Here is a 288358-nt window from a genome sequence, read left to right on the forward strand (position 1 = left end):
ACTGTACCCCACTCCACACAGTGGGCTTTGAGTGAAGGAGAAAGCTAGATTCCCTGCAGGTACCAAAAAGAAGAATGCAAGGCCAGTGAGGAGCCAACCTGGACTGTATAAACTATGGTGCACCTACGTGGTCCTCTGAAGTAGGCACATTACTGTGCCCCTAAGACAGGGGCAGCCATATTTGAGTTGTTAGTGGAAGTTGATGCATCAAAGAAGGAAAACAAAAAAGGAAAAAGAAAAAACATTTTGGCCAGGTGGCTATATCAAAGTAGATCCGGGAATCACCTCAAAAGCCCATGAAGCGGTTGTTGAAATCTGCATATTTTGTGTGTTGGTGCCCCAGAAGGGCAGGACACAACAAAAAAGACAGTTGTTTGTTCTGTAGACATGAGGTGGAATGTTGGGCCCCACAGGAACCCTTACTGCCATTGAAATTCAGCCACCCTAAGTCTCCTGGGACCTTTTATTAGTTTTCCCAGACAAACTTAACTTCAATATTCAGATGCTCTCAAGACTGAGATTTTGTGTGTTTTTCTGGATTTAGTGTTGGATCTATTGGATATGGTCTACTGTGGGTCTAACAATCTGGTTAACAGCCGAAATAAGATTTCCATATAACTGTCAGTCTACAGTTTACTTTTGCAGGTAGAATAGTGTCCATACTGACTGCAGGATAATTGTAAAACTGAAATAAGTGTGTATTCTTGATGCCATTCTAAACGGTTTCATAATTTAACATTTTTTTTTTATCAATGAAGGACTTATAGTTTGTTGATAATGCCAGTAACCCTGACATTTTAGAAATTCATATTGTACATTCATGTTTTATAGGGGTTGTGATCTGTTGGTGCACAAACTATTAGAGGTGCATAGGGAGTCTACTTCACATTTACAGTTATATTTTTTATGTTTGTGTATTTTCCTTGTTGAGCACCCTTGTAGTGTTCAAGGTGCTTAAGAGGATGCCTGCATTGATATTTCCACCTGCTATTGTGTACAAATGTGTACTTTTGTGTGTAGCATTTCAGTTGCATGTTATAAAGTAGATTTTTCCTTTCTAAAAGAATAAGCACTGATATTATACGTATTTACTAGGTGTTGATTAAGTACTAACAGCCAGATGCATCAACCAAAATAACGATCGCAATAGGTGCGAATTAGCTATTGCGATCGCTAATAAAAGAAAAGCTATTCATGATGCGAAAAAAAAATTGCAAATTCCCAAAATTGAATATGCAAATTCGCTAAATAAATCGCAGAATTCCGGTGGAACCCCCTTAGCGAATCGGAATTTACGAGAATCCAAGGATACTGCGAAATATTTTGCGATTTCGCAAAATCAATTTTGCGAAATCGCTCAATAATCGCAAACACAAATCATGAAAAATCGCAAATAGCGATTATATAAAAAATCGCTATTTTGCAATAGCAGTTAAGAGGGAATCACAATCAGGTGGTAAAAAAAAAATACTTTACTCACCTGCTATCCATCTGAAGCCAATTTAAACAGACCCATGAGGCCATAGTGGCCTTCCACAATGGCAGCACTCTTCATTTTTGCGAGGAGGAGGAGGATACTTGCAGCAGGCCAGCCCTGAAGGAGAATCCAGGAGAGAATCTTCCACCTGCGCATCACTTTGTTGGGACAGACTCGTGAGCAAATATATGACAAGTACAGGCTGAATGCTGCAATGATTCACTACTTAATAGATGAATTGGACCCACTATTGCAGTGCCGAACACTTAGGACCCACGCCATCCCAACTCATGTCCAGGTGCTATGTTGCCTGCACCTGCTTGCATCAGGTAGCTTCCAGGATGTAGTGGCAGAAGCTGGAGGGGTATCACAGAGCTCCCTTTCGCGGTTCTTTAAATCCTTCCTGGCCGCCATGATGTCTTTGATCAACAACCACATCACCTTATCACAACCCAACAGGAATTGACCCAAACAAAACAGGACTTCTACCAAGTTCCCCAGTTTCCACACGTAATCGGATGCATAGATTGCACCCACATAGCCATATGTCCCACTGCCGTAAATGAGTATATCTTCCGCAACCGGAAAGCATATCACTCAATAAATGTCCAAGCAGTGTGCAATGCAAAAAACATCATTACCGACCTCGTAGCACAATACCCTGGGAGCACCCACGATTCCTACATCTTCCGCCATAGTGGCATGCACACAGGTCTGCTCAGGGGTGATTTTGGTGACGGACACATGCTAGGTAAATTGAATACAATACTCATCACTGAAGTATGTAATGGCGATGTATACCTGACACTAACACACTGCTTATAACCCTGTAGGTTACAGTGTATACGCGGTGAGGCATTACATCATGACTCCATACTTGAACCCAGCCAGCCCACAACAACAGAGGTACAATGCAGCCCACATCAGGACACGTAATGTAATCGAACGGACATTTGGATTGCTCAAGAGTCGCTTCCGCATCCGGCATAAAACTGGAGGAACAATTCTGTACCAACCGGAAACATGCTGCAGGATAGTGGCGGCATGTGCTATGTTGCACAATATAGCAACAAGGAGAGGTATCCCCATTGAGGAATCCGATACTGAGGGCAACCAGCCCCCAGCACACCCACGCCGGGCACATCTTGCGAGTTCAGCGGAGGGGCAAAGAAAACGTACAGACATCACCCAGCATTATTTCTAAGGTATGTAATGATGACACACAACACTTATTTGCATTTGAAGAAAAATATTTATTACCACGTGAAGCGGTAGGGGTGTATAATTGAACATAGCTGGTGTCCATTAGCACATTAACTGCATGCACTGAAGGACATATGAGACACACAAAGGACTTGAAATGCAGTCACAAAGAATGTCTTGGACATGGTTACGTCACCATGATGAATTCCACCCTTCTGATTATGTTTAGCGTTTCCTCCCTCTCGCACCCAAACGTCTTTCACCTGCATCTGCATCTACATTCCCGGATGCAGCGTGAGGCGTTTGTCTACGGCTACTGCTCCTCCTGACAGTGGTGAGTGGCTCACTACCCTCTTCCCCTGTAACATTGCCGTGCTCACCAGTGCTAGACTGCATCAGTTCAACGGCAGTGGTAATTTGACCAAGTGCTTTAGACACATCCCAACAACAATGGCCCATATCAATCTGCATTTCCACCGACCGACGTGACAGCTGTGCTATGCTGTGGCAAATTTTGTTGTTGGACCTGGTATAGCCAGCCATGCAGGTCACAAACTGGTGATGCCTCCTCCTCTGTGTGGTGTGTCCCTCCTGCATCACACGCGCCACCTCCTGCAGTTTGTTGTTTGATTGTCTGTTTGCTTCCACAAGTGCAGTAGTTAGTTCCCTCACACTCTCGGCCATGACTGATATGTTTTTGTTCATTTTCGTCATCTGCAGGTTGATGGCTCCCATATGCCTCGCTTGCAGGCACTGCACCCGCAACATCTGTGACTCCACGCCACCCCACTCATTGGGAGTTCCTGCCTCCTGTGCCCAGATATGGGTCCTTGGCCTGCGTCTTGTTCCTGGAAGGACATGTGCCTGGGGTGTAGTTGTGTGGCTCGCACTTGGACGGCTTGTCCCAGGAGCAGTTTCTGGTTCCTGTTCTGTCTCCATTGACTGCAGTGGTGTAACTGTGGCCCTGTGTTTTGCTGGTGCCTTGGACTTGGGTGGTGGTGTCACAGGTTTTGACACGACAGCCTCTTCAATGACCTGTGTGCTGTCTCCACAATCACTGTCATCAGTGTGTACTTCTGCTGCATCTGTGATGTGAAACAGTGCAATGTTATTTTATGTTGTTGCATAAGTTGAGCAACGTTGAAATTCTTTACATTTATGCTTTCACTGTCTCTCATCAATGACTGTACTGCATTTTGGTAGCATTTGGGCTTACAATGTTGGATTGTGACAGGCAATTGGGTTCTACAGCCTACAGGTCCCATAATGCGTTAGTGTCCCTATGTAAAATGTGGACTGGACTATTTCTACTGTGATTTTGCTGGTTGATTAAAGTTTGGGCACAATCAGTATGTACATTGATATGTTGATTATCATGCATCTTACCTTGTGTGCTACTGGCCGCCCGAGATGTATCCAGCTGCGTTACTCCCACCACTGCTTCAGGCTGGATTGTGCCCTCAACCATGTCCTCCAGGGCTGTGTTGTCTGGGACTGTTGAGCTTCCTTTCCGCTATCCGTTCCTTGGCACGGCTACGCAGGTCGTACCATCGTTTCTTTAAGTCATCTATGCTGCGGTGGGTGAACCCCACAGCATTCACTTTGTTTTTAATCCGGTTCCAGATCCTTCGTTTTCAGCCTTTGGTACTTTAAGGGAGAGCTTCCTAAAAAGCTTCTCATGGTTGTTTGCCACCTCCTCAATGAGGTTCTCAAGTTCACTCTCACTGAACTTGATTTTTCTCTTCCTGGCCACTGCACCCTCCTCTGTAGCTGTTTGGGACATTTTGGCTGTCTCCACCTGTCAGAAAACAACAGTTTGTGTTTTCTGCTCTTTCCCCCAGCACTCTGCTTCTGCCTCTCTGTTCCTCTGTGCACAGGTGGCAGCATGGACTGATTGACTTCCTGAGTGTGATGTCATCAGCCTGCTCCCAATGCGACTCTGTAGTTTTCACGATATCGCTATTTGCGATATCGCAAAATAGCGGGATCGCAAAATGCGAGAATGGAGGTTTTTCACGATAGCGATTCCTTAACATGGAATCGCTATTGTATTTAGCGATTTTTAGCGAATCTTGATTTTTTCGCTATCCTCGTCATGCATAGCTAACAGCGAGTCCTTTTTTGCGATTCCTTAATATTCGCTAATAAGGAATCGCTATTTCTTTGCTTGATGCATCTTCTTTGCTTGATGCATCTGGCCCAAAGTGTTGATAGCTGTGTTGCTGAATTCTGAGTCTCGCTACCATAGCGCCTCCCACAATAAGCCATGAACTGCTCAGCTTCGGTACCCTGACAGTCAAATGTTAAAAGTTTAACTTGTTTCGCAGTTTGGGGAACCACCGTATGTGGGCCCAGGACACCACACACAAAAAAGGCATTGTAGATTAAATTGGAATTCAGTCTTTCACAGAAAGCTTTTGAACGAGTAGAACAAAACCGTATTGTAGCTTGAAGAGTGATTGTGAGAAATTGGGTTGTTGGTTGAGGGGAGTGTTAACCCTGCTCATGTATCAGCCACAATCAATGTCAGGGTGATTTACAAAAGTGACTGAATTAACCTGTTCTTAAACCTGCAGTAGCTTGGCACAAAAGCAGTCAGGCTTAACAGTGTAACAATTTGGAGAAATAGAGTACATTTTAATACATTATTTGACACCAAAATGGCAAACCTCTAATTAGTAGAACAGGAGTTATGATTTTTCTAAATTTTAAGGTACAAACTAGTGCCTAAAGTTCAAAGCACTGGACAGCTAGTCGTATAAGAAAGAGTTAAAGTAGAAAAATATGGCCGACCACGATGAAGAGCAGGTTGTATATAAGAAGTCGATTGGACCTGATTGGCATTTACCTTGGGAATTAAAATAACTTTGAAGAAATATGGTCTGAGAAGGTAAAGTTCAACAGGGCAAGGCTGCGGGCGGTGTCCGAGGCAGGAGCGTTGTCGCCAGGGAGCCTCTGTATGAAGTTGCAGTAAAGATTTCTAAGATCAGACTTAGTGACTTTTTGGAAGTCGAAAACCTCCAGTGGAATGAGGCTGGAGGATGTAGCCAATGAGAGTTCCAGGTGCCCATATACACCTTTGGCTCAGGACCGCTGAACAGGATTTGATGCTGCGGAGAAGAACGTAGCACTAGCCACCGCGAAGTCAGACCGATTGGCGGTGAACCTTGGGCAGATAGACGAACAGGTTGGCCTAAGTCTCCTCTCAGTTCTTAGAGTTGTTTTTATCCAAAACATTTATAAGTCCGAGGTTTTGGTTATCTGGGCACCTTTAGCACCACTATCAAGGGTCCAGGACTGAAAGAGCACCACTTGGGTGGTTCGGTCTCGCTCAGGCTAGGTCTAGGTATTGGCTCAAATTGGTTAGAGCCTTTTCTCTTCTGGAGGCACTGATCAGGAGGACAGCCAATGAGCTCCTTAAGTCACTCTGGTAATCCAAAGTTCAGCAGCTGAACAGGGCTCAAGCAGCAGGGCAGGTATTTGAGGGTAGAATGCAGGAGGCTTCAGGCAGCAAAGCAGCCCTCCCAGGTGTAGCAAAGCAGTTTTGCCTATAGTAGGTGGTAAATGTGTATGTTAAACCCCTCAAAAAGGGAATAACTTGTGGAATACTATGCAGTAATTCTATGACCACGCAGTTCTTCTGCATTATAATAGGTTAAGGTGTAATTGCACAGAATGGTGGTGTCTTACAACATGCTAATGGAATTGCAGGTGCAGAGTTAGCACCCTGGCAGTACTGCGCAACTCTTAATCAGGGCGTCAGAAGGTTATTCTTAGTACAGCAAAGAGACACATCAATTGTAACGACTTAGCTAAATAAGCCAATGAAACATATGCACTGTTTAGGGCAAAAATGGAAGACATCTTCAGAGTGTGATAATAGTGAAACTACATATAATTAGAATTGAAGGCAGGGCGTGTGACAACAGTAAATAAATCAAAAGAATTGTGCAAACAACCCAAAAAAATCAAATGGAAACTACATGCATTAAAATAATCAGGTTTTCTAGGCCTTACACAAATTATTATGATAAAATAATAGTTGGACAAGAATTCAGCAACTATAGTAGCTATTCCTGGTATAGGAGCTTCATGGAATAATTCACAACGGAGAAAACATTCAGATTAGATGTAATAAAGGAAGACATTAAACGTCTCGATAATTGCAAATCCGGGGGAAGATGCTATAAAAATAATTGATTCTGAACTGCATTATGTTTTCAGACACATGCAAGAGAAAAAGAATTGGCCTGTCTTCAAGGAACAAAGCAACTATGCATGGTCCTAAAGCCTAGCAGCAGGCGGGAAGCTTGCATTTTAGTTTCCAATCTCATTATTGCCAAGCAATACATGAAACAACATTAACTCAAATATTGTTATTTCACCCTAAATGTATGTCTTCCTTTTAAGCACCATTTAGTTTCCCCCAAGACTCTTCAGTAGTTAGCATTCGCTTTTCACAGCCCAACAAAAACTTTAACATGGTCGATTCCATCTGGTGGATAAAACAAATAATCAACTCCAAAAATAAACAATTGAAAAACGACTCTGCATCTTGATTTTATCTGAATATGTTGTTCCATTTCAAAGGAGTCATTGTAATCCCTGGAATAGGCCAGAAAGAACGAAATATCTAGATTTCAGCCTAATGTATTTCCTGCTTCCATCTCGAACGTACACAAGTGCGAAAATGCTTTTTTGCATGGTCACCTTAATTTTTTCCTGAATTTTATTGCTGCCTGTTTAGAGTCTGTGCAGTGGGAACTACTGTCTGTGCCAAGTGTATGTGCTCTGACTCCAAAAACATGAAAATGTTGACTAACTCCTAGCAGGCATATTTTGAATTCCTACTTTTAGACTGTTACCTTTGCCTTGCCTGGCTACTAGAGGATAATTGACATTAGATCTGCAACAACTTTCAGTAAAATGATTGACCAAAATGAGAAGTGAAAACTATGCCCAGAGCAGGCACAGTGGCTTGGGAGTGGGGAGAGGTTTTCTTCTCATGGCAGCTAGACCAGTTGAGGTGGGCACAGGAACTTAATTAACTTCCAAGGGCCTGCTCAGTCACAAATTCATTTCAGAATAAATTTAGAAAGGCCCAGACCTTGTCCCCATAGTCAGGCTCGAAACAAACCCAGTTGGAGAACCACTACCCCTAGAGCTGGTTTTGAGTGACCTCCGTTGAAGGGACTGCTTATTACCCCCGCCACACCCCTGGATGGGCACACAGGCTTTGCTTCAAAGGAAAAGTGTTTCCCCATCTTGGTTTATGGGAATAAGGTGCACTGTGGGAATGTTTGCACATCGGGCAAATAGGAACTGCTGTAAAGGTGGGTAGGGTTGCCCCTGAGTACTTTTACCCTATTGGCTCGGGACCACACCCTCAACCACAACCACCCGCTTGTGCCAGGTATAAAGTTTACACCCCAAGATCACTATGTGGGTGTGTGAAAACAGAAGAAGGACTGCAACTGCAGATTGAGAACTGTGAGGTGACTTTAGGAGCTGGACGTGCTCCCATTTGCAATCCTATTTTTGCATTAAGATGTTAATAAAAAGCCAGAATCAAAACTTTTAAGCCACTGAGGGCCAGAGGTATGATGCTTTTTTGAGGTCGCTAGTGGCCCGATTCACAGAATTTGGCAGTTTGCGACAGCAAAAAGCATTTTTGCTTGTACAAATATCCACCCAAATCTCAGTTGGCAGTAAAATGTGAATGTTTTGCAACTGCATTTTGGTCGCACTGCGAGTCAATATTAGGAAGGGATCCCCATAACATGCCCCTTCCTAATACTAAATCACAAACCCAATTTGCGGTTTCAGTAACCTATTACCGACTCGCAAATTGGGTTTGTGATTCAGCATCAGGAAGGGGCATGTTTAGGGCATCCCTTCCTAATAGCAATTCCCTGTGCGACCGAAATGCAGTTGCAAAATATTCACATTTTACAGCCAACTCAGAGTTGGTGGTAACTCATTCACAATTGGGAAGGGCCCCCAAACAAACTGCTTCATGAATGTTGGGGAGAACATTTTTTAAGAGCAGGCAGTTGTCCCCAAAACATAAAAAGAAAACTTTTCATTATACATCTTGAAATGTATCCCGCTTTCCTTTAAGAAAAACGGGCTGCATTTTGTTTTAAAAATGGCCTTATTTAAAAACAATCACAGAAATGGTGGTCTGCTGACCCAAGCAGGCCACTATCCTTGTGGTGATTTTACCGATCCCCAATGGGTCGCATACTGAGACCTACCTCATGAATATTAATGTGGTAGGTCTATTTGAGATCTACTGGCAATCACTAAATGTGCTGAACTCACATTTGTACATCACTGTTTGTAATTACCTAATAGCGAATCGCTAAAATTTGCTCATAGGTAATCGCAATCCCCTGGATATGTACATCTGGCCCTAAGGCCCTACCTAATGCAAAGCTTAGCTGGAAAGCCTCTAATCAGATGGGGTGGCATAGACACCTGTGATCAGTATATACTATTTAAACTTTCTCATCTGTTTGTCTGGGTTTTCTCCAAAAGGTCTTCTGCAAACATGATAAAAAAGTAGATTGATGGCCATTGCCACATGCCATAGGGACATGACAATTTATTCAAAATGTTTGTTTTGTTTAAAAAAATGAAAAAGGGTCTTATTTAGAGGGATACTTGTAGCGGTTTCCTGGCGCATTAGGAAACATCATCTCTGTCGTCCTGAGAAAAGCGCAATCTGTAGAAAAAAATGTACAAAACTACATGTCCCAGCATCCTTAGGGTTGACATTAGTGAAGGAAGAAGGCGGTGCATTCTTAAGGGCCGCCCAGAGAACAGGAAAGTGCTTGTCAATTTTCCCTCGAGGTGTTGGAATGGCGGATGGTGCTCCCCGCCGGAGTTCAGCTTGAAGAAAGAAGAAAAGCTGTATTTCACTGTATGAATTCATCGAACTTTGTTTCCTGAAGGACTGCGGAAAAGACTCTGTTTTTGGTCAGGTATTCGTGTCAGTGGAAGCCTCACGAGGATAATTATCTTGTGTGAATATTTATTCACTTTGAACAAGCCCCCGAGTAGCAGCTGTACTTTTAAAGCATAGGCGCGTTTAAAAGGACATGCAAGATATTTGTGAAAGTGTTTATTTTAGAGGCGCGCCTGAAGCAAAGACGCCTTCTGTTCTAAAGCTTTCCTAGTGACAAGTTCTGTGAAGAAAAAAGAAAGACTGTTTTTCCCCGTGGCTGTCCTTTTTTGTTTATCTTCATCAGACTGTACCTGATAAAGACAAAGTTAGTGTCAGAAAAAAGCTTCAGCAACGCCGAGATTTGCTTAGTGTGGTATGAAGAAATACCATTAAAGAAGAAAAAAGTGCTGTTAGCTTCATGCACAGATTAAGGACTGTTAATGGTTGGAAATCATTAGAAGGGTTATGTTTCTGAAGGGATTGGATTCCGTGGACTCATTCTGCTCCTGAATACTTATATAAAGCAGAGAGTGTTATTACAGAGACAGCCTGTGGGCTCAGGGTGAGTAGAGAGATGAGCATAGAAAATATGACAGTCTAGTTATTCTCTATGCATTATTGACACACATTCTTTGTCGTCCTCCTGTAGTGTGCACATCTTTTGGGGTCTGCGCTGACGGCTGGCCGGGACCACGAGTGATACACTGAAGCCACAGCTACTTTATTATTTTTTCCCTTTCCCTTTTTTTCTCGGGGGGCACGGATTCACGCAGAGGTATTTATCTAGCCTCTGTGGGGATTCGTGTTTCAGGGGACTAGGGGGGCTAACATCACACATCGTCTCCGTTTGGCGTCTGGAAGAGGTTAGTGGCTATTTTACTATTCTTGAGCTACAGCCTATCCTGATAGATTGACAAGCCCAAGTATATATAGCCAGCCTGGACGATGGAGGTCGAGACAGTGTTGACCTCTGTGGTGGAAAGCTTAGCGGCCTTACAGCTGGAGGTAAATGCTTTCAGATCAGAGAATCAGGCCTTGTATAAAGAAGTAGGCATTCTCCGTAGGGAGGTAGCAGGACTTTCTCGAGTAAGCACTGGGGGGGTACCCTATATAAAGCCTGCTAGGTTGCCTCCTCCAGTATCCGCGACGTACCCTGCTCCACAAGGTGCAGAAGGGGGTGGGTTTTTTGTAACACCGTCAGTAACATCTTCTCCCACTGACCCTGCTCAGACGGTACATGTAATTCAGAACATGGGAATACCATTGGCCCCTCCTGAACGGTTCTTTGGGGATGCACGTAAATTTGAAACTTTTCTGAATCAGTGCAGGTTACATTACTTATGCAAACCCGGGGTGTTCCAGGATGACTCTGCCAAGACTGCCTTTATGATGTCCTACATGGGAGGGAATGCAGCAAGTTGGACGATTCCCTTACTAGAAAGAAACGATCCAGTGCTGCATAGTTTTCCTAATTTTTGTTTGGAGCTTCGAAAGCTCTTCGATAGGAAATCCCATATGTTGACTTTAGATAGGGAATTGATTACCCTAAGGCAGGGAACACAAGACCTTCTAACATATATTACCACCTTTAATAGGTTAGTGGTTGAAACCGAATGGCCTCCTGCAAAAAGGATTTCCTTGTTCTATCAAGGGTTAAGGGGAGAATTGAAGGACGTCCTGTCTCAAGTAGTCCAACTTCCCAACACCTGCGAAGAGTTGATAGATCTAACTGTTCAGTTGGATCATCGTCTCTTAGAACGAAAAGGGGACAGAAATAGAGGGGATGGTCGATACTTTTTTCCCCGAGTTAAGAGCTCTGCTGAGGAACATCCTAAGGTAACTGAAGGTGTTGAACCTATGCAAATAGGAGGTATTCGTGGTCCCCTTTCATCGGAAGAAAGAGACAAAAGACGAAGACTGAAACAGTGCATGTATTGTGGAAAAGGGGGACACTTTATTAAGGATTGTAGAGCCCGTAATGCAGTACCTGGAAAATCCTTTGTTCCCCGTGTCCAAGCCAGTATCCAAGCACGTGAGCCGGCGGAAAACTGACGAACCCAAATCAGGAAGAGATCTCTGCCTTCGGTTCCCACTCTTCAACGATCTCACCAGTACTTGCTAATACATTGCATCCAGCTGTGGCCCATATGAACTTGAAGGTTAAGCTCTGGATTACTTCTCACGATTCCTTGAATATCGATGCCTTGTTGGATTCCGGGGCGACTGGTAATTATATCGACCAAGAATATGCTATGAAGATCGGGATCGTTTGCATAAAGAAGGAAAAGCCTGAGTTGGTCAAGGCGGTTGATGGAACTGTGTTGTCTTCCGGTCCTGTGTCATATCATACTCGTTATCTTTTGATGCAGACTAGTATAAACCACCAAGAATATATTCAGTTTGATGTTATTGATGCCCCTCAATTTCGACTCATCCTGGGCATGCCTTGGTTGACGCTTCATGATCCTCAGGTCAGCTGGGCAGCTCGTACCATTACATTGTCCTCGGAATATTGCAAAGAGCATTGTATTCAAGACTCGTTTAGTACCAGCTCCACTGGTGTAAATCCTTCTGTATGTCTGGCTTCATCCTGTTCTCTGGAGCAGTATTGTTGTGCTACCATCCTTCCTGAGGAGTACAGCGAATATGCTCCTGTGTTCGATAAACAAAAGGCTACTCATTTGCCTCCGCATCGGGTATATGACTGCCGGATAGAATTGGAGGCCGGGGCTGACATTCCGTGCAGCAGAGTTTATGCTCTGACAGAAAAGGAAACGGAGTATTTGAAGAACTATATTGAGGAAAACCTTTCTACAGGTTTTATTCGGCATTCAACATCACCAGCTTCCTCGCCCATTTTCTTCATTCCAAAGAAAGATTGTGCAGAATTGAGACCCTGCATCGATTATAGAGCCATCAATCGTGTAACCATAAAGAACCGTTATCCTCTCCCCTTAATCCCAGTGCTCATGGATCAACTGAAGGGAGCCCGATATTTTACCAAGCTTGACCTTCGCGGAGCCTACCATCTGGTACGGGTTAAAAGAGGCGATGAGTGGAAAACTGCGTTTCGTACCAAGTTTGGGCTGTTCGAATATAGGGTGATGCCCTTTGGGCTGTGCAACGCCCCCGCCGCTTTTCAGTATTTTATGGACGAGGTGCTACGGGGATGTCTGGAAACCTTCTGCGTCGTATATATCGATGACATTTTGGTTTATTCATCAACCCTGGCAGAACATGTAAAACATGTCAAAATCGTGCTTGGAAGATTGCAGCAATACACGCTATATGCTAAACTTGAGAAGTGCTTATTTCATGCGCAGGAGGTGTCATTCCTTGGCTATGTGATTAACGCCCAAGGCTTCCAGATGGATTGTAGTAAAGTCGAAGCCATAACAGAGTGGAGTACCCCCCAGAATGTCAAAGCGGTACAGAGCTTCCTCGGTTTTTCTAATTACTATTGAAGGTTCATCAAGGATTTTTCAAAAATCATTCATCCCATCTCTTGTCTTTTGCGAAAGAATGTTCCTTTTGTCTGGAGTGAGGAGGCAGACAAGTCGTTCAGGTATCTTAAAGAACGTTTCACACAGGCACCCATTCTCCGTCATCCTGATTCCCAACTCCCCTTTATACTGGAAACCGATGCATCCCAATATGCAGTTGGAGGGGTTCTGTCACAACGCCATCCTGTGTCAGGTCAATTACATCCGGTTGCTTTTTTCTCAAAGAAACTCACTCCTTGTGAGGTTAATTATTCTGTTTCCGACAAGGAACTCTTGGCCATAAAGAGGGCCTGTGAGGAATGGCGTCACTATCTCTTGGGTGCTGTACATACCGTTGAAATATATACTGACCACAGGAACCTGTTGTTTTTAAAAACCGCCAAGGCCCTGACTCCCCGGCAATTAAGGTGGACCTTGTTTTTTTCTGATTTTGACTTTGTTATTAAGTACAAACCAGGTCCACAAAATGGGAAGGCGGATGCTCTATCTCGTATTGGTGAAACAGGAGAACTAAGAGAGATCGAAGACTTGGAATCTCCGTTGATACTCACGGAGGTGGAAGAGCCTGCACGGTCAGTTGCCTTGTTATCTTCTCATGAATTCCTGGAAGACGTACGAGTTGCTGTAGCAGAGATGGATGTCCTTGAATGGATACAGAAGGATCCTGAACATCGTTCAGAAAAAGACAACCTCGCATATCATCACACTGCCATTTACGTGCCGACTGATCCTCTTCGGCAACAAGTATTGGCTTGGATCCACGATTCCCCCTTGGGTGGACATCTAGGAATCTATAAAACTATTGCCAGTTTGGAGCGTTCCTTTTGGTGGCCCCAACTCCGTGAAGATGTTCGGCTGTATATTAAGAACTGCGCTGTATGCGTGCAAGGAAAATCTCTCCACGTAAAACCTGTTGGACTCCTTCAACCTCTCTCTATCCCTCCTCAACCTTGGCACACAGTGTCCATGGACTTTATAGTTGAAATGCCACCCTGTGATGGAAAAACAGTGATCCTCGTTGTGGTTGACCATTTGACAAAAATGGGGCATTTCATACCCTTGGCTGGCTTACCGACTTCAGCAGAACTGGCGGCTGTATTCCTCCAACACATAGTGAGAGCTCATGGTATTCCTAGTGTACTGATTACGGATCGGGGATCGCAGTTCACGTCTCGGTTTTGGAGGGCTCTTTGCAAGATCTTGGACATTGATGCCCGTCTGTCCTCCAGCTACCACCCTCAGACAGATGGAAAGACGGAACGCCTGAACCAGACACTGGAACAGTACCTCAGGTGTTTTACTCAGCAGAACGGATTGGAGTGGACTACGTTGATATGGATGGCTGAATTTGCCTACAATAATGCCCAACATTCCACATTGGGTTGCTCCCCTTTTTTCTGTTTACACGGCTACCACCCCAATTCACTACCCTTTGATATGCCTGTTCGTTCCCCTGTGCCTAGCATACATGAACATCACGCACACCTAAGGGCAGTACTGATTGCAGCCAAGCGTAGTTTGGCTGCCGCACAGTTCTCTCAAAAACAATTTGCTGATAGACACAGAACAGAGGAACCTAACTACAGGGTGGGGGATAAGGTTTGGCTCTCTACAAAAAATCTCCATATCAAACCGGTTTCTAAACTAAAACCTAAATATGTGGGTCCCTATAGTATAGTGGAGGTCATTAACTCTGTGGCAATGAAGCTTTCCCTTCCGGCGTCTTGGCAAATTCATCCTGTGTTTCATGTTTCTCTTCTCCAACCTTGTCTTCATTGGTATGAGACTACAGGAGAAACCTCTTCCAATTGAAGTGGATGGTGAGGAGGAATATGAGGTTCAGTCCATCCTTGATTCCCGTATGTTGAGAGGTAGAGTCCAGTATCTGGTAGAATGGAAGGGATATGGGCCTGAGGAGAGGACGTGGGAACCTGTGAATAACCTGCATTGTCCTGATCTAGTGGACAACTTTCATGCTTTGCATCCAGGCAAACCAGGTCGACCACCGGGACTGCAGTCCTCGAGAGGGGGTTCTGTAGCGATTTCCTGGCGCATTAGGAAACATCATCTCTGTCGTCCTGAGAAAAGCGCAATCTGTAGAAAAAAATGTACAAAACTACATGTCCCAGCATCCTTAGGGTTGACATTAGTGAAGGAAGAAGGCGGTGCATTCTTAAGGGCCGCCCAGAGAACAGGAAAGTGCTTGTCAATTTTCCCTCGAGGTGTTGGAATGGCGGATGGTGCTCCCCGCCGGAGTTCAGCTTGAAGAAAGAAGAAAAGCTGTATTTCACTGTATGAATTCATCGAACTTTGTTTCCTGAAGGACTGTGGAAAAGACTCTGTTTTTGGTCAGGTATTCTTGTCAGTGGAAGCCTCACGAGGATAGTTATCTTGTGTGAATATTTATTCACTTTGAACAAGCCCCCGAGTACAGCTGTACTTTTAAAGCATAGGCGCGTTTAAAAGGACATGCAAGATATTTGTGAAAGTGTTTATTTTAGAGGCGCGCCTGAAGCAAAGACGCCTTCTGTTCTAAAGCTTTCCTAGTGACAAGTTCTGTGAAGAAAAAGAAAGACTGTTTTTCCCCGTGGCTGGCCTTTTTTGTTTATCTTCATCAGACTGTACCTGATAAAGACAAAGTTCGTGTCAGAAAAAAGCTTCAGCAACGCCGAGATTTGCTTAGTGTGGTATGAAGAAATACCATTAAAGAAGAAAAAAGTGCTGTTAGCTTCATGCACAGATTAAGGACTGTTAATGGTTGGAAATCATTAGAAGGGTTATGTTTCTGTAGGGATTGGATTCCGTGGACTCATTCTGCTCCTGAATACTTATATAAAGCAGAGAGTGTTATTACAGAGACAGCCTGTGGGCTCAGGGTGAGTAGGGAGATGAGCATAGAAAATATGTCAGTCTAGTTATTCTCTATGCATTATTGACACACATTCTTTGTCGTCCTCCTGTAGTGTGCACATCTTTTGGGGTCTGCGCTGACGGCTGGCCGGGACCACGAGTGATACACTGAAGCCACAGCTACTTTATTATTTTTTCCCTTTCCCTTTTTTTCCCTGGGGGCACGGATTCACGCAGAGGTATTTATCTAGCCTCTGTGGAGGTTCGTGTTTCAGGGGACTAGGGGGGCTAACATCACACATCGTCTCCGTTTGACGTCTGGAAGAGGTTAGTGGCTATTTTACTATTCTTGAGCTACAGCCAATCCTGATATACTTCACCCCAAATGTGGTGGAGTACCCTGTCCAACAAATTCTCAGTTCAACCATTCTATTTAGAGTTGGGCAAACAGTCAATTTTCTTCTTGCGACCTCCGCTGGCTCTACTAGTAGAAAACTTTGACTAACAGGCCACTTGGAGAAGTGTGGCTCACTGGTTAGAGGAGGCAGACCTGGAAGCAGAGGTCAGCCCGGGACCAGGGTTCAATTCCCGGCTCGGCGGCGTCTTGAGTCCTAAAATGTCCTTGGACTCGACAATTCTCGCTCCGGTGCCTACTCGATTCACGGGTTCACACTCTGCGACTCTGGGCAATAGCTTGCTTAATCTCCACAACGGCCCCTAGCGGCGGGATGCCTGGCTTTCACCTTGCGGATAGCCTGCCGGGGTTATCTCACAGGGGAATACCAGGACGGGTTCCCTAAGCAAGCGCTTAGAAACCGCTCGGTGATTTGCGCTATATAAATTCCTGTACATTTACATTTACATTTACTTGACTTTGGGCTGTTGGGCAAATCACCTCAGTCCATCTGTTTGGAGCAGCAAAAACATTCTTCCATACTTTTTTCGTTTTTGGTACTACCAGAGAGTACCTGATGACCCTGAACAGAAAAACCAACAAACGACTACTCTCCACTAGGGGAAAACTCCCTCTTTGTCAAGGATGGTTTTTTTTTCTTTGTTTTACTGTGGCTTCAAGGTGGTTTATTGTGGCTGTTTTAGTTAGGGGGAAGCACAGGAGTTAGTACAAGCTGGTCCCAAGCCGCATCCGCAGTCGCGGACCACCTCTGCAGCCGGCTTAACATCCTCCTCTCTGGAAGGGAGCCTAGCGCTCACCCTCTGAGCTGTTTAGCCCCACTACTGTCAGTTTATAATTCTCAGCCCTACACTCTATATCTTCTTTGTGTTAGGGCAGAGCCAATGTTGCTGATCTCTTATGGTGCTCTTTGACCTAAATCGTTTTTCCCTAAAGAGTCTATCTCTTTTTCTATGCTGTTGTGCTGGTGGATACTAATTATGTATGATTATGACAGGTGGGGAAGAGATTCCTGACACTGGGTATAATGTCTTAAGAAGGGGAGTGAAAATGGATTACTAGGTATATTAATGGGCTAATAAGTTAAGTCAGTCAATTGTGGCCCCTTTAATTCAGGACTCACAGGAGATGTTACGCCTTTGTTAAACGTTGATAAGCTTTGAGCCTTTTAAGACATTTCCCTGGGACTTTCCTGGATCATTAGGTGCAGATCGTTGAGTATGGTTACCCAGAGCACAGCTGGATTCTTTCCTCTCCTTTTCACTCTTTGACTGTGACTGAGTGCAAATCCCGGTGTCCTCTCCTCCACTCCACGCAAAAGATGAAACAAAATGGAGGAAGACAAATCCTCTCTTGTTTTTTTGTTTTGTGGTCTGTATTTGTCCTCCACCAGCGTGAGCACCGGTAATAGGGGTGTATCCTCCCCTTGGCAATGTAAAGCAAGATGTCCCCTTTAGCGCCCGCTACTCTTTTCAGATTATTTGTTGTTTCTGCACAGGTATCGTCTCCTGCCTGCTTTTTCAGCCCTCACAATAGTGACAAATGCTAATTTAACGCAGTACTCGCCGGCGGCCTGAATCGACGGCCACGTTACTGCCGGGTTCTGAGACAAAAGCCGAATGAAAATTCAGCTGCCAATCGAGAGTCAACTGCTGCCCCTCCTCCAGAAGTGGAAGCTCAGCCACGGTGCATGGCAGGAGCTCTAGGTTACTCTCTTCAGAAACACGCGCAACGTGCACTCAATGAAGCGTATATCGAGAGATCCCGTGGCTGCAAAAAAAAATGCACCACAAGGAGGAAGACATCTCAATATAAAGAAAATATCACTGGCACGAACCTCGTCCATCTAATCAAGCAACTCCTTCTCCAACGTCATCCCTATCTCCATCCCGTCTCTTGATGGAGCCAGATACAGAGCACTGCGGGTTAGGAAGATCAAAATGGATCTTGTTAAGAGTACTAATAAGGACAGTCTACCTCTAATGGATGCAACACCCATGGTAGAAGTTGATCCCAGTACAGTGCGCTCAGATCTGCTTTGGCGGAACTAGAGTCCTCACACACCCAGCAAGCTAGGTGTCATGCTTCATCATCTGGACCTGCTCCTCGTTGGGCCGGTGCTGCAATGCCCAACGGGCACCCGCGAAGGGTCTATTTGTCGGAGATCTTTTGTTCCTTAGCCGTTTGATGAAGTGGGGGTGTGTGGCCTGTGAACGTGTAGATATGGTAGAGTGCAGTGAGTGCGTTTTGTTTAAAAAGGTTGGATATTCCAAATAAAGTTTATTCTGGCTGGTAATCCACCTTATTAAAAGGGTTTTAGAGTGGCAGTTCCCCTATGAAGGGGTGGTCATTTGACATCATGTTCTGCTCTCTGGGCCGACATGTTTCTTGCCCTGTTGGTTGTAAAATACCGTGGCAATTCTTCAAGACCTATTGATGTGATAAAGTGTAAAAAAAAGGGTGGTGTATATATATATATATATACACTAAATCGTGCTGCTAATAGCTAACTGCCATCCAGGAGGCACTACCTGTGTATGCTATGGTAGTGTCTGTAAGAGGACCTAGGGAGACAAAAGTTTGGGGAGAGAAAGACAATTGGCATAAGCCTTCCACAGCGGTGCTTGAGTCTACCAATTCAGTCATCTATGACACCCGCACCCTCCTAGTGCGTGTAATACAATGAAGCGGCAAAAGTACATTAGTGCAATTTCAAACATTAAAATCAATAAAATTTCTATGATTCATGCTTTGTCCTAATGTAGGAACCAATACTGTATGTGGTCAATTTAGTGTTAAAAATAGTCAAACAATCGTGCACACATCATGCACACATCCACGTGAGTCTGATTATGCTGTTAAATAAGGAACAAGGATAGCGTGATGTCGCGCTGTAACTCACCTCCCTATATTCAGTGAGGTGCCTCAACTGGGGCGGAAAGGTTGCATGGGCACTTTCGAGTTAGGAGCCCTGTTGGGTGACAAGAAGATAGGGCAAGCATGGCTGAGTTAGTGGTTTTAAGCCATCAGGAGGGTGATTCTTCATGTCCGCTTGTGGGCAGGAGCCCGCTCTACCCAACCCGCAAGGGGGCTGCCTTCCCTCGGTGAGATCGGGTGGGGAGCCGGTCGCGCATAGAGATGCACAGCCCCTCCTGGTGGCTCCCAGGTTCCGGCAGTCCCCCGGCGGGCTGAGCGTGAGATTCATCCACGACCACGAGTGCAAGGTGCATATAAACAAGAGGCCGCCAAGTCCGCCCCTTTGCATCCACATTCTGTACTTACATGTCTGAGGAGGAACCACGCTGGATGACCTACCCTCACCGTCCATCCCAGGGAATATGGTGTCGCCTCCTGGTTGCAATACACTTTATGCTTCCTGGTAGCGTTGGCGTGGGGGGGCGTGTCATCTGTGTTGGTGCGTCCGGGGCTGTTGCCTAGTCTGGGCGTGTCGCACCTACAATGCCCACTCTGGTGGCCATCTTAAAGTGTGCAAAACGAGTAGAATGTTGCGGAAAAGGGGGGGAATATTGGTTCAAGATCCCGGAGAGTCGGCCACTCAAGTTTGTGTATGCAAGGAATTATTTAGAAAAACGTCGGGCGGGACTGCTGTCTACAACATGAAAAATTGTAGCCCGTGGTGGGGAGGAGAGTTGGCCGCTTGGAAATGGGTATGTATAAACTGAACATCATAGGGCATATCAGTTTGCTGCAATCATGAGGAGTAGTAGTGTGTAGCAGAATGGCGGAGTGTAAGCTCACCACTCTGTATAAAGGGGTGTTATCCACTTGGTAATATGTACATTATTAAAATACACCAGAGCAGTGAACGCCCTGCATTTGTGGGGCGTGTGCCTTTCTTAAGCAAGAGGGGTAGTATATCCCAATAGACCGTATAGAGAGTCTATGGTTCAGATGGCTCAGTAGGACTGGAGGTTCTAGTTAGGATATATATATTGGCAACAGGTAGGGCGTCGGTATTGGCAAAACATAGTTACCCACTATTCTATTAGCAATACTGGTAATCACAGTGCCCATAGGTGCAGCAAAATATGATATGAAAGGGAGCTGGCATATACATACGTTCAGACATGGCTCATCTGTTGTTAAGGGATGCCCACGGTATGTTGTCATTTAACCCATTAGTTGATGTTGCCAGACAATGTATCTAACGTTGTTCAGTTCGGAAGAGGGCCTGTTGTGTGCTTCAAGGGAGGCATTCTAATACCAACCATTGTACAGAGTCTGGGTTATGTCCTTTCTCATGGTAGTGTGTGTACATTTTGGTCGTCACCCTATGGCACCTGATATTACTTTGGTGCTCCGTGATGCAAGTCTTAACTGGTCTCATCGTCATCCCCACATACATTTTGCCACAAGGGCAGGTGATCAGATAAATGTATTTTGAGGTTTTGCAGTTTGTGTGTGCATTCAATGTCAATGTGAAGGAGTCAGACAGAGTGATGGTTTTCACCACTCTGGTCTGGTCACAGACAGCGCAGCCACCGCAGGGATAGTGTCCTTTAACAGCAGGGCGACCCCAGAGGGTTTTCTGTGTGTCATTCTGTTTGGGTTTTGGTCTGGTGTGTATAATCACATCTTTAAGATTCTGTGTTCTGTTGAAGGCGAATCTAGGCAAAGGGAACTCAATTCCCCAAGTATTGAGGATACCCAAATGTTTCCTAATAATTCCCTTAATGTGTGTGGAATTAGGGGTGTATGGGGTCACACATGTCAGTGATTCCGCGTTGTCTCTGTGTGTCTTCTGTAAGAAGGTTTCCCTGGGGTTATTAAGTGCCCTCTTAGATGAATCCTTGACAAGTTTGGTTGGGTAGCCTCTGGTCCTGAGGTTTTGTTCAAGGGCCTTGGCCTCTGTTCTAAACTCATTAGTGGAGCTACAATTGCGTCTTAGGCGCAAAAACTGCCCAAATGGCAGATTATCCCTGAGTGCTTAAGGGTGATGGCTCTGGTATAGCAGCAAACTATTCCTGTCAGTTGGCTTCCTATACAGGGTAGTACTCAGGCCTCTCTCTGTCAATTGTATATTGAGATCAAGAAAGGGTATGTTGGTTTCTGAGATTGTGTGTGTGAATCTGAGGTGCTGGTTCTGGGTGTTCACTCACTCATAGAATGCCTCACACGTTGTGCGGTCACCCCTCCAAAAGATCAAGATATCGTCAATAAATCTCCTCCATAAGGTGATGTTATTGATGTATGGATTGCTGTCGCCCCTGATTATGTGTTCCTTGAAGTGGGCCATATAGAGGCAGGCCACACTGGGGGCGAAAGTGCTCCCCATTGAAGTTCCCTGTGACTAATGGAACAACTGTTTTTGGTACTTGAAAAAGTTTTCTGTGAGGGAAAGTGTAACACACCCCATAATGAATGAAATGGGTGTGGGCGAGTTCCAATCCTCATTCCACAGCCAAGTTTCCACTGCGTTCAGTGTCTCTCTTTGGGGGATGATTGTATACAACGCTTCTACGTCTAATGTGACTAGAAGGTTGATGTCAGATGTGCCAGTCATTCCCTTGATGATACACAGTATGTCTGTGGTGTCTCATACATATGCTGGTGTTCCTGCAACTATCGGTTGTAAAAAATGGTTGCAGAACCGGGACAGAGCATAATGTCAAATGACAACCCCTTCATAGGGGAACTGCCACTGGGTGAGTCAGCACAGGGATAAATAGAGAGATTTGCATGTAGATGGGTGAGAGGAGTTGCACCTGGAACCAGAATAGGGCTCTGCCTTACCTTCACAATGCTGGCTCCACCTCCTGTGGTGTGTCTGATGTCCCTGCCCTGCACTGTGAAAGGAAAGAAGTAGTCATGTAAACAGAGTGCTCCAGGGCTGACCAGAACTGGTTTGGACTAGGCAAAGGCCTCTCTGCCTTCAGAGAACAAAGAGAAACTGTGCATAAAAAGGGGGACGCAGAACCCAGAACCAAAGATCACTTTTTTTGGGAAGCAAGAAGAAACCTTTGCTGAGGAGAGGAACCAGAGAGACTGAGGAGAGACCATCCCTAAGCTGAAGTGCTGCTTGGGAGATTGGCATGCAGTGGTTGCCTTACTGCCAAAGAGAAGAGAGATTGCCTCCTGCTGAATTCTCAGGGAAAACAGACTTCACTCACAAGCTCCCCAATAGTTGTTTGGAAGTGCCTGCAGTTGTGTTGGGCTTTCTGAGGAACTGCGTGTCGCAAGGAGCTGGAAGCGCGACTCACAAACATGAAACGTGTCGCCGCCGCAGCCGCTGTCGTTCCATCGCCGGAGAAGAGGATCGACGTCTCATCAGACAACACTGCATCAGCGGAAAAGCGTGTCGCCACCGCTGCAGCTTTCGCATCATCACCGAAACACCTCACATCACCGGAAAAGAGGACCGGTGTAGCACCAGACAACCCAGGGATCTAGGATACACAGACATTGAAAAGATGGGAAAGGTTGGGAATCCAGCAAATAAAATATCTAGTAGTACAAGGATAGATGTTAATGTTAATGTTAAAAATGATTTGTAAAGTGCACGTACACCGATTGGTTTCATGGCGCTATATATTAGGACTTGGCCGTTGCCTATGGAGAAGTTAGTTGTAGGCTTGTGCAAATATCCTGGTTTTAAGGTACTTCCTAAAATTCAGAAGGTCAGTGCATGACTGGATCTTCAATGGGAAAGAGTTCCGCAGTCTAAGGGCAAGAGCGGTGAATCTGCAGTCTCCCTGACGTTTCCGCTTGAACGTGGGGGTAGACAGGAACAAGAGGTGAGCAGATCGCAGGTTGCGAGAGGCGGTGTACCTTAGTATCAGGTTGTTTATGAATTTGGGGCTTTGACAGTGCAAGGATTTAAAAATCAAGCAATCAGTCTTAAGCATGCAATGTTGAGGGATGTGGAGCCAGTGCAATTTCCTCATTAGAGGTGACGCCGGTTGCCACCTAGGTTGCCGAAGAATCAGTCTGGCTGCCTGATTCTGGACTATCTGCAGCCGCTTGGTCAGGAAGAGTGGCATACCCAGCTAAACAAAGTTTGCATAGTTCAGGTGTGACCGAACAGTGGCTTTTACAACCTGTGTCAAGGCTTCCTGTGTGAGTAAACGGCAGATCTTCCTGATCTTTTCCAGTTGAAAGAAACATTTAGAGATTACCAATCCGACCTGCGTTTTTAGTGAAATATCACTGTTTAAGGTGACACCAAGTGTTTTAGCCGAACGGGAGGGAATGGGGGGGAATCCTAGCTCTGCCGGACAATAGTGTGGGCACCAGAACTTATGGCTGTCCCCTGTGTGGACTAGCACTGTCTTGCCAGGATTTAGCTTGAGGTGGTTGTGGTCCAATGTTGTATGTGCAGCATGGTGGCCTGGAATTTGGTGACTGAGCTATGTGAATTGTCAACCATGAATACCAATTGCAGGTTGTCAGCGTAATTGAAAACAGTCACCTTCCAATCTTTAAGGGATTGGATCAGGGGGAGGAGGTAGAGATTGAACAGGTGAGGGGAAAGTGAGGAGCCTTGCAGAACACCGCAAGTAGTTCTTCATTTAGGGCCCGGTCTTCCAGGAAGGAGCTAAGCCATCTAGCGGCTGTGCCCTGGATGCCGGCCTGCCTGACACGGTGTGCCAATATAATGTGGTCGACCATGTCAAAGGCGGCGGAGAGATCCAGTAGCATCAGGGCCTGGGGGGAGCCTCTGTCAGCTTTGTCACGGAGAGTGTCCAAAGACAGCTAATTTCACTGTTTCTGTGGAGTGCGCGGGGTGGAAGCCCGCTTGGTGAGAGTCAAGTTAGTTTGATTCTTCCAAGAAGCTGGACAGGCATCTTGCTACGTAAGCCTCTGTGCTTTTGCCAAATATGGGAGCAAGGAGATGGGACGGTAGTTGGACGGGCTCGTAGGGTCAGCTCCTGGTTTTTCAGGAGAGGGACCACAATGGCTTCTATAAATGCTGTTGGAACGCGACCCGAAGAGACGGACTCATTCAGGAGGGCAAGAGCTGGGCCCGGGAATGTTGAGAGAGAGTCTTTTAGTATGTGGGGTGGACAGCAGTCCTGGGAGCTCCTGATTTAACTTTAGCCAAGAGGTCCCGAAAAACCTTAGTACTAATGGTTGGGAAACAACTGAGCATGCAGTTGTTACTGTGCGTTGCGGAGGGGGTCATAGTGGGGGGTGTTTAGGGATGCTTGCTTTAATGGTATTGATCTTTTCGATGAAATAATTATGATGATGTCATGGAACAAGTCAGACAAGACAAAACAGAAGCAGTCTCAACCCTAGTATTTTCCTACCTCCTAGTTTAAAAGCTACGGCTCCCTGAAGGTTTACTTCCTGCAGCCATTACTTAGACACTATACATCAAACAAATGTTGGGAATTGGGAACTGGTATCATACTCTCCAGCAACAATGTCATGATCAATTGGTCCAGAGAGCCCAACTAAAAACCACAGGGTGTCGCATAGAGGCAGCCCAATGGAAGGACTACAATAAATGGTCCATCAAGGCCATTCACGGTGCAAATTGTAAACATATGGCACTCTTCTCCAAATGGCAATTATACTATAGCCCCAAGAAATAGCATAAAATGTTCCCAGAAATATCATCAGGCTGTCATAGATGTAATTATGTAGAAAGAGACTGGCTTTACATGTGCTTCTCTTGTCCTAAACTGACTAACTACTAGACTAGGGTCCTCCTGTCGGTCAGACGACAACTCAAAAGTAGCATAGACCCCAATCCTATGGTTATTTTATTCGGTATTCCTCATTCAACTTTGAAAGTGCGACAAAAACAATTTGTTTTTAATGCTTCTGTAATAGCTAGATCCTTGATTTTACAAAATTGGAAATCACCTGATCCACCTAACTTCACACAATGGGTAGTCAAAATGAGAAGCACAAAAGAGCGAAAAAAAATTATATTCTCTTAGGATACAGGCTATTCAGAAATTTGTAAAAAATATGGGGAGCAGAAGAGATTTAAACAATTGTAGACACTATAACAAAAACAAAAGCTGAAGAAATGGACACAAATAACCGTCAACAACCATAACTATTTATTATACATGTCACTATGGTCTATTCATTGCACTTTACATATAATTACTAGACATAGATAACTGACAGTAGCTACAAGCACTCAGAATATATTAGTATGCCTTTACAATATACTTGTTTATTACGTTCTAAATATTTGTACCCAGATATAGATATCCATCCCAAATCATTTATGAATTTATATTGTCTATTATTATTTACTGGGGAGAGGTGTGGTGCAGCAGCCAGGGCAGCTGACTTCAGAGCACAGGGGTCATGATTCATTTCTCGGCTCCAGTGGCAGATTAGCTCAGCGCCATGTGACTCAGGAAAATAGCTCATTTAATTTGCACGATGGCTCCCAGCGCCTTGAGATCCATAAGGGTGAGTAGTTTGCGCTTTACAAATACCAGATTTATGATTTACTGTATTCGGACCATCAGTTGTCGCTGAGTTTCTGCTTTATCCCTTTTTTACATTATCGGTCTGTGATTTATTGATTAAATAAAGCTTTTAAAAACAAATTGATGTTTGTTAGAAAATACATCCAAACAAATGTATGTGTATGCACTATAAAAGATAGCATGATTAGCATGAGGCCTGGAGCTCAAAAGGGCTTCCTATCTGACCTTGACTGGACAAGCTTCAACAAGCTATTCTATACCCCCTTACAGGTCACCTTGCTTGTCTTGACTACATGATATGCAAGTGTTACACAGTGCAGAGCCTGCCTTTCTGGTCTGCCCATATCTGGCTGTTTTGCATGGTGCAAACATTGCACATCCATGTCAGCCATATTTGGCTTGGTGCCTTATTCTAGTTCCGCTGACATGGCATTACTTTAGGTATATAACACCTAGAAATCTGTCACTCTGGGAAGAAGCGGTCTGAAAGCCCGTTAAGATGGCAGATCTGACTTCTTCCTTGCTAATTAGCAATAATGCATGCTTTTGGTACCAGTAAATACATTTCACTCTGTTTCTGAGCAAACCTGCTATGTCTGGTGAGTTTCATTCATATGCTTCTGGGAGGGTGCCAGTATTTCCCCATCAATGTTTATTTTTTGTTTTTCAAAAATCTCCCTTTCTGCAAAATTTCAGTGTTTTACAGTAGCAGCAGATACGTGAAGGCACTGAGATCTCCACTAGGCAGGCAGAAATCTTAATAGATGGCAGGCTGCATTACATCAGGGCTGAAGAGGGCATTTCTCTTTAGGGTGGGCAGAATGGAGTACAGCCTGTCAAGGGCTCTATAAGTTTCAAAGACCCATAACAAGAGTTTGTTTTTGAAAAATAAAAAATAAACGTCCCTAAACCCCTCAGAGTCCAGGGCATGAAAAATACTGAAGGATATAACATCGGAGAGGACATTGTTTAGATGGCAACTCAGTATGTTTTTTTCTGGCAGATGTGAATTAAGGAGGGACAGGGACATTTTAAGGCATTGACAAAGTGGGCAATTGCCCAGGGCCTCCACCAGACAAGGTTCCCCATCTCAACCTGTAGTATTCAATATTGTTTGGGATCATAGTCTTGAATTAGCAGAAAATGGGCAATAAAATAAAAATGTCACCCTAGACAGGGGCCCCGAAATATGGGAAAAATCAAAGGCTGTTGTCATTTCCTCTAATAATGGAGACCTACACAAACAGCAAATTCAATTTTAAAGACAGAAATCCCATAGCCAGCCATGCAAGTGTATTTTTATTTTAATAACATTGTCATAACTAGATTACAACACGAGAACTCTATACAAGAATGCCCTTGGTTCAAACAATCGCAATTTACAATATTACATTTAGGCATTTGTAAGTCTGCAGTAGTCAAATGAAAATGGTACATTTGCTCTTTAATGAGTAATTATTCCCATTGTGTATTTCCGTAACATCCTACTTTCATTCTGCTGTTTGCTTTAAGAAATGCTCTCTGTTTAAACAAAGAAACAGGCAGATTTCTTTCTGTAAACTAGAGCAAGTATTACAGTTGTATAGGTCTAAATGTTGACTGTCTAACTTCATCAGTGGCAACACGATCTTGTTTCATTGAATTGGATAAGATGTGGAATTAACCTTTTTTTGGGTTTCTGACAAATGCTATATTGAAAGCAATGAGTTGTCCTAAAAGAAATCATATTTAGTCTCTGTGCCAACCACTTAACCCTAACCAAGTTTTCCCACTAACCTAACGTCATTTACCTGGGCATCAACCTGTGCCTCCAGATAAAGGGAGGAGGCCACAAGGAGCAGGCAGAGAATTGCAGATGGTTGTTGCTGTAGCACAAAGAGCATGCTGGGGGTCATGGATAGTTGTCACCATAGGCTGAAGAACCTGTCAGGCTTCTCAGACAGTCATTGCTGGAACTTCGCGTTGGCGTTCACTGTGGGCTATCGATGCTGTAGCTTGAAGTGCAGACCTCACGTCCATGTTCACCATAGCTTCACGTTGGTGGCCACATGGGAGGCAAGATATTGGCACGCACACACCCGTTTGCGGTTGCAAAGAGCTCATCGCTCCAGGATTTCTCCTTTTCTTTTAGGAGTACCTCAACTGATGCCACACAAGGGTTCACAACCGGGGAGGCACCCTTTAGGGATCAGGAACTCATCCCAGTAGAGGTAAGTAGAACTCAAGCTGGCCAAGCTGTAGATTAAGGCAGGCCATGTGCAGCAGTTCAGCTGGGTGGTTGCAGATAGGCCTCTGGAGCTTGTTGTGTCCTTGTAACTCAGAACACAAGGTCAGTCAGATGACCCAAGGAGCCTGGAATGAAAAGTGCAGGATCAGTTTCCTTTTCAGACAGCAGGGCGGGCCTCAAGTTGCAGTGTAGTCCTCAGCAGAAGGACAATCCTGTTTCTGTACTATCCACAGGTCTAGGAGTGTACTGATTGATAGGTCTGAGGGTCCCAATGTTATACCCGATAACCCCCTTTAAAGGGAAAGAAACCTCCTGGGATTTCTCCTTACAGAAGTGTCTTGAATTTCCTGTCTCCCTGTCTTGGTCTGTCTGAAGGCACAATTTTCTAGTGTGAATTTCTTTGTGCATGAGATCCAGCAGCGTCTTTGAAATGCAAGTGTGACAGGTGACAACTCTGCCCCCTTCATCAAGTCAGAATGGCTCATCCTGCCCAAGGCTGTCCCAAGCACAGTCTATGGTGTGGTACTGTCAAGTGGTTACCCGTTTTTGTGACAGAAGATCTGGAAAGGACTCTCAATAGGTGAGACATGTGCACCGCTGACATTTTCCTGCTCAGCCTTTGCGCTAGACAGCCGAAGAAGAAGGCCTGCAACAGGTTTGTGGAACTTGCCCTAGGCATTGCCCGCAGAGATATAACAAAACCTGTAAGTCCCTGGAGGCCCACAGCACAATCGATGGAAGGAAGAGGTGGAGAGATGGGTGATGGTTGATGGTTGAGGAGGTAATACTTAAAATGAGACCCGGGGCCTCTGTAGAGTGCCCCTGGTGGACCAATGAATGGAGACACTTACAGCATTCCAAACACAGAGAGGACAAGATGCCTGCTAGAGCCTCCCTTCACACCAGAGGCATGATTTTCTGAAAGACTACTACAACACTGAACCCCACGCTCAGATTCTGAGTTGACATTTTAAGATACCCCCACTGCTCCCCCTACGCCATGACAGTATCACATGCAGACAGGGTACTGAGGCTATGACACATTAAAATCGCATGCTAATGGATTGGATCTGGTTAATGTTCAATATAAGAGTTTTTGTTGGTTATAAAGCTGCAATGAAACCTGATTGTCAGTATGCTGCTCTACAGCATGTGTTTTTGCTCTGCAAATCGCTAGATGCAGAGAAGTCCTATCACATCAGCAGCATGCATTGGTTGGCAATTGAGTACCAGTATTTTACTGTACACGCAGTGCTGTCCTTTTCATGGAAAATGTTATAAAATACTTTGAAAAAGAAACTCAGGATGTTCCATTCTGCCAAAAACCCAGACCTTGTATTGTGTGGTTGTCTGGGAGGAATACACAAAAATCAACTGCTAATTACACCTAGTCATGTGCAACAGGAACAGGCTGCAGGCTGAAAATGCCAACTTTCTATGAGTCCATTTTCAGAATTGTGACTTAAAATTCAGATTTACCATTAAAGAAGATTTTAAATTAGAATTACTCAGATACCAAACATGACATTTCCACCTGCTCTCAAACAAAGGTTATCACTTATTAAATGTAAAAAGGTAACAAAATGTTATACTATGGGAGATGTAGGCCTTGCAATAGGGAAAAACAGATTTGAGAGGTTGTCAGTACCAGGACATGTAAAACGTGCATTGTTCCCTGCACTATGAGCAGTTAAGGCCTACCCTAACTTATATGTATTAAATAGGAAGATTTAGGTCTAGCAAAAGGTTTATTTTTCCAGGTTTAAATAGCAGTTTAAAATTGCACACCTAAGCTGCAATGGCAGGCCTGCGACAGGTTATAAAGAGCTACTTAAGTGGGTGACATAATATGTGCTACAGGCCCACTAGTAGCATTTAATTTGCCAGCCCTGAGGATATATTATACCACTTTACTAGAGACCTACCAGAAAATTAAATATGCCAATTGGGTGTAAGCCAATTTTATCATGTTTGTAGGAGTGAGCACCGGCAATTCCGCATTTGTTACTAATGGTAAAGTATGCAGAGTCATAGAACCAACAAAAACAATTCAGCAAAACAGGATGAGTGAAGACAACAGATTTGAGGGAAAATCACACCAAGGAAAGTCAGGTCTCACATGTGTCCCCCCAGCTAAAAGTGGTGAGAGCTACCCGCTCTAATTGGATTTCTCATCACTAAAGTAGAAGGACCTGGAAAGACCATCAGCAATGCGTGGTCAATTCCAGGGTGCTATTTTCACGTAAAGTCCATTCCCTGGACTGCCTCCAAAATTTGGAATTTTGACCGATCAGCTTCATGAGCCATCTGAGGGGTCTGTCGTCTGTCTGAACTAGGAAGTGAATTTCAAAACAGGTTATTTCTCAGCTTCTTCAGAGCCCGGACCACAACAAATGCTTCTCATTTAATAGCATTCTTCCTCTCTTCCCTGGTGAGTAATCTACAACCCCATGCCATTGTCTGAAGCATCTGTCTGCACTACAAAATCCTGGAAGAAATCAGGGTCTTTAAGCATAAGTGCCCATGCACATTGACCCCTAGAGAGTGTCAATGACTTCTTTCTGGCAGGCCTCTGTCCAGGTAACCTTTGTGGGCTGCTTCTTGGATTCAGTTCAATTAAGGGAGCAACAATGGCTCCAAAGCCCTTACCAAACTTCCAATAATACCCAGTGAGTCCCAAGAAATCCTCATTTGGTCTGAGATATATGGGACATACCTCTTAACAAGCCTCCTATAATACCCAGTGAGGCCCAAGAAGGTCCTCATTTTGGTCAGAGCTTTAGGTGGCTTCCATGCCAGTCTCTATCTTGGCTAGGAGGAGCTGCACCTTGCCCCTGCCCACCGGGTGTCTCAGGTATACCACAGTATCCTTCACTATCTAGAACCTGCTGACATTGACCTTCTGGAGGTGTACTAGATGTTCCTACTAGAGCAGAAGACAGCTATTTCATCCACGTAGATGGCTCAGAATGCCACCATCCCGACCAGGACCCTGTTGACCAACCTATGGAAGGTGGGAATAGCAACATCCCAAAGAACATCACCTTGAATTGGAAGTGGCCCTTTAGGGTTGAGGATGCAGATCTCTCTTTTCTGATCTTTTCTGATTCGTGGAACAGATTCTACAAGTTAGAAAGCTTTTTCCAAACTCAGAAATGGATGTTCTACTTTTTCGAAGGGACTTTGCAAACCAAGTGAAATTGCAAATTTCAGTGTTTGCAACCACAAAATCCTTTTGCACTTCTGGCCCCATATTTTTTAAATTTAAAAACAACTTGGAAAGTGTATTCACAGGGTCAAACAGAATTCACATTATTACAATTTATTTCATTTTAAAGGTTTTATATAGCTCTGGCTAGACCTGGAGGTATCAGAGCGCTTTACATGAGCATCAGATCATAGTTACAGGCTACATGGTTACACAGTTATTAGAGCATGGCAACATAGTTACTTGTAAGGTTGAGATAAAACAATAAGCACAAATACGTAAGCGAAAAGCAGGCAAGGCAAGGGGAAAGATTCAGGGAGGGGTAATGAGGGGGGAAAGAGAAGAGGAGGGTGACGGACACAGCATGGAAAGAGGAGGGGAAGGGCGACGGGGACACAAACCGGTAGACGAGTCAAAGCAACGTCCAAAGTCCAGTAAGCTGTGATCCCAGGGGAAGTGGTATCACTTCTCTATCTCTGTTGTGGGAGGTTCCCTTTACGCAGTGGACAATCTCAGAGGGGTCTCTGAGACTCCACGGCCTACATACTGAATCCTTCCCCAAAAAGGGGAGAGGGAGTGCTTTGGCAAGGGGTGCCCTACCATACCTCTGATGTGAGTGGCGCCCTTGGCGCAGTGGACTCTCTCAGCGGGTTTGCTGAGACTCCAGAGTATAAATATTGGATCTTTCCCCAACAAGGGGAGAAGGAGTGCTTAGTCAAAGGGCACAAAGGACAGGGACTAGGCAGACTAGCAAGCAAGGTGAGAGATTCAGGTGAGAGGGTATAGAAGCTAGGGAAGTAGACAAAGAGAGAAAGAGTACTGAATGGGAACAAATTTAAATTAATGAGTGATTATATAGTGCTGGCTAGACCCGAAGGGAACGCTTTACACGACGACCAATAATGTTGCAATTTACATCAGTTAACAATAAAATAAGTATCAAGAAAAGCATTTAAAGAACATAGGGGACAAGGTGAATGGCGCAAGGAAGGGTAAGGGGATAGGGTAAAGGGGTGGGAGGAAGATAGGACGTAGAGACGAGGGGAAGATCTGCCCAAGCTCCGGCTGGGTAGGTGATGGCGGGGGGGGAGTCCACAACCCAGCTCCTCTTTAGCTATATGGTAGCTCCACCGGGAATCAGCCAAATCACTTGGTCTCTACAGTCTGGGGTAAGTTCCACCGCTTCCAAGTCCTGATGTGTAAGCAGGTTAGGGGATAGGTTCAAGGTCTGATCAATGTCCAATTGTTTTCCCAGGGAAGTACTATGGAAGCCATCTTGGGGTCAGGCAGGTGACTGTAATGTTCACTGGTGGCCATCTTAAGGTCAGGCATCTGGCAGTTAGTTTCAATTTTCAGGACAGTGGCTGCCAGAGAATAACAAATCCAGCGTGCACACACCATCACATGCACAGACATGCACAAGCACATACACATGTGGGCACACACTCTCATATGCGCACATACGCACACACACAAGCACATAGACAGAGACAACCAAAAACACAAGTGCACATAAAATCCCATGCTCTAGTACAAAAACATCCAAGTACATGCACACGCAAACACCATCACATGCACAGACATACACAGGCACACACAAATGCACTCACACTCTCATACACGCACAGACACACACACACACGCACACATACAGAAACTACTAAAAACACAAGCACACATACAATCACAAGCTCCAGAACAAAAATACCCAAGGACGTACACACAGGTACATGCCCACACACATCATCACACGCACAGACATGCACAAGTACACACAAATGTGCGCGCTCACTCATACGTGAACAGAGGGCGCAGATGGGTTCAGCAATCCATCCCAGTATGTAAAGTCTCACCGGGCCAAGTAACTATACTGTGAGTTCCCAGAGCGTGATGAAGCAACCTCCTGGCTTACGCCACTAGCCACTGCGCACTTCTCACTGGGCTGCGCGTCTCATGTCTAGTGATCCCAGCTGCTCATCCAATGGTAAAGACTCGATGGCCTCTGTTTGCACACAACTATTTACTCAGTTCCATATACTCTGGGCAATATCGCGGTCACCCCAAATCAGCCCAGGGCAGCCTGATATGTTAATTACCGCAAGTGCGCTTTTAAGATGAGCACTCACCACTGTAGGTCATAATGCTGTAACAGGGGCCAGCTAGTGAAAGAATTACAGCAGTCTCGCGCGCCTTCTTCCTGCCCAGCATGGCTTTGTGGCCTCCTGAGATCTCGTCTGCCCGGGTGCCGCCAATGTAACTCGGCAAGTGGCTAAGCGAAGGCAATCACGGTGTCTGCAAACACCGTGGTGCTGGGCTCTCCGCCGCAGTCCCCAATCAGTGGGCCTTGCCTGCTCTGACCCCTCTCTCTGTGCCTTGATGCAGATGGTGCTTGCAGCTCTGCGGTTTCTCGGGTTGTCTCCTCATCGGCCTTGCAAATCTCTGAGGGCTCCGGCGGCCGCAGCGGCTTGTCTCTCTGCTTGCACCCCTCACGTCCTCAGGAGTGTCAGCTGGTATTTTCACCCAAAAGCGCCATGTGGGGATTGCCTGCTCTGGACCACGATGGTCAGTGCAGGCAGCGCTGGTATGCCTTGTCGGAAGAGGTCCAGACACCACAGCCGTACTCCGGACCTCCGGTCTACCTTGATGCGATGTAGGAGGCCACCATCTTGCTTCGGGTGTCTCACAGAGGCGATCGTCCTGTTCTCGCCTCTTGGGTCAGTCATTCACCCGCGTGAACAGCTAGTGTGTATTGCTGTGCCTGTGCTTTAGATGCCCCGATTTGGAGACTGCGATGGTTGCCGCGTTCACATAGCACCCATTCCACTGACCCATTACAATATGCAGGGTAAGCCTAATCTATCAAGCAAAAGATGATGTGTTAACTTAAGGAAGAATGGTGAAATGCACAAACATCTCATGATGAAGGATTCTAAAAAAGCACCAGGCTTTATGGAGATAATTCCAATATTAAATCCAATCCCAAATAGTCTGTTTCACAGTATAGTGCACAATATGTAATGCTGTTGGGACCTTATGAAAATGTAGTCCTGCTTCATTCCAAAACATCTTGACCATTGGAAAAGTTTTTTTTAAAGCACTGACTTATGTTAATTTTACTTGGGGCTCAACAATCTGCCATCTTCGTGTGGCACATTCTTTCCCCCTTACTTTGACAAAATTATTCCAACCAAACAAAGATTTGAAAGGGAGATAACAGGTCTCCTTCTCGCTGTTTTAAATTTCTCTTTTATCAATGACAAGGTCTAAAATATTAGAAAGAAAAATCGAGCTCAATTGATACCAAATTGATAAAACCCATCGAAAAAAAACAATCACCTGTTGCACCATTAATCCTCCACAGTAACTAATGATAAAGGAACTAAATCCGAATAGCTACCATCTAGCCACCTGTGAATATCATCAAATAAAAGTTTCACCTCTTTGAAGCACATTGTGTAATGATGAACACATCAACGATACCACATCTCGGGCCACATCTCTGCAATATTGAAAATTACGATCTTATTCTTAGTCTGGTATCTAAATATAGATTGGTCTCAAACCTACTGTGGGTGGTCTCAAACCTACTGTGGGTGGGGAAAGCCATTAGATTTGGTGTTTTGCGAAAATAACAATATTGACTACAGCTCCTTATTCTCCATTTTCATTGACTATGAACCAGTACGGCGACAGTGATCATAAAAATCCTTGATGGCATACTGTGCATTCAGGATAAGGATGAACATTGTTCATTCTACTGAATCTATCAACAGCATTCAACACATGTCAGTGAAATCGACCCTGAACAAGACAACTGCGGACCAGGCGGAGAAGCATATACCAGCAAACTGCATGCCTTTACAATACGTGCACTTACGGAAAGTGCCCTGGAACTGAGTGACTAAAGGACACTGTAGTAATATATATTGATTAGTGCAAACAATATTTGTTGGACACTTAATTATGAGCATGCTTCCATTTTACCACCAGCGGCTAATATTATAATGCAACAGGAAGTAGTCTGTATGCATTGAATACTATTATATAACTATTTCTATGTAATGTGTAATGTTTCTTTCATATATATATTTTTGTTTTTACACTAATGTAGGCGACAGCTATCATAAAGAGAGGATTGTGGTGGAAAAATATACATATCAATATTTGTCCATATGTATGCATTAAATACACATCTGACCTTGCCTGGACAAGCTTCAACAGCAGTTCAGAACGTACATAGAGGCCACTTTACTTGGACAGCATGTATTCACCAATTCTCTCTTTTTTTACACATCACTTTATGAGTAGGTCATTTTTAGTTTTTGCCAAGCCTCTCATTTCACTGGTTCTAGAACCTTGTTTTTAGTCATCTTTAAATCCAAAATTCCCTTCAAGTATATCAAACTGCAGTCTAACACCATCATCCATCATCTCTCAGCACATACTCAATTGTAATGAAAATGTAATATCCTTAGTTTTTTATTAGTCCTGAAGGCATTTGACCATGAGGTCCAAACCTATTTCTTCAGCTATAGGCGTGTGTTGTTCTGGAGCTGGCACTAAAATAAACTCTCTGCCTGTGGGACTAGTTTAATGCTCATGGCACACCCTTGTTTTCCTGTAATGTGTCCTCGAGCAGCTCCATTGTCCGGTACAAATGTTTTTCAGCCATGTAGGCATACCATTCAGGCACTGGCCCTGTGAAAAATGCTGCAGTAAAGTATACGGGCTCAGGTACTCAACTACACTAAATGAGTGGCCATGTTACTGTCAATAATGTTAGGGCTGTATTTAAACAGTTCTTGAAACATGTCATCATAGAATTAACCCTGTAACTGTATCCATTGGTAATGTGCTGGAGAGAGAGATAAGACAGGAGATGCATATTTGCTAAATCTGCACTTAGGTTGCACAGAGTAAGTGCTCTATTCTAACTTGTTCTCAGGTATTTGTAAGTAAATCCCATTTATTGAAAAATGTGCTTGCAAAACTTTGGCAGAGGAGGTATATCCCCAGCAAATTGGTGGGGTGCATCCATATCAAAATGTAAGAAAATTATCACTTTATCTCCTATCTTAGGTGGAAACATGGCATTCTCATTGGGCATGTGCGATAGATTAATCTTGAAGCACTGGAATGGGTGTTCCACTATGCAGATCCTTTGTTGTCCCTGGAAAGCATTCCTCATGTAGCACTTGTTCTCCTGTAAGTCTTTAGACATTGGTAACAATAACACTGATCCCTACTCTTGTCTCCTCTCAGGTATCTACACTGTGCCCCTCAGTAATGTTATTCAGTATGATAAGCCCCACCTGGCATATCTTCCAAAAAAGTACTATTTATCAAGAAAACAGTGATGTCAGCTCTGTCTCTAACATATTTTGCAATGCTTCCTTTAACCAGTCTTGTTAGTGGCATTGTGATGGTCCTTGAAATAATTTACTAATCAGTGAGACACTGTCTCCTTCTTTTATTTATGTGCCTCTTGATACTGTAAGATGCACCATAAAACGTTCTTGTTCTTGGACCTAAAGAAGACCTCTGGTGTTCAATCTAGATCTAGGGGGGTTGACTCAAGGTCATATTTTCATTGCAACCTACCGTGTAAATTCTTCCTTTAAGTATATTTAAATTACTAATGATGATATCCTGAATATTTTTAACATGTATTTTAGCATTAATTTGACCCAATTTTTCCTAGGCACATAAAAAAACTGAGACATGCTCAAAGCCAAGTTCAATTTAACATTTCTATAAATCAGAACTTTTGACTGTTAGGCTCCTGCCGATACATTACCCAGAGTGTAATGTGTTATACCATTATGGAATATTTAGTAACTCTAATTCAAAGGAATTAAGTTATTGTTAAACTACTCTTCAAAATTACACGCATTTATTATATTACATTTTCGTCTGGTCCAGAGTGCCTATTTAGAACAAGTTGCACTCCAATGTGCATTTCCTTAATATTTAGGAAATTGTCCTACATTCAGTGCGGTGATAGCTAACATGACACAAGTCTGTTTGCAAGTATGTGGCTGCAAGTTTTTCTAAACAAAGCATTTGCTGCAGACCTAAATAGAAGCAAAACAGCTGAAAATAAATATCTTCCCCTCCAACCAGTTCACCCTGTTAAATTTCTTTCTTATTACTACAAGGGCTATAGACTAAATGTACAAATTGCATTTACACAATTAAAAATATACACCTATTCCTGAAGACCTGCTGTCATGCTTTCATATTCAAATGTAGGCCCTGAGTTACTAAGCCTGTGAAGCCATTCCAATAGCCACCACCGTAAATGGCCACCTTACAATAAAATTTGAAATCACACACATTTTTTAGAAGAGGCTCTGAAAAAATCTAACCTATAAATAAATATATAAATATATATATATATATATTTTTTTCCACTGTCACAGGGCTCCTCCAAGGAAATCTGCCTCTAGTCTGGTGACGCGTGAAGCGTCGGTAGAGCCCCTGCCAACAATCAATATTCCAAACACGATCCAAATAACAGCGCGCTCTCAGTGCGAGGAAACAAAATAAAATAACAAAAAAATCTTTGTTTCCTTGCACTGACAGCGCGCTGTTATTTGGATCGTGTTTGGAATATTGATTGTTGGCAGGGGCTCTACCGACGCTTCACGCGTCACCAGACTAGAGGCAGATGTTATTTGGATCGTGTTTGGAATATATATATATATATATATACACACATATATATATATATATATATATATATATATATATATATATATATATATATATTGGCGATAAGACGTACCCAGTGACACGTCATTTTGATCAGCACCACGGTAGAAATATATAAGGACTGACATACTTTGTAATTGCAGCTGTCCCACTGAATTCGAGAGGTGGTAATTGGGAAAGAAAATTGAGACAGCTTGTTTTATCATTCAACTTAATACAAAATTTCCAGATGGTCTCAACATGGAAGAAGATTTTCATACCCATTTGTAAAGTGTTGAATGCCATGAATTTGATATCCCGGTAATCTCTATGTTTTTAACTTTTCAGAGTAGTTTTGTATTTATAAGATTATTTTTTTCTTTTAGGTACGTGCACTTTTTCCAGATGGCAGGCAGTAAATGATAACTTTGGTTCTTCTTTGAAGGCCCAATGGGGCGGGATTGTTTCAATTACATCCATGAAATTCAGAAGTTGATTCTCCCTTTTCGAGCCTGTCTTCAGTATTATTTGTTTAGTAGTTCACATGTGACACGAGATAAAGGTGATTTAAACATTGTTGAAAACTTTATTCTCTAGTTGGTGAGCATAAAGTGATTTTTCCACAGAAGACACAGCGTTCCAGTAGGTAGTTATAGTTAGAATTGTTTTCCATAGGAAATCCGCAACATTCTATTGGGAATAACTTTGGCGCCGGTGGACGAATCTTCGCGAATTTCTCAAAGAAGATGGCCCGCTCCGCTCTGCTCCTTCCCTGAAAGTTTGGGGGGGATTCGTCAAGGGGGGGCCGAGATAAAAGGGGGGTCCCAAAACGTGTTTTCCCCATGTTAATTTCCTTAGGGCGGTTGGACTCACTTTTAGCCCGAACGGCTGAATGGATTTCCACCAAACTTGGCAAAATTGTAGGGACTTGTAGCCCGATGTGCCTTTGCTATGTCTCAAGATATGTGCTCCAGTGGATTTTGAGTAATTTAGATTCAAAGAAATATATATATCTATATGCGCGCCCCGGTACGCACACCGGGGCGCACTCCAGCGCGCTACACGAGTTCGCGAGCGGAAAGCTGATTGGCTCTCGGGTGTCTGTCAACATTCCAAACAGTCCGGAGCGGCCGCCATCTTGTGTCTCGGTAGGATCGAGACACAAGAGGTGGCAAAAACAAAGGGGAAAATGACCAAAAGGGGGCAGGGTAGACCCCCCTGACCCCATAGGTTTGATGTGGGGGCCATAAAAGGGCTCGGCGGGCCAAAAATAATTTTTGTTTTTTTTCGATTTTCACGGGGAGAGCGTACCGGGGAGCGTACCATGGGGAAAACCCAGTGAAACAGTAAAATAATAATTTAAGCCACTGCTCTTTTCTTACCCTTCCACACCCCCGTTCCTTTACTACATTTTCTTCGCATATCCACATTCCCCATGTTCACTCTCCTTCTCCTCACTCTCCTTCCCCACACTCACCTTCTTTCAGTCCCCCTAGTTCACTTCCCTTCTCCTCTCGTCCCTTTCTGTGCTTTCTCACTCATTTTCTTCTCGTTTATCAATGCACTCCACTTCACTTACTCTTTTTCATTTTTTTAAGAACACAGCTCTTTGATGAGAATTGGAGGTAGTTCTGAAAAGAACTTTTTTTTTCTTCTTTTTTTCATTTTTTAAAACAAAAACAAAAACAGTGAATGGGAAACTGCTCAACAGGAGCAAAAAAACAAAACAAAATTAGGGCTGGGAACGGCAGCGACGGTTATCCAATGCTCGAACCATGAGCAGAACACTTTGTTCCCCATAGCAAAGTAACTTATCGGAAGATCTGCATTTAATAACACCTTTATTAAAAGCAGGCTGGATGTTGGGAATCTGTTCTTGTGATTGCTCCCTCCCTGATGCAGTTTGTCCTCCGGTTGAAGTAGAGGCCCGATCACTGGGAGCCTCTCGTGCCAGAGCCCTGACACTCTCCCGGGCAAAGTTCTGGGGGTGCCTCCTCTCGACATGTCGAATCATCGTCGAGTTTCCAAATGAATATTTCCTTCTGGGGTAACCCTGTGACAGGACAGTTTTACAAATCCTGCACTCCACCTTTGGAGCATTTACTTTTTTCTGATCAGGTGGAATGGAAAAAAACTTCCATATGAACTGTTCTTTTATTTTCGGCTGAGGAACCTCTTCATCCAGAAATCCCTCTGACTCATCTTCACTGCTGGATGCTCTGGCAGCCATGCTAATGCAAGATATTAATTCAGCAAAGAGCCGACAGCAAAAAGAGAGGTCTTGCAGTCACAAAAGTGAAAGAAAAAGTGAAGGAGGTGGGTGGGGATTTTATTCTTTCTAAAAAAAACTGTTAGCAACCAATGAAAAGTGTTATTTTCAGGTCACATGACCCGGTCTTTCGTCATTTGGAAACCAAAAGTGTTCTGAACCAATGAAAAGTGTTATTTTCAGGTCACATGACCCGACGCACTTACGCTACGAGCCCCGGGGCGCGCCCGGCGGCGCTTATGTTGCGCGATCGTATGCGCTCGCTTCCGGGTGCGCTTACGCCGTACGTCATAAGACGCATCACGCGGCTATGCGATATGTCACGATGATGTTTTCGTTCACGGCAATAGCGCTAACGGGACGCTCACCGGTACGCGCACCGAGGCGCGCCGCGACATTGCGCTTACCGGTGCGCTCACTGGTACGCGCACCGGGAGCGCACCAAGGCAAAAAAATACAAATAAAAAAAGGGAAAAATATACATAAAAAAATAGTATTAAATAAATATACAATATAAAATTCATTATAAAAATATTACATTTCATACCTATAGAGATTTGCTATTAAAAAACCTTTGAAATTCACTGAAAAAAACATAGGTTTGAGGCCCTATATATAGTTAGGAATTAGCATTTACAAAACCTATGAAATTCACGGAAAAAAACCATAGGTTTCACACCAGTTATAGTTAGGAATTAGCATTTAAAAAACCTATGAAATTCAATGAAAAAACCATAGGTTTCACACCAGTTATAGTTAGGAATTAGCATTTAAAAAACCTATTAAATTCACTGAAAAAAACATAGGTTTGGCACCAGTTATAGTTAGCTGGAAATTTTACTCGCATAAAACCATTGAAATTCCCACGTTATAGTTAGTTGGACTCACTATAACTTGCGCGTGCAATGCACTGCTGATGACTTCACATATTACATCACTCATGACATGGTCAGTGACATCACTCATGACATCACTGATGACACCATCCTTGTGACAGAGTGACAGACCTCCTTTCACTGTAATGTAACCCTTGAAACACATATTCAAAAATAGAAACTAAATTTGTTTTAAAAATGGAGATACCCATACCAGTTACAACAACCAATTCAATAATTCCACCATCTATATACACATTCACTCATTCACTAACAGTTCTATATAGTCACTCATACATATACTCACTCATCATATGTAGTGATACACCTATACATCCTGTTACACACCGACAGTCATCCAAAAGTTACTCATACACATACTCACACATGCAAATAAACTATTGAACATCCATTTATTTGCATACACAGCTAGACACACACTACCACCTTACTTCTAAGGAAACTTACACATACTTACTCTCTTAAACAATCACTTATAGAAACACATACTTATTTAAACAGGAACTCTTACAATCTCTCACTCTCACATATACTCACTTATATACATCAATACTCACATATACTAGATTAAAACATATGTAGTTACTGATAAAGACACTAGTGAGACAGTCATTCACTCACTAACACATACATATACACACTCATCCACCCATACAGTCCTGCACATATGCTGTCTTCAAAACACATACAAGCAGTGAGTCAGTCATTGATGCATCTATGTGCTAAGTAATACCCCCACCAAACCATACAAACACTCATACTGATACTAAAAAAACATCTAATAACCCATATACACACACATGTAGCTACTCACCAACCCATGCAACCACTTATACACAAAGTGAAACACTGATATATATATTTAAATATTTAAACATTACTCGCTAATATATGTATTCACTAAGATACACTTAATAAGCCAGTTAACCAATCAATTTTTTAAAAAAACAAACATCCATTTAGACACTTATTAAAACATTTATTCTTCCATCGACCTTTACATATACATATATAAAACATATTTATTTTTCAGAAAGACACACATTCACTGGATGGTGTCATCAGTGATGTCAATTTGTGATGTCACTGACCATGTCATGAGTGATGTAATATGTGACGTCATCAGCAGTGCATTGCACGCGCAAGTTATAGTGAGTCCAACTAACTATAACGTGGGAATTTCAATGGTTTTATGCGAGTAAAATTTCCAGCTAACTATAACTGGTGTCAAACCTATGTTTTTTTCAGTGAATTTAATAGGTTTTTTAAATGCTAATTTCTAACTATAACTGGTGTGAAACCTATGGTTTTTTCAGTGAATATATATATATGTATATGTATATATATATGGCATGGAGGAGTATGGGTCTAATAACTATGGATGAGTTTAAAGTTTTGAAAAAAGAACACCCAGTTATGCCCGTAGTTTATTTTATTCCCAAAATACACAAGAACAGTACCAAGCCACCAGGTTGCCCTATCATTTCTGCCAGTAACAGTATCATGGAGAATGTAAGCAAGTATGTGGATTTTTTTCTCCAGGATCATGTTAGAAATCTCCCATCTTTTATTCTTGATACAGGCGACTTATTAAAGAAACTAGAAGGATTTACATGGCAACCTGGATACTTACTAATCTCCTTAGATGTATCCTCCCAGTACACCAATATTCACCACAGGGATGGACTGAAAGCGGTTCAACATTTTCTGAATAGGTGACCTACCTGTTTGTATGAACACAACAAAATGGTTCTGTCAATGATTAATCTTTGCCTGGAAAATAACTTCTTTCTATTCTCCGACCAGGCATTCCAACAGGTGAGGGGTGTGGCTATCGGGGCTTGTTTCTCCCCTAGTTAAGCCTGCCTCCATATGGGGTACTGGGAGGAACAGGTCCTTATACTTACCTACCCGGAAATCATGTCTGCCAAGGTTGTTAAATGATTTAGGTACATTGATGACCTTTTGATTATTTGGAACGGTTCTGAATGTGAAGCTATGCAATTCATAGGAGAGCTGAATAACAACAACTTGAATCTTGGTTTCACAGGTCAAATCAGTGACAGGTCAATATGTTTCCTTGATGTTGAAATTTTTATTCATCACAACAAGTTAGAAACTAGATTGTATAGGAAACCCACAGCCGACAATGCCGTGCTACATGCATCAAGTCACCACCCTGCACATTTAATAAGGAGCATCCCTTATGGAGAAATGCTCCGTATTAGAAGAATTTGCAGTACAGATCAACACTGAAGGGAGGCACAGAGAAAATGTAGGGCCAGATCTGTGAGGAGGGGTTATCAACCTGAACTTGTGGATAAGCCTATATGTAAAGCCAATGAACCAGGCATGCCACAGTTATTAGCAGGCAATACGAACTTGACCCATAAAAAAGAAACTGAGACTAGGTTGATTTTAACCTACAGTTGCCAACATCAAACCATTCGTAAAATTGTGAAAAGGAATTGGGTGCTCATTGCAAGTGATCCAGTCCTGGGTAGTCAACTAACACGCTCCCCTAGTCTCACTTATAAGAAGGCGAGATCGATGAGCAGTTGCTTGGTATCTAGCAGCCCAAAAGTCAGGACTAACAGCTCCTGGCTTAATAGCAGTGAGGGTTTTATCAAATGCTCAGTTTGTAAAGCCTACAGGAATAGGGGGATCAAAACAGAATATAAGACTCCCTTCAATGATAAACCTGTCCGTATTCAAAGCAAACTGACATGTAAGACGGAGTACATAGTGTATGTGCTGGAGTGTCCTTGTGGCCTGCGCTATGTGGGAAGCACTAAGCTGCAGGTGCACAAGAGGATACTCCAGCACATACGGGCCATTACCAATGGCGAAACCGCGTATCCAGTCGCCAGACATTTTGAGGAATTAAATGTCAAAAACCCTGCAGATTTCAGATACTTTGTGATTGATACAATCCCTCCTTTGAGGAGAGGTGGTGACCGTGAGGCGCTACTACGCAAGTTAGAGACTAGACACATCATACGCCTGGATTGTAAGGCACCAAACGGATTGAATGCCAGTGAGGATTGTTTTACTTATCTGTAATGAGTTTTTAAATGATGAAATTGTACACATTTGCTGCTGCCTCTTCTTTAGACCAACCTGGTCTTTTTTTTTATGAATTCTGATTATTTTTTATTCAATCACTTTTTAGCACATGGTTTGCACTTTTTCCTATGACTGTATTTATTTTGCGAAGTTTGCACTTTAGATCTGATGAGGATCGTTTTGGCATTCGCCCACTTGGGCTATATTCTTTCTGTTTTGTTTACTTAACAAAACAATACATGGTTGCATTCTGGGTGCCATCTCAGCAATTCATATGAATTTTAAATGATGTAGATAGCTTACGGGAAACAAAGTTTTACATTGTTTTAACTGTTTCTGAGCATCTCTATATTTATAAGTATGAGTATGGCACTATGGCCTAAATGATCAGATATTTTAGAGCTGAACAGCATATTATGGAGTATTTATTCTGATATTTTAACATATATTTATTTATTTATTTATATGTTTATATATATATATATATTTGTATTCAATGTGCTGCTATCTAGATGATACTTATCACTGTGCTCTATTCATAATGTATTACACATTTATTGTATTATCTTTTCTGATAAGCCACGTAACATTTTATGTGAAGAAATACTGTAGTATGCTTTCCATGTTTACTAGCCATAACACTGCAGCGGATGCATATGAAATACGTCATGTGTTTTTCACTTTAAATGAACACTCCGCCTTTTCAACTGTATCATGTGATCAAGGCCCCACGCGGGCTGAAACGCGTCATGGCGGTGGTGGTGTTAGGCAATAAATAAAGAAAATCGCACCATCAACTAGGTTCACTTCGCTTGTTGTTTACAGTACCTGAAGACGTCTCTTTGCCTCTTTATATATATATATATATATATATATATATATATATATATTCACTGAAAAAACCATAGGTTATAGACCATATATAGTTAGGAATTAGCATTTACAAAACCTTGAAAATTCACTGAAAAAACCATAGGTTATACACCATATATAGTTAGGAATTAGCATTTAAAAAACCTTATTTTACTCACACAAAACCATTGAAATTCCATATATAGTTAGTTGCACTAACTATATATCGCGCACCCGCAATCCACTGCTGATGATGTCACATAGTACATCATTCATGACATGGTCAGTGACATCACTGATGACATCACTGATGACATCTCAAATGACATCACTGATGAGATCACTGATGACATCATCCAGTGACTGTGTGTTTTTGTAAAGTTTAAATATGTTTTACATATTGAAGAATGAGTAGATGTATAAGTGTCTGGACGAAGGATTTAGTAGGTGCATGACTGAATGTATGAGTGAGTGATTAAATGTGTCTCACTGAGTGCATGGGTTAGTGACTAAACTGTCTTAATTTGTGCATCATTATGTCTGTTGTTCTGTAAACTGCTGCATGTGTTGATCAGTAGCTATATGATTAACTATATGGGTTATTGATTGATTGTCCAAGTATTTGTATGGGAGACTGAGTGTGTGTGTGGCTGGCTGGGAGGTGTGTGACTCTGTGCAGATCAATGTGTACTTGTATCAATGATTGTATAAGAAAGTAAGTATATGTTAGTATATGTTTGAAAATGTAAGGTGCTCTATGTTTAACTGTATAGACAAGAAAATGGAAGTGTGATTGATTCTTTACAGGACTGACTAGGTGTGTGAGTAACTCCATGGATGAGTGGCAGACTGTGAGTGTCTGTATAGGTGTATGAGTGCATATGATAGTGTTGTAAAGATGAGTGATTGTATGTATGAATGATTGTATGGGTGAATGAGTGAAGGTGTGTGTAGACGTAGCAATCAGTGAGTGCGTATGTAGTAACTAGTATTGGTGTGTCAATGGTTTCAAAAATTATACTCTTTTTAACACTGGGTGAAACAGAGGTTATATTAAAATGTGAGGAGATGCATTGCATTGTCACATGAATGATATCATCAGTGATGTGGTCATTGATGTCAAATGAGATGTCATCAGTGATGTCATCAGTGATGTCATTTGAGATGTCATCAGTGATGTCATCAGTGATGTCACTGACCATGTCATGAATGATGTAATATGTGACATCATCAGCAGTGGATTGCGGGTGCGCGATATATAGTTAGTGCAACTAACTATATATGGAATTTCAATGGTTTTGTGTGAGTAAAATAAGGTTTTTTAAATGCTAATTCCTAACTATATATGGTGTATAACCTATGGTTTTTTCAGTGAATTTTCAAGGTTTTGTAAATGCTAATTCCTAACTATATATGGTCTATAACCTATGGTTTTTTCAGTGAATTTCATTGGTTTTTTAAAAGCTAATATCTATACCTGTAAAATGTATTCTTCTTTAAATCCAAAAATATATTTTATATGTTTATTAATAACTTTTTTTTTTTATATTTTTTTTTCTTCGTTCCCGCTTCGCGAATCGGGAAGCTTCCCGTTAGCTGACCTTGATGCCGCGAAATAGACCGCGAGCATATAAACGTTTCTTTACCGCAACTGCCGCGTTAGAAAACAACATCATCACGCCTCCCGTCCGCATGACGTTTCGCGTTGTCGTGTGATACGTCATATGACGTGCTACGTTAGCGAACTGGTACGCTTACCGAGTCGCAAAGCACAGGTTTCTGGAAGCAAACCGGGAGGCCCTGCAAAGCGCGTAACGTAAACACAGCAGGTCATGTGACTTGGTAATAACACTTTTCATTGGTTCATTTCACTTTTGGTTTCCTAATGATGTAAGAAGCTTCCCGTTAGCTCAATTTGATGCCGCGACCCGGTCCGCGAACCGGTAAACGTTCCGTTAGCGCAACTGCCACGTTAGAAATCATTATCGTGACGCGTCGCGGAAGCGTGACGTATCACGTTGTCGTGTAATGCATCTTATGACGCGCCGCGTTAGCGCACCCGGAAGTGCTCCTGGGCGCGGACCGAGGCGCGAAACGCAGCTCCCCGGAAGCGATCCGCGGCGCGTCGCGTAAGCGCGACGTATCGCGTTACCGCGTAATGCGTCTTATGACGTACCGCGTTAGCGCACCCGGAAGTGCTCCGGGGCGCGGACCAAGGCGCGAAGCGCAGCGACCCGGAAGCTATCCGGGGCGCGTTCCGCAGCGCGTAACATAAGCGTGAGAGGTCATGTGACTTGTTAATAACACTTTTCATTGGTTCATTTCACTTTTGGTTTCATAATGTTGTTAGGCTTGGTCATGTGACCTAAAAATAACACTTTTCATTGGTTTAGAACTATTTTTTTTTCTCAAATGATGAAAACCCCTCCTTCTTTTTACCTCATTCTTACTTTCTATTTCCAGAGAGCAAGACCTATTTTTCACAATGGCTTCTGTAATAGCTGCAGCTGGTGCTTCTCAGCAACCACCACCACCACCACCACCAAAAGGACCACCACCAACACTGGACTTTGGTAGAGAGGAAGATAATGAGGACGAAGAGGAGGAGGAGGAGGAAGAGCAAGTAAGGCAGTTCCTGCCAGAAACACCAAGGCAGAGCCATATTAAAGACCACTACATATGGCAATTCTTTAAAATTCCACCTGGACAAAAGAAGGTCAATGCACCCCAGGTGTCTTGTTTGATTTGCAAAAATATACTTTCTCGTGGCAACCCCAACAAGAAATACAGCTTTGGCAATCATACAATGATTCGCCACATGGAGCGATGGCATCCTAATAATCTTTCCCAAGCACAAGTAAGGGATCTTGCTGCCAACCCCCCAGATGTCATCCCCAGCACCAACAGGGGTCAAAGCTCATTCGCCGGACCAGAAGGCCGAGAAATAATCCCCAATATTCAAGCTCCTTTTGCACACTACAAAATAGTTTGTATATATTGTGGAGGAACTATTGCTTATGGAGAGAAGAGTATTACTTTGATTAACCGAGCTGGAGAAAATCATAAATGCTACAAGATGAGAAAACAATGAATCCTTTTTATTTTTTTTTGCTCCTGTTGAGACATGTTCTAACCCTGCTTTTTTGTTATTTCCCCCTTACAAAACACAAAAAAAACACAAAATAGTTTTCAAAAATCCCAAAAAAATCAAAAAATTGTTCAGAAAATTCATTAAAAAAAAGAAAAAAACAGAAAAAGAATAAAAAAACAGTTCTTTTCAGAACTTACTTCCATTTATAACAAAATTGCCAAAATGTTTATACCCTGTCTTTCTTTTCTCCTCATAGTACGCTCCTCCGACCGCTTCCCGGTACGCGTACCGGGCGCTACCCACGCAAAAAAAACAAAAACATTTTTTTGTTTTTTTGCCCCGCGGGGCCCTTTTAAAGCCTCCACATTAAACCTAGGGGGTCAGGGAGGATCTAGTATGCCCCCTTATGGTTATTTCCCCCTTTGTTTTGGCCTCCTCTTGTCTCTCGATCCTACCGAGAGACAAGATGGCGGCCGCTCCGGACTGTTTAGAATGTTGACAGACACCGGAGAGCCAATCAGCTTCGCTACGCGAAGTTCTGTTACGCGTAAGGTCCGCGAACCGGAGCGCTGCCCGGTCCGCTGTTACAGATATATATCTTTTTTTAAACGTTAATTTCTCAAAATCCACTGGAGCACATATATTGAGACCTACAAAAGGCACATCGGGCTACCAGTCCCTACAATTTTGCCAAGTTTCGTGCAAATCCATTCAGCCGTTCGGGCTAAAAGTGAGGCCAACCGCCCTATGGAAAACTCAATGTTAAAAACACGTTTTGGGACCCCCCTTTTTTCTCGACCCCCCCTGGACAAACCCCCCCCAAATTTCCAGGGGCTGCTCAGAAACAAAATGTTCCATTTTCCAGAAAATTTCAGCCAATTCCGTCCACAAACGCCAAAGTTATTATACATAGAATTTTCAAAAATCCCATAGAGAAAAAATCCTAACTATATATACCTACTGGCGACCGCCAGTAGGTAATATATATATATACACATATATATATATATTTTTTTTTTTAAATACTGCTTTTATCTTGCACTAGTGAGCTTGTGCGTGTGACTCTCTCAAATCATTTACATAAAAACTATTTTATCATTGAACTGCTAACAAGGACTGTCACAGTGGCTCACTTCATATAAGAAAATGTTCAAAGCAACTTTTGAAGCCAATTTAATTCCAACAGTGATAGTGAGTGCTAAATACAGAATTCGGCATTTGACACTTAAACCTGTTGTCATAAATTCAGACCCCTGTCTCAGCTCAGTCGCCTTTCAGTGTGTGTCCTATTCCAAAGTCCTATTAGAGCGCTGCACAGCCAGACTAACTGAATATGCCTTTGCGCCGACATTTTGAGTTGTTGAAAGGTAGGTTTTTTGTATTTCTTGGCAGTGCAATTGGTTTATGTTAAAAAGGCAAGAAATGTAGTCCACATGTCTCCAGAACTACTCTCTTCTTTGAATAACTTTGAATAGCAGGTGTATTTGAGAAATACTGCAGCCAATAGGTCACACTAATTATCACATTTTAATTTGGTCACAAAGAATCAAGGATATTGGCATTCTTAGAGATCAAAATCATCTTATTTTGTACACTACATATTTGACCAGTTATACAATATACACTTTTCACAGGTTGAGAAAAATAACACAGAAAAAGTAAAAACACCATAAAAGGTACTGCCTTACATTGTAGTGAATCATGAAAAGAAAGTGGTGCAAACTTTTATGGGAATTAGTTACATTGCTGATATTTAAAGTAGTGATATTAGACATTATAATGATCATAAACGTGCAAAAACGATTTTTGTAAAATGAATCTTAATGATATTTCAGAAGTATGTATGTTGAGCAAAACTTGTGGTAGTCTGCCATACTTAGCCTTAGTCCCTAGTGAATAATAATAATTGACAATTTGTTGTTGTTTCTTTATATGAGATGTTAAATTTCTTTCATTTAGTGTAAATCTAATGAGGAATTTATTTCATGCAGAGCTTTCAATTGCCTTTAAATACATTATTCATAACACTTACAAAATGTATTTTGAAACTAAGCACAAAAAGTATTGACACCCCAAGGTAAGGAGTATTATTATTATTATTTTTATTATTTTCTAAGACAAATATGATGTCTAAGCAGGCTTTTCATTAGGGTCTTTAATCTGTAGCTTTACACTGTAATATATTTTATTTGGAATTTACATTTTATGTTGATATCTTTATTGCTGTGAACAATATCCTTTACTGAAACATAGAAATATATGTTTTACCCTTTAGAAACACAGAATTATTTACCATCAGAACCACAAAAGTGCTTCCAATAGGAAGAAATAGTAAAATGTATAAAAAGGAAAGAAAGTCCTGCCTTTCATCTTGTTTTTATCCAAAATAATAAAACAATATTTCTAAACGTTTAAGACTTGTGGCTTTTAATACAAGTGTGTAACTTTTGCTGGTCTGTGCCATTTTGCATTAACTGCCATAACTCTGTTCCTGCGCATTAGTCTATTTACAGCCCCCTTCTACATGGACTCGAAAATCTTACTGAAACACTAAGTTTGAACTGAAAACTGCCACTGTGTGTCCCAAATCAATGAGTATTTCTAAAGAAGAGGAAAGTGAACGAGATTACGGAAGCTTCCATGGCCTGGGTGGATTGCTTGTCATACTCTGTGTCAACTCTTGTTTCTAGCTTCACGCCACTTAATTATCACATCTTTTGCCAATCTTAGCTGGCCTTGTTTGCTGGATGGTGCACTGAAAAGGGCCACAAGGACAGACCTTGTTTATGGGGTGGCGCTCGGTAGCTGGTAAAGCTGTCTTGCTGGTGTATACCATGTGCCCAAGTTCTGCAAATTAATCGGTACCATTGAGCCTCATTTCTTACACCCACAGACGTAGCCTTTCAAAAGTGCTTTTGTTAAACAACTTTCTAGTTGCCTCACCATCATTTTCTTAAGAGATCCACTCTCGTGAAATGTGCTTTTTACATCCAATGTGCACTAACACTCAGAAGGATAAACAAAACAAAGCTTTCCTGCCAGGATAAAATGGTATGCAGTGGATACAGAGAGGGTGAAAGAGATCAACAACTGTTGACACTTTTATGTGTTACTCAAAGAAACATAGTCATTATGCAAATGTAAAAAAACATGTCTGAACATCACCATTAGTTCCAAATGAAATTCAAATACAGTCATTGTTCAATATTTCAAAATCATTTCCCTCTGTCCTGGTGCAACCTGCTGATGAGACGCTCCACTCAGTATACTCCGGGAGGGTTTTTCTCCTTGGGGCCAGTAAAAAATAATCCCCTTCTGGCACAGGCTCTTCTGCATGGATTACAATCCTCTGTAAGGGTATGCCACCATCATACAACTTAATGATACAGAGAACTTAGGGGCATATTAGCAAGAGCCTCATCAAAATTATCGCCGTTTTAGCGGCAAGAAACTGCAGCTAAAACGGCGATAATGGGCTTGCTAATATGCATTATCGAATTCCAGTAGAAGCCCGGGTTAGATGTGAAGGACATTTAACCCGGGTTTCTATTGGAATTCTATAATGCATATTAGCAAGCCCATTATCGCCGTTTTAGAGGCCGTTTCCTGCTGCTAAAACGGCGATGATTTTAACGAGGTTCTTGCTAATATGCCCCTTAGTTACTCCTCAGTACCCTGTTTAATTGCCAGCTAAATGTGGTACATCTCAATCCACTGTTTCACTATCAGCTATATTCTAAGCGCTGAAAGACCTCAGCAGCAAGATATGCACCTCACTTACTTTAAGCTGTGTGACATTTCATGCCATCCCACTTCTGACACTATTTTGTTATGAATATAAATACTTTTACACCCTCCCAGGAGCAATGGAAGTAACACACAATACATCAGTTTTCTCTGGAACAATTGAAATGCATTTGGCTCTATCCATGAATACTTTCTGGCCAGCAAAGAAGAAGTCAGTGCACAAACTGATGCTCTTAGCCTGCATCCTCCCTGCGTTGCTGGTTTCTGGGCCATAAATATTCTAGGTAATGCGACTTCTGCAGAACTAAAAGAAACATGTGCAAATATGTTCCACAAAGAGGTGAAAGAACGACATTGTGCCAATTATACACCATGCCAATTATAATACAAGAATACAGTGTAAGCAGAAGTGAAGAACCTGATGAGCAGGCTAACATGGTAGTCAGAAAAATAAAGTGACCTCTAAGTTGGTTCTGAACAGCTGTTAAAGTTTGTCCAGGCAAGGTCAGATGTGCATTTAGTGCATACATATTGACAAATATTGATATGTATTTTTCCCCCACACACAGGTCTGTTTAAGAATATTGTGCATCAGTGACATTTTGAATTTCTAATCATTTTTTATCAAAAATCAGCTTTCATGACAAATACTTTTCTTATATTCAACCAATATAAAATGGAGCACACCCTCATCACAGTAAACATAAAAACAAATTCCACTCCTCTTTTTCAGTGGACAAACATTAGACAGATTCTCTGGCACTTTCTCCAAAATATTACCAAGCATGGGCTTTACAATGTGTAAAGAATGCATTTAGAAGTCACAAAACCGTTTAAATGTCAAAAGCATAGCACAATAAAGCGCTCACATTAGTTTATAAAAATGGAGAATGTTCTAATAAACAAAATGGCAGCAACATGACAAAAATCCAATAAGAGGAGTATGAGATATAAATTGTTCAAGAAAACTAACAGTGTGTATCTGCCCATTCCACAATGGGTCAAAGTCAAAAGTTAAGGCTGTATTGACTGTGATAAATCTCGAGTCAGGCATAGTAACCAGGTTGATCATGGTAGAAAGTTTATCATCTGACTTGAAAAGCTTTATGGAGAAAAAGTTGATGTTGAAGAATCAATGATGCTGCAAGTTTCAAGATGGATGTAAAGTAGGGCTCAATGATGGATGGTTGCTGAAGCACAGGGTCAAGATGTAATCATCTACAAATAGCTCCAAGTCCCAAGTCTTTGCCTAGATCGGACTGGGATCTGGGTCGGTCCTGGTGAAGCCCTCTAGGTTCAGCCTTAGAAACTTTTCTGGAACTCGGATCTCCTTCAGCGGTAGAATCTGGCAAGTTGGGACATGACCAATGATTAAATGCCAATGACTGCAAGTCTGATGACGACCTCTGTCTCTGTTGGTTCTCCAGGAAGAAAGTTGACAAAACGTTTTTAACTCCTTAATATTGCAGTTTGGGGATGAGTGAAGTACATTCTAAAACCCGTCAAAGGTCCATGACCTGGGGACACCACTTGGGGGTTCAGAACCCACTCCAACAGAAGCCTCTAGCAGGGCCCAAAGCATGCCCAGTTGAAACTAGTGAGCTCTTTCAAGAAAGTTGGTTTCTTGCAGTTTTTGTTTGTCCCTGTAGCTTAACTGGAGGTCAGATAGCTGACCCTTGGAGTCCACTCCTTTGTCCTGGGTACAAGTGGGAACCTTAGGGTTCTGCTCACAGCTCTCAGCAGCAGGAGTAGCCTTTATTCTATATTCCATCGGCCCATGGGTATTTGAAATAAGGTACTCATGGGATCCTCATTTATGCCTACCACTAACCTGTAGTAGTGAGTGACTCTTGGACCCTTCCTAACCAATAGGGACAACGTTCCTGGGGTAACCATATACACATTTGCAATACTTCCTGTGTTCCCTACTGCAAACAATCCCAGAGTGCCCCTTGCTACCTAAATACATCACAGCAGAAGATTTCATGTCCTGCACCCACCCTAGAGGCATGGCCAGGGAAATGAACAATCCCTCCTCTGTGGTCAATCAAAAATAGTTTGGGGGACAGCTTCTCTGACTCTGGAATTGGAGGCTGGCTGGCTAGAAAGACAAAAGGGAGGCAGGTCCAGGTGTGAGCTGCATCTGCCAGTGACAGTATAGGCACCCTTTCAAGTTAATTAAGTTCATGGGCACAGCCCACACCCAATGCCTTTGCCTCAACCCTGGGAGCCAATTCACACCTCATCAAGGTGCTAATCAGCTTCTTGGTGACAATTGGGAGCTCAGGCAAATGGGCTTCTAGAGGTGTTAGGCAGGTTAAAGTTAACGTTTTAAAAGTACCTTTTGTCAAATTATTGTTACAAATCTGACTTTACCAATGAACTGGATTTGTAATAAAAAAACTTCTAAGTCTTAGAATGAACTTTTTTTAAACTTTATAAAATATAATAATGTGTTCTATTGCTTTCCTATGGAACAGTTAACCATGCTAAAGTGAATTTAGTTGTTGGGTCATTGTTACTGATAAGACCTTTACACGTGATATTATAAATATCATGCACCAAACCTTATGTGAATTTAAGGCTTACTTAGTGGTGACTTGCTTATATTTAGAAGGGTGGTTTAAGCCTGTCAAAAGGGGTTATTTTAACAGGTTGAAATTTAAGTTTAAACCTGCATAGTTAAGGTACAGGTGTCAGGTCTGCAGCTATGTTTTGCACTGCCACCTTAGTGGTGGCACAATATTTGCTACAGTCCAATATTGACATTTAACTTACAGTCCCTGGGTACACTTTGTATCATATACAATAAATGTATATTCAAGTTAAATATGTAAATTAGGAGTATAACCAATTTGGACCTGTTTTTGGGGTCAGTGCAGTGCAGAAGCCCCAGTGTGCAGAGTCCAAAAAACAACAACATTTTAGTAAAATTAATCTTAATGATATTTCAGAAGTATGTATGTTGAGCAAAACTTGTGGTAGTATGCCATATTTAGCCTTAGTCCCTAGTGAATAATAATAACTGACAAATTGTTTCTTCATATGAGATGTTACATTTCTTTCATTTAGTGTAAATCTAATGTGGTATTTATTTCATTCAGAGCTTTCAAATGCCTATAATTGCATTATTCATAACACTTACTAAACGTCTTTTGAAACTAAGCACAAAACTAATTGACACCCCAAGGTAAGGAGTATTATTATTATTATTATTTTCTAAGCCAAATATGATGTCTAGGCAGGCTTTTCATTTAGGGTCTTTAACCCCTTCAGCGCTAATGACAAGGGTAACTCGTCATGGACTTTCCATTGATTTCAATGGAAAGTCAATGGAGCTCATCGAACACCCTTAGCAGCCAAGTGGTTAAGATACGCAAGATTGGGCGGTCAGTCCATCTCTGTTCAAACAGCTCGGTCATGGAATTCCCTGCCGCTTTCTTTGAGAACAGCATCCACATTGGCGGGATTCAAAAAAGGGCTAAAAACCCATCTATTTAATCTCAGTACTTAACTTTTTCCCTTGGACTGGTTCTGGTTAATCTTACATATCGCGCCAGGATACTTTGCAGTAGCAGAGCGCATTACAAAATATTTTATAACATAACATAAGCTGTAAAGTGGATGATCATGCAAAAAGAGGCATTTCCTACAGTCATCAAATCTCTTGTGAATACTGCTCAAGCTAGCTTCTATGCCATAAATGCAACTATATTACAAAGCTGCTCAAGGCTGGTACCCATAACAAAGCTCTAGCCAGGTTATCTTCCATAATGAAAAAAAAGCATGCAGTTGTCCCTCCTAGTCAATCTTCCTTTAATCCTTAAAACTGTAGTGTCTCTTGGGGATTTTCTTTTAGTCCCTCACTGTTCAATCTCTCTGTGTTACCATTTACCAAACACATTAAATATTATGGTTTAGCGTTTATGGCATATGGTGTTGACACCCAAATGATGTAAGATTGGGTGACAACTTAAGGGTATATCAATCTAATTTTATGGGGTATCTGTTCATAACTGCCTGGAGATCAACAGAGACAAGCTAGAAGTTATGATCATCAGAGGCTCCTCTGAAATGTTGTCTACCGGTTGGTGACCTCCTAATCTCAGTTCTTCTCCTAAACCTCAGCTCTTCACAATTTACGATTCATTTTTAATTATAGCTTAACTTGTTCTTGTGAAATCTGAAAGGTCATATCTTCTTGTTTCTCCTATTTGGTGATTCTCAAGAAGATCCTGATTTAACTTCCTATGGAACATTGATTCACTGTGATTCAGGCTTATGTTGTTTTCCTATACAACAATGGCAATACTTTTTATCTCAGCACCTCTTCAGTATCAATTGCAGTGGCTTCAGCTCATTAATAATGGAGGTGCACGACTTCGATCGGGTTTCCCCCACCACTTTTCTATGTGTCTTCATATTAGAGAATTTCATTAACTATAGACAGCCAAAGATTAATCTTTCAAAACAGTGTTTCAGCAGAATCCTGCATTGATTAGGCCCAAGTTCTCTTTTTTCCAACCTGCATGCCATCTGAGGTCTCCACGGGCAATTATTCAACAAACTTCCAGTCCTAGGATTTACAAAGCCTGTTGCAGTCTTTCTTTTACCTAGTTGCTAAAACAGGCAACAGTTTACAATTCACCATTTGCTTTATGACTAATCATCTAAAATTCGGAAAAAGCTTAAAACTGAACTTGCTGTTTCTTCCAGTTTCCCTTCAGCAACAACGTGACTGTAGGATATTTGTGACTTTAACAAGTAAAATAACAAAGGGCCAGATGTAGGTAAATAGTATTTACCGATTCTAAAATACTGAGTTTTACCGATTCGGTATTTTAGAATCGGTAAATGCTATGGAGCAAACAATTCGGTAAAAATTACCGAATCGGTAAAATTCGGTATATAGGTAATTGCCATTCATTCCTAAGGGCCTGGAGGCCCAAAAGAATGAATGGGAATTACCGAATCGGTAAATAGCGATTCGGTAAAATGGGGGATACATTCAAGGGGGCCAGGGTGTCACTTTGACACCCTGTTGCACCCCTGAATCGTGCTTGTGTGCAGATGTGGCAGACATACATGCCCTAAGGGCATGTATGTCTGCCACATGGCACAGTTGAAAATGCACTGATTTGCATTTTCAAAGGTATTCCTTATTTGCCACCAACTTATAGTTGGTGGTAAATAACGAATCCTAAAATGGGAAAAGCACTCATTTGAGTGCTCCCTACATTGCAAATTCGGTAATTTACCGATTCGGTATTTTAAGGAATCGGTAATTTACTGATTCCTTAAAATACCGAATCGGTAAATTACAGAATTTACAATTTAGGCCACCTACATCCCAAATGTCCAATACCGGTCGGTAACGGCCGAAATTCGGTAATTTCGGTCATTACCGACCGGTATTGGGCCACCTACATCTGGCCAAAATTACATAAAGGTAAATAAATTAAAAATGTTCCCCTTAAATACAGAGTCAAAAAACTTTTCCATATCAGATTGAACTGTTATTTTCCCTACTTGTACATAATTTGCCAGGCATATAATGAATATGTCTTCTGTTTGCTTAGAAGACAACTTCCAGTGCTATAGAATGATATTTTGTCCACAAATATTTCTCAAGAACAGCAAGAGATTTTAACCTTTCACTAAGTATGTTCAGTTTTTCTATCACTAAAAATAAACTCCTTGTTCAAAAGCAGTGTATCAGATCTTAAAACCAAGATGATCTTGCACTGAATTCTCTTGCATCAAATTAAGATTGAGAAGATGCAACAATCCATGAAAATAAGTTGGTCTCAGGCTTATTGTGTATTACAGCTACAACATTTTACCCCCTGCATCACTCCAAGCTTCATAATTTACAGAGGAGTCCAATTAAAGTAGCAAAGGTTGTTTAAGTTATATAGTTCGGAAGCTAACACAAACTATTCTTTCAATAGACATGCAATTAATTATCTCATAGAGAACACTCAAATTCAAACTCACTGAATTTATTTAATAGATGTAGATTGTCATCAAACCAATGTTCAGATCTAAATTGCCAGCCAAAAAGTGTTTACACATACTAGAGAATGAATTCCTCATATTTGAAGCATCTAAATCTAGAACCAGTATTTTATAAATAATATTGCCCTTTGCACGTGTAGATGTACTGTCATCTTTCAGGTTCTATGACAATTAAAATTTGGAGTATTTCCTTTGATATGCTATATTTAGATCTCCTATATGAGAATCACACACATCCCGCTTTACAGATTATTATTTTAATATAGACTATATGTTTTATACACGTCACCTCGTACACTGGACTGTTCGGTGAAGTTATGTTGGGAATACCCCATATTGTAGCCCCAGCTTATTTTATAATTATTTCCCTTTTTCCACAATCCACATCAAGGAGAACTTAAAATGGAATGTAAACTATTCCCTGTCCTATTTCCTGATGACAAATAGAATATATGACTTTTTATCTTTACATATGTAGGCATTTCTGCATTGGTGTGTTGCTTTTGAAGGTATGCAAAGCCTTATGATGTTCACCCAGATCAGTTGACTGAGGTGAGTGTTTGATTTGCTCAAACGCTCCGTCCATCATCCCCTTTGGTATCGCTTTGTTTGCCCTAAGTTGGCAGGGTATGCCCAGACATGGGTCCCTTGCTCACTCTACCACTGGATTCAAGATATCCTGGCTGATGAGGATTATGAATCCAAAACCGGTCCCAAGATGCTTGTTTCCGGTCCAGGGAAGACATGGCTTGGCAGTTCGGGCTGGTCTGTTCCCATGAGGCACAGGGTCAGACTGATTTGCATATGGCCATGTCTGAACTGGGGTGGTGGAGTGAGCTAAAGAATGGTGATGGATTAAACCCAGATCAGTTGACTGGGGGTGAGTGTTTGATTTGCTCTAACGCTCCGTCCATCATCCCCTTTGGTATCGCTTTGTTCACCCAGGCCTTCGTCAGCAGCAGGCTGGACTACAGAAACGCTCTCTATGCAGGAACCTCAGCCAAACTCCAGAAATGACTACAACACATACAGAACGCCTCTGCAATACCTCTTCCTTGACATCCCCCGCCACAGCCACATTACAGCCCACCTGAAAGACCTGCACTGGCTACCCATCAACAAGAGGATCACCTTCAAGCTCCTCACCCACACTCACAAAGCACTCCCCAACACTGGACCAGCATACCTCAACGAACAACTCACCCTTCTACAACCCGAACCGCCAGCTTCGCTCCGCCGACCTCGCACTCTCCACCGTCCCTTGCATCCGACGAGCGACCGTCAGCAGCAGATCATTCTCCCATCTCGCCGCTAAGACCTGAAACACCCTCCCCATCCGCATGTGACAGAACCAGGACCTGTGACCTTCAGGAGACTTCTGAAGACCTGGCTGTTCGAGCAGGAGCAGCACACAGGTGAGTTGTGCGCTCTACAAATGTACTGATTGATTGACTGATTCCTTTCAGCTGGAAAAAAAAACAAGTCTGCTTGTTTGAAGACATGAGGTGACCAGTTAAATTGGGACATTAATTTTCCAAGCAGCATTAATTTTCCAGTCATCATAGACACAATATTATGACCTTTTATACAGACAGTCTGGAGGATACAAAGAACTATACGTATAATACTACTTTCTATGCTATTATTTTTGGCTGATTGTTTTATGCCATTTGTAGAAGACCGGCTTCATTTCCAGTTTCTATTCATTCCTTACAACTGAAAATTTCAATTGGATAGTTGGGCATATATCTGAGGGTATGTTTTGATATCAAAGTAAGTTGTTTGTGTATCTTCCTTTTGTAATAGGTAAAAAGTATAGGGCCATATGTATCAAGCAAATTAGCATTCTCAAAGGCCGAAATTCGCAGAATTTCGGCCTTTGCGAATGCTAATTTGCTAAATGGTACGTATGAAACATTTTGGCAGCAAAATAAGGAATCGCTAAATTTGCCATTCCTTATTTTGCGATTGCACTTAAGGAATCGCAAATTTTGCGATTCCTTAAATGCAATGTATCAAAGAAAGATTAATTTAAAAATGCCCATAAGGATTCGCAAATTACCACCAACTTCTAGTTGGTGGTAAGTTGTGAATTCTTTTAAAAAAGCAATTTATTTAAAAACCAAAGGTGCCATATGACACTCATACATGCCCTAAGGGCATGTATGTGCGCCATATGCCCACACATGTCATTTTCAGGGGTGCAGCAGGGTGTTCTTGTGACACCACTGCACCCTTGAAAATATTCCTAAATTGCGATTAGCAAATTGCTAATCGCAAATTTCCCCTTCATTCCTATGGGCCTCCTGGCCCATAGAAATGAATGGGAAATTTGCGATTAGCAATTTGCTAATCGCAATTTAGGAATGTTAAGGAATCGCTAAAAAGAAGCGATTTCCTAGTTACATACCATTTTGCGATTTCTAAATAGCGATTTCTTAAAAATCGCTATTTAGAAATCGCAAATGGTGATGATGATACATATGGCCCATAATCTATTTTATTAATTCAGATATATGCATTATGATGGACATAGATTACTTAATTCTTAACAATTGAAAATTGATTTTAAGTTGAAAGATAGAGAAAAATCTGTTATCTGCATATATTAATTATTCATATTTGACATTATAAATGTTGACAACCTTATAATAATCATCGGTGAGAGCTATGACTAGATACTACAATACTAAATCAAAACATCGGGACGGCAGTCTCTCTATTTAGTACCTTCAAAAAGCTTCTCATTGAGACAGATGAATATTTAAATTAACATGAGCTTGAAAACCTTTGTATAGGGCATTTAAGCTATCAATAAAAATACCTATAAAATTCATCCTTTTCTATGTTTCAAAGAGGTGTGGACTATTACTGCCACAGAATGATTTTTCAGAAGTATTTTGTATAACATATTTGGTTGCATTTTCCAGCTTACAACAGTGTTACATAGTCTAGTTCTTCCCATCTCACTTTCTCAACATCTTGATTCAAGTACACATGACCACTCCGTGTGGCACTTACTAAGAAAAAGAATGTTTGATAGTACTGATAATATTCTACCCATATTAAATATTGTTGGATCTGCATTAACTACTTTTTCAATTACTTTACTCATTCTATAGTCCAAATGTTATTAATAGTTTCCAATCTAGCTTAACCAATTAATTTGATTTAGGATAAACAATGACATGCTCTAGGATGTGGATATTCTCGGAGACTCGTGTATGGACCTATATAACCCAATCACCTGGAAATGTTGTTTTTGAAGGTGTGTCTTACCATGAGTTTTTGTTTTGTCACATCTAGGCACACCCCACAAAATATTAATTACATGGGTGTGGGGGGTGGGCATTGATCTAGGGTACATTGCGGTTTTTGGAAGCTATGTGGTATTTTACATTGTGTCTATGCCCACTCAATTTGAACCACATAAGATCTTAGTTGCTTTATTGATCCATAGTGCTAAATTAACCAATTTGTTTATTGAGACAGCCTTCCTCTGGTTGCTTTATTGTCATTTTTATGAAGCCAATATATTCTTAAGTATCTCAAGGTTTTTGAAGCTGAATTTTCCTGTTGGTTGTGGCTTTGCTGCTTCTGTGTAGACACCATAGACTCCTAATTACCTTGTGGGCCCAAATACTCTTAATCAATTTGTGGAACCATTATTTCCTTAATACCTGGCGGACCCATTCAATTTCTAAGCACTCATCCTACTCAGATGCTACATCTTCCACCTCAATTGAACATTGGGATCAAACCCCCCCCCCCAACACTATGCTGACAATGACAGGGAAAATCTATGCATCTAGGAATGAGGAAGTACCAGGCGATTCTGTAATTCCAGATCCATTTCTACTAGTAATTCTTCTTCCTTCCTTTAGGGGTTTGGCTATTTTCAGTAGCTAAAATATCTGTGTGAAAGCAAAAAAAGTCTTATTCTGATGGTGCAGGCATCTGGTGTTACAGGTCCAAGTAGAGTTAACAGGCAACTTGTAGTGAGGCCCTGATCTAGCTTTGTCCCATTCAGAGCTTTTGAAACGAACTTCATCAGGAGTTCCATGGTAACCTATGTGACTTTATTTGTTGCCACCAGCTTCAGCATTCTGCCTCACCCTGCTGAAGACATTTCAGAATCATCAAGGTAACAAAGTCATAAAATAAAAACTCTGACCACTGTGACCTGGAAGGCCTGCCTAACCTCTGCCCCATTGTGCTTAGCCTGAAACTGCATCTAGTTCACAGTATACTGCAAACAAACCATCATTGACACTTTGGTGCTGATTATGATGTTGGTCGGAGTTGCCTCTGACTGACATCATGGCAGAATTGGGACCGACCAAACCACAGATCTGCGGTCCCGACCTCCTAATTATGTTGCGACCGTACATGTTGTAGTAGCATACTCACATTTCCCTATGGGATCTTATGTTCATCCCTGCACCACGTGGCAGAAACCTCAAGGTGCCTGTCACAAATTGCAGGGATGAACAGGGGGGCACCATAGGTGTCCCCTTTGCTCCCAACCAGAGGCCGCAAGGAGAAGGGGGCACTGCTAGGGTAACCCAAGCTCGCTTTCCAACAGGCTTTCCATGGAAAGCCTGCCAGAAACCAATCATTGCAAACCCAACGGCGTTTCCACCGTCGATTACGAATACAGGCCAGTCTCTGACTGGACGACAGGCTCCTTGAGCCCATTGGATTCCAGCTGGAATGACTTGCCGGTTTCAATTCTGCCCGTCTACATTGCAAATAGGCAGTCAGAACTGTAACTGACAATCTCGGTCAGAAAGCCTCTGAAGTAAGGTCAGTGGCTTTCCGACCAAGATCGTAATAGGCTCCAATGCATCTACTTGGTGCTTTTTACTTTTTAACTTTAAACATCAATACCTTCAGTTCCCCAATCTGATTTTCAACATGTTTGAGGTTTTTTTCCCAATTATACTTTGGATTTTGTTTTTTAATTAGTTTATATATTTTGTGTTATTTTCTTAATTCCAAAGTTGTATGATACTGCTAGACGTTAGAACACACTTCTATTGAGAACTGCCTGCTGCTTTTGCCATAGCTGCCAGGGGTTAAGTAGAGATTCACATTGAACCGGGTTGAAGAATCCTTAGAGATTTAATAATTTGGTAAGTGTTTTCCCCCTCCCAAATTAATAACTTAATTCCTAACATTATATGTCTATCCAACCACTTGTATGACGTTTCAACGCATGCTTTTACCACGCATGCCTTTACAGCACAGGTGTTACAACGACTTGCGTTGGGGGGCGCTGGATAGTGGAATAGTTTAATTTATCTATTCCAACTCCAGTTCCCGTGGATAGTAGGGAAGGTGTTGGATAGAAAATTATTCCCTATCCAACTGCGCCATCCAGCGAAAGTCGTTGTAACGACTTTTGTTGTAATTCCTGCGTTGTAATGGCAGTGCGTGGTAAACGTTTAGTTGTAAACGATGTTCCCCATCCAACCTGATCCATTTTGCGGTAAATTGAAATTTTGGGAACAATGTTATAACACCTGTATATCCTTTAATCATATATAGTGTAGTAAATCAGAACTGCAGTGAATCTCAATGTCTTCAAAGAGAAGGGTCTCAAAATAGGTGCAATTGGGCCAGAATTATCATGTTAAATTTAAATTTAATAATTGGTGTATCACAAAAAGTAAAGCGGGACAAGGCAGAAGATAATCATAAACCTCATTGAAAAAATTAGAGAACCCCACAGCTCTCCCACTCCCACCCGACCCCCCAGGGCCTGTCCTGTCAGCAGAATCCCCAAGCCTCCCCAAGTCGTGGGTAAAGAAATCACAGGCGCCATCAGGCTGTGTTAGATGGGGACTCTGTGAGTCATAAGAGCTGCAAATATTTAGGGCATGAGAGTTGAAAATAAATAAATGTAAAGGCCAGCATTGTAAAGCACACAGCTACCTCCAGAGAGGTGTCCCAGCGCTGGGGGCAGTTGGGAAGATTAAGCAAGCTATTGCCCAGAGTCACATGGTGCTGGGCTAACCTGCCGCAGGAGCCTGGGTCGAACCATGATCCCTGTTGTCCGGAGTCAGGCACCCTGGCCGCTGTGCCACACCTCTTCATGGAATTACGTGGTAAGCAGTGGTAGGTATGGGCACCAGAGATCAGGGAACGATGCCTCCTGGTTTGATTAGGAGAAGGAGAGATGCTCCATGCCTAAGATGTTCCAATGGTGATGTAGCCAACCCAGAGGAGATGGGGTGTGTCCCGACCCACAATGAGATAGTATGTTTTGTAGGGTTTCTCCCAGTGCCAAGCCAATCTGTCTCCCTCTACAGGACCTGAGGGAAAATGTAAGCACATTAGGTAAACTTAAAATGGTGTTGGCTGGGAAGCTGGGTAGCTGTGTGTTTAGATGGCCATAAATTTCACCTAGCACTTGTGCCCAGTAGGCTGTGAGTTTGAGGCAGTCCCACAGTAGGTGTGTCAGGGTACTCAGGGAGCCACAGTTGATCCAGCACAAGGGGTTTCGAACTGGGTTCCCCTTATGCAGTCGTGGAGGAGTGAGGTACCAGTAGGTGGTGATTTTAGTTGCTGTTTGGATGCCAGCTACATTGCAAGCTGTGTAGTGAGTGACAGTAGATTTCCTCCCATTCCAGTGTTGGAAAGGTGCAACCCAATTCGGACTCCCACAGTTTCTGACAAGGTGATCTATAAGTGGGCAATGGGGGGCGAAGAAAGCCATATATTTTGGTTATTAGACGAGTGTCTGAGGATTTGGAAAGCAACCATTTATCAAAAGGGGTGAGTTGTTGTTGAGCATGAGGCCAGCTTGTGGGGTGCATCACACAGTCCCTAATCATGTGGTGCCGGTAAAGTTCGGATTCAAGTACATCCTGCTGCATGCGAAAGTCCTAGAACAACAAAAGTCCCTTCTCATGGAAGAAATATCCAATAGATCTGTGACCCTTTCATTTCCACTATTCGTAGGCCACAGAGTCAAGACCTGGAGTGAAATCAGTGTTGTCCGCTATAGGTTTCAGTCCGCTATAGGTGTCAGTCGTGATGGGAAGGATGTGAGTCACCTCCTTATTTCCACCTTGTCCCAGGCAACAAGAGGGGCTTGTTTGATGGGGGATCGATACAGGGTTTTTGGACTCTCTGATTTGGGGAGGAAGGGAATCCTCTACAGGGACTGCCCAGCCACAGCCATATCCATGAAGGCCAATGCTTTTTGGATTTAAGGCATGACTGCTCCAAAAATGTTTTAAGTTGTACAGCTTGTTAGTACCACTGCAAATTTGGTGCACCCAGGCCTCCCTCCCTCGGTGGTCTGTAACAGAGGTCTCTATGGAAACAAGGCTGCTTATCTGCCCATACAAAGCATTTGATCTCCTGCTGGAGAGTGTGGAGGGTCCCAGGAGGGGGCTCTACCTGAAGGATCTGAAATAGGAAGAGTATATTTGGCAGTATGGTCATCTTTACCCCCACCACAAGACTCTATGGGGTCTCCATCAGTGCAGATTCAATTATATTTGCCAAAGCAAGCAGGGTTTTATGATTAAGGGATACCGTGCTCTGGGTGTTTGCTGTGAACTGTATCTTAAGATAGGGGACCGAAACAGAAGCCCATTGGATAGGTTAAGAACGTTGTAACTCAGAAAGCGTGGGGGTCCGAAGCGAAGGTTTAAGAGCTTGGGACTTATGGACATTTACTTTAAATCCTGCCGCCTGAGCTCGAGTTCAGCCAAGAATATCGGGTGGGAGGCTCAGGGATTTTCTAAAATGGCTAGAGACTGTTCATATGTCTGCCCCTCCAAAAGCAAAGCCTAGATACGAGGGGGTTATCTCAGATTCTTTGGGCCATGGGATCCATATAAAGAGTGAAGCATAGAGGGGTAGCAAACAGCCCTGCCTTAGGCCCCTACAGATTGGGAAGGAGGCGAAGGAGTATCCATTCACACCACCACTATCGAGGGCTGTATATAACTGCTAAGGACTCATTGAAGGAATTGGTCCCAAAAGCCAACGTGCTGAATGGCCTCCCTCAGATATGGCCAAGGAACCCTATTGAACGTCTTGTCGGCGTCAATAGAAAGTAGCATGTGCTCGTATCAAAGTGCTGCACCTTATCGATAAGGTGCAGTATTGTCGCTACATTGGTGATTGGGGACAAACCACACCTGGTATGGGTCTATCAGACCTGGCAAGAGAGGGATCAATCTTGTAGCCAAGATCCCTGTAAGCAATTTAAGACCAACGTTTAATAAGGATATTGGCCTGTAGGAGGTGCAACAACACTTGTCCTTGCCCGATTTAGGGATGACCACTATGGAGGCCCTTAGGATGGTCGGTAGGAGTGTGGAAGAGTCCCCCATAGCATTGAAGACTCTAGTGAGTATGGGGGCTAAAAAGGGGCAAAGCATCTCATAGAAAACCGTGGAGAAGCTGTCTGGTTGAGGGATTTCAATCGTTTTTGTCTGGGGATAACGGACACCACTTCCTGAATCCGGATTGTGAAACTCAGACTCGCAGATCGATTCTGTGTTAGTTTGGGGGTCGTAGCGACTCAGAGATAGCGAGCTGGAGTATCCAAAGGAAGCACCTGCTGTGCGTAGACGTCTGCGTAGAATTGGCGGAATGTCTCCGCTATTTGTGAGCCCTGGCTCTGTTCTGACCCAACCGTGTCAATCACCAACGAGACTCTTGACAATTGCTGCTGGGATCACAATCTGTTAGCCAGCACCCGCCCACATCTATCCCTTACAGCATAGAAGGTGTGGCATAAATGGAGCGTGGTGTGCTCTGCTCTATCAAGGTCGATGCCTGCCAATTAGGTGCGCATTGCCTCAATATTTCACCAAATCCAGGGAACGCTAGTCGGATTGTGGATGTGCTCCAATACCTTAACATGTCTATAGAGCTGGTCATGTTTGTCATTATGGATCTTGTTATCCGCCGAGGAGATCACAATAAATTCCCCCTGATCACCGTGGTGACAGAGGTCTCAGGGTTATCACTCATGACAAGGAGGTCCTGCACAAGGAGGTCCTGCACTATTTTAGTAATCTGCTGTATTACTGCAGGGCAATGTAAAAGCATGTCCCAAAGACACCAGGTTCTGGAGGGCAGACAAATTAACAGGATGGATAACGTGAACGTTACTGCTGCGTGGTCAGACAGCGAGTGTGGTACTATTTCCACAGCTTGGGTTTGGGCTACAATGCTGAAGGTGCCCAGGAAATAATCAATCTTTGTATGCGTTTTTTGTGCGAATGGAAATAGAAGGTGTTATCTAGTGAATGGGGATGGAGTGTCCTCCAAACGTCCACCAGACCCATCTCACTCAGCCACTGCATCCCCTTTTGTGGGAGAGCTCCAGACTGCTCCTGTTAGTGGGCCAAACGGTCCATCGTATTATCAAAGTCTAAGTTAAGTTTGCCCCCATCAACAATAATCGGTCCGTCGGTTTTGTCATCGAAGGACCCGACGTAGGAAGGTCTCCTGACCATCATTTGGGGCATACATGGAACCCATGTAAAGGTGTGTAAGTCTATCAAGAGTGAGTAAGTAAACAACCTACCCCTAATCTCTGCCTGCTTAGGACCAATCTTCCCAATGAAGGTTGAAGAAACAAGGTTAGCCACCCCAGCAGATCTGGTAGGAAGGGAGGAGAAGAGCTAGTGAGGAGATGCCCTAGTTCTGAGCCTGTGGGTGTCACCCGCAAGGTGGTGGGTTTTCTGAAGAAGACATATGTGTGCCCCTGAGTGCTCCAGGTAAGAGAGAATAGCGCACCCCTTGACAGGGTTCTTGTGACCCTTCAAGTTAAGTGTAATAATTTTAAGGTCTGGGGTCATCGAGGAAACTGTGGAATGGGCCTTGCAATGCAGCTACTCGGGGGAAAGGTGCTCGGCCACTGGGGGCGGAGGCTACAACCCTGTGTAGATTACCCGCATTGCTATGTCTGCGAGGAGATGCACCCAGGAGCTGGAGGAATCTGAACACCCCAATGAAAAACTAACAAGTATACAACAAAACCTAGTAAGTATTGTCAATGTCCTGGGCTAGAAGCCACGTGGGAGAGAAGTGAAAGAGGCCAGTGGTACTCCCCCCCCACTCCCCATCCCGTCCAGTCCAACCACCAATCTAGGAAGATGGTGATAGAAAGTGGGAAGGGGGCCAAACATTTATCAAGGGCAATAACAGGGAAGAATGGTGAAGATCAGGTCTGCACCAGGTTGGGAGGGGGTCCTTGCTGAGAGATGCCAACACTGCTCAACACTCTTTGGCCATTGTCTCTGGGTGGGGTGGAGCCAAACGGTCTTCCATCTGTGAGCACTGTGGTCTGCGTTCACCCCTCCTGCCAGTGGCGACCGTTCTGGGGACTCCGCTGAAATGTCCAACAGCTGACATGCTGCTATGAAAGATCAAATTAGGTAAATTGTCCCATCCAGGCAGAACAATAAGTGGAAGGGGTGTCCCCAAGAGTAGGGAGCTCCAATGGAGTGAAGGTGGGAGGTGATCAGTAAGAATGCCCTTCATTTCTGAAGAGTGGACATGGCCAGGTCATGATACAAGGTTGGCTTGTGTCTCTGGTACTGTATCGGGCTACCCTCTCGTGCATGCTGGAGTATGCGCTCCTTCAGTGGAAAGTCATGGAAATATGTAAAGATGTCAGCAAGGGGTGCCGGGGCGGGACTCTTAGGACCTATGTGTTAGGTACGGTCCAGCTTGATCTTAAAGTCGGGGGGCACTTCCAGAAGCATGCAGAAGTGATCCCCCACAATGGAGGCGATGTCCAGGCCCTCTGCCCCTGCCAGGATCACCCTGATGTGGATGTTATTGTGGTGTGAGCGGGTCGCCAAGACCGCAGTATGAGCCTGGAGAATGAGAGGCATAGGATCTCCTGTTGGACCAGTTCAGTTTCTCTGTCCCAGCTCATGTCATGTGCCTCAAGCATGTCCACCCTGTCGCCCAGGGCATCCACATCCCTCTTCACAACTCTGAGATCCTGACAGAGCTCCTTCTTCATGGTTTGTAAGTCTTCTCGGAGAGAGGCAAGGAGTGTATGAAGGAGGTGGTGAGCGGGGCTTCAGCAGTGCCAGAATCTGAAGACACAGACGGGTCAGAGGCTGACGAAGAATCCTCGGCATTACAGCTAGTAGTCTGGATGAGCAGGTCCTTCACTGAGTGGTCCATCTTCCCTTTACTCGCCGTCATTGTGTCAGAAGTATAAGGATGCTGCAGCTATGAGGATGCACTACGACTTCGCCAAGTGGAGCGGTGCTCCTGTCAACGAGATGGATGAGCTCCTTAGTCCAGAGGCAGCCACGCAGGGAATGGGGAGGGCCGGCCGGGTGCAAGGCACTCACTCCTTTAAGCCAGGCTGCTGCCGGCATGCACTGTACATTCATCAACCGGCTCCCAGTTGTCCACTCAGGTAGGCGTCAGGACAGTCGGCCAAAGGGTCCCTGGGCACACTCTCCAGGTCAGTGTGGAGCAGTCAAGCAATGGTAGGGGGACCGCCCAGCACCCAAACAGCTCGAGACATTAGGCTCAAGCCTCTCAGGTAGGCCCATGGGGACCCTCGGACAATGGGGCACTCGATCCTAACAATGTCAAATCAAATCAGGGACATTTGTATGGCGCACATATCACTCGAAAGTCTCATGGCGCCTGCAGACGGCTCCAATAAAATACTTGCTTATTTATAAAATAGCCAAGATTTCAGTTTCTTTCGAAAACGGTAGTGATCTGAGAGGGTGCGTAGGTGGAAACAGAGTTTGTTCCAGAGTGCAGGGGCAAGATGGGAAAAAGACCTTTCTCCATATCTTGCCTTGTATATTCTAAGGGGCGTTAGAAGGGGCTCGTTACTTGATCTAAGCAATCTAACCGGCTGGTACCATTGTAGTTTTTTAGACAAATAACCGGGGCCTTTCCCGTACATGCTTTTATGCGTCAGGCAGAGGGTCTTAAATTGTACTCTCTGTCTGACAGAGAGCCAATGTAGAGATCTCAGGCAGGGTGTAGACGAGGATCTAGGCGGAAGGTCCTGAACCAATCTCGCCGCTATATTCTGCATGATTTGGAGTTTAATTAGATGGCTTTCATTTATCGATGCAAAGCATTTCCATAATCCAGGCGGTTTATTATCAGCCCCTGTACTAGTGGTTTCTTGCCTCCATAGGGAGCCATTTGAAGACCTTCTGAAGTTGGCGCATCACTCCGAAACATGAGCCAACTATATGGCTAATCTGATTTTTCATAGACAGCTGACTGTCCATGTAGAAGCCTAAGTTTCACACCGTTGATTTGGGTATGGGGCATGAGCCGAGGTTCAAGGGCCACCAGTCATGAGACCAATGCTCGGCAGCTTTGCCAAAGAGCATGATCTCAAACTTACCTCCATTAAGTTGGAGATGATTTGAACTCATCCATCTGTTGATGTGAAACATGCAGTTTTTAAAACGCTGTTTAGTATCTGATGGATCTGTGCCCAGGGTCACCAAGATCTGCGTGTCGTCAGCGTATGACACAACATCAAAGCCATATGATCTGATCACCCCGGCCAAAGGGGTCATATACACGTCAAAAAGAGTCGGACTCAAAATGGAGGCCTGTGGCACTCCCATCTTAACTGGCCTGCTGCTTGAGACAGAATTTCCAACCTGGACCGTTGTAACACAGTCGGTTAGATAACTCTGAAACCATTTTAAAGCGTGCCCCCTGACACCGATCTCCCAGAGCCGATGTAATAGATTACTGTGGGAGATGGTGTCAAAGGTTGCGGATAGGTCTAGCAGAACCAGAATTATTGACTTGCCCCTGTCCAGAGCCAATCTAATATTGTCAATTACTTCCACCAATGCTGTCTCAGTACTATGGGCCGCCCTGAAACCTGACTGTGAGGGATCCAGTAGCCCATGACTTTCTAAGTGGGGGACAAGTTGTTTGTTTACTAATGACTCCATGATCTTCCCAAAAAACAGAAGCAAAGAGATAGGCCTATAGTTCAAACAAAGTTTAGGATCGGCTGTGGATTTTTTCAAGATGGGCCTAACCCTTGCTGCTTTCCATAGAGTTGAAAATTCTGCTTCTGATTTAGTAAATAGATTAGTTAGAATTTCCATTACTGCCAGTGCAATCTTTGGAAAGAATTTAGGAGGCACAGAGGCGGTGGAAGAGCCAGATGTTATTGTCTGCATAGCTGCTTCAACTGACTCAATGCTACAGCTTGCAAATTCGTCCAGGATACACAGGAGGTCAAAAAGTGAGTTGTACGCATCTTCTAGTAGGTCATCATTTCCATTTTGAGGCGGAAAGGAACAGTGAATCGTAGAAATGTTATCTTCAAAGAACTTCGATAGGGAATCGGTCCAGTCTTGAGAGTTAGGACAGAGGGCCCTGGGCCCAGTACCGTCATCAGATGTGGGGGGGGAATCAGGCTGCGTGGAGCATGGCGATGTAGCCTTCTTCCTGTTGGTCAACCCCCACAGCCAAGGTAGTTTACAGGCCTCGATCGAAGAAGTCCCAGATAGGAGACCAGTCACAGTGGGAACCCAGGGGACAGTTGCTGGCCACACCAACTTCCTCAGCTGGGCATTCCTCCCTGGGCTTCAGCAGCAGAGAGAGAGAGTCAAGGAGTCCCAAAAACCCCTTCCAGGGTACACAGTCACCAGGGGCACCACACCACAGCTCTCCTGCTGGGAGACAAGCGAGAGGCAGAGGCAGACGTACCAGGAAGGTCCAGTCGATCCGATGGGCCCGGCACTGCCAGTCATCGAGGAACTCTCCGATCCACCTCGAGTGATTAGCCGTCTCCTCCCGGTATGTGTCACAGGGGTAAAGAGGGGAAAGAGTGCCCGGCAGTGCTCAGATCACCAGAGCTCCCCCATCCATCCACAGCTCAGCTCCAGAAGGACCAGGAGTAATGCAAGCCACTAGATTTAGCCCGATCTCCTCCTCACACCTCCAGCTGGCACCTGCAGCAAACACCTTGCACCAGGGACTATGGGAGCACTGCTGCTCCCCCCCTGAGCAGTTTCCCAGTCAGGCAGGGGAACTCCAAATGGGCTGGCATGGCCCAGACCGCTACAGAGGGGATCCATGCTGGGGATCCTAGGCCGCTGCATGCAGCATCCAGCCCAGGCCTGGCACCACTGTTTTCCTGGGGTAAGCACCTCCTAGGTCGACATCCGGTGGTGCCTGCTGACAGCCTGGGTCAGCCACAACGCTATACTGTTCTCCAATTCAGGCTTTGCAATGCATGTGCGTGTGAGCCCGGCCAGTGAGACGGAGAGATGGGAAGACAGTTCTCACCCGATCACCACCTTACCCACCCCCCATTCTAATCATTTCAAAATAAATGTACATATTGGAGTTTTAAATAAAATAATCTACATGTTTGTTTTAAAAAATGTTGGGATATACGGCCCTCCTGGACCGCCAATTACGGTGCTTGGCTTTTCTCAGAATTGTTTATATTAATGGGCTTACCACACCAATACAGTGCAAGGCAGCCTTCTCTTTTTTGAAACATAAGATGTGATTGAGGTCATATTACAAAAAGGTATTTTCTAGCTGACTTTGTTTTGATTGTGCTAGTTTGATAGTGAATATACTGACAGGTGAAATACAAAAAGGAGAGCATTTGCACTGCAAGGATTTTAGTTAAAACAAATATTTGAATTTCCTTAAAGATGATTAATGACATTTTGCAATTTTAAAAGTGCATATGGAAAAATACTCTTACCTGAACATGCAACTATTATGTGCAGAATGTTCTTGGAACATTAGAAAAAGTGCTCATTGGCCAGTAAATTCAGTAATATTGTTCTTAGCTAGGACATACATGTAACAAGTCAAGTCGTGACAACTCAACCTTTTGCCTAACATGAGATCATAACTATAGAACTAAGAAGCGTACTCAACTTTATCAGATGTGTGGCAACTGCTACACCTGGAAGATCACGACGTTTGTTAGTATTCTCTTGCTCAAAGAAGCTATTCACATAGGGCAAGATTCACAAAGGTAAACTGAGACGAAAGTCTAACTTTACGACTTTAGGTATTCACAAAGGGCTTTTACTATTCATAAATGCCCTTTGTGAACACCGAAAGTCGTAAAGTTCAACTTTTGATATTCACAAAGTGCATTTGTGAGTAGTAAATGCATTTTGTAAATACAAAAAGTCGTAAAGTTAGGCTTTTGTCTCAGTTTACCTTTGTGAATCTGGCCATTATTATTACTTTCCTAACTTCTCATCACCTTCTTACCAAAGTAAAACATTCAAATATAAGGAGATTTTCGTGTTTCTGATCATGCTGCAGTCAATATGTTTCTAAATCTGCTAGAAAACAGGAATTCATAAAAGAGCATTTCAAAGTTGACCAAGTCCCTTTTGTGTGATGTAAAGGCAGTAGAGATTATTAAAGAGGAGAGTCCGAACTTTATTGATTCTGGTATGGAGTCAGTCAGCTCACTATCAAAGTTATGTGATGCATTCATTCATAGGTCTGTGGTAAATTATTGATTGAACCTCAAATAGGATAACTCTGGTTCTAAAGGCATCTTTTTTTTGTTGTTAATGTTTAACTTGATAGAAAGTAGATATGCCTGAACTAATCAAAATTAGGAAGGCCCTCATTGCAAGTAGCCCAGCAAAAGCCATGGTAATATTGAGTGCAATGTTACCAGTACTGCATAGTGTGGCCACATTTTTGCAGGATCATTGCCACGGCAGATGAATGGACTTGTCATGATGAGCATTTGCAAGTCAAATGTTGCCACATTACCAATCAAATATGATGTTTGCACTTCAAAGGTACAGGTATCAGAAGTATTAGGTATATCTGAAACCTGTGCAATTAGGTCTTAGGAGAAAATAGTAGCACTAACAAGCCTACTTTAAAGTCCTATGTTCAGATAATATATAGCATGATATTATACCTTTTATCCATCAGTCATTATTACACTTGACAACTATTTCTAGATGGAGTTACAATAGCTATACATGGCAAAGATAACTCAACCAGTTGAGAATGGTCAAGTAGAAGATACATTTATTAAGGAAATAATACTATTAGTGCTTTTAGGAGGATTGTGCATTAACCAAATACATTATGTTTTCATTATTTACATCAGATCCTCATGTATTCTCCAGACTGTTTCAATCTTGCACTAATGATGAAATGTGTTCCCTTAGATTTCCACTATAATCATTGACTCCATTTACTTTATTTGTAGACAGCTAGACATTCTTTCACAACTTTTTAAGAACTTTGGGGCCTATTAGCAAGAAATAGCGATATTTATCGCTAAACGTGGTTAGCGACTTTTTTTTATCGCTGGCTATCGCTGCATGTTTTAGCGGAGAACACATGCTATTAGCAACGTTTTTTCCAGTGTGCTAAAATATCCAGCAATAGCGTCGAAATGCGAGAATATCACTGGATAGCCAGCGATATTCTTGCATTAATACCAATGTGGGCTTAATCTGATAATCCACCCCCATTGACTATACAGGTAAGTCAACTTTTTAGCAGATGTTAGTTTAGAGAGATAATCGCGCTTAGAGCGATTTTTTTTATCGCTTCGCCTGCCTTGCTAATAGGCAATAGCCTTGTTAGTGACTGTTTCCAGTCGCTAACAGTTTGGGTACGCCCACTTTGCATGTCAATAGCGATAAATATCGCTGACATGCAAAGCGGGCCCCATACCTGTAGCTATCACCTAAAAGCTGTCGCTAACTGCTGTTAGCGCCAGCTTGCTATTAGGGCGATAAAATTATTGCCCTTTAGCGGGAAAAAGTCCAGCTAAAGCGGCGATATTGCCCTTACTAATATGCCCCCTTATGTCACACAGCTAAATAATGTCTATGCACTCGCTAAAGGCATTCTATTCTTTAGTCTTCAAACTGTATTAATTTTTTGAAAATTGATCACTGAATTCTGCATCATTTCCATAGGAATATGGGCATGAAATTTGGAAAGGTGGAAATGTATAATCCTCATAATGAAGTAGTGACATGATTTCCTTCAAAAATCAAATTTCGTTCTGATGAGTCCCTGCCAGAGGAATTGCCATCATACTGAGTCAGCAAGGCAGTGGTAATCCCCCTGGCGGTGAATCCTCTAGCAGGAATGAAATTTAGAGGTGAAATTACATTACAGTGCTTTTGTGAGGGTTGAGGGTCATCAAGATTTTCTCAATCAAAATGTAATGGGCTAATTTAATGTTGAGTTGATAAGTGATCAGTGCCCTAAACTGTTGGAGGTGACACCTCCAACACCTTGCAAGATGAAGGATCCCTTCTTAAACATTTTCAGTACTGAGTTGGGCATTTCCCCTCAGACAATTGCTATCCACAAAGAGAACCCACCTTGGAGGTCGGGTGATTTTGTTGGAGCAGTTTCAACATTTCTATACAGGATGATAGGTCAAACATGGTAAATGTGAGAGCTGGAAATATTGCCCAAGGTATGTAAAAGTAACAAGCATTTACATAACTTTCCATATGTGACCATCACGGTTTACATAGCAATATTGCATGGATATTGATGGAGCGTTAAGGTTTAATGAGGGTTGCCTCTATCAATTCTCACCATAAAATGAGATTTACGACAATCATTTTTGATAAAAACATGTAAAATGGTTGAAGAAGAAAAACATGAGATTTTCTACTGTCTCGTAAAAGCATGCATAAGAGTTTTGAAACGTATTACTGGGTATAAACCCCTTCCATGTGCACGATGGCTGGGAGTTGTCGTGCTCCACAGTGCTCGTGTGCACAGGACGGCTCCCGGCCGTCCTCACACATGCCACTTGAAATCCCTCTGATGTGGCACCATAGGGATTTCTTTTTCCCAAGCTCCCGAGGCTATTTCTTTAGTTTCTGTGAAATGACGATCAGTGCTCAAGTCGCGCTGACGTCATTTCATAGAAAGCGAAACTGAAATGAGCGGTAGGCTCATTTCAGTTTCAAATTCTACATGCTCACGGGGCTATCTCAGGTTCCTGAGCACGTAGAAATATGAGAGAGGAATCATTGGAAAGGGGATAATCTAATAACCCCTGCCTAGTGGATCCCTGCTTGGGGATCTCCCAAGGAGGGCGATCCCCATGCAAGGTTCTACCCAGTAGACACCAGGGAGGGGGAGCGGGACCCTTGTGAAAGGAGGGGGAGCAACCCCTTGGGAAAGGACATTTGGTCCCCCAATTACTTTTTGTCAAACTCAGTCTTTCTGGCCCTCCTGGGGGGCAGATGGGGGCAGCAGCCCTCAATCTCCCCCCAGGGGGCAGAAAGGCCACTAGATCCAGGGATTTTTTCTATTGCTATAGGGGTGGGGCTGCACAAGACAGGCATGACAATGCCCCCTGTGACGTTCCAGTCTTTCTGACCCCCTTGGGGGCAGATGGGGGCAGAAAATCCACAAGATCAAAGTTTGTTTCTATTGCTATAGGGGTAGCGGCTGCCCAAGATGGGAATGACAATGTCCCCACCCCCAGCAAAATTCCAGTCTTTGGGCAGATGGGGCAGCATCTCCCAATCTGTCTCCCGGGGCGGGGGGGGCAGAAAGCCTACTAAAAGCCAGGGATTTTTTTCAAATTTGATTTAGGGGTGGGGGCTGCTTAAGATGGGCATGCCAATGCCCCCACCCCCAAAAAAATGCCTCAGTCTTTCTGCTCCCCCAGGAAGCAGATAGGGGTAGTGGGCCCTTATTTGCCTCCCGGTGGGGGGTGTGGGGGGGAGAGGCAGAAAGCCCAATAGGCATCAAGGAAGTTTTTTTTGATTCAGGGGTGGGGGCTGCCCAGACTGGGCATGCCAAAGACCCAACAACCCACAAAAAAGTTCAGTAGTTTTGCCCCCCAGGAGACAGATGGGGCAGAAGCTCCTGATCTGCCCCCCCATGGGGCTAGCAAAGAGCCCACTAGGTGCCAGAAATTACGCTGGCTTTTTTTATACGTGGGGGTGGGGACTGCGCTGAGTGGGCATACCAATGGCCGGAACCCCCCCAAAAAAATAGCCACAATCTTTCTGCCCCCCTTTGGGGCATATCGAGGCAACCCCCTCCAATCTCCCCCCTCCAGGGCGGCAGAAAGCCCACTAGGAATGGACTTTTGATTAGTAATGTGCCTACTTATGGATTTTGGGCCCTAGCTCAGGCGGAACATAAGAAAACCTAGCAAACCTGTACATTTGTGAAAATTAGACACCTTGGGAAATCCAGAATGGGGTGAATTGTGTACCTCTCACCAGGTTCTGTCATCCAGAATCCCTTGCAAACCTCAAACTTAGTTTTAAAAAAACACATTTTCCTCACATTTCTGTGACGGAAAGTTCTGGAATCTGCATAGATCCACAAAATTTCACGCACCACGCATTCCCCAAAGTCTTCCATGAAAAATGGTACCTCAGTTGTGTGGGTAGGCTTAGTGCCCGCTATAGGAAACACCCCAAAATGCAAAGTGGACCTACCCCATTTATTCAGTGAAAACGGACCCCTTTTTTGCAAAGTGCCTAGTCGTAGATTTTGAACCCTAGCTCTGCCAGCACCTAGGGAAAACTATCAAACCTATACAATTTTAAAAACTAGACACCCAGGGAAATCCATGATGGGTCACTTATCTGGTTCTCACCAGGTTCTGTTACCCAGAATCCATTGCAAACCTCAAACTTAGTAAAAGAAAACACCATTTTCTCACATTTCTGTGATGGAAAGTTCTGGAATCTGCGTGGATCCACAAATTTCCACCCACCCTGCATTCCCATAAGTCTCCCGAGAAAAATGGGAGCTCGTTTGTGTGAGTAGGCCTAGTGCCAGTGACAGGCAAGGGCGCTTAACGTATTGTGGAGTCTTCAAATTCAGTCGCCGACTGGATGAAGAGCAGCTGTCTGAAACTGAACTCGGACAAGACGGAGGTCCTCATCCTCGGACCCATCCCCTCAGCCTGGGACGACTCCTGGTGGCTGACCACACTGGGAACAGCACCGACACCCACCGACCATGCACGCAACCTAGGATTCATCCTCGACTCTTCCCTCTCCATGTCTAAGCAGGTCACCACCGTCTCCTCCTCCTGCTACAACACCCTCTGCACGCTCCGCAGGATCTATAAGTGGATCCCGACTGAAACAAGAAGAACGGTGACACAGGCCCTCGTCAGCAGCAGACTGGACTATGGCAATGCATTCTACGCAGGAATCCCAGCCAAACACCTACAACGACTACAACGCATCCAAAACGCCTCCGCCCGACTGATTGTCAGGGTCTCCGGCCGCAACCACATCACCCCCCCACCTGAGAGACACTGGCTCCCCGTCGACAAGAGGATCACCTTCAAGCTCCTCACCCACGCACACAAAGCACTCCACAACGCCGGACCAGCCTACCTGAACAGCAGACTCAGCCATCCTCGCCCTCGCCCCTGTCCCCCGCATCCAACAAACTACCTCTGGCGGCAGATCCTTCTCCTACCTCGCCGCCAAGACCTGGAACACCCTCCCTACCCACCTTCGGCAGACCCAAGACCTACTCACCTTCAGAAGACTCCTCAAGACCTGGCTCTTCGAGCAGTAGTGGCACCTCCCTCCCCTCAGCGCCTTGAGACCCTCACGGGTAAGTAGCGTGCTTTACAAGTACTCTGATTGATTGATTGACCTATCATAAAATTACCTGGTTTTGCAGGGAGGGGGCACCTGGGTTTTTGGCCCCAGGCTATGTAGGGAAACCTACCAAACCCACACACTTCTGAAACCTAAACACCCCGGAGAGTCCAGTGAGGTATGGCTTGTGTGGATTCCCCAATGTTTCCCTACCCAGAATCCTCTGCAAATCTCAAATGTAGCTGAAAAAAATAAAGAAAATCCTCACCTTTTTGTGTGGGAAAGTTGGAAGATCACCAGTCTGACACAAATTTCCTTCCACCAAGCATTCCCCCAGGTCTCCAGATGAAAATAATACCACACTTGTGTGGGTAAGCATAGTGGTTGCAACAGGAAATGGGCCAATTCGTATTGTGGAGATTTCAAAATGACCTATCATAAACCTACCTTGTTTTGCAAGGGGGCACCTGGGTTTTTGGACCCGGGATCAGCAGCCATCTTAGGAAACCTACCGAAACCACACATTTCTGAAAACTAAACACCCTGGGGAGTCCAGTGAGGTATAGTTTGCGTGGATCCCCCAATGTTTCCATACCCAAAATCCCCTGCAAACCTCAAATTTAGCTGAAAAAAATCACTTTTGCCACATATTTTTGTGTAGGATCACAGTCTTCTGAGAAAAATGGTACCTCCTTTGTGTGGGTAGGCCTAGTGTCTGTGACAGGAAACAGCCCAAAACGCAATGTGGACACACCACATTTTTACTATGAAAACTGACCCCTTTTTCGCAAAGTGGCTAGCTGTAGATTTTGACCCCTAGCTCTGTTGGCACCTATGGAAAATTGGCAAACCTATAATGTTTTAAAGCTAGACATGCAGGGGAATCCAGGATGGGGTGACTTGAAGTCTCCAGAATACGGTTAGGGCCCTTGCCTGTCACAGGCACCAGGCCCACCCAAACAAGTGGGGTACCATTTTTCTTTGAAGACCTTGGGGAACGCAGGGTGGGTGGAATGTTGTGGCTCCATGCAGATTCCTAAACATTCAATCACAAAGTTTGAGGTTTGCAAGGGATTCTGGGCAATGGAACCTGGTGAGAGCTAGACAGGTCAACCCATCCTGGGTACCCCTGGCTGTCTAGTTTTCAAAAATGTATAGGTTTGCTAGGTTTCCCTAGGTGCCGGCAGAGCTAGGGTTCAAAATCTACAGCTAGGCTCTTTGCAAAAAAGGGGTCAGTTTTCACTGTAGAAATGTGGTGTTTCCATTTTGCGTTTTGGGCCATTTCCTGTCTCGAGCACAAGGCCTACCCACACATGTGAGGTACCATTTCTCTCATAAGACTTTGGGGAATGCGGGATGGCTGGAATTTTTGGGATCCACGCAGATTCCAGAACTTTCCATCACAGAAATTTGAGGAAAAAATGTTTTGTTTTACAAAGTTTGAGGTTTGCAAGGGTTTCTGGGTAACAGAACCTGGTGAGAGCCATATAAGTCACCCCATTCGGGATTCCCCTTGGGGTCTAGTTTTAAAAAATATATAGGTTTACTAGGTTTCCCTATGTGCCAGCAGAGCTAGGGTTCAAAATCCACATCTAGGCACTTTGAAAAAAAGGGGCAATTTTCACTGTAAAATTGGGGTGTGTCCACATTGCGTTGTGGGCCATTTCCTGACACGGGCACTAGGTCTACCCACACAAGTGAGGTACCATTTTTCTTGGAAGGCATTGGGGAATGTGGGGTGGCAGGAATATTGTGGATCCACGCAGATTCCAGAACTTTCCATCACAGAAATGTGAGGAAAATGTGTGTTATTTTGACAAAGTTTGAGGTTTGCATGGGATTCTGGCTAAAAGAACCTGGTGAGAGCCACTCAAGTCACCCCATCCTAGATTCCTCTGGGTGTCTGTTTTTCAAAAATGTATAGGTTTGCTAGGTTCCCTAGGGGTCAACTGAGCTATAGTTCAAAATCCACAGCTAGGCACTTTGCAAAAAAAGCATCTGCTGGCACTGTAAAAATATGGAGTGTCCATAATGCCTTTTGGGACGATTCCTATCACTGGCGCTACACCTACCCACACAAGTGTGGTACCATTTCTATTGGGAGACTTAGGGTAACACCGAATTGTAGAGGAATTGTTATTACCTATTGACTTTTGATGCATTTCTGCCTTCCAAATGCAAGACAATGTGTAAAAAAGAAGTCACTTCGAAAAATGTCCTGTCATTCACATGCTATTATGGGTACCCTCAATTTTGGAGCTGTGCAAATAGCTACTGTTTCTAAAATCTTTATTTGGTTCCCATTTCAGAAATCCATAGATGTCTTTCATGCCGATTTTTTCTCTGTTTTTTTTCCAAAATGAATTGCTATATACCCGGTACACAATAAAAAACCATTGCAAGACACTGCTCAGTTATTGGCTCTGGGTTCCTTGGGTTCTTGGTGAACCTACAAGTCCTATATATCCCTACAACAAGATAGGTCCAACAGATGTAACAGTATATAGCTTTTAAATATCTGTCATACTTGGAAGAAGTTACAGGTGAAAATGTTGCCACATATGGCTGTTTTTTTCAACTTATTTTAAATTTGTTCCTATTTTCAGCAGTTAGTTTCTCTTAAAAACATCCTAAAAGCATCTACACAAATCACCCCTTGCTGAATTCAGAATTTTCTTCAGCAGCACTTTTTCCAATTTATCATAAAAGCTGTATTTTGACTAATTTCTGGGTCTCCTCCAGGGAAAAAAACAACCCCTGGGTACCTTTAAAATTTAAACCACAATCAGTACCCCATTCTATGTCGACATAACATTAAATAACCCTCGGAAGATGATTCATAAAGTGACCTAGATGTTACCCACCAGGTTGTGGGAAAGCAAAAAATTCCTTTTTGCTTTAATTACCTTAACACACCCTAGTGGTGTCATGCTTCATCATCGGGTCACCTGTCCCCTAAAAGTCATGGTGGGTTCAACCATATTTCAGCGAGCGCTTGAAAGATATGGCTAGGGGGTCTCACAGAAAAAAGAATCCTCAGACTGTTCCCGCTATCCAGTTATTCTTGGACCAGTATGGGATGTTAAAATAATTAAGCATATACAAGGGTCGATTGGATGTTTCGTGGTCCTATGACTCTAGTGCCGAAAGCCATATCTTTCAAGGGCTCCCTGAAATATGGTTGAGCCCAACCTGATTTTACGGGACAGGTTGACCCGATGACGAAGCATGACACCACTAGGGTGTGTGAGGGTAATTTTAAAAAAAAGGAGACCATTCAAAATGACACAACAGGTCTGCTACTGCAGCCTGACTACGGTGGTGCCTGAACCCCTTACTTAGATATAGGATCACTATATCTTTTTTTTTTTTTTTAATATTTTTATTGATGTGCAAGATGACAAAATAAAGCGAAAGACAGCAAAAAGTTCATAGACAAGTTCACGAAAAAGTACATATTAAAAACCAGTAAATTATAATTGCAATAAACAAAATGATTATGAAATAGAACACAGTAAAAAAAAAAGAAGTTCCCTTGTAGAATTAAACCAAGAAGACTTAAGAATCATACAAAATTACAACAACATAAACTGTTTAATCTAGAAAAGTACCCCAAATTCTGTTAAACTTAATCAATGAGCGTGTTCCCCTGAGATTTGCTAAGGCTAACTCCATAGCATATATTTCTGTTACTAAAATCCACCACTTCCAAACCGTCGGGGGTTCTGGGTCTATCCAAGCCCTAGCCAGAGTTAGTTTAGCACATGAAAAAAGTATAGTGATTAGAGATGATTGTGAGGATAAAGAGGTGTTAAGGTCTAGTAAGACCGAAGCAGCCGTAATGATGGGATACGAAATATTTTTTAATCTAAGTACACTCAGTATATCGCCCCAAAAGTTCTTAAGTTTGGGGCAGAAGTACAAAATATGAGCTAAATTAGCTGCTTCCAGCGAGCACTTGGGGCATTTAGTACGGTTACTAAAAGAAGGATTTGAGGACCATTTGGTAATTCTTTCCGGTGTGTGATATAACATGCATGTCGTTCTGTATTGTTGAAGCCGGAGGCTAGATGATCGTACAAGATTATTTATATTAGTAAGAGAGTGTTCTATCTGGTTAGGGGTGATATTTAGATTTAACTGAGTACTCCATTTCGCAGCCAGTTTATCGCTATCATTTGTTCTAAAGAGACTGAGTGTTTTATAAGATTCGCTGATAACTGCTTTATTCTTATTTGAATAGAAACATGTCCATATGTCACAGTCAGAAATGTTTTGTATCTTTTTATTGTTAATCAAATAATCATGAATCTGCATGTATTTGAACCTTGAAGGATCCGGTAGGTCATACAGCTGCTTAAGTGTATTAAATTCTAAAAACCCCTGCGTGCCGTATAGATCCTCCAAAGTCTTAATCCCAGAAGATGCCCAACTGTTAGTGATAGAATCTGTAAAGATAGCCGGAAGACCTGGGTTACCCCACAGCGGGAGTTTTGGATGATAGAAATTTGTTTTGCAGAATTTTAGTATATTATTCCAAATCTTAACAATATCTCTGGCAGTCTTGAATTTTACCCTTTTGTAGTAGTTCGGATCATTGATTCTGAACAGGAAAAGTAGGGAATCTTGTTTCAGCATAAAAGAATGAAAAAAAGGAGTTCTATCTCCATGTAATAAAGAACGAATGCGAGTAAAGAATGAGGACCAAAAATATAGTTTGAAATCTGGGACATTCAGCCCTCCTTTATTTAAATTATTTTTCATTATTTTTAATGACCTTCTGGCCCTTTTGTAGCCCCATATAAAGCTACTCAGGAGCCCTTCTAGATGCTGAAAAAATGTATTATTTAATGCCAGCGGAATAGATCGAAATAGATATACGAATTTTGGCAGGACTTTCATTTTAATAAGGTTAATTCTGCTAATCATATTTAAGGGCAATTTGTTCCATTTTTTCATAATAAGAGTAGTTTTTTTGATCAAATCATTATAGTTTATATTGTTAATGTTTTGTAGTCTAACTGTTAGTTTAACCCCTAAATATGTGGCCTCTTTGCAAATCTCGGGTATAGGGACGATTGGAGAATAATTCGATAAGACTTGCGTCTTCTGAACGTTAAGCTTATAACCTGAAACCTTCCCAAATTTCTCAGCCTCGAGATAGATTCCTTTTAGTGCTTTAGTAATATCCATGGTATATATAGCAATGTCGTCAGCATACGCTGTCAGTTTCAGCTCCTGTGAGCTGAAGCTGAATGGGATAATCAAATTTTGAGAGTGGAGGGCAAGTAAAAAAGGTTCGAGTGAAAGGGCAAATAAAAGAGGTGAGAGAGGACAACCTTGCCGAGTCCCACGCATAATAGGAAATTCTGTTGAGGTCAGGCCCCCATAGCTAATGCAAGCAGTGGGTTTATCATAAAGTGCTTTTATACCCTTCAAAAAATATCCCCCAAAACCCATTTTAGATAGTGCACACCAAAGATATGTCTACCCCACTCGGTCGAAAGCCTTTTCGGCGTCTAATAATATCATGCCGAGTGGAGTGGATTTAACCTCCGCGATATCAAACGCTGTAATTGCCATATTTACATGCACTGTTGTGTCTCTCCCAGAAATGAAGCCATGTTGTTGTGGATTGACAATTTTGGGCATAAGTGGGGCTAATCTGTTTGCCATGATTTTAGCAAATATCTTCGCGTGAGGGTTTATCAGAGAGATGGGTCGATATGACCCTCTCTCTTCCTTAGGTTTTCCTTTCTTTAAAAAAAAGATTATTTTTGTCCTGTTCCAGGATTTAGGAGCCGTTCCATTTGGTCCAATCGATTGTATAACTTCTAGTAATGGCTGTTCTAATTCTAGGCTGCAAATTTTATAGAGTTCCAGGGGTATTGTGTCCTCTCCTGCCGCTTTCCCTGTTGGTAACGAGTTAATAGCCTGTTGTAATTCATTCAGTGATATGGCAGTAGATAGTGCACCCAAGCCCAATAAATTCCCTGTATTCACTGGATGTCCTTCTACATAGTCCTCAACTAGTTCTATATCGGCGGGGTTATCTGGGGTATATAAGTTTCTGTAATATTCGGCGAATTGATCAAGTATGTCTTGTGGCTGACTATATATTTTATTCCCTTGTCCTCGGATTTCAGAAATTAAAGTATCTGCTCTATCTCCTGCTATTTTATAGGCTAGAACTTTACCAATTTTGTCTCCACCCTCAGATTGAGTAATTTTAAATTTATGGATCCTGGCACTGTTTTTCCTAATAAAATTAGATTTTGTATCAGTTCTCAATGTGCTAAGTTTTAGATTGATTTCCATGACTGCTGGAGAGTTAAGCTGTAATGCTTTAGCAAGTAAGTCTTCTAGTTTGATTATACTATCTAGCAATGTAACCTTGTGTTGCTTCAGTTCTGCATTTTGCCTAAAAACATAAGCTTGAGTAAACCCTCTAATACTTGCCTTGAAAGAGTCCCATATCATGCAGCACCCAGTTGAATTTCTATTAATGGTTATAAATTCATTGAGATGAGTTTTAAGTTGCATCACATAATTTGGATCTGAGAGTAAATGTCTTGGAAAGGAAAAAGGCCTGGGTGGTGTCCACGTGCTTCGTGTATCAAAAGTTATTATTAGTGCATTGTGATCAGATGTTATCCGGGGACCAAGAATCATAGAGCCGGCCTGTAATAATTTGACGCTGATTAGGGCCAAATCTATTCTAGTGCATACCTTGTGGGGTGCGGAATAATATGTAAAACCAGGCACAGCTGGGTGCATATGTCTCCAAGCATCTTTGATGTTATGTGTCCGGCATATATCTATTATGGACAACCTGGTCTTGTGCATCCTTTGATGAGCATTCGGCTTAGTTGTGTCAATTTTGTAGTCCATAATACAATTAAAATCCCCCATTATAATGATTTCCCCCTCCCAGCCCAAAAGTTTCACGTTTAATTGATCAAAGTGCTTTGGATCGTCTACATTCGGGCCGTAGACTGCGCATAAAACATATTTGGTATTAACGTAATTAATTTGCGCTATGGCCCATCTGCCATCCTTGTCATGGGCAGTTTGGAGTACCTCTGCCCTGAGTCGTTTATCCTTAAGAATGGCAACTCCTCTTGTAGGGTTCCCAAAAGTAGAACAGGCCAAGACTTCATACCCCAGTTGATTCAAAATTTTCCTATCTTTCCATATGATATGGGTTTCTGATAGTAAGCAAAAATGGGGGTTGTGTAATTTCAGTTCCTCTGATACTAAAGATCTTTTGTTTTTGCTATTAAGTCCTGCTACGTTCCAAGCTAGACATTTAATTAAATGCATTTGACTATCAGTTGAGAGACTGCGCCCCTTTTCAAGTATCCGAATAATAAGGCTAGTTCTCTTGAGCCTCTAAAACGAACAAAAATACCACAAAAAAAAACAATAAGTTGCGAACTTTATCAAATAGTTTCCCCTCGTCATCCTGCACACAAATTTTACTAGAGCCCCCCCCCTAACTCCCCTTGCCCCCATCTTGCGGAGATGCGGTCCCTCCCCCCCCCCCTGGCTCTCACCCCAGCCGGGGAAGAACCACCCCCCAGTGAATGCCGCCGTTAGTGAGGCGGCGCGTGTGGAGACGCACCCTGTGTCCCTCTCACCCCCCTCTCACCCCCTCCCCCTTCCTAAAGCAGACTTCGTTATACGTGCTAAAAAAAAAAAGTGTCATAAGTCTTTTTCTTTTCTTTTCTTTTCACATCTTCACTTTTTTCCCCCCCTTCTAGCTTCGTGAATTTATGGTATTGTGCCCCCCAAACTCCCATTGGTTAGCCTTTTCCGTCAGTCTTCGTTCTGATGTTCTAACATCCGTCTTCATTCTGATGTTAAATTATTTCTGTGACTCGCTCTGGCTAGGAATGATGCTGGTAAGATAATTCTCTGCTTCCTTAACATCATTAAAAGTATGGGTACGCCCATTTCTTATAACCTTTAGACGAGCAGGTTCCTGGAGGAATACTTGCCCACCGTGGGCCTTAATTGGATCCATCAGTTTGCGAAACTGCCATCTCTTGTCCATGGTTTCCCTGCTGAGATCAGAACGTGCAAAAAGCGAATACTCTCCTACAGCTACTGGGGACTTGGGGCGGGCTCTCTGCCAAACCGCTTGTCGTAGAAGAAAGTTGCCAAAATATATTAGAAAAGGACGTGGGAATTGGTTTTCTCTATTCTTCTGAAACAGAGGTAAACGATGAGCCCTTTGGATTTGTGAGTCCCAATCCCAGTCTGACAAGTCCGGAAAAGCCTTCTGAAGAACCCCTACAATGTAGGCTCTAGGGTCCGAGCCCTCTGATCTCTCGGGAATGCCAAAAAGTCTTAGGTTAGAGCGCCTTTGACGATTCTCCAAGTCCTCCACCTTTAGCTGTAGTACCTTCAGTTGGTCATCGTGTTTTCCCACCGTTCCTACCATTTTGGTGTTTGTCTCCTCCACCTGTACCACCCGCTCCTGTAGTTCAATAGTTTCTTGAGAGACCCCTCGGATTTTAACAGTGAGATCTTGTAGAACAGATTGCATCTTGTTATTGTCTTCTCTGAGTTGGAGAAAGTATTCCTGTGCTTCCGCACGTTGATTACTCAATTGGTTGCTCAAAATCCTTAGTATCTCATCTAGGGAGGAAGTATCAGCTTCCGCACTTCTTGTGCCCGTTGCAGAAGAGACTAAGGCAGGGACCGAGGGTGTCGCCATTATAGAAGAGGAGCTTGCTGTTACCTGGGAGGGTGGTTGAACGGCTGATGGCAAGTTATTAGTTTCGTCTAATAATATTAACTTCAAGTTGTTAGATGACCCGTTGGCCTGCTCTTGAGGTTGTAGCTCTTCCGGCTCGTCCCCCAGGGATGTGATACCAGGGCTGATCAGAATACTTTTCTCCGGGGAAATCGTGGTTGATAGAGGGTCAGTAGGGCTTCCACCTGATAGCCTCAATGTCATAGTTTTGACCAAACCCTTTGCTACAATCCAGTTTCTGAGGGGCTTTTCTCTACAACATGCTTCTTCAGGGCCAAATTATTGCTTGTCTTTTGTTTGAGTCGTTTAGAGATAGCGCCAGCCTTGCTGCTTTTCTTTGCTTTTGGTTTGCCCTTAATTTTATTCTTAGAGGTGCGCCCCCCTGTTAATGGATCCGCTGACCTATCATCCTCCGCCTCTGATTCAGCCTCGTAGTCCTCGTAGGAATCCAGCTCAGCATCAACTGGGGTCAACGTGTTTACTATGTTCTCATTTGATCTCCCGAGCTCATTACCAATATCTTCTGGTATCACCTCTAGATTATTTGTGGTGAGATCGGCGGGGGTTGGTTTAGGTAATTTAAGCGGTGGCTCAGGGAGCATCTGTGGTAGCTCTGGGAGCATCTGTGGTGCATTACCCATGTTCAGTTCTGATACTTCTGGTATCTTGGTTCGCACGCGCAGGGGGCCAAGATCATTAGAGGGTTTTTTTGCATTAGAATCAGCCCCTTGGTTGCTTAGAGTCATAAGTATATTTTTGGGATCTTGAGAAACAGACTCTTCTACCACTCCCCCTGCTTTTGCCTGCATTTTTGTCCCAGTTTTATCCGTTTTAGAAGTTAAGCCCTTAGTCTGTGACCCGGTAAAAATTGGTGGCCTCATTACCTGTTTGGCTGTGCTCGTTGAAGGTTTCCCTTCCGCTGCTGAGGCCGTGGCTGCTGGGGCGGAGCCTGAGGCAGGGGGCTCGCTGCTTTCAAGTAGATGGGTCTCAGACGTTTGCAAGGGGGTGGCGGCTGCTGTTGAGACCGCCGCGGGAGAAGAAGCAATGGTAATAACAGTCGAGGTAGAGGCGACAGCCGAGATCGAGGCAGTCGCTGCTGTAATTGCCGCCGTGGTCGCAGCCGTTACCGCCTGCTTGCTGTTTCGTGTCTGACGTGGCGGCATACTTGAAGGGTTCTTCGGAGACATCCTTCGAGTCCCACGCGCTCCGACACTCACTCGCCGGTCAAAGATGAGACCAGAGCAGCCGACCCCGGAGTTGCTGATCCGCGCTCCAAACAGCTGCCATAGCAGCCAAGCAGCTTCAAAGAGCAGAAGCATCGGTTGATTAGGGCAGAGAAATCGCCGTAGTGAACCCGCTCAGCAGTTATCGTTCCGTTTCATATTCCATTAAAGTCCCTCGCTCCGTGCAAAATCTAGGAAGGAGAGAGTGGAGAGTGGAGTGGAGCACACAGGTGAGTCGACCGGCACGGACCCTCACTCCGCCATTTTGGATCCCGCCCCGATATAGGATCACTATATCTATCCTTATCACTGCACATATACACCTAAAGGTCTCCACTATGGCAGCATTATCAATCCTGAAGGCAAGGTGCTGGGTTTTATGTGAGAGGGGGCTACTGAATGAGCAGAGCCCCTCTGCAGCCTTCGAAACCTCCATCTATTCCAGGGTTGTTTGTGATGCAGCCTTCCACATACTCTTAAGTGCATTATAACCTCGCGGTAAATGCTAACTTTAAAATGGCTGCATGGAAACATGTTGTGTTTGGTGTCAAACACCTTGGAATTATCTCTGCACAGCAGTAACTGGTATGTTAGAGGTATTATTCCACCCTCCTAGAGGGAGAAATATGACAACACCGGTACACCCGGTACAAGCTTACTCGACCCTGGCATCACAAGATGGATGCTGCCAGTCACAGACACATGTCTGCCCTCCTGCTTCTGGACGAAACTCCAGAAGGGGAGGCTGGACAATAGGTTTCCTGTCACAGGGAGGTGTGACCACCTCCCAGACAGGCTTTAGTGTATTGGGGCTGGGTGGGTGCCCTCCAAGAGTGCTTTGATGTCTGCACTGGGGGCACATTTGGTGTCCCTATGCATAGTTCAGCTCAAACCGGTTGCAGGGGCTATCAGCCCCTGCTCTGGCACAAAACTGGACAAAGAACATGGGTCTAGCCACCCCACTGTCATGACCCTCCCATAGTTGGGTCCCCAGAGTTTGTCCCACCCCTTCCTTGGGTATGAAGTCGAAAACCCTGACTACAGGACTTTAGATTTTACCTGGACTAAACTCCGCTATAGAAACCAAGTGTCCTTCAACGATCTACGCTTTGCTGGACAACTGAGGAATCTCCCTTAGAGTTACTCCCCTGCAAGTCAGGCACCTCAACGCATCTGACTGGTTTGCATCTATGCAGTTCCTGACGGACTCCGAAGATCTTGCAATACAGAAGGTAGGTTCCCAAGCTTCCCCAAGGCCGACCAGTGCTCTCAGCAAACCTCAGGCCCGCAGACCTCATGGAGACCGGGAAACCCAAACCCTTTGACACCGTGCAGATTTGCAGTAGCATATGCTTTTTGGCGATCCCTGAGGCTGTGCTTTGGGCTACTTGTAGTCCAAGCCCCGAGCAGTGTTTCCACTGAAGATTACCAGCCTACACTCCATGAGTGTTCAGTGGGCTGGTGTTTTGTGATTGCTCTTGGGCCCCTTCGCGATCCCTGGTCCTTCGACCTGTGGATCACTGAGAAGGGAACTTTAACTTTCCATGGGCTTTTCATGGGCTTTCCTGGTAGCTTCTGACATTCCCTGACACTCCATAGCTTGGGGAGTCCCCAGGACCTTGCTGGTTCTCACTAAAGCATCTTTTCCCTGACTGTGTGGGTTGCAGTTGCCAAGGCTTGTTGGTATCTAATCCGGACACCGACCCCCCAGCACTCGACATCCTTCATGGAACAGCTTGCCTGTGGACTTTGGTCATTGTCGACGTCTCCTGGTTCCCATGGTCGCAGAGTCAAGCTTCACCTCTTCGCACCTGAAGCACCCGACATCGGTGGGCATTTGTCTATAGAGCCACTGGTCACTGGCAAGTGACCCAAACTCTGCCCCCTCTGCTTTCAGGTTCTTCTCAGTTCCAATCCAGGCTTGGATCACACCGGACACTTTTCTCCTTCATGGCAGCAGCACTTTGCAGCATCACGCCATTGAAAACGACAAAGATTCCCGACACCATTTGAAACCTAAGCACCCGGCTTCCCTGGGTTTGGTAACACAAGTACTCTGGTGCTCACATGGGTGCTGGCCTTAGAACCTTCTATGTTTGAAAGGGTTTGCTCAAAGTCCTCTCCTAAGTGTCCTTAAATTTTAAAATTCCAACTGCAACTTTCCCATAGGATTGTACGGAGCTCACGGATGTGTTCTCACACTGCACTCGCACCGCGTGTGTCACCTGGATGGGTCCTTGGGGTAACAGCGATTCTACGTGCTCTAGACACTGTGCCTAGTCAAGTCGGGTTGATATACTACTTTCTTAATATATGATTTGGTCTCCCCCTGGGGCCCACTGTGTATTGTGCTATTTGCTGTCGTTCTAGTGTTTTAATATTGTGTACTTTGTTCTCTAATCTCATAAAGAGGTTAGTGGAGAGTGTTTAGTAATAAATACATATTTTATATATATCTTGTAAGGCTCTCCTTTCATTTTGTCATTTAGGAGGTTATAGTCTAGTAAACCAAGCTGCTTTACATTCCTTTGAGACTTAGCCTGAAGGCTGCTCTCCATAGCGACCACTAGGATAGCTTTAAATAAAGTATGTATTTAACCTAATCATCAATAAGGGTTGTTTGTCATGGTACACGGTGCCCACTTTAATTAGTTGTCAGCATATACCAGGCTAGCTTCTCACAGATACCTTATGTGGTCAAAAAGTTACAGGGGCTTAAGCGCAAACTACCCCAAATAGCCAAAAAAAGACTTAGCACAGGGGGGAAAGGCCTAGCAGTGAAGAGGTTAAGACTGTATTGCATGATTGGTTTAAACCTTTACAACCAGAGACGATGCCATCAAGTCCCAGTATACACATTTCATAGGTCCTTTTAAATACAAGCTTAAAACATTGAAAGTTAAGAAATCATTGAGTCATTAAAAGACTTGAATGAATGAATGAATTAATGTTTTTTTTATTTGCGTAATTACTTAAAATCATTGCAAAGTTGCGGTACAGTATGAAAATTGTGCTAAAATACGTGTCTCACGCCATTCTAATAAAGATATCTAATTGTGTATAAAAGTTAAAAGAGTCAATTAAACCACAATAACAAGCCATTACTAAAATGTGAGATACATTCTAAAAATCATTGGTTTGAAAATTGTATATTAGAAAAAGTCTTTGTTCCTATCTCTACTTGAAACAGTCACTTGGCCCATTGGGGATCTTGTGAGGACCGAACGGTCTTTTCCTGATAGGGACTCTTCACCGCTTGTCTACTCCTGTTACTCCAGGTGACACGCCAATTGCAACCAGACGAACTTCCTCTGTGATATTTTCATTTAGGGCCCTTCGGGTGATATTTATGAATTTGCCAAATTTGGCCAGGTCCGAGGGCTTCGTGCTGGACTGCAGCAGGGCCACTGCGCCTGCCCAGTTTCTGATCCCATGCCTTAAGAACATTGGTTTTAACAATCTACATCAGTGTTGCAATAGTGTGGGGCAGCAACATAGTAGGTGTACCAATGTTTCTGCTCTGTAATTGCACAGCCTGCATCTTACTATGTTGCTGAGTGATTTCCAGCCCGGATTCAGTTCTTTTCTTGGCAGGGGGACTAGGCGTGCACATTGGATTTCTTTCAAGCACTTCTTTCCTAGGGCGCTGTTCATGTATGGCTGAGATTTGTGCGACTCATATGCTTTAGTTAGGCTAGTCAACCCTCTAATGGCCTTCAATTTTTCTATGTCTTCATTCCTTGATATCTGAGTGATGTGATTGTTTAGCGCCCTCTTTATTACAGGGTAATTTAGTTCTTCCTGGAACCAGGCCGCTGTGGATAGGCCCAGCATCGCAAAAGCTTCCAGACAGTACTTCTGCCAGGGGTTTGCTTCCCCCTCAAATATAGATCTCAATACCGCCTCAAGTGATCCTTTCTGGGCTTTTACTGTCTTGAACATGTTCTTGACCATTCAAATTGAGACTTATATAATTTTTTTACATGAATAAGCATACCTTTTGTTGCAAATCTTATCATTAGTAAGATCTGAAATAAACGGTTATACATTTGTTAGCAGTTGTGAATTTGGTATTTTCTTATTCCAGGTCCTCATAAGGATTTGCCTCACGTTCTGTAATTTTCCTTGTCCCTGTTAGCGCACATAAAAGATCCATTGGAGGACCAATGGCAGTTTAGTGTTATGGTATGGGCCCAGAGAGGGAATAGATTGAAACATGATATACACGATGCAAGTATAAGGAGAAAGATTTTTACCAGCTTTCCACTCCATCAACATGAAACATTGAACATGGTGGTTGGCCTCCGCTCCTTGCTCGAATTTGGCGACTGGTCCGGTGCCTTTTTCTGTGGCACCACCAGTCTGATAGTGTTCATAAAGATGAAGAAGCAATGGTTCTGCCACAAGGTAGACCATTCTATACCACCCTCAAGATGGGGTGGGGGAACAAAGATGTGGACGGACACAGCTGGGGCTCACAATTGCCTATCTCTTAATCATTTGTGTTACATTCAACCCACATTATCAACTGCTTAACAAGGATTCTTTAGGGAGGTCACCAGTTTGATGCTGTGGAATCTTCCTTCCAATTGTGCTGTGGGGGTCTTACCCATAGCACTTATAAAGGTGTTTAGCTAACCTTGCACATTCCACTCTCTGTGGATTTTGTTACATTGTTTAACTCCTGGGTTTTTTAGGCTTCCATCGCCTACAACTTGTTCATGTGCACCCTTGAGAAAACTATTAGTGAGACTAAAATCTAAAATTCCTGTGCAGGTAACCGCCATGGGATTTGTGGTATAGGGATGGGTAGGGATGGTGTGTCTCTCCTGCATAACTTCCTTTATCATTTTGTGGTTTGAGTGTACATGAGGTTTATCTTGCACTCCCTTCCCCCTTGCATTCTCTTGCCAACAGAGCTGTGCCTCATGTCTTGGGAGACGTCTCATCTTTAAGCCAGAATCTGGACCAGTTAGTCATGACATGGCTGTTTCGTGGCTTTAGGCTGTCTGTTTGATAGTCTCAGTCCAGTGCTGGTTCGCCACGTGTGCTGTTCTCGGACTTCTCCACTTCAAGCACAATTGGCATCGGTTTGCACTTTAGTAAATGTCTCCCTGAACAGATCTGAGATTTTGCAAGTAAAATTGCAGAGTGGGATTCGCTGCACTTACATGGTGATTTCTAGTACACACAAACCTCCAGTGCCAGCCGAATGAAACCTTTCCTTGACACTATGATCCATATACGCACATGCACTGTAAAGTATCCATGCACAAAGCATCCTGACAAAAAAAAGAAGAAAAAAGAAAACATAATGCTTCGGTGTGCAGCTCCTTTAAACGGGAGTGGTTGGGCCGTGAGTTAGGAAAAGACGAGAACGACTTGTCATACAGGTCGAACCCAGTCACGGTCACTTTGAAAAAGCAGCCCAGTCTGAAGATTCTGGGAACACATGTCCCAACCTTTGCCTCTGAAATGTGGGGGATACCGGTGCATCGCTCCTGAATAGTGAACCCCGAGCCACTGTCTTTAAGCCGGCTGGAACATCTGCATGACATAGTTTGAGTGCACAGGGACACCCACACGCTCGAGCAGTGCACCCCGGCCCAACCGGAGGCATGCACAGCCTGCTCCAGATGTGCTCGAGTTCGTGCGCTGCTGCCTGACTCTTCCTTCCATAGGGCCAAAAGAAATATTAATCATCCCTCGCTCCATGGAGGGGATGGGTGCCCCTCTCATGTTTCAAAAAGGGGCTGGGAGCCGAGGGGAGCCAGCGTGCTCCCTATTTAAGGGCAGAGCAGAGAAGTCTCGGTGGCTGTGTTCTCCGGAGGGCCCAGTGCTGAAAGGGCAGGGACCAATTGATGGTGCTAATTTGAAACCCCCTCTTTAATTTTCCCTTTTTGTTTGCACTTAGAGTCTCATGTCTAATATTTAGACATGATGAGCTTCGTGCAACTCGTGGCCCTGATAAGCCTGGCAGTTTTCCATCCTACAGTTATTTTGGCTCAGCAGGACGGTGAGTAGGTCTAGCGCATTGTTCTTTGTACTAACCTTGTCTTTGCATTGTTCTTTCACAGTAACAAGGCGCGTTCATGTGTTTACCACAACCTGCCAGCGAGCAGGCTCTGGCGACCAGGCTTTGCTGTTACATGCATGTGCGCTGCTTGTGTATGTTTCACCTGTTGCTAAGGAGCATGCGCGCGCTTTCACAGGTTCGCGGGGACTCTCGAGAGGGACTTGTCAGTCTGCTGCAGGCTGGGGAGAGGTCACTGCGCGCTCTCCTGTCGGGGCTGCTAATGGGTCATGTTGCGCTTCAATGCGCTTCTCCCACTCGCTTCTCGGGTGTGATTCTTTGCTCCGTCCCCGTTCGTATATCGAACAATTTGCGCACATATAACTCCGGACTCCGACCGAGCCCGAATGCTGGTCGTGAGTCACCTAAGCATGCTTAATCATTACTCACATAACTTCAAATGAAGTGTGGAGCTTTTTATTTCCTAAAAGCAAATATTTGGGTGAATGCTGTCCGCTGTGACTGTTTATGTCTTGGCGCTGCTGCAGCCTTAGAGGGGCGTGGTGCGTCATATGCATCTCAGCTCTTTCCAGCACCAGACGCCCTCACAAAACAAGGTTAACGCCCACACCGACACCCGCCACTCACTGCCTGCGCCGATAGAATCAGCTGGTGGAGGACAGGTCACCTGAAGCGCCCGCTGCTTCGAGAGCTGCTCCATCGGGCTGCTCCTTCGAGGAGCTTTATGTTGCACATCCCGGGGAAGCGAAAAAAAATCCCCTGGCCCCGCAAACTCACAAAAGTAGATTGGGAGGGTGGCCGGTCATATGGAAGACTCGCTCCTTTCAAGTACTCCACCATATCAATGTTTAAAGCATAACTTTTGGTATGAATTTTTAGCATAGGAGTAACCGTGTGCATTGAGTACATAATGACAGGATGAAGAGGGTGGTGTTAACAGCATCCAGGATGGCAGTGCGCACCTAGCTCGAAGTGCTTCCCTGTGCCTGCAGCCTCCGGTGTTGGAAAAAAGCGCGGCTCGCCGCCTGCTGGGTGCAAACTCCTTGACAGGCCCCCTCAATCCAGAGACACTTGCTTCAGGATGCGCAACTAAGTTTGATCCAGTAAAGTATCCCAACATAATTATCCCAACACCTCTAGATATAGATAAAAAATCATAAATGGACAAAATAAGCGTATAGCTGTCGTGGTGGTATTATTAACATGCTGAGCTGTAGTCAGTCGTTTCCAATGCTCGTATGTTCTAAAATTTGATGTCAGGCAACAATTGGGTAAGATGATTTATTTATTTATACACCCATAAGAACCCGCAGTCTGGAGCGGGGATGTCAATTGTTCTTAAACTGTGGAAAAACCTGGCTCACCCAAGATGACAGCCTTTGCATTCCCTGAGGCGGATGCGCCATTTTGGGCGTGGCCGGCTATGCACATTTTGAGTATTCCACAAAAACCATTGTGTCACAAGTCAGTTTAGTAGACATTGCAACGCTAGTTAAAGCATCGGTGATCTTCAGTTGTTATGTTTTTTTTGTTTAGCAGATAGTACCTTTAACTTCTCCTGCATGTAAAATGTGTAAAATGCAGCTAAGAAAATGGCAGCCCTACTCCTGTATTTCATTCTTACATACCAATCAACGTAGTTATCAAGAATCAAGAATATTATAAATGATCAATTACTTTCGATTTATAAGAGACTAACAAACTCAGTAGTGGGTGAAACATTGAAAAAGTATAACGTACTGTGTGTTCCCCTCATGTTACTCTGTGCGTACAATCCTTTCTGAGAGCTGTGCCCCCAGAATTGATGTGCATGTAAAAAAACAAGAATAATGCATTTGTCCGCAGGTCAGTCTCGAGGCACAATTCCTTTTGAAAAACACAAACGTCTTCATTTAACCATTTTGGGGCTAGTCAGTCTAAGATGTTGGTCGGCTTGAGACTGATGAGATGGCTACTTACAAATACCGAAAAACTTATATTGTTAGGCAACCTAGGGCTTGAATTAGTAAAACATCGGAAATAAAAATAGAATTTGTTCCTAACAGGGTCCCCAAAAACATGTAATGCCTGAACGTGTGACACCCTCACCGATGCCGAGAGTGCAGCAGTGCTTGAGGAAGTGACACCCTTCATGCTGAGAGTGCAGCAATGCAGCAGGGCCTGGGGAGGGGGGGGGGGCGGTGACACCCTCACCGATGCAGAGACTGCAGCAGTGCCTGAGGGTATGACACCCTCCATGGTGAGACTGCGTCCGTGCCTTGATGGCTTGATAAAGCAGCCCAGTGTTCAGGAGGCGGCGGTGCCTGCGAGTGTGTCGCGCTCTCCGATAAAACAGACTGGCTCGTGAAGGGACGGCAGTGCCACACCATCACTGATAAAAAAAACAACGACGTAGAAGTGCCTATCCTGAGAGCCACACCCTGCTGATAATGCAGACCGACAAGTATCGATGTACGGTACGTTTCTTGGCCGCATCTCAATGACAAGGTCTGTCAGGCATCTCTGCGCTCTGCCGGACCTGCATCACCGCCGTTGCTAAGTTTCAGTGCCAGAGGAGAAGACATAGAAGGCTTAGCAAGGAAGCAAGTCAGCCAAATCCTGCGGGACTCTGTCAAACACGGTACGATGTCGACGCCCTCTGGCAGCCCGCTGCAGTTTTGAGATCATGCAGTCATGGAAAAGGCCAAGCTGCGGCCAAGACTCTGGAACATGTCAACCGATGGCACAGCGCCACCCGGCACAACACGGCTGTCACAGCATCCCGTCCGCGCGCCGCGTGCACAGGAGGCGCCAAGAAGAGATTGTTTTAGACACTTAACCAAACGCCCGGGAAGAAACACCACTTTTAACAGCGAAGTATAAAGGGTCCAGGGCCGCGCATCGTCTGGGAAGCAAACAGGTTAACAGGAGGATGGTAAATACCCCAGGTTGTCATGGTAATGTACAAAGAGCCTAGCGCTCTCATACAGGCCACTCGAGACAGAGTGCGAACCCGGCTGAACTCCCAGGATGCTTGGTTGTTGAATGAAGGCCCAAGACTGTATAAATTGCCCCGCTGAGATAACGCCATATAGTGGCTCCAGTAAAAGAGCTACAGGTGATTGGAAAATGTGTTTTAGTCTGCAAGACACATTTCACCATAGCATGAACCTACGGGCGGAAGTGATGTGTATCACAGGACCCCTTTGATAAAGCTGAACAAAACGAAGTGAAACGCAATCTCTAATGTGCAGGGGAGAAATAGCTCGAAGGCCGTCTACATTCCACTCAACACCACGTTCTTTCTGTGCAATAGTTCCCATGTATGTACTCACTCAGTCACTGAGCAACTCACTCATGGAGAGTGATTTGTGAAAGTGTCCCCAGTAATCCAGGCTTCAGCAGAATCAGTGTGCATGCATGCCCCCGGAGCCTTGATTCCTGGGCTAAACCCCCTCTGGGCCCAGGTAAAGGCTCCGGGAGGGCTGCACTATATGGCGATAGTCCCAGGGGATATATATTGTTTACTGAGCTTCAAACGGAGCAGGTTTTCTCTTTTTGAATTTGCCCTAATATTTAGGTTGGGTGGTGGGAAGAGGTGTGGCGCAGCGGCCAGGGCGACTGACGCTGGAATCTGGGGATCCCCGGCTCCGGCGGCAGGTTAGCCCAGCACCATGTGACTCTGGGCAATAGCTTGCTTAATCTTCCCGTCGGCCCCCCAGCGCCTAGAGACCCTTACGGGTGATTGTGCGCTTTACAAATGTGGATTTATTTATTTATTCGTCATGGCCATCCCCCTAAGTAAAATAGAGACTTAAGGACCCTTCGTATGTGTATAATGGTACTGGCCTTTAAATTACATAAAGGACAACTCGAGTGATAACGGCCGGGATGGAGTGGGCGGTATTTGCAGCACGTAGTTTACCGGCAGCAATTTTTTTTGCAAATACATCGTTTCCACCAGTAATTCTTGGAGGCAAATTATATGCAAATGAGGGCGGTGCCACGCCCCGTGATGCCTTGCTCTGTGGATCACTGCTGTGGAAGCCAGGAATTAGTCTGTGTGGTCCCCCTATCGGCCTATACCACCCTAGACAGGCCGAACTGCATTTTTTGAACTGAAGCCACAGATCTGGTGATTTGAGTGGAGGACGATTAGTGTGTGACCCCCTCCCCCTCCCCTTCACCAGCTCTCCCGTCACCCTATACCATCACAGCAGGCGGGGCAGCACTAGAGTAGAGGGTGGCTGTTTGAGTGATTCCCCCGCCCTTTCCCGCTGGGGCACCCCTGCCAGGCGGGGTAGGATTTTATACAATGAGACCGCAGATGTGTCGGCAGAGTGGAGGGTGATTAGTATGTGTTGATAGAGTGGAGGGTGATTAGTTTGTGCATCCCAGGGTTCAAGCGTTTCCAGATGCTATTCTAATAATTTAACTTAATCGGGTTTTCATCACATCCTATCTGGTGGATTCACTGAACAGACACATGCAAACAGTGCTTTAAATAGCTAGTAGATGTCTGGTACTGAGTGCCTGCACTTCTTTACGTTGAGAGGGAGGGTGCCTGCACTTCTCGGCATTGCTCCAGTACATTTAATGAGAGAGCACCAGCACTTCTCAGGGGCAAACAGGTACTCTCCTTAGTGAGTACCTGCACTTCTACATGTCCATTTAAAGCACTGCAAATTAACTACCAGAGAACTCCATGTGCTTGCTGTTCCTGGCATATTTGTCTAATGTAGTACATTGTACTACATTATTGTGAGTAAGTACTCATAGATGTAGTCGTTCCTCTCGTTCAGTCGCATCATTATACATTTTCTAAAAGTTCCCATCACAGCTGACTGTGCCGTACACAGCACCATCTTATACATTAGCAAAACATTTCATGACCTCTAAATTGAGCTCTCAACATTTTCTCATTGGCACACATATTTTGTCAGCAAAAGTGAAACATGTTAGTTATTTGTGTGTGGATTTAGCCACCATATGCAAGGGTAATTGTCACCTTTTGATGCTGGCAGATCGACCATCTATCTTGAGACAGTGTCAAATGATTGACTTTTTTAGATGACTAGTTGTAAACCAACCAATGCCAGACCCCTTTTCATGTTGTGGAACAGGCACCATTCCTCTTACCAGTTTCCCAGATGTACTACATTAACACTGAAACCAGTGTGCTTCATGCCCACAGCCTAATTATTACATGAAGTCTGCAGGGTGAGAGCTGAGAAAACCTCTGTTCTTTGTATTTCAAAATGTCTAATAAAAGTTTAGTGGATGACGGAACATGGTGACTCAACATGAATTGGAAGTGTATTGCATTCCAGTAACTCTGTTGAAAAATGCCCAGAACCCAACCATGACTGTGATTTTTCAAAGTGCCAGGTGAGTGGCGGCTGGTGTTTCAGACCAGTTACTGTTGGGGAGACTCTGAGTTGAATCATGCTTCAATGTTTCCTGTACTCACACCTTCACAAATTCCAAACCAGATTCACTCAGAGTTAAATCTTGGATCATCGAGAATGACTCGCATTTGTAATCTCCTGGCATTCAATGGGGTTCAGGAGCTTCCAAAAGAAACACATATTCTGCACGACTTGGTAAACCAAAGAGGTCTTAAAAGGGTCCAGAAATGAGACCCAACTCTTCTCCTCGACATGGCTAACTTCTCCCCAAAGCCCAGAATCCTTTGAGAAAACAAGATGTCCAAGGCTCTTCACTGAGGTAGTTGACATACATCATGGTGCAATTTACAATTTTAATCCTCTCAGGTACTGTCTATCCCTCGGTTCAGACGTGGCCATGCTGGAGGCCAGTCTTTTTTGTCATTGGCAGCCATGGCGTGGAATTGTCTTCCTCTATCTGTACGCAATATCTGATGGCCTCAAACTTGCTATAAAAACCTACACATGTGGCTAGTTCAACGCTCATATGTAGGACTCTGCAGCTTAATTCCCCAGCCCCTCAATGTACCTTGGGGTATTCGTTGCACTATATAAATCTCACTCATTATCATGCTAACTGCAATATTCAATACATTTTACTAGGCTTGGCAGAGCCAAGCATTCATCTTTCTCCCATCCTTCTCCCTCATAGGAAGTCCCTCCATTTATGTTATCAGTAGTGATGGAGGTAGGACGAAGTGAGGGGCCATGGGAGTAATGGGGAAATGTGCTTCATGCCACGGCTGTAGGAAAAAGGTAACGCTATTCAGATGGCTACGTTCCAGTGTTCGATACTCTTCCCCAACCGAAACAACAAATGTAAAGAGAAATAGTAAAGGATGCTAACCACCAAAACCAGTGAATGTACCTTTTAGGCTGAAGCACTTTTGAGGTTTGCAGAATCAGGTATTGTAGGATAAGCAAGAGTGTCAGTGACAGAGTCTGATGCAGTTCACCATTCTGCTAACGGAAACCACTTTTAATGTGGATAGCTCTTCCGCTTAGAGCTATGACAAGATGTCTCAGTCCACAAAAGAATCAATTACGATGCAAATTAATGGTAATGTTGGAATCATGTCCTTGCAATCCAGCAGCACAACTCACTGAATATGCTGAACACTATTTCAGAAAGTAACACAGTAAAATTGTACAACCTCAAAAGTATGTATGCATCGTGAATGAATATATGACGTTAATACGCATACATTCACAACGCAGTATTTTACATTGCGTTCCTTACAACGCAAGTTGTTACAACAACTTGCACTGGAGGGCACAGGATTTAGGAATAGTATGATTTACTATTCCAACTCCAGCCTACGTAACAGTAGGAAAGGTGTTGGAATAGTAAATCATACTATTCCTTAGCTTAGGGCGCCATCCAGCGCAAGTCACTGTAACGACTTGCGTTGTAATGCCCGCAATGTAAACATACCCCGGTGTAACAACCTCGTTGTGAAGGTCGTTCTCCATCATGAACAGGACAACAGAATATGTCTTGTGTTGGTCATATCTTTGAGTATTTTATTTTCCTGTTCTATATAGCGCTGATAGACCCTAGACTATCTGAGCGCCTTTTGAGGAACGATCAGCCATGTGTAGGAGCATGTACTGCAGTTGAGAGAGGAGAGGTGGGCGACTTATGGGCATACACAACCCAGAAAACAGAGGAACAGTTTAGAGGAGACTGTACCAGCCGCGGTCGGTAGTGGGAGTACCTGCCGTGTGGTGATGTGGGGAGGGGGCTGGGGCAGAGAGGGGGAGGGGCAGGGTGGGGGGTAGTAAACTATGGATTACGGAGGTTTACAGGTAAGTAAACATATCAACGAATAAAACGAATTTCGTTGCATGAACTGCATCCCCAAATGCGATGCAGTGTGCCCAATGAAATTTGTTTTATTTATTTATATGTTTACTTACCTGTAAACCTCGGAAATCCATGGTTTACTACCCCCCACCCTCCCCCTCCCCACATCACCGCCAGGGAGGTACTCCTACTAACGACCGCGGCTGGACTGTACAACAGGTTTTCAGACTACAGATAGATAAGGAGGGGTTCTATCAAATAGTCTCTTTCACTTAGGATTGAAAGATGGATTGCTTGAAAATATGGGAAGTTAATTAGCAGCCAAATTCGAGGAGATCAGGGGTTCTACATTAGTCAAAAGTGTGAGACTTCCAGAACATTAGTTCCACAGCTAGTGGCAATGCTTATGATCAGTGTTTCACTATTTTGCTGTAGGAAATTGTAAATTTTAGTAGGTCATTTCAGGTCTTGAGACCACCAAAGATGAAGAGCTAGGAGAACAATTGTCTTTTGTTGGATTGTTTTAAGACTAATATGGGCATGTTGGAGCACTCTGCACCTTAATTGATAGCCACTGAAAACTGCACCCTTTTTGTGAGATATATCAGGTTTCTTTAAGCAGCAACGAGGCATGCAGCCAGCATGACATTTCTGTAGTGTAGGCAAGAAGTATTGAAGGTTTGGATTACAGAGAAGAAGCCAATGATGGGGATAAAAAGTTGAATATTGAAAAGGACTTTTAGTTGAAAAATTCATGATTTCAGAGGGAGAGGAATGAGTCGTTGATGTTACCTATGAATTTGTTGCTGGTCATCAGAAAAGAACTCGATATCCTGAGAAAAAAACATGGAGTTAAAATTGCACAAATATGAAGGAAGAGAAAGAGTGCTGAGGATGGATTTGGTTTCAGTTGAATAGAATGGGTGTGGCACTTGCAAACATCTAGTTCTGGCTATCATTTGGGCAGTTGCTGAGTTGGGCATGTCATTTACAGCTGACAGTCACCTAGAGGGATATGTGTTCATGTGATATTTACATAGCACAATCCTAGTAGAAAGGCAAAAGAGCAGGGTACAGGGTCAAAGGTGAAGACAAGGTCAACAGGTGATTGTAGGGGTATCTGGGGGCATATTACCAAGCAATAGCGATAATTATCGCTATTGCTTGGTTAGAGACAAAAAATTATCGCTGACCTGCGGCGATTTTTATCGCAAATAAACCTTGGTATTACCAAGGTTTATCGCAAATGCGATAAAAAACGGCCGCAATGCACGAATATCGCTGAAAAGTCAGCGATATTCATGCATTACCGAGCTAATGCTCTTAGCCATGTTATCCACCTCCCATTGGATAACATGGCTAAGAACTGCTCAGGGCAGGTGTTAGCTTTTGGAGATATTCGCGCTTAGCTCGAATATCTCCAAAAGTTGGTAATAGGAGATAGCGATGTTAGCGACTGTTTCCAGTCGCTAACATCTTGGCACGCCCACTTTGCATGTCATTAGTGATAAATATCACTGACATGCAAAGCGGGGCCCAAGATGGTCGCTATCTCCTACTAGCTGTCGCTAACTGGTGTTAGCGACAGCTAGGTAATAGGGAGATAATTTTATCTCCGCTTTCTTGGCTTTTAAAGCCAAAAAAGCGGAGATAAACCCCCTTGATAATATGCCCCCTGGTTTTTAAGAGCAAAAGTGGTCTTCTACTACATCCGTGCATTGTGTATATATATTGATGAATAATTATTTCAGAATTGATCAGGAGTCTCTTAGAAATTTCATGTTAACACTTGAAAGTCATGGTGATAGGGGTGAACATTGGGTGAATCTTTAGAGCTTGAAGAATTATCGAAATGAGATGGGAGATACCCCTTAGAAATGCTGAAATTTAATTCGGAACTAATGTATTGATAAGCTTGCAGGAATAGACTCTGGAGACAGATGCTGAACGTCATTGTAAAGTTTACAAAGTCAAGTGTCAGGAAGAAATCATTATTATCGGGAACTCTGACTCTTTTGTTAGAAACGTGTACTATTGTTTTTAAAGTGCAACGCCAGAGCCTGAAGTCATAGTGATTGAGATTTGGGAGAAGCATCAAAGTATTTTTAAATGTTTGAATGGTTGGAGTGTTCAATGAGTTTGTCAAGCCAGGAGAGCTCAGAGAGGGGGTTATAGATGTGTAGATCAACAATTTAAAGATATGACATTTTAAGAAGCAGTCTGACTCGGACTGGCTATAGGTCTGTTGGAAACTGACCTTGTGCTTCAGTGGGATTAGGAAGTAGAGATTGCAAAAAAAAAGCCAAGTAATATGGAGGCATCCTTGAAGTAAGATGTCAGTTTCATATCAGGAAGAAAGTGAAGTAAACTTAGAGAGAGAAATCAAACAACATGAGGACCATATGGGAGTAGAGTGAGAAAAACTGGTAGGTTGAGACAGAGTGCGAGAGATAAGATACCGCTGATTATTGGATTGGATGATTTAGACTAAAAAGTGACTCGTTTTTCATTGGAGGGCGCTAGGAGTGATTTAGAATAAGCATCACTTTCTGTACTTTCATTTGCGTTCTCATTACATGATTTATAATAGAAATGTTTTGTGGTAGGTTTCAGAAAATGGCAGTTCAGAATAGCATGGTAACATTATTGCAAAGTAGTTCATAGAGTGGAAATCTGAAGAGCAACAGGTGGACAGTGTACTCCATTAGCATAGTACCAAAAGCACCCATACACTTTCTGTAGAATTCAATATGTTATAGACATTGTAATGGACGCTTTTAAAACCCATCACTTTAGAGGGTTCAAGAGCCGTGATCTATACTCGTGTCACAAGCTCAGTTCCTCACCTTGTGGATGGTCCTTACCTCATAAAGAAAGACCCTGAACTGTTATTGCCAGTTCTCCTCTTCGGCTGACTAAGAATTGTCAGTTATTCAAGTTTCAGTTTATCAAACAGTGAAATCCTCAACATACCAGGAATTGCAATCCTATTAAAATGTCAAGTTTCTAGCATGGTGCATGGTAGTCTTGTTCACTTCATATGTAGACGAAAGAGTACCTGAAGGCAGCTTTGAGTGTTTTGACGGAGGTGGTGTCAGAATGTTCAGGACATCATGTATGGCACAGAAGTGGTGGCAGGTGTTCATAAATGAGAGGAACCAGCATGACTCATGTAGGAGTCACAGCACGAGCAGACAGTGGAGACCATGGAGGTGGTGCTACCCGTGTACACGTGAGAGGAAGCAGCATGGAGCACATATGAGTTACAGCATGGTGAGGTGGTGGACACCTTGCAAGTGGTGCCGAGGTGCACACATGAGAAGAAGCAGTGTGTAACACATATGAGTTACATCATGGTGAGACATTGGAGAATTTGGACGTGGTGCCAAGTGTGCACACATGAGAAGAAGCAGGGTGTAACACATATGAGTTACAGCATGGTGAGGTGGTGGACCTCTTGCAAGTGGTGCCAGGTGTGCACAAATGAGAAGAAGCAGGGTGAAGCACATATGAGTTACATCATGGTGAGACATTGGAGAACTTGGAAGTGGTGCAGAGTGTGCACAAATGAGAAGAAGAAGGGTGTAGCACATATGAGTTACATCATGGTGAGACATTGGAGAACTTGGAAGTGGTGCCAAGTGTGCACACATGAGAAGAAGCAGGGTGAAGCATATATGAGTTACATCATGGTGAGACATTGGAGAACTTGGAAGTGGTGCCAAGTGTGCACACATGAGAAGAAGCAGGGTGTAGCACATATGAGTTACATCATGGTGAGACATTGGAGAATTTGGACGTGGTGCCAAGTGTGCACACAAGAGAAGAAGCAGGGTGAAGCACATATGAGTTACATCATCGTGAGACATTGGAGAATTTGGAAGTGGTGCCAAGTATGCACACATGAGAAGAAGCAGGGTGAAGCACATATGAGTTACATCATGGTGAGACATTGGAGAATTGGGAAGTGGTGCCAAGTGTGCACACATGAGTAGAAGCAGGGTGAAGCATATATGAGTTACATCATGGTGAGACATTGGAGAACTTGGAAGTGGTGTCAGGTGTGTACACATGAGAAGAAGCAGGGTGAAGCACATATGAGTTACATCATGGTGAGACATTGGAGAATTGGGAAGTGGTGCCAAGTGTGCACACATGAGAAGAAGCAGGGTGAAGCACATATGAGTTACATCATGGTGAGACATTGGAGAATTTGGAAGTGGTGCCAAGTATGCACACATGAGAAGAAGCAGGGTGATGCACATATGAGTTACATCATGGTGAGACATTGGAGAACTTGGAAGTGGTGTCAGGTGTGCACACATGAGTAGAAGCAGGGTGAAGCATATATGAGTTACATCATGGTGAGACATTGGAGAATTGGGAAGTGGTGCCAAGTGTGCACACATGAGAAGAAGCAGGGTGAAGCACATATGAGTTACATCATGGTGAGACATTGGAGAACTTGGAAGTGGTGTCAGGTGTGCACACATGAGAAGAAGCAGGGTGAAGCATATATGAGTTACATCATTGTGAGACATTGGAGAACTTGGAAGTGGTGTCAGATGTGTACACATGAGAAGAAGCAGGGTGAAGCACATATGAGTTACATCATGGTGAGACATTAAAGAATTGGGAAGTGGTGCCAAGTGTGCACACATGAGAAGAAGCAGGGTGAAGCACATATGAGTTACATCATGGTGAGACATTGGAGAACTTGGAAGTGGTGCCAAGTATGCACACATGAGAAGAAGCAGGGTGAAGCACATATGAGTTACATCATGGTGAGACATTGGAGAATTGGGAAGTGGTGCCAAGTGTGCACACATGAGTAGAAGCAGGGTGAAGCATATATGAGTTACATCATGGTGAGACATTGGAGAACTTGGAAGTGGTGTCAGGTGTGTACACATGAGAAGAAGCAGGGTGAAGCACATATGAGTTACATCATGGTGAGACATTGGAGAATTGGGAAGTGGTGCCAAGTGTGCACATATGAGAAGAAGCAGGGTGAAGCACATATGAGTTACATCATGGTGAGACATTGGAGAATTTGGAAGTGGTGCCAAGTATGCACACATGAGAAGAAGCAGGGTGACGCACATATGAGTTACATCATGGTGAGACATTGGAGAACTTGGAAGTGGTGTCAGGTGTGCACACATGAGTAGAAGCAGGGTGAAGCATATATGAGTTACATCATGGTGAGACATTGGAGAATTGGGAAGTGGTGCCAAGTGTGCACACATGAGAAGAAGCAGGGTGAAGCACATATGAGTTACATCATGGTGAGACATTGGAGAACTTGGAAGTGGTGCCAAGTATGCACACATGAGAAGAAGCAGGGTGAAGCACATATGAGTTACATCATGGTGAGACATTGGAGAATTGGGAAGTGGTGCCAAGTGTGCACACATGAGTAGAAGCAGGGTGAAGCATATATGAGTTACATCATGGTGAGACATTGGAGAACTTGGAAGTGGTGTCAGGTGTGTACACATGAGAAGAAGCAGGGTGAAGCACATATGAGTTACATCATGGTGAGACATTGGAGAATTGGGAAGTGGTGCCAAGTGTGCACATATGAGAAGAAGCAGGGTGAAGCACATATGAGTTACATCATGGTGAGACATTGGAGAATTTGGAAGTGGTGCCAAGTATGCACACATGAGAAGAAGCAGGGTGACGCACATATGAGTTACATCATGGTGAGACATTGGAGAACTTGGAAGTGGTGTCAGGTGTGCACACATGAGTAGAAGCAGGGTGAAGCATATATGAGTTACATCATGGTGAGACATTGGAGAATTGGGAAGTGGTGCCAAGTGTGCACACATGAGAAGAAGCAGGGTGAAGCACATATGAGTTACATCATGGTGAGACATTGGAGAACTTGGAAGTGGTGTCAGGTGTGCACACATGAGAAGAAGCAGGGTGAAGCATATATGAGTTACATCATGGTGAGACATTGGAGAACTTGGAAGTGGTGTCAGGTGTGCACACATGAGAAGAAGCAGGGTGAAGCACATATGAGTTACATCATGGTGAGACATTGGAGAACTTGGAAGTGGTGTCAGGTGTGTACACATGAGAAGAAGCAGGGTGAAGCACATATGAGTTACATCATGGTGAGACATTGGAGAACTTGGAAGTGGTGTCAGGTGTGCACACATGAGAAGAAGCAGGGTGAAGCACATATGAGTTACATCATGGTGAGACATTGGAGAACTTGGAAGTGGTGTCAGGTGTGCCCAAATGAGGAAAATCAGGATGAAGGACTTAGGATTTATGGCACGGTGTGAAAGTGGTGGCAACACAAAGGGCAAATGCAGATATGGTAGTGATGTGGTCATGGAGGGTATGGCACAGAACGATTTAAAATACAAAATATCGTCTAGTGGCTTTTTCAAGAGTATATGCCATAAACGCATCATAGATCCTTCTCTGCAGTTGCCCTGTGATTACATTCTGCACCATCTCAAGCAACATTCTGATCATTCAGTACAGAGGGCAGAGCCGCCAGATGTGAGCGCATCCGAGGTACTGTGCAACATGCTGGCCAAGTCACCATATGACTCTTTGTTTCCTGGCATCGTTAGCTAAGGAGATGTTCAAAGGTCTACTGCAGTAACCTGGCACTTGTTGCTGACCTGTGGTGTCTTCGTTTTTTCCATTTTTGAAATAAATAGTCTTCTTTTAGTGGTTGGCATGGAGAGAAGCTGCTTACTAGTGTCAGATTCAGGGATGGGATGGAGCGAGTTTTGTTGGTTGCAGGTGTCAGCGCAGAGTCCAGCCCTCGCTGTCCCCTTTCCCTGCCCGTGGTGCTCTTGCAAGAAGGCTGGTAGTCAAGGGATGTGAGTTACTATTGTATAATTCATTCCTGCAGCCACACCGGATACAAATGCGACAACAAACATACAGGATGCCTGGGGGGGGTTACAGCACAAACCACACCTTACAGCAACCACCGCCCAGCCTAAGGCTCCATCTATTTCCCTGGCCCCAGTTTTCACTAAGCACCTTTTGGCGCCCAGCTGCGCCCCTATGTTCTCTCTGTTTCAAGGCCTAGACGTTACCCGTGCTCTCTAGGGAACGTCCTGGCTGAAATATGTGCCCCCCCACCCAAGACAATTTCTTTTAACAAAGTCCTAATACCCGCCTTTATTTCAGATGTGTACTTTTTTCTTCTTTTAAGAAAGTCCTAGTAACTGACTGTATTTCAGACGTGTATTTTCTTCTCTCGGAGCTTTTCTTTAGCTGAATTGTTCTCATTTGCTTGCTGTTACCCTACGGCAAGCAGGGGTTAATGCCACCCTCTTGCATGTGGTGCTTCCTGGTGTCTGTTCCCAAGGTCTGTCTGTATTTTCCAAAAAGAACATTAAAGTGAGCAATGAATACATAAAGGATGTAACTGCTGCTCCCAGTTGCCTGGTTTCCATTCTGAGGCAGTACATTGTAACTTTTGTGTACTGTGGGTTATGGTGAAGTGAAAATTGTACAGAAGATAGTTCTGTATATTAAAAAACGAATGCCGGAAAATGAGAAAGAAAAGTCCAAAAGCCTCATGTTGAGTCGCGATATGGAAGAATGAAAAGTGAAATTCCTAATCCATGCAAAGATCTGAAACAATTCAGAGGACACAAAGAGCAATCACCCAGCATGCGTCCACCTAACATGCAGCTTCACATTTACACACAAATATGATTAGCAATCGCACGGGCTGGAGGAAGGCAGGTCGTTACTTCTGCCTTTAAGCTTTTGAAATGTTACACAGACACAGGTGGAAGAGAAGTAATTGATGGTGATGCATATTGGGTATTAGATCACTGGCAGAGTGCAGTCACCTATACAACAAAAATATAACTGTGTCAGTGGAGCACCCAGGGTTTGTAATGATGGACTCCAGAACTGAGTTCTGAGAGAAAATTAGTTGCAATGAAATTTGGCAAGAGGTTTAATATTTCAAAAGTTAAAATAGCTATTGATCATTCAAAAGCTTTGGCGGAATGATGTAGTCCATTGTTGTGATGGTAGGGGCTGGTTGAGAAGGATTTTACGGTCATTTAACCTGCATTGGCCACACCATGGCTTGCTTGATTTGCTGCTAACTCTCATGAATCCACCAAATCCCTTATCACAGGTAGAGGCGGACTGTGAAACCTCACTGCCCCACCATGGAGGCAGCGGAGTATAGACAAGCACCCCTTCCTGAGGACAGTGCCAGGCTTTTCTTGATGTATATTTTCCCCAAAGGTTATGTAGGCGGTGAAGATGATTTGCTGTTTTTGTAAATTGGCATAATATAGCAAGACTAGCCGAGGAAGGTGGCATGATTAATCTGGTCGAGTTACACCAATATTCAGATTTACCACACTCGTGGTCTGAAAACCAACCCAATTTCCGGATTTATTGCGCTTCTCACAATTGTGGAGCGGGTGCATACAAATTACTTCTCCTTTTGCTACAAATTTAAGCATGGATCATAATACATTCTCCGCTCTCCTGTGCACTGCACAGACAGACACTGTGTTTTGTATGCACCTGCGCAGTAGACCACCACTATTGGTGTGTCCCCCAGCATGCAAGGCGTCATATGCGTCCCCTGCGGGTGTTTGTTATTTATGACTGCTCCAGGCATCGTAAAGCTCTCCAGGCTCCTTACAATGATGGAGGGGCGCGGTCCAATACCCGGATTCCCTTGATATGCCACATTGTGTAGGCCCAGTTGTGTTGCCTCCCTTCTGGGTAACCTGTTTTATGTGATGTACATGGGGGGTTCTTAATTTTCCTGGAGAGCACCCTTTCTAAATGAAAGACTTTCCCTCCGGAAATGTGCCAGTGCATGGTTTGGCGAATTTTTATTCCATTGTACAGAAGGGGCCATGGAATCTCTGGCCCTCCCCAGCTCACTGTACTTAATGCTAGCCTAAGTATGTCTACAGTCTACGAAGCAGCCACTGGACCGCATTTCCTCCTTTATTGTGCTTCCTTCTGGTGTGCTGGTATCAAAGGCCTATACTTTCTCCTTGATATCCCAGCTGGATCTGCACGGTCATATGCACACTAGTAGTGGAGAGGCCCCCTCATGTGCCTGTATACACAGATTGCTTTTTAAGCACAATGGGGTCTGCCTCAGCACCCTGTCTGCCTCTTGTACATGTCATCACTCTTGCCTGGGAGGAGGGGTTAGGCAGGGGACTCGAGGGCAGACTCGTTTCTGCTGCTGGGAGTTTTTGTGCTTGGAGACACAGCCTGCTTCGTGTCAGGCTGACAATGGAAACAAGATGAGATAACCGGCCCCACAGCAGACATGTGTTAGCTCTTGTTAGAGAATAGACGTCTGGGCAAGGGAAAGTAGCTGTGTTTATTGGAAGTGCAGCAAAGTGGATTCCTGTCGGATGAGGTAACCCCGCTGCCATGTTCACAAGTCGTGTTCTGCGGAGCCTTTGTGTGATTTCAGTTCGATGGAAGGAAAGGAAGAGTGATGCGTGAATGGGCCGCGACTGGCTCTCTAAACCTAGCTTTGCACAAAATATGCGTGGCTGAAGGGTACTGTAGACTAAAGGCAGGCCAGGGAAAGCTTTTAATGAACGCATAAGAGGATGTTATACTGTCTTTTTTAAGCTTTCTAGGATCGCGTCAGATGGTTCGTCGTGAGCGAGATGTATTAGTCATTCTGATGGGGGGGGGGGATTGAATATGCGACTGTTCAATTGCTTCAAAATGTTGATCTTCTTTGAAGAGCTGTACAAAGGCAGTCACCTCAGACATCTTGCCATGCAGACACCCGCCGAGGGCAGTGTGGCCACACTAACTAGAAACGAATAAAGGTTGGCAGAGAATACAAGGTTGGCGGGTGGCCAACGAGGGCTTTGATGTAAGTCACAGCCGCAGCGCTAGGTAACAATGCTCGCTTTCACATAATCCTGTGTGCAGGCCGTTTTACAGGCGTGTACAGACACTGCCTATGTTGCTAACGAGGGGGTTTCCGTTTAATCCGAAATGCGAGGCTGGCGTGGGTACATGCTAAGGCCCACACAATGGAAAACACATAATTCTGAAGAGAACACAAGGTTTTGGTGGAAGAAAAAAATAAGTAGCTAAAGGGGTTGGGGAAGGAAGTTATAAAAAGAGGTCCCAGTCAAGAGGGAGGAAATACTGTAGAAAAATATTACACACTAGGCTCGTTTTTATGACTTAGGTGGTCTGAAAGCTCTTCACTTGTCTGTCTCTTAACGTTTTTAGGGCCGCCTGTATCCTCCGATTACATTTGATGACAGAGGAACGTGACTAGCAGACATTTTCCATGGAAACTCTACCTCCATCCGCTGCTCGGTTCTGGTACACCGCGCGGGTGTGGTGTTAAGGGTTGTTAGAGGTTTTGTGGTCAGGGTGATGGTGCGCCAAGGTCTATAGCGACAGACCCTTCCTGGAAACCAAACCTCAGCCTTACATGCCGCCTGTAGTCCTTTTCGGCGAAGGTCCAACTCATGAGGAAACCATTACAACCAGCCATGTAACCTGCCCCAGTCAGCACCCGGATGCCATCATATCGATGAATGGTGAGAGTGAAGAGATGATGAATTCCAGCCCAGGTCGAAAACCACTGCCAGGGAGAATACATCGTTGAGAAGATTCCTTTCACATAAGAATCAGATTGAAATAAGTGATAAACTTCAGAAACAATATTTCACAATTGAATTGAATCACTTTTTTTAAACTGATCCTTGAAAACTTTTCCAACTTCAGCATTAAGAACAAAGGTAGCACTGGGGCATGCGGACCTACAGCAAAGAGAGGCAGACTCATGTAAGAAAAGCTAGCGCCAATCAGGCCTCCAACCAATCCTACTCTGCTACTCAGCACAATGGGCATAAGATACAGTCACAGCACACCAGTTCCTCCTTCAGAGTCAAACCTGCCCAGGCCCAAGCACTCCAACAGAGGTACAACTGCAGCACCATTTATTTCTTGTCTCTTGAAGAGCAGGGAGCCATACTCCTTTTGCACTCAGGGCCTCATTTACAACAAAATGATGCAGTGCAGCACCGCAACTGATTTTGCTGTGCCGTGCTGCGCCATTTTAAAAGCACAGGGATGCATCATATTTACAACAATGTGATGCATCCCTGTGCTTTCCCCTGCGCTCTTGCACAATTGTCTCCCATGCGCCAATGCTGGCACCCTTACACCATGGTGTATGGGTACCTACGTTGAGGGGATGTTTGTTTTTGTGCGAAAGGGAGACCTTCCTGCACCAAAAGAATCATTGATGGCGTTTCCCTCTGTTTATGTGTACTGCAGAATGCACCATGCATAGAAAAAGGAAAAAACGAGGAGAAATACAATTATTTCTCCTCGTTGTGCCTCCTTACACCTCCCCGGGGAGGCGTATGATTCCCATATTCCCAGATTTACGAAATGTTGTAAATCTGAGAATGCAGCAGAATCCATGAGTGTTGCATGGGAACACCCACAGAAATACCCATGACACACTCTGTTATAGATATCACTCAGACCCACCAGAAATCATGATGAGTTGGTAATTAATGCCACTTTCACTCAAAGGGTTCCATTGGCTCACAGAGTCTACTCCTGTAAAGCGAAGCGTCTCTTTCCAGAGGTGAAAGACTTAAGTAGTGTAAATTTACAGGAACCCTGGTAGGTGCAATGGGTTTAATACTAATACTGTTTATGATGATGAAAAAATGTGTAGAGTACTATCTTGGAAGCAGTGGTGTTAGGGTCATACATTCATAAAAAGACCAAATACGGTTCATTAGATTAGAGTTTAAATAAAGGCAATCGTGATGGATCCAGTAGCCTCAGTCTGCCGCCATATTCACTGATTCCAAGGGGCTCATTCCTGGATCCCGCTTCAAGACGTGAAGTTTGAAGGGGCCCCACATCACATAAATCAGAATGGCGACTCCACACAGACTTGGTAGAGCAGCAGCATTTGCCAGATCCAATAACTGTCAAGCTCAGTACACATGTTGATTCAGACATGGTGTTTAACCGTTATGTGCAGCCAATGGGAAAGTTGACCTGCTTCTTCTATATCAATGTGTTGTCTTTTGCCCGTAAAACGTCTTCTTTCCGGGACTTCCTATTAGTCACCAGACTCCAGTGGTCATCATGGAAACTTTCTTGGTACAATACCACGCGGGATGGTTGCCAACTGTCCTAATATCAATGCCAATGAAAGGTAGATCCTGGTGATAAGAGGGATCAGGATCCATCATGCTGGATGAACGGAGGCTGGTAGAACAGCTGGACACAGCTGGACACAGCTGTGGCCCACACTCATAGCAACCTTGGTTTCTACTTCTACAAAAACTATACTTTGAGGCCCAATTTTAAAAGATGTGGCCTGGCCAGTCTCTTGCAGCTATGCCTGTTGCTTTAGATTCTATTGTATTTTCAGCCTCAATGCAGGTCATGGTTGTCAGCTCTTGTGTGTTTGTGTGCCTGGACACAACAGACATGCCCTATACCGTGGTGTATCTGCCGTACTGGCCTAGAGCTTCATAGGTTGCAGAACATGGTCTTTGGACTTGTGTCTGTGTCTATGTTTCTGTGGTTCATCAATCTCTCCACTATTGGTGAAAACTAGGTCGTGTGCTTTGGTCAAAGCGCATGTCACATAGCCGGCTCTCTTTCCCTCTCCAATGGAGGGGTTCCTCGTGTCAGGGTGTGTCTCCTGAGATCCAGAGCCATGCACCCAATTGATAGCCAGGCTTGGAGTGTGCCCATTGTGGGCAGAGCATTGAGAGACTTATGGCCAGATGTAGGTCATGAAATACCGGTCGGTAACGGGCGAATTCGGCCGTTACTGACTGGTATTTAAGATTTACCGATTCTGTAAAATACCGAATCGGTATTTTTACCGATTCGGTAAATCCCAGATGTAGGTGACACTCCTAAGAGTGCCACAGGCCCTTAAGAGTCGATATTTTACCACCCAATCCTATTGGGTGGTAAAATACCGAATTCAGGTGTGCATGCACATCTGTGCATGGACACCTGTGCCATGTGACACACAGACATGCCCTTAGGGCATGTCTGTGTGCCACATGTCACACATGCCTGTATTTGGGGTGCTAGAGGGTGTCAAAGTGACACCCCCTGCACCCTGGCAGGATTCGGTATTTACTGATTCGGTAATAACCAAATCGGTATTTCCCTTTGATTCCTATGGGCTTCACAGCCCATAGGAATCAATAGGAAATACCGATTCGGTAAATACCGAATGTTAACGATTCGGTATTTCTATTTTTAAAAATACCTACATCTCCCACCTTCATATTTACCGATTCATAAATACCGAATCGGTAAAATTCGGTATTTATGAGTCAGTAAATGTCCCTCACCTACATCTGGCCCTTAGGCTCTTAGCTCACCCCCACCCCCCAAATGCATCATCCTCATCCCACCATGTTAAGTTCCAGAAGCCAATGAAGACCTAAGTGTTCTGCTACCTGCTGTTTGTGCTGTGTTTCTTCTGTGCTGGGTGTACCGGCTGTTTGTGCTGTGTTTCTTCTGTGCTGGGTGTACCTGCTGTTTGTGCTGTGTTTCTTCTGTGCTGGGCGTACCAGCTGTTTCCTAGCACTAACCCGCATTCTGGCAAACAGCGCACTCTCAACATAAATAAAGACATCCATGCCCTGCCATATAATCACACCCGTAGCCTCTTCCCTTTTCCCTTTTTACACCCTCCCCACCAGAAGCCTCTCTTTTCTGAAACAATAGTTCAGCATATGCTCATATAATCTGGCATCAAATGCCTTTTCTAGCGCAAAACATCATTAATTTGTTTCGAAGAACAACATATTTGCTTTCCACCTTCAGGTTTGGGTGATGTTCAATGCAAACATCATCCAACCATGAAAGTGGAAAGTAAATATGTCCACCACAGCGATGATGGAAAGCAGTGCGCCAGTTTGCTTGCTGGTAAGCGCCTTGGCATCGGTCACGTGGCTCTTTGAGAAGGACTCTTTTTTTGTTTTTTTGGAGTTCGAGTACTTTTTGTTACTTTGTGATAAGTACTCTTACTTCTCATCCAGAAAGTTGTGGATTCAATGCAGGCGCGCTACACCCATTGGGCTCATGGGGCTTCAGCCCCCCCCTCCTCCCACCCCCGTCGTGTGTGTCACAGCTTTGTGGGCTGGCGACCATCTAATTGCAGCTGCACCAGAGTACTTAACAGGTCTTTAAAAGACCATTTACTTGTAAATTAGGCTTGTGTTGTGTTTTCACTCTTCTTTCAGTCACTCTGTCTATGGTTGGAAGTATTAGCCCCCCCCCGAAATATTTTTTAGCCCCCCCTCCCCGAAATTTGGCTCTAGTTGCCCGCCTGATTCAATGTAGCCCTCATATGATTCATTAGCACATACCAGAGCACAGGGTGCCATTGTCCCGCACAGTGAGACCATTATTTCCCAGCAGTGCTAGATGGGCGACAACTACAGCAATGACCAATAGACAAGCTGCAACTTGTACTCTAGCTTTTCAAAGAGACCCTTATGGGTGATTGTGCGCTTTACAAATGTGGACTTTTAAAGTGCAGCCGTCCATCGCGTGGAGTTATTCCGAGAGTAGGTCATGCACATCCATGTGAACGTTGCCTGTTAATGACTGCCTTTAACACAATTGGGAAACATTATCAAAGGGGGGTTGTTTAAGGCACTCTTTCCAGCATATGCATTACTATGGAAACTGCGTCACCATTGGCATTTACAGTATACATTTAGCCTTCGTAAAGTTGAAAACTTGCTTTAGAAATGCATTCGTCTAGATTCTGAGCTCATCTATGACACTTTAGTGAAAGAGGCCTCCTGGTGCAGACCTCTGAGTATCATCTTGGCCATTTAAGGAAATTCATAACATACCTTCCCAATAGTTTTTAATAATAAGATCGGTTCTCACTAGCAAGATTAAGCACCTCAAATTGGGGCATCTCAACATATGCTGCTATTTAAAATTATGAAATGATGTAATTTAATTGCACATATTTTTTAATGATCAAAATTACAGAAAGTGTTATTGACAAATTATTTTAAAGAAAACAATACACTGGTTGTCATTGGCTCTACTATAGAGGCAATGACAACGGAGTACCCTCTTCACCAAACTGAAGTTCCACCCGCCTCATTTACAGTTGGGCAGAACTTAGGGGCATTTTATCAAGAACCTCGTTAAAATGATTGCTGTTTTAGCAGCAGGAAACTGCCGCTAAAATGCCGATAATGAGCTTGCTAATATGCGTTATAGAATTCCAATAGAAGCCCAGGTTAGATGTCCTGCACATCTAACCTGGGCTAAGGCCATTTTCGCCGTTTTAGCTGCAGTTTCCTGCCGCTAAAACGGCGATAATTTTAACGAGGTTCTTGTAAGTATATCCCCCTAAGTCTGTCAGAAATGGTCGACTGTTATTTCCCCACAGCTGACATACTCCTCTGCCGGACCGACAGAGCAAATGCCATTGGAGGTTTGGATATTTGACTGCCCATTCTATTTATAGAAGGTGAAGGGGTTGTTGCTTTTTTTATTTTCACTTTGGGATTTTGTTTTTGAAAAGAACATAAGGTACCAAAGGTGTGCTGTATGGCACCATCATGTTGATGAAGCCATATGGCACACTTTCAATGAATTGATGGGGTTGCTGTCAATGTACGATCTCTAAATTCGGACTACGGCTGCTCCATCAGGGCAACAGAGTATTTTACTCCATCGACCTGCTGGAGTAAAATCTATATTCTAAACTTTAAATCAAGCCCATTAACAAAAAACCCTTAATAAGATAAACTGAATTTAGATGGAAATCATATTGGGTGCACATTTTTGTGCTATTTTTTGTTCACTGAAAGTTTAAAGGTTTATTCTTGGGGTGAGAAGAACTTCTTTGTGATTCTTTATTGATGTCTAGGGAGTATTGAGCCCTGTCTCCCCTGTCTCTGACAGTAGACTTCTTCATTATTGCCCTTATAGCTTGTTCTAAGTAAGTAAGTAAAACTTTTCTAAAGCATCTTGGTGCTAAAGGTTACATGTACGTCATCTAAGATATAAGGAAATATTTACTTTTACTTGGGGGGGGGAGCCCAGTTTTGAGCAGCTTTCTGAAAGGGGATCTATTAGATTGTAATCTGATTAATGCAGGCAGTGGGTAAAAACCGTCACAACAAAGAAAGCCATATCCACGCATGCAATTACAATGCGGTCGTCAAAACGTCCCTGTTGTAACAACGCGTACCATTACCCCGCAAGTCAAAACGACCACTTGCTGAGGGGGGAGAAGGTGTTAGATTAAAAATCCAACACCTTCCCTACTGTCCGCACAGACTGGAGTTGGAATAGTAACTTATACTATTAGAACATCCAGTACCCCCCTCCGCAAGTCGTTGTTCCGAATTGTGGGGTAATGGTATTCGTTGTTACAACGTGGTCGTTGTAACAACCGCGTTGTAATTGCATGCTGAGTGAAGGCATACGTGAAATGGAGGCATATTCCAGGCAGTGCATTCCAATGTTTTGCTACCTGGTAGGATAGTCTTCTGCCCCCCTCACTGCCCGCCTAGCCCTTCTAATCCTAGGAACAAGGACCAATCCAGCACCATAGATCCCGCCGTGAAACATACCAGGCAAAATGTTTCTGCAGGTCAGGAGGGCCCCCTCATACAATGCTTTGTGCGCCAAACACAGTGCTTTAAGCCTAATCCTTTCCTGGACACGTAACCAATGGAGGTCCCTAATGCTGTTGGATATGGGATGACATTTGGGAATAGTCAACAGCACCTGTGGAGCAGCATTTTGCAAAGACTTTAGTTATAGTTGTAAACCTTTGTCAATTGCCAAAAAACGGCATTGCAATAGTCTATTCTAGAAAGCATCGAAGCAACTATCATGTTTTTTGCAACTCTTGTGGGACGACTAGAAAGATCTTTCTCAAAAAATGTAAAAGACGAAAACAAGAGGATGCAACATGGTTATTCTCATCCACAAAACAGAGCAGATCATCAAACGGTGCTCCCAGATTTCTCGTTTTTTTAACCTGGTCAAGACGTAGACCTGCCTCAGCAGGCCACCAGGAGTTATTCCAAAGGGGAGGGCCACTCCCAAACTCCACCACCTCTGGTTTTCCTGTTTTTAACTTGAGGTCGTTTTCGTGCATCCACCTAATGATTGTCCTCCTACTTTATGACACACTTTCGTCCTACACTGTCCATATGGAATTAGGGGAAGGCTACATTACAGACCTAATAAAAATAGCACCGTTAGTTGCTTGGCTGAGGCTGTGGCTTAATAAGGAAATCCCCTTAAACCATATTATTATGAGAGACTGTCTGTGTTTGGACAAAGTTAACAATATTAGTTGGCTGACATACATTAAGGAAAACTTCACAAGGCTGGGGAGGCCTGAGCTTTATTTCGACGCAGACTCTATAATATCTAAAGATATAAAGTCCACAAAACTTGCAATGAAAGAGCTCCTATCTTTGGAAAGAGAAGAACGAGAGTTGAAAAAACCCAGTGTCAGGGTTGGTTTATTACTGTCTATACCCGACGGCCCAGAGAATTATTTGAATATAGTGACCCATTCTTACCACAGGTTTATTTTAACTCGTTTTCGTTTTAATTTGATACATTTTAACCTTGGTTTTTATCCTGTATGGAGTACCCCTGATAAGGCGTTACCATGTTCTTGTGATCATTTCTCCGAACAAAACACTATGCACTTTGTGATGTTTTGTAGTCACTACATTGATGCTAGGAGAAAGTTTCTGGTGCCTATTCTTAAGGAAGCTGGATTTATCCAGGTTAAACCTGCTCTTATTTATTTGCAGCTTCTACAGACTCCCAAGATCATGTTCTGTGTAGCTAGTTTTTTGTTTAGAGCTATTAGGAGTAGGAATGATAGATTAAAAAACGCTGTTGTTTTTCCCACATAGGTACCTCTTATGTATCTAGTTACACGTATCTATATGTGCTTATATTAGGACTTGTAGTTATACATGATTTTTTCTCAGGGACCTTCGTGTCTGTAACGCCTATTTTCCAGGGATTTCCCCTCTCTAGTTTTTTAGTTTTTGCATTTTTAGCACTTGTTTGCACTATAGCACTTTGCACTTTTCATCATCACATCATTATGAATTGTAAATTGATGTATGATTTTTATAGTACTGTATCTCAAATGTTTTTAGATGAATGTTTTTGTTGTATTTGCTGTATGTGTTTGTACTGCCATTGTCTTTATATGAAAATAAGTTATCGCAATAAAGTAATTTGACTGACTGACTGACTGACACATAAGGATCCCAATAAAATATCCGAAGGAGAATTACAACAGCAGAACAGTTCTGAAATGGTTTTCTATTTAATACCACATATTTGATCAACATGACAAAAGTCTATTAAATTGGAGAAGAGCGGGTTCAGGTTGTCCTTTCCTAAAGGGTTACAGGTTGGGGAGTGCGAAATTCAAGTCATTTGCTGATGCAAAAATCTTACACAATCATGCAAAATGTTGTGTATCTGCCCAGTGTGATATCATAAAGCGTGCTAGCATACATTAATTGCAAATTAACATTCCTATTTTGTTCTCATTTTTGATGGTTTGAGTCCAAGTCACAAAAAAGGGAAAGAGTATGTAAGTAAGTACTTCTGTAATACTACTTCCCATGCTCATAAATGCTTTCTTGAATCGGCCCCTCTATATCTTCTGTGTCTCTTCCTGTAGTTAGGACTGGCCAGCAGAATGCAAAGTACTCCTGTAGTACCACTTCCCATACTCATAATTGCTTTCATGAATCGGGCCCTTAAGTCAAGTAACATGTAAAGTACTCCTGTAGTACCACTTCCCACACTCCTAATTGCTTTCTTGACCCCACCTCGTTATGTCTTCTGCTTCTCTCCCTGTAGCTAAACGTGACAGTCAGCTGTCGTGCACGTTTTCCTGTTGGAGGATGAAGCGGCGCTTCTTTGCCCTTCACCTCATACCCCCATGGGTAATACCCCTGCTCATGTTTTCCCAGAGATTAGCCTCTTCAGGGAGGCACCTTGTCCTTCCTTTAATCTCCATGTGCAGGGCAATACATCATAGCCTGTTGGCCCTTGCAGACATCTGCAATTCATGCCGAGGAAAGGGGGAGTGTTTTGCGTGGGCTAATTTGATCCAGATGTGGGTACTCCCAGCGAGAAAGAAAGAGCCGCCTGCACGCTGCCAAAAGAAACAGAAGATGTCTGCCGCACTTCGCTCGCTTTACTTCACCGAAAATCTGCATGAATCAGCGGCTCGGAGCAAAACATGGAATTCATTGATTCCAGATGCGCCTTTACAAAGTATTTTCCTTGCAAGTCATTGCCATCTAGTGGTTACAGCGTGGATTGCAACAATGAAATTAAACATTCCCTGGATGCAAGATGTTTCAAAATTTACTTTTTTCGGGCATAACGTATGAAGATGATTTTTTAGGCTCGCCTTATAAGAAGTTATATTTCTGCTGTCCTTGGCACCCAGACCACAGTAACTATGACTGGATTCAGCACAAAAAAAAAATACATCTAGCAACATCCATAGCATTTTGACAATGCTCCAGATTTAACAGAATTCATAAATCTGAGGCAGCGCCAAAAAATTTACAGCATAAGGGAGTCACAGAGTGGAGAAATATCTTTGAGGCATATTATCAAGAACCAGTGTTAAAATTATTACGGTTTTATCGGCAGGAAACTGCAGATAAAACGGCGATAATGGGCTTGATAATAAGCCCTTGTTAATTCCCATAGAAGCCCATGTTAACATCAGAACATGGGCTTCTATGGGCATTAACAAGGGTGTATTATCAAGCCCATTATTGCCGTTTTATCGGCAGTTTCCTGCCGATAAAACGGCGATAATTTTAACACCAGTCCTTGATAATATGCCCCTTTATTCTTCCTTGTTTTTCCTTTTTCCATGTGTTCTGTATTCTGCAGCACACATGGAAAAAGGAAAAACCTCTTGTGATTGTTTTTGTGCAGGAAGGTTTCGAGGGTTACATCTCAAAAGTGACACTAACTGTAGATGACAGGATTTGCTTTCTGAGGCAAAACTTTATTTGTTCTAAAATGTAGCCCTAAAGTAAAGCACAGTAATGCTAGCTGTGCTTTCCATTGCTTTGCATCAAAGTGGTGGGGGCAGGTGGTTCTATAGGTAGGCACTGGGTTTCCCACTGGAGTCATCCATGGTTTTTGATGCAAAGCCCTATGTACAAATAATTGGTGGCAGGGCTTTTTGCCAAAAAAGCCTCTTTGAGGCTGGCATTAACTTGGAGAAATGTTTTTAGTTTTTCGCGTGTTTTATTCTAAATTGTACACATATAAAGTGGGGAAAGTGTTTAACTATGTCTAAGTAGACTGTTTTGTACTGAAAGGGTATCCTTCCAGTAAAAAGAACACATGTTTTACATCACGTGCCTGCCCTTGCACTATGGTGCAAGGGTCCGAGTATTGGTGCATTGCAGCCTAAAGTGCACCAGTGCAGGGAGCGAGGAAATCAGTGCTGTATCTTATTAGAAATTGTGCTGTTCTGCTCGCTCCATTTCATGCAATGCACCACATCTGTCTTCGGTCCCACAGAGAGCACAGAAATGCGCAGATGCTGAAATGGTGCACTTCTCAACAATGGCATATGTCCACTGGTACCCAAGGGTACGCGACTATATAGGTCTGAAAGTGCTGCATATGCAGACGGTGGGCTGCCTAGTAGTCACTGGCCTTGCAAGTGGGGTCTTGGAATCCTGCAGTTTTCTGTTCCTCCTCCACAAAGGGTAGAACGAGGAGGGCAGGCCACTCATGGACAGTTCTGAGTATTTCTGTGGGGTCAAATAGGCATATAGTACATCTTAGGCAGTGGCCAGTTACATTCAGTAGCATTACAGTTGTGTTGCACGCATGCACATTTTAACTTTGAGATTTAACAATTTGATTAGTGTGTGTTTGTTTGTTCCCCATATTGTACATGCTCTTATGTAGAATAGTGCAACTCCAGCGGTCTGCAACATTCTCTTTGATCGTCTTAATTTGAAGAAATACCCACATATAAGAATGACGGTCCCCACAAACTATTTCATAAATTCAGCTAGTTCCTCAAATTGGACTCGAGCGTTAGTGTAACAGGATCCAGCCCCCAAGCAAGAGAAGAGGTGTGTGTAATTTTGTTTTTTTTCCTGATGATCAAAATAATGTGGTTTTACTTTTGTAGTAGCCGACCGAGGGGGTAAAAGTAAAGGGGGCGGAGCCCCGACGCCCTCACGCATAAACTGCTCCTCGCCAACTATGAGCCCTATCTGCTGTAAATAAAAGACCAGGGCAAGAGGCAGACTTTTACTTTGATGTCTGTCTAACAGGCTGGGATAGGGAGGGTGTTCCTCGTGCGATGTAACAAGCACGCAAGCGTTTGGAAACACTTCTAATTAGGGTTGGAACACGCACTTAAGGCTAAACAGAGCTGGAAAGTTCTGGACGTTGCTTTCATTAACTTAAGAAGGATCTGGGGTCCGGGAAGAGCCAGAGGCCATCTATCAATAATATGAAAGAGGAAAATTCGTCCTTACAATTTTTTTAGGAAATGTGCTCCTAAACGGGCCAGCAGCAATTGAGTGTTTCCACAGCAACACAACGTAATTTGCTGTGGGAACAATAAGGCCTGCTCAAATGCATATGAACATGATTACAATGAGATGTGTTTTTCATAGTGGATTTTATGTTCAAATCTGATTGCGTTGTTCTTTTTTCTTTTTGTTTAGTTGTTTTAGGAACATGTGCGCATCTTGGCCAAGTGTATGCTGACCGGGATGTTTGGAAGCCCGAGCCATGTCAAATCTGTGTGTGCGACTCTGGGGCAGTTTTGTGCGACGACATCATCTGCGACGAAGTGGAATTAGAATGCACGAACCCTGAGATTCCTTTCGGTGAATGCTGTCCAGTATGTCCACAGGGACCGTCGGTAAGTCCTTGTGCTGGAGAATGAACAAATGGTGACATTAGCTTCCCTTAATCCGGACCCTCGTTACAGCCATGCTTACTAAATACACATACTGGGTAATTTTTACATTCTTTGCACACCTAAATTCAGATTACTAGCATAAGAAATGTAATTTGATGGGGAAATCGAATTCGTCATTCACGGAATAAAGAATGTCAGGAGTTTGCCTCGAAAATGGGATACAGGAATATACAGTACTCATCCTGGTATAGTAGAATCAAACTATACTATAGCCTTAGAGCCCAACCTAGAGGGCTCTACTGGCCATTAATGGCTCGTTCCAGCGTTGCCTTTAACCCCTGCGGTGCTCATGACGGAGCGGTTCCGTCATGAGCGTCGGTTGAGCTGTGCTCATGACGGAACCGTTCCGTCATGACCACACCCGTTTTTCAGAACGTTCAGCACAGCGCGAAAATCCGCGCCGCGCTGAACGGGTTAAAAAGGTAGTGGGCCTTTAATGGCTAGTAGAGCCCGCCGAGTAGTGTGGCTCACTGGTTAGAGGCGGCAGACCCGGGAGCAGAAGTCGGCCCGGGACCAGGGTTCAATTCCCGACGCGGCAGGGTCGTGGACTTGAGTCTGCGGACTCGATAATTCTCGCTTCGGTGCTTACTCTAATCAGGGGTTCCACTCGGCAACTCTGGGCATTAGCTTGCCTAATCTCCACAACGGCCCCATCAATTCCTGGGATGCCTGGCACCACCTTGGGGACTCCCAGCAGGGACCATCCCACAGGGAAAGCCAGGACGGGTACCCCAGAGTTATACAGCGCCAGGAAACTTACGGACGGGTAGCAGTGCGCTTTACAAGCTCAAATACATTTACATTTACCAGGGCTCTAAGGCTATTAGACCATTCCGCCCCTAGAGGGTCTAGGGCAGAATGTTTTAATTAGTAAAAACAAAGACCTCTCAGAGCCCCAGGGGGGGGGTAAATCCCCTAGGACTCTGAGTAGCTTTTGTTCACAGCAGTAGCACTGAAAGCAAAATAACATTGGAATGTTGCTCTCCGGGCTTCGACTGGCCAGTAGACACACGGAGCACTGCATTTTCAACAATGGAGTACTCAACATTCCAATATTCTAATATAGCTTTATAGCCCACTGCCGAGGGCTATACTGGTTGTTAAAGGCCCTGATGCAGGCAAGGGCTTTTAATGAAGGACAGGGCCTTTAGCAACCGGTAAAGCTTGAGTGTCAAGGGCTAAAGGGCTATTAGAACATTGGAATGTTGACAATGGAGTGCTCCGGGCTTCTCCTGGCCAGGAGAAGCCCGGAGAGCAACATTCCAATGTTGTTTTACTTTCCGAGCTACTGCTGTGAACAACGCCCTCTCAGAGCTCAAGGGTATTTACACCTCCCTGGGGCTCCGAGAGGCCTTTGTTTTTACTAATCAGAATTTTCTGTCCTATATGGGCGGAATGTTCCAATAGCCTTAGAGCCCTCCTAGTGGGCTCTACCGACCATACCTTAGAGCCCTCCTAGTGGGCTGTATCGACCATTGAAGGCCCGCTCCCGCTTTAGAACATGTCACCCACTGAGGGTAGATTGTTCTAAATGAAAAAGGGAGAAAAAGCAAGACAAACACTGGAATGTTGGAGCAGAAGGCTTATATTAGCCATTATAAGCCGGGAGCTACTACATTGCCTTCAATGGAACTCTCAACATTCCAAATGTTCTTAACAGGGTTAGAGGCATAGTCAAGATTGAGGGTGTTCCATGGTGGGTCTACATGCAGAAGTTGGTTGAGGATCACAAACGCCCACAATTTTGGGTATTCACCAATAATTGTCAGGTTAATTCCTTGTTTAACTGAGTGCTAGTATTTCATCATGCAAACATAGTTAATTACTCCGTTTCAGAGTCAAGATAAGATAAGCCCAACCTAAAAGGCTTACCTTGGTTCAACTGCGCTTTGTCCAGGACCACCAATTATGAAAACATGCCAGTTTACTGAGCAATCAGTGCCCCGAAAAGCGCAACTGATTTAAGTAGTGCTGGACTAGTATCAGCAAATCTATGAATTCTGTTGGTTCAACATGAAATAAACAAACTGTAAAAATGTTAAAACTCCGCTGGGTGGCGCGCTAAGATTCTATTTTGCTGGTAATTCACAAAATGTAGATAACATGTTTAGCTTTAATTGTTTTTCTCTACTGGCATTAGAAACATGCTTTGCAGAAACTACATATTGATCAGTGTAGATTTCTACCGATTATCTTGAATGAAAGATGCATAATTTCACTGCTATGTGTATGTCCTCTGGTTGCAAAAATTAACACGTTTTTTTACCCTGTTCTATGATTTTCTAAAACGCACCATTAACAACTATGTCATATAAAATTATACAGAAGTTCCATTTACAGATTCTATTTAATTTTCTGTACTCAAGAATAAGCTATAGCACAGACAAAGAAGCATATAAGCAAGAACCTCGTTAAAATTATCGCCGATTTAGCAGCAGGAAACTGTCGCTAAAACGGCGGTAATGGGCTTGCAAATATGCGTTATAGAATTCTAATAGAAGCCCAGGTTAGATGTACAGGACATCTAACCTGGGCTTCTATTAGAATTCTATAGCGCAAATTAGCAAGCCCATTATCGCCGTTTTAGCGGCATTTTCCTGCTGCAAAAACGGCGACAATTTTAACAAGGTTCTTGCTAATATGCCCCATAGTGAGACCTAGGGTCAGATATACAAGCCCCTTGAACCACTTTGCGTCACTTTTCCCATGTTAAAAGTGACTCAAAAGTGGCGCAAGGGGCTTGTAAATTTGCCCCCTAGTATGTATCATTTTAAATGGCATGTTAAGCATCTCGTCAGTGGTAGTAAGCGCTGTATATAAATACAATCTTTGCCTGACTTTGTTTCTCCTTTTGCATTGTTTAGGAGGAACCTTCGAAAGGCGGCGGAACTGTCTCCAAGGGCGACCGAGGTCCCAAGGGTGATCCTGTAAGTTTTCTGCACTACATAAATCAGAAAATACATTTAAAAAAAGAAATGCATTACCCCATAAAATTAATTAAAAGGTCTTTTCAAGGTATCATGTTAAAAAGTTATCTTTTTTAATCTAAATTGTGTGTTTAAATCTTTATTTTGTTTTATTACAATTCACCTTTAAATGCACCTTCTGGATAAGTACATCTCAAAAGGAGAGGAGCTCTTGGCCTTAATATTTTCCCGAAGGGCTACCTAGTGTACCTGAAAGTCAGGCACCCTACCAGGTCAAGTCAGATTTGCATAAGTGGTTCAAGGTCAATGGGGCAGTAGGTAAAGGTAGATAGAGGTGCCCACACAAATCTACATCACATTGATAGGCACAGGATTCGGTTAAATTTGTTTAGAGAGGACTGGCCCAGGAAGTGACAAGGTTCACATATTTACGGTAATAAAAAATGTCTTTCATTTGTAGTAAAATTGGGCGCTAGTAAAAATACGATATTAATGGTTCACGTGATTGTTCCTTTTCTGTGTCCCTTGGACAGTTAGTAAGTTCGAATATCACAGCTGCTAAGTGCCTCGAGAAGAGATGTGTAAATCTGAAACACTTTGGGACTCATTTACAAGGCCATTGCGCCACCGGTGCGTCACTTTCTTTGACACACGGGGTGCAGTATGCCTACCCATATTTACAAGGCCAGGTAAAATCTCCCTCCGTAACTTTTCATGGCCTTGGAAATACTGCCTCCTTTCACACATTACTCTGCGTGAAAGGGGCGTTCGATGGATGTTGCTGTGGCACATGCCCAGTTTGAAAAGTTTTTTAAAGCTGGGAATTAGTCAGAATCCGACGCCTCTTATGTGGGTTGAACAATGAAGAAGAAATGTCACATGAACTCAATGGTGAAATTATTTTAAAAGGCTGAAACAATTTTCAAGTAAGCTGGAGAAGGGGATCAGGGTTCCAGATTGACAGGAGGTCGCCACAGCAGACTTGCAGAGCACTGTTCCTCATGGAAAGAGTGGTGCATACCAGCAGGAAACAAGGGAGAGGGCATGGGCTCTGAGACATTATTGAAGATAGGTAGGTATGTGATAGACAAAGATGAACTTTAGCATGGAGAAAATAAGGAAATAATGCAGCCAGTGTCTGGTCTGGAGTATTACAGTTGATGGACAGGATCAATGATTTCTATGGCCCTGTGTCCTAAATGTTTGTCATTTTTCAATTAACAATTAGTTTTTCCATTTTACAGTTAACCCTTTAATAATGTGTCAAACTCTATATTTCTCAATAGGGCTCCCCTGGAATTCCTGGACGAAATGGTGAGCCCGGTCTTCCTGGAACACCCGGCTCCCCAGGAGCTCCCGGCGTATGTCAGAATTGTCCTTCTATGGAAGGGGTGAGTGATGTTGTGTTGAGTAGGCTGTGATATCTTAATTTCAGTATGTTGGGTTTATTTAGGAAATAGTGCGACACGTAGTCGTGTTGTAAAGTTTGAATTATCTAATTCATGTTACTATACCATTATCTTGACCATGCACCTTCTTACACTATAGAAGATAGACGTATATTCCTGATTAATAAATGTCGTCCTTCAAAACTCCTGCGTACAAAAAGAAGTTTATTTGTAAATACCTCTGAAGAACAAATACACTAATCATTCACCGCCACTTTTGTCCATGTTACCAGAACGTGGCTCCAGTTTCTGTGCACTTTCAATTAAACACTAGTGCCAGCACATCTTTGCAAGAGTGAATGACCCTGTGGTACAGGAAACCCAAATGTACACAGTTCGCAAACAATAGTATAACATCCTACTAGTGCAAGCACTGGTGACTGCACTCAAGCAAACCAGCCCAATTCTTTTAAAAGTGTGTGCCACCAGTGAGGAGAGGTAGACATATCCTTGTCTTTGCTTCATTATATCGCCTAACCTTTCTGGTGATTGGACTGTGATGGTTTGTACTCTTAAATTCATGTTCGTGAAACTTATGTTTCTCTTTTCTCAATGCTTATAAGTAATAATTTATAAAGTAAAATAAAATCACGAAACTACGTGTAACAGAAATTCTGAAAATGCCTCGTTTACTTCACCTCGCTGAAAAAGACATGTTTGTTTAGTGCACCCACACCATCATTTGTAATGCATGTAAGTCCATTTCACCGACATTATACAGAGGTATGGCTACATTGTAAGGCAAAAAGGTACCCAAGTTATTTCTCTGTAAATTCAATGTGATAGTAGAAAATTGTATACCTGGGTGTGGGTAAATGTAGATGTCTGCAAGGGGCCTTCATTATGATTGACCATTGGTCCAGAAAGACTAGCAATTCACAACAGCAATTGTTCTTCAATGTCTTCCCTGTAAAGTGCTCTGCGATCCATCCCAGATCTTACTCACACTATATAAACCTTTAAATAAATAAATAAATAAAAAGCTAAATTTACATCATCCAAAACTTCCAGATGTTTGCAGGTAGACGGAGCAGGGGGCGGATACTGGCAACCACATCAAAAGCTATTGCATTCAACTGAGAAATATTCTTACTTCCCTCAGAACCAACGGGTCTAGTAAAAATGGCACTGACAAAGACTCATTACCTTTTGAGGATGATCCTCAAATTACTCAAATGCAACCCAATTGTGATATGCATTTATAAGAACTCAACGGACATCACCAGCGAATGCTTTTAAGCAAATAAGCACTGATTTATAACGCTCTTAATGCACGCAGAAGAAGATGCGTATTCAACGTACCAACCATGAATGGTAAAGTCAACTGGCCCATCTCGCTAGTTGGCCTCCACATGGGAAGCTGAGCAGATAGTGAATCTCTGCCACTGAGCTCATGGAGAAAAAGGCCAGTCTTGGTCAGAACCTGTATATAATCCATCAGCACCATGGGACGTTAGGTAGGAAAGATATTTACCAAGTTTTCACGCAATACTGCACAGCAACAAACATTGATGTGCTGAATTGCGCAAGACAAAACACATCGCAAAGCAATAGCCATTCAGAATGTCCTGCTGCTGTCTACACCTGCACTGGTTCCCTAACAAGGCTCCCTTTTGTTACTCACAACCTCACTCCATGAAACACTGGTAAGTGTGGACTGTAGGATTTGTACTGGGAGTATACCCTTCCAGTATACATTCATATGCCTAGACAAAATCAGAGGAATCCCACACAACATTTTCAGATGCAATATGCAGTGTTTTTTTTTTGGGGGGGGGGGATAAATGATCACATTCTCCTTTGTTTACTCCTGCTTCAAGTAGGGAATAGTTTCAATGAAAAGTCTGATGTGGCTCTCTTAATAGAAGGGATTGTACAACAAAACCTATGAGTGTTTGTGCTGATTTACCCCAGTAATGTGCTTTGATGAAAAGTGAAGAAAAGCAGTACAAAACAGTTTTGTATTGGAACCTTTTTGCGCTGAATAGAAGTAACATGTGCCCCTATGCATAGCTTTGCACTGGTGCAAAACCTAAGTAAGTCTGGGCCGTTATTGTTACTGACATGAACCATGTTGAGTAACATCAGTTGCAAGTCGCTAAGTTGAAGAACTTCTAAAAGCCAAGATCAAGTGGCATTTGAGTGTTTCTAAAATGTGTTGTAGAAGCAATAACCACCCAGAATACAGTGTCTTGACCAGCAAAGAACCTCTTTCTTTGATACAAAGCCCCATATCTAAAAAAAGTGAATGGCTGTGTGCACATAGGGCACGATGTAGAAAAAAAAGCTACTCGTGGTTGAATGTTTGCCTTACACTGCATCTAACCTTTCCCTTTGCAGTGTGAGGGATATCCAAAGCCCTTGTAGTGCAAAGACGCAGGTCGCAAAAAATTGAGAATCTGCAACCTCATTAATAGCAATGGAGTAGGTATAGGATTGTGACTTCTTGCAATCTGCTGTGAATGCTGGACTGGAGGCCTGCATGGGACAGCAGACGTACATTCCTCCATTTGGAATCACAGAATGCCCACTTTGATTGCAATCCTTGTCTCTTAAAAGACAAGGACAGCAATCAGAAAATTGAGAAGACAATCTGTGAATGTCATTGGAGAGCAACAATTTCCTGGGCTGCTGCATACACCTCTTCCTCCCCAATGGCCAAGCCTACATTCACAAAGTGAATGCTGCTCCTCATAGATATGTTCCACTTTGTGAATCCCATGCCACCTCCTGTGAGAAGGCAGAAGATGTGGTTGCAAAGAATCAGTACATGTCACTGCGATTCATAAGAAGGAGGCTGACCCAATCATACCCTCTCCTCTTTCTGAATCACAAATGCACATTGCAACATTTCTCACAATGTGCCTTCAATGCATTGTGACTTGTTTCGCAGTCGGAAAACCTCTTGCAAATCGCTGATTTTGTGACTGCAAATCCATTTAGCCCCAAGGCTATACATGTACAAGAAACCTGTATGCATCTCTTATTGAAATATTTTGCACTGCATAAAAATCCACAACATCCCACGGTGCGGACAATTGTTTCAGGAGTGTCTGGTGTTTAGATTGCACAAAATGTTTTAGCACATGTCCAATATGTGTTAATTCTGATACAAATGTAAAATCACGCTAAAAGAAATATATAATGGTAGTTGAAGGTTAGCACTGGTGCTATTATTTTTGTGCTCAGTCACAATCTAAACATATTGCACTCTTAAAAAAACATTGTGACCATCGTGCTTCTTATACACGGGCAAAGGTTGTTCGGCTCAACGTTTGCATTAATTGGACGACTCAGTTCACCCTCGGCGAGATAATTCAAATTGCACTATAAATGTAATTTATTAGGATGATTCTACTTTTATCGAATCACCAACAACTGTTGTAGGAGTACAGATATTGATATAAGAGTGTCCAAACCTATACTCCACTAGCTCCAATCAGATCACAAGCATTCCCACAATATGTGGCAATGGCACATTAAAAGTGTATTTACATTCTAACAACTTTGCGTCACTAAAAGTCGTTTATCAATGACACACTTGTGCTGCCCTCTTTGGAACTCATTGGTGTGATGCATATGCCAGACTCTGAGAAAAGTGAAGCCTGATGGAAGTTAACAAACACAAGTAATGATGCTATGAATAAAGTTCGGTAGATACGCTCACATACACGTACACACTCATGCATGAATGTACGCGCACACACACGCATGCATGCATGCATGCATGTGCGCACTCTCACACACAATCTCACACACACACAAACGCACGCATGCATGCACGCACCAACACACACACACGGAGAGAATGTGGCCTAAGGGCTAGTGCGGTCGACCTCATAACAGCCGCACTGTGTCCGTTCCAGGAACCGTACCATACCTGTGTATCTGTATTACTCCACACAGCCAACAGTCATTGTTTTATTGTGGTGGTTGTTGTCCGCAGTTTTATTACTCATTACATACGTCATATTTGTACAACTCCCCTTGACACCTTCTCAGGCTGGGGTCATAAATCATTATCATAAATTATCACAGTTAGTTGTCAGTGTCATTTAGACATCATGCACTCTACATGGAGGAGTGTGGCTCACTGATTAGAGCGGCAGACCCTGATGCAGAGGTCTGGCCCGGGACCAGGGTTCAATTCCCGATGCGGCAGGGTCCTGAGCCCAAAAATGTCCACGGACTCGATAATTATCGCCTCGGTGCCTATTCTAATCATGGGGTCCCACGCTGCAACTCTGGGCAATAGTTGCTTAATCTCCACTACGGCGGCCCACCCGCTGCGGGATGCCTGGCTTTCACCCTGGGGATACCCAGTAGGGGTTATCTCACAGGGAAAAGCCAGGACGGGTTCCCAAGGCAAGCGCCTTGATGCCTTCGGGTGATACGTGCGCTATGTAAGTCGCAATACATACATACATCCTGTGATTCTGGGCAAATCCCCTAATCTCCCAGTGCCTTACAAAATGAATTTGTCCTTGTGTAAGGCAACTGGTGCTCATGTAAAGCGCTCTAATGCCTTCCTGTCAAATTTGGGCTATGTAAAACTCTTCAAAAAAACACACACTGGCACAGACATCCTGACTCGCATCACCGGAGTTTATTACAGCAGAATCATTCCCTGTGATGTACACCATACTGCTTTTGCTGGAGTTCTCATTCAACAAATTGTGTGCACACAACTAGTGCACATGCCATAACTGCGTGAGTCAGAATAAAGGGTGGTGTGTAAACGAGTCAGGGGCTTGTTCTTCTGCAAGTAGAACATTTAAATGTCAATAACATCTCAGTTCTGTCAAAGAGGCTTAACTTTGCCAAGGTTCCTCTGAACTACAGGGCCACGTATCCATAGTGCGGATCTCTCTACCAAGACTTTTCATTCATTGGTGTGCACCTTTGCTGACGATCACTGTTGATGTAATTTTCTTTTTTACAGAACTTCTCCCCTCAGTACGAGTCCTATGATGTCAAGGCTGGTGGAGGTGGAGGTGGACAAATGGGTCTCATGCCTGTAAGCACTCACTCTTTCTTATTGTAGAGAACTAACCTTTTTTATGTATACAGTGACGAATAACCATTTTTCATTGTTACAGTTCAACCTATGACTATACCATCCACAGCCAATATTCCATCTTTGGGCCCAGTTCATTCTCAGGCTCTCTACAGAAATCATCTCATGTCAAATAATTCGTGTGAATTTATTAAATACCATGTTTTTTAGATAAAGTTTAACTATATTCTCAAAAACCACAAGAACAAAAGATAAGCTTGTACCAACAATTGCTTTTAGAGGGCTCTACTGCCCTCAGCCCAGAAAAGGCAGGCCAGGGGAGCCCTTCATTCTCGTGGGTTTTAGACAAATATTGTTAATAATCAATCATTTTAAACTCTTGGGTGCCTGGGAACATAAAGCCAACACGGATCAGGGGGCTAGATGTCCATAGTACAATGACCCACTGATCCAGGCAACTCTCTATGGAAGTGTTGGGGATGGATTTGTGCTCCCAGGCATTTCCATAAGGAGCTGCTTGGACAAGCGGGTCACTATATTGGAAACACCAAGAAGCTGACGCAAGGAAACCCCTTTACCTCTTGATCCTTCACGAATCTGGCCTTACAGATATTCCTTGCAGTAAAATGTGAGAGTAATGGATTAAATAGATTTAATGCCACAACTGACAATTCTGGTAGGGTTGAAAACAAGATAATGATGCAGAGAATAAGCCATGCTCTGTGCTATATCTACAAGCACTTTGCCTTGGTCCATTATTCAGCATATGGAGAAGCTGCCACCGGGTTTTGTACGCTCAGTGATTCCAGACTACTAGTGCTCTGTTGATAGATCCGAGATATATATGTGACCCAATCAGTTATCAAGTCAAAATGAAAACAGTTGTGATAGCTCTTGGAATACAGTATCAATGATAATATGTCTATCCTTCACCTTTTCCCAATATAAAGGTTTAAGTCAGCTTAATATAGAGTTAGAAACCAGTTCCTAATGCCTTTAGTGAAAACGTCATTGCAAATTCTTCTCAGGGGGAAGAGCTGCACAGTACTGTGCTATGCAGTCATCCTGCTCACCTGTCTACAGCATAATGGATGGTCTTATTGAAGCCCAATACCAGTTATCCCTGGTCACTTTTGACATAGGTATTGTCACCCCAGAATTTGTTCACCATGGCCATAGTGAGCCAGATTAAAACAGCTGTTCTAGATGCATATGTTACAATCATGAACAGCTTTAAATCCGAAAAGTGTCACACTACATCTCATGTATTTACAGACACACGTGAACGTTTATCTCCAGGTTATCTTGGTGTATGTTAGCCAATTTACCATGGTTCTTAATACTTTTACAACAGTGGAACACAACTGGAGGCACACGCACGATTTAGTTGACATTTTATGTGTTGTCTATTAGCATCACTATCATTTTGAAAGGATATATTTTCTGAATACTGACAGGATTGTTCCAAAATCCAGGAGCTCGAGTTCTGTATGCTTATATGTGTCTTGTGCTATTTTGAAAATAAATTGTTTTTTAACTTATTTTATGTGCTTGCTTATTATAACCGAAGGCATGTCACACCTCAACCTTCTCTTTAACTGGAATGAATAATCTCATTTTCAGCCTGTTAATGATTTCTTCTTTACAGCAAATTAAAAGCATGTACATATTGATACTATCATCTCAATACTCAATCCTGGTGCTTCTAAATGAGACAATCAAATCATCCATCTTCAGCAGAGATGCATTAATAACATCTTCCATGGTGGTTTCCCCCATGCAAGATGCCCGCTTCACGCACTGAGATGCAAAAAAGAACTGCTGCTGAGTTGTCAAGATGACCGTATTGACTGGCCATATACTTTTAAAAATATGTAGCTCCCAAAGAGAGATTACCTTGTGTTTCCTCTGGTCTTCAAGGTCATCCATCTAGAGATGTATGAGCCTTCTGGTTTCGTGTAAGTTCTCCCATCCTATATACCTGATTTCTCTCTGTGGTCTGATCCCACCTTGCTTAGAGAGTTTATAAGATATCTTACAGTCTCACATTCACTCACACATCCTCAACTAACTGCACCTGAGATCATGCAGAATCAGCCCATCTGATATTCTTTCTGTCGACCAATTTTGTGATCAGGTGGCTTTGTGCCTCTTCTTTCAAACTACACCAATAAGCTTTGGTTTTGTGAGTTTTTACTTAACATATCGTCACATAATGCCTGCCATTTAAATGTGACAGGTCAAACATTCCTCTGGCAGAAATTCATGCTGGATTGGTTTCTCTTCATAAAAGATGGTGAAAGTACACTGTGCTACGGGGTAAATTTACATAAAATGTACTCAACGCGGTGCAGCAAGGCTAGTTGCTGCATGGTATTGCGTGAATGGGTGAGAGCAGAAAAGCACCATATCTACTAAAATACTCTTTAGCTCTCTCCTTGTATTTGAGGCTGAATAGTGCAAACACAGACACCCTTGCACCATCGCACAAGGGTGCCTGCGTTATGGTCAGGATTGTTTTTGTTCAGGAAGAGATACCTTCTTGGATAAAAACAATCCTTTCAGGCATATTCCTCTCTATGCATGCTGCAGAATGCAGCACACACAGAAAGAAGAAGCAAGGAGGAGAAATAAACATATTTCTCCTCAGTATGCCTCACTGGGGAAAACATAGCATTTTGTAGCATTCCAAGGTTTACTAGCTTTAGTAAATCTGGAAATGAGTCAAAATCCATGGATGGATGCATGGGAGCGCCCATTCTCCACTAGTAAAATTCCTTTTTAAATGCAAGGTAACACAAGGCAGTGCTGCATTGAGTTGCTTTGTATTTCCTAAACTATGCGAATCCACAAAAAGTGGCTTTGTGTGGCTTAGGAAATACCAAAATTGTTACAAAAGTAACGCACCTGACGCAAAATCATAGTAAATCCACCCCTACATGTTTAGCCAGGGTTGTAAATCGCGTACCTTCAAACTCAACAAACATTTTGCCATTTAAAAAAAACAGTGATAGCATTAAAGGGCCAAAAGGTGTATTTTAATCTTAAGTGGCACCTTCTTAATGAAAATCATATTGATAACACTGTTTGCCGATAATTAATTGATGACATTTCAAGACACCATTTGCTGTGGTGGAATGATGCTCTGCAGAACAAGTGGTAAACACAGTAGATATGTTCGATTTTAATATTTCATTGCTATGGTTTATTTAGGGCCTTAACTGTTCAATGCATGCAATTATAACATTGAACATATGTGTTAATAACATATATAACATATATAACACCATTTTTTACTCTTTCAAAGTAGGGTGATGGAGTTGTGCAACCGACCAATGCTACCTAACTAAAATATTTTTCCACAGTCTGGAGAATTCTCCAAAAACAATGCTTCTAAGGTTATTTTACTCCTGTTTGTGACTATTCCAACAACACGATATATGATTTCAGTGTGTATAAAGCTTGCTGAAGTGCTTTTTGTATTGGTTTGAACTATACTTAATTTTGGCATCAGCGTGTTATTATTTCTCTTTTCTAAAGCATCATCTTACAGGCAATAGTAGTTGTACTTTGCCTCAAATTCTATTGTTTTACTCTACTGATCAAACCACTGTTATGTAATGAAATCTAACACATATAACAGAACATTCAGCAAATGAAAGAAATAGTGTAACCAGAGTTTCTGTTTACACATATTTTCACAGCACTATTTTTGTTCAAGAAAGGTTTAGCAATCCAGTACTTAACAGGTAATTTAAGGGTAATGTAATATATCTTATAGCATGCTACACCAGCCAATAAAGGCCCGCTGCAGCAATAAAGGCCTGAGCCGAAGGCGAGGGACTTTAACAAGGGAAAGGGCCTTTAATGGCCAGTATAGTCCAGCTACAGTGGGCTATAAGAGCATTCTTCTCCAGGAGGGCGACAGGTCCTAATTGAGAAAAAAAAGCAACAGAGAACGAGGAAGTTGAAATACCTTGTGGCCCCAAAGTCCTCTTTCATAGCTCTTGCAGTAAATGTTCAACTGAGAGCACAGCTGATAACTGTTGATGATTCACAGCAAGAGCTGTGAAACCAAGCTGTGAGAAATCAGCCCCTGGTACTCCCTAGGTTGCATAAACGGCTTGTTTTTTCATAGTCGAGCTAAGCCATGGAGACCCAGGAGCTGTCCAGCATTCTTTCCTCCCCAGTGACATTGAGCTACAGGAGGAGAGAAGGGTCTACTGCTGCATGGCCTCTGCCTATTCCTTTTCCACTGCCCAATCTATGTATTTTGTATATGTTGGGTAAAGGGAAAGGCACGTCTACACGGAGCGTGTAGACGTGGATTTTAAATCGTACAGAGAAATTCACCAATGCACCACTGATGGCTGACATTGAGCTGCATATTTAAGAAAATTACAGTTTCTTCACCATCGCTTTCCCACGAGATCGCTCGCAAGTTTTTAAATAAAATACCGAATGTGCCAGGCAGCTAATTAAGTTGTGCCCACGCATGCCGTGCTTCCACCAATTGTGGGATTCTTACCTGAACTTAAAGAAATCCAATGTTGTTTCCCTGAGTCAGCATAAGCAATTTACAATTAGGATTTTCTTGAAGGATATCCATCAACCTTTTGACCTGAAGATGGTCTGACGGTCTCATCGCCATCACAGACCGAAACGTCGACTGCGACATCTTTTTCTATGTACATTCGTTGTGTTGAAGGAATTTTTTTTTCATTGATGTATCTGATTATTTAATTCTACAAATTCACAAAAAAGATGTTTACATAGTTGGTTTGTAGGTTGATTTATGTTACCTCATGAACTATGTTTGGTTGATCCTGATCGTTTTGTTTTCCCTGATTTGTAAATTGACCACATATTAAATATATGTTTGTTTTGAAGCAGATTTTGCCCCGTGTAGTACATCCTGTGTTTTTAAGACAGTAATCTGTGGGATAGAATTATTCATTCACTGCTTGATTATTCAACTGTTCACCATTAATCAGGGTTGAACCTTGACAATTGCACTTGAGATATCATCTCTAAAATTCATAGACAAACACAATTCCTTGTAGGCAAACTTCACTTATTTAAAGCTTTATCGCCCAAGCCTCCAAGGGTATATTGGGTTTCCCACCTCTATGGAATCTATGCACCAACACAGGCACCCTTGCACAATGGTGTAAGAGTGCTTATGTTGCAGGGCTGATTGATTTTGTGCAGGAAGGGGCACATTGCTGCACAAAATCAGTCCCATCAGGTGATTTCTAAACGAGGAGAAATAAAAACATTTCTCATCGTTACGCCTCCCTAATGCCACCCCTGGGGCGGTGCTATATCCTGACACATTCCCAGGTTAATGGTGCCTCGTAAATCTTGGAATACTGTAGGTTCCATGGGTATTGTTTGGAAACATCTACAGCAACACCACTGTGTGAAAGGGGCACGTATTTACAAGGCCTTGAAAAGTCACGAAAAGTGGCTTTACACAGCCTTGTAAATATGATGCGGCACATTGTGCCACCGTAACATGAAAAAAGTGACGTTCCAGCAGTGCAAATTGCTGCCAATGTACGTTAATATGAAGGCATGTATTCAGTTGGCTATTATAAATGATAAGGCACAATTAAAATTAAGTTGATCAAGGTACCGTGGCTTTTATTTCATATCTCTTTAACAAGTTACTTAAATAATGTCAGCTCACTCTCCAGTGACAAAGTGTGTATGTAACAGAAGATCAGTCCGTTTGTATGAAAGGTTTCTAAATATATCTTATAAAAAATATGCCTCCTATGCACCTAAGTTTGTAAATTGCCTAGTTTGCTTGTATTCACAAGCTTCTACCCTAACCCTCCACTCCCTGGTTGTAATGTGACTCCAACAAAGAGCTGAAGGAGCATCCCTTAAAGGTTGGGAAGGGTAATTTATCACCACCATCTTGGAGGAGGTGCCAGGGATGGGGTTTCTTTGTGGGGAACAATGTTTTGCTTGTGGAGATAAAAAAAGAAAAAAACATAGATGTGCATTTGACTAATGCAAAGTTTTTCTCCACGTACACATCAATTTTGCAAATATAGCAAGGGATACATGCCATTCAAGGTAGTGTGCCAGAAATAATATGACCACTTTGAATGTTTGTGAATACTAAAAAGTAGCAAATCTGAACTTGGTCAAGGTAGTAAATCAAAGGGTGCAGGTTTACTACTTTATTTGTTTTAATTGCACACTTACTACTCTTACCTCCACATTTACGTACCTTGACAATATAGAAAAACTGAATTATAAAATAATATAGTAATAGTGACATTTTATTTCTAGTTGAAATTTCAACCACAATATCATGACCTCTCTATCTGTGAATGTTAACAGTTCACCCATGGTTTAATTTGTTTTATGTCATATAGTGTGCATTATACATTTATATGTTCCTTGAAATGAGGTTCCAAGGTGCACCAAGGCTTTGGATTGCTCTCCTGGGTCAGACTTAGAGTCTGATTTTGAGAGCAGAGTAAGGTAATTATTCTGTCATGATGATGGATGAAAAACACTCTATCGCCCTGACAGAGTAACCATACTCCAAATTTAGAGATGTTCGCTGGCCTGAGGACATCTAATAATGTCAGAAAAGCCACCATGGTGTTTTTTTTCAACGTGTTAAAACTTTACTGGGTGCTTCTATCAAAGTGATGTTACCATCCATCACACTTTTAAAGTGCCTCTGTATTTTTGAGAAAAAATCCCAAAGTGGTATGTTCATTTGCAAATACAAAAACGAATGACCTAAACACCATGTGAGTTGTCTCCTATAGGGTGGGGGTCATTTTTCAGTTTTTACTGCATACTTACAATCAGCTTGTATCTTATCGGCAATTTGCTTATGATGGTAATGGTCAACAGCTCCTCCGACAATAGTTTTACAAAAACAAAACCAATAATGAAACAAAGTAGCATTGGCAAAGCCAAAAGACTGACATCCATTCCCAGACATTTGGCTTTCTCAATATTTGTTTATATGTATATTTTTAGAACTCACAAAGAATATATTCTTATATTCATTTGATAATTTGATAATTTATATTCTGCATTTGTATTTTAGGGTGCTCCAGGACCCCCCGGACCTCCAGGTCCATCTGGTCAAGTTGGTCAACCAGTAAGTCAATGTTTTGAAAACGAATTTTATTATACCATTACTTTCATGCATTTACTACTCTTGTTTTTTTTTTAATCTAATTCATTAGAGTAACAACTTCACTTATTCACCGATCATATAATTCTATTTTGTATTAGGTTACACAGAGCACCCCAATAGTATTTACAGTTTTGTAGCAGGGAGTGTATTCATGTGAGACACCAGTAAAGTGCTTAATGAGGTTGAACAGTCAGGATCTTATATTTTGTCAATTTATGACAGCAAAAATATACACACTAGTTTCCAAGTAGACTTTCTAACAAAAAACACTCTTGTAACAAGCTGATTGCAAGACCTATATTGCCAATGTTAAGAATTCTATGGTTTAAACTTAATTATGTTGCATGGTTCTGTGGAGACTTTCCATACTTTCTACTTTAGAATCATTTCGAACAAAAATTCAGAAACAAAGTAAGCACTGTGCCCATTGCAGTCATTTGTAACAAAAATGAATTGCATTATAGAGTTTCACATTCAAATTCTACATTGCCATTAGTGCAAATTAAATAGTACTTATTTTAATAAATGCAGGTATATTTTTTATAACCCGCTGGCCCAATTATTAAAGCTTTATCCCATGAGCAAATGTGAATTACTCTACAGAATTAACCACATTCCAACAGCTCTTTATACACACGTGTTAATTAAGCAACACCTAAATGAACCTGTTCCATTATATTCCTCTAATTAGTTTACCGCAATGAAAGAAGCTCAATCGGATATTCTGGGCACATAAATTGATAGTGTGTCATGTTCAAAGTAGAAACTCATCTTTACATACCATCTCCAAATATGTCACTGTTGCAGCATGACTTATATTCAACATGTCCGAACCAGAATTTCATGAGCATCCTTTGCACAGCCGTATTCAGGAGAATGCCACGATAATCCAGCTAAGTGCCTCAAACTCAGTCCCAAATATCCATTACTACGCACCTTTTTGTATTCAAATATAAGATTATTAAGTTCAATTACAATCAAAACCCCACTCTGAAGTGCTTTTTAAATTATAATATAATGGCACCAGTCTTGTGCAACTTCCAAAATTCCGTTTTTTTTACAGATCCTAAACAAATCCCACAAAAAACAACATCAACCTTTTTGTTAGCACGTAGGGATGAAGACATGCCTTCATAGTACTAGGGGTCACATAGTAAAAAAGCAAAAACGTTTAAAGGACAGGCGTGTACTGATTTAGCTTAATGTTGTTAATTTGTTGAAGACCAACGGCTCAACTTCAAAGCCACGCTTTGCTAAATGTTCAGTGCGGGGAGCCAAGCTGGGCTTCTATAAACAGAAACAAAAGTGTTATATTCATAATATATAGGAGAGAAATCTCTATTAGTCATTAATATTCTTCACAGTTGGAATCACCAATAGACCATAAAACGCCTCCTCCCACATAGTGCAACCCAAGGGAAATGTTTGTCAGACAGGAATCTAAATACAGGTAGTTAGCCATTTAATAATAAATATTTATAGTTTCTCAGCGATGATGCTTGATGGTTGGCATCTTTCAGCAGTCATTTAGTATGTCCATTAATCTTAATAACGCGAAAGGTGCCATATCAAGAAGAATGGTGTGATACATATGAGAGGTTAAAGAATATTTGTAGGCCCCAGTATCAGGAGAAATAGACTTCTACTAATTTGTAAGTCACTTTGGGTATTTTGTACGTTGCAGATTGCCACTAGAAAACGTTTTATTTCTGCAGGAATCTAATGTATTTTTCTCTTTCAAATTAGGGCCCTCATGGTTACCAAGGTCCCCCTGGCGAGCCTGGACAAGCCGGACCTGCGGTAAGTTTGAACCTACCAATAACTAACATGTACTGCTTGTCAGTAGAATAAGCACACTTTTTAACAGGAGTTTCTTTTATTTTTATAAAACAATATGAATAACTGTTTTATGACTATACCAAGTAATAGCTTGGGGATCATAAGGGTTGCTTACCCAGATTCAAAGCATTGCTATACTCGTTTAGTTTAACGGTAGTAAAATGTACAGGTTAATATGTACAAATGAAAAGCTCTAGTCAAGCAGCCAAGCTGTCAGTTTTTAGAGGGTGAGTAATATCATTTAAATAGTAAAGGATTAAGCAACCCCATTACCTGCTCTAGAGCTCTACAGGGAAGTTCCACCCATCAAGGATGTGGATTGTTTGCGTAGACAGATGGCCTATAAACAAGGTCAATGATGTTATGGGGTTTCTACTAACAGGTTGCAACCATACTTTGAATGGCTGATTCTTTATTTTGCAATATATTTCAGACTGATGCCTGCTTGAACTTTAGTGGCAGACTGAAGCTACATAAGATACTGTAAACAAGGCATTATGACGCATGCAAACAGCAAATACCCAATTATTTGGAACAGAGAACTTGCCTTCAGTTATTATAATAGACCTAAAAGAGTGTTGCGTTTCAGTAGAAGGCCAACATTTGTTCCATTTTCAGTAGTGCTCTTTAGACCATTTTATCCTATCATAATCCTAACTTCTCTGGCGCATCTGAGCAGGCTTTAGAGCTGGGAGCTCTAAAGCCTGCCAACTGAGAAATCTAAACAAATGTGTTTCTTGTCAGCTTGATGCCAGTGAAAACACCTCTAGGATTGTGTGCAGACAGCCTTCCCCATGGTTTTACAAAAGGATAAAAAAAAAAAAGTGCCAACAGTATAATAATAATATCCACATTTGTAAAGCGCACAATCACCCGTTAGGGTCTCTAGGCGCTGGGGGCCGTCGGGAAGATTAAGCAAGCTATTGCCCAGAGTCACATGGTGCTGGACTAATCTGCCGCCGGTGCCGGGGATCGAACCGTGATCCCCAAATTCCGGAGTCAGTCGCCCTGGCCGCGGCGCCACACCTCTATATATATAACATGTTACAGATTTTCTATGGCACACTTGTGCCCCCAGCTTCCACACTTTTTACCTCACACCATAAACGATGTCTACCTAAATGCACACCTACCACCACAGTGTGAGTAGTCGATGTGACAGACGATTTACAAAGGAGAGAGTTGCTGCATACTCCCCATTACAAAGAGATATGTACCTAGTTTGTACATCATATGATATTGGAGCCATTATAGTTGTTAAATACAATTTTGTGTTCTACACCTCATGGCAATTAGAGGGTGGATTAATTATGTTATAAGAGAGAGAATGAGTGGCCATTGTATGTTTGTTTGGACATTGGGAGATAGTCATGGACTGAGAGACAGCATGAGTTGGTAAATAACTGGCTACATGATTGGAGTTGATATCTGCTTTCGCAACCTATCAATTACAGTGTTAATGGCACTTTCCCACCTTACCTTTGTAGACCTCTGCCACATACCTACCAACACAGTCTTTGAAGTCTATCACTTAATGTGAACTCTAAATTGTGTATTTCCTCATAAAAAGAATTGATGAAAGCCCATATTCATCGCTAGCCCCAACGGCCTTGTAACATCTTATCGCTCATATTATACCAAACTGATTTAGAAATGTTTGATAAAAAGGTATAGTTTAATTCTAGTTGGAATCTGTCTAAAGGGTCCTTGTGCCCTTGCCTAGCTGTGTGTACTCCTATCACCAGCATAACCTATTGATATATAATCAGTAAATATTACACATACATACACGAGTAAATGGGTGGATGGTGAAGCTTAGAAATTACAAGATATGTATTTTTGTGTGATAACTGCAACGTTCTTAAAACCTATTTAGGTGACAAACAAAAAGTGTAACTCTATTTTTATTATTTCAGGGTCCTCCTGGTCCAGCTGGACATGCAGGCCCCCCTGGTCAAGCTGGAAAAGACGTAAGTGCTTGATGGGGATAATTTTGATTTGGATGGGTTCAAATTCTTTGTGAAAAATAGATAAAATGACAGAAAACAACTTTCATTCCGTGGGTACAAAGAGTGTTGGTTAATAAACATAATGTTCGAGGCATATGGGCTGCAGACCACACATTGTAGCATTAGATCACTATCTGGTGGTGGGCCCGCATGATTACACTTTGTTAGTGTCTTGGAAGAGTCTTTGTCTGTTGGATGACTCCTCCCTTAGGTCGTAGTGTGCATGAGCATCGACTCCATCCTTAGATTGTTTTTTTCCGCCATGGGGCTTGGATGTGTTCATCTTTTGGTCCCATTACCGATCTCTTTTCAAATACATAAATCAATCTACAACATCGACGCCGAGATTCCAGTTACCCGCGTTGGAGAAAGGCTATACTTCTCGAATCCAGCGTTTGTCAGGGCAGTCGGGCCCAACTGCGCCATTGGGCCTTTGGCTCATGGAAAGAACACCCTTCAAGAAGTGCCCTCACTGTGGCCACAAATTTCCCCACACTGACCTTCATGAGGTTTGCAACCTGTGCTTGTCTCGAGAGCACGAGAGTCGAGACTGTGAGGCCTGCGCTTCATTCCGGTCCAAGAAAACAATCAGGGACCATCAAGCTCGAAGAGCCATGGAGCAGTCATCGTTGTCGACACCAGACCTCATCATCGACGAGGCGCCGATCGAGGTAGACGCCGAAGAACAGCAAGAAGACGTCGCTTCTGAAGCAGAGGATTCAGCTTCCGGAGACGAGGATCGAGCCGAAGATGACGATCTTCTTGCAGCTGGTCAACAGGTCGTGAGTAAGAGCGTCGACCCTGTTCACCCCACCATACCGGGACAGGCTTCGGTTCCACCTCTACCTTCGGATCCAGGTGCACACGACCAAAACCTTCCGAAGCCCCGCCTTCAGGCTCGGCAGCAAAGAGTACTAAAAAGCCTCCAGTCGACTCAGGCTCGAGTCAGTCTGTCGGTCCCGAAAAGCAGAAGGTTCTTAAGCCAAAGTCAACACCGGCACCGAAACTTCCATCGGTACCGAAAACAGGCGGGCCGAAACCTAGTTCGATGCCCAAAGTGGTTCCCAAAGTTACCGAACTGAAAACGACCCTGGTTCTGAAAAAAGTGGACCCGAAGACAGTTCCGATACCGAAACATACTTCGGCTCCAAGGGCAGGTGAATCTAAACATCCGGGAGCACATGCTTCGGAGCCAAAAAACACAGATCCATAGAAAAGACAAGGAAAATCTACAGAACCGAAACCAAAAAACGTTCCAAAGACAATAGAAACTGCAAAGCCTAAACTTTTTGGCCCCAAATAAGATAAATCGGCACCGAAAAAGGATTTGCCAATAGAAGAGCTTTTCCAACCTGATGCAAGGCAAAAGTCTTTTAAAATCCATCCAAAGACTGGATATGTATACACAGTGCCTCAAAGAGGAAAATGGACTATCCTAAACAGCCGCCAGTTCCTCTGAAAAAGCATGTTCAAACTTCCCCTATAAGAATTCCTTCACCAGAAGTAGAAATGCCAGTAGAGATCTCTCCTGTACATTCACCAGCTAGTACACATAGCCTTATACCACAAGATGAAGATTATGGGGATACCTACTCACAAGAGGTAGAGAGTGAGCATCAAATGGATGATATTAATGACCCAGATGATATGGCTGGGCCATCAAGTGATCCATGGGAAGATTATAATGCACCAGATGCACCAGATCTACCACAAGACGAGGCATACCCGTCTAGGCCATCTCCCCCAGATGACACCATTGGGTTCACGCAGCTCATTCATAGAGCAGCCACTTTTCATGGAGTAGATTTACATACAGATCCAGTAGAAGAAGACTTTCTAATGGACACACTGTTAACGTCGCATAAAACTACAACCACACTGCCAATACTTAATGGAGTGGTTAGACACGAACCAGAAATATTTAAAGACCCAGTCAGAGCCAGGGTAATTAACCCCAGACTAGAAAAGAAGTACAAAGCGGCTCCAACTGATCCAGCATATATTAAAGGACAGTTGCCACTAGACTCTCTGGTAGTTTCAAATGCGAGAAAGAGAGCTAAATCGCAGACAACAGGGGATGCTCCACCCCCGACAAAGAGTCTAAGCTTTTAGATGCGTCAGGAAAACATACCATCTCACAAGCAGCCAACATATGGAGGATTGCTAACACTCAAGTCCGGTTAGCGAGATATGACAGAGCTCATTAAAATGAGTTAGAGTCACTCATGCAACACTTGTCAGAACAATATAAGACTAGGGCTTCTGATCTAATACAAGAAGGCAAGGTTATAACAAATACTTCCATAAGATGCGCACTAGACACTGCAGACACAGCATCTAGAGCAGTAAATACAGGGGTACTGTTGCCCAGACATGCATGGTTACGCATCTCTGGGTTCAAACCAGAAGTACAAGCTAGTATCTTAAACCAACCATTCGACCAACAACATCTTTTCGGTCCAGCAGTGGACAGTGCACTAGAAAATCTGAAGAAAGATACAGATCTGGCAAAATCAATGGGAGCTTTACAAACGCAAGCCCATAGACCTTCCTTTCGTCGCTCCTCATATAGGGGTGCCTATAAAGGTTTCCAAACTGATAACACCTCCTCTTCTTACAAAGCGCCCAACCAAACCTCACCCAGTAAGGGATATTATAGAGGAGGGTATAGAGGAAACAACAATAAAGGCAGAGGCAGAGGCAACAACAATCGCAAGGGCATGTAGGGCTGTAGAACCACACACGCCCAGCCGCCTCCCCGGCTACCTGTATCTGTTCCAGTATTATCTTATTTAGAGACACAACACATGGTCATCTTTATCTGGACTCTTCCAAGACAACAACAAAGTGTAATCATCCGGGCCCACCACCAGATGGGGATCTAATGCTATAGTGTGTGGTTCTGCAGCCGTACATGCCAAGAACAGATGCATACTGGTAAGTAGCATTTTCCTTTAAGTAGAAAGGATTGCTCTTGTTTCTGTTCTGGCTTCTGCTGTTATTGATTTATGTTGAAACTTGTTCGGGTACTCATGGATTCTAGTAGTAAGTATTCCTCTTGCCTTTTCATTTATCTATCATCTATTGTACTTGCACTCAACTTGTTTCCATAGTGCAGTTCAATTTTATTGTGTTTGCCCAACTCATGCACATGTTGGTTGTTTGACCATAAGCTTAATTCATCCTTATAAATATCAATCAATCAATCAATCAATCAATCAATCAAGGACATTTATAGAGCGCACTAGTCACCCGGAGGGTCTCAAGGCGCTTGGGGGGGGGGGGGGTGCTGCTACTGCTCGAACAGCCATGTCTTGAGCTTCTTCCTGAAGGAGAGGTGGTCTTGGGTCAGGCGCAGGTCGGGAGGGAGGGAGTTCCAGGTCTTGGCGGCCAGGTAGGAGAAGGACCTTCCTCCTGTTGTCGTTCTTCGGATGCGGGGGACGGCGGCGAGGGCGTGACTGGCTGATCGGAGGTGGCGCTTGGGACCGTAGAAGTTGATGCGGTTGTTGAGGTAGCTCGGGCCTTGATCGTGCAGGGCTTTGTGTGCGTGGGTGAGGAGACGGAAGGTGATTCTCTTGTTGACGGGGAGCCAGTGCAGGTCTCTCAGATGTCCGGAGATGTGGCTGCGTCGGGGGATGTCGAGGATGAGTCTGGCTGAGGCATTCTGGATCCGCTGGAGTCTCTTCTGGAGCTTGGCGGTGGTTCCGGCGTAGAGGGCGTTGCCGTAGTCCAGTCGGCTGGTGATGAGGGCCTGGGTGACCGTCTTCCTGGTTTCGGTGGGGATCCACCGGAAGATCTTTCGTAGCATGCGCAGGATGTTGAAGCACGACGAGGAGATGGCGTTGACTTGTCTGGTCATGGAGAGGGAGGAGTCCAGGATGAAGCCCAGGTTGCGTGCGTGGTCTGTCGGTGTGGGTGCGGTGCCCAGGGCGGGGGGCCACCAGGAGTCGTCCCAGGCAGAGGGCAAGGAACCCAGGATGAGGACTTCCGTCTTGTCTGAGTTCAGTTTCAGGCGGCTGGTCCTCATCCACTCGGCTACATCTTTCATCCCTTCGTGAAGGTTGGCTCTGGCAGCGGCGGGGTCGTTGGTCAGGGAGAGGATCAGCTGGGTGTCATCGGCGTAGGAGATGATGTTCAGGTTGTGTTGGCGTGCGATGGTCGCGAGGGGGCTCATGTAGACGTTGAAGAGGGTGGGGCTCAGGGAGGATCCTTGAGGGACGCCGCAGATGACTCCGGTGGCCTCTGACTTGTACGGTGGTAGACGGACTCTCTGTGTTCTTCCGTCGAGGAAGGAGACGATCCATTCCAGTGCCTTCTCCTGAATTCCGACGTTGCTGAGGCGCTGCACTAGGGTGCGGTGGCAGACAGTGTCGAAAGCCGCGGAGAGGTCTAGGAGGATGAGGGCCGCTGTTTCTCCGTTGTCCATCAGGGCTCGGATGTCATCGGTGGCAGCGATGAGGGCGGTCTCGGTGCTGTGGTTGGCTCGGAAGCCAGACTGTGAGGGGTCGAGGGATCCATTCGTCTCGAGGAAGGCGGCCAGCTGTTTGTTGACGGTCTTCTCGATGACTTTGGCTGGAAACGGGAGGAGCGAGATAGGGCGGTAATTCTTGAGTTCGGTGGGGTCCGCAGTAGGTTTCTTTAGTAGAGCGCTGAGCTCGGCGTGCTTCCAGCCCTCCGGGAAGGTGGCGGTGTCGAAGGAGGTGTTGATGATGTCCCTCAGGTGGGTTGCGATGACAGCGTCGGCCTTGTTGAAGACGTGGTGAGGGCAGGGGTCGGTCGGAGATCCGGAGTGGATGGAGTTCATCATGCGGACGGTGTCATCGGTGCTGATCGGAGTCCAGGCGCGGAGGGTGGTGGTGGGCGGCGTTGCTGCGGTCGTTGTGTGCGATGGTTGAATGCTGAAGCTGTTGTGAATGTCCGTGATCTTGTTGTGGAAGTAGGAGGCGAGGGAGTTGCAGAGGTCTTGCGATGGGGTGATGTCGTTGTTTCCGGCGCTGGGGTTGGAGAGCTCTTTCACGATGTTGAAGAGTTCCTTGCAGTTGTGTGCGTTGTTGTCCAGCCGGTCCTTGAATGTAGTTCTCTTGGTGGCGCGGATCAGTTGGTGGTGCTTCCGGGTGGCAAGCTTGAGGGTGGTCATGTTGTCCGGTGTTGGTTCCCTTCTCCAGACTTTCTCGAGGGCTCGGCAGTCTTCTTGGAGCTCTTGAGTTCGTCGGTGAACCATGGGGCTTTCTTGCTGCCGGGTCTGCTGGGCGGGGTCCTCAAAGGGGCGAGTTCGTCCGCGCAGTTGCTGATCCACTTCGTGAGGTTGTCGGCGGCCTGGCTGGGGTTCGCTGAGCTGGCGGGAGGGTGCTGACTCAGGGAAGCGGCGAGCTGGTCGGCTGTGATCTTGTTCCAGCTTCTTCGGGCAACCTGTTGCTGGTGGTGGTGGATCGTCGTTCTTCTGAAGGTGAAGTGGACGCAGCTGTGGTCCGTCCAGTGGAGTCCTGTGGCGTGGCTGAAGGCGATGTCTTTGCTGGATGAGAAGACGGCGTCGAGTGTGTGTCCGGCGAGGTGGGTGGGGGACAAGCATTACTTAATTTGTGCTGCAGATTATTAACAGACTTTAGAAAATTCAATTGTTGGAAGCTCAGTTGATCACAATGGAGTGCTCAGGGCTTCTAATGGCTGATAAAAGCCTGGAGTAAGTATACATGTTTAAGAATCTCCAACATTCGAATGTTTGTGATTCACTGCTGTTGCTGTGAACAAAGGCCTAATGGAGCTGAAGTGATTTGAATCCCTTTGGGCTCACTGATGCTTTTGATTTATTTGTTAGAACATTCTGCCCTCTAGTGGCGGAATGTTCTGATAGCCCGCCTTGTCTGGGCTATACCGGCCATTAACGGCCAACTCCCTTGTTAAAGACCCTCGCCTTCGGCTCGGGCCTTTAATGCTAGAGAGGGTGTTTTAAGGCCGGTATAGCCCACTACAGCTGGCTAAAATGCTATATTGTATCCAAACCGCGTGGATTCCATAAAGTAAATGAAAAGGAATTAGTGGAAAGAATGGGCAGCTCTAGACCCTTTTTTCTAACATATACACGCTAAACCACTTCAAGAGGGTCAGAAGTAAAGAACAGTCTGTTCATCATAAATCTATTTTGTTGATCAGTGAAATACATAGGCCTATGCTTAGAAATCTCAATGAATATGTTTAAATAGGCCTTGGTGGTGGACTTGTGCAAAAACAATGACTTCCTTTTGTTTGTTATTAGTAATAGTTTTTGATTTACCAGTTCAGCTTGTCGGTGGGAGACTGGGGAAGAGGAAGCAATAGAAAGGGGGTGTGAATAGAGGAGGCAGAAAATGATGAAGATGAGAGAAGTACTCCAAAGAGACTTATAGTGATCATGGGACCAATGACAGGTTTGGCAGGAAGACCCACAATCATGGGCTAGGTGGTGAGTCAACATTAGTGAAGGGATAGGGAGCTGTGTATTTATGGAGGGTGAGTAAAGTAAGAATCTACTATGAAGAGGGTGCAGGATGATCAGTGGGGAGGGAAGCAAGTAGTAAATGAGAGTGAAGCAAAAAGAGAACATATATCTTTACCCCATCTGAGGAGAGTTTCAGAATCTGCACCTTTACCGGTCAAGTCCAAGAGAGCAGGGGTGGTTTCCCAAGCAAATGAGGGGCCCCAATAAAAGGACCTTCAGGATGCAAAGAAATGTGATATATATGTAGATTCTAACTAGATTGGAAGCAATTCACCATTTCCTTTCTCTCACATAAAGAAATAAACTTTTCCCTTCATACATCAGGGCAATCGATCCTTGTATCACAATGTAACAATTTTCCTATACAGCATCTACAAATGATATTCAAACTTTCTCTTTCTCTATAAAAGTTGGGATACAAATCTTTTAGAATTGAAAAAATTCCACACATGTGATCTTTAAAGTCTCAATACTATATTAGAAGCATTTTCATATTTGTTGAAATTAAAGTTATACATCTATCCTTTTGCCTCATTTTAAGGTGAAACACTTTCTTCTATATTTCTCTGGTATTACAATAACATGTAACTCAGTGTTCCTATGGAAATATGCATTTGCCCCTACCTAAGTCTAAAAAAAAGTTATACATGCCTTCTTCTTTAAAAAGGGTGAAAATGGAAGATCTGGAAGACCTGGTGAGCGTGGATTACCTGGTGCAGCGGTAAGGCTTATGGCCAATATTGCTTTAACTATAGACCATTTATCCATTCACTATTATTATTTTTTCATTATATGGATTAGTTGTAGCAGAATAATTTCTTGGAAGTCAATCGTCAGTAGAAAATAGTTATTCATCTCATGCATTTGCATGCCTTCATTTACCGGAGCTAATTATCTCACATATCATTAAAGATTTTAGGACTAGCTTTATTTATTGTGGACTGACTGCCCAGATTCAACCACTCCTTCGACGCTTCCTCTATATATTGCATGTTGTCTTTCTAATATCTTATTGTAGCTCTGTTGGCCTTTGTTGAGGTAGAACTGCTCATTGCTGCCCAAAACTGGAGGAGAGACATTCTCCATGCATGCCTTGGTGAGAAAACGTTTTAAAAGTGCCCTATTGAGCATCCAACTGAAGAGAGACATATTCAGATCCTATAGAACAAAACTTATAAACATGCTGGAACATTTTTTAAACCATACTTGCATTTATTTTATTTGCTTGACTTTTAGGGGGCAAGAGGTGCTCCTGGCATGGCCGGTTTCCCTGGAATGAAAGGTCACCGAGTAAGTATCCATGTTTAAGAATCTTTTAAGCACTACCAATTTTGACTGTCGCCTATTTAAAACCTGCAAAATACATATGGCACTGTAAGGTGAAGGGAAGAAGGCCATTAACTTAGGTAATCTCAATATATGAAGGAAAAACATTATCACTCTGTTGTCCTAAGAAAAAATTAGAGACCCTAGGGCCATGATGCTACTGATCAGACAAACAGAAGCATTTGCTCAATACGACATATTTATGCATACGTTTTCATTCCTTGTGGGACATTGGTCTCATAATCTAATATATACATTTGTAACTTTATATGCTCACCTCTGTGGAGACAAAATATTCTACTAGCATTAAAATGTATTATTTGCAACACTCTATACTGAATGTAACAAACCTCTGAGCTTCATAGCGTTCTCCTCATTGATCTAAAGCAAGCACTCAAACTCATAGACCATTCACTTGCTTCCATAAACGAACCTTTGAGTGTTTGTTAGCATCCTAGGTGTATTCTTCTCTTTAACCTGGGGTCAAGAGATGGTGTATACTCCTATTATTAAGAAATCTGATGCTGCCTAGTATTTCAGAGCTGTGCTTATCTATTGCATTGTCATTTCCACGTTGTCGACACAAGAACGCGAAACATTTTGCCCGGCATTTGTTCACCCAACCTTTTATGTACTGGAGGTATAACGTGCACATTTTGCACCGAGATAGTTGGGAATTTCTGTTTTTCACTTTCTGGGCAATAAGGATACTTTGAAATTATACTGTACTGTATGAGCAAGTATTGCCACCTTCTGAAAATGTGACCAATACACATCGAATTCCTGTGAGTCTGTGATTTTGAAGCCAGCTGCATATTGCAGATTCTACATCGAGTCTAGTCGCTATTTGAGTCAAGTAATCTATTTTAGAATTATTCAAAGTGGAAACTTGTTAAAAGTGTTTAATAAGTCCGATATGCATACTTTATGTTTCAGACTGCTACGTATGATTTTTACAAATACATGTGTATATATCACACACCAACGTTTAATTCCCACTGCTTGTTCCCATAGGGCTTCGATGGACGAGATGGTGCCAAAGGTGACGCTGGTGCTCCTGGCGTTAAGGTTAGACCTTCTTGTAGCTCTATTGAGAATCCGTCATAGAGTATACCGGTATTGGTAGAACAATTGTTAACTATTATCAGTCATTGTTATTGATTTCCGCAATACAAAATATCGCTACTTCTCAAAAGGTAGTCTGAAGTAATGATGTTGTTAAACAAAATGCACATTTGTGAACTGCAGCGTAACCATGCCATATTCTTAAACTATTTTAAATACAAAATATATTTATGTACTATGCATCATCTAGCATTTTCTTTAACTTTTCTCCTGCACTAAACATTTTACTTGCGTTGAAGGTAGCATTGCTGTATTTTTAGGCTATAGTACAATTTTCTTTATTAATTTTTGTCTAACATGGTGTCCTTCCTTCCCAGGGAGAAGCTGGCAATCCAGGAGACAATGGCTTACCTGGCTCAGTGGTAATTACTGCATGTTTCCTGTCAGAAATGCAAAGGGTGGAAAACGTAGTGATGTCACTTGCTGTACAAATGGATGCTAGGAAAAGCTGTGATGCCAGTTCCATTATGATTTTGACGGGAATCCACAGATGTTAACTGTGTACCCATGGGTCTTGAGAATTACAGTGATGTCACTTTCTTTCGAGATTGTTACTAGTAAATTCATAAATGTCTTCTTGCTGAGTTGGACGCTGGTAAAATGAAGTCTGCTTGCCTAGTTCCTACTTTTAAATACAAAGATGTAATTTTGTGTGCCTGTCAATGTGCATGAATTGATACAGTGTACTATATCAATCTTTAACAATTGAATTTTGCTCTGCTTTATAGGGTCCAAGAGGTCCAGCTGGTGAAAGAGGACGTGCCGGTGGTCCTGGCCCTGCAGTAAGTCAATAAACTGCACGTTTCCAATAAACTGCACGTTTCCACGACAAATCACCTACGTACAATAAAATACTTTAATACATAAGTCACTTTAGCCTCATGTTTTGTTAATTGCTGAATAGCATTGGGCTCAATTAAAGATGTAGATGATTTGAAAATTACTACTTATTAACCCAAGTGCAAATGCTAAATGTCATGGTATATTGTATGAAGTTAATTTTTTGAACTGGTATGTGGATACACAACCATATAGCTGCTCCCTGGAGTAAAATATAGAATGTTCTGACTCCTGTACTTAACACAAATCTACAGACCCAAACATACAAACATACATTTATATATTTAAATTGACTAAACCATGATTTACTTGATGAACATATTGATATATAGGCATTGCATGGGCACTACTGAAGCACTTATTCCTTAAGGGTTCTCAAAAACACTTATTTCAAAACTCTGCATGATTCTGTGATATAATCTTTACACCCCTGGTGTGCTATCTTTTTCACGTACCTTTGCCGGTGCTGCTATCACCGTGGATATTTAGTGGCCTCTCCTAGAATTTGGAATTTCCACCTTATATACACCTGACAATTTACTACCTTATGACTCATTTTTAAAAACCCAGACATAACTCTAGTGGATAGTTGTCAGTTAATTAGAAACATCCCCTAAATCTTTGTACCTATAATTTGATTTCTAGTGCTTTTGTTTTTGTGCATCAGAAGCGTTTGCTATCTGTTTTTGTGAAGTATACTGGAGCTCTGTATTGGTGAAGCTCCCCATGTGTCACTTCATAAATATTAGCTAGTGAACATAATTTACACTGAGTTTAATAACGCCCCTGTGTCTAGAAAAAAAATATTTATATATTTAAAATGTTTAACATAGAACATATATTTTGAATGTCTTGCCCAATTGCAACAGTGCTACACTGTATTTGTTTCATATCATTTAAAACCACAGTGATTGCATTTTAAAAAACAATTAATAATTAATCAATTATATTTGGAACACAGTATGAAAATGCTACAAGAGTATCGAGTGCTAACATAGCCAGAGATTATTCCTACATTGTTTTCCAACAATAAATGCTCCAGTCCCTTTAGCAATATGAATAAAATCAGAAACCTTAGAGTAACAGGATGATGGTCTGACTCTTTATTTGTTTTTGCACACATCATTCTTAAAGGAATAATCTCTACTTCTAGGAACCCCTCTGTGGTCTCCAGTTCTAGAACTGATGTACCTGGTAGAGGTGGGTTAGCTTGCACAAATAGCCACATGTCATTAGGTATAGTGAGGCATTGGACTCCATCCATGGGAGCAGTAAATACGCATGTTCTTTATTTGTCATTCTTTACTTGCTCAACACGTCAGATCCTTAGTAACAACAATGCAATGCAATATTGTGCATGCTGCAGTTATTGAATTCAAGCAGACTAAATCTGAACTATATTTCGCTTCTCATCAGTATCAAAATTCAGAAGTTGTACAGAGTGCCATATCTGTGTTTTTTGTGTGGTGACAGGATGCTCTGCATATGTCACTCTGTCTCGGAAGATGTTTCCATGACTGCCATGAGTGGCATGATACCCAGAAGTCAACCAGCCATTTCTTACCAGATTTGAAAGTGTCATTTACGCCATGGTTTGATAATTGTGCTTTTGTGTTCCTTTTAGGGTGCCCGTGGAAATGATGGTGCTCCTGGATCTGCTGGACCATCTGTAAGCTTCTCTTTTTAACATATTTTATACTATTAGAAACTGATGTGCATGATCAGCAATGATAATCTATAATAATGAATCATTTACTTTGCTCCACCTAGGAAATCTGTATCCATTTCCAAGTATTCTTTAGGTCCGAGATAGACCATAAAGATAGGAGTTAAGATGGGCCACGGGGTAACAAAGCAAACACAGCACAATAAACCTAAAGACATTCCTTGTCTTGAATAGGTTAAAAAGTGTGCAGTATTGAAGGATACCCCAATGTAGTCATTACTGTAAGACTAATTATGCCTGACTCACTTAGCCTTTCCTCATGTAAGTCTTACTTGTAGGAGGATATATATTCATTTAGAAATGCAAGGTATCCACAAAAGGTGAATTTTCCCTCATAAAAGAACAATCTTAAATTCCTTTAAACCAGCACTATCCGAGTCCAAGGGGGGAGTCACACTTAGCAGCGGAACAGTGAGCTTCTACTAACTTACATGCTGAAGGCAACAGAGAAGGCCAGAAGCAACTGCCCTGAGAAATCTAAATGATAAGATCCCAAATTCAGAGGCTGAGATTAATTATATGTTGAAATACTATTACATTCAACTATACATGCAACGGTCCCCACCTCTTCCTGAGCTTGATGATCATTTAGCAGTCTCAGGGCTGCTAAGATTACTGCTATACATGACTGAGACCCAAGACATACCACTTACCTTACAAAAGATCATAGAAACCATTAGCATCAAGAGAAAATGCAAAATGCCAGTTTGAAATGATTACTCTTAAAATTATGTAACCGTTTTTGGGTCACAGTTATGCCCCAGATTATTGATGCTATATAATATAGAAAAGACTAGCAGCACAGTTGCACAGACTACTAGAGAGACAGCGAAAGTTATGATCCCAAATACACTAAAGCCTCTTATAGTGGTGTCATATTGGAAACAATTACTACTGAACTTAGGGTCATATTTGCTAACACATTTTCCCATAGACACATATGGAAACAAACCCTGTAGTACACCAGGCTACTGGATTGCAAAAAAAAAGTGTGAAAGTAATAGCTGGTACAGTACTGCTGGTGCTACACCACCTTGGTCGTCTGGACCAAAATAGATTTTGGTCACCTGTAGCACCACCCCTAATTTGAAATGATTATTCAATATCATGGTGGAGGCAACAGAAGCAGAGCAGTTTTCATCAGTAGTGACTTAATATTCTTATTAATATTCCAATGATTTTACCACACAACTTTTTCAAAGAGCCAAACACCATCCTGGTGAATTAGTGTGGAATGAAGGACGACTCAGATTTGTATCCAACAAGCTGTGATTGCTGCTGCTGTATCTGGAAACCCCAGACTTTGACTATATTATAGAGCAGTGATTCTCCAATTTGTTACATTATGGGGGGCCCATCACAAACATTTAAAAACAATTATTACAAGCGCAATTGAAATTAGAGTACTATGGTAGCAAAGTAGTTTTGGCACAATATAAAAACCTACTATCTACCACAACCAAACCATAGACAGATCTGAGATACAAATGTACTATGGCTATGGAAAAAGAATTAATAAAAGGGAAGTGTGACATGATTACAGCATATATGGCCAGGGAACAGTGGGATTACTGATTGAAATAGATACATGTAAATTATATTCGCCACAGATATCTATTAAGCCCATTTTTCTGTTAGCAGTTTATGTTAATTTGGGAACCTTAATTATGCTTTTCCTTTTTTTTATTTCAGGGTCCTCCCGGTCCACCTGGTACAGCTGGATTCCCTGGAGGCCCAGGTCTTAAGGTATTTGACAACTAAAGCTCACAAAAGATGTATTTTATGGCTTTGAAGATATGAAAAAAAGATAGAAATAGGATGAGCACAGAAAGAGCACATTCTGAAGAAAGTAAAATATAAAGAAAACTATACCAGAGAAAGCAGCAACCATATCTGCAGATGGAGAATCAAAGGAACATACATAGAAGACAAAAATACCAAGAATCAAAGGGTGTTTCAATTAAAACCTAACTAACATATTTTCTCACTATGCGATACACATGAAGAAATAGATTGCAAAATGCCCTTCATAGAGTTCAGGAAACCTTTTGACTGTACCAGTGTCTCCGAAAGATTAGTATTGTTGGGGAAGAATTGGTCAAATGTTGCATGACATCTGAATGATTCTGTCTCAGCTTTTTTTCTAGGACTATTTGATAGTTCTTAAGCTCCCCATGAAGAAATAAACTGTGAATATAATGTAACTTGTTGTTTTACTAGATATTGTATGTACCATAGACTCCTGTATCAATGATGAAGACTTTTAAGTAAACACAACATGCATTTCTGATCAGCAGAGTCTGTAGCCAACACTTGCAGTTACCTCACCCGGCTACACTATGCATAAATAGGCTAACAAAGTATAGTACCAAACAATGGAATTATCCTTTTTATATTTATATCTGCAGGGTGAAGCTGGTGCACCAGGTTCCCGTGGATCTGATGGGTCTCCAGGTGGAAGAGGAGAACCTGGTCCCCAAGGTCACGTTGGCGCTACTGGTCCTATTGTAAGTCTCAAGAAGTACATTGGTTAACATATGGACAGAGTTTTCAATTGGCAAAAGTGTACTACAATCATTGTTGTTATTTGCCCATTCTCAGGGTCCTGCTGGCAGAGATGGTGCACCAGGTGGAAAAGGTGAAGTGGTAAGTATTACATTCAGAAACATATTCTCCCATACCACAGGTAGACATTTGATAATAGTATTAGGTTATGTGTAATCTGCATTTTAAAGAGGTGATTCCACAGAAACAAAAAACCTGCAATCTGTTCCTTCTTAAAACATTATGACACCAAGCAGACTTTTCAAAAAACGACAATCATAAATATCTTCAAGAATGTGTTTCTTATTATATGATGCCTGTAATATCTGTAAGGGCTTCTAGGGAATTGGAACCAGAATGTTACCAGTGGTCCCATGGAAGCTATGGTCCTCTGGAAACCTGCAACTGAATGTCTTAAAAGTATGGATGCCTTTGCCTCACATCATCATCATCATCATCATCATCATTCCATTTATAAGATGCATAAAACCTGGAGGTATCCAGTGGCCAAGGGCTAAGGATTAAAAAAAACACAACCCTTGGCAAATAATTGCCCTTAATTAATTTCTGAAGGTTAGGAAGAGAAGATGAACATCAGTGACTTCTCCTGACATCTTTTATTAATTCTCCTTTCTAAACCATAATCACATGGTTACTTTAACACCTCTTTAGTTAAATAGGTAATACATAAACAATCGGACATAGGACACCAACATTTATAATATATATCACAATGATTAGATACTGCAGGCAGTCAGAGCAATGTTTAGACAGCAGTCTTACATTCATACAATTTTTGGCGGTCAGATATTAAATTAGAGTTGTCAAAATATGCTTTCAAATAACGTTTGATTCTTTCCTTCAGGGTCCGGCTGGTCTTCCCGGTGCTCCTGGATTAAGTGGGGGTCGAGGACCTCCTGGTCCCGCTGGCACCAATGGAGTTCCTGGGCAAAGAGGTCCATCGGTGAGTAATAACTGTATCATACCAAGTTTTAGAATGATGGAAACCTTTCCTTAGTCAAAAATGGACTTAAAAATATAGTACTTCTAGCACATGGAATTAATTAAAGGATCTATCTTTAAGAATAATATAACCAAACAGCTACATATATTCACTACTTTGAAACCAACATACACAATGAGTCAAAATAACTGACAGCCTAATTTTTGGCTTTTTCTAGGTGCAAATTTCCAATTTGATTGCTCAAAATTTTGAATTGTTTTATAAATTTGCAATACTGGTAGGAGTAAATTTGAAGTATTGGTAAGAAGGGCAGATGTGCACAAATTGTGCTCATAAGACTAACATCTGATATTTTGTATTGAATTGACATATGTTTCACGAATGACATTATTCCGTGAACATTTCCATGGCACTTAGTGTCTCTGAGATCTACTTTTATGAAAGGAGTGGATATTGATAGCATGATACAGCAAAATAGTCACAGACATTTATTTTAATTAATATATACCACATTTAAAGTTTTCATTTTGGCAAATAAATTCTAGGTATAAGAAGCATCAAAATCTGACAGTTGAAAAAGGAACAATCAGATTTTCCTGGACACCAAAGACATTTTCATGGCTGGAATGCCCATTTCACGCATTCCAGCTGTATAAAAAACAATATTTGGTTATATAACAATACTCTCCATTATTCAGAGTGCTCTCTCTCTCATTCAGTGATTACTCATCACTATCATTTTGAGGTGAGACCCCATCATCCAACAGTTGAAGCCTTTTTGTTTCACCTTTTCAACAACAAAAAAGCTGTTCTTTCATCAAGGGGGAGCTAAAAAGTATGACTTGACCAGAGGGCATTCTGTTATGTCACCACACCACTCCTGTTGGCTTGAACAGTGAAATGAGTTTAGAAGAAACCACTCAGACTGGTAGAATTTACTAATAGTTGTTGTATTACGTCATCACCCATCATCTTTACTGCAGTCACTAATGGCCTGATTCTCAATGTTCAGAACGTATCACATTACCCAATAACTAAAACATAGCCATCAGTTTGATTTAGAAAGGGCAACACAATCAATTGCACAGAACTTTAGAACACCAGCTCAAAAATAATTTGCCTTGTGTACCATGATTTGCTACTTTTAGCGTTATAATGATGGAGCAACCCACCATTGCATCCTAGAAACCACCATCAGAAAGGTCCCCAGGACTTTAAAACAGAAAGTTGTCTGTCCCTGTTAGAATATCCTGGAACCCATGCCAATAAGCAAGAGCAGCTATGCATCTGTATGAATCCTTAAAATTGTCACTAATTTAGAAATGCATTGCCACTGTAAGACAGGCCACGCCCTTTCTTAGGAACACTGAAAATCATTCACAGGTCACAGATCACCGGAACTATGCCACCCTAGTCAAATACCAGATCTGCACAGTGAAACGATGGAACGCAAACCTCTCCTCCAAAGTACAAGAATCACTGGACCTCCCTGATCCCCAACTGACACATAATAAAGTGTAGGGCATTTTGCTGCTTTACATGAACAGATCAGGAAAGCAAACTGTTTCTGGTTCCTTCTGAAATAAAACTGACACTTTCCCAATGTTGAGGATGAATGTGACAGTTCCTTATGAGAAACCTGAAACCAAGGGATTGTGTTACACATATGAAAAAAATCGTTATGAGAGATGTTTTCTCAACCACATTGACTTTTTAATTCCTCTTTACAAATTGATGCTCCAGCACTAGGTTTGATAGCTAGCTCAGCACATTAATACATCCAGTCGAGAATGCTTAGTCACAGGTGTGAGGAAATACAGCTCTGCCCAGCTTTTCAATCTTCCAAGGTTGACAACATGCCTATTGTTGGAAAGTAATAATAACAACTTCTCCTATTTAGTGCCAATGTATGTTTTGCAAATACACAAGTTATGTATTGTCATCAAATGAAGCATTTTAGAGGAAATTGGGCCGCATCCCCATTTTCACCTCAAAGCCTCGACAACATCTAAACAATCATCTCCCTGCTGCAATAATGGCTGATATGTCTCCAAAGGTGATTATGTTGTGTACGGTGCATATGTAAATGTACAGGAATTTATATAGCGCAAATCACCGAGCGGTTTCTAAGCGCTTGCTTAGGGAACCCGTCCTGGTATTCCCCTGTGAGATATCCCCGGCAGGGTATCCGCAAGGTGAAAGCCAGGCATCCCGCCGCGAGGGGCCGTTGTGGAGATTAAGCAAGCCATTGCCCAGAGTCGTAGAGTGTGAACCCGTGAATCGAGTAGGCACCGGAGCGAGAATTGTCGAGTCCATGGACATTTTAGTACTCAAGACCCCGCCGAGCCGGGAATTGAACCCTGGTCCCGGGCTGACCTCTGCTTCCAGGTCTGCCTCCTCTAACCAGTGAAGCCATACAAAAGGGGATGATGGACGGAGCGTTTGAGCAAATCAAACACTCACCCCCAGTCAACTGATCTGGGTTTAATCCATCACCATTCTTTAGCTCACTCAGCCACCCCAGTTCAGACATGGCCATATGCAAATCAGTCTGACCCTGTGCCTTATGGGAACAGCCCAGCCCGAACTGCCAAGCCATGTCTTCCCTGGACCGGAAACAAGCATCCTGGGACCGGTTTCGGATTCATAATCCTCATCAGCCAGGCTATCTTGAATCCAGTGGCCAAGTGAGCAAGGGACTCACGTCTGAGCATACCCTGCCACACTTAGGGCGAACAAAGCGATACAAAAGGGGATGATGGACGGAGCGTTTGAGCAAATCAAACACTCACCCCCAGTCAACTGATCTGGGTTTAATCCATCACCATTCTTTAGCTCACTCAGCCACCCCAGTTCAGACATGGCCATATGCAAATCAGTCTGACCCTGTGCCTTATGGGAACAGTCCAGCCCGAACTGCCAAGCCATGTCTTCCCTGGACCGGAAACAAGCATCCTGGGACCGGTTTCGGATTCATAATCCTCATCAGCCAGGCTATCTTGAATCCAGTGGCCAAGTGAGCAAGGGACTCACGTCTGAGCATACCCTGCCACACTTAGGGCGAACAAAGCGATACAAAAGGGGATGATGGACGGAGCGTTTGAGCAAATCAAACACTCACCCCCAGTCAACTGATCTGGGTTTAATCCATCACCATTCTTTAGCTCACTCAGCCACCCCAGTTCAGACATGGCCATATGCAAATCAGTCTGACCCTGTGCCTTATGGGAACAGTCCAGCCCGAACTGCCAAGCCATGTCTTCCCTGGACCGGAAACAAGCATCCTGGGACCGGTTTCGGATTCATAATCCTCATCAGCCAGGCTATCTTGAATCCAGTGGCCAAGTGAGCAAGGGACTCACGTCTGAGCATACCCTGCCACACTTAGGGCGAACAATGCGTCCATCACCACCCCCTTTTTGAAATTATTTTGGCCACCACAAGTGTGGAAGGGTATGCTCAGACGTGAGTCCCTTGCTTACTGCACCATCAGGATTCAAGCAAGCCGGGCCGAAGACGGCTGTAATGCCAGAAACCGGTTCCCAGAAGCTTGTTTCCTTTCCAGTGAAGAATTGGCTTGGTAGTTTGGTCTGCCCTGTTCCCATGATGCACTGGGCCAGGGACAGACTAATTTGCATATAGCCAGGTTCTGAACTGGGATGGTGCAGTGAGCTAAAAAACGGTGATGGATCAAGCCCTGATCTGTTGACTGGGTAGGAGTGTTCTGATTAACTCAGATACTCTGTCCATCACCACCCCCTTTTTGAAATCCTCTAACCAGTGAGCCACACTTCTCCACATATGCACCTGCATTGATGGACAGGGTGAGAGTGGTATGTGGCTTCTAAAGCATACATTCCATTTTGTTAAGCATGTTTGGAAAGAAGCATCATCTGTTGCCAGTAAGGTGCTGCCTGCTGGAATAGACAAACCTTAATTTAATTTGTAGAATGTTAAGTAGTCCAGCCTCTTCATTTTTCCAAGTGTACAAGTGATGCAGAAACCTGGGGCCTCATTTATGAGGCCTTGCGTCAGTTTTGCGCTTCCGATGCGTCACTTTTTGTGACGCATCGGCGGCGTAAAACATGCCTCCTGTTGCGCACTATGTACAAAGTGACGCATCTAAGCAGATGCGTCACTTTGTAAACCCCTGCGCTACATTATACCTGCGTCAGGTATAATGTATGCAGAGGGGACGTTCCCCCGCAAAAAGCCTCGTAATAGTGACGGAGTGAAATCTATGAGATTTCACTGCGTCACTTTTAGGACGCTGTTGCGTCAAAATCTTGCGCCTGCCTCACAGCAGGCGTAAGACTGACGCAAGCCCTTTCACATGGGGCTTTCCCCATGTGAAAGGACGCATTGCTGGAGTTGCGTCACTTTTGTGACACACCCCATCAATGTGTGACTTTTGTGCTTACAGATACGTCCGAAATACTGACGTATCTGTAACTCCTTGCGACATGATGCGTCATACTGTAAATATGACGCATCATTGGTGTCGCAAGGAGGACGCAGTGAAAAGTGACGCATCGCTTTTTTTCACGCAGCGATGCGTCACTTTTCATAAATGAGGCCCCTGAAATCTAAGTTATTTCAATACAAGATTAGGTCCCTGACAGGATGTCTAGAGGAAACACAGAGAGAAGAAGATACCATCAAGGGAATATGTCACTTCTGGTCCCACACCTCTGGTTCTCTGCTGGAAATCCGAGAACCTCATTGATATGAATTAATACTTTCTTGTAATCATACTTGCCCTTGGGCTTGTGGTGAGGTTGCATAGAATCCAACATATTAGTAGAAATTCAGTCAAATGAGAATTAAGAAGATGTTCATCTCTCCCATGTCCCAATGAATTTTTCATTTACATTTCTCTTTAGTTTTTCTTTAGCCAACATATTACCCCTAGCCACGCTAGTTGGCTCTGGACTTCTTCCAGGGACACTTCATCTACCCCATGCAAGAGAAGCTGGGTTCTCTGTTCTCTGCATTGTACTCGTCCTCCCTAAACTGCTCCAGCTGACCATTCATCATGCTAAAGATTAATTAAACCACTGCTCCAACACACACAAGAGCTTTGCTTTGTATTCTGGATGCATTAATCCTGCTATGTAAAGAGACCTCAATGGTGCGTCCAGATATATGTTGACGTTCTGGCCACAAGACCGACTTCTAAAGCATATGAAGTAATATTACCTAACAGTGATTTTCTCTTTACCGAATCTCTATAAGGTAACATTAAGGGATCGGCAAATCTTTGGCAATTCCTTACATACATAGCATTTTGTGATTACCAAATAGCAATTCAGTAAAAATCACTATTTCACAATTATAAAATGCTTATTTGATACATGTGGCCCTTTGACAAGCGGCTACTTCAAACCTGACAGAAAAAAACGATTACACAATACACCGCTATTCAAATCATAAAATGTGCCTATGTTTACAATTTAAATGTTATATTTGTTATAAAATCAAATGCTTGACAAGACCTTATTATTTCATAAAGTTCAGCATGTTGGAAAGGTAAACAGTAAGTTGTTTCAGTAGTGATCTGAAACAAACCTCTTTTAATTGTTCTTTGTTAGATCTAGGCAGCCATAGAATACTCCCTTGAAAAAAAAATGAAAACCATCTGACTTTTCGAATAGTTATAGAATTGTACTGCATCAGTTTTATGCTGTTTTATACAGATTAATCCCAACTCAAGTGTTGATGCTGAGGAGGATCTATACCTGCTATCAAAAGGTTAATAATACTTACAATTATTTTTTTCTCAAAATATGTTTTCCTTAGGGTGAACCTGGTAAGAATGGTGGGAAAGGAGATCCTGGTGCAAGAGGAGAGCGTGTAAGTATTTTCTAGCCTATTCAAATGATGCTATCTCTGAGCAATACCCATTTATGGATCATAATGTATTTGTTTATCACTCCTCTGTTAGGGTGAAGTTGGTCCCCCTGGTGCGCAGGGCCCTGCTGGTGAAGAAGGAAAAAGAGGAGCGAATGGTGAATCAGGCACAAATGGAATTCCTGGGACACCAGGAGAGAGGGTGAGCAATAATATACTATCTAGGAAGAATGCATTTTAAAATTGTGGACAATGGTGTTTGCTTTAATATTTACAGGACAAAAAGCAAGTAGGAGAAATGGCCTATCTTCTGAATGCACTTGTCCAAAATATTTTCGAGCTGCAGCTATACCTTGGAGGCATAAGCATACTTTACATATAACCAAATGTGATGCAATGTAGCCAGGGCTGGCATTAGTGCTGGTGGCACCCGGTGCAACAGTCTTTTTTGGCACCCACCCAATCCCTCACTACCACCCTCCAAAAGTGCCCCTCATCTCTCAATGGCCCCCTCTCACAAACATTTTATTGGTTGTAAAGCACTTTCAAAGGCTGGATTTACTAATTCACCCAGCTATCCACATAAAATACAGATTTGTTCTTTGCAGCAGGCATACTAATCCTCTACGTTACTTTATGGTGAGTCAGAGCTGCCATTAGATCTCTCTCTCTGGCAAGAAGATTAATCATAAAAGTTATCTTTACTGCAGTCTGAAAGCTGGACTTACAAGGTGCTCTGCAGCAGGTGTTTTTAAATCGTAATTGCTTGGAGATCGTAAGTTAGTGCCCCTCCAGGTCAGCACCAAGTGCGGCTGCACCAGTTGCACAGCCATAAAGCCAGCCCTGAATGCAGCAATTGAAAGGGGAGAGAAACCGGAAACCTGCAAAGAATACATTTAAACATGGATGGGATGAAATGAGGTCTATTAGCGTAGAACTGTGGGAGGTGGCTTTACAGTATCTTCCTTCAGGTTATTTAACCTTACTGAGCCCTCAGAGAAAGAAGGAGGGCTTAACCATTACTGCATCAGCCATATGGAATTTGGCTGAAAATAAGCTAAAACAGCCATACATTTCTACCACCTCCAAGTTTGATCTCATGGTCAAGCTTAAGAAGTTCATTTTTGTAAATGCTACATGTGATCCAAGTCTACAGCTATCTTATATGCTACTTCAGTGTACTAATATGCCCTTTTTCTATTAGGGTACCCCTGGTTTCCGCGGACCTCCTGGAAGTAATGGCATTCCAGGTGAAAAGGTAAATTGTTTACAAATTCTCAATCTTTTAATGCGTGTATGTGCATGTTTAATTACTTAGTTGTAGTTGCAATGTATTGTATAATATTGATGGTTTGCCCTTCAATTTCTCTGTCATACACCTAGGGCCTTGCTGGAGAACGTGGTGGCCCTGGTTCTCCTGGTCCAAGAGGTCAAGCTGGTGATCCTGGGCGAGATGGCAGTCCCGGTCTTCCAGGAATGAGAGTAAGAGAACTACTTGTTTTAGTAGTGTTAAAAGCCTTTTGAAATGTCAGCTAGGAAGACACAAATATTTATGAAATGTAATGTGAGTATTTCTGGATTTGAAGACTGGCAGTCAGATTTAAATGAAACTGCAATATATGTGAAAAGACTGTGGTGCATTCATTTGAAGAGTGTGAAGAGTCTTGAAGAGTCCAACTAGCCAATATTCACTACAATTCAAATGGCACCACTATCAATAATTATAAATTTTTTTTTTTTTTTGTAGATACTTTATTCGACAAAAAATCATCATAAAAGTACATACATACATACATACAAAAAAAAATACATAAAAAGCAGTCCGTCCCAAAGTACTACAGCAAAAAGGAGTAATTCTAAAACTTTAAGAAAAAGGCAATGATAATACTACCTAGTCAGTTCAGAGGGGTTTGCTGAGTTACCTAGCATTCTGGAGCGAATTAACCAGGCACCCGCTAAGTATTTTGAGACCCCACAGACAATATACAATGAAACAGTATCACATGACATAATACGCAGGGCTGATCTATAATCTTTCACGCCCATGGACTTGCACACAGGTTTCAGCCATTTGTTCCTGACACGTTTATAGGCAGAACATGCAAATAGGAAGTGGCCCAGAGATTCTTTCGGGCAACTACAGCCTGGGCAGATAAGATCTATCCCCTCCATATTTTTCCAACCTGCCGTGAATTCTTTAACGGGCAAGGTACCATATCTGAATTTTAAAAACAAAGTCCTATCTCTAGGGATTTGGATAAAATCCAGAAAGGGCTCGGTCAAACGCCACACTTTGTGTTCTAGGAACTTAGTCGTTAGTGGGCCAAAGGTCGAATTGGCATGTACCTTGGAATCTACCCATTCCCAATATAACTTTTTTACTTCTAGTTTAGTGGGAGGGCATTGCGAGATCCAAGACGCTCCCAATCCTATCGAGTTTACCAAAAGTTTGAGGTTGTTAAGCCACTGTATTTTGTTATTTACATTTAGGGAGATTAACTCATCAAGGACTCGAGCATAATCTTTTAATTCTTCTGTCCTTCGGAGTCGCACCCAAAATAATAGGGGTCTGAGGTGGACTTTGTCAGCTATACATTTAATGCCCATATCAAGAGATAATGGTAACAGAGGTGTTGAAATGGGGAGTGATACCAGATCTCGAATAAACTTGTTCTCTATAACTGTGAGGGCTCTAGTGTTAACAGTGCCCCAGATTTCGGAGCCATAGACGGCTGAGGCTACCGCCTTTCCCTCATAAACTGATAGAGTTGGAACAACAGGTCTACTGGTTGAGTGGCGTTGATTTTTTAGTATAACTCCAGAGACCCTTTTAAGATTGAGTATCATTTTGGATATATGTGGCCCCCAAGACATATTGTTGGATAATCTAACCCCCAAATAATTAAATTCACTTACAACCTCAAGCGGAGACCCAAAGAGTGATATGTGTACATTCCTTAACTTCCTTTTTGTCGAGAAGACCATTAACTTTGTCTTTGTGGTGTTTATTGTTAATCCCCGCTCACTGCAGAAGAGTGAGAAACGATCAAGCAGTTTCTGCAGACCCCGCGGGGTCTTGGACATCAAGAGGGTATCGTCCGCAAAGAGGAGTGTGGGGGTCTTCTCACCGGCCAGGACTGGCGCATCCGCGGGGTCCTCCCTCAAATGGTCCACCACCCCATTTATAAAGAGGGAGAACAACGTCGGTGCCATCACGCAACCCTGCCGCACTCCTCTATTGACTGGTACCCTCTCTGTCAGTTGCCCTTGGCTCCCCCAGCGTATCCTCGCAAAATTGTCCTCATGGAGCTTAATAATAAATTGCAGAAGATAGTTGGGAAACCCCATTGCCAGCAAAACTTCCCATAGTTTGGGGCGAGGAATGACATCGAATGCGGTTTTGAGGTCGATGAAAGCCAGATACAAACTACCTTTGTTGATGGAAACTGACTTCCAATAGACCGCACAAAACCGGAACACCTGGTCTATTGCACCCACATTCTGTCTGAACCCTGCCTGGAAGTGTGTTAGTACCTCTTCTTCCATGAGCCAAGTCTCGATTCTATTTACAATAACCCTACCAACTACCTTTTGTATAGTGTCAATTAAACTAATTGGTCTATAGTTTGCGGGGTCCTCTCTTTCACCTTTTTTGTATATTGTGATTACCTCCGCCCCTTTCCAAGAATCTGGAACTGGGAAACCCTCCTGGATTAAGTTCATTAAACTAGCTATAAAATTTGCCCATACCAAGGGTTCGTGAACTAACAAATCTCCAGGCAAGCCATCTGGTCCAGCTGCTTTGCCTGGCCGGATTTTAGAGATAGCATCTTTAACCTCTCTTGCTTCGAAAGGAACTATCTTCATTGGTAAATCTGGTCTTAAAGGGGATGATATTGCTAAAGATGGGTGGGCTTGGGTCTCATCTTCACAATATAACTTTAAAAAATGAGCATGCCATTGCTGCTCATTTATGTGATTTAAAATAGGATCAACTCCTCTTCTATCTAAAATGTTGATCAATTTCCAAAAGGAGACAGAATTCTTATCCCATGCTGCTTTTTTAAGTTTCTGCCAGTGTTCTTCCTCCCAATTCTTTTTAGAGGAAGCCAAGATTTTGCGATAATCCCTCCTGGCCAATCTTACTGCTATGGGGTCTTTTAACTTGATTGCCCGTGCAATTTCTTTTCTCCTTTCCCTGCAATCAGCAGTATACCAAGGATTTGTTTTTAGTAAATGTTTCTCAGCAGAATGATCTAACTTGGTGGTTTTTTGAAAAACCTTGCCTATTTTAGCTATAAGGTCATAATAATGGTTTAAAAATAATGGCCCAAGGGTATTAAAATTAGCCAAATCCATCTTTGTTGCCGACAAGGTAGAAGATTCCGCTATGACCAGCTCCCTAATATACAAGAGAACCTCCTCCTCAAGCTTAATCGCCTCCCATCTCAATTTCCTATTACAGTTGGATGGGATAGCCTCCTTGGTAATTAATTTTGGACCTGGGGGCTCACTTTGTTCATTTGACCAGTTAATTATCATGCATAAAGGATTATGGTCACTATCTATGGACTGCTTAATCTCCATATCTATAAGGCTGGACCAGGAGTGGAGATCTAAAAAAATATAATCAATTCGCGATGGGGACCCTATCTTGTTATATGTCATCGCCCCATTGCGATCGGAGATGGTCCGTCCATTCAGAGCTCGTAATTGGTGAGCCAAGGCTAGAGCATTCAGCTGTATAGCTCTGGGATACCATTTCCTGATAGGTGATAAGTCTAAGTTAGGGATAGAGTACTTCCAATCCTCCGCGGTCCAACCCAAAATATCCTCGTCGTCCAGGGGTTCGAAAGTACAATTAAAATCACCACCCACCAGGATTTTTGATCCCGGAGCTAGTTCTAGTAACTTGGAATCCAGAAGCTCTATTGTTGGAGAAATTTGACAGCCCTGCGATCCTCTAGCATAAATGCAGAAAATATGTATTTTGGCCCCCATTGGGCTTTTCAGAGATATGTACAGTAAGTCATCTGAGGAAACATTATACACATTGACGGCATAATTAAGATTAATTTTCACCCATATGTGTAGGCCACCAGATGGGCGGCCTTTCCCTGAGTGAACAGCCGGGACAAAGTAAGTGGAATACCCATTTTTATACTCAGGAGACAGACACCATGTTTCCTGAAACATGCATATGTCAAATGGTTCAATAAAATTATTCCAATCTGGGCTTTCAAGGGTTTTTTTTAGCCCTGCTATATTCCAGGAGAGGATATTTATAGGGGTGCTGCCTATATTCGGAACAGATATTAGACGGGAAGACGGAATTTCCATTTCAATACTGCTAAGAGCACCATTTTCCGGGAGTGACTCAACAAACCTGGCGTTACCTACATTGACTACAGAACGTTCTATCTTTTCCCCTAATGCTACTTTTTCAATTTCAATTGAGATTACGGGTTCAACTAACTCGTTTTCCAACCCAGAATTATAGGTTTTTAGATAAACTTGGGTCTCTCCTGTCCTGGAAACTACCGGACCTGGCGGATCTATTGTATCCTTTAAAGCTAGTTCTCCAGAACAAGTAGATAAAAGTCAATCTATATTTTCCAGCCCACTATAACGGTTGAAACAGGATATGGACGGAGGGATAAATTGAGGACCTTGCCATACTCCATTAGGGTGCACTGGGCCGTACCATGGCCTACCTGATCTCCTCGGAACTACACTCCACCCTTCGTTAACACCACCATCCCACTGACTCAAGGTGTTATGTTTATAGTTTCCAGACCATGACCCTCTTTGTTGGTTGGTATCATGGAAACGACTGCCCCTTGTAGGGTGTGTTGGGTTCCTCCTAGTCCACTGGCTTGGATTGTACTCTTGCCAGGGATCCCCTTTTATTCCTCCTCCTGCATGATTAGGACCTCTCAGCCAACTCCACCTATTACCACCATGGTCAGGGACCATGTAGAAATAGGATAAGGGTTTGGCTGAAATTGAAGATGAAGCAATACATGGGGTCCCGCAGTTATATGTTCCGCCGGACCCAAATCCTCAAAGGACACAACAACACAATCCCCCTGTATGGTTTTTTTATTCTCGCCCACCCAAGGTGCTCTTTCTACCATGAGCATTTTGCTATTAGTATTTGGGGGTAGCGGATGATTTTGATCTAACCAGTGACAAACTTTGTTCTTGAGGGCCCAAAAGGATTCAGATGTTGAAAGGGCAAGCTCAGGAACGCCAGTTAGCACTATTACATAGGGGGAAGCATCAGGTGGTAAATTAATATTGCGGCGGACCTTAGTTTGTACTGTTTTAAGGATCGGGGGTTTAGGCACAGAAGATTGGGGTTTATCATTGCTCTGTGTTTTTTTTGGTACGTTAGACGTTAAATTGGGTGTATCACTAATGCTACTCTTAACGGTAGGTGTTTTAGAAGGCAGTGATTTGGAGATTACGGATCCCCCTACTGTCTGCTTTGGTACTAAAGGTTTAATACTGGAAAGTACTGGGGTTTTTGTAGCTGTGATAACGGGATTGTTAACATTGTTTTTCCCTTCTTCGTGTATGGCCTTTAGTTGTAGTTCAATCCCCAATAGTCTAGATTCCAGAGGTGCAAACAACGATTTAATACGTTTTGCTAGGTCACTCATAAATATACCTTTTCTATCTTCTAGGCCCTCTGCTGTCTCATCCAGGGAGCTAGACTCTAAGAGGCTTGCAAGGCTGATGTTAGAGTCAGAGTTATCGGGAATACCCAACGGAAAGGGGTGAGATCCATGGGGACTCACTGTTCTGTCCATACCCTGAACTTGAATGGCTAAGCTGTCACAACCTAGCTGGTTATCGCTGATGTTGTTGGAGATCTCAATGTGACCACCCGCAACATCAGTACTTAATATGGTGACACCAGTACTTATACTATATGGTTTAGAATTTTTCGGGACGGCGCCCTCTCTTACACCCCTTAAGTATGTAGAGACATCCTGAACAGTGGTGCCTGCCTCGGGGGTCTTAGGAGGAAGAGCTACTGGCGAGGGATTCTGAATGTGAGGGACAAGTAAAACATCCTGGTTATTATTAGTATTGGGACAAGTAAGTAAGGGAACGGATGAATTAGGGACCGAGTTGGAAAGATTTTTAGTAGGAGTACGTGCAGATGCAATATTTCCCAATGAAGACCTTCTCGCGTTCGCGAGATCCTGGGATACCCTCCTTTCCATAAGGACGATACCTTCGTCGATTAGTTGGTTAGTACGTACGATAAAATTATCTAAAGAACCAGTGAGTTTCGATTTGCTGCGGGTTTCCCGGGTACACATTTCTAATAATGGATTATACCTAACTGGATACAAGAAAAGCCTAAAACAAATATAACCATATATAAAATATAATGCAACAGGGATGAGAAAAGAGCATACAATATTAATACCCCCTTTTATGTCGCTAGCAGAACGCTAATAACACTGCCCAGAAGTGTGGCCCATACCAGACTCTTCAGGCCTCTGAGGGCCACAGAGGGCCCGCCCTTTGCCCGGGCTTAGCCCCGGGTGCTCCGCGCGCTACCGCGCAGCGGGAACCACCAACTCTGATATGGAGCTACGGGCGGGGGCGTTACCGGCAGGGAGAGCAGCCACAGGTGTGACAAGCAGGGACTCCTGGGATATTGAGTCCCTGCACTACTGCTCGCAGCCCTGCCGGAGCCTCAAGACGATGTTGCACGCTCGGTCCACATAGCCCCTGAGTCCTGGAAGGCGAAGCGGGACCCGCGGAGCGGGTTGGCAAGACGTGGGTCTAAAAGCGTGAGTTAAAAAGTACAAGAAAATCCAGCTCCCAGCGGCAAAGGTTAGACACGAAATGATTCCCAGGTCGCAGTTCCACCAGCACAGCAATAAAGGGGCGGGGGCGTTACCGGCAGGGAGAGCAGCCACAGGTGTGACAAGCAGGGACTCCTGGGATATTGAGTCCCTGCACTACTGCTCGCAGCCCTGCCGGAGCCTCAAGACGATGTTGCACGCTCGGTCCACACAGCCCCTGAGTCCTGGAAGGCGAAGCGGGACCCGCGGAGCGGGTCCGGCAAGACGTGGGTCTAAAAGCGTGAGTTAAAAAGTACAAGAAAATCCAGCTCCCAGCGGCAAAGGTTAGACACGAAATGATTATTAATTGCTGAATACAATTTGAATGTGGTCTTTATAATATCAATTTTCACAACCACATACATAAATGACAAGAGTGAATAGTGCATAAAATTAAATTGAGATTTCCTAACATCCTAACATGCTCAAATCACAATGGCTTTGAACCTAATAAAAAAAAACAGTTGATGTCTCTAAATATAGATTGGATAAGCACTCATCTTACAAAGGATTTCATAGAAGGAGCTTAAACAGGTTACTCTAGATAGAAAACAATGAGGGTGCTTTGGTCATTTTGATAAATGAGCATACAATTAATACATTAGCTATTGCAGAGGTATATGGATGCTCTGAGTGCAAAAAGTACTACCAGCTTTAAATGGTGGTATCTCCTCCATAAATGATATTATTATTAATACTATAATACAAAATACAACCCGGGACATAAGTAAGTCAGAAAGCACCAGGCACACTTGTTTGGATAATCATGCTGCATTATCATATGGTGTAACTTGCATTTAAAGCAGTTTTCTGCAAAGTAGTTGAAAATGTCTTCTTTGAGAAGATTGAGAAGTGCCAACACAAATACCTCTTGGTTTCAGTATTTTGCATAGTGTGTACTCACATGACAAGTAGAGTGACCAGTACTGTTAAAATGTCACAACTCCCTTGTATAGATCAGTGTTAATTTTGAAAGTAAATCACATTATTGCTAAAATGGCTTTCACCTTCATTGACCTGGCACTGCATCACAAATGTAACATTTAGTTCAATAAGCCACTGCAAAAACCACAGTGTGATGGATTATGGACTTTCAAATGCATCATGAACTAACCACTAATGAGATTCCACCAATGGGGCACAGCAGGATGATTGCAAGAAAAAAGTAATATATCCAGACTTTGGAGATTTTAGCTCAAAAAGATCCTTCAGAGAGCATGGAACCATCACTATTTTGTATATGTCAGGCACGCCTCTGTTAACCCAGGAACTGATTTTTGTTACCCTTTGTTACTACTTTGTGATGATAATCACTTCCCCATCACCTCACTTTAAAAGCCAAGAAAGCGGAGATAAAATTATCTCCCTATTACCTAGCTGTCGCTAACACCAGTTAGCGACAGCTAGTAGGAGATAGCGACCATCTTGGGCCCCACTTTGCATGTCAGTGATATTTATCACTAATGACATGCAAAGTGGGCGTGCCAAGATGTTAGCGACTGGAAACAGTCGCTAACATCGCTATCTCCTATTACCAACTTTTGGAGATATTCGCGCTAAGCGCGAATATCTCCAAAAGCTAACACCTGCCCTGAGCAGTTCTTAGCCATGTTATCCAATGGGAGGTGGATAACATGGCTAAGAGCATTAGCTCGGTAATGCATGAATATCGCTGACTTTTCAGCGATATTCATGCATTGCGGCCGTTTTTTATCGCATTTGCGATAAACCTTGGTAATACCAAGGTTTATCTGCGATAAAAATCGCCGCAGCTCAGCGGTAATTTTTGTCTCTAACCAAGCAAGAGCGATAATTATCGCTATTGCTTGGTAATATGCCCCTAAGGGTGTTAATAGAGTTGTGGTGATTTCAAGACATGGATTTTTTCTTCGAGGAGAGAGAGACCAAACGGTGCAAGACCATCACAGATTTTATCAAATGGCTATGACCAGTCGTTTATAAATGTAACTAGATAAGAATAATGGTTACTCTCTCTATTCCTAACTACCTTTACCATTGAGTCTGTTTATCAACAACCAATCAGTGGTTGGAGTTTTTTTTTAATGTATTCTCAAACCTAATGGCAGAGGTGAAAGAGGAGTGTATGAGTATTGTACAGATTTTGATATAAGAGAAACTGCTGAATGAAGGAGAATGGAGGAGGGGGAATTGTAGACCTCGGCACCAGAAGCTGATAATTCAGAATCCTTTGAAGTGCATCTTTAGTGTCTAAATGTTTTTTTTAATTTATATGGTGCAGTTGTAGATTAGGTTTCCTCTAAGTGTAACTAACGGAGGCTTACAAGTAAGATGCCTCTATAACCCAACTGTCATACTGTTAACTTGTGAACTCTTGTGAAAGAAACAGATGAGACATAATACTTAATTGAACAAGAGGGCCTTTACCTTTTTACAAAAGACTAGAAGTTATGGGCTCTTGGAAATATGGATCGGAAGAAAATTAATGCCTAGGTTGCAAGTTTCTAGTCTCTGCTGCAATTAAAGTTAGACATAACTACCATAAGTAACACTCACAACCAGATATGAAGTCACATACTGGATCAATAGGTCTATTTTGCCTATAAAATAAGAATACATAAGATAAAAAAAGATAATTCAAGTCTGAACTGTGGATTTTGAAGACCACTTTTAGCCACAGTAATGCACTGCAGCTTCAGTATATATGTTGGCAGGTGCAAGTAAAGTGCATTTCTATAATCTATCTAAGCATTGATGAGCTCCCTTATGCCCACTTTATACTGAGTTCAACTGGCCTTTCATCTGGTCCAAAACAAAATATAAAAACATTTTAACAGATCCCAGATCTGGACTTTGAATTGTAACTAATCACATCAAATAGCTCCCAGCTTACAAACTTTTTGGATAAAAATAAGTTGTGACTGAACAATGTAGATTGACTGGCTACTTTGGCATTGTAGGGCATTGAATGATTATATAGTAGGAGTCGAAGAACCCATAGAGTACTTTTTGGATGGAAAGTATCCGTCTTTAATATCCTAAGCAGAATGTGGGTCTTTAAATATCATAAAGACAGGAACATTGATATTTTGTCAGGTTAAGGTAGAAATAACTAGAACACCCTAGTTAAGCTTTAATGGTATTCTGGATACTATCAATTGAGACACCAGCAGTGGTGACTAGCCTTCAGTAAGCAACCTATTCTTGAACCAAGAGTCTCAGTTGAGTAAAGAATGTCCTACAGACTTTGTTGTTAGATACCGGGGTGCTACATTGCTCTAGAAGACATTAAATAGAACATCTTGAAGGGGTTGTTGTTGTGTTTGTAGGTGATGAACATCTGTTCTATTTTGTAAAATTTGATTCTTAGAAGCCTTCAGGCTTTAACAAAGGACGAGGCATTCATTAGATCCTGATACTGGCATTGTCCAGGCTGTGCCACCGACATATGAGTTGCAGAGAAGATAGAGCTTGGGATAACTTGGTCCTGAGTATTACTCACTTTATTTGTTGGACATTTTCTTAGTGAGGATAATTGAATATTTCCTCATATTATCAAACAATTTTAGTACTGACAGGTCTTACCAAGTAAAATATTGCCAGCATAATAGTTAGATGTATCATTCTTGAAGAGTGTTTTTGAATGCCCACCTACATGTAACCCTCAGGAGGTTACATCCTAGCCTAGAAATGTATGCGTTATCACTGAGAAGTGTATGGTTTCAGGATGAGATGTGATGCTGAACAGTTATGGAAGGCAGGACTATATCCTAACAGTATCTCACATATTTACCTATTCATCTGCATGGTTAGGCGTGTATAACACAAATAACAGTAGTATTAAGCTGTGTATTTAATTGTGATTAAAATCTTTGTCCCTCTTTCAAACATAGGGCTTGACAGGAAGTCCGGGTGGTCCTGGCTCTGATGGCAAATCTGGCCCACAGGTATGTTTGTTTATTATATTTTAGCTAGCGCATAAAATGAGCAAAAACAGTTACTGCCAGAAAAAGCTGATCAAATTCTGTATGCTTGTATTGTTCCCATTCTTCAGCACCTATATTTTGCCTCGAACTGTGGATCAATTACATGACATAGCGTAAAGGCATAATTTTGTGAATTTCACTTAACAAATGTAACATGAAATTCCTGAAATTACGTAAATTACCGCGGCTTAATTTACATCTTTCCCAGGCCTAGCTGTAATGCCCAAACAAGTGATTGCTTACAATAACCTCTTACAAACTGATAAAGAGAGTTATTGCATTAATAAGTTACAATTGTTTGCCATGTATGTGCAATCACCGATTGGTCCTTATCACATCTTATTGAACAATATCTTGCTCTGGTGCATATTGAACCGTAGCTGTAAACATATATAGCAATGGTGTGGTAGTGCCCATCAGAGATCAGTCCTTAAAATGTAAATACCATCAGAACTAAGGTGGATTGTTAAAATATCTCAATTTGCCTCTTTTCCAGGCTCTTTCTCAATCTGCTGTTATGGCAGATAGGCACGTACAGGTGGTCAACATCGGCATGATAGGTTCCATGAGTAACAACACTTTAGTGTTTTGGAAGGCACAATTGTCTGTCTCCTTTGTAACACAAGGTTTTGAGGGAATAAATCACCAGAAGAACTATACTTATAAAACAGTGTCAAATTAGGATAAAGCCCCATGGGGCAAACTGATTGAACTTCAAACGTACATTAGAATACTGCATACACAGTCACAGCATAATTTTGAGAAGCAATAGTCTTGGATTTTCGCATTGTTTAGATAAAAATGTAATCTTGATATTGAAAGGGTTTCCGTATTTTTGCAACTCTGGACTGACTGGGTATGTTTCAGAAAATAAATGACCACTGTGTTTCAATGGCAGTTTTGTATGTCTGCCTCATTCTTATTTTCACCTGTGTTGTCTTCAGGGACCTCCTGGTGAATCTGGTCGTACCGGACCCCCTGGCTCAACTGGCCCAAGAGGATCTCCAGGTGTTATGGGTTTTCCTGGTCCAAAGGGTGATGAGGTTGGTGTCATTCTTTGACTTCATGTTGCTCAGTCTACAGATGGCAAACATTGCCCAATATTTTATTTTTTCTCAGTTATGTCAACAAATTGAGGCTGATTAAAGCATTATTTCTTTATTATGAAAGCTTTTTATGAAATACACTTCCCAATGTGTCCCTATTTTCTTTTATGAATTGTTAGTGGTCTTTCCTTGATCCCTTGTTGTTCTTGCTGAAAGTATAGCCTGCCCACATGCACCATACGCAGGACTAACATCATCAAACGTTTAATTTAGAATGCAGCTAATCATGAATATTTGAGAAGTGGAATCTTTCTTCTCTAAATGTAAATTACATCTTTGTTTTTAGGGTGCCCCCGGCAAGAATGGCGAAAAAGGCGGTCCTGGATCTCCTGGCACACAGGCATGTATCACAATCCGTTCCAATTAAACAATTTCCCTTTTTTAAATGTATTTGAGCTGTTCTCTAAGGTCACAGCCACCTTACTGTACTGATTTATTTCATAGGGTCTTCCTGGCAAGAGCGGAGACCCCGGTGCACAAGGTCCTTCTGGAGCTGCTGTGAGTATAAATATCAGCTAAAATATCCAGACCTGTTTTGCATTTAAAAAAAATAAATATTGTGCACCCAAATGTTAGATGGGCATTAGGCACAATGAGGATTAGTTTTTAAACAGTGCAATAGTGTGACAACAGCACACATTCTGTGTAGATCACATATAAACACAAGCAGACAAAAGTGTCTATCACCAACCAAGTATACATGCCAACAGACCTCAATACAGCCATGCACACATTACCAGATGCATGGTCGCCCATGCCAATAGATCTGCATGTCACCACACTCATACAGACAACCAACAGGGCCACACATTCACTCACACAAACAGTCACACATAAAACACATACAGTCACAGACACAGACAATGCATGTGTACATAAATACATGAATGGAAGGATGGACAAATGAAGGAGCAAAGGGATATGTGGACTGCGAAAGTGATACAAGGATAGAGAACAAAATAATGCATAATTAATGGTAGACAGACCCAATCCTTAGGCACTCTGCAGAGTTTGAGAGCAAAAATGTAAAATGGCTTAAAGTCACAGCTTCAAAAACATGATCATCATAATATCTACCCTAAGTATAAACTGATTTATCAAATATTCTGGAAAGACACTTGTGGCCTGATTACGACTTTAGCGGTGCAGCGCCGGATCCGCTCTGCTGTTGCACCGCCAAAGCCATGGTCAGACCACTGGCCAGATTAGGCATTTCCTCCTATCTGGGGTGCTTTGTTTTTGACATTCCCAGGGTGGTGCCCTGAAAATGAGCACTGCAATGGTGACGCCAAAGACAGTTCCTGCATGGCATGAACTAAAAAGTCCATGACTTGCAGGAACTTGTGGGCATGCACACGGGGGCACATGTTGTGCCTCCCTGTATGCATCCACATGCGGAGGAGGCACAGGGGGCCCTGCAGGACCCCCTTTGTTTCCTCTCAGCCATAGTATTCATGGAGTAAGAGCCTCCATGACACTGCCGGTGAAGAGGAAACTCGTAATATGCTTGGCATTACTATTACAGTCCCCCCAAGTATATTGCAGCCTCCTGACTACTGCAACACCAGCAAGAAATGGCGATTCCCTGGCAGTTGTGGCAGTCTGCCCGACCAAATTGAAATACGGCAGTCAGGAGACTCCCACCGTCGTGCCCCCACAAGTCTGGCAGTCTGTCAACTACCAGACTCGTAATCGGGCCCTTACCAAGCACCAGTTATATTAGATGTTAAGCTTTTGTATGTAAGTGGGGAAGAAACAATAACCACAAGAAGCATAGGACTAAATGAATAAAAGAGCAGTGGGAAGTTGTGAGGGATGGGCTTAAGTTATGTGAACAGCATAAATGCTTCCGGCCCGACCCTCCTGCAGTATGGCTTTTATCATGAATTAGGACCTGTGGGGTTTGAAACTGTACCCAAACTTTTGCAAGTAAGTACTTTGTAAATTGCAGTTTCTCTTAACATTACTAGTTTTCATTTTCTACAAAAGCTATATATATTTGATGATGCTGTCAGTTTCATTTAGTTGTGTTTCTACCTGTCAAAGGCATGAAATATGTTTCTTATTGAGGCATGTGGCAAGAGTTTTTATGAAAAAGCTAACTCTCTCTGTGATACAAATTCTTGCATTAAACTTGTTTGTCATTTTGAATACCATGTGTTTAGAAATCATATACATAATTCTCCCATTAGAGAAGTAATTTCACTGTGACCTGAGGGAGTTAAAACCTCCTCATCCACGTTGAGATGAGTAACGTTAGGGGTCCTTTATACCTTTGCTGTCAGTCTGCCAGTTTGCTAGATCAATAAAAAAAGGGTGTGTCCTCCACTCTCCTGTAGAGGACCACCCCACCATAAATACACGGCTAGCTGGCGGGGATCTGTATGCCTCCAGTTCATCTAGCGAAGCCCTAAAGTCCCAGATGAATTTTGAGTGAGAGCCATACTAGTTTCACCCACTGAAAAAACTCCCAAATTGATTGCTTATTTCAGCAAAACAAAATATCAATGGCCCTGACACACATAGGGTTTAATCAATGCATATCAGGTGCATTGTTTGTTTTCTCTGATAGGAACTGGCAGTCCTGTGCAGGGAAATCCACAGATGGTGGCTTATCTTAAAGAGGGCAGAGGAAGCGCCACTGTGACGTGGTGGCCCAGAGGCATATGGGTTGTCATTTCAAGGGTTTCCATTCAGGAACCTGATGGGGCACTTAAGTCTGAAAACTATATTGTTACCCAACTGTGAATGAGGTGGGGCATCATAAGATTGGCATTCAGTGCAGCCACCATATTTTCGGTAGCTACCCCACATCCCCAACCTCTAAAGGCGGCCCTTTCTTCAACTAATTAAGATGGTTAGATGCACCACCCATACTACAGCAAATGCGTCACCCCAAAAGTCAATATTTGATCAATTTCATTAGTAGCTCTAGATTCCAAACAGTATTCGCTGACTGATGGAAACCTGTTGTTTCCAATGCATTTCATAAACTTGCAGTGTTCCTTGGGCCGCTGCTCATGATTGGTTGTCTTTATGGAATATCTCCCTTCCATTCTCCTACTTCTGTGCTTTTTCTCCCGATTCTTCTGATTGTGCCACCAAGGAATATTTCTGTCACACAGTGTCTTCATTAGATGATGTGTTCTTCCACTGCTGATGTTTGAGCTTGCATTATGGTGCACATGAGAGAGTATTTCCTCTGCCTTGCTGTCAGCTATCCATTTTCCCTTGCATCATGTTCTTTAAACCCTACTTCTGTCATTCCAACACAGAGGCTGCTTTCCTCATGCCCTATTTAATTTTGAACCATTTCCATTTCAAGTTGACTGCCCACATGGACACATGCAAAAATCTTCCAATGACCTTTTAACAAATCCCTTTCAAAGATGGCCATTATGAATGCACACACATGCACTATGGTCTTTTTCAAATGTAATTTAATAGAATATTACAAATGTAATCGAAGATGCCCACTGTTCATGTAAGAGACCTATTGCATTTGCCAATTTAACATAGTTTACCATCTAAACCTGCACATTCCTATTTCATTTCACAGGCAAAACGTAAGCATTATTTTTTTGAATTCAACATTTAGACGTCTACAGTTCTACGGATACACTCGCCTGGAGGGGCGGCTCAGCATTGCACATAGCGCTGCTCGGCAGTGCGTTTCATTTTAAATTTCCCGATTTGTATTTATTTTATTTTTTGTTTCTGTTCCCTTGCTCTTAACCAGGACTGGCCCCTGACTTCACATAATTGTATATCACCGCTCTTTTAGCGGGTCCGGGTTCTGGGGCGGTTGGGCTTAGTAGCGTCCTGACATTGGCCGCCATATTTGAATGGGCAGTGGCGCTCCGGTAGCGCCATCTTGAGCGTCCTTGTGGGGCAGGTGAGACCCATTCAGGAGGACCTACTTAAGGCGGTCCTTAGGTGTGTGCGCTCTGTTTCGGATACACTCGCCTGGAGGGGCGGCTCAGCATTGCACATAGCGCTGCTCGGCAGTGCGTTTCATTTTAAATTTCCCGTTTTGTATTTATTTTATTTTTTGTTTCTGTTCCCTTGCTCTTAACCAGGACTGGCCCCTGACTTCACATAATTGTATATCACCGCTCTTTTAGCGGGTCCGGGTTCTGGGGCGGTTGGGCTTAGTAGCGTCCTGACATTGGCCGCCATATTTGAATGGGCAGTGGCGCTCCGGTAGCGCCATCTTGAGCGTCCTTGTGGGGCAGGTGAGACCCATTCAGGAGGACCTACTTAAGGCGGTCCTTGGGTGTGTGCGCTCTGTTTCGGATACACTCGCCTGGAGGGGCGGCTCAGCATTGCACATAGCGCTGCTCGGCAGTGCGTTTCATTTTAAATTTCCCGTTTTGTATTTATTTTATTTTTTGTTTCTGTTCCCTTGCTCTTAACCAGGACTGGCCCCTGACTTCACGTAATTGTATATCACCGCTCTTTTAGCGGGTCCGGGTTCTGGGACGGTTGGGCTTAGTAGCGTCCTGACATTGGCCGCCATATTTGAATGGGCAGTGGCGCTCCGGTAGCGCCATCTTTAGCGTCCTTGTGGGGCAGGTGAGACCCATTCAGGAGGACCTACTTAAGGCGGTCCTTGGGTGTGTGCGCTCTGTTTCAGATACACTTCCTGGAGGGGCGGCTCAGCATTGCACATAGCGCTGCTCGGCAGTGCGTTTCATTTTAAATTTCCCGTTTTGTATTTATTTTATTTTTTGTTTCTGTTCCCTTGCTCTTAACCAGGACTGGCCCCTGACTTCACATAATTGTATATCACCGCTCTTTTAGCGGGTCCGGGTTCTGGGGCGGTTGGGCTTAGTAGCGTCCTGACATTGGCCGCCATATTTGAATGGGCAGTGGCGCTCCGGTAGCGCCATCTTGAGCGTCCTTGTGGGGCAGGTGAGACCCATTCAGGAGGACCTACTTAAGGCGGTCCTTGGGTGTGTGCGCTCTGTTTCGGATACACTCGCCTGGAGGGGCGGCTCAGCATTGCACATAGCGCTGCTCGGCAGTGCGTTTCATTTAAAATTTCCCATTTTGTATTTATTTAATTTTTTGTTTCTGTTCCCTTGCTCTTAATCAGGACTGGCCCCTGACTTCACATAATTGTATATCACCGCTCTTTTAGCGGGTCCGGGTTCTGGGGCGGTTGGGCTTAGTAGCGTCCTGACATTGGCCGCCATATTTGAATGGGCAGTGGCGCTCCGGTAGCGCCATCTTGAGCGTCCTTGTGGGGCAGGTGAGACCCATTCAGGAGGACCTACTTAAACCGTTCCTCTCAGCGCAGCGGGATCGCGCAGCGGGGTTGCCCTCGCGTTTGCCTGAGTCTTGCCAGAGTCCTGCCCGTCTGTGCCCGTCAGCGTCCCGGAGGCGGCGGAGCGGCGGAAGGGGTCTGGAGATTTGTCATATTTTGCCCTCACTTTCGGGTAAGATGATTCGCTATTCCGCTAGGGAACTTTGCGCTTTGCAATAACATTCTGGTGCCTGCCGGTCTGTGTTTCTGGCCCGCTAAAGGGGGAAACGTCTGTGTCCTGGATGTGGTTGGGCGCCTATTTATCCCCCCGTCGTGCCACGAGGGAGAGGCGATGCCTGTGTGAGACACCTGTGCCTACTGCTTAACACCAGATCGGTAGGTAAGCATGCCCTGGAAATCTTTGATCTCCTTGTCAGAGACAAACCCCTATTTCTTCTTCTGACTGATACTTGGCTGGGGGAGACGTCCAATCCGGACATTACCGCGGCAATTCCGCCGGATTACAACATCTTCCGGCAGGATAGAGTCAAAGGCAGAGGAGGAGGGGTGGCGGTGGTAGTGAATAAGTCAGCGTCCTGCTCTATTTTCTCTTTTAACACCATTACAGGATCTGAGTCCTTAGCATTCACTATTAGATTGACCCCACAACAAGCCATGAAAGGACTGGTGGTGTATAGACCCCCTGGTCCAGTGGGCTCTTTTTTTGACAACCTCCAGATGGCTATTGCTGGTTTGGCCTTGAGTACACAGCATTGCCTGCTGGCAGGAGACTTTAATTTTCACATGGATGTTGGCGACGATTTGGACGCCAACAAACTGTTGGACATTACGGCTCCTTTGGGTCTTGTCCCTTTCCTCACAGGTCCCACACATGATAAAGGGCATACTCTAGATCAGATTTTCTCCTCGTTTCCTCTGGTCGACATTGACCTCCTTCCGGTGCTCTGGACTGACCATAGGCTGGCCAGATTTTCCATCCTGGCCAGTGAGTCTCTCCCGTGTAGTGCGCCCAGACAACCTGTCCCTGCTAGGAGGGCCTTGCATAGAGTCACGCCTGATTTATTAGCCATGGCCGCTGTGGACCATCCGTGCCCGCTTATAGGCGATTTAGAACAGGACGTCGAGTCCCTGCAGGGTTGGTTGTTGGAGAGGCTGAATGATCTGGCCCCCCCTATGGCCCTGGGGGAGACGGCTAAGAGGGTTTCGGCTCCATGGTTCACTGAGGCACTGCGGGCTACACGCAGCCAGTGTAAGGTTGCGGAGAGGGCATGGCGCCTCAACTATGATCCGGGGGCTAGATTGGCCTATAAGTCTATGGTTAAATCATACCATCGCGATATTCTCCGGGAGAAAAGAGACTATCTGGCTAGGAGGATTGATGCCGCCTCCAACTCTTGTAAAGAGATTTTCACGGTGGTCAGGGAGTTTATGGCCCCCAGGTCTAACCTTCCCCAAGGTGTTCCATCGGAGCTGTGGGTTTGTGACTTGGCCAAATTCTTCACGGATAAGATTAAATCTATCCAGGACTCGTTCACAGTGGAGTCTTCAGGGGAGAGTGGGGTGACAGGATCGGCACGGTTGTCCGCGCCGGCTGCGGTTCTCGCAGAGTTCCCTGTAATTTCCATCGATGCCTCCCTAGCACTCTTGGCCAATCTTAAATCAGGTTTGCCTCTAGACCCCTGTCCGGCCAAATTTTTGGCTAAGATGGCTACCGTGGTTAACCCACTGGTCAATCCACTTGTGAATCTGTCTCTTAGTGTGGGGAAGGTCCCGTCGCCCTGGAAAAGGGCCATGGTGATCCCCCTCCTCAAGAAGGCCGGTTCGGACCCAGAGGTTTTGGCCAATTACAGGCCGATCTCCCTTCTCCCAGCGTTGGCTAAGATCACGGAGAAGCATGTGCATGGCGTCCTCTCCAGTTATCTAGAGTCCAGTGATCTGCTTCATTCTTCACAGTCCGGTTTCCGCCCTAATTTAAGTACGGAGACGGCACTTTTGGAGGTGTCGGAGATCATTAGGGAGACTCTGGATGCTGGAGGTAGGGCCATGCTGGTCATGCTTGACCTGTAGGCGGCCTTTGACACCGTCCCCCATGAGGTGCTCCTCGCCAGACTATATGACATCGGTCTGAGGGGGACGGTGTTCAACTGGTTTACATCCTTTCTTGAGGGTCGCCGACAAAAGGTCTGGGCCTCTCCGAGCTCCGCCGAGATGCCGCCATTGGGAGTCGGGGTTCCACAGGGTTCTGTGTTGAGCCCGACTCTTTTCAACATCTTTATGACACCTTTGGCGGCACTGGTGGAGTCTTTTGGGGCCCGGATCGTGTCCTACGCGGATGACACGCAATTGCTTTTTGCGTGTGGGAAGGATCAGGCCTTCGATGGAGAGAACATCCGGGGGTGTTTGGAGCTGGTTTTTAGCTGTCTTCAGCGGAACAGCCTTAAGGCCAACCCCAGCAAATCGGAGGTGCTGTTCTTCGGCTGCTCCCATGACCCTGATTGGCGTGCGTGGTGGCCCTTGGATAGTTGTCCTCCTGCCCAGGCATCGCTGGTGGCCAAAAACCTGGGAGTAAAGTTGGACAATAGCCTGTCGCTGATTCCACATATTCAGGGTCTGACGGATACTTGCTATGGGATACTCAAGATGCTCCGGAAGTTCCTACCTTTGCTCACAGAAGAGCATAGGAAGATTACAGTGCAAGCCTTAGTGGGCTCTAGATTGGACTATGCGAACGTCCTCTATATAGGACTCCCGGACTATCTTGTTCAGCGGCTGCAGGTTGTGCAGAATTCCGCGGCCCGTGCGATCTTCGGCCTTCATAGGCGAGCAAGAGCTTCCGCATTGGTTCAGTCGCTTCACTGGCTGCCCATCCGAAAGCGGGTCATGTTCAAGGCTTTGACCTGGCACATAAAGCGCTATTTGGCGCAGGAGCAAAGTATCTACAACGCAGGTTGGCCTTCTATCGTCCGACTAGATCACTGCGCTCAGAGTCTTTGTTTCTGGCCATGGTGCCACGAGTGAGGAAGGCACGCACTGGGGGTCGCTCCTTTAGCCTGAGGGCCCAGTTGTGGAATACCCTGCCTTTGGCGCTACGATCCTCCTCGAATTTGCTCCTGTTCAGGAAAGGCCTGAAGACCTGGCTTTTTAATCTTTAGGATTCCCTTTTCTTTTTCTTACTTTGTTTGTTGTCTGTATCGGTGTTATGTTTTTTATTCTGAGCTGCCTCGATAAAGCGCCGGGACACTCCCCTGGAGTAGCCGTGCGCTATAGTAATAAATATATAACATAACATAACATAGCACCCCAAATTCCCTTTTCTTACTCAACAGCTAAAGACTTGATGTGATTGCCTTAAATGGCACATATCAGAATATTAAGCACAGCTTAATATAACGACACAGGTAAAATATTGTATGTAGAGCTACAGGTCAGCCCAATTTACAAAGAATGTGGAAGGTTTATTAGAGTGTGCCATTTTTTATGCAAGTTCAACTATAACAACAATTGTTAACTTACAAAAGTTAAGTTGAAAGGAAGGTGAGTGTTTGGGTTCAGGTCAGACTAAACTCAAGGAAAACACACGTGACCTCATTTAGTGGCCCTGTGGTGGCCTGTTCAGTAGGAGGCATTAGGGTGCCATTGTAACTAATGCCGCGCAGAGGGTATTTGTTCAGAAAAGTGGAATAGGGTGGGCCAATTTACTTGAAAACAATTATGAAAATTATCCGTCTTGCGGAAGAAGTTAAAGACGTACTTTATTAGATCATCCATCCAGACACATGCTAAACATTTACTCGACTGCAGTTTAAATTTAGGATTTTTTCATTTCTGTTCCTATGCACATTTGTGAATTACAAATATCACATTAAGACTCGCAATATTAGCCAACTCTGAATTAAATAGCACGGAATTTGTATATATTATTACATATTTTGCTAAATTTGTGTTCTTGACAATGCATAATTGTATTTAGGATTCAGGTAACATCACAGGTTGACAAAATGTATTGTATTCTTTACATTTCTAATAAATAAACCAAATTCTGTATTTAACTTTGTCCTGGCTGCCCTCTCCTTTAGGGTCCTCCTGGCGAGAGAGGTGAGCCTGGAGCTTCTGGTCCCCCTGGCTTTCAGGTAATAGACACATTTCGTAAGTGCTATCTTTTTGCTGTGCAATATAAAAGTATAGGTATATAATTGTACATTATACTTGCAGGGCTTACCAGGATCCCCTGGACCAGCCGGAGAAAATGGCAAACCTGGTGAAGCGGTAAGTTTTAGAACAGACACACTTTAACAATAAGTAAAATGGTAATAACCTCTGACTCTCTGACTCCTCATTTCACCTGCTGCATATTTAAGATATACGGTTGAAGGGTACAAGGAAACAACTGAGATCTTTCACTTTGGGAGTCCGGGGACCCCTATGGTGACCCCCCAAAGTGGGAAGGAACCAAGTACACATTTTAGAACTGAGCTGTCAGGGTACTAAGGCAGAGCAATTTAAGTTGTCATGTTCCATTAGAACCTCAATGGTTCACCCATGTACACAGGGCAAGAGACGGCCCTGTATGCCCCCTTTCTTTGCTCACTGCCAGCAGTTATATGAAGCAGAGTCTGGTGGCTCAGTGGACTACTGTGTCCATTACAGGGGCCTGTGTTCGACCTCATAGTCACAGGTTCAAATCCCGGAGGGTCCACTCAGCCTTTCATCCATCTGAGGCCGATAAAATGAGTACCATTGAGTTGGGTAACAATGAACATCTGTTATTCAATTCCAAGAGACCTCTGGGTGAGTCTGCACTTTACAAATACACATGTTATGTTATTTTATGAAGGAAGAACCTCCATGACACCGGTGGCAGTGAGGAAAGTCGTAATATGCTTGGTGGTGCCTTAGGGTACCACTGAGCATGTTGCAGCCCTCAGACTGCTGACAGGGCTCCAGATGGGCAGTCGGACCGCTGGTGTGGCAGTGGCAGGGCTGCCATCTCCACCCCAACATGAGTCTGGCGGTCCTCGGATAGCCAGACTCGTAATTGGGCACTTAGTTTCAAATGTGTTATGTTCTACTATTGTAATGTAATACTTGCAATTTGATGCGTCTGGGATGTTTATTGAAATTGGATGCTTATTGAAATGTTATTGAAATGTGAATGTGATTGAAACTGGCTACATGATTTAACACTGGGCAATGTTTTTCTATTTTACAACAGGGCCCAAGAGGAGAAAATGGTAGTCCTGGCGTCACCGGTAGCAAAGTAAGCGTAATACTTTAAATAATCCTCCATTTCCTTTCAGTATAAAATGCACCATCACGAAGAATCATCTTATTTACATAAAGTACATCGTCTTGTGACAAGCAAATCGAGTATCACTTTAGTTATAAGCAGCACTTGAATATTAGGCATTACATTTGTGGTAACAGTATACTCAGACAAGGCCATGTTTACAAGCTGTGTGATGAGAGATGCAGAGTAAAAATGAGACCCTTCACCTATTACATGACCAATGAGTCCCTCTGTTCAACACCTGCATTTTAGATATTAATGGGCATATTTACTAAGACTTTCCGTCAATGCAAACTCTCTCAAAATGATTTGAGGCGGCCCTAAGTCTTAAAAGGATATTTACTTTCCAGTATTGAAGAATTTTTCTGCTGGAAAGATACCCTTTTCTCAACCCATATAGTGCTCTGAGCACTTTGCGTCAAAGTGGCATTACATAAGTTAATACAACACCCCATGCTTCAAACTGATATTCACTGGAGGCACAGCCAACAGTTTCATTTAAAAAAAATAACCAGTCCAATATTCACTTGGTATACCCTCAGCATACATTTCCAAAACAAGGTTTTAATGAATTCTTAAGGATTGAAGACATGCATTCACCAGTAATTGTCCAAGCGGTAGACATTTCTCACGAACGATAATATTATCAAGCTTCGACACAAATATATAATTTAACAATCCTTGATGAAAAGGAAGACAAAACCGACACAATATATAGAGTACACATACGATTTGCTTAAGTAGTGTCATTGCTATTTTAGGGTGAAAATGGAATCCCAGGTGAACGTGGAGCACAAGGTCCCGCTGGCAATACAGGAGCCAGAGGTTCTTCTGGTCCCCCGGGTCCAGAAGGAGGCAAGGTAAATATAGAGCTGTTTGTGGTGTTTTTTCTCCTTATTTATTATGAACACCAGGTAATATTTAAACTAACAATGCTTGCACGTAGTAAAACAACAACAAAATACTTCTGTTTATAAACCATGAGCTTTATCAAATAAAATGTCAGGCATTTATTTTCATACGTGTTAATTTTCGATATTGCTTTTAGGGTCCTGCAGGTCCACCCGGTCCTGGGGGAGCAATGGGTCCACCTGGTCTACAAGGAATGCCAGGCGAAAGAGGAGGCTTCGGAAATCCTGGTCCCAAAGGTGAAAAGGTAACCATTCTTTTTTGCTACAATATATTATTATACTCCATTCAATGCGACAAGGTGGACATTGGCTACTGGGTCACAACTGTGATGATACAGGTGATTTGCCACTGATGTCTTGGGGTTCTTTCTATTATGATACTGCAAAGTCGGTTGAGTACAACCATTCTGCACTTGACTCTCAGGGTGGCAACAGATGAGCAGTGAAGGTGTTGGGGAGGCAAGATCTCAGAAATCAATGGTCTGACAATGGACAGAATAGTATATTGTCCAGCACAGTGCTTAACGTTTTGTTAAAAAAAGTACTATAGTTTTACAGAAAAACAAAATACTTCACACTCCAAAGTTGGCTCAGGTGGAATTTTGCAATCTGTCCATGATGTTTAGCACAATACTGTTACACTCTAAGGCACTGGCCTCCCCTTCCAACTTTCAATTCAATTAAATGTGATTCTTTATTTGATACAGTTCAAAAGTATCATAAAAACATAAATAAATACATGATATGAACAGTAAATTATTCGTATTTCATCTTAGATAAAAATCTACAGCAACAGATTCTTACACACATACTAAAGACTCTTATTTCATAAGCAGCCCCATAATGTGGTGTAAAATTACCGCATAGCAAGCCCAATACTTTTAGCAGCCCCACCTTCCTCTTTCTCATTCAGGCCCATAAGAACATGGCTACCGAAAAGCAGACCAGGGGATCAGATAACAATTAAAAAAAATATATAATGCCACCGATAATGTTTAAAATTTCCTCGCTTTAAAATGAGGTTTGAGGTAGTCATTCCTTTCTTTCTCATAGAGCCTGCAAAATAGGACTAGGTGCAATTCAGTTTGTGTTGAGAGGTCATCACACGGGCACACACTTAAATCTGAGTTAGTATACGTTTTTTCTGTATAACCTAACATCAACGGTATCATATTCATGCGAAACCTCAATAGTATGAATTTATGTTGTGGACTAATAACATTTACTAAATCGAAGTACCCACCCTCTATCAGTAGGGTGTTCTGGTGACAGGCATAGACGGCCTGTTTCTCTCGGTTGTATTCCTTCCTCTTATATTCTTCCATCGATAAAAACATATCAATGACATTTTGTTTTGAAACATTTTGGCATGCCAGTGAGTCCTTAAATAATTCAGGAAGGCCAATATCCTTCAGGACTGACCATACATAGCCAAGCCACCTAGACCTTGTGTGGTTGTCCATGCTTGAGCAATTCCTTATTATACTTTGTGTCTGAGACACTGTGTCCCTCCGTCAGATTGAGTCCCACAGAAGAATTGGGGCGAAATGTATTGAATCCGCAATGTAGAACAGGCCCAGTTCCATATGTAAGATTTAATTAGAAGAAGAAAGAGGGAGGCCCACTATGGATTTGAAAAAGTTATTTTCAATAGTTTAAAGTGAGTCTGTCACTACCATACCCCACACTCCAGCCCCATACATTACTGCCCCCTTTGCTTTGGCCAGATAGATGTTCTTTATCAGTAGTAATGGTCTTCCACTGAGTTTTGGGGCGAAGGATTTTATGGCCCAGAGACTTCTCTCCATTACCATTTTCCTTCGTACCATTTCCTTCTCCAGTGAGTTACCCTACATCTAGGTAACTCAGGGAAAGATTTAGGTATTTTGTGGACTACGGACTGGTGCAGATCACTATTTATACCCTAAAATGTTAACTAGGCAATAAGTTCTTTTAGCCCCAAAAAGTCCATATTGACAAAAATGTTACTTTCTGGCAGCAAACTTCCTCTTTGCTCATATTAGGTGAAGTTTCTCAGTCTGTTCTAATGTTTTCCCATATTATCCACTCAAACTTCATGATGATTCAGATGGGCAGGTCAGTTCTAGTGCAGCCTGCGACTTCGCACTCCTGGGCTTCAGCCTCAGTAGCAAAGGATCCTGATGGCAGTCTTGTGCATCCCTTGATGACTGAGGTTGAAAGCATGCTTGCCTGGCTTGTCAGCAGTTCTGATCTCCGGGCTGACACAGGTTAGTGTTTGTCTTCAGCAAATGCAGCCTCAGAGGATCAATGTAGGTAGATAATCAATTACGGTAGTTGCAGCTCCCAGACCCAAAGCAATCGGCTGGTCGACTTTTGAGATTGCGGCATTCAGATTGATATAGTGGCTCCTGTGTGGCAGTATCAGGCCTTTAAGGTCATTGGCACAAATCCTATCAGCGTGCAGACACGTTGATGCACAACATCTCATGCAGTTCACAGCATGCCCTGCAATGGGAGAATGGGGACCCCTCACTTTTCTGACTAGGACTGTCTTTGCTCCAAACAATAGTTAGTTCGTTGTAGGGGCCCCCGGGGCCACTACCTACTCCTAAAATGTTTTGGGTAAAATAATTCACTTTCTTTTTTAAATGCATCCCATTTTCCTTTTAGGCCACCGTGCCTGTGACTCTAATCAATCAGTGTGGGTCTCAATTTGTAACCTACCTCAAGCATATTATATGTATCTGTATTTTGTGAACCAACCTATTAATACATAGGTTGGTTTACAAAATACCGGCTCTTTCAGTAGAAGCAACTCAGTCTAATCTAGTTGTGATGTCTTGAACAAATATTAGACTTATTGGTAAAATGGCCACCTAGACAATCAACCTGTTCTAGAATACTTCAATAAGATAACTCCGTCATTCTGTAGGAACTTCTCACCAATGTCAATCATTCCTAACTGCTACAAGGCATGAGCTAACATTCAACTAAAGCATATCCAATCAGGTCTTACTCTCCAGACAATATAAATACACGCTGAAATGATTGTAAGTTCACATTTGCATTGGGATACTAAATTTCTTAATAAATAGAGTAACTGCTTTTTAAAAGATAATAGTGGCATGCCCATTTATTAAGAGTGGCTTTCAGGAACGTGTCCATTAAAGATCTGATATAATAGATACATTAAGGAAAAATTTGACTACTCACCACCAAAAGAAGTATTGTAAGTTTTTTGTAAGTATTGTGAGGAATGCACATGGAACACCAGTGTTTTTAATGAGAAAAGGGATGTTCGAGCCTCTGTTTGGTGACTGTGGAGAGGGTGTTGTCTGGGTATTTCATGAAGGCTCTACACCACAGAAACATTTCTGTGGTTGGTCTTTACTTCTCGTTGTTTTTGTATTTCGTGTGGTAAAGGGACGTCAGATCTGCCTGCAATAGTACAAAAGCCATTAGCAAAACCATGTACCAATAAAACAAGTTACGGTTAGATATTTTCAGCATGAGTCAAATAAAAAGAATCACTAATACTAACTACAAAATGTTTATGTTTTAAACAAACAGATTACATTTACTTGAGAGGCCATTTTCAGCAGGTTCATTACATAAAATAAATCCCATGCTGCACTTCCTAATCTTTATTCAATAACATTGTTTAATTTCTTTCTTGTAGGGTGAAGTTGGATCCAGAGGTGGTGATGGGATCCCTGGTAAAGACGGTGGGAGAGTAAGTGTGTTTTTTTACCAAAATATTCTTTAATTTATTGCTAACATTTCTAAACTTGCACAAATTGATTAGTATGACCCAAAGCATATAATATTTGTCTACAAACTAAAAATCGCTGTAGTTGAAGCAATTATCAATGGAATGGCTATATTGGCAAGTTATGAGCCCTTTGTGCAAGCAGGGTATTTAACGTACAACAAAATAAAAGAATCATCATGATTGGATTGTAAAATAAAAAAAGGATTTTCACAAGTAACTAATTAAGAGGCATATTAGCAAGAAACTCGTTAAATTTATCGCCATTTTAGCAGCAGGAAACTGCCGCTAAAACGGCGATAATGGGCTTGCTAATATGCGTTATAAAATTCCAATAGAAGCCCAGGTTAGATTTACAGGACATCAAAAATGGGCTTCTACTGGAATTCTATAACGCATATTAGCAAGCCCATTATCGCCGTTTTAGCGGCAGTTTCCTGCCGCTAAAATTGTGATAATTTTAACGAGGTTCTTGCTAATATGCCCCTAAGTGTATATCAAAATTTCACTTCTCACAATGTCATGTGAAAATTGAACATAATCGCATTCCTAGAAGTCTGCTCATGATCCAATCAGAAAAGCATGGGTAGTCAGTTCCACCTTTGCCACAACATACGTTTACACAAATTCTATATTCACTAGCATTCCGGGTAGAAAGCAGCACTGGAAGCAAGATTCTAGTCATACTAGTGGAAAGCGTAGGTGTCTTTTTCTCTGGGGTCAACGAGTTTAGGAATGCCCACAAACATACATCTTTGTGGGTGCTCCCAAACTTGCAAGGAAAACCACAAATTGGAGTGATCTCTTCCTACCAATTGAGTAAGATTTATTAGTAAGAACATCTACGACTCTCCACTCTCATAAAACCAATTATGTATTTCACGAATCTCTCTACGAATTCCTGGTGGAATAAAAATGAAAATCTGGTCATAAATGCAGTTTTTTAGACAGAATATACCTTTGAGAATAGGCGTGCTAGAGTTCAAAAGTTGAAAAAGAACCGAAACTGGTTAGAGGAGAAAAGGTCCAGACATTTTCTGGTAAAAAAAGACTGCAGGGCAAAAAGTCTGTGATATTTTTCACCTGCAAAATCGCAAACAAAATTGTGTGTATTTTGAAGGCTTAAAATATTTTATGCAGGCCTCCAAGTTATGAATTGAGAAAAGTGAAGTCTATGTGCCTAAATGTATGCATCTAGATTTCACCGAAGGTATAATATACACCATCACCAGAACTATTTCACTTAGTTGTTTTTGCAGGTAGGTGAGTGAGAAAGCAAATACATAAATAGTTAGATGCAAAATGGATAATTGTGGATTTAAGACTTGGTATACAAATATGAAATACGGAGTGTATATTTCTATGCTACCTCTAATAAAATAGTAAATTAAACCCCTAAACACAAAACACTGTCGCGAATTAAACTTGTTGTTTTAAGTTACTGAACTGGGTAATTTGATAATTTAAATCTATCTATTCGTCTTTCTATCTATCTATCTATCTATCTATCTATCTATCTATCTATCTATCTATCTATCTATCTATCTATCTATCTATCTATCTATCTATCTATCTATCTATCTATCTACGTCACTGTCAATCGCCCTATCATATAAATACGTTGTGTGCTTCAGCATGTATGTTTATGCCATTTCTTTCTTCTTGTGCAGTACAGTGGCTTGCGTAGGGTGGGCTTCGGGGTGGTGGGCCAAGGAGGGGCGGAGTGGGGGGTAGTAAACTCGGACGTACGACAGAACGGAGGAGATTACTTTCCTCCATTCTGTCATATGTCCGAGTTTACTACCCCCCACCATTTCCCTCCCCCGCCCACCGCCTGCAGCATGCCCTACACGAGCCGCCACTGGTGCAGTGTCTATAAAACTGATGTTACCATAACCTGGGAATGAAGAGTTAAATCTGTACGGTTAGATAAAATCACATGGTGCAGTGGCTATAAAAGTGTATGTTACCATAACTCTGAGAATACAGGTTTAAATCTGTAAAATCACATGCTCAATGCCTTAGAAGTATGAGAAGTTTTGTTTTCTCATGTAGTGTTTCTGAAATGCAGTTTGTGAGTCATAGACAACATTTTTTCACGAAAGGTAAGCTATATTGTGGTGAAAAAATAATATCTGACCTTTGCAGTGCAGTCAAAAATGTGTGAGTGGGAACCTGTGTTTTTTACAAAAGGTATTGCAGATAACATATCACTTACCCGCATTTGTTTATATTGGTGTGTCATAAATATATTTGAAGCAGTGATGTACTCATAACTTGTTTTTTTAATTTATCTCAGGGTCCAGCAGGTGCCATTGGGCCCCCAGGTCCAGGTGGTCCATCTGGAGATAAGGTTTGCATCTTTTGATATCTTAAAAGACTTCTAATTATATTTTGTAGGCAAAAAATAATACAAAATATGCATTTTTTTCAGGGTGATGCTGGTCCCGCTGGCCCTCCTGGGCCTGTTGGCGTACGTGGGGGTCCTGTAAGTATTTGTTACCTATCATAATACCAGTGAGTGACCAGGTTGTGGAAATATAAGCAATTGTCAATGTTACCAAAGTGAATAAAATGTCAGTCAATACTTTTAGCATTTTAATCATGTATAGTAGCAAAACATAACTCTTGAATTATAATTGGATTATAACTTGTCCAAACACGGCATTTCTAACAATAATACAGCACCGTAGACTGTGGGTATGTTACTTTAAACCGTTTCCCAATCACTTTAGCATGAACATCGAAACGTTCATATGCAGATTCTTTGTACCCTTCAGAATTTACCCCTTCCAAATAGATTCTCAGTCATAGAACACAGCTAATCTGTGTCAAAAGTGCGAAATATATAAAAAAAATAAAAGTAAAAAGAGTGCATATAGATATGTAAGGTACATTAAAAAAAAAATAGGCCATTCGAAATTGCATACCCAGATAGTATAATCTGCCTGCAATACCCCTCAGCAATTTTTACGGGGATCCTGCTCACAGATGAAATTGGTTTGCCACCATATTTCCAGGGTATCCTTTGGAATAGTTAAATCCTAACTCACCATGAAAGTCTTGGAATATTTCATTGGTGCCCCTTCAGCAGAATCAAAGGAATGTTTACTTATTCTGTGAAATTTGACATACGTATTTAGACCACATTACTGCTTACCTAAGAGTTTCTTGTTTTTCGTAAGAATGATGTCATGTGTTGGTGTCACACCTAACTCCACCTGGATGAGAGTTTCACTGACCTGGATCACCAAAAAGTTAAAGAAAACACTAGATTTGATGCTGGTTGTCTCTACTTTAACTCAAAATCATGTTATTTTACATAGGACCTGTTTTGAAGTGGCAAGAGGACAAACACCCACTTCTAGTTTTGTGAGGCATTTAGCAGGAAATTAGCACATGGGCATTCTGTAGTATTATTGAAATGTGAGATGCCTGCTGTGCTTCACATATGTCCAACTAGCCTCAATGATACCATGTCTTCCAACCTCAACAAGGAAGTTAACACTGGAATTATTTCCCTACTGACCACAAAGACATTGTTAATCAGCTCGCTGTCTGTAAGATTCTGAAGATGCAACTTTTCCAACTACATCATACTCAATAAACATCTTTAAAACTGATGCAATTAAGTCCTTCCACTTGGTCTATGTTCCTTTTTCCTTTGCAGAAATCATGTCCGATTGTATGTAACACATCAAATGACTAAATCAGAATCGAATAATTTTATGTTTTTCACACAATACTGACTAGTCTTTTATTAATAATCACATCCTTCCATTTCCCCCTCTTAAATGATTATGTTTTTGACCATATGTAGCAAGCTGTGATGTACAGTCAGTAGAATTGACTTGTATAAGTATCCTCCTGTGTATCTGGAGACAATAATGAAAGCCGCCAATTTAAAAGGAGTTAATGTAAATTTGTTGAGGAAAAAAATAAGCAAAACTATTTTCTATGGTAGAAATTTGATTTGAAACTTTGCAGTGTGATTATTTGCAGTGCAGTATGAGTTATGTTATTCTTATTGTACTGTGTACCAGTATGAATATTTAACAACTATTCAAATCTTCAGAAAATTCCTTGTAATACATGGTGTGTACTAAAATCACTTATACTAATTCCTACACTGTGTCCCTGTGCAGGGAGAGCGTGGTGAATCTGGTCCTCCTGGCCCTGCAGGCTTCCCTGGTGCTCCAGTAAGTATAACTTAAATGTATTGGAAGGCATATTAGTTAATAGCAAACTAAATAATTTGTAAACATCTATGACCATATAGCCACAGTAGTAGATTCATGATTTTCAATATGGTTTTTATCATTATTGTCTATAAATTTACCCAAACTGTGAAAGCTAAAAACAGTGATATCGATGGACTACACTTAGAATAGCATTTGCATACAGGGCTGTAAAGAACAGGACACCGTTCCCCATTGCAGGAACCAGTAAGTGCTATCAATAACAATGGGTTTAGTAAATCAAACTGGTGGAGGAAGGCCTGGCTCACCCAGCTAAGTCAAAAGTGGAAAAGGGGTGATCATATGAAATTAATTTGATTAACATAGTGAGAGTACATAATGTATATAAACATTGTAAGTCACAAAATGAAGCAGAACATTTTAATTTTGTAGTACAACAAGGGGGTGCAGAGGCAAATAAGGAATTGACCTTGGGGAAAGTGATGCGTTTGGCTAATTACATGAGAAGCAAGGAGTTCTGTTTATAGTTTTGAAGAGTAGTACTTGTGCCTACTTATGAGGGTTGCCACAGTTGTAAAAGGTACTGTATCCAAGTTATAAGTCTGGGCCACCAACATGGGAGAGGGCACTTAACATCTGGTATCGTCTTAGGTGGGAGTGCCATATATTCTTTTAGAACATTCTTCCCACTGAATGTTCTAAATATTCCAATGTTCTAATTCTCTATAATGCAGAAAGTGACCAACAAGTTTAAACCTATGCCATTTTCGTCATCCTAGCCCTCTTCACTGTACAAAAAATCCCCCTCACAAACTTATTTTTTGGTATAATCGAAGAAGTGTCTGTTTATTCCAAAAATGTTCTTTAAAATGACATGAGAAAATCTAAATCACTGTGCTAGATATGGTAACTCCTTTTTCATATGTTTAAAGTGCTTAGAAATGTCAAGCAACAATAGCCTAAGAGCATTTTCCATCAGGCAACCACATATTAACAAGACTGCACTTTTGATATGTAACAGTGCCATAACAAGATATAAATTAAAATGTAATTCTTTCAAAATAGGGACCAAATGGGGAATCTGGACCCAAAGGAGAAAAAGGCCCTGGAGGCGAACGAGGTGAGCCCGGTCCCCCAGGATTGGCTGGTCCTCAAGGTGGCCCTGGTGCAAATGTAAGTATGTAATGATCTCATATACTAGCATTACTTGTAGAGAGCTTTTCACTACCAAAACAAAGTCTGATTATTGTACATTTAGACAACTTTTCTTATTGCCATTGTTGCCTATGCCAGAGAACATGTGCTGATTAAAACATAATGTCATTATTCACAAAATAGGGACCACCAGGCCCTGCAGGATCAAAGGGAGATCGTGGTTCCCCTGGTTCACCTGTGAGTATTAATATATGTTAGTATAAATGTTGATTAAGTATGTTACATGTGTCAGTTTACTACCCAACAGTTGTTTGATATAGAAGATCTTAATTGAAATGGCTGCAAACCATGGTCACTGAACCCATCTATTTATGTTAATTACAGATTCTGACTTGTTACGTAGACTCAAGTGGTACCGGCTCACCTTTTATTTCATTGTGTTTAATGACTCATTTGTTAACTTCGAGGTTCAGTAAATGAAAATTCCGGTAGTTCCTTTCACATCCAATGATAATGTTCCCTTGGCAAAGGTGCAGCTAATAGGTGATCTTAGAATAGTGACTTAAGTTATGGAGAAGTTAGTGGTAGAACAGCTGTGTGTGGTTTTGGATTGAAAGAAGACCCTAGATATTTTTCCAACTGAATACATGACAGGGATTGATTTTTCAATTGAGTGTGAATCATAAAAATGTATCGATACAGATTGAATCCGTCGAAGACTCTAACGTTCCTTTTAGACATCTCAGTGACCATTGATAAAATATAGAGTTCATTGAAATGTGATTGATTTAATGACAGCATTTGCAATTTGCTATCCATCGCAAAATTCAAACTAGGAATCCCTTCATGAATGATTGAATATACTTATATATGTTCATGCCTCTAATCACAATTGTGCAGTGAGGGCATTTTCCATGGTACTTTATGATTTGCAATATAGGTTCTCTAGCTTGATACATTGTATGTTCTAGTTGTTCGAGTTAAAACATCTATGCATCTTTCAACAACTAAAATGTTTGTGGATGTTTAGGGTGTCTTTATCAGATTATGTTCAAAATATACGTTAAGAGAAATATGGTATAAATTGTAGACAACAAAAACTCAGTCTCAGTGCTACTTTAGACCACTGAAATAAATAGAAAGCACATATATCTGCAGGAGTTAACCTAAGTAAAATACAAGAACTTTACTACAGTTGTCCTGGCTATTTTCTGTTGCTAGAAAATATTAGCAAAGGAAAAGATGACGTTTAAGAGTGCCATTTCACAATACCTAAATTAGCAGTTTCGAGTGATATTGAATTTTTATTGACTTGCCTTAAATGTAAAGATTTACAATCCTATGCAATATCAGCAATATAGTGCCTTTTGAGGTTCAGGTAGTACACAGCAAGGTTCTGACTGTTCTGAAATTGATTATCTTTCAGAATAGAAATTAATTATATGCAGAAAGGCTATATATGGGCAATAGCAAACCATCTCAACCTTGCAAGAGTTCTGAAATGCTTTTTCATCCAAGCATAATCAGATCTTCAGCAGAATTTAGTGTGGTCCTGTTTCCCCATATTTTGAAATGTGTTTTTCTGGTTCAATACTTTCTGTGCACTACTATAGAGAGTCACTACAATTGAAATAAAAGATGCCTAACAATATCAAATTATTGAATGGCAGGTGATATACCTACTTCTTTAATCCGGTTGATTAATACTCTACTCAATATGGCTGATTTGTCAATTCACCGTAATAGTGTTCACATTTTTATAGTTAATATTAGTTTAGTTGTTTTTACTTAGTCTATTCATACTTGCCCTGTTGAGGTGGGAACAAAACATGCAATAATGCTAATGGTATTACAACATGCTTTACAAATGTTAAAAACATAAAATAATTTTTGAAATATCCAAATCTTCTTTTACAGCATGATGTATTTTTCAGATATTTATTACACCACTTATAAATAGTTGTTTAATATTTCAGGGTGCAGCTGGTTTTCCTGGTGGTCGTGGTCTACCTGGGCCCCCTGGAAGTAATGTAAGTTTATCTAAAATGTTGCTATTATTCTTTAAAAATGTTTATGTTGGGTAGTTGAAGTCTATCTACTTCTGAAAGGGGCTGGCAATTATATTAAAGGTACATAACTGAGATTTGGAAATGAAAACAATATGAAGGCCCTTTTTACAGAAAATGAACCACATACCTGTTGGTCAGTGAGCTCAGGCACTATGAGGTTATGTAAGTAAACTCTCTCCAACCAGGTGGAGGAGAAGTAGGGCTAAGTAAATAATTGTTCTGACTGCCTGCTTATTTTATATTCAGTTAGATTATTGAACAGCAATGTAACTGTGAGTTGGAGGTACACTCTGCGTGCCCCTAATGGGTGGTGGGCCTACGTGGCCTCTCCTGGTGGGTGATTAGGGTCCTGGAATATCTTAACAAGTGGGTGAGTCTCATGGAGACACATTGACACCCTATGCAAACATAGCTCACTTTCAAACTAGTACTTTTTTGGTCTACATGAGGGAGATATTTGCCTACAGAACAATGCAATACAACCTCCAAATTGGTGTTCAACAGCAGTTTTGTAAGGAGTTGGGCCTTGCATTTTGTATTTACATTCATTGAACAGCACTAACATTTCCACAAGTCAAGCTCCTCAAAGCCATCCGTAGTATGTAGCCACACTATCTGTTTGGATGTATATGTTTAACAATCTGATTAAAAGGTTTGGCGGGGGCGTGATTTCCCCTGATATTTTGCCTTCTGACTTCCTGTTTTGCTGACTTTGTTTTTGCTGCCTGTAGGACTCTGGGCACTTTACCACTGTTGACCAGTGGCAAAGTGCATGTGCTCTTTCCCTAAAACATGGTAACATTGGCTTATCCACAATTGGATTATTTAATTTACATTTAAGGCCCTAGTAAGGTGCACTATATGTGCACAGGTCCAGAAATGCAACTACTGGGACTGCAGCACTGATTGTGCCATTCACTTAAGTAGCCCTATAAACATGTCTCAGGCCTTCCATTGCAGAGACTATGGGGCAGATTTACGAGTTCTGGCATATCTCTGCAAACAGCAGGGGTGCGCCAGAAAAGATGCGACACGCAATTCCCTCCCTGCGCCACCACAAATGCGTTATATTTACAATGCAGCGCACCGTGGCACAAGGATGTGCTGATGCGTGTCGCATCCTGCGGCGTAAGGGCGGCGCATTGCTGGAGACATGTCGCAAGCATGATGCGGCTCCAGCAATGCTCAGGGGCGCCACATGCCTAAGATGATGCGTCACTCCTTCGCCTACTTCAAGCAGGCGCAAGGTTTTGACGTAGCATGGATGTAAAAGTGTAAACGATTTCACTGCGCCGGAATGCCCACATGAAACCTAATGCAGGTTTCATGTGGCGCAGTGCTTTACAACGTGACACATCTCCCTAGATGCGTCAAGTTATAAATAAGGTGCAACATGGAGCGTGGTTTACGCCGCCGCTGTGTCACAGAGGTGACGCAACGGCTGCGTAAATCTGGTGCATGGGGCTTGTAAATCTGCCCCTATGTGTACAGTTTTGCAACCTTGCTTGTGCCGCCCACTTAGGTAGCACTTTAAACCTGCCACAGGCCTGTCATTGCAGAGCCTTTGGGTGTGGTTTTAAACAGCATGTCAATCTGGCAAGTTAACCCCTAGCCAGGCCCAAACCGTTTTTAATATATATAGGTCACCTCAAAAGTAGACATCCCCCAGGGCAGCGTGCAGTGTATTTAAAAAGCTGGACATGTAATTTTAAGTTTTACATGTCCAGATAGTGAAACACTCTTAAATTCGTTTTTACCTACTGCAAGGCCTATCTCTCCCATAGTTTATTTTTGGGATTGCCTTATTACATTGTATAAATGTAATTTCCAGTTGGGAAAAAGTTAGATATTTCGAATTTCATGTCTCAGGACTCACAATTTAAAATCACAACGTATGGTAAAGTTAGATTTTAAGTCTAAAAATTCCACTTTTAGCATTTTCTTACTTTAACCTTTTCATGTCTGTACCTGTCTTTGAATACAATCTGGGGTGGGCGACAGCTGGGCTTTATGCATTAGGTCTAGACAGCCACACAGAAAGAGAGCTTTGGTGTGCCTGATGGGCAATCTACATCCGGATGGGTCATTCTGAGCAGGATGGGAGGGAGGAGCTGACACTTCCACCTGAATGGGCTGTGCCGGTTCCCATACAAAGAGCTGCACACCCGACTGTAGGGAGTCTGGAACCAGAACAGAAAGGCCAGGGTCCTTGTGCACTTCAAAGGCCTCTCTCTGATGTCTCCCCCTCTTCAAAGGCACAACTGGGTATAAATACTAGACATCTGACACCACCAACTCAGAACACTTCCAGAACTGAGGACATTCTACCATGAAGAAGGACTGCTGTACTACCAGGAGGGACTGACACTTTGCTGAACTGCTTTGGCGTGTTGTCCTGCTCCCTGCTGCTTCTCACCTGGGAGTGAGAAGGACTAAACTTGCATCTCTACATCCCAGAACTAATGTATCTCCAAGGGCTTGTTGGCTTACCTCCTGTTTCTGAAGTCTCAGGGACATCAAACACTTCACTGCCAACCTGCAACCAGCACCTTGACTATGGCTGCTGTGAGTCCTGCTCTGCCAAGTGGTGCCAATCCAGTCCTGGGCCCTTGTGAGTAAGTTCTGTGCTGTGGCCCGGAAAATCCATGTATCAAAGATCTTGAACCGATCAGGACTAGTGCTTTTTCTTCAAAACCAATGCATCGCCACTGCTGCCCAAACCGGCAGCCCAAACCGCGGACACTGAATCGCTGACTGTGCGATGCATTGTTCCCTGTTTCTGATGCATCTCTGACTTTGCGCGCCTGGGTGCCAATGCATAGCTCTGTGCTGCATGCATTGCCTACAGCCCAGTGGTTCAAGGGCACTTTCATCACACCTTGACTCTCAGCGCATCTTCCACTTGGCGCAGGTCGGAACTGATGCATCGCCCAGATCTGCGGAATCAACAGCAATGCTTTGCTTTGCTTTCTCCACACATCACCCTCAACGTCAACCCATCTAAGGGACTGTTCAGAGGCCCTGCATGGGTCCTGTATCCAGCCCGCACTCCATCATGGTCGGACAGAACCTTTAGATTTGCCCTGATCAAGTGCAACCAGATAACCCTGTTTGGTGCTATTTGTGTCTAAGCACTACAAAATAGTTTATTCTTTAAAAATGTATATCTCAAGTTCTACTTATTGGATTCTTGTTGTTTTGGTCTTCATTTAGTCATAGAAATATTCTTTATTTGCTGATTTAAAGCAGTTTGAGAAGGTGACACAGCTGAGTAAGTGATTAAGTAGCAATGTCAAGCAGGACATAACTGATGAAATGAATGCTAAAGGCTTCAATTTTTAGGAAAAGACAGGGCATGATGGCTAAGGACTGTTTTCAAGAAATTAGCTTAATTACAGGGATGTGAAAGAATGAGATGTACCGGGTTGAAATGGAACAGAAAAGGGTAGAGAGCTGTACAATAGGCTGAGTTGGAGGTAATTGGCCTTATATTGACGTTATTAGTTGTTACGCTTTATAGGAACGTAGGAATAAAACTCAATGACAAGTATCAGAGAGATTAATAGCTGAGTAGTAAGGGGCCTTAGATATTTAACAGTGCAGGCAAGCATGATTGTGTGTGATTCCAGAGAGGACATAACATCTTAGAACCATGGTAAGTGTTTAGGTTTTAGAGATTATGTGGGTTCACAGATGGCCCATTTTTAAGTGTTGTGATTCTATCATTATATTAAGGGAGCAGATGATAGGAGAGTCCCATCTCCTTCTGTGAGAGGAAGCTTAGGTAATGGCACAGACATGGTAGTGAGAGATAAATGTAGACTGCAGTTTTCAAATAGATGAGAAGTAGAGAAGCTCAAGGGTTGTGTAAGGCGATTGTGAATGTGACCAAGAAAAACTGACAGAAAGCTAAATATATTTTTTTGAGGGATGGCAGGGGATTAATTATGCAGATTGGAGGAAGATGGATTCCGATGTGGGGTCAGTGATTTGAATTGTATCACTGTGTTAGAGATGCATATCAGATAATAGGGTTTTTAAGTGTTTGTATGGGAGAAAATTGAATATTTGTGAAGAGGCCTTATTGCCTAGTGATGCCTATAGTCATGTTCTCTGGAGAGGATGAGGGTGAACTCCCACCAGAGGAGACTTCCATCCATCCTCATTGTTACTTGTATAAAACAAATTATTATTCCTACCTACCTTCCATCATCTAGATACATAATGCAGACTAAAAGTGTTAACCTTTCTGAGAAAATTATAACAGATACCAAGACTTTTTAAAAATTAATGAAGGGAATAAACATTAGTTCTAAGGACCATTTGTTGTTTGTATTTGAATTTAGGGTAATCAAGGTCCACCTGGTTCTTCTGGAGTTCCAGGAAAGGATGGACCCCCTGGTCCAGCTGGCAGTACAGGTCCACCAGGCAGTCCAGGTGGCAGTGGTCCAAAGGGTGAACCAGGTACACAAGGCGAAAGAGGAGCTCCAGGTTCAAGAGGAGAATCGGTGAGTAGACAGGAGGCAAACGTGTTATTTTACTTCACACACTGGCAGATTAATAGAACCAAAATAATGAAATGATCACAGGCTATATGTCACATAGATGAAAAAAAATCAATTTATGTTTTTTACAGGGTGCCCCAGGTCCTTCTGGAATTTCAGGCCCAGTTGGTTCACGTGGCATTGTTGGACTTCCAGGTCTTCAAGGCAGGCCAGGTGCTCCTGGCATTCCTGGCCCGAAGGTAAATTCATGGAAATTCTACACAGATTCACTGACCATTCACAGAATGCAACGGAAACAATAAAATTGTATAGTTAACACAAATTACATGCAGTTGAAATGAGGTGCAAGTGAAAACTTCACAGTGGTTTCAGGCACACAATATAGGTGACAATATTGGTGTACAACTTATGTACAAATGTTTGAAAAATGAATTGAAAGTGACATTAGCAGTCTCTGAATGAGACGTAGAGTGGGGCGATAAATAACACCACTGATTGTTCACAGAACTCTACAGTAGGAATCTCACTATTTCCGAAGACTCTATAACTATAACCATGCCTCTATAACCACAGTAAATTGCGTTGCTACACCCCAGTCCCCTCCAGTTAAAAAAATATGTGTTTGATGGTGGAACATTTGTCCTTTTCTAGGTTATGGTTGTGGTAAATGTTTGCATTTCATGGATTCATGGATACAGGTAATTATTGTTGTGGGTATTAGCCAACACCTATGTCAGCCATCCAGTGTCTCTTCATCAACATATAAGAGCTATGGTGATTGAACAGTAGTCACACAGCATGGACAAATCATGGGGAGCTACCTGCTGAGACTATCTGCTTTTGATATTCTTTATTTTCCTACTTTATTTTCAGCCCACTCAACAATGTGATTTGCCTTTTCATCTGGAATTCTAAAAAAACAGAGCAAGGGTAAAATGCATTAAAAATAATATAGGTTTCAGGGTAATATTTTTCTCAAAAAGTGAAAATCCCATTTCCCAGCTTCTGGTGTTTGCAAAATACATAGAGTACTCAATCTACATTCTCATTTGATAACAATCTTGCCAATAGGTGAAGGCCTGGTATTAGGCAAAAATCACACAAACAGCAGCAGTATCACTGCCCTAGTAGAACCTGACTTCCTTAAACAGATCATTGGGATGCTGTTGTGGAATTTATTTGCAGTACCAGAAAACAAATGACAACAGCATGGTGATCAAATATATTTCAGGCAAAAATCTGAATGTGTTGCCCTTAGTGTTGGATTGTGTCTCCAACTGCTCCACGAACCGTGTATCATGGTAATGCAAAATGACACCATATAATTGAGGACTACATGCCTAGATGTAGAAAGGTCTTAAATGTCTAATTTCTAATTATTGCTGCCTCTATTAGACATCAAATGCTATGGTATTTTTAAATTATGTTCAACTAAGCACTAAAAGAGACAACACTGACTAGCTGAACCTACTTAAATGTCTGCGTTGCATTAGACAAAACACTGGATTAAACAAACAGAAAACTCTTAAACAAACAGAACATTCTTAAAAACAATAATGACAACAAAAGTAGATAAAACAGGATGTTGATTAAACAATAATGCATTTAGGAAAACATTTTGAATCCAAAGGGTGTGTGTGTGTGTGTGTGTGTGTGTGCGTGTGTGTGTGTGTGTGCGTGTGTGTGTGTGTGCGTGTATATATATATATATATATATATATATATATATATATATATATATATATATATATATATATATCCAACACAAAGAGTTACCTCTAATGATGGAGCCCACACAAGTGAAAATTTCTGTTCCAATTTAATTGAGGCTGCAGCAACACAGGTACAGAGCAGAAAACACGGTTTTCAATAAAGTCTTTCGCTGGCGCGTTTTGGGCTCCTGCCCTTTATCTCAGGCTGACTTTCTGCAGTTTAGCAAACACACCGGTATGAGCCCGTCATTCAAGTAGTACCTGCCTCAGTGGGCGTGGCTGTCCTGCAGCTTCATGGTACTTGTAGTGCTTGCTCATGAAATATTTCTCAAGTGAGTTTGGTGTGCACGCTGTAAATACAACCATTAATGCCTCAAGTGGGTTTTTCCCCCCTGTAGCCACTGTGAAGCTGCCAGTAGTAGTCCCAATTACAGCACTATGTATGTATGTATGTATGTGTGTATATATATATATAATAAAAAGGATCTTCACAGATTACCATGGCATATATAATCCCAACCCAATCAGTAAATACTTTTTTTCTTAATCAGACATGACACTGCTAATTAATTCAGTGTGTAGTAAGCATATTACTGCTTGCTCTCCTCCTGACTTTTACATTATTATCTCATAAAGTATTGAGCCTATTTTATTTTTGTAGGGTGAAGATGGTAAATCTGGCTCCAATGGCTCCCCTGGTGACCGTGGAAATCCTGGATCACAAGGACCTGCTGGTATAAATGGTGCCCCAGGAGAACCTGGCAGAGATGTAAGTGATTGTTTCACACATGATCTTTATGATATATATTCATTTAATCTTTTTAATTCCATCAGCATTGCTTCAAATAGATTTTCAATCAGCGTGCATTCTTATGTGCTCAATTGAAGATATACTTAGTTTCACAAATTTTACTTTACATTTTAGAGCATTTTTGTTGATTGTTTTTCTTCACTTTATAAATTCTTCATTTTAAATTGAAAACGTATTCTTTAAACAGTAAATGGTGGGGTTTGGTAAAAAGTACAGTACAAGGTATTGAGGTAACATATTCACTTAAATTTAATTTTAGTATGCCTAATTTTAGTAAGCTTTTGCCTTTTATCATAACAATAGTGGTTTGGTGCCTAAACACTAAAGCTGTTAGGTTTATCTAGAGTCCTTATTTGAGATAAAAAGGACTTTGATAATTCAACCCATACATCCCCTGATTTATAAGTGAACCAGGTATAATGCCAAGCTTATAGATTTTAAAATGTACACTTTCATCTTAATTAGGGGAATCCTGGATCGGATGGTGTACCTGGACGTGATGGGTCTTCTGGTGCCAAGGTATGCAGAAAGAAAGCTCTTTTACAATATAATCTATGTCACTTGTTTTGTTTGAAAGATTACTAAATCAAAGTAAACATTGTTTCTAATACATTTTGGTGTTCTCAGGGTGACCGTGGTGAAAATGGTTCTCCAGGTGCACCTGGTTCTCCTGGACATCCCGGAGCGCCTGGTCCTGTAGGCCCAGCTGGAAAGTCAGGCGAGAGAGGAGAGAGTGTAAGTCTAGAAAATATGAAGTAATTTCGTTAGACTTCATTATGTTCTTTAGAAAATGGATTTCAGAGCTGCTAAATTCTTCCAAGGAACTGAGATGAGACCCAAAACTAGAATATGCATTCTCAGACTATTCAGAAATCCTCAAATCAGTGAATTTCACATTATTTGTATTTTTGAAAGGTAGAGGCACTAATTGTCTGAAAATCAAGGATTGAACTATTCTCTTTTTAAAACAAATTAACCAGGTTTCTGAAAATGCTCTTGTTATATCCATTTGAACTGTCTAGACATAAAAGCAAAGAGTTAGCACATGTGTTGTGACCAAATGCTGCTTTTTCAGAATTTGATTAATTCTCCATATATATCATGGATTAACAAATTCATAGCTTTTCATAGGAGAATGTAACTGTTGGTATTTTGCCTGAAATATAAAATATCAAAGCATATTCTTCCTTTTTAATAGAGGATGAATGATGATGCACTTAAGATATTTTGTTCAAGTTATGTAAGCAGATAGTTCTAATATCTAGGTCTATTCTTTTTTCTACAATACAAGATATTGAAAAGCATTATCCGCTAATATTTTTACAAAATATTTGATAAAATATACTTTCCGACCCACTATATATCTACAACAGTACATATACTAAAAGATGGCTGAACACAGTTAGCAGATAGAAGAATATTGTGGTGTAAAGGCAGCCAATATAAATCAAAACTAGTATGAGGTGATCAACCATTTATGGGCTGATCAACTGGCAACAAGTGTGCTCTTTGGGGGTGCAAGAGAAGATGGCTGCAAATCGAAAAGAATACAATTTCTGGCTGCCAAATCAGAAAAGAACCAAAGCATAGACAGCAGTCAAAATGTGAAAGTAAATATTCCAGTAAATATCTAAATTCTTCACCAAGAGACTGATATTGAGAGTATTACTCTTGACCTGAAGTTAAGGAAATTGATGCAGAAATATGTGAAGATTCAGTCTCAGGATGAGTTTTAGGAAGCAAGAAAGCATCAGTTGTGCAGAGGAAGTCCTCTAAAGTTGTTAGCCGAAGATATAATAAAACATCATCATACATTGGTGGATTCAGATGTCCCTCTCCTTTTTGTCGAGGAATGTGACATAATTTCACTGCAAGGTCAGCAATGTATTGCCACTCTTTTGGATTTGTCAAATAAATCTTACATCATGTGCTATGGGTGACAAAATCTCCTTACTTGAACCCAGAGAAAATGTAATAAAAATGTGGATTTAGGGAATCTTAATTATATATGTTTGTGGGAGCCAGTAGTGTGCTGTAACCACAAGTACAGAACAAGTGCAGCACTAATCATCTGCTGTGCACGGGGAACAAATGAAGCGAACACGGAACAAACCAGTTTTCAGGACCCACTCTTCATGTCATTTTCATTTAACCATTTTGCTAAACAAATGTGTACACTCTACCAACCAATACCAATAGACATCTTGAGCATTTTCACTGAAAATCATAAACAGCTATAGTATTATCATTTTATGTTAAAAAAGGATTTGGGTATGGAGACAAGGCATGTACCTACTATTATAGACTGGCATCTGACCATTCACAAATCAGTGTACTTTAACAGAGGTTCCCAAAACAGGAGTTAGAGACAGCTGATGGAACAGGATTTATTTTATTGACTTCCAGAGGAGTCTTCCTACAGACCTAACCCAATTCTACCATATCAAGTTACTCTTAAGATTTTTATGTACACCTCTGTAATAAAGGAAATACTTTCTTCCACTATCCATTTCCTGGCAATTGTATCCATAGAGTTTCATTTTTATGATGATTTTCACTTTGGCGATATTCTGCCATATACCTAAGGCAATGACTATAATCTATGTTTGGCAAGTCAATATAAAAATGAGATATACAACAGAAGATTCTCATTCTTAATTACGCTTCTTACTTTATATCCACAGGGACCTGGTGGTCCATCTGGCCCTGCTGGTCCTGCTGGTGCTCGTGGTGCTCCCGTAAGTATCACCATCATGGTCTGAGCCACATATTGTATTACAGTACATTGGGTCTGCCATTTTAAATTGTTTTTGCTTTTGGCAGGGTGTGCAAGGTCCTCGTGGTGATAAAGGTGAAGCTGGAGAACGTGGCACAAATGGTATCAAAGGCCATCGCGGAATGCCCGGTACCCCTGGTTCCCCGGGTTCTCCCGTAAGTAATGGCAAGCTTTATTGAATTATTATTATCATAGACTGACTAAAACTAAGGATTTTAAGAAAAATAGACTTGAAGCTCGATTATCATCTGTTATAATTTTGGGTACTTACAGTTAAAAGCTATAATAATGTCAATTTCAAGATATTTATTACTATAGATAAATATATATCTATATCTATAATCACAGATATATATATATCTATATCTATAATCACAGATATATATATATATATATATATATGTATATGTATATATATATATATATATATATATATATATATATACATATACATATATATATATATATATATATATAATATATATATATATATATATATATATATATATGAAGAAAGCAGTCCCAATTCCGTCAAGTAATGGCGGAATATAGTAGGTCTGGGCCTCAGAAATCTCACACAATGCAGCGAAATATAGCCAGCAAAACAATCACTACTCGAGATGAGTTAGCAGGAAGACAGTTTATTCCATAGAAGATGACGCGTTTCGCCCTACTAGGGAGCTTGTTCACATAGCGCGCCCAAAACACTGAGAAACTTATATAATAACAATAAAGGTAGGACAATACAAAAAGTGTGTAAACACCTTCTCTGCATTACAGCATAGAAATAGTGAAAAGACTGATTGACATTACAAGTGTCAAAAAAATTATACAAACCAGACTAGTATTTATAAAATCAATACAATACAAATGTATAGTGATATAAATAATGTGATCACAAAAATCTATGCATTAATAAACACAAAATGTAAAGTGCATTATAGGAAAATAATGAATGCATTGTTGATCAAATTCATTCTCGTACATAAATGTAATTGATCCAATTGTTACATTGTGAAAAAAATGGCGTGGCTATCGGCGCTTTCGGAGCAGTTTGGATTTGGATATATATATATATATATATATATATATATATATATATATATATATTAATATATATATAATTTAAAAAGATGTTTAACCCCTAATAAATCACATTTTTACACTTAAACCTATTGTGCACACTGGGCCAGATGTATGAAGCCATTTTGCATTTCTAACTGACTGAATCACTATTTCGACCCATTAAGAAATTCTAAATTGCCTTTTTCTATGTACAAAGGCCAAATCGCTGTCGCAATTTGTGATTTCTTCCCACTTCAAATCGGAAATTGTGATCGCAATGTAGGAAATCACAAATAGGGATTGCCTATTTGTGATTGCCAAAGCACATGTACAAAGCAAGATCGATGGTAACCATGTACAAATTTTAAAAAATCATTTTGTACATGTAACATGCAACATGCCCTAGGGCAAATGTGCACTTACATATGCACTTGAAAATTTGGGGTGCCTCCTTGGAGGCCTTAAGCCCAGAGGTACCTTTGGCTTTGCATATCTTAAATTGTGATATCCTATTAGGAAATCGCAACTTATGAAATGCAAACCATTACGTATTTTGCCCATCGACAGGAATGCAGTGGCATTTCCTATTTGCACTTCCCTAATAGCGATTCTTACTCTGTAGGAATTGCTATTAGGGAATAGCAAATGTAGTGCATATCATTTTGCATTTCCTAAATAGTGTTTCCTATGGGGTCGCTATTATGGAATGCAAAATCTGAATTTTATACATCTGGCCCACTATCTCTAGTTAAACTGTCTCTGATGTATGTCAATGTCTGAAAGAAGAAATTTCTGCTGTGAGGCAATTTGGGGCACAAACTAAATTTCTATCTTTATCTGGTGAAATATAAAATCCAAGTTTGAGCAAAACATTTTGCTCATGTATAACTTTGTGAGTAGTGGACTTATGAGCATTACTGCCCAATTGCTGGCAACCCTACCTTCTAGGTTCAGTTAATTATTTTATTGTCGAACAATCGAAATCATTAAAATAAAATAAAATACAATTTATGAGAAGTAATAGTTGGCAAGAGACCTATAAATGCAGACATAAAAAAAATACAATTTATGAGAAGTAATAGTCGGCAATGGACCTATAAATGCAGACACTTCTCTATAATCTGTATTTGGGCTTTTAGATTTGAGATTCCACTTCAAGAATATGAAGTGTTTATGTTGTTTTGTTGATTTTATTAATCTGTAGAATTTCAAACCTGTTGTTAAAACATTGTTGCTTTATTTCAAAACATTCACACATGCTTACAAACCAGCCATCACTTCACAACATTCAGAGGCTGCAGGTTGGAGAAGAATCAGGATTCATTTGTACTTAAGTTCAATATGCTTTATAAATATGGTTGCATATGTATCTTAAAAAGGCCTTTGATACATATTTGTTGGCCTGGCAGCATTTTTCCTTATGCCATAAACTATTTGTTTATGTATTTTGCATTCTTGTCCTTTGCAGGGACCTTCTGGCCATCAAGGTGCCAATGGAAGTCCAGGAACTGCTGGTCCCAGGGTAAGTGCAGCAGCATCAATGTATAGTAAAGGGGTAACGTTAAAAGCGTATGCTGTACCTGGAAAAAGAAGTATATTTACTTTGCACAAGCTATGTTTTTAAGAACTCAACGCCATTGGGGCAGTTTGGTGTTAAAGAAGGGGCCACAGACACTTGCACAGCTCCTTTTGTACCACATTCCCCCTGGCTCTGCATATGTGCCAGCACTATTTCAAGGAGACATTCCTTAATTTTGCATGAGGACGTGGTATCATGCAAATGAGGAAACACTTTGCCGCTGCCCCTTCACTGTATTACAGACACAGGTGCAGAGGCAAAGGAGCTGTTGTGGTGGTGGGGTATCACTGAATCTTCCCCATTGAAGGGGTGCACACTCAGTGTGTCTTCAGTGGCTGCACAATGAAAGGGAGAATAGAGGTCCCATGGACAACCCTGAGACCTCCCTGCCGATGAACAGAGTTTCTCACTGTACCTGCTTGCAAAGTAATCTCTGCACCTGCCCCTTTTACATGTAGCCCTCGTTGCCACATGCACATTGCAAGGCAGGCCGTTGGCTTAAAACACATTTTTCATTAATGTGCTGTTCCACTTGAAACTGTGCATTTGTTGTGATACGACACACTGGCCCAGACTGTGGCCAATGTAAAGACTTAAGTGTCAACCACATTTTAGAATGGGTCAGTGACAAGAGTCCAAAATATGGTCTCAGGATGTCTGTTAAACAATTGTCTTACAATGCTGATTTCTTTCCAATGCTGATTTGTGAATCTGCACCAAAAATAATAGAACTTGATCTGTGTGTGATTTATATGGAAGTTCCATCTGTTAGGTCTACATGATGATTTATTTGATTATCATAAAATGAGGATGCACATGCCTCTCAGAACTGACCAAACTGCGAGCTTGCAGATAATCAACAATTGGAAAAAAAAACATGTAAAAATCTGTCAATTTTGTAGCACTAACAGTGCGATAATTGTTCACGTTCTGTTTGATTTAAGGGTTTTATTGCCTTTAGATAGCATCAGAAAAACTTCGCATTTTCATATGATTTCTCTGTTGTTATTACAGTATTTTGAGAAATTTTATATTTCAGTGAATTATATGTTTGAAAATATTCAATTATTTTTCATAAATGATGAGCCCCTTTGTGAGATGCAATTGATTAAGTTTGATTGATGTTCAATGTCTGTGAAATTTCGTACAAATTATGAATAGGTTTTAAGGTATTTATTGACCTAAGCAAAAATGTCTGTAGGAGCATGAATATTCCGTTCAATGTATAGTTGATCAAGTGACTCCTTACATTGCGGTTAAATTACAACTTTTATTGTGATAGGGCCCTCCTGGAACTGCTGGTCCCCCAGGCAAAGATGGTCATGGCGGTTACCCAGGCCCAATTGGTCCTCCAGGTCCTCGTGGCAGCAGAGGTGAAACTGGCTCAGAGGTTAGTCGAAAAATGCATTGCTAACGCTTAGGATAAAACATTTGTGGCCAAACATGCATTTATTGTATGTTTATAAGGCTCAGGGGGGTAATATATGCCTTTAAAGATATGAACCTTGTTTTTCTTTAAATGTGTCCTACTTGCTTACATTCCCATTTGAGAGGGTTGTGTTGTCTACTAGGCTGAGCATATTAAGCCCTACTCCCTATAAAAATACTCTTCGATAGAGATGATTGACTCTGTACCGTGGCACCATGCCCACCACTACCTTGGGCATATGGAAGCCCTACTCCTAGCAAATGTTCACAATGGCATACATAAATAATCACTCTAGGACGATAACGTACATTCTAGTATAATTTAATGCAGATGGGAGTGACACCTAGGTTGGGATTAATAATTGTGCTTCATCAAGGTAAAGGGAAATGGCAATTTCAGAATTAAATATAATTTCAGGCTTCTTTCTCCTAAATTCAGAGTTTATATATAAAGGTAATCCTTGGAAATGCCATAGATGATGAGCAATGGCTGTTTAAAAAAACAAAATTAGAGCAGTAGTTAATGGAATAACTATTACTTCACACTTCCCAGCGTTCTGTGGTGAATATTTCCCCCAATGTGTCCTCTGTTGGGAAAGATAGTGGTCTTCTTGGCTTAATGATGCCTTGAATTTCAAAATCCTCCACAATAGTGGTTCTGTGTACTCTCTTTTTCTTGAAAATGTGTTGGTTTTATGTATACTCTTGACAACACACATGTAACCAAACATTTTCCAGTGATTTGCTTCATACACAGTAGTGTTGCAAGTGCATGCTTTAATGTATGGCTTCTGGTGCTTGTCTGGTCTGCCACATTACATTAGAAGGAGGACAAAACTTGGACCACTCATAACTTCTTACTGCAAAAGCGTGATTCAAAGTATGTCAAGACTCACATGGGTCACACTATGAGACCACCACTTGCATCAGATATGACATATGTTGCATTAAATAATTCAGCAAGAAGTCTGCGTATGCTGACAATCACTCTTCAGATGTTAGCTCCATATCCTACCTCATCCATCACAGCTTTACATAAGATGTGACTGTTTTTCAAGTTATCTTAGGTCCAAATCCATTGATCAACTTGTGCTTGGAACCATCCTATCTGAGTCTTTTGGTTTAAATACAAGATGAAATCAAGATGAATCACTTGTGGATGCTTACATTTTAGGGTTCTTCTGGACCTGCTGGTCCCCCAGGACAACCTGGTCCTCCAGGCGCACCTGGTCCTTGTTGTGAAGGTGGTGCTGGGCAGCTGGGAGTATTTGGTGGTGAAAAGGGACCCGGCCAAGCTCCCTGGTACGGTGACCAGCCAGCAGATCAGAGAGTCAGCGCTGATGAAATCATGTCCTCCCTGAAAACCATTAACAGCCAGATCGAAAACATAATCAGCCCTGATGGATCACGCAAGAACCCAGCTCGCAACTGCAGAGACCTGAAGTTCTGCCATCCTCAATTAGAAAGTGGTAAAGTGTTGCATAGTACCATTCTTGTATAATTCACACGTGATTTTGCTAAATTAGCTACAAAATCGTAATGATGCTATAGAACAAACCATGCTAATCTAGGGAAATTGTATTATTTTTATGAATTCAATGAAACACTAACCCAATGAGAAGTAACACCATTATTTTCATAAAAGGTAAAAACATATGCCATAGTTGATGTCTCTACTTAGGGACCCGACCCTTCCCATATTCCAGGCAATAGAACAAAAAGTGAGGTTTGCTTTGCTTCCTTCTGAATTAAGAGGTTATTATGCTAATTTCTATGTCCCTAGGTCATTACTGGATTGATCCGAACCAAGGATGCAAAATGGATGCCATCAAAGTATTTTGCAACATGGAAACTGGAGAGACCTGTGTAAATGCTAACCCAAGCACTGTTCATAAGAAGAGGTGGTGGACTAGCACAACAAATGACAAGAAACATATTTGGTTTGGAGAGTCTATGGATGGTGGCTTCCAGGTATGGATTAAAAATCCAGATTTTGAGGTTGTGAAATGTGTAATTCAAAGAGTAGTCCAAAGATTCTTCCAAATGACAATGTGCAGCACTATTTAAATATGTTTATTTATTAAAACAAGTTCTAAATACAGGTGTTGAAGTATTTCCCATTCAAGACACGCTACTTCAGGGTTTAGCTGCTAGCAATGTATTACAGCCAAAATTCAATTTATTCATGACCTCCTATGTCAGAAAAAGGCAAGATTCTGATTGATTTTCTAGGACAAGCCCCACATGATCTGCTATTTTGCCCATATTACCTTCAATTTTTTATATGTTCGGCTACAAAAGAGCACACAATTGTGATGACTGCAGACATGACATGCTCTGCCTGATCCAGTTTTGCACTCCACCCACATGCAAATATATAAAATTGATCTGATGTGGTTTCAGTACCCCATCGCACAGTTAATGCTCCAGCTGACCCAATTCTAATTTCCCAGATGGTGTAGGCCATGGCGTCCCTATGTCCTAGAGGTCTAACTCTCGAAGAGACTGACCTGTGCATCTATTTAATAGTTACCTAACGTATCCTTTTACTTACCATATGAATCGCATTTATAAAACACACTTTATACTATGTAGATCAAATTCACAAAAGGCTTTTCTTAAGAATCGGATATCTTACCTACTCCTAGATTTGAAGCAGCTGTCTGACTTTAGAGTGATTTATAAAGGATCCTAGAAGAACTCCATGAAATCTACATCAGTCCTCAGTATCCTGGGGCTGTTCAAGTCAAAAAATTGATAAATGGAGCATTTCTGCCAGCAGTAGCACATAAAATAATGTATTATTTATCCAAGTGAAAAATATTTTTCCTGTTAATAAAACACATCCCCTGTGTTATTTGAATTTTTAGGGTATTCCCTCCACAATCCCATTTAGGTAAGGCACGTAATCCTAGTTTTGACAAATCCAAATTTGCATGTATTTCCATTTCGGAAACTACCCGCAAGTGGTGTATGAATAACCCAAAGCTATGGTTTTCATGTGTTCATCTGCGTTTGCAAAGTGCCCTCCTCAAAAACTCCGACAACCAGGCTCTTAACCCAAATTTGTGATGCAACAATCCCCTCATATAAGGGGGATTGCTGCATTATTAGCTATACTTTGCACCCATAAAATTCCACAATTTCTGATTCAGTGTTTGTAAAATGCTGTTTTTACACATCTGTTTTCAGTTGTGTAAAATCTTCTGTAGTCAAGTTCCACATGATTTACTCAAGTAATCCTCCGATTCAGTTTTATAACTAAAACCCTCATCATGAGTGCCAGAGATGTGACCTTGTTAAGTATTGCTGCCCCAACAGCCACTGATTCTGACATCTTTAGGGGGCTCAGCTACTGGGAATTTCAATGTGAACCTTGTGGTTCCTCTAATAATTAGAATGTTAATTTAGCAGAGGAATGGATTAATGTCCTAGGTCCCCTGCTAAGTCCTCATTCATCCTTGGAGCTTCACTGAGAGATTCTGGCTTATTTCAGCAGATGGAATTCTTGGATGAAACTTACTGGGTCTGGACCTTGTAATTCTGATAGGACAACCCCATCAGAGTTCCCACAATATTCGTGATGGAACCTTCAGTATCCTTCATGAAATTTGCCAATAATACATTTCTTATCCTCGTGAGTCATTAGCTATACATGTCTAAAGTCAAACTGATAACAGTGCACATACTTAGATAAGAGAAAAAAACAAAAACGACATAGTGATATGTAGCTGAGAAGCTGTTCTAGTCTGCATGCACCTTAAGTAGTGTTTTGCTGCCAAATAATTATGATCAATTGCAAGTATCAATGTAGTGTATTTAGCATGAAATATTGCATAATTCTAAATTGCCAAATGAATCCTTTCTTCTCTACACCATATTAAAAAGAAAACTATCTCATCTGAAAAATGTGTTGATAAAATGCAGCCATTTCTGAAATCAACAAAAACAATTCCTACACATGTCAGATACACCCATCCTGATTGTGCCAGACCTTGGGAACCGTTTTCACTATTTACTGCTATGTGATTGGTCTTAGCCAAGAACAACCTTAAGTCACAAAGTGGGTATTCTGTACAAAACTGACGTTTCTCTTTTTTCCTTTCTTCTACAGTTCAGCTATGGAGATGCTGATCTTCCAGAAGATGTCTCTGAAGTCCAAATTGCATTCCTCCGAATCCTTTCAAGTCGTGCGTCGCAGAATATCACCTACCATTGCAAGAATAGCATTGCTTACATGGACCAAGAGAACGGAAATGTAAAGAAAGCAGTGAAACTTATGACTTCAATGGAAAGTGAACTGAAGGCTGAAGGCAACAGCAAATTTGCATATTCTGTTCTTGAAGATGGCTGCACTGTAAGTTACTCTCAATCACTCGAATTGTGTACACTTTAAAGAGCATGTTTCGTCTTTCATTGAGATACAACTGGGTTTGTGATCAGGCATGGTCGGCACAGGTAAGTACGGTGGGGTGGTGCGGGGACAGGGTGGGGTGGAGTGGGGGGATGCAGGGGGTGGGAGGGAGTCAACAGATGACGGAATAAGTAAAATTAAATAAAACAAATAATAAAATCACTTACCTTACTCTCGCCGCATTGCGGACTCTGTGAATGCAGGTTAAGTGGTTTTATGTATTTAAAAAAAATGTTTACCTACTCCATCTGTTGTCCTTTCCCCCACCCTATCCCACCCCATCCCCCGCCACTCTTACCTATGCCGGCCGTGCCTGTGTGTGAATAACACCAGCCATATGATAATGTTGGTGATGATGTTGCAGTTTATCATGCACGACTATTACCATTAGTGATTCCTGGTGCTTGACACCTATCCTTCTATCCATGTATCCATGCCACCCCTGACTCCCGCTCTCAGGATTGTAGTCTTTAGTCAGCCTGTGCATTGTTAATGGCCTCCTAATTGCTGTGCAATGCAGCAGTGAACGTGAGGTAACATTTGACTCTAGGATGTAGCTTGAACGAGCATACAATTGCTCAGTGTCAAAGATTTTCTGTAAAACTATTTAATAAGTATATTCAGAAGTAACAAGTGGGTAGTAAAGTAACAAGCAGCTCAGGATTTAAATTCAGATATCTGCATGATGCTTAAACATGTCGTTGGGTTTTAAACTCACAAGATTTTTAAATCTCATATAGTAGGAAGGAATGACAGGTAAACGCACCCAATGTAAAATTGAAGGGCTGTAAACGAAAGACTGAGTTCTACCTTGTTTTATGGAGTAACCTTTTGTGAGTGACACTGAAGTTTTGCTCCTACTGTTTTGTATGACCTTATTTTTGTGAACACTGAAGCTTTGCTCTTGCTGTCTGAATGACCTTGTTTTGTGAACTCTGAGGCTTTTCTCTTATTGACTATGATGCCACTTGGACCCTGGGTGGAAATCATCACTTTTATTGACGCCTACTGACCTAGAATTCTATGACCCATAGTATGCGCTAGAGGGTATTTTACATGGGGGTGGTAACAGATGGTATGTTCCGCTGGTGATGAATATCCCAGAGTGATGCACATTTCTGAGATCCTGCCTCTCTCACCAGAACTCAGAAAAGAGTTGCGTGTCCCATGAAAATGAGACTTTCTTTTGTGTAAGTTTAGTTAGAACTTTCGGGGTTACATGTCCAGCCACTGATGAAGCGGAAAGCCACACTTAGATTAGCCTTTTCATATTTAGTGCTAAACAGTTCTATGGGAAGATTTAGGTGGTCCTTCATGAATTTCAAGACTAGAACTATAGGCGTTTTATACCCCAGTTGCTTAAAGAATTTTGTAAGAGTATGGGGGCAGTGTGGAGCAAATTTGGCACGGCTTAAATACCCCATTTTTATGTTGTCTACAAATCTTAGATAATTATTGCATGGCAATAAACTGTATTTTACTGACACATGATTTTGTTTTCATTCTTTACAGAGGCACACCGGAGAATGGGGTAAAACAGTCTTTGAGTACAGAACGCGCAAGACAATGCGGTTGCCCATTGTGGACATTGCACCCTTGGACATAGGCGGCCCCGAGCAAGAATTTGGTGTGGACGTTGGCCCAGTTTGCTTCTTGTAAATAAAAGACACTGCTTTACCTTAAACCATAGCCTATGTTTCACATCACATCCACGCCCCCTGTATTTTCTTTTGTGATTGCCATCGTGCGACTCATCAACTGTACGCCAGTTATTTATTTCACAACAATTTCCAGAACAAAAAATAACTAGGTGTTTGAGGCTATTTTTTGAGGTATTTTGCTACAACACAAAATACAATACAAAGTCTTTCACTCTATTTTTTTACCAATAGTTTTTTTCAACAAATGCCCCGGCGGTGCTAAATAAATGTCAACGTTTAGAAACGACACAGAGCACATTGAATGTTCTCCTTTTTTAATAAAAAAACATTGATGAGCCCCAACGTCAAACTTGGCCCATCTTTCCTAACCAGGATGAAGCTCACAAGTCAAGCAAGAATGGTGTTGTTGAATCTACCTCATCGTGGACAGAAACTGGGCTAAGTTTGATGGCTCACTCGAAACACTATTAAAGAGAAAATTGCAATATGCAACAAATTCGTACAAGTACAATATGTGTCCGTCCAAATCTCAACTACATACAGCAGAATGTGGGAACCGAACACCCAAATGTCCTTTTTATCCATGGATTTTAATTCCATAATTGTTGGTGCTTCCGTACTTCTCTGTTGCTGAGACCACTACAATAGGGAAGCGTAAAAGAAAGAAAATGATGGTGCTAATTGCTGATGTATTTCCACTTTCTGAAACTGCAATGCAGGGGTATTGACATGTACCAAAGTAAAGGATTACCAGCGCTTGTCCACAAGTTTCTAGTCAGGTTGTTTCTGACGCTTCATCTGTCTGTGGTCTGTCTGTCTCCACTCACTTCACAGATGTCACTGTAATGCGCAGTTGGGGTGCCCTTTGTCACAATCCCAGGCTCCCAGCGTGGAAGGCTATCCATCTGTGTAAGCTTCTTGTCTGGTTGTTGATTCATTTCAGACGGAAATGCATAATAAATGTTTTTATTAAAAACACAGTGCCCAGTTCTTTAATGGTGGTGTTCAGTTGCATACATGCGCATGTGTTCAGAGCATAGGCCGCCATCACTATGCTGGTCGCTTGTAGTCTCCATGCTAGCAGCTATCTTCTCTCGCATTAAGATATTTAGAAGGAATTGACCCAGTCCTGAAACTCTCTAAGCGACCTCTAATATAGATTGCAATATAGCTCACGCACATCAGCGAAGAACTTTGCACAAATCTATTCTTCAACTACTAGTTATTTAGAAGAAAGAATGTTCTTCTCAAAATAATTTGATGTCCACCCATTAGGCTCCCAATTCCATTGGACAGGGATAGCAGTTATTCCATCATCTCCGTATCGAGGTCCATTCAGTCAGTACATCTATTGTGACAAGCTATGTATATGTAAATGGAAATGTGCACAAGATAACATAGTATCTTGTAGCTCCGATGAGCTTTCCATCATGCATTATGAGTGCTCCTCATTTCTCATATAGATTTGTATGTGATCAGCCAATGTGTAACAAAGAAAAAGGCAGATGCAGAGGCTCAGATGTTTCAAACCTTTAAGTTGCCCTTGCGTCAACAAAGTGGCACAAGGGCAACGCAAAAGCTTTTTTAATATTTACAAAGACACTCAAGGGGCAATTTACGCCACCTTGGGTGACTTTGAAAACAAAATAACACGATGCAGCAACTTGTGCTGGGTTACGTTACATTTCAAGCTCTGTGGCGTTCTATGGGTGGAGCATGGGGGTTCTCATGTATCAACCCATGGATTTTGGCACATTCACTTATTTACTAAAGCTAGTAAACTAGGGAATGTGTAAAAATGCTATGCATTTCCCAGTGAGACAAAACAAGGAGAATTTATTTTTCTCCTTCTCACTTCCCTTTTTTATCTGTGATGCATTCTGCATGACACATAGAAAGAGGTAAATGCCTCTAAAGGCTGTTTTGTGTAGGAAGGAGTCCCTTCCTGCACAAAACAACCCTGCCAGTAATTCAGGCACCCTAGCACTAGGCACTATAGTGCAAGGGGGAATCCATTGCCGCTAGGCAGCACTCAGAGCACCAGCACATGGAAAGAGCAAAAATGCTCCATATCTTTGTAAGTGTGGAGCCTTTGTGCTCTCTTCCTTTCATATAATGCAGGGCAGAAACTTTGCATGAAAGATCAGTAAATATGTCCATAATGTTTCATTAAACAATATATTTCTTTGAAAGTGGATATCAGCAGGGTGTTGAAGCTTCTGTAAGGTTAATGCTAGATTTTACTAATCAGGGATTTGGTTTTCTCAGATTTGAGGCTAATTTACATCTGGGAGCGGAGTTGGAGACAATTGGCCCTCCGTTCCTGTTGTTAGTAAAGAAACGGAACCCTCACGACAGTGCTTTGTTGAGGTTTAGCTCCTGTTATCACTGTGTACTCCTCATAAGAATCTAAAAATTATGTAAGTTCACTGCTGTCCTTTTACTCTCCCTTGATCTACTCTAATTTCTCTTGATGCAGGAAAGTGCCTCTTCTTGCAGGCCATTCTCATTATTTATGGACTGATGCTGCTGTTTTTAGGTCGAGCCTAGGCAGTGCAAGCATTGTCTCTCAACATGTGGTATCTTCTTGTGGGTGCATTTATCATGCTCATCACTTTCATTGGCTCCTTTGGCAGCCTTTTAAAATTCCTTTGGTTTGGTAGGTAAAAGATTGACTCTGCCGTGCCTTTTGGCTGCTTTGTGCACACCTTGCAGACTGGTCCTCTTATATGGATTATTTCACCATGGCCCATATATAGTGTTGGAGCACTACTTTTTCTCTTGCCTCAGGTTTTTGTCTAAGTTTCGGTCTTGTGTTCCAAGCTCTGTGCTGTCCGTTGTCATGTTGACTTTGCTCCCGCCTCCTCCTGTTGTCTGTTGACCACCTCCCTCCTCCTCTCCCTTTTCTAAACGCATGGTGTATTTTTTTGGGTAGTAAATAATACTTTTGTATTCAAATGCTCAGGCCTCTCACGGACTCACCTTCACCCTAGTAATGAGCTTGCTACCAGTGCTTCCTGTGCTGATTGGAGGGGTTAACCTCCTCCACCCTCTGCACCCTTGATTTCGGATGCCACCTTGGAGGCGGTGTGGCTTTGCTCCTGTTAGGTTCTAAACTCTGCTCTCAGCCATACATGCTGTCTGTGTTGACTTGGCTCCCGCTCCACACCCCTTGCCCCCCTCCTGTTAGCTGGATTGACCACCTCCCTCGTCCCTCCTTCTCTCTCTTTTCTGTGCACATAGTATTTTTTTGCATTCTTTTTAATAAATGTAACTTTCTTTTTATTAGAGCGCTCTGGCCTCTCACCACCCCACCTCCCCCTGAGTGTTCTATTTATTCATGGAAAACATTTAAAAACAGGGCGGAGTCACTGCTCTGAAGAAGCAGACCACATAGTCATAAATTGCCGAGATGACATCAGACTTTTATTCACATCAATCCAAGTAATTCGGCACAGACCATTACCAGAGAAAAGTAACTTTCTTGGATATATAACAAATATTCACAGCATCACATTTTATTCTGCATCAACATGTCAACGCTACGCCTCCTCCAGACGAGGACTGAAGTGCTTGCTGGGAGAAGTAAAATCATCCACTTCCGCTGCTCCATTTAACCTGTGCACTCTGCGGGGGTGCCCCTAAGGCTTCACAGAGACACTTGTGCAACCTGTGCCAAGCACACTGCTGGATACCACTGCTTAAGCCAAATTTGGACCTTGCCATACCTTCCAAATTTAGCAATGATGGTCTTTTATTCCTGCTGAAAGTTGTTGTCGGGGCAGAAACACTTCAAGATTATACTTACAATGTAGTCATGCTTTAAAGACCACAGACTCCGAATTCTAGTTTATGGTTTTTATTATATGGCCAAAAATAGCTGACTATATACACAATGGAGTATCAGTGAATATAGATACAGAAAAATTAAAACAGAGCCAAATCTATGCTTATAATTGATTCGGCATAGATGACACAGAGTAATAAACTCCAAGATTAGCACACAACCCAAGATGTAGGCATCTTCAAGCTCGCCACCCGAAAGCACCACCAACTGATGCACGCCACCAAGAAAACAGCATTCAAGGACCGGCTGGACAACAACGCACACAACAGCAAGGAACTCTTCAACATCGTGAGAGAGCTCTCCAACCCCAACGCCGGAACCAACGACATCACCCCATCGCAAGACCTCTGCAACTCCCTCGCCTCCTACTTCCACAACAAGATCGCTGACATACACAACAGCTTCAGCACAGAACCAACGCTCCCCACGACCACGCCAACGCCCCCCACCACCACCCTCAACGCCTGGACACCGATCAACCTCGAAGACACTATCAGCACGATGAACTCCATCCACTCCGGATCTCCAACCGACCCCTGCCCTCACCACGTCTTCAACAAGGCCGACGCTGTCATCGCACCCCACCTGCGGGACATCATCAACACCTCCTTCGACACCGCCACCTTCCCTGAAAGCTGGAAGCACGCCGAACTCGGCGCTCTACTAAAGAAACCAACAGCGGACCCCACCGAACTCAAGAACTACCGCCCCATCTCGCTCCTCCCGTTTCCAGCCAAAGTCATCGAGAAGACCGTCAACAAGCAACTGGCAGCCTTCCTCGAGACGACTGGATCCCTCGACCCATCTCAGTCAGGCTTCCGGGCCAACCACAGCACCGAGACCGCCCTCATCGCTGCCACTGACGACATCCGAACCCTGCTGGACAACGGAGAAACAGCGGCCCTCATCCTCCTGGACCTCTCCGCGGCATTCGACACTGTCTGCCACCGCACCCTTGTGCAGCGCCTCAGCAACGTCGGAATCAAGGAGAAGGCACTGGAATGGATCATCTCCTTCCTCGCCGGAAGGACACAGAGAGTCCGCCTCCCCCCGTTCAGATCAGAAGCCATGGAAGTCATCTGCGGCGTCCCTCAGGGCTCCTCGCTCAGCCCCACCCTCTTCAATGTCTACATGAGCCCCCTTGCGGCCATCGCACGCCAACACAACCTGAACATCATCTCCTACGCCGATGACACCCAGCTGATCCTCTCCCTGACCAACGACCCCGCCACCGCCAGAGCCAACCTACACGAAGGGATGAAAGACGTGGCCGAGTGGATGACGACCAGCCGCCTGAAACTGAACACAGACAAGACGGAAGTCCTCATCCTGGGCTCCTCACCCTCCGCCTGGGACGACTCCTGGTGGCCCCCCGCCCTGGGCAACGCACCCAAACCGACAGACCACGCACGCAACCTGGGCTTCATCCTGGACTCCTCCCTCTCCATGACCAGACAAGTCAACGCCGTCTCCTCGTCCTGTTTCAACATCCTGCGCATGCTACGTAAGATCTTCCGGTGGATCCCCACCGAGACCAGGAAGACGGTCACCCAGGCCCTCGTCACCAGCCGTCTGGACTACGGCAACGCCCTCAACGCCGGAACCACCGCCAAGCTCCAGAAGAGACTCCAGCGCATCCAGAACGCCTCGGCGAGACTCATCCTCGACGTCCCCAGACGAAGCCACATCTCCAGACACCTGAGAGACCTGCACTGGCTCCCGATCAACAAAAGAATCACCTTCCGGCTCCTCACCCTTGCATACAAAGCCCTACACAACCAAGGCCCGACTTACCTCAACAGCCGCCTCAACTTCTACGCTCCCAAACGCCATCTCTGCTCGACCAGTCACGCCCTCGCCGCCGTCCCCCGCATCCGAAGAGCGACAACAGGAGGAAGGTCCTTCTCCCACCTGGCCGCCAAGACCTGGAACTCCCTCCCGACCGACCTACGCTTGACCCAAGACCACCTCTCCTTCAGGAAGAAGCTCAAGACCTGGCTGTTCGAGCAGTAGCGGACCCCCCCCCCTAGCGCCTTGAGACCCTCCGGGTGAGTAGTGCGCGGTATAAATGCCTATGATTGATTGATTGATAGAAACCAAGTCCTTTCTCATTAGGAAGGAAAGCATAAATTAGCTTTCCCTACACTATTCTTATTGATGGTGTTTCTGGCTAGTTCCCCTATCTTATTTCTCAAAGGTATCAGCACGTGTAGACTTCCTTAGAAATACTCACGTCAAATGAGTCAAAACACCGCAAAGCTATGGAGCTCGTTCTTATGGTGCTCCTCTCCTCAGAAAATCTAGAAGTCTGATTTTTCTGTCCCTGCGCATAATACAAAAAGGACAAAATCAGCCCCCTCCTAAATGTATCACATGCCGAATCCTTTCACTTCTAAAGGTTGTGGTGAATTTCCATGGCTTCTTTTAATTAATTCTTATTTTCTTCCAGTGACCTTGGAGTTTAGATAGGTCAGGCATGGAAGATATCCTCCCGTCCCGCTTCTCAGACTTTTCAAAGACATTCCAGTTATCCCCTGGCTAAAAATAATGATGTTGAATTCTTTATACCTGCAATGGGATGAGAGTATACTGTTCCTGATCACAAAAACTATTCATTTAATTATTTCTTTTAGCTACCAAGGGCAGCGAAACTATCAACAACCTTCAACTCTGGGCCTACTGAGCAGGCAACTTAAACAACACAGTTACATTATTATGAATATAATGTCATTCTGCACGTTATGAATACATACAAATCCTACTTAAAGATATACATTATGATTCTATGTTTATGATGTTGAATATATGCATTTCATGAACATAATACACTGCACACAATAGAAATATAGATAAATGCGTTTAAACCGTGAGTATAATGCACCCCTACGTTTTAGAGTGCAGTGGCTCTAGGTTTCTGCGTGTCCTACAGCCCCTTGCAGAAGCACCATGCTTCAAGCAGCTTGGCAACATGGAGCATTGCTTTCCATGCTCATTTACTGCAGCAGAAGTGTGTGCTGAATTAAAAGGCCTGAGTGTTCCTCGCTTGTTATACCTCTTTCAAAACTGTAAGGGCACGCACTTCCAGAGTCTGTTTTTGTTCTACATTTTTCACAGCATAGCCAAACACTAACTAGGTTTGTCTGGTGGATATTAGTGAAGCTCAGAGGTCTCGTAATCACCCCAAACGTACACCTCTCCATTGTCAGTAGTAAAGTCGGCTCATGTATGGAGTAGGGTTTATTTTACTGCCCCTAAAGTCTCTCATGGTGCATTCATCAAAAATAAACTTATTTTGTCTGCTTACAGAGTATCGGTTTCAGATCGATATTGGATTCCTGGAGAGGGAGTTGCTTTAGTTGGTGTCGCAGTAAAAGTACATCCATCCCCTCACAAACTTTCCCTGGGGGTATCTGGTGTCCGGTTCACCGGTGACAGTCTAGATGTGCTGCCCTCTTGTGGGACAGTAAGTTGTCTAACGAATGGCATCTAAAAGAGCTCCCTTATGCTATGCTGGTGCAGCGCCCAGAAGTAGACAAATACTCACTAAATACACATGTGCCTCAGGGAATAAGCTGTGGTTAATTTTAAACCCAATGTTGTATACCTGGACTAGATGGTATTCTGAACAATATTTAGAAATATACCACAATAAATAGACAAATAAGGCAGGCGGCTGTTCTTCCTGTGCTGTCCCCTTCATGCCTCCCGTTTCCCTGTGCTTATCGTCTCCGGTGGGCTGTCGTGTGGGCAGTCTTCCATAAACCCAGAAGCCATTCTGACCAGAAGCACATAATCTAAACAAATTAGCCCCCTAGATCTCAGTATAGAGTTCTTGGCACTCTTGTAATTATATCACTATTAGAGAGGCTTTCCAGAGAGGTTTGACTGGTTCATTGTGATGAGTGGGCGCAGGCAGCCTTCCGACTCCCAGTCTCCCTCCTGGAATTGCAGCTTTTATCATGGAAAAGGGCATCATGACTTAAAACTCACTCCCCTTCTTCTCACTGTCAGACCTCGCCCACTCTCTTTCAACCTCTGCCCCCTCTTTCCTGAACTCTCCCCAACCCACTTTTCCTGAACTCTCCCTTCATACACCTAGGCTTTTTTATATCCCTCTGGTGAAGTGTTAATAATTGTTTTAATTTTGATACATTTGAACGATGCTGACATATTTATTGAGTTACATTAGATTTAATGTACATCACCCCCACCTAAGAGACCTGCACTGGCTCCCTGTCAACAAGAGGATAACCTTCAAGCTCCTCATCAACGCACACAAAGCCCTCCATAACACCGGATCAGTATACCTCAACAGATGACTAAGCTTCTACACCCAGCCCGCCAGTTCCGCTCCACCGCCCTCTCCACAATCCCCCACATCCGATTGTGACCTGATTGATTGAATGCAAATTTTTTTTTTGGTTCATTTATATATCAAGAACCGAGGCCTCTTAAAACGTTCTGCTTTTATAAGTGTGCAGATATGTGATTGTCACATATATTGCTTAGATGCAAATTCTCATATCTAAACTGCTTAATTTTACATTGGTGTATACAAAGAAATAAAATAGGGAGAGTGCTGCATTACCTTACTTAGGTAATTCAGCCATAAACTCTGAATACAGTTTAGAAGCAATAATATGACAGACAATGTCACAGAGTATCCATATTTAGCATATCACAGAAGGCCAGATTTAAATATTAGTAATGGAGCTTGTCATAATTTCTAGTGGAACACATTAGACAGCACTTCACTCTTGCGTCTCACTGCAGGGGCACCATATACTTGAACCTCACCGAGCTCACGCGCCTTACTGTTCACAATCAATGTATCACTCCACACCAAATAGCAGACTAAGCACCCATCCAGCATGCACCAGTAAAAGGAATGCTGTGGGCATTAACAGATTAGAGGGTAAATGTGCTCTCAAGGGAATTTATTTAGGTACAATTTAGTTAATTGAAAACTTACTTAGTAGGATTAACCAATATATCCCATGTGAATTTAAATCATCAACATTAAATCAACCAACAAAAATTATATATATAACACATGAAACACAAAAGACGAACACAAAGGTGTAATGAAAAAGAAATGTATCAAATTCAATGGTCAAAACTATAATATACAGGTAAGGTTCATTCAAGAATGTTTAGGTTTTAGAGGTACAGAGACAAATTAATTGAAACAAAGACTCAACAAAACCTAAATACACCTATCTAAAATCAATATGAAATAAAGCAAGATATAGATGAGGTGAAAGTCGACGTTTCGGTCTCTTAGAAGCTACTTGATGAGACCATCTTCAGGACAGAAGTCATATATATACTGTATAAAAAGACCAGCGTAATCTCATCCAATTTGAGAACGCTTTCTCTTGATAGAGTGGCGCCTTGCGCAGGGAAGACGGTTGAAATTATACCGCTCTCATTCAGATAAGGTAGATTGTTCAATATGTCCGGTAGTTATGTATGTTGAAGTGCCTCCGCACGACGAGTAAGTCACGGTGAGCACCACGAATCCAGTGCTACACAACAGGGAGCAGTCCAATTTTCAATGGGATGTCCACAGCAAATAATGGCGAACTAATAGTCCTATTCAGACAGAGAGTTACACCGTAGTCACAGCGAGAGTCACGGACCCAGGGATTCAGAAGTAATGTATACTCTGGAGTGTCAAAGCACAACGGTCATAGGGAGTAACTTTTTTAAACACGGAATTACACCAAAGTCACAGCGAGAGTCACGGACCCGGGGATTCAGAGGTGATGTGCACTCTGAAGTCTCTACGCACACATAGAACGAGGGTCGAGTGCAGCCAAACATTAACAGAGCACCACAATCACAATTACCTATTACAACAGCTACCATTACAACACAACTCTGAACATAACCCCAGACAACATGAATATGCAATTACTTGGCAAATAAGGCAACTGGAAGGAGACAAACAGCAAAGGGCCAGAGTACACTGAATTCGTTCACAAACTCACACAGCAACAACTCCCAGGAAACTCTGACCCAACAGAGCTGAACAGGTGCCCTTGATTAAACCAATAGGAGCCATCTTTAAACACTGTATTAGATCCGTTGCTATACAGATGTAATTTAAGAGTCCCCCACCACCAGCTTTCGATTAAATTCAGACATATTCTGATCCGTAACACCAAGCATAATAACCTGAGGTGTCAACAAAATAGGAAAAAAGAAAACTTGTCCCAAACGCTGTTCTATTTTATGAAGGAGTTGGGCCAAAGAGGGGCAGGTGGCAAACATATGGATAATGTCTGCCGCCAGCTCCCCACAACGTGAATAATTTATCCCGGCTATACCCCCCCATTTATGTATTCGACAGGGAGTTATGTACAAATTACACCATGTCTTAAAACATTGCACCTGGAGGTTAGCAGAGCAAAAAGCAGATTGGCTAAAGAAAGGTGACTCCTCGCATACCCCTTGGCCTGCTTGTACCCCAGCCTCCCACCATGTGAAATTCTTGAGCAGGTCATCAGGTCTCTTAGCATTCAACAGTTTATAAATCGAGGATATAGTAGATTGATTCCCATGTATGACTTCAATTAACGAGATAGGTGCCCATATCGCTGTCCTTTTACAAAAAAAGTCCCTCACCTGCAGAAACTTAAAAAAAGTCTATTGCCCAGCCCGAATTTTTGTTTTAAAGCTTCAAAGAACATTAGCCCGGAAGAAGACAATATATCCCTGACAGCCCTAGCCCCTTGGGCGGACCACTCCTTAAAGTAAGCACCGTGAAAAATTTCTGAAAAAAGACCATTATTTGCAAAAGGAGAGTATATATGTAGTCTCCCTATATCAAACATTTTACGGACCAACGTCCAAACTTTAAAGGCACCCAAGAGAACCTTAAACCTGACCTGTTTAAAATACGCAAAATCTATTTGTCTAAGCAACAGGCCCTGGGCCTCAGGCCAGAGAATTAAATGGTAAATCGAAATATCCATGACACCGATATCTAGCAGATCAGATATGTGTCTAAGTGTTATAGACCAATAGCATAGCTGAGAATTGGGTACCGACCAGCCCCCCCTATCTCTGGGCAGGGTCATATATTTTAAAGCTCTTCTTGGTCTTTTGCCGGCCCATAAAAACCACGAGATAACCCAATCCAGTTTTTTAAACCAAATTAAATCAATCAACAAAGAGATGGCTCACAGACAATATAATTTTTTTTTCAAAAGAATCATTTTAACCACATTACATCTGCCCATTAAAGTCAGCTGTAAATTATTGATTCGACAGGCATCAGTTTCTAATTTGCGTATTAAAGGATTCAGATTTATCTCTACTATCTCCTCAGGTTTGGAACAGATCTCGATCCCAAGATATTTAGATGTGCTTACTATATGAGAATCTCTAAGATTGATTTTGTCAATGCATATTATTTGAGTTTTGACTTTGTTAAGAAGGTAGCCGTATATTGCCCCAAATTGCGATGTTAAATTTGGAATTTCTTGAAAAGCTGTCTGGGGGGAGTCTGTCAAGATGGCAAGATCATCGGCATAACCAAGAATTTTTGTATCCCCCCTATAGCCTGCACTGGACGAATTAAAGCCTCAATAAAGATTTTTCTAATTAAAGGATCAATGTAGATCGCGAAAAGTAAAGGGGAGCAAGGACACCCCTGTCTCGTTCCTCTCTGTATATTTCTAACAGCGGACTGAATCCCCGTCACAGACACCTGAGCAATTGGTTGCATATACATGCTTTGGATGGCACGGATATATTTCTCCAAAAGACCATAGTGTTGTAAAGTAGCCCATAAAAAAGGCCAGGAGACCCTTTCAAAAGCTTTTTCCGCATCGAGCAGAATTAAAGCAATAGGGTCTCCTGTAACCTTAGTATAAACAAACAACGCAATTGTACGGCGTATATGCTCGATTGTTTCTCGGCCTGGAACAAAGCCATGTTGTTGCGGGGAAAACAATTTTTTAATTACTCCTGTAAGCCGATTGACTAGAATTTTAGAATATATTTTAATATCGCTGTTGAGCAAAGTGATTGGTCGATAAGATCCAGTGTCAGAAGGTATCTTCCCCTTTTTAAAAAAAAGTAACAATCCTTGCCTCCCGCAAAGATTCTGGGGGTCTGTCTCCGTTTTGAACCTGTAAGAACACCTCGAGCATTATAGAAGTAAGTTGTGCCCGAAACACCTTGTAAATTTCTCCAGGTAGAAAATCCGGTCCAATGGCCTTACCACTTGGAAGGGAATCGATATCCACCCATAGTTCCTCCATTTTAATTTCAGCATCTAACATTCCTACTTCTTCGAGTGTTAAAGCCCCACCACAATTTCATTAAGATAATTTTGAATTTCTAGCTGAACCTCAGAATTATCCCTAATATCCTCATCATATAATTTTTGATAACATTTCTGAAAAGCAAGAGCTGTGGCCGTTTCCTCCGTAACTAACCCAACCTCCGGGTTCATAATCTCTTTAATACATGAAGCAGCCACCTTCTCTCTTGTTCTAACAGCTAACATTTGACCAGCTCTTTCATTATTGTCACACAATGTCGAGCGCCAAGCCAAAAATTTACCTGCAGCTGTTGCCTGTGAGATTTCAATTATTGCTGCTTTGGTGATAATATTCTGTGTTTGTGCCACATCCCCATTCCCACCACCAGATAAATCCCTTGCGAGAGTTATCTTGGCACCTTCCAGCTTCCCATATAGTTCCTGTAGCATCAGTTTCACCTTTCTCTGACTTCTTTTCCCATCCATAACGTGTAGTTTCCCCCCTAATTCCGGCTTTGATTGTATACCAAACATTTTGTATGTTGGTACTACCTTTATTCTCATTAATAAATCTAGATATCCATATAGTCATACAATCAATATATCCACTATCCCTTAGGAGACCTCTATTAAAAGTCCAAACATCTGTTTTTACTACTTCGGGCTGTATATTAACCTCAAGAACTAACAGATTATGGTCCGACATAACTTTTGTGAGTCGCTGGAAAAAAAAGTAAATCCTGGATCGTTCCTTCAGAGGTAAGCCCAGGAATCGACCAGACCATGCAGCTCTTGCATTTGTATTATAGACCTGTAACCCTTGGGTTTCCGGCCACAATACTCTAAATCTGGACAGCTTGAAAGCTCACAGCTTATATTAATATTAAAATCCCCGCATATTATAAATGGGACGGGACAGCCAACCAGCTCCAGTTTGAGCCAATTATACAATTCAGGATCATCCAATACCGGGCCGTAGACTGAACATAATGTGGAAAATTTATTTTGAAAATTGCCAAGGATAATAGCCCACCGGCCATATACATCTGCAGAGGAGCGGGTTATAGTTACCAACCCCCTTCGGGTAAGAATAGCAACCCCCTTAGTCTTTGGCTGTCCAAGAGGCCAAATTAAATCCCTCGAACTCTATAAGTTTATGGGGGCTAGCCTCGATATGTGTCTCTTGAAGACAAATGATATCTGGCCGCAGTAATCTAACGTCTTCTCTACACCGGCGTCGTTTGAGTGGGTCATTCAGCCCGCAGATGTTAATAGATGCAATCCTAATTTTAGTCATCCCGATTAAGTGAACGTACCGCAATCACCACCAGAAAAAATATATATAACCAGCTAGCCAAAACAATATTCTTCCAAAAACCAGACCTCTTATTACCTCCAACCTCCCCCTCCCCCTTCCCCTTCTCTGGAACAAACCCCCCACCCAAAACCCGACAACCCCCCTCCCCATCATAAAGGCAAAAAAGGTCTGCAGACCCTTGTGATGCCTCCCGCGTGCCAAATTGCCACCTGGTCACCCCCTGATCGTCTAGAAACCAGACAGGAGAAAAAAAGATAAAGGAAAAAGAGACATACCCACCATTATAGCAAAAGAGAAAACAACCAGTCATATTTAAGTCATATTTGAGATAGGGCCTGTAGACCCACCGAGGCGAACACGAACCCAAGCCCACACCCCTGCCAAGTCCCTAATCTGTTTCCCATCCCTACAGTGACACCAAAAAAGCAAAAAACTAAGGAAATTATGGGATCTAAACATACAGAATTTTTCTGGCAACCAACAAATACATTATAAAACAATCTAGATAAGTCTTATGCCAGACTAAGGTCCTTTAACAGTCATTTAGTTCTTTTAGATAGTTTTCAGCTTGAACTTCAGATGAAAAAACCCGAATCTTTCCTTGATAGATGACCTTAAGCCTGGCAGGGCTCATCAGGTAGACTTCACAGCCTTTTTTAGGGCTCGGCCTACGTCACCACTTCGTCAGAAGTGGGGCGGAGCTCCGAGCCGTATTGTTAAGGGGCTCAGAATAGTGAAGTAAAAATTCCTCAGTGCGCGAGAATTTTTCGTGGTGTTCTGTGGCATCGGCATGGCAATTGGTCCTCTCACGGCTGTGGTTTTGTAAGGCTTCACGCAATAGGCCCTAGGAATCTTGCTCTCTCTACTTCCTGCATATTCCGTGCTAACACGCGCATGAGAATGCCATAAATTCCCAATTACCAGATGTCAGGGTCCGTTCGCGCATTCACGACTCTGTAGTTTTCTTGAGCTGTAAGTGCGCGCATGCTGTCTCCCTGTCCAGGAGAATGCCATAAATTCTCAATTAGCAGCTGTCAGAGGTGCCGGTAATTGAAGGCAGATGCCAGGCTTATCGCAATTTTGTGCCATTGGTAAAGTATCGTTTTTCAACATCGAGGACTAGTATTATCCACTTGATTATAATCCTCACTTACCAGTCCTGTTTAATTACTGCCCTCTGATGTCAGGCGCTCAAATCCTTAAAAACAAGTCTGATGAAAAACATGCCTAGAGTTGCGGATAGCTATACTCTTTCGAACTCAAGTGGCATTTTTTTAGCACAGTGACTGCAGTTCAGGAACTAAGATGTATTGAAACTATGTTTGCAGTCAAAGTTTGACCCCTTTTGGAACAAACAAAAACGTTTTTAAAAGATGAGTCTTTTTCCCATTAATACATAAAAGGAAATTGTGCTGTGTGCTGTACAGTGCTGTGTGCTGTAGAGTGCTGTGTGTTGTAGAGTGCAGTGTGCTGTAGAGTGCAGTGTGCTGTAGAGTGCTGTGTGCTGTAGAGTGCTGTGTGCTGAGAAGGGTTGTGTGCTGAGAAGTGCTGTGTGCTGAGAAGTGCTGTGTACTGAGAAGTGCTGTAGAGTGCTGTGTGCTGTAGAGTGCTGTGTGCTGTAGAGTGCTGTGTGCTGTTAATTGCAGAGTGCTGTGTGCAGCTGTGTGCTGTAGAGTGCTGTGTGCTGTAGAGTGCTGTGTGCTGTAGAGTGCTGTGTCCTGAGAAGTGCTGTGTGCTGTAGAGTGCTGTGTGCTGTAGAGTGCTGTGTGCTGAGAAGTGCTGTGTGCTGAGAAGTGCTGTGTGCTGAGAAGTGCTGTAGAGTGTTATGTTATGTTACGTGGATTTGTACTGCGCACAGCTGCCCCAGCTAAGGGGCGTCCCGGCGCACGGCAAGGTACCACGCAACAACCACAGAAACACAACAGCTCAAGAAATCCAGACAGGTTTTTATTTAAAAAAGGAAACTTTTAATCGCCCTACGAAAGGACAAAAGATCCTCCGACAGCCGAATCCCCACCGGAAGGGAATTCCACAGTTCGGCCGCTTTAACCCGGAAAGACCGGCCTCCAACACGGCACAACTTGTATCTAGGGATAATGGTGAGAGCTTGACCCATAGATCTCAGGTGCCGAGTGGGGACGTACCAGGTCAGGAGGTCCAGTAGAGTTTGAGGAGCCGTACCTTTTAAGATTTTAAAAGCTAAACAGAGTACCTTAAATTGGATTCTGGCTCTAACTGGCAGTCAGTGTAGAGCTTTCAAGGTACTAGAGACAGGGCAGGAACGGGGGAGACCCACGATAGCCCTTGCAGCGGCATTCTGCACCCGCTGAAGTCGGGTAAGTTCGGCCTGGTTAGCACCCGCCAGAAGCGAGCTGGCATACTCCAAGCGTGATATAACAGTCGCCTGTATAACTAACTGTCGGGTGCGTGAATCAAAGAACTTGAGAATTGGGCGCAAGGATCGGAGGATTCCAAAACAGCACGCCGCCGTTTTCTTTGTGTGCCCCTCAAAACTGAGAGTGGGATCCATCCACACTCCCAGGTTCTTTAGTTCCGTCACCGGGAGGGGAGCCGGCCCAAGCTCTGGAGGCCACCACCTATCTCCCCAGAGGTCCGCCCGTCTGCCGACGATCATAACCTTGGTTTTCTTCGCGTTGAGCTGGAGGCAGTTGGTCTCCATCCAGCTTGCCACCGCCCTAAGACCACTCTGAAACTTGGGAGCATCCAGGTCTACATCCCCGCTGATCGTAACCGCTAGCTGAGTGTCATCGGCATATGACACCATGGTCATACCCCATTGCCTGACAACCTCAGCCAGCGGTCTCCCGTAAAGGTTGAACAACGTGGGGCTCAGCAAGGATCCCTGCGGTACTCCCTGCTTCAGTGGATGGAATTTGGACTGGAACGGTGGCACTGCAACGCTGAAGAAACGATCCTCGAGGAAAGACCGAAACCACTGGAGGGCAGACCCACACACTCCTATCTCCACCAGGCGCTGCAACAGGATTGGATGGGAGACAGTATCAAAGGCGGCGCTCAGATCGAGTAATACCAGCGCCGCCGTCTGTCCTCCATCCATCACTGTGCGAAGATGTTCAGCCATGGTGAGAAGGTCGGTCTCTGTGCTATGTCCAGCACGGAAACCGTTCTGGGTGGGATCTAAGATGTTCAGACGGGAGAGGTGGTCGGAAAGAGTCTTATTCACATGGGCCTCCAACACTTTGGTCGGCCAAGGGAGCAGGGAAATGGGCCGATAACTTTCCGGCTTTTCCGAGTCCAAAGAGGGTTTCTTTAAAATGGGCGAAACCACAGCCCGCTTCCAGCTGGCGGGGACCATGCCTGAGGCTAGTGAGATGTTCAACAGAGAAAGGATCGAAGTACGACCCATGAAAAGCTGGTCTCTGAAAAGGGCAGGCTTAAGCGGATCAGCGGGCGACCCGGATTTCACCCGCTGGGCCAGAGTGTCAAAGCCCTTAGTTGTTAATGGAGGCACCACAGACAGCATGGAATCACCAGCCATATAATCTGGGGTACCTACCGGTGGCCTGACCTCAGGGAATGTTAGGTAGATGTTCTGAACCTTTTCCAGAAAGAACAGGGCAAGAGCCTCGCAGTGTGCCGTAGAACTTGGAGTAATTGCCGAGGCCCGCTTCACAGCCAGATCTTTTACCACCTTAAAGATGGTTTTAGCTGGATTAGGGCTGTTGACAAATTCCGCAGCGTAGAACGCTGCCCGGGCCTTAAATATAGCACGATGGTAAGTTTTTACGGCCGCAAGGTAGATAATCTTCCTACCACTGTCATATACCTTCCGCCACTCCCTCTCTGCTCGCCTACAACTGCCCTTGAGTGCACGTAGTGCACTATCGTACCAGGGGCTGGACTCCCGCGAGCTAATTTTCCTAGTAGAAATAGGAATCAGGGAGTCCAGAGCCGTGGTAACCCACGAGCAGAACCGGTCATAGCCAACATCTGCATCCTCCAGCGGTCCCAGCGGCACTGCAGCGAGGACTCTATGAAAGTCCTCGAGTCTCAATTTACTCCAATGTCGTGCAGAGACCATCCTTGCCGACGCAGGTGACGAAGTTCCCGGCACGAGGACCTCAATGACCACCAAGGAATGGTCCGTCCAGCCGAGCGGAGTAACAGCTGTAACTGTGGCCTTGGACAAGTTCGTAAAGAACGGATCTAGCGTATGGCCACCAGTGTGCGTAGGATGCTGTACTAATTGATGAAGTTGAAGAGCCTCCAAGTCGACTAGTATACAACGCACCGTGGGAATACTCTGATTCTCAAAATGCAAATTTAAGTCTCCCAGAATAGAGAAATTCGCACATCCCATCAATCAATCAATCAATCAATCAGTGACACTTATAAAGCGCGCTACATACCCGTAGGGTCTCAAGGCGCTGGGGAGGGGGGGTGCCGCTACTGCTCGAACAGCCAGGTCTTCAGCTTCTTCCTGAAGGAGAGGTGGTCTTGGGTCAGGCGCAGGTCGAACGGGAGGGAGTTCCAGGTCTTGGCGGCCAGGTAGGAGAAGGACCTTCCTCCTGTGGTCGCTCTTCGGATGCGGGGGACGGCGGCGAGGGCGTGGTTGGCTGATCGGAGGTGGCGTTTGGGAGCGTAGAAGTTGACTCGGCTGTTGAGGTAGCTCGGGCCTTGGTCGTGTAGGGCTTTGTGTGCGTGGGTGAGGAGGCGGAAGGTGATTCTCTTGTTGATGGGGAGCCAGTGAAGGTCTCTCAGATGACCGGAGATGTGGCTGGATCGTGGGATGTCGAGGACGAGTCTGGCCGAGGCGTTTTGGATCCGCTGGAGTCTCTTCTGGAGCGTGGCGGTGGTCCCGGCGTAGAGGGCGTTGCCGTAGTCCAGTCGGCTGGTGACGAGGGCCTGGGTGACGGTCTTCCTGGTCTCTGTGGGGATCCACCAGAAGATCTTCCGTAGCATGCGTAGGATGTTGAAGCACGCCGAGGAGACGCTGTTGACTTGCCTGGTCATGGAGAGGGAGGAGTCCAGGACGAAGCCCAGGTTTCGTGCATGGTCTGTCGGTTTGGGTGCGGGGCCCAGGGCGGGAGGCCACCAGGAGTCGTCCCAGGCGGAGGGTGAAGAGCCCAGGATGAGGACCTCCGTCTTGTCCGAGTTCAGTTTCAGGCGGCTGGTCGTCATCCACTCGGCTACCTCTTTCATCCCTTCGTGCAGGTTGGCTCTGGCGGCGGCGGGGTTGTTGGTCAGGGAGAGGATCAGTTGGGTGTCGTCGGCGTAGGAGATGATGCTGAGGTGGTGTTTGCGTACGATGGCCGCGAGGGGGCTCATGTAGACGTTGAAGAGGGTGGGGCTCAGTGATGATCCTTGGGGGACGCCGCAGATGACTTCGGAGGCCTCTGATTTGTACGGTGGTAGGCGGACTCGCTGTGTTCTTCCGTCGAGGAAGGAGATGATCCATTCCAGCGCCTTGTCCTGAATTCCGATGTTGCTGAGGCGCCGTATTAGGGTGCGGTGGCAGACCGTGTCGAATGCCGCGGAGAGGTCTAGGAGGATGAGGGCCGCTGTTTCTCCATTGTCCATCAGGGCTCGGATGTCATCGGTGGCGGCGATGAGGGCGGTCTCGGTGCTGTGTTTGGCTCTGAAGCCGGACTGTGAGGGGTCGAGGGATCCGTTCGTCTCGAGGAAGGCGGCCATCTGCTTGTTGACGGTCTTCTCGATGACTTTGGCTGGAAACGGGAGAAGCGAGATGGGGCGGTAGTTCTTGAGGTCGGCGGGGTCTGCTGTTGGTTTCTTGAGTAGAGCGCTGAGTTCGGCGTGTTTCCAGCTTTCGGGGAAGATGGCGGTGTCGAAGGATGTGTTGATGATGTCTCGCAGGTGGGGTGCGATGACAGCGTCGGCCTTGTTGAAGACGTGGTGAGGGCAGGGGTCAGTCGGAGATCCGCCAATGAACTAACAGCATCTGGGAAGGCAGCCTTGAATGACACCTCACTTCCCGGCGGACGGTAAACTACCATTCCTGACAGGGAGAACTGAGGGTTAACCGCAATTTTGAAAGCAGCACTCTCGCAGCCTGCGATGTTAGAAGCGGACCAGCGACATGAAAAACAGGCTCTAACTGCAAGAGCGATGCCTCCCCCTCTAGTCGATCGATTTAAAGTGAAGACCGAATAGTCGGAGGGAAATGCCAGATTAATAATGGCCACGTCGTCGTCCTTCAACCACGTCTCCGTAATAGCCACGATATCGGGGGCCTCTTCGCGCATCAGGTCTCTAACAGCTAGGTGGAGTGCTGTGTGCTGTAGAGTGCTGTGTGCTGTAGAGTGCAGAGTGCTGTGTGCTGTTGATTCCAGAGTGCTGTGTGCAGTTGAGTGTAGAGTGATGTGTGCTGTAGAGTGCTGTGTGCTGTAGAGTGCTGTGTGCTGAAGAGTGCTGTGTGCTGTAGAGTGCTGTGTGCTGTGTGCTGTAGAGTGCTGTGTGTTGAAGAGTGCTGTGTGCTGTAGAGTGCTGTGTGCTGTAGAGTGCTGTGTGTAGATAAGTACCAACAGTCAAAATGAGAGTGAATGCAGAGTGAGAGTAAATGCAGAGTGAGAGTGAGTGTAGAGTGAGAGTAAGTGCAGTTTGAGACTGAGTGTAGAGTGAGAGTGAGTGCAGAGTGTGAGTTAGTGCAGCATGACAGAAGTGAGTGCAGAATAAGTGCAAAGGTAAAGTAGAACGACTGCAAAATGAGAGTGAGTGAGTACAGAGTGTGAGTTAGTGCAGAGTGCATGCAGAATGAGTGCAGCGTGACAGTGAGTGAGTGCAGAATGACAGAAGTGAGTGCAGAATAAGTGCAAAGGTAAAGTAGAACGACTGCAAAATGAGAGTGAGTGAGTACAGAGTGTGAGTTAGTGCAGAGTGCATGCAGAATGAGTGCAGAGTGACAGTGAGTGAGTGCCGAGTGTGATTTACTGCAGAGCGCATGCACAATGAGTGCAGAGTGGCAGTGAGTGCAGAGTGCTCAGTGCAGAGTGAGTGCACAGTGAGTGCAGTGGCTAAGTGAATGTAGTTGCAGAGTGAGTGCAGGGTGAGTGCAGGTGCACAGTAAGTGAGTGCAAAGTGAGAGCAGATGCAGAGTGCAGAAAGAGTGAGTGCAGAAAGAGTGAGTGCAGAAAGAGTGAGTGCAGAAAGAGTGAGTACAGAATGAGTGCAGAGTGGCAGTGAGTGCAGAATGCTGAGTGCAGAGTGAGTGCACAGTGAGTGCAGGGGCAAAGTGAATGCAGTTGCAGAGTGAGTGCAGGGTGAGTGCAGGTGCACAGTGAGTGAGTGCAAAGTGAGAGCAGGTGCAGAGTGCAGAAAGAGTGAGTGCAGAGTGAGTGCAAGTGCAGAATGATTGCAGAGTGAGTGTGACTGCAGAGTGACTGCAGTGAGTGTGACTGCATATTGACTGCAGAGTGAGTGTGATTGGAGAGTGAGTGTAGAGTGATTGCAGGTGCAAAGTGAGTGCAGAGTGAGATCAGGTACAGAGTGAGTGCAGAGTGAGTGTGAGTGCAGAATGACTGCAGAGTAAGTGTGACTCCAGAGTTACTGCAGCGTGAGTGTCACTGCAGAGTGACTGCCGAGTGACTGCAGAGTGAGTGTGACTGCAGAGTAACAGTGACTGCAGAGTGACAGTGACTGCAGCTGTGAGTGTGCAAGGTAAACAGTGTGTGAGTATGTGAGTATGCAGGGTGAACAGTGTGTAAGTGTGCAGGGTGCAAAGTGTGTGAGTGTCCAGGATAAACAGTGTGTGACTATGCGAATGAACAGTGTGGATGTGCAGAGTGAGCCGTGTATGTGTGTAGGGACACTGTCTGAGTGTGCGGGAGACAAACACTAAAACTAAGTTCACCACACACATACATAGGACCACACACAAACACACACACCACATACACATACATCACACACACATACCACACCCACACACACTAAACGCACACCAGCCTCTCACCAGCACACACTCATCACTACACACAAAAAAACACACAAAACAACACACCTCCACCCGTCAGTGCATACTTTCACCAGGCACAAATACCAACAGCCATCAATGTACGCTTTCACCAAACACAAACGCGACCATGCATCCGTGCCACAAATCCACCACACACACAACACACAATGTCAGTACATGCTTTCACCAAACACACACACACACCAGCAGCTGTCACTGCACACTTTCATCAGTCACACACAACACCACCAAAGTTCACTCTTTCAGTAAGCACACTCATCAACAGCTGTCAGTGCACTCTTTTACAAAGCACACGCATTACCATCCATCTCTGTACGCTTCAAAGCCACACAAGAACACACACCACCAGCCATCACTGCACAATTCCTACAGGCGCATACATCCACCACCCATCAATGCACCTATCAATTGTTAATGCATTCACCATAAAATATTGTAGCAATAGCTCTATGCTACACTTTACCTTTTCAAGATAATGCGTTAAAGCACAGCACACCACCATTGCTAATATTCAAATGCAAAACACATTTTTCCAACACACACCACATGCTCACACTCCAAGACACATGCCTAAAATACATTGCCATTTACAAGGCCATTTTCTCTAACTAAAAAAAACCCGAGACCTATTGCAGTTCTAATGCTTGTTTTTAAATGGAGTAATCAACTGGCGCAACCGCCATCTCCTCTCCACTGTTGTGTGACAAAAATCAGGCCGCACAAAGAAAGTATGGCCCTCAGCGGATCTCCTAGCGTCGGGTCTTGCTTTTTCAAAAATACAACGGAAAATTGCCAAAAAAAATAAAAATAGCCTGAGGTTTAGCTTCAGTCCCTGCATTTCTTTTCAACATTAAAGGAAAGCGATGGACTCTCTGAATTTTCCCACGACCAGTGGGCCAACTCCGGGAATGCTGATTTAAACATTTTCAAAGCAAACCCTCTGATATCTTCCCCTTCAGCTTTTTCTTCAATTCCTAATAAGCGAAGATTGTTCCTTCTGAGCCTATTCTCGGAATCTTCCAGTTTCCACAGTATATCAGAAAAACCTTTCATCATTCGCTGAGGTCTTGGATTCTACAGTTTCTAAACCAGCTTCCAAACCAACAATTCGCTCTTCCAAGGCCGTTGTACTGGCAATAACTACTGCACAAGCTTTGGTGTTTTTACGAATCGCCCCTTGTATTTTTTTGGTTGCAAGCTGTGCTCTTTTGTCCTCCTGTCGAGCTTTGCTCTGTATAGACTTGAGCATTGCATAGATAAGGGAATTTGATGGTGGTGAATTCGGTTCGGATCCGATTTCATGTTCCTGCCCTCGGTGCCCTTGATGCCCAATTGTACTAGCAAGACAAGTTGTGGTTCCAGAATAGTCCCACTGCAGATTACTGCTTTTTTCTGAGCCGTTACTCTCCCGACGTACTATACCAGACTGTAAAAGCTTTTTGGTTTTTTTTTACGCCGAGATGTGGCCCTCTCTAAAGAATCCACGGTTTTTGGGGGCTATCTTCACTTGAAGTTTCCTCTAAATCCTCGGAATCAGAGGTGCAATCTACATCTGATCCCTCTGCAAGGGATCTCGGTCATGCGTATCTGGAATGCTATCAGTACCTGGTCCAGTATCTGACTGCCCACCCCCTGGGGTTTGATAAATAGATACAGTCTCAGAGTCGATGTTACCACCGGTATACAACCTTTACCACGCAACTTTTACCACGACCTACCTTTACCACGCAACTTTTACAACGCAGGACCCTTTACCACGCATACCATTACAACGCTGGTATTTACAACGCAGGTACCTTTACAACGCATACCATTACAACGTAAGTATTGGTAAGTATATAATTTTATTTAAAATATTTTAGGTTTGGGTTTTGGGTAAATGGGTATTTTTAGGGTTCAGTTTCAGTTTTCAGTTTTTGGGTAAATGGGTATTTTTAGGGTTTAGGGTCAGTTTTCAGTTTTTGGGTAAAGGGGTATTTTTAGGGTTCAGGGTCAGTTTTCAGTTTTTGGGTGCAGGGGTATTTTTAGGGTTCAGGGTCAGTTTTCAGTTTTTGGGGTACAGGGGTATTTTTAGGGTTCAGGGTCAGTTTTCAGTTTTTGTGGTACAGGGGTATTTTTAGGGTTCAGGGTCAGTTTTCAGTTTTTGGGGTACAGGGGTATTTTTAGGGTTCAGGGTCAGTTTTCAGTTTTTGGGGTGCAGGGGTATTTTTAGGGTTCAGGGTCAGTTTTCAGTTTTTGGGGTACAGGGGTATTTTTAGGGTTCAGGGCTGAGTTTGGGTTTTGGGGTTCAGGGGTATTTTTAGGTTTTAGGGCTGGGTTTGGGTTTTGGGGTACAGGGGTATTTTTAACATATATATTTAAAAATTAATAAATAAATATTAATATAAATAAGTAAAATATTAAATATTAAAATAATAATTTATTAATTTAAAAAAATATTATTAATAATTAAATTATTTTACCATATTATTTACTTACCTATAATTACGTTGTAATGGTATGCGTTGTAATAGTACCTGCGTTGTAAATACCAGCGTTGTAATGGTCTGCGTGGTAAAGGATCCTGCGTTGTAAAAAATGCGTGGTAATGGTCTGCGTGGTAAAAGACCCCGTGGTAACGTCATATATCCGTTACCACCAGGTCCTTGATTTTCAGAGTCCTCTGTTACCGCCTTAAGTACTGCTGAGTCCTTGGCTCCCACCTCTGCACCACCCACCACATCAACAAGCCCGGGTGTGGAATTCACAGAACCACCGGAGGTCGTAGGACAGGAAGAGGAGTTAACCATAGTTTTCATAACTGTTGGCTTGCCCGAAAACCTCCCAGGGACAGTGAGTGTTTTAACCTGTTTATCCTGTTTATTACGTTCTTGAGAAAAAGTTTGTTTAGTACTGCGTGGCAGCCCCTCATTCCTGCAAACTGCCTCTTGACTTAAAATACCAGGGGATTGTGTCTTTTCTGCACCTTTCCCTTTAATTACAGTCACTTTCTTAGCACTCACCGCTGCTCCTCTTCCTCCAGGTTTGTCTACCGATTTCTCCATCCTCGCCTGCTTCTCCTCCGTTACCGAGCCTTTTTTCGTCCCGGTTGCTGCTGCCATCAGAGCCGACCCCGGAGCATTAGTATTCATAGTGGAAGATGGTCCGTTTTTCCGAGGCGGCATTTTATCCTTCAGCCCGGCACCGGCGAGTGCAGCGTCCTGCTCGTGCTCCAGCACAGACTTCCCCGCTAACCACGCCCCCCACAGTCTCAGGTGAGTGCGAAAACAGAGCTCTGTAGCTATGAGCCGAGCCGCCCTCAGCCAGGGTTTCCGTTGTTCCCCGTCACCGAACATACGGTCTGAAGTTATCAATCAGTGCTTCTACCGTTGTTCAAAAGTCTCCTTTACTTCTTCTAGCCCCTTCTCCCATAGAAGCCTAAACAACTGAACCAGGAAGTGACACCCGCACAATCACACGGCAGCCATCTTGCCCCACACGTTCATGGTGGAGCTTTGAACCGTTTGGCAGTCAGTTACTGCCTTCTACTGTTTGCTGGACTTTGACCATGTTGATGGGTTGTGCCCTATTGGTCTAAACAATAACTGATAGGTGTTGTCCTTGGCTAATGCAGGGTTTATATGTTAAAGCTTGCACAACTGTACCAAGTATTTAGTTGGTGAGGGGCAGAGCTAACTCGCGACCAAGATGGCCGCTTGAGCCGAGAGCTCTGAGAGACCGCCGACAATCCGCAGATTTATCCTGCAGCTGTAACTACTCTCTCCCAGCTACGAGGTGCCTCAAGATCCCCTGAGGCCCGGGGGAGCAGCCGCAAAAGAGTGACTCGCCTAGGAGCGGCCGATCTTCAAGGACGTTCCCGGCGTCTGGCGGTGAGCGCGGACTGCGCTTCCCTCGTTGCCTCTGGCCCCCCGGAGTAGACACTGGATTATTGGTCCCAGAGGCCTTTGAGCATGACGTGAGGGTCCCTGCTGGGTTCCCCTCCTTTGATCAACGGTCCGGCGGGTGGAGCACTTCCGCCCCTCCCCCTTCTCCTTTCTGGATTTTTTGCCGTCCACAGCGCACGGATGGAGATTGGCCTTGCAAGGTGGGGCCTGCCTGGCAATACTGCACCCTCAGCGCTCCTGACTGGGACTGCCTGACCCCGGGTCCTGGTCCAGACTGACTGCCTGTGGGATGGTGACATTGTGAGGCCTGGTGTACTGATGAGAGCGCTGCCTATCTCCAATGGCACGACGGGGACTCTGCTGTTAAGTGTGCCTTGATGGGGAGTTGGGTCTTGCTGGGGGGAACCCTGCTGACTATAGCCACAGTGCATTGCTGATCGCGACACCACCCTGTCTGCTGGACCGGCTGCCTCCTGCGGTCCCTCTGCCGGGGACTGCGTGCTGCCCTGGGCCCTGTCCTTTGAAACTCACTGGCCTGTTACCTTAGCACACGCTTGGTGAGGAGGGCGCGGCCCTGCACCCCCACCCACAGACTTTTGTGGACTGCGACGAACCGGCCATGGATGGGTCGAGTGGTGAGTGCTCAGTGTGACCGGTGATTGCGGCTCATATCCTGCCCGAGGGGGGGCGGTGGTCATCCATACGACGAGCTGGCCACTTACAAGCACTGACAGAGGGCTGGCGGGAGAGGACAGCTTTCTGAGGGCTCCCACGTGTGCTTCTGCTGGGACAAGGGGACATCAGTGCGGGGGACTTCTCGGTTGAGAGTACTCTGTGGGGCGTGGGGGCGCGCCTTTCTTCAGATATTTGCGGTGGATTTGCTGGGTGGTGGCTCCATTCCTCTGTAGCTGCGGCCACTCATGGACTGGAATGGATAACCTTAGGACTCTCCCGGTGATTGAGGTAGCTGGGCTCAGCATACAGCCTCGTGGTGACTCTTGCATGAAGCCAATATGGGGAGAGTGGACAGAACGCAAACCAAGCTGTCCTTTAACCCAAAGTGTTCCAAGTCTGGTGAAACCATTGCTGGAGAAGACGTTGGAGAACAGGAGCGGGTCGTAGACGAACAGCTTCAAGACATTCGCCACCTATTGTTGACGATGGAGAAGAATCTCCAGGGCGGTATATCCTCCCTAGGCACCAAGATGGATGCCCTCACATATAGGATGGGCCGCATGGCCGAAAGATTGGACAAACACGCGGAACGGCTTGATATGTCGGAGTGTAGACTGACTGAGGGGGTGGAGGCACAAACTGTCCTTGAAACTGAACATAAGCAGTTGGGCAGAGTGATCCAGGTCTAGCAGGATAAAACGGAGGACCTGGAGGTTCGTTCCCAGTGCTGCAATCTGCGCATCACGGGCCTGTCAGAATCCACATCTACGGGCAATATGGAACTCTTTCCAGAAAAGCTTCTAAAGACATTACTGGGTGACTACTCATTTTCAAATATGTTTGTGGTGGAGAGGGCACACGCTCTCTTGGCCCGAGGCCAGCGCCTGGGGCTCCCCCCAGGCCAATTATAGCGAAACTACTAAACTACAGGGACCGGGATGTTGCCCTTAAACTGGCCCATGAGAAACAACCGTTGAGATTTGAGTGGTCGATGATCTCACTGTTCCTGGACTTTACAGTTAAGGTTCAGGAGGCGCGGCGGTTGCTTGCTCCCATGAAACGTCAACTTTGGGAAATTGGGGCGGACTACACCATGTTATACCCAGCAAAATTAAGGGTCAACCGGCAGGGGCATTCAGAAATTTTTACGGACCCTAAGGCCCTACAAAAAGTGTTGAAGGAATGGATGAAGGAGAGGCGCCCCCACGTGGAACGACAGCTCCTGGACAAAGCGGCGGTTAGTCCCATGGACAAACAGTATTAACTCGGTCAAGGAGACCCGAACTATTGAGTACAGTTTAATGATGTTGGGGGGTTGGGGCTATGTTACTTGATTGCGCTGTGTTGTGGTTGCAACCACTTGATCCTTTATGACTGGGCTCTTCTGTGGCGCTCCCTCGTATTTATGATTGCATTATTTGCAGCGTAGGTATGGGAGAGGGTCTGGTTTCTGAGGGAGAGACAAGTACATTGGTGTCCCCTTGACATATTGCCTGGCTTTCAACTCGGCTGGAAGTTTAGAAGGGCATGGATGACTGCCACAAGCTTTACCAGGATGGCTTAGGGATGTGGTCCATGATGTCTTTTTGTCTCCTGGGGATCTGCTGAACTATGCTTTACATTACTATCTCAATTCTGTGAGTATCTTTAATTGGCGGGGCAAGGAGCTGAAACCTTGGAGGTAATACACCCTTATAGTGGTCCGAGCTACATCCACCCCTGCGTGATTCACACCTGGGATGTGTTTTGTTGTTTGGGATTTGCTGGGTTTTCTTTTTGGGTGGGAGGGACGGTACCACGGCCACGTTGAGGTTGGGCAGGCGTGGGAGGTGGTTGGGAGGAACTGCATTTTGAAATGTTACAGTGCTCACTCTCGCTGATTGCCACAATGTGCTACATGACTATTGGATTTAAGCTTAAAAGTACTGGTCCTTACGAGTCTGGCCAGACTGGAGTAGGGGGCGGGCGCAAGTTGGGAATATTTTTTTAACGTATTTCTTGTTATGTTAAATCAAGATGTGCAGGCTGGGCGCAACATGGTCCTGACGAGAATATCCTTACTATCTCTGAGCTACATTCACTTCTATGGCAGATACGCTGACGGCTTCCTCTGATATTGCACATGACACTCTGGTACTGCTGACTTGGAATGTGCCCGGTCTAAATGACCACCGTAAGATCTGTAAAATCCTAAGCTACCTTTACAGACACAACATTGACATAGCTCTTTTACAGGAGACACACCTCCACCCAGATTGTCCCATTTTATGCACTAAAGGACTGATGAGAAATGTCCATGCTGTTGGCTTTACCTCACACACGCTAGAGGGATTCAGACATGGGTTAACCCGAAGACGCAGATACAGCTCACCCCCTTGGTAACGGACAGAGAGGGTAGATTCATTCTCTCCAGGTGCTGTGGGAAGGGAATAGACCTTTCCCTACTCAACGTCTACCGTCCGATCTATGACCATCCAGATTTTTACGCAAGCTTGACAACTTTGTCTCAATCGCACGTCCAGGACCATCTTTTGTGGGGTGGGGATTTTAATTTTGCCAGACACCCAGTGCTAGACCTGTCTGATGGGCAAGACAGATGCCCCTTAGCTCCGCCAGAGTGGTGGAGACGTCCCTGGTGAGGTTAAACATGTGCGACATATGGCGTCACAGACACACATAACAGGGTGGTTACACGCACTACTCGGCACAACATAATATTCACTCGAGGATAGACTACTGGTTTGCTTCACGGCAGCTACTTCCACATATGCATTCTTGCACAAACCTTTCCCGCACCTATGCTGACCACTCGCCACTATTGCTAACACTCACTTCCCCTAAGAAACCAATCCCCCCATTCCTATGGCGCTTCCCGCCATATTCCCTCCTCAACGCTGTGTTTAAGGAGGAGCTAGCCATGTCCATTGAGATGTTTTTCGAGACCAATATAGGTTCAGTGGACTCTTTTCAAACGGTTTGAGAGGCCTTTAAAGTATAAATCAGGGGGGTGACTATTTCTAAACATGCGGGGGTCCATACGTCGTTACGCAGCAGGCTTGTAGCCCTAGCGCCCAAATTGAAGGATCTTAAATCCTCTCTCATGACAGAATAAAGTGAGGAAATTACTCTGGAGCTAACGCAGACACTCCGGAAATATCATGAGGAGGCAGACGCGGAAATCAAACACCTTGGGAAATATGCCACTGCACGCAGCAACGGAGAGGGCGAGCGGCCGCGGGCGGTTCTGGCACAGATCCGTAAACAACATAGAGACAGGACTACGATCCCAGATATTAAGCTGCCACTGGGAAACCCCCCCACTCACTCAGGCTCAGGTGGCGGAGCAGTTCCGTAGGTATTACTCAGACCTCTACTCGACCCGCGGCTGCGGCTCGGACGAGCACATACTAGACTACCTGACCCACATCGAACCGTGGCTTTCCGACGTACACCGAAAATTCTTGATGCGACCTATTGAGTGAGAGGAAATAGTCTGGGACCTCTCGGACATGAGGGCAAGAGGCATGCCGGGGAGTGATGGCCTCATCGTCGCCTTCTATGAAGCATTTCAGGATCTTCTAATTCTGTACTTACTCACATTATTTGAGGATATATGCATCTCCGGAACAATGCCGCCGACTATGCAGGAAGCGATCCCTGTGGCCACACTCAAACCGGGGAAGCCTATGGAGGAGTGCGCTTTGTATAGGCCTTTGTCCCTCATGAACGTGGATGCAAAAATCTTCGCGAAGCTGCTGGCCAATCGACTCAGCCCGCTTGTTACCACGCTGATGGCCCCGGACCCGGCTGGCTTTGTGCCTAGTCGTAACCTAACCTATAATCTACACACATTTTTTGCGGCATTGCAGCATACTAGACCGGTGGTCCCTGCGGTGGCGGTCTTTCTAGACATGGAAAAGGCCTTCAACTCTGTCGAATGGCCTTTCATGAGACAGGGTCTTGGTCGGATGGGAGTGGGGGCGGTCTTCTTGCAACTACTTGCGCCACTGTATTCTTCCCCAATGGCACGCATCAGGATTGGATCCTTGGTTACTGACCCTATACTGGTCTGCAGAGGCACCAGGCAGGGTTGCCCTCTGTCCCCAATACTGTATGCCATAACGGCAGAACCTTTAGCATGCGCCCTACGGGAGTACCATGGACAGAGGGGTATCCGATTCCCAAACTACCGCTTAATTGTGTCCACATATGCGGATGACATGCTTCTGTATGTCCGTGAACCTGAGGTCAACCTTGCTCCGGTTTTGCGTGAGGTGGTTCTCTTTGGCTCCCTTTCCGGTGTCAATGTCAACTGGAATAAGTCCATCATCTTCCCCCTCACCCCAGCCATGGTGTGGTTCGAACTGGAATATCCTCTGCCGTGGACCACATAGGCAGTGCTATATTTAGGCATATGGCTACATACAGACTCAGAGGTTGTCCTTAGAGAGAATTACAGAGTCCCCATCTCCAAGCTGGAAGATGACGTAGATAGGTGGATCGGCCTTTCGCTATCATTGATGGGTAGGGTTTCATTAATGAAAATGATTGTTCTACGCAGTTTCCTTTTCCCCTTTACAAACAACCCCATGGTACTGTCCAAAACATTCTTTCAGTGTCTGCACTCACTAATGGTCTGTCTGGCCTGGGCGGGTAAACAGCAATGCGTTGCCAGGAAGATATTGACACTGCCGTACAAGATGGGGGGCCTTGGTGGTCCCAACTTGGAACTGTACTATAGGACTGCTCAATGCTCTCATGCATATCATTGGATGCATGGACCTCCTGACATACCCCACATACGGATCGAGACCATAGTGGCCGACCCCAGACCCCTCCCTGCCGGGAGTTCTCGCCGCGTGACAGACGCATAGGCATATTGGACTCTCTGAACTGAGTCACACATGCCTGGTATTATCTACTGGATGCGCAAGCCGGTAATCTACTGTATGCTCCAATGGCCCGTCTGGACTGGTGCCACTGGCTCGTACCATGTACGGAAAGCGGAGTTATACTTGCATTGCAGACGCTAAACCTACATACTATAGGATATCTCTTTGCGGATGATATTGCCTGGTCCTGGAAGGATGTCGGGGATAGGTAGAATGTCCAGCCACTCCTGGCACAATTCCACTTCCACAGAGTTAGACATGCTCTCAGAGACGTTCTCGGGGATGGTATGGCGGAGCGCCCAGAGGTCCCGGCTCTGACAGTGGTTATTACTGTAAAGTCTCCAGTCAAATTAGTATCTAGACTATACCCTACTGCGCTGTCTAATAGAGACGGCAAATACACCAAACCGCGACTGGCGTGGCAGCGTGACCTGCATGTGGAACTGACAGATGATAAATGGTTCTACTGCTGCCTAAGCACTAAGCATATCTCGCTAAACGGATGCCATTGGTTAGTTCACTTTAACTTCCTTAATAGGGTTTATTACACACTGGAACGTCTATATCGATATGGTCTACGCGAGGGTTCTCAGGTCGAAAGATGCGGCGAGTTGGTTACTGATTTCTTTCACTTGGCTTGGGCCTGCCCGGGGGTTGCTTGCTTCTGGGGGGATGTCTTCAATGAGGTCAATCACGTTACAGAACTGACGTTGACTTCTGCCCTGCTCCTTGTATTGCTTGGTTACTCCAAGCCACTCCCTAAGGCACATAGACGTCTCGTGGACATGGTATTTATCCTGGTGGAGAGGTGCGTGGCGCTCTGCTGGCTCCACGGTCCGATGGCTACATTAGCGCAATGGTTCAGAGACGTGTTGTTTTGCTGTACTCAAACAGAAAATTATAGCGAGTTACTGCCACCCCGCAACAGACCCAAAAACTTCTGGTCCTTATATATGACCAGGAGACCCATCCAGACGCCCCCTGACCACGACAGTGCTTCCCCCTTGATCACGACTGTGCTCGACACACAAGACCCTATACCATAAAGAGACCCTCGCTTCTAACACTTGCTGTTCTAAATCTATACGTGCCTCAATTTGATTGGTAATGCGATGCCTGATATGGGACTATGCAGAATTCTAAGAGCGGGACCAGATGTGTGTCGGATGCGATAATAGATTGTACCTTTCTCTTATTTTTCTACTACAGTGATGTGGGACTCTTGCAATGCTGAATGTGAATGATATTACTTGGATCATGTCAATGCCTGCCTTTTGTTGACTTGCGTGGTTTTTTGCATTTTGTGTAAAACTTTAATAAACATATTTTTAAAAAAAGAGTGTAGTATGCAGAATAGATAATTGGTTTGATTATTTGTTATTGTTTAATTACATTTCACTTTTAGGTTTTGTTATTTGTTGAAATACATATTGTGAGGCTTTAAGCATGAGCCAGACAAAAAATTAAAAGGTTCTCAGTTTGAAATATTTAGAATGAGAACTTAGGTTCTACAATAATTCTGATTGATTCTATGATAATAGTTTAACTAGAATTTGTTTGAATTAAATTCGTATTAAATTGTGCTTTACACAAAAAGTGCAATTTGTTTTAAACAATTAGCTTGACCTTGCATTTTGCTCAAATTCCTGATCTTGATTAAATGGGGAAAACCTCTTGTGCATCACAGGCCCCCCTTACTTACTGTTACCCCTCTTTTAGCATCTCTGTAGCTCACTGCATCTACTATCCTTTGTCGAAATATGAATTTGTATTTAGAATCAAAATATGTTAGTCTGTTTGGGATTTAAACAGCATTAGTTTATCTAGCAACAATGCAATAGAACACTATGCAGACGTGGGGAAAGAAAGAAGGCATGTTTTTTAGATCTCACCTAAAGCAGCTTGCAACTGTCTGTTGTTGAAGATCTATTGAGGCTATTATAAGTGACGTTTAGGTCAGTCCATTGCTTACCATTTGGTGGCTTTCTTGGCAATCTCTTTTGTTTGCTTCTTACTCAATGACCTTTCTTTCCCTTCCTGTGTTTGTAACTTCCCTGGAGCATAGCTTCTTTATCATCGTGATTAGATGACTGTTTTCTTTCAACTGTTTACTTAGGTAACTATTTTTTGCTTTTTCTTTCTGCATTCAATGGGAGTATCTGTCTTTTCTTGCTTTCTCCAGTGTGGTCTGCTTGCCCATTCAAATCCCTACACCGTACTCCTTGTTGCTCCCTCCAACTCGTCCATTGCTTTTCCATCCCTGTCAAGTGCCAGTCCTCTGGGCGACGCTTGGAGTGTTTTCTTTTTTCATAGAAATTGTAGCTTATCTCCAGAGTCAGTACCGGATTCCAGATTGTACAGGTAGTCTAGCAAGGCTCCAGCAAGAAGAACAACTGGGATCCAGAAAAATCCTTCTAGCTGCTCAGGCCAAACAGCAGGGCGAATAGCACAAAAGTAGCTCCAGGAACTGGAGAGAGCGCAAAAGGTCCACAGTGGCCAGTGAGTGAACAATGAGTCAGAAACAACCGTGGACCTCCTTTTATATTAGAAAAACAGAGATGACATCATGAAAACAGTGTGTTCCCATCCCCCTTCTATCATCAAATAAGTCTCTGACAATTTGGATTGGGAAAGATAATGTAACAAAGCAATACAATTGTAATTAAATATTGTATTGTAATGCACATTTATATTATAATTAAGTCCCTGACCAACCACTTTAGGGGGCTTCATAGCCAGAGCTCTCCTGCGAATGACATTGTTCTGGCGCCGACTCACAAAGAGACTCACACCACAATCCCCAGTGCATTTGGTATCCTCGACACATGATGGAGACACAAAATGGCACTGGGTGAGGACGCAGCCACGTACTCGCCCTGAGGGAAAGGCTCTGTGATGAGGAGCCACAGCAGGGCACCACTGTGGCACAGCCCGCGTGGGGCCACAAGGGAAGTAGTGAATCCTCACGCACTTCTCCCCATCGAACTAGGTTTTTACTCTTTTTTTAAATGAGTATACCCGGCTCCTCTGTTGCTCCTCTGATGCTCCTGCTGCTTGACATCAATTACTCTTCTCAACTATCCCCACCTGTTCCATTGTTGCTCCCTTCTCCTCTTCGTGTTCTGTTTTTAAAATTTGGTATTATTATTATTTCTTGGAATGGCAACTTAAAACATAGACAAATTGGCTGTCGCAACATCACATTTGTGCACATATGTGTCATTGCCATTGGGCCGTCATAGTGTTACAGCGCATACATGCGCATGTGTGTTGGCGCATTCACTTATGCATCATTACACCATTAGCAAAAAGCATTGACAAAGCAAAGGTCTTGTAACACCATTGACCGGAGAACACCTATTGGTTTTGCTTATGTTTTTATTTTTATTTCTTGTTCTTTGAATCCAAATGTTTTAAATACATTGTTTTCATTATGATTGATTAAAAAAAAATATATTTAGTTGGTATAGTTACTCACATTTCTTTGGGACTAGAACTGGATATGGCCCCATCTGGCTGTACACAGGCCAAGCTATCTGGAAGCACTGCATTGGATATATTATTTCAGTTCCAGAGGCTCAATATCTGACTGTCTGGCTGAACCGTGACTGTCATTTGATTTGTTGGCTTTCCTCAGTGGATGTCATCTAGATGCATAATACTGGACACAGGATGGTTTGTCCACAGCCCCAAGCTGATCTGCCGTACTCTCGCTGGCTGGTATAAAGATGCTAACTGAGCTTCTTCATGCCAACTGGAGCTTGCATTAAGTCTTTCAAACCACATTTAGCCACCCACTGGTGCATGGACTGAGTAGTTTTTAAAAAAAAAACCTTTATTGTGCATAGCCAGCAAACAGATACGGGCCCACAACCATACAGGCCGGCCTCGAAAGCAATCAATAGCACAAAAAGTACGGATAGTGCAACGCAGCAGTCCCCAAGAATATATAAACAGCAATTGTCCAAGACGCGGCTAAAATAAAGCGGGACCACCAGGCCTAGGAGAAATGAGGTTAATTTTAAATTTTAGTGGTAAAGAAGGATCAGGTGCATTCAATCCATCGAAAACTATGGTAGGTAACCAACGAGTCATTAGCAAAACAAGGAGTAAAATAAAAAGCAACAAAGGATAGTGACCATCAGGATAATAGCACAATAACACATTACATGTTGGCCATCGCCCGCCCCACGGACTCGGAACACCAAAACCATAAAAAACAGAATCGAACACGGAGAAAGGAGGTGATACTACCCCAAAGCACCTAACAACCCTAAGGGAGGAAAGAAAAGGAAAAGGAGAAGACAAGAGAAAAAAGGCCCATAGAAACTGAAACTAAAGCAAACCCCTACCCCCACCCCCCCACCCTGCACGTATGCGGAGGCTACGGCCTACCCCCCCCCAGCTGCGCGCCTGCGCGCCTGTCGCCCAGAAACTGAACCCGAAATTTAGAACAGAAAGAAGAGAAGAAAAGAAGGAAAAAACCTAATCCACAAAAGGCCGGAGGAGGGCCATCGAATTTCCCAAAAACACCATAATGTTGCATTCCGGCCGCCCGACCCCCGGCCCCGCGACCAGTACAATACCCATCTTCGATTGCCCCGGCAGTCCATTAGTGTCCCAGCGATGCAAGTGAAACAGTCCCGACAGAATGGGGGGCGCTCTCAGCCCTGCCCCCTGCGATGCGAAGCAGCAACACAGTCCGGCCTCACGGTAGACATCTTGAAGGAGACAGGCAAACCAAATAACCCGACATGAATGGAGGGACGATCAATCAAGTCCATACGAGACACAGCAATGTAGGAGTCCGCGGCACAAACAAGAATAGCGCACCTTCGTGATCCCCCGGGATTGGCAGGCCCAGTCAATAGGAGTCGCATCAGGATGAGAAATCGAGCCACGCCAGGGACCTCGGGAGGAGAAGCAAAACATGGCGCCCAGCTACGCTGTTCCAGCCGCACCACACGTCCCGAAACTGCAGCCTGCTCCAAGGTTAGTACAGCCGGCATCATGACCACGATTGGGTCTCGCACCTTCAATTTGCCAGTGAGAGCCGGAATGGAGGGACAACAGAGGGTAGCGTCAACCTGAGACACAGTGTCCTGCTCCCGGCGGCGTCCACATTCAAGCAATGGTGCCACAGGGGAAATCAAAGCCAGCCGGTCTCCCAGCACACGAGCAGCCGAATGTAGAGCTTCTCCCAGAGTAGCCAAGGTGCACATCACGTCACTGAGCAGTACTGGTGCACCGTGATGAGAGGAGTCAGCAGTCCTCCGCACGCGGGGCAAACAAGGGCAGCACTGTCCATCAAGCCATCCACCATTACCATCCGCCGCCAGCCGGGCACAACACAGATCCGAGTAATGGCGCCGCCAGTCTTGAGGCTCAAAGGAGGCGCACTGCATGGGGACGGAATATGAGCGTTGGCGTGGGAGGACAGCTGCAGTTGCGGTAGCAGCCCAGGGTCCGCTGTACCAGGAAGGGAGATCAGTCCGTAAGATGGCGCCCAGCCGACTCGCAGGGAGACAAAGTATCAAATAGAGTCGCGGCCAAGGGAAAAAACACGATACAATGTGTTCCCCGTAGCGGCGATGTGAGAGCCCCTAAAGCAAGTAAGCGTGCCACAGGGAGCAGGACGAAGCTTGCGTCACCGTGGATGGTCCACCGGCCACGGCGACTGTGGTAGCGAGCGAGGCCGGTCCCAGTCGAGAACAAAGACCTGGTGGCAGCCGCGCAGCGCGAGGCAGGGACGGAGACGCTTCAATCGTTGCACCGCCGGGATCCAGCAACAAAACACACCGATAGGTCCGGGGCCCCTTCCCGTTTCCGCCGATACGAGGTAGTAGCAGGATAAACACAGGATTAGGCGGAAAACGGGTGAAAAGCAAGAGGGTCGGCGGAGCCGAGAGATCAGGCAGCCATCATGGTTGCTGGTTAGGCTCCTCCTCCTGGACTGAGTAGTCTTGTGGGTTCATAAACAGCACTCCGATGGAACCCCGGTCATCTCAGGGAAATATTACACTACATTTTCTTTCAGTCTTAGTACCTGCATGCCAGTTAAATGGTGGCTTTTAATTCATGATAAGGTTTATTAGGTCCTTCCTTATTATTATTATTAATAAATTTGTAAAGCGCCTGGTTACACTAACTAGTGTGTCCCCGCGCTATTGAAAAGCCATAGTCAACTCCTTCCATGATGTTCTTCACGGCTGGTCAGGCGGTAGCCCAGACCTAGTCTTTGGGAAACAGGTGGGTTTTCAGCTCTTTGCGGAGTACCTACTCTGACGTTTCCATGCGGAGCTTCTGAGGGAGTTTGTTCCACTGTTGGGCTGCTATAACACGAAAGGAGTGCCCTCCCATTCTCACTCTGCTAAATTTAGGGACCTGAACCTGCTCCGTCCCGCTTGATCTCAGCTGTCGGGTAGCGTGGTAAGGATTCAGCAGTTTGTGGAGATATGTGGGTCCTTTCCCCTGTAAGAACGATGGCTTATGCAGAGGGCTTTAAATGTCACACGCTCGATAATAGGCAGCCAGTGCAATTTTTTGAGTGCTCTCTTAGAGAAAGCCCTCTTGGGCAGCATGAGGATCAGGCGGGCAGCCTCTGTGTGCACTTCGCACTGGCCCCCAGATACAGGACATTCCCATAGTCCAGCCTGGATGTGATTAAGACATGGACCATGGTTTTCCTGGCTGGCAGTGGCAGTAGCTCTAATATTTTCCTAAGGACCCTCAGAATACCAAAGCAGGTGCCTGCCAACTGTTTGGTCTGCTGCTCGAACGAGATTTTATTATCGAGCCATACCCCAGGTTTCTCACCGGATTGCTGGGAGTGGGTAGATGGCCCAGCGCTGGAGGCCACCATGCCGAGGTCCAGACTGATGGAGCCTTCCCCACAATTAGTGCCTCCGTCTTGTTGTTTCCGTTGAGCTTGAGGCAATTATTTGCCATCCAAGCAGCAAGTTGCTGCAGACACAAGACAAAATTGGTGGCAGCCTGCTCCTTCGGTTGTGTTAAGGTCACAACTAGTTGCATGTCATCTGCATAGGACACGACCTCTACCCCAAATTATTTCGTTATCCCTGCTACAGGCGCAAAATATAGGTTAAAAAGGGTAGGGCTAAGACTGGACCCCTGTGGCACCCCGTGTCTCAGGCTGATGTCTTTGGACCAGAAGGGCCCCTGTGCCACTTGAAAACTACTGTCTGACAAAAAGGACTCCAGCCAGTCCCATGCTTTACCCACCACTCCTCCCCTTTTCAGACACTGTAGCAGTGTGTGATGAGCCACAGTGTCGAATGCGGCACTGAGATCAAGCAAGATCAGTGCCGCCGTTTGGCCTTCGTCCGCATATTTTCGTAGGGTCTCTATAGATAGCAGTAGTGCTGACTCGGTCGAGTGGAGAGCACGGTAACCCGATTGAGTGGGATGGAGCAGTCCGTTTGCCTCAATATGGGCTGACAGTTGATTATTAACGGCCTTTTCCGCGATCTTTGCGAAATACGGTAGGAGTGAGATGGGGCGCAAATTCTCAAGTTGCTCCATACTAATATTAGGCTATTTCCTCAAGGGGAGCACCACTGCCTCCTTCCAAGTTTTTGGCACCTGCCCTGAGTCAAAAGAGACCTCTAGTAAGTGTCTGATAAAGGGCTCTAGGATCTCTGTACTGCTTTTCAGTGCTTTGGGCGATGCCGGGTCTTTCGGGAAGCCTGATTGAATATTGCTCGCAATACCGTATAAGGCCTCCCTAGCTGGAACCCTAAATCTTTTGAGGCAGTCCATGTCTGAAATGGTGGGAGTTGCCCCTCTACTGCAACCTTTCCTGGCCGTATCCGGGAAGGATGAGTAGATTCTTTCTACCTTGTGAGCAAAGAACTCTGCCACCTGATTGCATGACTCCTCTGACCCTGTCATGAATGTCGCAGTACTCGAGAGGTGTGAGATCGCTTTATAAACTAAAAACAGTTCCTTCATCAAGTTGTCTTCTCCCTCGATCCTACTGCAGGAATAGGATTTCCGGGTCTGTCTAATTAAAGCGTGATATGCCTTAAGACCAGCTTTATATTCGTTCCTCTCTTTCTCAGAAAAGCTTCTCCTCCAGTGCCTCTCCAGCCGTTTGCATTATGCTTTCTTACCCCGCAGTTCAACATTGAACCATGGGGCAGATTTGGTCTGTCTCAATGGTACATTATGTGACCAGGGCGCAATACTGTCCAGTGCCTCTGTGATGCGTCTGTCCAGTGCCTCACAGGCTGACTCTATCCCCAGACCCCCAGGGGGCCCGCCCTGGCCAAGGGCTTTGTTAAACGCCTCTGTGGAGAAGTTCGCCCATTTCCTGCGTCTGTTCTTAGTTCCCATCTTACCCTGTGTTGTAATTTCAGGTACAGCCGCCTTAAATGAAACCATGTAGTGCTCAGACCAGATCATGGGTGTCGGGGGTTCAATGGCCAGCATCTCCCAATCAGCGTTGATTAGAGCAAGAAGATGGCCATGGCAGTGGTTGGCAGTTCAGATTTCAGAGTTAGTTGTATTGCTGCTAGTTCGTGACGGATATCCTGCGGCAGGAGGGGCACCATATGCACCTTCAGCCCACAGCACTTAAAACCTCTAAAATTTTAACCATTAATGTACAAATGCCAGTCTCCTAAGCCAGAGGGGCACCGATCGCACCTTCATTGCTTGCAACACGCATGCGCGGAGGATTACCATTACTCCGCGCATGCGCACTGTTAACCGGAGACAGAGCCTTTCCGCGCATGCGCGGTCTTTCTCAGGCCCCGGTCTAAGCATAAGCGTTTCCCCGCTAACACTACCTTTTCACTAACATTAGAGGGGACGTTACTCATAATGTTACGGGGCTTTTTGTGTGAAATGAAGACGATTTTCGAAGCGCTTTTTCTTATCCTTCCACACTTAATAATGGCCGCCGCAGCTACAGGGCGCCAAAAAAACTCGACCTGGTTAACTCACCTATCCCGAATTAAGTAATTATCCAATTACTTCCACACTATAAAGACCCGCCCTAGCCTAGCTGATCATTCATCACGGAAGCCACAGGCGAAGGAGGAAGCACCGAGGTGCTGGGAGTTTAGTAAGTACGGCATAGCCGCTAGAACAGACCAGCAGCACTTGGTCCCTATTCCCTTGAATAACAAATACCTTTAGCAATACTAGGTCCTGGCAATACCATTTTTTCCCCATTTTTTCCCATTTCTTCCCATTTTGCAGTTGGACCCCCATTACCCTTCGCCCAGACTTGGCTCATGGGGCATTGTCTCCATATTTCAAAAGTATGTATCTAGATGTGTATATATTTTTCCCTCCTGGGATAGCTAACATATGGTGATCTACTGTCTTGTGTATGAAAGGTGTGTGTCTAAATATATGTTACCACAACTTCAAAAACTGGCAAGATGGACATCTCCAGGACCCACTGGTCTACCATGTACTAAAGCCTACACGTGTGTTTTTTTCGTTTGTTCTTTTTCCTTACAGGTAACCAGTAGTTCAGCGCATTGGGATCCGCGTTTTTCTAATCCTGTGCTCTTATCCTTTCAGGCGTACTACACCAGAATTTCTGACAAGGCTAGTATATCTATATAATATATTTATACACATTGATAATTTACGCACCCTCATTTTGGTAGAACATTAGTGAGTGACAGGGGGATCTATACCCGGTCCTGACGAAGGGGCATGCCGCCCCGAAACATGTTGACCCACACAGGAGAGTAAGCCCAGTAACTTGCTTTACCTCTCCGCATCACCCCTTTTAACAATACTAGCCAGTGCCTATTAAACAGTTTTTTCTACCACTAGGCCAGGTATTTTTTAACTTCACTCATATATCACTCCTGACCCCACTGACACTCACTCCATTTCACTCACATAGTACCCACACAAGAAAAGGTGCTCCTGTGTAGTCGCTTGTCGCAGCACTGCCCCGTCCCGCAGCGGGGGCGGGAAGACCCCAATGATGAAGCATGACACCAAGGGCCCTTTTGGTGTGTGAGGGGTATTTTAACACACTGAGTATATTCCACCAACATCGGAATATATACTGACTTCGTATCAGGTGGTCTCTATTGATTATTCGGATATCCTGCGCCACCACACTGGTGAGCTCCTTAGTACCTCAATTTCTCCTGTTATAACCTCCCATGAGAACTACCCCTGTTGATTGTGTTGTTACTCAGTATGTCTTATTTATATTCTGTAAGCACTATTTTCTTAAATGACTTTCTCCTACCTGCTGTTGCACGCATGACACACTCTCCAGCATCATAATACATTTTTTGTAGCTGGTGCAATAGGTCTCACATTACTGAACGTGCAATTTTTTTTGTCAACAAATATCCTAGCAGTACCATAAGTAATAAAATAAAAGCCACAAAGCAAGAAAAAAAATGCATTACCACAGGCTCTTACTAGGTGTCCCTGTGGAGTCTAAGAAACATTATTATTTGCAACACCAATAGCTCATTTTTCATTAATGCGATGCCTATTGCATTGCAAATGCTTGATTGACTCAGTGCACTGGTAGTCTGCTAACTAGTCCCCAATGCATGTTTACATTGGTTATACTCCTTATTGGCATATGTAACTTCCCTTTAAGTTCCTAGTATATGGCACAGAGTGTACCCAGGGCCTGTAAGTTAAATGTCACTAGTAGCCTTCATCCCAATTGTGCAATCACAGTGTAAACATGAATTCGGGCCTACCATTCTAGCTTGACTGTGGCTACATATTTATTTATTTATTTCTAGCATTTATAAAGCACCCAGTCACCTTGCAGGCATCCTGGCGCTGACAAATCAGTGTACAATCAAACTAATGTTCTGGGAAAAGTATGAATAATCAGGTTAAGCACTCGGAAAGAGCCAAGTTTTTAGTCTCTTCCTAAATGGGAGGAGGTCCTCCATTTGTCTCAACTCCAGTGGAAGCTTGTTCCATAATCGAGCAGCCGAGGTGCTGAAGGTTCTAGCTTCTATTTTTTTTTTTTTTAATCTTGGCACCTTCACCAGTCTCGCTGAAGAGGAGCGAAGGCTTCGCTCCGGGACATACCAGGCTAATTTCCTCCTTACCAGTTTCGGCCCAAGCCCATGCAGGGCCTTAAAAACTATGCAGAGAGATTTAAACTGGACTCTCTAAAGTATAGGGAGGCAGTGCAGCTCCGTCAGAGCCAAAGAAGTAGAGGAGCGTCTTGATTTCCCCAAAGCTAATTTAGCTGCTAATGCTTGGATCCTCTGGAGCCTCTCCATTAGATATCTCGTGGATTCCAGCAATAAGGCATTACAATAGTCCAATCTACTTAATATGCTACATTGAACTATCAATGCCCGAGCATGTATTGGCAGAAGTGGAAGGATCTTACGAAGGACTCTAATAGTAGCAAAACAGCTCCCCACGGTTTTATTAACCTGTGATTCAAGCGTCAGCTTACTATTAAACATCACACCCAAATTTCGGACCTTCTAGACAGGCATCAGTGGGCTAGCTGTTACTAAAGGCCAGAATTTCGAGGGGAGCACAGAAGAGGCCTTCCCCACTGGAATATAGAGAATCTCGGTTTTGTCCGAATTGAATTGTAGGAAATTCTCCCTCAGCCACTGAGCAGTATCTCGAATGCAGTCATGAAACACACCAAGAAGTGTATAAAACATGCAACCTGCCCTGTCAGAAGAATTCTTTTTGACAGGTATAAACTGTCCTTTTAAATATTATTGCCACTCCGATTTAGGCCTTGTAGCCCAGAAAACATGGTGCATGGTATTTAAAAGTAGGGCATGTCGAAACTTAATATTAAACATGCCCTCACAGTGGCTAGCACTAAAAGCTATTTTTGCTGTAGCAATGCTGGCTGTTCTATATGGAAACACTGGGGTGCACTATTACATTTAATAATGCTATCTACAATAGTAAACTTTTGCAAATCTCATTCTTGGATTCATTGAAATACTCATTAATAAATATTAAAGTAGAGGTACTTTTAGAAATTTGCATTTTCTGTGTCAAAATCCTGGGTCAAGAATGTTCGCCCAGTAATAAAGTTGCTTTTCAATTCTGTGTTTATCTTGTCACATGTGCAGGTGCTTGACAGACAAACTTCAAATGTCAGGTTGTCTTCTAAACAATTGCTGCTTACCCTTTTAACATGGGATTGATGTTTACTTTTCTTTCTCTTACTTCAAAATGAGAGGAGTTTGTAAAATAAATGATGTGACAATCTTGCTAGAGTACAGGGAACGTGAAAGGAAGGGTTGTAGGATATCGTCTTTTCGCAGAACACAATAACATTTAAATACCTGTAAATTAACTATATGCATTCAGCATTTAGGAAAGCAAAGCAAAAAATAAGCACATTATTTGTAATCTTGAAGTGTACTGGATCAAAACAAGTGAAAACTATTTTCGTGTTGATGCACAAATGATAAATGTTCACGGAAACATAACAAGTCATTTTGAGGTAATTCCGATTATACGCTCAAGAGAATTACCCCCGTTACACGCGCCCCATCCTCATGTCTCATTTCCATTAAAGTTAGATGGGTCGCAAATGTTTGTCATTCTAGAAACGGGTTTAGGGCTCTAAAAAGTTTGGGAACCACTACTAGTAGCCTCCAGCTGAAGCCCTTTGAGTGCTCAAACCCTTAATGAGGTGTGAAAGCTGTTCCTAGAGCAGAGCATACATACAACTGAGTTGCACCTACACGATCATTGTGAGAAATTGGATTGTTGGTTGAGGGGGTGTGAGCTCTTCTGAAGCAACAGCCACAATCCTTGTCGAGGTGAACCACATAAGTCACTAAATGTACCTGTCCTTAACACTCTGTTACCTTGGTACAAAAGCAGTCAGGCTTGTGTAAAGTAATTATCCAGTACTTAAACATTAATAAAGTGTAGACACAATGCAAGAAAAATCCCACTCTAATTTAGAGAAACAAGTAAAGTGCAATACACATGGGACACCAAAACAACGAAAAAACAATCAATATACCTGGAACTAAAGTGTAAAATGACAAATAGCAACTAAAAGATCAAAGCTACAATCACAGACATCTAGTCATGAGACATCAGGACAAAATCAAAAGTTGTGGCCGATCTCAATGGTACAAGGATCAGATAGATAAAGTAGATTGGGCCTGGTCTAGGCTTACTTTTGGACTTTCAGAAAAAAAATGACTGAGAAGGAAAGGTTCAGCAAGCAAGGCAGATAGCCATGTTCGAGAAGGAGGCATGTTAAAGATTTTTACACTCGGACATAGTCTCTTTTTTGGAAGTTGAAGATCTCCAGCGAGGTAAGGCTGCAGGTTGTATCCGATGAGGACTCTAGGCGGGCGGATGCTCCTCCAGAAAGGTGCCACTAAGCAGGATTTGAAAATTAGAAGAACATAGTGGGATCTACCGCAGAGTAAGACTAACTAGCGATGCACCTTATACAGATCGGCCTCCTCTCAGTTCTCACTGCACATTTTGGCAGAAAATGTTCAAAGTTTCAAGTTATAGATTTGGGCGATATGGGCACCTTTATCATCACTTCCAAAGATCTAGGAGTGGAAGGGCACCCCTTTGAGGGGAAGAATTTACTCAGGTTTGGTCCAGCTGCATGTTCAAGGTTGTTGGATCCTTTACTATACCTGAGGCTCTGATCAGGAGGCCAGCCAACTAGACCTTGGAATCACTTTGGTAGTCCTGGGTTCAAGCAGAAAAGCGAGTCTCAAGCAGCAGGGTAGTTCTCTGAGGGCACAGGACAGGTTTCAGGCAGCGGAGCAGTTCATTTGGTACAGAAGGAGTCCCCTGCACTACACAGCAGGAAATAGGCAGCATAGCAGACCTCTGTGAGTCCTCTGCAGGTCAAGAAGTCAATGAAGAATGGGTATGAGGGTCATAGTTTTTTACCTGGTACCAGCATTGAAGTCTGAGAAATTTCTGTAGATTTTCTGCCCTCAGAAGAATTTCTTGCCTCCCTGCCCCGGTCCCAGGATGTCTGGAGTCACAAAAGGCTAATGCTGCATTCTTTTTATGTGTTCTGAGGCTGTGTCTTTGAAGAGCAAGTAGGTTTATGCACAACTCTGCCCGTCCAACAGCTCCGCCCCTCCAATTTTGTCAGGATGACCCATCCTACCAGCACCCATTTCCCCTATTGTGTAGCTCTCTGTGAGGAATACACAAAGGCCAACTGCACCTAGTTATGTGACAGAGAAACGTGTTACAGGCACCAAATGGTTAGGACAAGACAATGGCAACTTTCTAAAAGTGTAATTTTCAGAATTGTGACTTAAAATCTGATTTTACCATTAAAGGGGGTTTTAAATTGTGATTCCTGTACACCAAGCATGACATTTCTTCTACCTTCTACTAAACAAAAGTTATAACATATTATGTTTTTTTCACCCAGACCCCTCAATCAGCACACAAAAGGGACGTCTAAAGGCACAGTTAAACACAAGGACAAAGCCACCTTGCCCACACTGACGGGCCTACAAGCCGGCATCTGCTAATCACGTGTGTCTAAGTACCAGCGTGCATACGCCCCCGAATTCTTCACACCTAGACTGCGCCATCACTCCAGCAAACAGACACTATGAGCAACCAAGCGCCAGACGCCGCCACGGCCCCACAAGATGGAGGGAACAATCCAGTCAGGGGTGCTAAAGCACCACCCCAGGACACGGCCACAGGGCTGGTGCACCACTACCACCATTCAGCGAGATGGCGGATCCCGCCACAGTGGCCCCGCAATGGAAAGCGTGGGTCGGTTGCCTGAATCATTATTTTAAGGGCACTAGAGAAACGGATGGCATGGTGAAGCGGTCACTACTCATCTACTACGGAGGTTCTGAGATCTACGACCTCTCCGAGACACTCTCCAACACAGGTGAAGATGATGACTATGAGAAGGCGGTCGCCGCCATCAACAGGCATTTTGACCCCCAACTCAACCCTGACTTCGAAAAGTTTAAGTTTAAACGGGTGTCGCAGTCAGACATGTTTCACACTCGGCTGCGCCGGCTGCCCAGCAGGTGCCCCTTCCGGGATCAGGGGGAAGAGATACAGGACCAAATAATCCTAGGATATCGTTCCAAACTCCTGCGGCAGCTGCTCCTTCGTCAACCTGGAATCTCGCTGGACGAGATCCTTGTGTTGGCCCAGTCACACGAGCTGTCAGACATTCAGGCAGCGGAAATGGAGACTGCCCTACAGACACCCGTCGTTGCACCGCATGCGCCCAGGCACATGTCCATCAAGGAGGAGATGGTCGAAGCGATCCAACGGCGCCCCAACACGACACGCCCAACACCAAGAATGCAGCCAGGAGGGCAATGTGGCTACTGTAGTAAGGAACACCTAGCGGCGGCCACCTGCGCGTCGAAAGGGAAAACGTGCTCCTGTTGTGGCAAGATCAATCACTTTGCTAAAGTGTGCCGCAGTGGCCGATCAAGGCCAACCACGTCGAGGCCGAGGGGCTTGTCGCAAGGCCTTCACCAGGTCTCCATCGACGACTCGCCACTGACAAGCGAGGCCAATCAGCAGGAACACTGCCTGGCACTCGAGAATGATGCCGACTATGAAGTTTTTGTGGTTTCATACGTCAGCAGGACCGGAAATCACCGGCGGCTGCCACCCATGTGCTCCATTTCAGTGGAAGGGACGGCTGTGCAGGCCCTCATCGACACAGGTGACTCTGTCAATGTGATGAATTGGGAGCAATATGACCGTCTATCGCCACTGCCCCCACTCGCACCATTGAAGGCTCAGATCTACACGTACGGAGGGACCGATCCGCTTCCCCCCGAGGAGTCATTCATGTCTGAGTTGTCAGCAGACAGCACACTACAGAGACCAGGTTCCACATCACGGAAGGGAGGAAAGGCACGCTGCTCAGATGCTACACAGCTGAAGACCTAGGGCTAGTTTTCTTCGCCCACCAAATCCATGACTCCAATGCCGAGGCGATTCTGAAGGAGTTCCCAGCGCTGTTCACAGGACTGGGTAAACTAAAAGGGAAAAGAATTAAACTCCACATTGACCCAACAGTGAGACCGGTCGCCCTAAGGCATAGAAGAGTGCCATTCAATCTCCGCTCGCAGGTAGAGGAGGAGCTGAAAAAGCTTGAGGACCTTGACATGATCGAGAAAGTCTCCGGCCCCACCCTGTGGGTGTCCCCCGTTGGTCATCACTCCCAAACCCATGCAGCCCGGAGCCATCCGGTTCTGTGTGGATATGCGGTTACCCAATGTGGCGGTCAAGAGGGAGCGGCACATTACGCCCACCATGGACAACATTGTGGCCGACCTGAACGGGGCCAAGTGGTTCTCGAAACTAAATCTAAATGTGGGATACCACCAGCTGGAACTTGAACCCGAGAGTGGATACATCACTACCTTCTCAACGCACGTTGGCTTCCAGAGGTACAAGAGGCTCAGCTTTGGGGTGTAATCGGCCGCTGAAGTCTTCCAAAACGCCATCAGGGAAGCGCTGTCGGGGCTGCAGGGCTTGATTAACCTCAGTGATGACATCCTGGTGTTCTCGGACACCCTAGAAGATCACCACGCTCACCTCCAGGCCGCCCTGAAGAGACTGGAAGACAGTGAGCTGACTCTTCACATGGTGAAGTGTCTGTTCTACCAAGAGTCTATCTACTTCTTTGGGTACACGTTCACAAGAGAAGGACTACAAGTAGACCCCAAGAAAGCCGCAGCCATCAGGGGAGCCAGCGCCCCGAAACACCCTACGGAGTTGAGACTTTTTTTCGTCATGGCCACATACTGTGGAAGATTTATTCCGAACCTCGCTGCCCTGTCTGAACCACTTTGGGATCTCACACGCCATGACCACAAGTGGGAGTGGCCCGTAGCCGCCAATGCTGCGTTTCTCAACATCAAGGCAGCCCTGCTGGACAAGACAGTAATATACTACTTCCATCCAGGGAGGCGCACTGAATTGGTCGTAGACGCCAGACCAGTTGGCCTTGGAGCAGTCCTTCTTCAAGAGCATAGTTCTGAAGCTTGGATACGCCAGCAAAGCTCTCACTGATACCACAACAAGTTAAGCCCAAATCGCGAGGGAGGCCCTAGTGATAAAATGGGGGTGCCAACACTTTCACCTGTATCTGTGTGGCCAGGAACTCGTAGTAGTGACAGACCACAAGCCCCTGCTCCCGCTTTTTGCAGGTTCGTCCAGGCTAGCACCTCCAAGGATAGATGTGCGGTGCAGCTGCAGGCCTACAACTTCAAGATCCGGGAGCTAACTATCCCGCAGACTATCTCTCTTGCCACCCAGAGTCTACGCTGGCTCAGGAATCATCGATGGATGCATCTCAGTCCGAAGCTTTCGTAAAGATGGTCTTGCAAGGAGCGTGCTCCACCGCCATGACCCTTGAAGAAATCGGCCGTGCCACCACAGAAGACGAAACAACGTCCAGAGTAAAAATGGCATTGGTGGACCATGGCTGGATGCATTTCATGGACGGAGCCCGAACTCTTAGCTCGGAAGTGAGCCATGCTCACCAACAGATTTGGCAAGTGCGTCATGAGCTCAGTGTTGGAGAACAGGGAGTCATTCTGCGTGGACACGTGATCCCGGAGCGGCTGCAGAGTCGTATACTCCGGCTGGTGCATGTTGGGCACCAGGGAATGGCCAAAACAAAGGCCCGGTTGAGGAACAAGGTCTGGTTTTCCAGCTATGGTGGAGGAAATGGTGAGGCAATGCCATGCCTGCACTATCACAGGAGATCACTGATCACTGAAGAACCCAGTACCACACAGTGAACCAAGGTCAGTCTAGATTTTGGTAGTTTCCAGGATGGGCGCACCATGTTGGTGATGGTTGACACGTTCTCAAATTTCCCCATAGTAGAGGTAGTGGCATCAACGGCATTTACGCATGTCCAAAGAGTCTTGAACAAGACATTCACACTCATGGGACTACCTGAAAAGGTTTGGACGGACAGTGGGCCACCATTTAAAGGTTGGAATTTCAAGGGTACCTGGACCAAAAGGCAATGCGTCACCGTAAGATCACCCCACTGTAGCCTCAAGCCAATGGCAAGGAAACACACTACATATCCAGAGGGTCTCAAGGCGCTAGGGGGGGAATGCTGCTACTGTTCGAAGAGCCAGGTCATGAGGAGTCTCCTGAAGGTTAGGAGGTCTTCGATCTGTCGCAAGTGGATGGGGAGGGTGTTCCACATATTGCCGGTGAGATGGGAGAATGATCTGCCGCCGGCGGTCACTCTTTGGATGTGGGGGATGGTGGCGAGGGCGTGGTCTGCGCAGCATAGCTGCCGGTGGGGGTGTAGAGGCTGAGACAGATGTTGAGGTACTCTGGTCCAGTGTCGTGAAGTGCCTTGTGTGTGTGGGTGAGGAGCTTGAAGGTTATACCATTGTTGATGGGGAGCCAGTGCAGGTCTCTCAGGTGGGGTGTGATGTGGCTGTGGTGGGGGAGGTTGAGGATCAGGCGTGCGGAGGCGTTCTGAAAGCGTTGCAGCAATTTCAGGAGTTTGGCCAGGGCTCCGGCGTAGACTGTGTTGCCGTAGTCCAGTCTACTGCTGACGAGGGCCTTGGTGACCGTCCTTCTAGTTTCGGTGGGGATCCACTTAAAGATTCTGCGCAGCGAGAGTGTTGAAGCAGAAGGAGGAGACGGCATTGACCTGCTTCGTCATGGAGAGGGTGGAGTCGAGGATGACCCCTAGGTTGCATGTGTGGTCGGTGGGTGTAAGGGGTGCCCGTAGTGCAGTCGGCCACCAGGAGTCGTCCCAGGCTGAGGGGGTGGATCTGAGGATTAGGGCCTCCATCTTGTCCGAGTTCAGCTTCAGTCGGCTGTTACTCATCCAGTCAGCGACGGCCTTCCATCCTTCGTGGAGGTTGGTTTTGGCGGTGTGGGGGTCTTTGGTGAGGGAGAGATTCAGCTGGGTGACGTCAGAGATGAAGTTGAGGTTGTGCCGTCGTGCGACGAGGGTGACCGTTGTCATGTAGACGTTGAACAACCTTGGGCTAAGGGATGAGCCTTGGGGTACACCGCAGATGAGCTTGGTGGCTTTGGAGCAGAAAGGTGGGAGGCGGACGCTCTGAGTTCTGCCGGAGAGGAAAGAGGTGGTCCAGTCCAGGGCCTTCTGTTGGATTCCGGCGTCGTGGAGGCATGTCCTTAGTGTGCTGTGGCAGACCGTGTCAAAGGCGGGTGACAGGTCCAGGAGGATGAGGGCCGTGGTTTCTCTGTTGTCAAGCAGGGTCCTGATGTCGTTGGTGGTGGCGATGAGGGCAGTTTCGATGCTGTGGTTGCTGCGGAACCCGGACTGGGACGGGTCCAGGATGTTGTTCTCTTCGAGGAAGCTGGTCACTTGTTTGTTGACAGCTTTTACGCACACAATTATTTACAACAAGGGGTGGTGATGGACAGAGTCTCTGAATTAAGCAGAGTACTCTCACCCAGTCAAGAGATCAGGGCTAGATCCAACACCGTTTTTTAGCTCATTGCACCATCCCAGTTTCAGAACCTGGCTGTATGCAAATTAGTCTGTCCCTGGCCCAGTGCATCATGGGAACAGGGCAGACCAGACTACAAAAGCCAATTCTTACACTGGGAAGGAAACAAGCTTCCGGGGACCGGTTTCTGCCATTTCAGGCGTCTTCGGCCCGGCTTGCTTGAATCCTGATGGTGCAATGAGCAAGGGACTCACATCTGAGTATACCCTTCCACGCTTAGGGTGGACACAATTATTTACAACAAGGGGTGGTGATGGACAGAGTCTCTGAATTAAGCAGAGTACTCTCACCCAGTCAAGAGATCAGGGCTAGATCCAACACCGTTTTTTAGCTCATTGCACCATCCCAGTTTCAGAACCTGGCTGTATGCAAATTAGTCTGTCCCTGGCCCAGTGCATCATGGGAACAGGGCAGACCAGACTACAAAAGCCAATTCTTACACTGGGAAGGAAACAAGCTTCCGGGGACCGGTTTCTGCCATTTCAGGCGTCTTCGGCCCGGCTTGCTTGAATCCTGATGGTGCAATGAGCAAGGGACTCACATCTGAGTATACCCTTCCACGCTTAGGGTGGACAAAATTATTTACAACAAGGGGTGGTGATGGACAGAGTCTCTGAATTAAGCAGAGTACTCTCACCCAGTCAAGAGATCAGGGCTAGATCCAACACCGTTTTTAGCTCATTGCACCATCCCAGTTTCAGAACCTGGCTGTATGCAAATTAGTCTGTCCCTGGCCCAGTGCATCATGGGAACAGGGCAGACCAGACTACAAAAGCCAATTCTTACACTGGGAAGGAAACAAGCTTCCGGGGACCGGTTTCTGCCATTTCAGGCGTCTTCGGCTCGGCTTGCTTGAATCCTGATGGTGCAATGAGCAAGGGACTCACATCTGAGTATACCCTTCCACGCTTAGGGTGGACAAAATTATTTACAACAAGGGATGGTGATGGACAGAGTCTCTGAATTAAGCAGAGTACTCTCACCCAGTCAAGAGATCAGGGCTAGATCCAACACCGTTTTTTAGCTCATTGCACCATCCCAGTTTCAGAACCTGGCTGTATGCAAATTAGTCTGTCCCTAGCCCAGTGCATCATGGGAACAGGGCAGACCAGACTACAAAAGCCAATTCTTACACTGGGAAGGAAACAAGCTTCCGGGGACCGGTTTCTGCCATTTCAGGGAGCTGGGATGGGGCAGTGAGATAAATAACGGTGATGGATCAAGCCCTGATCTTTGGACTGGGTAAGAGTGGTCTGCTTAATTCAGACACTCTGTTCATCACCACCCCCTTTTCTGAATCGTTTTTGGCCACTATAGGTGTGGCAGGGTATACTCAGACATGAGTCCCTTTCTCACTGCTCCATCAGGATCCAAGCAAGCCGGGCCGAAGAGGCTGAAATGCCAGAAACCGGTCCCCGGTAGCTTGTCTCCTTTCTGGTGAAGAATTGGCTTGGTAGTTTGGTCTGCCCTGTTCCCATGATGCACTGGGCCAGGGACAGACTAATTTGCATATAGCCAGGTTCTGAGCTGGGATGGGGCAGTGAGATAAATAACGGTGATGGATCAAGCCCTGATCTTTGGACTGGGTAAGAGTGGTCTGCTTAATTCAGACACTCTGTTCATCACCACCCCCTTTTCTGAATCGTTTTTGGCCACTATAGGTGTGGCAGGGTATACTCAGACATGAGTCCCTTTCTCACTGCTCCATCAGGATTCAAGCAAGCCGGGCCGAAGAGGCTGAAATGCCAGAAACCGGTCCCCGGTAGCTTGTCTCCTTTCTGGTGAAGAATTGGCTTGGTAGTTTGGTCTGCCCTGTTCCCATGATGCACTGAGCCAGGGACAGACTAATTTGCATATAGCCAGGTTCTGAGCTGGGATGGGGCAGTGAGATAAATAACGGTGAGGGATCAAGCCCTGATCTTTGGACTGGGTAAGAGTGGTCTGCTTAATTCAGACACTCTGTTCATCACCACCCCCTTTTCTGAATCGTTTTTGGCCACTATAGGTGTGGCAGGGTATACTCCGACATGAGTCCCTTTCTCACTGTTCCATCAGGATTCAAGCAAGCCGGGCCGAAGAGGCTGAAATGCCAGAAACCGGTCCCCGGTAGCTTGTCTCCTTTCTGGTGAAGAATTGGCTTGGTAGTTTGGTCTGCCCTGTTCCCATGATGCACTGGGCCAGGGACAGACTAATTTGCATATAGCCAGGTTCTGAGCTGGGATGGGGCAGTGAGATAAATAACGCTGATGGATCAAGCCCTGATCTTTGGACTGGGTAAGAGTGGTCTGCTTAATTCAGACACTCTGTTCATCACCACCCCCTTTTCTGAATAGCTTTTACGCACACAGCGCGACCAACTGTGCTCCTTCGTATCTGCTCTTCAAGAGACCACTTCGTGAAAGCATCCCGACAGATTCCTTGTGGGTGCCCCCAGAACGGGATAACAATGCTGTTCAAGCGAGAACAGCCATGACAAACCAAAAGGCAAGCAAAGCCCGTTGAGCCAAGGAGTTACAGCTGAGAGTGGGAGATTGAGTGGTGGTCAAAGAAAGGCACCCCGGCTGGAAGTTCAGGATGCCATATGAGCCAGAAGAGTGGACTGTGGGGAACATACAAGGAAACATGGTCACTGCCCAACATGGACAGCAAACCGTCATTTCAAAATGATCGACAGTCAAAGTCTGAGTCAAGAGACTGAATACCCCGAAGACACTCCAAGTCTCACCCCGCCTGGCTCACCAGGTTTTCTGAGTTCTTCACCAAGGAGCTCGCCAGGGGATCAGGCAAAAGTCAGCTCTGAGAATGATTGACCCCGTCAAGGTGTGCCGACGGGGTCAACACCAAGCACCTCAGCAGACGCCGTGGTCAGTTCCGGCTCCTGGAGCCAGAAGTGTGGTCTTCAACCGAACCCGGTACTAGCCAAAGACTGAAGGACTTTGTATGCGGATGTATGACGTTACAACGCATACTTTTAGCACGCATACATTTACAACGCATTTTTTACAACACAAATACCATTACAACGCAGTATTTTACAACGAATACTATTACAACGCAATATAGTGTATTTAATGAAAAACTACCATTACAACGAAATCTTTTAAAACGCATACCATTACAACGCAAATATATAATATTTTTTTTTTTTGTCAAATAAAACCTGGCACGGGATCCAGGGAAATTAGGGGTTTTGGGTGGGGTAGTGTATTAAAATGTTGTAAAAAACTAAACGTAATATTACGAAATACTACCGGTTAATAAAAATTAATACTTGAGTATTAAAATTAATACTCGAGTATTAAAATAAATACTAATATCAGTAAAAAAATAACATATTTTACCAAGTGGACGAATAAGTTAAAATGTATTTTACAAATAAAACAATATATTTACGATAAAACAAACATGATACAAACACACAGCTGCCATTTTAAACCATTATAATCTATTCTGATACCTTTTTTGTCCTTCAACTCTTTCCATGAAATCAAACCACAACAATACTTTCAAAATGGATGCCAAAACTGAACGATATTCACTAAACATCACTAAACAACACTTTTTCACACGAGAAATTAAATTATTAGTTTCCACATTAATAAAAAGGTATTTAAAATAGATTACTAACGAGGTATTTCTTATAAAAAAACGATGTACCTGTGAAAAACTTATAAATACAAGCCAGACACCATTTTATATTCAGTTGGGTGACAACTCCCAGAGTAACCAGACGTCAAAAGCTGACCCTCTGACCCTTCAACTTGATAATAGCAGTAGCCTACTTCGGAGCATTTTTCACATATCTACAAGTAAGTTTGTGACACGAATAACCGAAATATTAGCTTAATGCTTTTTTAACGGTTAAAATCAAAAAATTACCTTTGTAACGACAAACCAACATATATCTGTAATAATGGCAAAAACATTTTTACTCGACTAATTTTTAATTAACTATTTATAACATTTAAATTAAATTCTAAACAATATTTTTTATGTAATTTTCGTTGAAACTCAGTAAATTGTTTTTTTGTTAAAGAACAACTCCTACAAACTCTGTCGATAAAACAACGTTTCCACATAAAGGATTTTGTTAAAAGAGCCACACTCCTCTTCAACATTTATTTACAGGTAATTTTATAATTTTTTTGAATAATGATTTGTTATTATTTAAAACATCAAAACATTTAATAATGCATACATTTTAAATGGTATTTATCAACAGAATAAAAGGACGATTGATGAAAAAATTTACTATATTGAAAAACAAACGTCTCATTAAAAACGGTAATTATTTTTTTGCATTACATAAGTAGACACGTAATAAGTCAAACCAATTTTTAATAAAGGTAATCAATTACTGTTCTAACTCCATCATTTTTCAGCAGTAGGTAAAGTGTGAAACGATATGCAAATATCAAATATTATTCTAACACCAAGAAATTGCAGATAAGGCGAAACGGTGTAATGTAGTAGATTTTTCAAATACTTGTCTAACTCCAGAAAGGTGGTGCAGAAGAAAAAATTATGAATATTATAAGTGCTATTTTAAAATGCGATTTTACATTATTTTTGTTTTTTTTACTAAAGTGTGTAATATAGTTTAATTGAATCTGTACCTTACCTGGACCATTGCCCACACACCAGCATTGCAATTGTGCCCTCACCGCTCTTTTAGCGGGTCAAGTTGATCGGTGGATCCTCGGGTAGCCGCCATCTTGGGTGTAGTTGGGGAGGTCTGCCTGTAACATCACGCTGAGCGCTCTAGTGCTCAGACGGCCAGCTCAGGTGAGCCCTATTTAAACCTACCATGCAAACGTGCAGCGGTGACGCGCAGCAGCGCTCCCGACTCGCGCCGGAGTCGAGCCAGAGTCCAGCCCGTCTGCGCCCGTCCGCGCTGAGGACGGGCTGGACGCTGGACCCCCTCGTCATTTTTCACAGGTAACTTGTAGTTATACCTTCCGGGAGTTATTGGCTCTCAAACCATCTTCTTTGCCCTGTCATCATAGATTTTCTCCGGAGGGTATATTACACTCCTCAATGTGTCACACCTGCAAATCGGCTCTTTTGCGAGCAGCTACCAGGGAGAGTAGATCTCAGAACCCGTCGATGTTATCTTCCAGAAAGGGTTTTTTGGTTAATGCTAGGTCTCTCGTGAAAAATAACATCGCCTTTCACGAGTTTGTGTTGGATAGACAACCCGACTGGATGTTTGTTACTGAAACGTGGGCCTCTGAATCGTCGGGCCATGATTTACTACTGGCCATCCCTGAGGGTTTTAAATTCTTGAGGCAGGATAGACCTAAACGTAGAGGGGGGGGCTAGCTGTTCTATGCAAAGCCTCTCTGCCTTGTACCATAAAAGCTCTGTCCGAGGCCTCGGATCCTTTTGAGGCACTGTATTTCTCCATTCTATGTGCTCCTTCGGTCTCCTTTACTGGCATTCTTATCTACAGACCACCTGGCCCGAGAGCCAGTTTCAGTGGTGATCTTCTGAGGATTATTGAACCTTATTTTGGCAAACACCATTTCACCATATTGGGGGACCTGAATTTCCATTTGGATAATTTGGGGGACACTGACACTGCGATGCTACTGGACTCACTTGGAGCCTGTGAGTGTACCCAACTGGTGAATAGTCCCACCCATTGGGCGGGGCACATCTTAGATGGTGTGTTCACCAACGATCCCAGACTCTCAGCTGGACTTCCGGTGCCTTTAGTTTGGTCAGATCACTTGGCGGTACCTCTTGAGCTGGTTTCTGGCTCGGTGGAGCTGCATGCTCGGAATGCCTCTACTAGAGGCCCAAAAAGGAGCTACAAGAATATTACCAACGAAGCCCTTGCTCCATATATATAGAACAGCAAGCTCTCTCTTATGAGTGAAGCTGACGAGGCAGCCCAAGAGCTTGCTCACTCCATCGCCAATGCTGTTGACGAATTAGCCCCTGCATCTTTTCGTTACTCAGCTCGGCGTAAACCTTCTGCCCCCTGGTTCACAGAGCCGTTAAGACTTTTGAGACAGAGCTGTAGAAGACAGGAGAGAAGATGGAGGAAGGCGTGGGACCCCATAGAAAGAGACGCACATAAGCGCCTGTTGAGAGAATATAAAGCCAGGGTAATCAAGGAAAAACAGGAATTCTTCTCAACCCTCACTACCTCCCTTACTACATCTAGAGAACTTTTTAAAATCGTTGATTCTCTTTGTTCCCTCCAATTGCCTGATCCGGTCGTGGGCTCACAGGAGCTATGCAACAATATCTCCGAGTTTTTTCATTAAAAAATTGAGGATATATACGTTGCCTTGGAGACTCAGAGGGATTCCTTGGGGGACTCTTCCTCTCAAACCCTAGCTAAGCTAGAGTCCTGGTTGAGAGACCCCGCCAAGATCCGCTCTTATTTTCCGCCACTTTCCCTGGAGGGACTCGATCTCCTGTTGAATCGAATAAAGTCGGCCTCACCTTTGGACCCCTGTCCTCTGAAGACTCTGAAAGAGTGTAGGCACACTCTTTTGCCACCTCTTCTTGAAGTAATGAATGGTGCCTTGGATCAAGGTATCTTCCCTTCGTTATGGAAAAAGGCCATAGTGAAGCCCCTTCTGAAGAAACCCACCCTGGACCCAGAACAGCTTAAGAATTTTAGGCCTATTTCCCTGTTGCCTGCCCCCGCAAAGATGCTCGAATCACACCTGAATTCACATCTATCGACATTTCTGGATTCCTCTGGGTTCCTAGATAGTTCCCAGCATGGATTCAGAAGGGCCCATAGTACGGAATCTGCACTCACTATGGTCGTGAATAACATCCGTCTGAAGGTGGATTCCGGCCAAACCACTATGTTGGTATTACTTGACCTCACAGCAGCGTTTGATGCCCTGTCTCCCTCTATGTTAACATCGCGTCTGAGGGAGGCAGGAATTGCGGGCTCGGCTCTGAGCCTTCTGCACTCTTTTTTACATCAGAGAGAGCAGAGAGTCATGCTCGGAGAGTTCCTCTCCCCTGCCAAATCCTTGCAGTATGGGGTGCCACAGGGGTCGGCCTTGAGTCCGACCCTATTCAACATCTATGTGGCTCCCCTTGCGAGGTTAGTAAAATCGCAGGGGATGGAGGTCGTGTCATACGCCGATGACACCCAAATCATGGTGTCCCTGGCTATTTCTGTCACCACTTCCGCCGTCAACTTTAGGACTTGTATGCAGACAGTCTCGGACTGGATGATCCAAAACTCCCTAAAGTTGAATGGCGATAAAACAGTGATCCTGGTCTTTGGCAAGGACCAGGACATCTGGTCTAGTGAGTGGTGGCCTTCATCTTTGGGAACTTGTCCATCTCCCTCCCAATCGGCTAGAAATCTCGGCGTTATATTTGACACATCATTGTCCATGACTCTACAGGTCAATCGAACAGTGGCCACCTGCTGGGGAGTCATCAAGATTCTTAAAAGAATCTTGCACTATTTTGCTCCCCAAGCACGTAAGCAGACTGTGGTGGCACTAGTGGGTTCCAGGTTGGATTACTGCAACGCACTTTATGCAGACTCCAACAAGGGACTCATTCAGCGTCTTCAGGTTGTTCAGAACGCGGCCGCTCGATTTGTCCTAGCTCTACCTAAAGCATCTTCGGCTACAATGGCCAGAAAGAGCTTGCATTGGCTTCCTATACAACAGAGGATTTCTTTTAAGATCTTGTGTCTGGCCTTTAGAGCTCTCGCCACTGATTCTCTAAACCCCCTGGGTTCCCTGCTAACTCGCCATGTGCCCAGTAGAACCCTCAGATCATCGGAGAAGAATCTGTTGGTGGTTCCCCGTGTTAGGAAGGTTCGTTGGGGCAGCAGAGCATTTTCCATTGTTGCCCCCAGGTTGTGGAACTCCCTGCCATTGGAGATTAAAGCCCTACCGTCCCTGTCCCTTTTTAAAAAAGCGCTCAAAACTTGGTTCTTTATCAAGGCCTACCAGTAATAGAGCTTATTTGCACCAGCTAGCTTCTTTTTGGTTAGGCGCCTTGACGCCCATTGGGCTTAGTTGCGCTATATAAATCTGTTTTCATTTCATTTCATTTCATTTATTGATGTAAAAATGCAGTACACAGAAATTGTGATATTTTCAAATTAGGAAATTAAATGTAACTAAAACATAAAAATGTTATCGCATTTTATTGCTTCACAAACATTTAAATAAATAATAACATTACAAATGTTTTAAATATTTTAGCAGCCCTCTGACCAAAACATAAATCCCAACAGAGCTGACAACAAAGAAAGCCATCTAAAAACCAGAAAATCGTCCAGGATCAAAACAAAACAGAATAGATCAACATTAAAAGGTAATTAAAAATAAGGTTAATCCCAAATAGCATACCTAACTAGTCTGCTAGAAAGGTGCATTTGGATATTAATTACTAGAAAATATAGGGTTCTCATTTAGTATTCCAAAACCAGAAAATGCATCATTTAAGTACTGGAGAGTATAGAACTATCAACGACTATTTTAACTCCAGGATGTTGTAACAGTAGGAAAAGTATGGAATAGTGTACAGAATTCAATTATTAATCTAACTTCAGGAAGGTACTGCAATATAAAAGTGTAGGAAAGTCTAAAGGCATCAATTACTAATCTAAATCTCATTGAAAAAACAATAATCATGTTCATTTGTGTCATTATCTAGATTTGCAAAATTATCCAGTACTAAACGCTCACGAAAGAGAAGAACAAGAGCATCAACAAACGAAAAGAAGCAAGATAAAGTACTTTCCAAAAACAAAAAGCAACAATCCAAAATAAGCAAATAACAGCTCAATCAAAAGGTATTTTAAAAATACATACCTTTTTTAAAACATAGCAACAATCAAAGATTCTTAAATATCCATTGGTACATCTAAATATTCTTATCACAAAAGATAAAATCCATTTGCAGATAGAATTTGTTTAAAAAAAAAACTCCATGTGTCATATAAATTTAGATTACTTACTGGATATCCATAACTACTCTTATATCTTAAAAAAATTACAGTAAATAATATGTAAAATATTTTAAAAGAATCAATTACTATTCTAACTCCAGGTAAGTGCTGCAGTAGGGAAAGTGCTGGATAGTGTAGGGGTATCAATTACTATTCTAACTCCAGGTAAGTGCTGCAGTAGGGAAAGTGCTGGATAGTGTAGGGGTATCAATCACTATTCTAACTCCAGGTAAGTGCTGCAGTAGGGAAAGTGCTGGATAGTGTAGGGGTACTAATCACGATTCTAACTCCAGATAAGTGCTGCAGTAGGGAAAGTGCTGGATAGTGTAGGGGTATCAATCACTATTCTAACTCCAGGTAAGTGCTGCAGTAGGGAAAGCGCTGGATAGTGTAGGGGTATCAATTACTATTCTAACTCCAGGAAAGTGCTGCAGTAGGGAAAGTGCTGGATAGTGTAGGGGTATCAATTACTATTCTAACTTCAGGTAAGTGCTGCAGTAGGGAAAGTGCTGGATAGTGTAGGGGTATCAATCACTATTCTAACTCCAGGTAAGTGCTGTAGTAGGGAAAGTGCTGGATAGTGTAGGGGTATCAATTACTATTCTAACTCCAGGAAAGTGCTGTAGTAGGTAAAGTGCTGGATAGTGTAGAGGTATCAATTACTATTCTAACTCCAGGAAAGTGTTGTAGTAGGTAAAGTGCTAGATAGTGTAGGGGTATCAATCAGTATTCTAACTCCAGGTAAGTGCTGCAGTAGGGAAAATGCCGGATAGTGTAGGGGTATCAATCACTATTCTAACTCCAGGTAAGTGCTGCAGTAGGGAAAATGCTGGATAGTGTAGGGGTATCAATCACTATTCTAACTCCAGGTAAGTGCTGCAGTAGGGAAAATGCTGGATAGTGTAGGGGTATCAATCACTATTCTAACTCCAGGTAAGTGCTGCAGTAGGGACAGTGCTGGATAGTGTAGGGGTATCAATTACTATTCTAACTCCAGGAAAGTGCTGCTGTAGGGAAAGTGCTAGATAGTGTACGGGTATCAATTACTATTCTATCTCCAGGTAGGTGTAGCAGTAGGGAATGTGTGGGATGGTGTAAAGGCACGATTTTAGAAACATTAAGCTTTTCAAATGAAATGTATACATTTTCCACTTTTCATCAAACATTTAAACCCAAAAAAATACATGATCATATTTTTTTTTGTTTGCAGATTATCAAACAACTCTTGCAATACCAAAATAAAATAAAATCCAAGAGAATCTGAGAACCAAAAAAGGATAACACACCGCACTCAGAAGGTAATTCAAATAAAAAGTACAAGCATAGGGATAAGATTTAGTATTCTATCTGCAGGAAGGTGCAGCAGTAGGAAAAGTGCTGGATAGTTTAAGGGTATCAATCACTATTTTAAGTCCATGAAAGTGCTGCTGTAGGGAAAGTGTTGGATAGTGTAGGGGTATCAATTACTATTCTAACTGGATACTGTAAGGGTATCAATTACTATTCTAAGTGCATTAAAGTGCTGCTGTAGATAAAGTGCTTAACACTATAGAGGTATCAATTACTATTCTATCTCCATTAAAGTGCTGCTGTAGGAAAAGTGCTGGATACTGTAAGGGTATCAATTACTATTCTAAGTCCATGAAAGTGCTGCAGTAGATAAAGTGCTGGAAGTGCTGGAAAGTGTAGGATAATGAATTAGTAATCTAACTTCAGAGAGGTACAGCATTAGTAAAAGTGTTGATTTCTTTTTTTAAACTTAAAGTATACAACAACACAAACCTAATCACAATTTATTTTCTTTTTCAGATAATGTCTACTCAACCCACAGCAAAGTACATTAAATCCAGAAAAGGAAACAATCTTTTAAATCATATGGGATACATATATTGTAAGGAAAGGATAAGTTTCCCAAGAAATCATTGGAGGTGCGTGCAATACTTCTCAACCCGTTGCAGCGGCAGAGTGGTTACGGTGGATGATATCATTATAAAAACAACTGACCATAACCCCTCTGCATCTGCAGAGGAGGTTGATGTCAGAGAAACTGTGATTGAAATGAAGGAACTTGCAAGCACCTCCAATGATTCCATAGGATCCATTTTACGAGAGGTTGCTCAGCATGTCCCAAGTCATATAGCTAGTAATATGCCAACCATACATAATTTGAGAAGAATTATTCAACGTCAAAAGCAGGCAAGTAATACACAAATAAATACACCCCATACCTTTTCAGATATAGTTATTACTCACGAACTCACTATTTCTTTTTCTGATGAACCTTTCCTTCTGCATGATAATGAAAACCCTCAGAAACGTATATTAATTTTTAGTACACCCAGAAACCTTGTTAAACTTGAAAGTAGTGAAATTTGGATGATGGATGGGATGTTTAAAAGTACACCCCATCCATTCACCCAAATTTATACTATACATGCAAAAATTAATAATAATGTTATTCCCCTAGTATATAGTTTGCTGCCTGATAAGACTTCTGCAACCTACACTGAACTTGTATCAGTTATAAAATCAACCACAAAGCAAAGCCCTAGGAAAATTATCATTGATTTTGAATTGAGCATGATTAATGTAATCACTAAAACGTACACGGATACCCAAATTCAGGGGTGTTTTTTCCATTTTTCCCAGGCATTCTGGTGTAAATTACAAAAAACACCCCTGCTTACAGAATACTCCTCAGACAGCAAATTACAGGTAGAATTAAAAAAACGAACTGCTCTTTGTTTTGTCCCTCCCGAAAGTGTTGACGAGTACTACACTGCCATTACAGAGTCTGATTATTACATAGCAAATGAAGAAAAATTGGCACCCATTCTAAATTATATGGAAGACACATGGATTGGACACCTAAGCAGATCGGGTCGCAGGAGGAAGCCACGTTTCCATGTGGAGTGGTGGAACTGTTATTCGACTTGCTTACAGGGAGAGGCAAAAACAAATAATGCCATTGAGGGATGGCATAACTCCTTCAACCATACAATTGGAAAACCCCACCCTAATTTCTACTCTTTTTTGGAAACTTTGAAGAAGGAGCAAAGTTTTCAGGAAATGAGAATTTCTCAAACTCTTACAGGTAGTCTAAACCCACGAATAACCCATAAAACAAAGGAAATGTCCGAGAGACTATTGACACTTTTACAACAGGTTTTGTTGTGTGTTTTTCACATTACTTACCTGCTTTGCTCAAAAAATTGTTCCTCTCTCAATTTAATTGGCTATTACATTTTTCTAAATTTATACATAAAATTAAATAAAGTCGGGTGTTTTTACCTTTATTTAATTTTTTTTTGTAAAGTTAATTGTGATGCTTTAAAAAATCCTTACTTCCAAAACAATCCAAAATTTTTTGTATTCCTAATTAGTTATTCTTTCCCTTTATATACCAATTTCTTCAACTCTTCCACTTTCAATTTTTCATTGTGAAATTTATAAATAAATGCATTTTTGAAAATGTATTAAAAACTTTTTTTCTTCTCTTTTCTTTAAATTGTAAAAAAAAAGCTTCATGAAAACATTAAAGATATTTTACAAAAATATTTTCTTTAATGAAAATATATTTATAAAAAGTAAGGGACCCATCATTTTTCTGTTTGGTATTTTTTAAATTCACCCATCTCTTTTTCCATATTCTAAAAGCACACTACTTATTATTTGAATTGATAACCTTTTTGAAAAAGGAAAGATTTTTTGTTATTATTTAGTGTTTATCAATAAATCACATTCCATTAGTATTTTCCAGCAAATATTTTCTGTTACAAGTAAATTTAAACAAAAACAGAGAAAGAAACCATCACAATTTGGTTAGAGATATTAATTCATACACACAATACCATATGCATCTTCCTTAAATCCACGACAATTTTATATTGTCAAAAGTATATTTTTTAAACACAAACATGCAATCTTATTTAAATTTTTCTTCCAAAATCAAAAATGATAACTCTCCAAAATATGTTCCGCCAAATAGCAACTCTATTTTTTAGCAAACCATAACATGAAGAAACCTACCATTCACTTTAAAACCACGTAATCTATCAGAATGTTTAACTACAAGACATCACTTCAAAAAAATAATTTCCCTATCTAACAAACTTTGTAAAACACCTATTTACTTTCATCGAAGCTTTTTTCAACAATTATCTAACCTCTTTTTCCTCTATCGTAAGTAATGCAAAAACAATCGATAAATTCAAAAATGCATTTTTTTTTACATTTCTTCCGTACCGATAAAATAATTACAAAACATACACATCTTATCTGTTTTTCATATTACAAAACAACTTTTACAAAACAATATAAACAAATCTATTTTTTTCCATCCAGACCCGACATAGCACATTCTAGCTGTATGATCGGCGACATACTTTTTTACGTACATTACATCATTTACGTATTAAGCAACCTCTCCTTATCCTTTCCTTACAATATATCTATACTTATTTTTAATTATCTACTTTTAATAAAGTTTTAAATGTTTCCAACCTGGACGCAGATCAGCTTCCAGCTGCTTCCTCCTTGGATACTCTTCAAAATGGCCGCTTACGCTCACGTTTACGTCAATACGTAATTGAAAGCTGCAACAATGAAAAAGGGACTATTTAATTTGTTATGAATTAATAAAAATATTTTGATTTATTAGAAAATGTTTCCCTTCCATTAAAAATATGTAATAAATATATAATAATTAAAGCATTTTTTGAATGTATTTGTAATGAAAAATAAATTATTTTTTACAAAGTTATCTTTAGTTTATTTCATTCAATTTTACATGCAATACTTCTTAATCATATTATTTATATGCTTAATTAATCTTTTTATCTCCTTACCTGTTTTCTATTTCCTTTTCCCTTTTTTCTTTTTATCATCCTTTTTATGTACCGCGGGACTCATAGCATCTATCTTTAAAATAAAAGAAGGACAACGTTTGCCATTTGATTCAATGTAAAACCGTGGGAACCAAATGTTTCATTAATTTTTCCTTTAAAATTCATAATTTTAAAAACGTGTATTGATTTTTTTTTACTTATTTGATTCAAGTACATGTATATGTATATATATTTATTTTTTCAAAATAATATTTTTGTAAATTTAATTAAACACTAAATAACCTTTTTAAAAAAAAACAAATGTTATACCAAACAATATTTTATAATAATTAATTTTTCTAAAAATAATTCATAATATCAAATAATACTCTAGTATTCTAAAGTACTCTAATATTAATTTTAAATTATTAAAAATATACACTTAATAATATTAATTTTAAATTATTAAAAATATACAAATAATACTCTAGTAATAACCTATTTAATATATATCTTTATTTTAATAAATTACCAAATTAGCAAAAATAATTAATAATAACAAATAATACTCTAGTATTATTTTTAAACCAAAAACAAAAGTTTAATTAATTCCTTATTTTACATTTAACATACTTATAAATATAATGCGTTGTAAAAGTATATGCATTGTAAAGGTACTTGCGTGTTAAAAGTATGCGTGATAAAAGTATGCGTGGTAAAAGTCTTTAAGTTGTAATAGATGCGTGGTAATGGTATTGCGTGGTAAAAAATGCGTGGTAAAGGTTGTATACCTTTGTATGCACCTCTCCTTGAGTTTGGACTCCTTAAGGATCTCTCACTAAACGAATGGAGGAATGTAGAGAGCTATCCGGGCTCTCCCCTACATTGTTGCAATTGCCCATGCATCCATACACCCCTTGGGCGGGCTCGACCTGAGAGGATAAATAAACGGCCGGAGACTGCTCGGGGTCTTCTAGCCAGCATATATTTAACTATGGCTGATCGAGGAAGTTCCTGGGCCTGTTGCCTTCCAGATGACGTAGCAGCTGTTCTGTGTTGCCTGCATGGAGCAGTTGGTTCCTAATCAAGCTGGTTCCTAGTGAGGGTGAGGTAAGTAATTAGATAATGACAGGTGCTGGTAAACTCCACTACGCTATGCAGGAGGCACAGTGTTTTCCCAAACTCTGTAGAGCTCGGAGTAAAAAACACTTTGCAAGGTCTGCCAGCGGAGCGGAGTACACCACCCACCCTTATTATGAAAAGGCATATTTTCTATGTCTTAAAGAACCTTAGAGTGATATGAAAAAGACGGATCCTACCCTCCTTGCATATGTCTGGATTAGATCAGGACTATAACATTAGTTCTAAACATGTACTAGGTGTTTTTGGGGAGTCGGACGGGCAGATTGGACAGGGGATATGCATTCATTGTCATCTTGATTTCATGCACTGGCGGCTCCTCTTACGGTTTGGTCAATGTCTGTGGCGGGAAAGTAGGATGTGGTATTATTGGAATAGATTGGGTACTGAATGTGTAGTGGCAATTGTTAGCACTGATAGTAAGCTCATGCTCCACTATATTACCTTCATTTTTTTTTTGCCATGACCTATACAGCATGTATGAGCTGGCTCTTTATGTTTCTTTCAGATGAACACTTCTTTGTTGTACTTTATAATAGGATTGTAAATGCTCATATGAAAAACTAATAAATAAAGAAATGTATAAAAAAACAGTGGCAAAAGAACGCAGTCCTAAAGCCGGCACAAACAAATGCAGCAAAACAGGAGGGGGAAATGTTGAGGAACAATATACATATATCTCAATATGTATGCACTAAATACACATCTGACCTTGTCTGGATAAGTTTCAACAGCTGTTCAGCACCAACATGGACGTCATTTTGTTTTTCCTGACTACCATGTTAGTTTGCTCATCAGGTTGTTAATTTCTGCTTACACTGTATGTCTGTATTATACTTTTCACTTTGTATAATTTGCACAGTGCAGATCCAGCATTTCTCTTTTGACCATATTTGGCACCTTATCCCTTTTTTGTTCTGCTGAAGTTGCATTACTAATTGTATATATGTCCCAGAAACCAGGCACACAGGGAAGAAGCAGGCTGAGAGCACCATTGTGTACACTCACTTCTTCCTTGCTGACCGCCAAGTATATGTATATATACATACATATATATATGATAATATATATATTACCGATTGGCGGTCGCCAGTAGGTAGTTATAGTTAGGACCTATTATCCATTGGAAATCCACAACATTCTGTTGGCAATAACTTTGGCGTCGATTGATGAATCTTCTTGACATTTTCCAAACTTTCGGCCAGCTCAGTTCCGCTCCTTCCCTGAAAGTTTGGGGGTGATTGGTGAAGCATAGGCTAAGAAAAAAAGGGGGTCCCAAAACTTGTTTTCCCCATGTAATTTCCCATAGGACCTTTAGCTACGGCTACAGCTCGAACGGCTGAATGGAATTACACCAAATTTAGCAGAGAGGTTGTCGTCAGTTCCGACTTGTGCCTTTCGCATATCTGGTGGCAATCTGTTCAGTAGTTTCTTTGAAAGTCATTTATATATCTATGGGCGCGGAGGATCCGCGGATTGGGCGAGGATTGACCTCGTATGATAAGCGCACCGTCCCGATCACGTGCTCAATTCTAATTGGCTGTCAAGCGGTTATAAACATTCAAAATCAGGAACTGTCGGCAGCCATTTTGTGCCTCGATAGAAGCGAGGCTGAGGAAGTCATTAAAATAGGTGTGCAACGTGCGAAAAGAGGGCAGGGTAGACACACCCTGACTCCCTAGGCCTGCTCAGGGGGTTACATATGGACCCGTATGTATTTATCCTTAAATCCTATGTAGGGAGCACTGAAGTGAGTGCATTTTTGATTTAAGGATTCGTTATTTACCACCAACTACAAGTTGGTGATAAATATCAAAAATCTATAAAAAAGCAATGTTGTGCTTTTTTAAAAGTGCCATGTGGCAGACATACATTCCCTTAGGGCATGTATGTCTGCCACATGTGCACACATGCAGGATTCAGGGGTGCAACCCTGCCACCCTTGAATATGTTCCCCCTATTACCGATTTGTTATTTACCGAATTGGTAATAGTGAATGGCTTCCCATTTATTCCTATGGGTCCCCAGGCCCATAGGAATGAATGGGAATTACCGAATCGGTAAATACCTAATCGGTAATACCGAATATTACCTATTCGGTAAAATTTACAGAATTTTTACCTACATACTATTTACCTATTTTTAAATACCGAATCGGTAAAATTCAGTATTTAAGAATCGATAAATAGAGATTACCTACATATGGACCCTGGTGAAGAGCTAGCCTCAGAATTACACTTCAAATTATAAATATAATTTCTATTGTGGACTGCTTCCCCCCCAAAAAAAGACGTATGTATTTTTTATTAACTTTTATTAAAACAATAAATAACTGGAAATATGACTAAATGATAACAATACAATAAATAACTAGAACCATAACTTTAACAAAACAATATAACAAACAACATATAATATGGAGTCCAATAGAAGTACTGTAGTTAATCTGCAAAACAAAAAAGAAAATTAGTATTTAAAATTATATCAATGTGACTAAATGAGGTCACACATTACAAGTCAAAGTAACACTTGACAA

The 288358-nt window shown here is 43.3% G+C and overlaps 1 protein-coding gene across 1 annotated transcript; it reads left to right on the forward strand.

Annotated features, from left to right (window-relative positions):
- The first annotated feature begins 94218 nt into the window (after nt 1–94218).
- Nucleotides 94219–221532, forward strand: COL3A1 (collagen type III alpha 1 chain). Its single transcript, XM_078680358.1, has 51 exons — nt 94219–94462; nt 123499–123698; nt 126623–126685; nt 127972–128076; nt 133076–133150; nt 140235–140288; nt 142074–142127; nt 144083–144136; nt 151318–151371; nt 151887–151940; nt 152991–153044; nt 153419–153463; nt 153830–153883; nt 155566–155610; nt 157360–157413; nt 158076–158174; nt 158269–158313; nt 159077–159175; nt 164975–165028; nt 165120–165227; nt 166230–166283; nt 166409–166507; nt 176766–176819; nt 177803–177901; nt 178251–178304; nt 178409–178462; nt 187310–187363; nt 187446–187499; nt 188446–188490; nt 189282–189380; nt 189569–189676; nt 193093–193146; nt 195482–195535; nt 195617–195670; nt 197328–197381; nt 198447–198554; nt 198720–198773; nt 200513–200566; nt 204952–205113; nt 205242–205349; nt 207484–207591; nt 208099–208152; nt 208261–208368; nt 210318–210371; nt 210457–210564; nt 212943–212996; nt 214336–214443; nt 215656–215950; nt 216265–216452; nt 218596–218838; nt 220408–221532. Exons 1-51 carry the CDS (start codon nt 94384–94386, stop codon nt 220552–220554), a joined length of 4392 nt encoding a protein of 1463 aa, XP_078536484.1. The 5' UTR covers nt 94219–94383; the 3' UTR covers nt 220555–221532.
- The last annotated feature ends 66826 nt before the right edge of the window (nt 221533–288358 follow it).

This window comes from Lissotriton helveticus, chromosome 3_1 (assembly GCF_964261635.1).
Source record: "Lissotriton helveticus chromosome 3_1, aLisHel1.1, whole genome shotgun sequence".
Lineage (NCBI taxonomy): Eukaryota > Metazoa > Chordata > Amphibia > Caudata > Salamandridae > Lissotriton > Lissotriton helveticus.

What these genes read in the sequence shown, in the direction of transcription:
- COL3A1 (XM_078680358.1), top strand. Translation starts at nt 94,384, where the DNA reads ATGATGAGCTTCGTGCAACTCGTGGCCCTGATAAGCCTGGCAGTTTTC. An exon ending in CTGGGCCCCCTGGAAGTAAT is followed by an intron (nt 200,567 to 204,951) that starts GTAAGTTTATCT and finishes ATTTGAATTTAG; the next exon opens with GGTAATCAAGGTCCACCTGG. An exon ending in CTATGGATGGTGGCTTCCAG is followed by an intron (nt 216,453 to 218,595) that starts GTATGGATTAAA and finishes TTTCTTCTACAG; the next exon opens with TTCAGCTATGGAGATGCTGA.